We start from the raw sequence: 248,748 nt of genomic DNA on the forward strand, positions 1-248,748 counted from the left end.
AAATCTCTTCTTTTCCACAATGTTCTCTGCCGAGAGCTGAAAATGAATAAAGCAACTCCTGTGGCACGGAGAAGTGCCATTGCAAAATCTGGTCACCCACAACTGGCATTATCAGGCAAGGTTTTAAAGAAGTATCGGCTTCTTCATAGGGTTCGCCTTAGTTTGGTGTTAGCTACAAGTTAATGAATGACAAAAAACAGACAACAAAGAAGAAAGCAACATATCTCCAACGTATCAGCCAGACTGTTAAGGAGTTCATTGTAAACTCATCTCGCATGACAACTGATAAGACCGACACCATCACAAGGAACAAGATGAAACATCAAAGGATGATTTTAACGGACTCAATGCTGAACCTGACTTTCTCCAGAAGAACCCGAGCGTGAAGTTCAGTTATTCTTCCTTCTGTGTTCTGCGGCCCTTCTATGTTACAGCACCGAAGGCATCTGACAGAAGTACATGTCTGTGTCGTCATCATGAAAATACAGACTTGATGCTTCATGTTCTAAGGTCATCAGGTGTACTAAAATCAACCAAACTGGAGGATAGTTTCACTTAGTTTGTTGCACTCGAGCAAATGAGGCCTGCCTTCTTCACCATTGCTTACGGTGCAAAGCCAAGCATACAGCTCTGGCTCCAGACATAAGTGGAATCAGTGTTTAATGGCAGCAGTGGGAGTGATTTCAAGATCAAACAGCCAGTGAGATCCACTTCAACATGAAACTGAACATGCATAGTGGGAGTCTTTCAGAGTTACCTCATCTGTATGAGGAGAAACTAAGAAGTGAGACACATGTGTGCCTGGTTCATAATCAGGCAAAAGTATACAGAGATTTGATTGAAACATGCAGTGAGAGCACAGTTGTTTTACATGTTGATTTTTCAGAATCATGGAAGTGTAAATATGCCTCTGAAATTCAGGCATGCCATTTTGGCCAGAACTTACCTCAGTTAACTTTTCATACTGGAATGTATACCAAGGGTGAAAAAGGTGGCATTTTGCTCACACTCAGAGTCTAGAGACAAGATGCAGCAGCAATATGGACTCACATGGATCCTCTCCTCCGAGATATACAGACTAAATGTCCATCAGTTACTACTGTGCACTTCTGGTCAGATGGCCCCAGTAAGCAATATAAGAATAAGAAAAACGTTTACCTCCTTTCTGAAGTACCACCCACTCTTGGCTTCACCAGGACCACATGGAATTATTTCCCAACATCCCACGGAAAAGGTGCCCCCGACGGCATTGGGGGAACTGTAAAAAGAACTGCAGACTCCTTCATTCTGCGTGGAAATTATGTTGTGGATGGAAAATATTTCTTTGAGAAGATCTCGAACAGTTTGAATGGTGTTCAACTGTATCATATTTTGGAAGGAAACTCTGAGACATATCTAGGAGGAAATGAAGATAATTTGAAATGGCTTGTTCCAAAACAATGAAAAATAATATTAAAGGTGTATGCAATGTAATTTATCACTTAACTTTGCTAAGGCACACCATTTCTACATGCTTAAAGATGTTTTAGTGTTTTTGAATTGATCAAACAAAAAACCCCACATATTTTCATGTGTCAGACAGAGTTGACAATTTTCAAGTTACTAAGTAAGTAAAAGTATTTTTTTTATGAAAAGGGGTTCAATAAGTAACCTGTTCCTTTTTATGATATGATAGATAACACCCGTGTTTATAAAGATATCCAATTAAAATGACTGTAATGTCGATTTTCTTTTTTTACTTTTCAAAAGTAGTTTTGTCCCGAATCTCAAGAATCAGTGATATATATATATATACATATAGTGGGGCAAAAAAGTATTTAGTCAGCCACCAATTGTGCAAGTTCTCCCATTTAAAAAGATGAGAGAGGCCTGTAATTTTTATCATAGGTATACCTCAACTATGAGAGACAGAATGAGAAAAGAAAATCCAGGAAATCACATTGTCTGATTTTTAATGAATTTATTTTCAAATTATTGTGGAAAATAAGTATTTGGTCAATAACAAAAGTTCATCTCAATACTTGTTATATACCCTTTGTTGGCAATGACAGAGGTCAAACGTTTTCTGTAAGTCTTCACAAGGTTTCCACACTGTTGCTGGTATTTTGGCCCATTCCTCCATGCAGATCTCCTCTAAAGCAGTGATGTTTTGGGGCTGTCGCTGGGCAACATGGACTTTCAACTCCCTCCAAAGATTTTCTATGGGGTTGAGATCTGGAGACTGGCTAGGCCACTCCAGGACCTTGAAATGCTTCTTACGAAGCCACTCCTTCGTTGCCTTGGTGGTGTGTTTGGGATCATTGTCATGCTGAACGACCCAGCCACGCTTCATCTTCAGTGCCCTTGCTGATGGAAGGACGTTTTCACTCAAAATCTCACGATACATGGCCCCATTCATTCTTTCCTTTACATGGATCAGTCGTCCTGGTCCCTTTGCAGAAAAACAGCCCTGTGTTGTCTTCACTGCAGTGTAACAACTGAAGCTATCCAACAAGTTAAACTCTGATGCAATAACCAGGAGTCTGTGTCGTAGTTAACATTTCACTGTTGTTTACTGAAGATTCCAGCATTACATGGTAGAGTGAAAACTGCAACAAAACAAAGTTTGACATTTTTTTAACATAAAGTTCAGCTTCACATGAAGTCTTATGAAATATCCTTGTAAATACATGTAAATAAAAACGATCTTTTAAGACTATTATTACCTTCTCTTTCAACTTTAAACTTAACTTAATCTATCAATTATTTAACTTAACAATGAGTTTTACTTACGACTTTGCTTCTAGCATCTTTCACGGTCAGGAATTCTTAAGTATTAACTGTTTTCAACAGATAGGAACTGAGTGGGAAGTAACTGATGACAAGGCAGGAAGTGGTAAGGAAGTTACAGGAAATTGTATCAAAGTAAAAGTTTGTATTCTTTCTCAATGTGTCAAAATAAAAGTCAAAATATATCGCCCTAATGGCGACACACTCCCCGCTGTGACCACTGTGAGGTCACTATACTAGCATGAACATTACATTCAACTAAGATCTACAACTGAAACATCAGTTCTTATGAAGAAGCAAAACCGTTTCCGTCACTGGTCTAAGGTAAGTCTTTGGTTGGCCTTGGTTTGCTGTCTTTAGTTCCACCTTACGGACTCTTCCATCTGTTCCTGGAATAGCCTTTGTGACCACTGCCAAAGGCCAGTTGTTGCGGGCAGCTTGGTTGTCTTTGAGGAGGACGATGTCACCGTCTTGCAGGTTCTGGTGGGACCTTGTCCATTTCTTGCGGCTTTGTAAGGTTGACAGGTACACTTGTCTCCAACGGTTCCAGAACAAGTTGGATAATGCTTGTACTTGTCTCCACTGCTTCGTGAGGAGGTCTCTGCCTGTGAAGTCACCTGGAGGTGGTGGGACGCCCACTTTCTGCGTTAACAGCATCGATGGTGTGAGGATGAATGGATTCTCGGGATCATTCGATACTGGAACTAGTGGTCTTGCGTTCAGAATTGCTGTCACTTCTGCCATTAGTGTGCACAGAACATCATGAGTTAGGCGAGTGCTGTGTTCGCGGAGCGTCGAATCCAGGATTCTTCGGGCTAACCCAATGAGGCGCTCCCATGAACCCCCCATGTGTGAGGCATGAGGCGGGTTAAACACCCAGGAGCATCCTTGATGTTGCAGATACCTCTGCACTGTGCTGTCTGGTTGATCTGCACTCAGCCCAAGTTCTTTGCAAGCCCCAATGAAATTTGTGCCGCAGTCTGACCTCAGTTGTTTGGCTGGTCCTCTTATGGCAAAGAAACGCCTCAATGCGTTTATGCAGCTTGAGGTGTCCATTGAGGTAATCACCTCGATGTGAACTGCCCTGGAGCTCATGCAGCAGAATAGTATGGCCCAGCACTTGCTCTGAGGTTGTGTCCCTCTGGTGCGTCTGGTGGAGACGTGCCAGGGTCCGAAGACATCCAGTCCCACATACGTGAAGGGAGGGCAGGTTGTAAGGCGTTCTGTGGGCAAATCTGCCATTTTTTGTTCCTGCATCCGTCCTCTAAGTCTGCGACAGGTGATGCACTTGTGAATAGTTGAGTTAACGAGCCGCTTGCCTCCCAGGATCCAGAGCCCAGCAGCTCGTACAGCACCTTCTGTTAACTGGCGACCCTGATGCTTTACTTGGGCATGGTGGTATCTGGTGAGAAGCAAGGACACATGGTGTTCTTTTGGGAGAATGACAGGGTTCTTTTGTTCAATGGACACATCTGCATTCTTCAGTCTGCCTCCAAGGCAGAGGAGGTCATCCTGTAAGACTGGGTTGAGAGAGCGTAGGCAGCTGCTTAACGGAACTTGCTTTCCTCTCTCCAGAGCTTCAAATTCCTTCACAAAGGTATTCCTCTGAACAGCTCTGATGATGACTTCTCTTGCTTGGGAAAGCTCATCCACTGAACGAGGTAAGTCACAGTGATGCCATCCCTTGCACTTGCCTGTCGGAGTGCTGAAGGATCTCCCTATATGAATAAGGAGTGCGATGGCTCGTTGGAGAGTGTCGAATGTGGAGAACCTTTCAAAGCGCTCTGTGCTGAGAACTTTCCCTTGTAGATCAGTAATGTAGCTCTTCACCGCTGGACGGACCTCTGCATCTGACTCTGGTGAGACTATGCTGAATGACTGAGGTATGACTGAGGCAGGGTCTGGCTGAACAGAGGGCTTGCGCAGGAAGGTTGGTCCGTTGAACCACATTGTCTTTGTGAGGTGTGCTGCTGGGACCGACCGCGACGCCAGGTCAGCCGGATTGTCTTCGGTGTTCACGTAGTGCCATTGTTCAGGGATGGTAGACTGGCGTATACGCTGGACCCGATTATGGACGTACACATAGAACCGTCTGGACTGGTTGTAAATGTATCCAAGGACAACTTTGCTATCAGTGTAGAACTTTGTGGCATCCAGCTTTAGATCCAGTTCATCCTGAATCAGCTCAGCTATTTCCACTGCTAAGACTGCTGCACACAGTTCAAGTCTGGGAATGGTCGGGTCTGATTGAGGGGCAAGTTTGGCTTTTGCCATGACAAATCCCACGTCTACTGTGTCTTCTTGGATGGCTTTCAGGTAGGCTACGGCACCAATGGCCTTCACAGATGCATCGCTAAAGACGTGGAGTTCTACTCGCTCAGCCTTGGCTGGGCAGATGCCTGTGTACATCCTAGGTATATGAAAGTGCCTCAAGTCTTGAAGCGAGTTTCTCCAAGCTTCCCACTTGCCTAACTTATCTTCAGGCAATGGGGTGTCCCACTCCGATGTCTCAGAATTCAACTCTCTGAGAAGGCCCCTGCCTTGGATCGTAACTGGAGCCAGAAACCCTAAAGGGTCGAAGACACTGTTCACCATTGAAAGAACCCCTCGACAGGGTGAATGGTTTGGTGTCGGTTGACACAGAGAAGGTGAATGTGTCACTTGCTATTTCCCACAGGAGCCCCAAGCTGCGTTGGGTGGGTGACTCATCTCCACTGAGGTCTACATCCCTTTTGGCTTGTACGCAGTCCTCACTTGGGAAGGCTTCCAAGACAGCCTGACTGTTTGAGACAAATTTGTGGAGCCTCAAGTTAGACTCAGCAAGTGAGGCTTGAGTCCTATGAAGCAGCCCAATAGCCTCTGCATCAGTTGGGACAGAACAGAGGCCGTCATCAACATAAAAGTGCCGTTCGACGAAGTTGACTGTGTCTGTTCCATATTTTTCTGCGCCATCTCTGATGGCTCTTCTGAGCCCATAGATCGACACTGCAGGAGATGGGCTGTTCCCGAAAACATGAACTTTCATTCTGTAGTCAATGACCTCGTTGGCTACGTTGTTGTCCTTGAACCATAAGAATCGCAGGTAGTTTCTGTGCTTTTCGTCCACAAGGAAGCAGTAAAACATTTGTTGAATGTCTGCCATCACAGCGACCTTGTCCTTTCGGAACCGCATGAGCACTCCTAGAAGGGTGTTGTTCAGATCCGGTCCAGTCAAGAGCACGTTATTCAAGGAGATCCCAGACTGTTGGGCACTTGAATCAAACACTACCCTGATTTGATCGGGTTTCTGTGGGTGATACACGGCAAAGCTTGGTAAATACCAGCACTCTTCTTCTCTTAGCTCTGGTGCCACCTCAGCATGGTTGTTTTTCAGCAGTTTACCCATAAATTCCACGTATTGCTGTTGCATTTCTGGCTTTCTTTTGAATTGGCGTTGGAGTGAGCCAAACCGCTTGAGTGCTTGCTCGCGGTTGTTGGGAAGCTGTTGCCTAGGTAGTCTGAACGGCAATGGAGCAACCCAGCTGTGTGAATCGTTTCTGTAGACGTCTTTGTCCATCATTTTGAGGAAAGTTTCATCTTCGATTGAAGGTGCTAGCTTATTGTCCTGTTCCGTGCAGTCAAACACATTTTGACCCAGACTGTGTTCCTTAGCTCTGGGTGGTAAGGCACTGTTTCCTGGCAGTCTGTCGTGAAGTTCCTCTTTAATGTGCAAAAGGCTTGTGCATGGCTGGAAGAGTGAGGGCCGATGACAGTCGACCATGGCCGTCCGGAAGGAACTGACGTTCGGCTTGTGTGTGCTCCCTAGACAGACTTCTCCGACCAGCACCCAGCCTAAGTCAAGGCGTTGTGCGAAGGGTGCATTGGCGGGGCCATTTATTTGTTCCCTTACTTTGTGTGCTCTGATTGCGTCTCTCCCTAGCAGCAGGAGGATTTCAGCAGTGGGGTCCAGCTTTGGGATGTGTTCTGCTACCTTTGACAGGTGAGGCTGATGCAGAGCGGCATTTGGTGTGGGAATTTCAGACCGATTATCAGGTAAGTCATTACACTCAGTGAGTGGTGGTAAGGGAATCCTAACTTTTCCATTGAGGGACTCCACGATAAAATCTGATGCCCTTCTGCCGAAAGTGTCTACTATACCAGAACATGTTTTCAGTTGGTAAGGATATGGCTTAGTGTGGATGTCAAACTTGTCAAAGAAACTGGACTTGGCCAACGATCGGTTGCTTTGGTCGTCTAACACGACGTAGGCCTTGATGGCTTCCTCTGGGTGGTCTTTCTGGTACACTCTTGCCAGGCATATCTTGGAGCATGACCGTCCGACTTGTCCTGTACCACATACTGCTGTGCAGCTTGCGCTAACCTCACTGGTGTCGTTTACCTCTTCTCCCTCCCCGCCATGCTGTGGCGAGGTCAGAGGAGTCGTGAGGTGCGGTGCTGGTCCTGGGTGCATAGCTGAGATATGTCGGGTGCTGTCACACTCAAAACACTTAACAATTGTAGTGCAGTCCTTTGCCATATGGTTGGTTGAGCTACAGCACTTAAAGCAGATTCCGTTTTCTTTCAGAAATACCTTTCTGTCATCAAGAGTTTCGGCTCTGAAGGCTTTGCACTTCTTCAGTGGGTGGGGTTTTGCATGTATTGGGCAGATCTTACTCGGATCACTAGAGACATTTGACTCTGTGGGAGTGACATTGATCTTGTGAACTGCAATGGGTTTCTTGAAGGTTTTAGGAAAGGCACCTTCAGCTCTGACAGATGACATTGTGGTGGTATTTAAAAAGGCAAAGCTAGGGTCATTTCTCTTCTTGGCCTCATAGCATATGAGTTTCGTGAAGTAATCAAACGGTGGGAACCGTCCTCCATTTGCTTCTTTATACTTAGAACCGGCCGAGATCCATTTTTCCTGGAGTCCATAAGGCAGCTTGGTCACTATGGGTTCAATTCCGCGTGTCGTGTCCAGGTAGGACAGGCCTGGTAAGTAGCCATCTTCTTTAGCACACTGCACTTCCATAAGCAGGTCAGCTAGCTCTCGTAGCTTCAGATTTTCCTTGGCTGAGACTCTGGGAAATGCATCCAGTCGGGTAAAGAGGGCCTTTTCAATCACCTCTGGGGCTGCATAACACTCCTGAAGACGTTCCCAAGCTTTCCCCAGTGCTATTTGTGGACTTGCTATGTGCACTGCACGGAGACGTTTCACCTGGTTGCTGGACTCTTTTCCAAGCCATCGCGTCATCAAGTCCAATTCCTCAGTGGCTGTGAGACCAAGTCCTTGAGTGGCATTTTTGTATGATGACAGCCAAGCACGATAATTTTCAGGTTTATCATCAAACTCGTACAAACTTGTATTCACTAGGTCACGCCGAGCTAAATATTGTGCCAGGTGTTCAGTTGCAGGCATACTTTGAGTATTTGTTGGCTGGGGGTTGAAGGATGGAGCTCCAATATTCAAGTCACTGATCTGCGAGGTAAGAGTCTTGGGAATAACCCGCGGACCTTCTCGGGTAAATGGATTCTGGCTGACTGACTCTTTGGCTGCTGGTGGCGCATAGTCTAAGTCATAGTCTGTAAAATCCACATTGTTTGTGCTGTCGTATGAAAAAACAGGCGGCTGATGGCGTGAAACAAAGGGGTTGTTCGGGCTATAACTGAGAGTGGCATAGGTAATTGGTTGAGTTGGTGGCGAACTAGCCTTCATGGCTGTTTGTTGGACGGAGTTAGTGGAATGGAAGTGAGTTTGGATGTATTCACTTATCCGTTCAAGTTTGCTTTGTTCTGTTGAATTTGTTTCATCCAGCACAATATAATTGTTGCTTCCTGAAACTGCTGATTCCCAGACAGCTGCTACGGCTTCAGCTTCTGCTGCTTCACGGCAGATGGCTAGTGTTTCAGCCTCAGTCTCTTTTTTCACTTTTTCTATCCTAGCTTTGGCTTCTTGCTCAGCATATTCGGCACGCACTTTAGTAGCTGCTGCTTTTGCTCGTGCACGAAGTAAAGCATTGGTTGATGAGGCAGATGAATGAAAGCTGCTTCCACTTTTTCCTGATTTATTAGATGTAGTTTCCATCTTGACTCGTTATTCAATGCTAACTTCTCAGTCTTTTCACTGTGTTGTCTTCACTGCAGTGTAACAACTGAAGCTATCCAACAAGTTAAACTCTGATGCAATAACCAGGAGTCTGTGTCGTAGTTAACATTTCACTGTTGTTTACTGAAGATTCCAGCATTACATGGCAGAGTGAAAACTGCAACAAAACAAAGTTTGACATTTTTTTAACATAAAGTTCAGCTTCACATGAAGTCTTATGAAATATCCTTGTAAATACATGTAAATAAAAACGATCTTTTAAGACTATTATTACCTTCTCTTTCAACTTTAAACTTAACTTAATCTATCAATTATTTAACTTAACAATGAGTTTTACTTACGACTTTGCTTCTAGCATCTTTCACGGTCAGGAATTCTTAAGTATTAACTGTTTTCAACAGATAGGAACTGAGTGGGAAGTAACTGATGACAAGGCAGGAAGTGGTAAGGAAGTTACAGGAAATTGTATCAAAGTAAAAGTTTGTATTCTTTCTCAATGTGTCAAAATAAAAGTCAAAATATATCGCCCTAATGGCGACACAAGCCCCAAAGCATGATGTTTCCACCCCCATGCTTCACAGTAGGTATGGTGTTCTTTGGATGCAACTCTGCATTCTTTCTCCTCCAAACACGACGAGTTGAGTTTTTACCAAAAAGTTCTATTTTGGTTTCATCTGACCATATGACATTCTCCCAGTCCTCTTCTGGATCATCCAAATGCCCTCTAGCAAACTTCAGACGGGCCTGGACATGTACTGGCTTAAGCAGGGGGACACGTCTGGAACTGCAGGATTTAAGTCCCTGGCAGCGTAGTGTGTTACTGATGGTAGCCTCTGTTACTTTGGTCCCAGCTCTCTGCAGGTCATTCACTACGTCCCCCCGTGTGGTTCTGGGATTTTTGCTCACCGTTCTTGTGATCATTTTGACCCCACGGGGTGAGATCTTGCGTGGAGCCCCAGATGGAGGGAGATTAGCAGTGGTCTTGTATGTCTTCCATTTTCTAATGATTGCTCCCACAGTTGATTTCTTCACACCAAGCTGCTTACCTATTGCAGATTCAGTTTTCCCAGCCTGGTGAAGGTCTACAATTGTGTCTCTGGTCTCCTTTGACAGCTCTTTGGTCTTGGCCATAGTGGAGTTTGGAGTATGACTGTTTGAGGTTGTGGACAGGTGTCTTTTATACTGATAACAAGTTCAAAAAGGTGCCATTAATACAGGTAACGAGTGGAGGACAGAGGAGCCTCTTAAAGAAGAAGTTACAGGTCTGTGAGAGCCAGAAATCTTGCTTGTTTGTAGGTGACCAAATACTTATTTTACCGAGGAATTTACCAATTAATTCATTAAAAATCCTACAATGTGATTTCCTGGATTATTTTTTCTCATTTTGTCTCTCATAGTTGAAGTGTACCTATGATAAAATAAGTCCTCTCTCATCTTTTTAAATGGGAGAACTTGCACAATTGGTGGCTGACTAAATACTTTTTTGCCCCACTGTATATACACACATATATATATATATATATATATATATATATACAGTTGACAGAGTGTAACGCATTACAAAAGTAACGGAGTTACAGTAATGTAGGCCTATTACTTTTTGCTGTAACGCAGTAATATAACGCATTACTTCTGAAATGTGGGTAATATAATACCTGTTACAATTCTCAGTAACAGTTACAACACATTTTAACCCGAAATGATGTGGTGTTTTGTTTCTAATAACTCACAAACATCGTGAGACATTCTGACACCAGAGGAATAATTTAGCAGGTAGAATAGCAACTCAGTAAGCCTGTTTATTATTGGTTAAGAGGGCTGCAGAAACAGATACAAGATGGAGAGCTGCAGGCTCACAATGCAGAGCTGCAGGCTCACAATGAAGAGCTGCAGGCTCACAATGCAGAGCTGCAGGCTCACAATGAAGAGCTGCAGGCTCACAATGCAGAGCTGCAGGCTCACAATGGAGAGCTGCAGGCTCACAATGCAGAGCTGCAGGCTCACAATGGAGAGCTGCAGGCTCACAATGCAGAGCTGCAGGCTCGGAGAAAAGAAAAGGAAAAGACAGGAGTGCGCGTAGGCCAAAGCAACAGAAGGTAACTTTCTCTGGGTCTGCTGCTTGAACCCCGAGAAGTTCAGAGATTCGTTCCACAGTGTTGAAGATATCCTCTGTGGAATCGCCGGCTTTCAGAAAGCTTGTCAGCCAAATCCCCGTTAACACACCAATGACAAGGTGAGCTAACGCTGCCATAGAGACTCGTTCATATACAGCAGGTCACAGGGCCGTGCAGAGGCTCCACTAACATGTTATTAATGACACACAGTAGTAGCTATACGTTTAATTTCAGCATACTGCCATAGATAGCTTTAATTAATGAGCTGCAATAAACTACATTTTAGCATTTAAAGCCCTACTTTAGCTGTTATTTTGGTGAAAGTAACTCAAAGTAACACAAAAGTAGTGTAACGCATTACATTTCAGAGACAGTAATAATGTAATGTAACTTATTACTTCAAAAAGACAGTAATAAGTAATATGCACTATATTACATTTTGGAAGTAATTTGCCCATCACTGCAGCACATGCTACAGTTTAGTGAAAAAAACCTTTAACCGCACCATGCACGTGGGAGAGGACAGCTGCATCTGTGCAGGCTTAACTGCATTCACATATGCAGGTTTATTTAAACGGCAGACTAAACAAACATTTAGCTCAAACTTTCAACTCGTGCTCCAAATTTTCTTTGTTTTAAACAGAAATGTCTTCACAAGCCAAATCCATGATAGCCTACAATGTCGGATCGTAGCAGTGCAGATTGGAATTCATTAACCACATAATAATCTTGTTAACTTTTGATCACTAAATTATTACACAAGTGGGAGTTAAGGCCGGAATTCTAAAGCTTTTCAAAAGGCTCAGAGCGCATACATGCGTGAGCAAACATGCACCACATAGTAATTTGGAATTTAAAGCTAAGTAAAAACTCAAGTGACAAATGAAGGGCATGCTCAGTATCTCCGTCAATGTGTGACTTCTATTGACCAGAAGGAGAGAGCAAACAAACAGCACTGAGACAGTGATATTATTCTGACTTCTGCATGTGTGTGTGCCAAGTGTTTATGGTTGGAAAAGAAAACCCATAGAGCAGTTCATATGAAGCACCTGGTCATCAAGGGAAAGTGACATGTGTGTACACAAAATAAGTAAATGGAAACAAACTATGGACTAAGATGCATTCAAACAGGCAGAGTGGTAGTGTTAGGCACAATAAAATGTCTTTCAGATCCACATACTGTACATGTGAAGGAATGAACACACTCAGGTTCAGGTGATTCATAACAATACATAGACGTACAGTATTGGGGTGGCCGTGGCTCAGGACCAAAAAAATACAGAATGTGGACAGGTAGCTGGAGAGGTGCCAGTTCGCCTCCTGGGCCCTGCCAGCAAGGCACCAAACCCCCAACTGTTCCCTAGTGCCGAGACTGGCAGCGTCTTTGCTCTACATTTCTCCAGAGTACCTGCCTGTGTACTATGGGATTAATGTATGTATGTATGTAAAAAAAAAAAAAAAAACTGAGAAAACTACATTTCCCCATAGGGAGATAAATAAAGGTTAATCTAAATAGATTAACGTAAGTAAATACTTTGTTTAGTCAACTAAATCACCTTACCTTCATTGAAAGTGAAGGAAATTTGGGACAGTCATAGCTGTGTTAGCCTGGGTTTTCCCCCGGTCACAGACCAAAGAAATACAGTTGCTTGTCGACTCCAAATTGCTTGTTACATCGCATGTTAGTTACAAAATGAATGGTAAAGGCTGGAAGGGGAAAACCATTTTTGGGAGAGACTTCAGTCAGATTGATTGACAGTAAACGGTCATAGTTCAAGTCTTCTGTTAGACTGCTGTGGTTCAGGGTTTACGGTTGGTCTAGAGGAGTAAATAGCATCAAAGACAGGTAATCTCTTCTTGTGGGTAACTGCTTCATCAGTCCCAACAAGTTATTAGTACAACAGCAAGTCTGGGCAGAGGAGGGCTTACCTCATACCCTTTCACACACAAAAGTGCCAATCTCATGGCACATGGTAACAAGGAGTGGCTGGATTAGACTCACAGAAAACGTGGAACCTGATGCATTCAGCTCTACTGCCAGTAGATATTACACAGTGGGTATGAGAGGAAGCTGCAGCTAATGCTAACCCTCAAAGTCTTGATTTGAAACGTGTTAGCTGCAAAACAAAACATCAGCTGAGGAATCCTGCAGACAGAGGAAAGTTCTACTGAGCTGGATGGATTTACATGTGTATGCAACGATTGCATTCTGAAAGCTGAACTACTAAAGAGTTGTATACAGTAGTGTAATAAGCTGGGCCGGATCTACCATATGGTCAACCTGGGCAAGTGCCCAGGAGCCCTTGAGCAAAAGTGGGCCCTCAGTGACAAGAGATTTTTTTCAAATTATTATTATTAATTTATTTTGTCTGCACAACCTCACTCATCATAAAACATTTTAAATAAAACTCACTCTACACCGACGTAAATACCTCTGCTGTGGATAAGGTCAAATATTCTTTCTAAACTGTCTGTTATAGGGTCTCACTACACTATCCATGCACCATCAACTTCATTTATTTTTTATTTTAGCATGCCCTGTTCAGTTGGAGGGAATGAACAAAGTGATCAGTGAAGGAGCTGTTTATACTATATAGCAGCTATGAGCAGCATTTACTGTAAGAATCACACATAATTATTCAATACTGAGACTTATTATGTGAAGTAACATATGCACGCATTTCTGTCTTGGGGTGGAGTTTGGGGGCCCATGAGCTCTCAGTGCCCAGGGGCCCCTGGAGGTACTAATCATGCCTTGGTAATAAGCCAAATCAATAAACTTCATTTGAAATCACCATCACATATCTACTTAAGAGTGGCATGTATGCTGCAGAGACTACTTCGAGCAGAAATCCGAATCCTGCGTCATATGTTTCATGAAGGTCCAACCGTCGGACACGCTGGATGAAAACCCGACTCTGTGAAGCCATCCTTGAACACAATTGTAACTGATCATAGGAGAATGACTCACTCACCACTGTCAGTATGTTTCATTGACTAACTCCCATTTTAAATGATCGTCATATACACTCGCGCGCCCACGCACGTGCACACTTCACTGGACATTCTTACGTCTACGACTGCCATCTTGTGGCCAAAGGAAGACTGACATGAATGTTCTTCACTTTTTGAATAAAATCGAAATTTCATATTCAGAATAAGCGTTTGGACCATGTTGCCATTTTGCTGTTCAGAAAGTAAACCATTTTTGAAAGTCTAATGGAATAAAAATGCCAACATGGTTAAAAAAAACCACATTAGAATTAAATCTTGCTGAAGTTTCATTGAAACCACACGCAGTAAGTGTTTCTTCTAGTGTAGTGGGACATTTAACCCCTCAACCCAAGCCAAGTACCTCAAAAATGAAGGCCTGCTTAATTGTATTGCTTGAGCACATTGAGTGTTAAGTGTTAATTGGACAGTACATGTTCTGCATCAATGCACATCAGAAAATTAATATCAAGATTCTGATTCTTATTAGTAGATGGATTCGAGACGGGCTGAGCACTTTAGACTACAGCGGAAAAAGACTAAATGTATTATTATTATTATTATTACTATTATTATATTATGATTATGATGATGATGGTGATTATTATTATTATTATTATTATTATTATTATTATTATTATTATTATTATATGTTATAGAAAAGATGTGAAGGTCTATGAAGGTCTTGTGAGAATGAAGATATCGGATAGGGGAACGCCTATGGCAAGCCGATTTAGCTTTATTCATTTGACGAGGATATCAAGAATGCAAATTCTTGTTATAAAAAATTATGTCTATTTCTGTTATCAAAAATTGAATTTAAACTAGTTAGAATGCAAATTCTTGATATCAGAAATTCAATGGTAACTAGTTTGTAATTTTAACTAGTGATATTTGCATCGTTTTTCTCATTCATTTCAATGGGAGTTGGAATTTGAACTAGTTGAAATGCCAATTGTTGATATCAGAAATACAATTTGAACTAGTTCAAAATCCTTTTTTATATCAGGAATTCAATTGTTACTAGTTATAATAAAAAATAATATTCACCTAACGTATAGAGGTCATTTTCAATCCGTCGCAAATTTACAATGAATACGTCAATTGTCCTCAAATCACTTCTCGAAAGTAGTCTTTGTTGGAAGTTCCTTTGAATGGTTAGAATTCTACTAATCCTACGAAGCACATCCATCTTCACAGACCATACACATCAGTGGGGCAAAGGTTAACGCTTCATGCATATTCATGACTTTTCAAATGAGGGTCATTTTCATTAGCACTAGTTAGAATACAATTTCTGATATCAGAAATACACATTACAAGTAGTTACAATGGAATTTCTGATATCAAGAATTTGCATTCTTACTAGTAAGAATGGATTTTTGATATCCTCCATAAATGAATAAAAGCTAAATCGGCTTGCCATAAACGCCACCACTGTAGAGACAAGTCTTCCTCGTCATAGGGAAACACTGGCTTTTATTTTGAAAGGAATAACCGGAGGCCGCGCACGTTCTCTCTTTAACGTGACGTGTGGAACGCAACACCGCAACTACTCTAAGCGTCACTGTGAGAGGAGACCGAGGAGAGAGTCGGGTACCGTTACCGGGCTGGGATACCGTTAGTAAAGAATCATTTCCTCCTAGTTTAACGGAACAAAGCTTGGGTACGGGAGGTGGGGAATCATGGGAAATATCCCTTTCTCAGCGTGGGAATATCAGCCACGGAGAACACAGCTCATGTTTTGACGTAAATCAGGGAATATAACGGCTGACGGCAAAAACACAGAACACCACAGCCACTCTTTCTCCATCTCCTCCATTTTGGTTGTCAGTGATGGAGCACATCCGGACGCCCAAGGTAACAACACCCGGCATTTCTCCAGCAGGGACTTCACCTAACGCTCCTCCTCTGTCCTCGGCTGTGATTCTTCTCTCGCTCACTTGTTATTCTATGACCCGTTAGGTTCTTCTCTCCGCATCAGCTCTCCCCGCTCTGTCTCTGCTGAACCCGCGGGCAGCTCCACAGTACCGGCTGTCTGTGAAGGACAGCCCCGGGAACAAGTTGTTGTGTCCAGTTAATGTTCTGCATAAATATTCAGCAAGCAAATTGACAGTACACATTTAACCAATAACATTGTGTTCAACATCTAAATACATGACGTAACCCTTACACAGCTGGCGCGTGTAGCTTTTATGATGCTCATGATGTGTTCGGCTGACATCAACAGATTTGGATTCTTATGCAATATGATCTGTTTTTGTGTCCTGTAATGCTGATAATAACCAAGCCTTATCTCCGGTCTGCCAACCTCGCAGAGGCCTCAAAGGACCGGTCTGCCTGTTTCCACACCACTGTGGTCTATAGGCTTTAAGGGGACATTACTAATAATGTAATACATGCATTACCTCTTCCTCATAACTATGTAATATGTGGCAACCCTTACTGGATGATGTGTATTTTCAGAAACACTTAGATTTAGCTCAGTGAAGGTTGTGATCTGTTGAGTCATGGCAAAGGCTGCTGGGAACTCTATCAGAGTTAATAATCTACGTTGTGATTATGTGAGTGAAGACACATATTTCCTAAGTATTTGTCATGTTTGGATTTTTCTGTCTGATATTTTGCATGTGTGGCTCTGGTAGGTGGAAAATGTGCGTCTCCTGGACCGGTCGTCAGGACAGAGAAAGGCCAGCATCGGGACTCTTTACCTCTCTGCCACGCATACTATCTTTGTAGAAAACAACCCAGAGACACGCAAGGAGACATGGGTGAGCAGGGAGCCCTGAGCGCGTCTAACACTCACAGTCACTCTCTCTGACGTGAACCCTGGCCTTCTTTCTCCATTTGCTGACTCATATCCTCGTCTGAAAAAGGCTGTTTCGATGTAACTGAATAACCTGCTTAAAGAAGGGGTGGGGGACACTACCCTGTCCCTCTGGACCTGACCTGATAAAATAGGCATCCAGCGGGGTTAGATTTCACCCAGACTGCTGGGGTAAAAGGAACAAAGAAAGCAGATCCCTATTAGCTTGTGTTAAAAACTATTGCTTAAACAACCTTCTCCTCCTCCTCCTCATCCTCCACATGAGGAGCTTGCCCTTAATCTGATGTTAACAGTCCTTCCTGAATATTTTAGCTTATAATACAGATAACTGAATATTGTGGTTAGTGTTATTTGTGTTTATGTTAAAGCTGATAGAAATCCCTAACGTCTCTGCTTAATCAGATTAATTAAAAGCCTCATTTGTTACTAACAAAAACAACCAATAGACAAAATGGAACATTGTAAATAATGTAAACAGTGGGTAAAAGGATGTGTGTGTTCCAGGTGTTGCACAGTATGGTGAGCAGTGTGGAGAGGACCCCCACCATCCCGGCAGGAAGTCAGCTGATCCTGCGATGCAAGGACTTCCGGGTCTTCCAGATCCTTGTTCCACTGGAGAGAGACTGTTTGGATGTCCACACCTCATTGTTCAGACTGTCACGACCAGGTGCTTATGTGTGTGTGCTTATGCGTGTGAGTGGTTCATTGTGTGTAGAGGGATTTCATAAACACAGACACCAGAAAGCATGATGTAAGGAGCAGGTGTGTTGGTGTCTGGCTCTCAGTGTGTGAAGCACTTATAAGATACTGATTTATAGTTATTCTGCGATCCTCTCTCATCTCCTCTGTCCTCTCTCCTCTCCTCTCCTCTCCTCTCCTCTCCTCTCCTCTCCTCTCCTCTCCTCTCCTCTCCTCTCCTCTCCTCTCTCAGAGAAGTACAGTGAGCTGTACTGCCTTTCCTTTAATCCCAATGTGAATAAAGATGAGAGAGAAGAGTCCTGGACCTTCATAGACCTGACGGCTGACTACAAGAGGATGGGGGTCCCTAACAACCTGTGGGTTGCTACAGCGGCCAACAGTGAATACAGGGTCAGTATGATTGAAAGGTAGAAATAAGGCAGAGATAAGGTGTAGCTATATGCTTTAATATTATTTATATCCCGGACGAGCCCATAATTTTGTCCGGCTGTAGGGACTTGGACTGGGAGCTGTAGGGTTGCTGGTTTAAGTCCCTGAACAGTCCTACGTATGGAGTATGGACTGCTACTTAGAGAGTTCCCAGTTCACCTTCTGGGCCCTGCTGTCGCGCCCTGGAGCAAGGCACCGGCTGTGTGCATGTATATGTGACAATTAAAGAGGCTTTCATCCTCCGATTCTATCGATCCATCATGGTGCAGGGGATGAACTGTATATCTCACATAAAAAAGTTCCCAAGCTCTCCTTCTCCCATAGCTCCCAGTATAATTGTTTAGTTGTGAGGTGCAGTGAACAGGTCTTGTATTCGGCGCATTTACAAGGTCACAGATAATATATTCAAATCCTCCCTTCAGCTTATCAGCAGCTGTTTTCTTTGGCCTGGTACTCTGCATGTTGTGCCACACTTAAAGGTGCCATAGAATGTAAAACTGTATTTACCTTGGCATAGTTGAATAAGGAGAGTTCGGTACATTGAACTGACATACCGTGAACCTCAAACACCCTTGTTTCCTCCTTCACGTGCAAATCATGCATATGCATATCACAGCGGTAAAAACGGGCGGATTACAACAATCCCTGTGTGTAACACACGGTAGTCCAGCCCAACATTTGCATACACCAGCTGCTGGAAACATAAACGCTAACACTTACCACTCCGTAACGTTGCTCTTCAATCTCCGACCAACTGGCTGTTCTTCCTCCGATAAAGACTCAAACATGTAAAGTTGGATGCCAATAGCCTCCATGGTTCATCTCTCACAGTTTCGAAGTTACTTACTTCTGTGGGCTCTGAGGCCTTGTAAACCAGCCAATCAGAGCAGAGCTTGTCATAATTATTGAAATGAGCCCCCAAATAAGGCAATTCAGCTTGTTTCATTTTAGGGAAACGTGTGTAAAACCACATCTGGATATTTTTTGGATCAACCAAATTTATATACCTTCTTTGTAGAAATCAGAGAACAATTTAAAATGCCAGATAGATGCACTAGCAGCTCCTGAAATAAATCTCAGTGGGGGCAATTTAGTTCTGATAATGATTAAGGTGACTCATTCAATAGGTACATTAAGAACAAGAACAATCGGAGGATGAAACCCTCTTTATTGTAACATACATGCACACAGCAGAGCACACACAGTGAAATTGGTCCTCTGCATTTAACCCATCCTAGTACTAGGAGCAGTGGGCAGCTACCGTGCAGCACCCGGGGACCAATGGGGAGGGGGGATTCGAGGTGTCCGGTGCCTTGCTCAAGGGCACCACAGCAGGGCCCAGGAGGTGAACTGGGACCTCTCCAAGTAGCAGTCCACTTTCCATATTTCAAGTCTGTTTGGGGACTTGAACCGGCGACCCTACGATTCCCAGTCCAAGCCTCTACTGACTGAGCCACTGCTGGCAAAGCAAGACCATATCAATTTGTTGTTAGATGATTAACTCAGACAGAGATCCCTCTTGCGTCCACTAGATAGCAACGCACAGTGTGAGTAGTGAGTGACTTGATCGAAGAAGCTGCCCGCTTTTTTTCTCAGTTACGTATGACGAAACCGTGTAAGGGCAAGCCCTCCTGGAACCCATAGAGATTGCATTCAAAGCTCTGATATTCGAAAAAAATGCATTTTACATGAGAGTCTATGAGAGACCCCTGGGTCAATTTTCAACATGACTGTGAACCATGTGAAGCACGACTTTAGTCTGATTGGACAATGACGTTTTTGACAGATCTAATGTCTAGAACACTGATTACTGCTGCTGTGTTAGGAAAAAAAATCCCTCTTTTTCCCGTTGGTAGTGCATCGCCCAAATCGCCCTAATACACAAACCATCCCTGGATAGATGCATTCTATGACCACTTTAATATGTTTCAGGTTTTAAAACAATGGCAACACTGTATTCATCACAGGCATTTACAGAGGCTGACTATGAATGAAATTTAACAAATATATTAACAAATACTACTGGGACTACAGAAAATAGTGAATGAACACTCACCACCAAATCAGTGACATCCCAGACACTGTCACTGACTTTCTGTGTAACCTGGCTCCGTTTAGCTCACTGACCATGATGTGTTCTTTAATTACGAATAGGCAGTTATTCTCCCTGAAGGAGATATTTGACCTTTTTGGAAAAACACAGATTTTACAGTCATTCATGTCAAACTGTTGTGGCATATAGATATATACAGATCTGGAAAACATTAAGAGACCACTGCAACATCATCAGTTTCTCTGGTTTTACTATTTATAAGTATGCATTTGAGTAAAATGATCTTTTTTTTATTGTATTCTATAAACTACATTTCTCTGTGTTCTCTATTCTATTCTCTATTCAACAGACACTACAATGGCTGCCATACATGTAGAGATTGAGATTTAGGAAACATTTGGAGTGGTTTCTTCATTGTTTCCAGATCTCTATGTATAATATCATTATTATATACCCCCTGAGCCACAGCATTTACTATAAACAATTAGTATATCTAACTAATCTAATGTGTTGTCTTTGTTTATCGTCATTCATGGAGGACAGGAACAACGTTTAGTAAAAGTTAATATTCACAGTGAAGGAAATAAGTATTTGATGCTAAATAGTTGATATTAGTACTTTGTTAAAACGAGAGGACGTATTTAACCTCTCCGTGGGAGCTAGAATTCTTGTTGGTTGCAAGTTAATCAAATACTTATTTCCCCCCATTAAACTCAAATTAATTTACATCTTTTTTGTATCTACATTTCTGGATTTTCTTTCTGATATTCTGTCTCTCACTGTTGAAATAAACCTACCATAAAAATTACAGACTGTTCATTTCTTTGTAAGTGGGCAAACTAACAAAAACAGCAGGGGATCAAATACTTATTCCACCCCCCTCCCCCAGGTGTGTGACACGTACCCATCAGAGCTGTTTGTTCCAAAGACGGCCACACCCCCCATCATCGTGGGCAGCGCCAGGTTCAGGAGCCGAGGACGATTTCCTGCTCTGTCCTACTTCCACCAGGACACACTGGTGCGCGTGCGCACACACGCTGACACACACACACACACACACACACACACACACACACACACACACACACACACACACCGCACACTTTAAACAACAGAATCATGAGTGTAGTCAGGATCATATGTTGCTGATGCCAAGGACTCAATGGGTGTGTACTAACAAAGTGTGTGTTGTGTTGGTGTCCCAGGCCGCAGTGTGCCGCTGCAGCCAGCCTCTGTCCGGCTTCAGCGGCCGCTGTCAGGAGGATGAGATGATGCTACAGGCCCTGATGAAGGCCAACCCAGGCAGTGACTACATCTATGTGGTGGACACCAGGCCCAAGGTAACACTCACCCCCCCAACCCACACACACACACACACACACACACACAATCTGTCATCATAGTATATTATAAGTATGTGTGTGTGTGTGTGTGTGGGTACAGTTGAATGCCATGGCAAATCGTGCTGCAGGTAAAGGCTACGAGAATGAAGACCACTACACCAACATCAAGCTGCACTTTATCGGCATTGAGAACATTCACGTGATGAGGAGCAGCCAGCAGAAGATCATTGACGGTGAGAAGAGTGTGTCCAGAGGAGTTACAGGGAGGAGGGAGGACGACGCAGCACTCTTCCTCTGATAGCATCTCTCACTGCTTTCGTGTCTCTCTGTCTTCCATACAGTGGGTGAGATGCGATTTCCGTCCATGACTGACTTCCTGTATGGTCTGGAGAACTCTGGTTGGCTCAAACATATTAAAGCCATCCTGGATGCGGGGCTCTTCATAGCCAGGGTGTGTACACAGCAGACTCACACACACTCACACTCACACGCACAAGCCACACACACACACACACACACACACACACACACACACACACACACACACACACACACACACACACACACACACACACACACACACACACACTGCTGAGCCATTGTGATAGTAAAGAGGCCGGTTGTCATGCCATGTACAAGGAGACTATGAGCTCCTCTACATCATTGATTACCAAAGCCTAACCCTTAAGTCTCTCTCTGTTGGTGGAGTATATTGTTATGTACACTGAGCACATTTTAAAATCATTGGGAGAATGTCACAGTCTACATTTTAACTACATAAGATCTGCAGTATGACCTAAGGAGTATATATCTGTTTTATATATACAGTGCTCAGCGTTAATGAGTACACCCCCTTCGAAAAGTAACATTTTAAACATTATCTCAATGAACACAAAAACAATTTCTAAAATGTTGACAAGACTAAGTTTAATATAACATCTGTTTAACTTATAACATGAAAGTAAGATTAATAATATAACGTAGATTATACATTTCAGTTTTACTCAAATAAGGGCGATGCAAAAATGAGTACACCAGTGAGACAAATATAATCTGTGTAACAGTCATAAACCCATGTTGTCCTACAGCAGGGAGTCAATGAAGACCGTCTCTCTCTACTGTCGGCTTTATGTCGGTCTTATATGAATATTTACAACATGAATTGTCTTAAAGCTGCAACATAATTTTAGGAAAGTGAAAGCAAAGCTAAATCAGGTCACATGACACAGAAGATGACGTTGTTTGTTAGGTTTCCTCACTGTGGTGCGTGTAATTATGACAGGCTTTTGCCAGAGACAGTCCTGTGAGGTGTGTATCAGGGCTTTAAACCGGCTGTAGAGGAAGCAGCTGTTACTCTCTGTCCTCTGTCCTCTGCAGGCGGTGGCTGATGAAGGAGTCAGTGTGTTGGTGCACTGCTCAGACGGCTGGGACCGGACCGCCCAGGCCTGCTCTGTAGCCAGTATACTGCTGGACCCATACTACAGGACTATCAAAGGCCTCATGGTAACACACACACACACACACACACACACACACACACACACACACACACACACACACACACACACACACACACACACACACACACACACACACACACACATATACACACACACACACACACACACACACACACACACACTCTACTTGCAAGCTCTTGTTCTTACCTCAGATTTGATCCTCCTTTTGCTCTCTACTCTTGCTCCCCCTTTCCTCCCTGGCCTCCCCTATATTTCCTCCTCTCCTCTCTCCCAGGTGCTGATAGAGAGGGACTGGGTTTCCTTCGGACACAAGTTCTCCCACAGGTAACTGGAGGTTTGGCTAAATCTGACCTTAGCTGCATCATGTGTGTTTGTTTTGTAAGATAGGGCCAACCACAAAAGGGTCGCTCAAGTCAAAACCATGTGTTTAATACTGGGATAAAACCAGTGTCAGGCGTGGGATGTGATGCCAATCCAACACGAGTATTTAATAAAAACAGTGCTACCTCTCCTTAAGCTGCAGTATTCATTATTACTATGATTATTCAAGTTGAGGACAACAGATAAGAAACTCTGTTAAAGGGTTACTTGTGTACTTGTGAAATTATAATGTGACTAGTTAAATTACATTCTATAAAAGCCCATTGGAGGTTATCAGAGCTCAAAGGGATGTCACTGCGTGACATAAGTGAATAAATGCTCATTTAAATCCTGTCTCCGCTCTTGGTTCCCTTCTTTCTGCACCTGTCTGTGCTGTTCTGCTGGAGGCTGTGTTCAGCGCTGAACTTGAATTTAACCTGATTTAGTGGAGAGAGTGTTGTTTGTATTGGCCAGTAAGACGGAGCTGTGTCCCTGCAGGTACGGCCACCTGGACGGAGACCCTAAAGAAGTGTCTCCAGTCATCGATCAGTTTGTGGAGTGTGTGTGGCAGCTGTCCGAGCAGTTCCCCTGTGCCTTCGAGTTCAACGAGCGCTTCCTTGTCGCCATACACACACACATCTACTCCTGCCAGTACGGGAGCTTCTTGGGAAACTGCCAGAAGGAGCGTAGGGATATGAGGTGGGACTGAAACACACACACACACACACACACACACACACACACACACACACACACACACACACCACTTTTTATACGTAATATATATATATATATATATATATATGCGTTAATGTTGACAATATAATAGGGTATATTATTTTTTTCTAATCAGTAGGCCACCAACTACTTTTTCATCAGAATTGATTCTACAATAAGTAGGTGCTACCAAGGAACTGAGTTGCAAATGTTACAGTCTTACTGCATATGATATGATAAACAATACACAAGTATCTGCCATGTTAAGTCATGTTTATTCTGGGAAACATTGTGCCATTAAACTTCCTGAATGTACCTATTTCCTCAGGAAAAGGTTAACACTTTCAGTCACAGACAACACAAGCACAAGCCACTTGCAACCGTTACAAATACAAACCATAGGCATAGACAGTGCATCAAACTATCCAAGATCCAAGATGCTTCATAGAAAAGGATGATCTCCAAAACATCAGCGAGAAAACTTTTAGAGAAGTCAGCACAGTTCAGCATGTTGAACCCTGAGTCCACACAACAGTACAGAACAATTATATCAACCTCAATGTCCCAGTTCCAAATGTTACATAACTAGCTATTTTCAGGACGTCAATATGATATTTAGATGACTCGTGGTCCTTCACGGCTTCCAATTTCAGTTTTTTTTGTCCCCACGATGAAGTTGTTTGACCTGTGAGCGTCCGATGCGTACTGACGACAGGCTGAGCAGTACATGGTCTGGCTCATTTCCTCGTACACCAGCCTGTCGCGATCTGTTGTTCGCCATCTCTCATTAAAAAAGCGCTTAGCCTTTTTTTCGGTGGTAGGTATACTATCCCCCCCCCCCCTGTACACTCTCCTCAGTGGGTCTTTTCACCCCGGTGATGTAACGCCACATTTTGGTTTAAACTAGCAGCTATCCTGTGATGGCCGCAGGTTTAGGTAGCCTCCTGCAACATTCTTTATCTCTCCGCAACAAATAGCTCCACTTTGATTAGCCTACTTTGATTTAAGCACGGAGTAATAATTGTGGATAAGGAGTCGGAGAGTCATTCTCACGCCGCTTCGGCCCAATCAGAAGCACATCATTTGACCGGATCTGACTGTATGGTTGTGGAAAGCGCAGCTGTCATGCGTATGACCCATGTATGATAGGCGAATTCGATCGGATATGACTGAAAAGTATTACCCACCACAGTGGCTGGTAAAGTGACACAATATACCCGCCAGCATACAAATCACCATAGGAAAGCCAAAGCCACATGTTCATCCCTCACATATTCATTATGAAGTGTGTGATGGGGTTCCATAGCAGTCCGTCAGGAGGCACACAGAGTGTCTTCTCCCTCACAGGACAGGTCTGAGGTGTGGTTGCTTTGGTTCTCCTCAGTAAACTCCTGCCAGCAACATTGAGGGCTGTTTTCATTTTGAGTGCTGACCCTCACATATTGCCCAGGCGATCTTAAAGATCCAGATCCAGTTTCCCTCGGCCCCCTTGTCTGTTAAAGCAAAGAGTGAGTGGTGCATTTAAAAGGTGTCATGGTTCTGTAACATTGTTCTGTGCTGTGGCCAGGCTTGGAGAGAGGACTCACTCAGTTTGGCCCAAGCTGTGGAAGGAGCGAGCCCAGTACACCAACCCTCTGTACCGGGCCGAGCAGAGCCAGAGCCAGGGGGTCCTGAGGCCCAACACCACCCCCTACTGCTTCAAGTGAGTCCCTTGCACAAACATGTTCATTTTCTTGGTCCTAGTTCTTTACTTTCTTCATCTCTAGCAGCTCGCTGTCAGTCCCATGCCATTCTCCTTGTCCCTCGTCTCAGGATGTGGAAAGGGCTCTATAACCATGCAGAGAAATCCACGCCTCCCCGCCAGTCACCTGCTGACTTCCTGTCTGCTGTGAGGGATGAGTCCCAGCAGCTGGAGGAGGAGCTGACCAATCAGCAGGAGGTACCGCCAGGAGGAACCGCCCACCATCACCTGGGCTCCAGACAAGGCATACAACACACAAGCACACACTAGCACACCCCACACATGCATCGCTGCAGCTCAGTGATCCCGTCTGTCACCAGAGCAGTTAGTTAGCACACATCAGATCCACGCAGCCCCCACCGCTGCTATCCCATCCAGAAACAGAATTAAAGTGGAACTTATCAAAATCATGTGGGTGTAAATCTTTCCACCGTTCATCAACAAGCCCGACTCTGCTCTGGGGATTTGCGACTGAATAAGTTACAGACACAGAAAGAGGAACACGGCTCACTGCGCTGCTTCCTGCCTCCTGCTTCCTGAGAGTTTATAGACATGTTTTAATAACAGTAGAGAACAACTGTACTGCTGTATCCACATTCATCTGCTGGGGGGGAGTTTAAGATGTGAGCAGTGTTGCACCTCCAGTGGACACACTTCTGGATCTGTACGGAGCAGAACCGGATCCTACGGGTTTAAAGACTCACATTAGTTTCTGTAGAGCAACATGTCAGAGATAGGAACGACTCGGCGTGTTTAAACGTGTCTGCGGGGGCCCGAAGCCATTGCTGCTAATCTGGCAGGATTTCCCAGAATTCAGTTCGCCCTAATCACCGTCCAACTGAAGTCACCCCCCACCCCAACTCAGTGAGACAGGAGATGGTTGTCTTTGTTATGGAGATGTTTGGGGGAGGGGCTGTTGAATTAATTGTGTTGTTCTCCTGCAGAGGATAGCAGCCCTGACCGGGGAGCCAATCACGTGGGAGGAGGTTCCGAGGAGGAGGACTAGCCGCCCGCGGCCCCCACACTGCGGGCCGGACCCGCCGTGTTCTTATACAGACCCAATCACCAGCCCTGCACAGGACCCCCCCTCACACTGCCTCTAGGGCTGCACCCCCACCCTGACGAGCTCTCTGTCTGGAGAGACCTGGAGCCAGGAGTCGCCGACCCGGACCGTTGTCTTTACTGCTGCCTGAGAGGACAGAGACCCTGCTGCTGTCTGCGGGGGGGGGCTTTTCTTACAGTAGTTCCTTAAATGATTGAGACGTGCAGGTGGGGGGCAGAATGGGACGAGTTAAAGATGGCTGCTGACTGAAGACAGCTGGGTTTATGTCTGGTCTTCAGTGTGCAGTTGGGGTCTGTAGAGTGGGTCAGGGACGCTCTGCCGGACCGGGCGCTGAAGGCGGTTTTAAGTTATTTGTTCCTTGCTGGCCAGAAAGGCTGTTTTTTATTTCTGTCATTTGTACTTTTTTAGGATCCACATTACTGCTGTGAGCTGGATAGATGTGACCGATAGGTCCAAACTGGAAGTCTGATGAACACAGAGGAGAACAAACATTAACCCGGGTCCTTTTAAGGTCCTGATTTCAACAAACACACCTCCTGAACATCATCCTTTGCTCCACGAGAGATTCACTGAGTGATTCATCCTCACCCAGTCTTCCTCTCCCTCCGTGTAAAGTGATATGCATTATGATGTGATGAAGAGTACGTGATTGCTCCCAGGTACTTCCTTATAGGCCCTAAAACATTAACCTTTAGTCCCAAGAAGCAGAGTGTGTGTGTGTAGCAGTCTGAAGTGGTAGTAAAGTATGATCACTGATTGGCAGACTGATTCATCCCTCTGCTCAGTGAATTGCAGAGGTTCTGTTGTATAAACTGAACACTTTGGGTCAGGGAGCTAGCAAATCATTTTCTCCCTTCACTTTTTCCTCCCTGAAGACTCGTCACTCTCCAAAACACATCTCAGAAATAAATAAAAAATCCTCTGAAAGAAAAAGGGCCAGTTTGCAGTGGCAGCCATGATGAAACAAAGGGAGTGGAACAGGAAGTGGTTTACAGTGTGAATGTTTTCAACCAGTTTGAACTCTCTGTTGGAATATCAATCTACAAAATGTGATCAAAAACATGTTTATTTATTTATTGTTTATTCCTATGTTTCAGTGTAGTCTATATGATATCTGCGCTGATGTAATCAGATTTGTCCTCAGTGTAAATCATAAAACCCAGTGGTCGCTCAGATCCATGCACTGAGGGGGGCTGATGAGTGCTTTCAGGTGGTCTTTCACTTTGTACATTCCCACTGGATGAAGAACCAACAGCAGGGTCTCTGGGAACATGTCTCGACTTTGTTTCTACTCTGTTCAGTCCATATTAACTCAACCTGTGAGTGTAGAGCTGCCTGAACCTGCCGTGGCACCATCTATCACAGATGCTTTCCTAACAGGGGGACTGATAGACAGCCAGTGGGATAACTGGATTCTCATTGGAAAATATAAAAGAACGTCAAGGACAAATGCCCCTTTGTGCTGTGTATGACTTCAACATGTCCCTTGTCTATGTGAACCTCTGTCTGTAGCCTGTGGTGTGTGTGTTGTGTGCCCATTAATGTCAATGACTGATCAATAAATGCACTGTTAAAGGGGAAGAACTGCAACAGACTGGGTCTGGAGTATTACTCACTGGGAAGTGATAACCTCTGGCAGCAGAGCTGTGATGAGTGCAGTAAACGTGTCTCTGAACACACACATTTAAACACTCAGCCTCTGAAAACAGGAAATGGTCTGTTGCAAGATTCTCAAAACTGATCCTATGAATATTTCATAAGGAGATTTCTCATGGTTCTGTTTATCAATGTTTTAAATCCCTGTATATTTCCTTTTTCAATGCATCAACAAATCATTGTCTATTGTGAGCATTTTGCAGATGTAAGTGTGAGGACACAGTGGGTACATTTTCTGCTCACGTCTTTATTTCAGGAATCCTGTGCAAACATTTTTCTTCATTAATAAATGTGTTGACACAATAATATCCCGTATCAGTGGGGTTCCCCACACATTGTACTTTGTAGCAGGGACACAGTTCACATGTTTTATAGCAGAATCTTAAGTTTCAACCTCATTCTACTGTGTGTTTTAAGGAGTTGACACATCTGTATAAAGCCATCCATGACAGATACCACAGGGGGCCATGACATAGATTCACTGTGTGGAGATATTTCCATGTGGTGCCTTCTAATGACCATATGCTTCAAAGTACTAGCATGTTCTGTAACATACAGTAGGGCGTGGGTATGCTGTATGTGAATACACTGCAGCAGTGATACAAAACATGGCTGACACATGGAAGACATCTGAGCTCCAGCCAGAGGCTCTCCCTGCGTCAGTGTGTTACTCTGACATGTGATCATCAGAAGGGAATCAGTCCTCTAGGTCAGGGTCCCAGACTCACTCCTCACAGGGAGCTGGGCTTTAGTCGATAGCCGACTCATGACCAGGTGTAACGACATGCCTCACAGAATGACAGGACATACACAACAGATTCTAGTTGGGTTTGTTTTAACAATCGATAGGGGAGAATTAGACATCTCTGCATAAACACTTTCAGTGGGTACCTGTTGACCATGGGGTAATGATGGCAACCCGAGCCCAGTTCTGGATCAAAATCCTTCAATAATACATTTTAAACCATTACATCCCAGTAAGAGCCAAGACAGCTTAATTTAAAACCCAGCCAGAGTGTCCGTTAGTCTTGCTGCTCCATCCTCCTCATTACCAAAGACACGCTGCATTCAATCCTTTATTTCTGTGATTAAACCTTAAGATGTGATCAAGCAGCACTCGCAGGACCAGTCCTCTCATGAGAAGAAGAGCTGCTGACACAGCCGCTGCGTCTCCTCTGGACTGCACACTTCATGGCCGACGGTCCGAGTGTCGCAGTAGATCTCGTAGTCATTTCCTCCCTCACACACACACACACACACACACACACACACACACAAAACAGAGTTATTGTGTATATGCTTTCTGAATTGAGCAGTACAGAGCCGAGTGTTTACAGCACATTTCCTAATATACAGACAGGATGGAACCACTGACCCCCCCCCCCCCCCCCCATGGGTAGATGCAGTTTTTATCCCTGAGCCACAGTCTGTCCTATTCTACAAACAGCTCAGAGTGAATAAACATGTCTCTAAGTGTGATGATGTTCCTCTTCTGGGACAGAGGGGGCTGTCTCTCCTCAGTGGAGCTGTTCATGGAGCTAGTTATACACATGCTGTCTTCAAACAGATGCTAACAGCAGACACACTCAAGTGCTGCTTCTGAGTGGCTGATAGCATATACGCGGTTATCAGTAAACATTGTGAATAAGATCTTTCATGAATGTGTGCAAACTGTTGGGGGGGCTAGGTCAATGGGAGCATGTTTGTGAATGGGGATGGGTCAGCTTCCCACAGCACAGCATTCAGACCGTCAAGTGTCCTTATTCATAGCCGTCAGACATTACCATGGCTCTGCGCTCCTCTCAGCCCCTCACTTTACACCTGGCTGGGTGTCTCCACATGAGTCTGCAGAGACCACTACTCAGCTTTACATGCATCCAATCACAAATGGCCAGAAGGTAGACTGGGCCAGTGCTGTACTCAGAAAGGTTTTTCAATTAGTTTGTGACCTACAGCAATGAAGAGACCACTCTATGTTTATTAAATCTTTATCCTTGCATGTATGGCAGCCATTTCAGTGTCTGTTCCATTCCAACACAGAGAAATGTTGTCAGTAGTTTATAGAATACAATACAATAACATTATTTAACTCAAAGACATACCTATAAATAATAAAAGCAGAGAAGCTGATGATGCTGCAGTGGTCTCTTGTTTTTTCCGGAGCTGTATGAGCCGAGTGGACACCTTGGAGTTTAAGAATGTTCTAGTTGTTCTTAAAAAGTCAGAGACCTGCAGTATATGCAATTGGGAGATAATGACACTAAATGAGTAAACTGGAGTACGTTTTCATTTACTAACCCACACGCAGCAGTCAGACTTTACAACTGCCACAGCCCCTGGTAGACCACCCCACACTAGAACACTCCTGTAGTGCAATATTACTTATGTGCAATATAAGTGGAAGTATAAACAGCTCCGGAAAACATGAACAGACCACTGCAGCATCATCAGTTTCTCTGGTTTTACTATTTATAGGTATGTATTTGAGTTACATTTTTTATTTTATTGTAGTCTATAAACTACTGACAACATTTCTCTGTGTTGGAAGGACTGGATTTGTATTTTGTAAGTTGTGTAATTTCTAGTTTTATCTTTAATATTTGTATGCATGCTTCTTAATTCATACACGCTATATTTGGCTCTCTGCTTGCTGTAACAATGTAAATGTCCCCCCTGTGGGACCAACAAAGCTATTCTGATTCTGCCATAGCTGCAGCTCTGGCCACTCAGCGCTGAGTCTGCCCTGTGAGCGTCAGACACTGAAGCATTACACCAGAAGAAGGCCGCTCAACCTCTACACTTAAAAGCAGGATGGACTCTAGACTGGATAGGTGAGGTGGCCAGAGAAGGGTGGGGGTGACTTTTATTCTTCAAATGGTTGCTGTAAGGTCTCTGCTGGGCAGACAGCATACAATTACAACATGATGTCAAAAAGAACACGTTCCAAGTGTGTACTGTAGGTTTGTCGGTGTGTGTTTGGCCTGATCTGGCTGGCGAGGGATATTCTCACTACGAAAGAAGAAGCATGCTGTACAGCCCTGGCCATCAGTTAGCATACTCACAGGTTTGGTCTTGTCCCCAAAGAAATGGATGGTTGAGAAGTCCTCCTCAACAAATCTCAGACAAAATCTCTTGTCCCAGCCGTCAGGAAACACATCGAAGCTGATCTGGCCTCCTGCAGGAAGATGATGACATCACACTGAGCCCTGACCTGATGCTGTGTTCCTACAGATTACAATGGAGCCTTCCGAAAACAATGCAGAACAGAAATGGCAGTTGACTCACCGATCGAAAAGGACAGTCCTTTTCCTTTGAATTCTTCCTTCAATATTGACACAAACTTCTCTCTGATTTTCTCTTTCTGAAAAAGAGCAAAATGGAATTGTAAACCCAGCCTTTTGACACAGAGGTCTGCTTTAGTCAAGGAGGAACTTCAGCCAATTTGGGATATTAATATTAACCTTACATAAGGATCACAAATAGTTCTCTAAATCATTTGGATTTTTAGGTTTGGCACATCGTGGCAGTAAGATAAGAAAAACCTGATAGAATCTGATAAAACCTGATTTCAATCTATCCTGTGAGAAACAAACACACACTACCAATTTTAACCTGCATGCATTCACTTGTTGGCCACTGGGGTTCAGCAGCTGTAAGTGCAAACTCAAATGTCCAAGTACAAAGTGTGTGTGATGTCTCGCAGAGCCACTCAATGCTCACAGCGAGCGAGAAGTCAGGTTAATGCCGTTTCTATCATGGCCGGCACGAAACCACGAGTAAACAGCCATTCTAAGGTTAAAGGAGAAGGGTCATTCCACAACAAAAAGGTCTAACAGAAGAGACCACAAGCCCCATGTGTGCCATCACTGCTGCTAAGAGAAAGGGGGCTAATGTTTGGCCTGATGAATGTATCACACACACCGGCATGTACTCACTTGTTTGAAACAGTCTTTTTTGACACATAAAAGTAGAACAAAACATGAAAACCTGATCGGCTCGGTTTAATCACAGACCTTATTTCAGGCTTGAACAAAAAACATGTTCAAAAAGGGTTGAGTTCAAGTCGAGGGAACAAATGATAAACTGCAGATGCTGAATCTCATTCTGCAATGCTACATTGTGAGTCATTCTACCTTCAATGTGAAAGATATGGATGAGTGCAGCTTTAAATGAGTGTGTACCTGATCCAGCTCGTAGAACTCCTTCCTCTCTTCCTGTGTACAGCTGCGCCCAATGGGGGAGACGTTAAGCATCCCATTACGGAATTCAATGAATGTCCCCCTGTGATCATTTACAATAAATGTTCCATCATTACTGGTAATTATTATTAACATTTGAATGGTTTGCATGCTCACATTAGACATACTTATTGCTAATGAGATCATGAGCAGGTGTATCTGTACCTCTTCTTAGGCAGTTTGATCTTGGCCATGTAGTTGAGACAGAAGTTAATGAAATCCTGGAGCAGCTCTTCCCCCATATGGGCCTGGATAGACTGAGAACAGCAAGCACACCCAGTAAACACTATGGTTTCAGGGGGGTTTTTGTTGACATAACCAAGGATAGGATGGCAAATTAACTTAATCTGTCAAACAAAAACATGATAGTACAGGCTTAAAAGCAAAAGTTCATAAAAAGGTGTGCACACATAACATCAACCTCACCTGGATACAGAGCAACTGTCCATCCTTATAGGCCACCAGACCATTCTCAGCAAACACGTAGTCCATTTTCTGGATCACTGCACAAACAGAGAGTCAATCTATCTATGTATCTGTATATAATTACATTTGCTTTACAAAACGTGTGTCTCACCATCTTCCCCCAGCTGCTCTTTGATCTTACAAAGGTCCGAGCCTCCTACCACTCCGACTCGAACCCGACTCTTTAGCTCCTCAAGGAACTCTGACATGTCTGGAGTGACACGCTGAAAACACACATTAAAAAAAGGTAAAACACAGAGATCATTGCATCAATACCTGCATGTACTCCAGTTGTCAGGATTTGTGTCAAATTATTTTGTTTTCCAGCCCAAAAAAACCCTGTGTTCACTTATTTCTATGGGTGTCTGACAATTGACTTGTATTACCAGTCATTGTATAATTATTTAGTATAACTTTGTACTGTTCTTCTATTATTACATTAGATGCCACTTGTTAAGACGCTTTTATCCAAAGCGACTTACATACACTCATTACTGTGGGCAATCCCACAGGAGCAGTTTGGGGTGAAGTGTCTTACCACAGACACAGCGACATGCTGACTGCAGGGGGACTGAACCTCGGCGGCTTTATGGTGCTTCTTCATGCAGTGATAGTACATTATGTTACCTGTTTTGTCTGTTGAACAAGCAAACTTACTATACCCTGTTATGAAGCAGATATTGTTCCAGCGCTGATAGTAGTACACCATCACACACCCACCACTTAAAGAACATTAGCTCATACGGGAATACTATTACTGATAATGATCACATCAGTGAGTGCAGCATGACGAGGCGGCGGAGCATCACAGCAGCGTCACAATCAGCTAAGGATTCAGGGAGGAACCTTTCTCACAGGGCGTGTTTCATCGGAACACAATCAGGCTCGGAAGCGATACGAAAACAATAACGTGGAGCCGGATATTTTACACACACACACACACACACACACACACACACACACACACACACACACACACACACACACACACACACACACACACACACACACACACACACACACACACACACACACACACACACACACACACACACACACACACACACACACACAGAGCTACCTGTCTTGCGGCTGTGAGCGTTCCGTCAACATCAAACAGACAGAGCGTGCTCGGGTCCTCGGTGGCTCCTTTCATCTTCCCGTCTCTCTGCCGCTGCCTGTCTCACTGTCCCTGAAGAGAAGACAGTTCCTCTGAATGTCTCGTCTGTGTCTCGTTTGTCCCTCAGTGTCCCCAGTTGATGTATTTCTCTCGTCCTCGCTCTTGACACCACAAAACGTCACTACTTCTTTTTCTTCTTCGGTTTTTAAGGCGGTTAGCATCCAGTATAACGGTGCATTACCGCCACCTTTCTGTTCCAGAGTATGAATCAGACAATACCTAAAGTTCTCATTCTAATCCCTATCTCCCTTTAAAGTGACATCCTCTACTCCTCACTCCTTAAATTATCCCCAAACAGCTCTCTCTGTGATCCATACTTTTTACATCTTAGTAACGTGTTATATTGATTCCTCGTCCTGCCACCCCTCACACAAACCAGTCTGGTGCTTTCCTATTAATTTTAATTTCATATTACTTCTTCTATAGATTTATTTGGGGATAACAACAAGTGCCACGTACTGTTCAAGAGTGTGTTTTATTCATTATGTCATTTTAATCAAGGATGTAAATATCATTGACATTTTTAAATTCGTATTGCCAGCCGGAGTTGATAATCTCTCAATAACCTTATTTTTCCATTCTCTCTTTTGAAAAAAGTCCCAACAAAAACTACTGGCACCTTCGTCTTATCCATCATTTTCTAAAAAATGATTTAATGCAGGGGGTAAATACATCAATAACAAACAACAAATGAACCTTGTTGGACCTCTTCAATGGAACAGCCCACATGTACTGTATCTGTCCCCCCCACCCCCCATTAAGATACCAGCTTGCTCTCCATTATTGTTTAATAACAGATTGCAAAAGTACATGCTGCTACCTAATGTAGATACTTCAGAGTCAACATGAACTGTCCGGGTGTCTGCCTCCCCCAGCTCCTGTTATCTGTGGATATACAGATAATATAAAGGTTTGTACTGAGGGAAAATAATAAGGAACCCTTAATGGTCCCACAGAGGGAAAATTTACATTCTGCATTTGACCCATAGTGTTAGCAGTGGGCTACCATGTGTACGGGGTCCGGGGAGCAGTGCCCTTAATCAAATTAAACAGAAATTGGTGAGGCAGTGCCTGAAATCAGATGCCACTAGAAAAGAAATTAAGCACAATCCATAACTAGGATAAGGGCATCCAGAGCATCAATGTACAGTATTATTCCTCAGGTGTCTTTAATCCTCACTGGTAAATAGTGGCCTCAACACCTATGTAAAATCTCTATAATGTCAGCGTACTTTAAAGCAGTAAGAAAATAAATAAACACACAGAAAACTGAATGACCTTCAAGCTGAAAAGTGTGACATTAAGAGAAACAAGGCACTAATTTACATGTCTCTTTTAGATAAAGGCCACTTGAAATAAATCAATATCTGTGTCACAATGTCTAGCCCCAATATTATTCCGGGACAAAAAAGTGTTCACTACCCTGTTTCATTTAAAGATTTTTTACAGACCTGAATATGTATAGATTATCAGCCAAAAAAAAAGAACATTTACATACCCTGGCTCCTTCATTAGATACACCATAACAATGCAATACAATTATTTGAATAATTATAACTTAATACTAAAGCCTTTGTATGTAAAGTTTTTATTTGTTGTGTTGTCCTACACCCCTCATACATAAGGTGACAACTGAGCACATGTATCCTTCTATATAAAGCTTGCTTTTTTATTTTAAATTGATTATGTATTTAGTTCAAATCTTTATTCAATACTTTTCTTAAGCATTTTTAAAAAACCTTCTAGGTTCTTTCTGGGGCTGTCCGGTCATTTTAGTCCTGCACCAGGATTCAAACATTCTCAGCTACCTGCATTTATTCACTGCTGGCTGTGAGAACAGGAATGTACTTCCAGGTTATCAAACAAACACTTTTTTTGCAGTGCTTTAAAAAAGAAATCTGCATGGGGCATACTTTCTCTCACAAACATGCATTCATCCACCACTGAAGGTGAATTTGCAATCCACTTCTAAAGGGATTAAAAATATAGCATCTCACGTTTATAGTAGCTATTACAAAAACCAGCAGGAGTAAGGTGAGTTATGTACAATAATTCCCATGCAGTAAAGGCAAAAGCAAAACTGAATATTTCCACTGCTCAATAATAAATATTATAGGATGCTTTAAAATAAAAAACATAGGCCTACTGGTACCATATTTTATGAGGAGTAAAAATAATTTTATTGGCATCAATTAATTCAATTGTAATAGTGTTTGTTGTTACTTTGACTTGGCCTTTGGTTTATATAGCCATTGTCATTGGATTCCAAAGGGCAAAGTCTTGTTTTCATTTTCTGTCTGTTAAAATGAGCACTTTTGGATTTGATTTGACTTAGCACGGGCAGTTTGAGTCGTCTCCTTTGAATGCAGCTTGCTGAATAAAAAACGGTCCTATGGTTGTTTTCTGCTGTCAGTGTCTTGTAGAAAACAAACGGTTAAAACGCTCATGACGCCCCGACCACACATAAACAGACGGAGATATTTTGACTCGGAGCAAACAAAGGATTTTTCGCGCCGTGTGTTTAAAACCCCCAGTTCAACCAATCAGTGTGCAATCAAAGCATACGAACGTAACGTTGCGACCTAACATAATCCAACCAATCACAGCGGCACGTCTTTCTCTTTCCCTACGTTCAAATGTAAATGATGAAATCCGGCCAATCGGCTGATGGCGGGGAGGAGCTCTGGAATTACATCTAGTTAAGTTAGTTTGGCTCGCAGGCAGTGACAAAACAGCCAAGCTTTTGTCCTCATTCAGTCGTCCACAACTTGTCTTGCTGAGAACAGGTAAGGCCCCGCCGCTTTTACATGTTATTATATAAATGTTTTTACTCAACGTCTCAGGTTCCCTCTTTTGTGTAATGTGTCGGACGGCCAGCTTTTCTATTTGAGTATATTTTCCTCCTAAATGCTTTAGTCCAGCTAAATCGTTTTATATTATACGTTAACATACGTAACCGTATTAGTGGTTACATAATCACGTTGCTATAATGTATTGGACATTAGCTGTGTAGTCTGTTTTAGCCAAGTTGCAAACTGTTGAGTTTGGGCCTTTGAGACACAGGCCTGTTAAGCCTTTTGCTGTGTGCGCAACATGCAGTTCAAACGCCATTTGGTTTGGTAGCTTAGCCTGCTAGCATTAGCTGTAGAGGTCTCCAGCTTCATATTTTAAAGCTGGAGTACGCAATTTGGTCAAGACTCAAGCAGATGGTTATTACAATGTTTAAGGCATAGAAGAGTCATGTGTCATTATACATACTAAACTAAGTTACTTTGAGAAACCTTTTGGCGCAGAACAGTTTAGGCGGGAAGATCCAAAATGGAGTCGCGTCTTTTTGTCCCAGAGAATTAGAAATCCGATTAGAGCCTTAGAACACCCCTGGGACTGTGGCTCGATTACTTTGTGATTCGGAAATGTTTTTGTCAAGACAGAAGGACGTTGGATCCTGAAATATTAGTATTGCGAAAAGTTGATATGTTTAGTATTTTTGCGGAGGCACATTAGAGTAAGTCTCAAACTTACTTAACCTAATGCAACTGCATGTCCATATGCTTTGTCACTACATGGGTTCGCTTAATGAGATATATTTTTGCCTCGTTTCTAGATCAATCGAAGCCATGACAGGAGTGAAGGACCCAAATAAGCCCAGAGGAAAAACCTCCTCCTATGCTTTCTTTGTTGCAACATGCCGGGAGGAGCACAAAAAGAAGCACCCTGGGACCAGCGTAGGCTTTGCAGAGTTTTCCAAGAAATGCTCTGAGAGATGGAAGGTAAATTTCAAATTACTTTAATTGCAAAAGATGGTATTTGATGATGGTATCCCATTTCCAATATTATATGTTCAGTGATGAATAGACACTATAAAACATACTATTTAGTTGTATGAGTATGTTGTCAAGGGCAGAATTGTGTTCCCCCCCCTGTTTTTCTTTGTACATTCAATATGTCTTAATCTTCCCATTATTAGGTGCCAACTTGTATCAGAATTTAGAAAAATCTTAATTGTGTGAGGTTTTTAAAAATGTTTCTATCTCCATAGACCATGTCAGCCAAGGAGAAGGTGAAGTTTGAGGATTTGGCTAAGAATGACAAGGTTAGGTATGAGCGTGAGATGAAGACATACATCCCTCCCAAAGGTGCCCCTGGAAAGGGCAAAAAGAAGAAGGACCCCAATGCACCTAAAAGGCCACCGTAAGTCTTAAACCCTCACCAGGCTGCTCCATGTAGGGCTTTAAACAAAAAAGACTATAGATATTAACCAATAACTAGTCTGGTGCTTTCTGGCATTAATTATTTTCTTTCCCTTCCCCCCAGTTCCGCTTTCTTCGTGTTCTGCTCAGATCACCGTGCCAAAATCAAGGAGGAGCATCCTGGTATCTCTATTGGTGACATTGCCAAGAAGCTTGGAGAGAAGTGGTCTACACAGACTTCCAAAGACAAGATTCCTTATGAGGCAAGAGCTGCCAAACTGAAGGAGAAATACGAGAAGGTGACTACCTGTTCTGTATTTATTTTATATTTTACCACAATGGCAGACTGTCTGTAAAAATACATCTTAATCTCTTCACTAAAATGGAATTGTCAGAAGCTCAAGGCAAAAAATGCACATGCATACAATCGAAGTTGTATATTCTGTGCCATCCTAAAAAGTCTAACATTGTTGAATTCTGAGAACTCGTGTTAAGCAACTTTAAGAGTTGTCTGACAACCTCAACACTGAAGAAGTTTGTCTCATGCATTACCCTTTTTATTTTTAAGGATGTTGCTGCCTACAAAGCCAAGACTGGCTCAGGGAAGAGCGATGCTGGTAAGAAGAGTGGCCCCGGCAGGCCAACTGCCAAGAAAGCAGTACCCGTTGACGACGACGATGATGATGATGACGAGGACGATGATGAGGACGATGATGATGATGACGACGATGATGAATAAATGGTTTATATCTTTGAGGGTGTGAATTCTGCAAAGCATTGTTCAGCTTAACTTTTGTGTGGATGATTTGAACAGTATAGCCTGCTGTCCCTGTTGGTCTGCCTCTGTAGGACACCAGACCTGTATTCCTTTTCAAGTTCAGGGATTTAGTTTTTATTTTGTCACTTAGTCCCCTCATTTTTTTAATTTTGTTTTTCTGCTGAGCTCGAGTTTGTTACATCATAGATCCTCGTTTCTATCAAAACGGGCAGCTAGATATACATTTCCTGTGAACATTCAATGGACTCAAACATGTACAAACAGTGGACAGCAGCAAATTGGTAAAGTTTTAAAGGTGTATCGTTTCTGGAAGCACTGCTTATGTTTTCTGTTTAGTGGTGCCGTTTCTTCACTGTCATTTTACAACCAAGTTATCTGTAGTTTAATTAAAAATGTGTGAAGCCATTTTTAATGTACTTTGAAAACCTTCATGTAGAACGGATTTTTTTTTTTTGTAATAAAATTTTGTATATTATAACTTGGTGGGTTAATTTATTTTGTAGCTACAGTGCCACTAACAAATTGCTCTGGATTGACTGCTTTTAAATACCTTCCCTCTGATTGCTTTATTTGAATGACTAACATTTCCGTTTTCAAAATCAAATCACCAGGCATGTCATGCCCCCTGTAGTCTGGTACTATTGAGGGGGTGCTCTAAATAGACTTAATTCCAATATACTATCACCACCAATGCAGGAACGGTGGAAAGTGACAGTGAACTGCACCTGCATCTCTACAACAGGAAAGGTATTGATCTGAGAGAACAAGAGTTGGCAACGTAACCCCCCTATTTGACTAAGTAGCACCACACTACCCTATTACTAAATAAATGTTTTCAAACAATACTTTTACTCCAGTCCAGGTACAAACTTAATTGTAACAAAAATACTTGTAGTATAGCCCAGTACTGAAAGGTGCAGCTGTGAAAGAATGACCACACTTTTCTTAAATCTCAACCTCTACATTGCAGTGTCTTGATTCCAACACAAATGTTGTCAGTTTATAGAATACAGTAAAACAGTTTATTCAACTCTGCTGTATACCTATAAACAGTAAAACCAGAGATCTGATTATGCTGCAGTGGCCTCTTAATTTTGGCCATAGCTACAGTATATGACACACTAATAGTCTGACATGAATGACTAAGATCTGTTTTTCCAAAAACGTCAAATACCTACTTCGGGGAGCATAACTCCCGATTTGTAATTATAGAAAACATGCATGTATAAAAATGTATTTAACTCAAGAGCATATAAATAGTAAAACTAGAGGACCTGATGCTGCAGTGGCAACTTCATTTTTTCCGGGGCTGTATTTGAATGTATTGTAACTTTTTTTGTGTCACTTCACTTGGCAGCTGGTAAAGGATGTTCTCATTGTGATTTGTTGGCTGCGTAGCTTAATGGATAATTTAACTTTTGTATTTAAAACATATTCATTACATGAAGTGATGGCAGAAATATTCCTTATTTAATAAAAACTTTCATCTGTCAGCACAGGCCTATATTATAGAGTAGGCTTCATTTTACCGCAAACTAACCTGTTTCAAGAGTCTTCTTAGGTTCAACTTTTTTTATTGTACCTTTTTTTACAGAACATTTAAAAAGGAATTTAAGATTCTATGATGCATTGCCATAATATGCCTCAGTTACACAAAGACCTCTACCAAATCAAGGGCTTTCAGGTCAAACGCCCAACACTTAATACAAGCCTAGCTGTTAAAGCAACCATCAGCATGCATGAATGACGTGTGATAATGATCCTACTGTGACATGAGAGGAGTCTGCATCATGACTGGAATGCAGAATTTAAAAAATGAATTGTTATAACAGTAGGCATACACACACACACACACACACACACACACACACACACACACACACAGCTTCATTCACCTCACATTTAATCCATGCACAATGTTCTGACTCAGGTGAATCAACACCACATGTTGGATATAGTCACGAGTCTTACACACCTCTGGATAAGAAGAAGATATTTAGAATATCTTACTGACACTTAAAACAGCCAATAGCTGATGATAATCCACAAGGACCAGTCACAGCCGCCATCAGGCTCCACCCCCCGCGGAGCACCGTGAGCAGCATTTCAGCACCTGGAGCTGTCCGTGTTGCACGAGCCAGCCGACAACTGACGGTAAGAGCAAACACCGACAGCCTCCACTAAACTGCCTGTTAGAATACACACAATAATGACGGACATCAAACACAGACATGATATGCTGCGGACAAACCGGCAGCTCTCCAAATGCAAACCTGCCTCATCTGCGACACTCGAGGGGCTCAACACTGCGGGGACCTGTTGATTCCTTTATATGAGGGGCATTAGCCTTTAGCAAACACACCGTTAAACCGCCACACCGCGTCTGTGGCAGCAATGTAGGGGAGGACATAGTGAGTGTGTGAGCAGTGTGTCAGGCTCCTGTAACGTGTCTGAAGAGGTGTTGGTGTTGTTTGGGTCTGAATAGATGGCTCTTCTGTTAGCTGTGGCCTATTGGTCGCCATAAGGAAGCACGGCTTCTGCATTTTTCAAGGAAAAACACAGATTTGTGTCTGGGTGATACCCGGGTACTTTATAGGCTACAATAAAAAAAAGAAAAAAAATGCGGCTAAAACAGCATTGAGTGATATGTTAAGGTAGACATGTTTCACAACGTTCCCCGTTTGAATTTTATCTTGCTCAGTGTGTTATTCTACCTTAGACACCTTTCACCTGAAAATGACCCAGACCCTGCAGTCAGGCTAAAGGGGCTAGCTGCACTGAGAGCTGCCAGCACATTGTCTCATCTGAGGACATGTTTCATTAGAGACAACCGGGTTATTTGTAATGGCAACAAGGGTTTTTATGACTGCATCTGTTATGGTTTGATTCTGTTTTGATGAATGTGAGCTGATCCAGCCTACTCCACAGAGAGCAGCATTTAGAGATGACAAGCCTTAAATGGTCTCCATGGAACACATCTAGTGTTAATAGACTCATGGCAGACAATGATAACATCCCATCAGATTTCAAATGCAAATTATTGTCAGGCTGTCTCCTGACACAGCAGTTACTTAGGTAGACATGGTGCCGGCTTTTATTCCTGAGGCCAAAGCTATATTTACCATTTTGACAATCTAAATAAACTAGTTTATTGGCCTATAACATAAGCATTTTAGCATTAAAATGAAGTACAGCTGATGCTGATGGGAACGTCTTTAGTCCTGTAGGTATTTGCTCATTAACCAAGGAGTTGCTGAAATTGAAAGTTTGATCTGATGATGGTGCTAGATAAATTATAAATGGACACTAAAGCAATTAGAATTTATTCGAAAGGGGGCATGAATGCGTGTAATTACATGACAATCTATCCGAAAGCTGCTGAGCCTTTTCGCCTAAATACACAGATGTAACCTCTGGGTGGCACTAGAGAAAGTCGACATCACTGAAGTCACTATGATTTATTTTTCCGATAAACCAGAAATGTCTGTATCACATTTTATTGCAGTTCATGGAGAGTTCCTAATAGTTGCAGTGTGCCAGCGTTCACTTCCCTAAAACAGCAGCCTGTGTTGCAGAAAAGATTGATCAACTGAATTAAATAACATGTCTTTTAACATTCTGCGTGATAGAAATACAAACGATAATCAAAAGAAAATACACAGAAGAAATATAGGATATAATATCAGAACACAATTTATTGCAAAGATATGGCTTAATGTACAGAAAAAGAAACAACCTTTACAACAATGTAATTAATCTGTAGTTCCTTGATGCCTCCTGAGCCTGGAATAAGGTGGTGACTTTAATCAACTGTAACATAGTTTAGCTGTTGTCGAGGTTATCCAAATACCACTTGTGTAAGATGCTCTTAAACACCATAAACTCTGTAGCAGAGAGTCCAAACCCTCACAAGAAAAAGGAAAAAAACAAAAATAAAATTTGTCCTAAAAATATAACAAGATTACTAGAGTCCTACTCTTGATTATTAATCATGTTAATGAGCCCAGTCCTTCAGATATACTGCTCATTCAGTCATTGGTCAGTTCCTCACAGGGACAGTAAATACTCAGTAGATAAGCAGCAGTTTCAGCCAATCACAGCACAGATTAATTCAATCCTCTCTTTCTTTTTAATCATCTTATCCTCTGCTACCTGTTGAACTACGCTGTATGTGCACAATGTGCTGACAGAAATGTTCACTGCAATTAAATCAACCATAACTCATATACGTTAAAGAGGTATTGATTTTAATCTCAGTAGAGCTGTTGGTGTTGCATTGGACTGCATCATAACACAACACCAAAACACACATGATAATATTTCTGCTGAAATTTGATACATTTCAGTCATGCTGTCTCCAGAGACTGAGAATCTATGGATGATGTTTTTAACAATACACAAAATATATAAATGAAAGCTGTGTGTAAAATGTCCTTGATATACAGTACCTTTACAAATCTGTGTTTGTGTCTCCAGGTGAAATGTCCCGTGTGAAGCAGGTGGGTCTGCTGGCAGCAGGCTGTCAGCCCTGGAACAAAGATGTGTGTGCTGCGAGTGGAGACCGCTTCGCTTACTGTGCTACTCTGGCTATATACATCTACCAGGTGATCTACTTTGTGTTCATGAGGGTGGTGAAAGTGTTCCATCTGAAATGGCAAATCATGCTAGCAGTTAGCTCTGTGAGCAGCTCTCACACACTTTGTATGATTGCAATTTTGACCAATGTCTTCTTTTCCGGTTGCCATTAATACACAGGTATGTGGTAGTAGTGATCACACTCAGACATATAAGGACATGTCGTCGCTGTCAGATGCACTTCAGTTTGTTAAAATTGTTACAATACCAGTTTTGCAATTGTGCCTGTGTTGTTCCATCTATAGTTTGTAGCTCTGATTCTGTAGCGTCTTCTGTTTGTGTCTGCCAGAAAAGAGGACATTAAAGGACATGTTTATTAAACACATACAAGTTTCCATGATATTAAGTTAAAACTGTGTGCTTTCCCTCCCTTTCCTCCCCTGCCTGAAAGATACAGTTTGGTTAGTGAAATTAAAATGTCATGCTAATGTTTTTGACAGCTTGCAATGCATCACTTCAACGTAACTGTTTACAATCATATCCTACTGCAGAGCGGTTTCATAACATTGCAAGAGCAGAATCAATGTTTAACCCGAGCATAGCAGTGTTTTCCTTTTCTTTACTTACTTACATTTTCTCTGATTCCTTGATTTAGTTGGACCAGCAGTACAATGAATTTAAGTTGAGGTCCATCATGTCTGAGCACAAGAAGACCATCACAGCCATCAGCTGGTGTCCTGACAACCCGGACCTGTTTGCGTCCTCCTCAGCTGATAACCTGCTCATCATATGGAACGTAGCAGAACAAAAGGCTGTTGCACGACTGGACAACACTAAAGGTGGATGATGAGCTGCAGCGGCTGTGTTGAGTGCTGGGATGTCACCCTCTTCCTAAAGTATCAAAGTGTCTCCTCTGCTCTTAAGGTGTCCCTGCGTCAGTCAGCTGGTGCTGGAACCTAGCTGAAGGAGTGGCGTTTGTCTCCCAACGTGGTCCGCTGTACATCTGGGTGTACGGAGGTCCTGACCCGGGGGTCACAGTGCATAAAGAAGCCCACTCCTTCCTGTCAGACATCTGTCTCTTCAGATGGCACCCGACTAAGAAAGGCAAACTGGTGTTTGGACACACAGATGGAAGTTTGTCTGTTTTTCAGCCAGGTAGTTGAAAAAAATATACTTTTCTCAACTCAATTAAAATGTACTTACATTCATTGCTTGGAGGTACATAGTATATAGCCCTGACCTCATTATTTGGAAGTAAAAATAGTGTTTTATTTCACTGCATTTGATCATTGTCAAAGTCAAACCATCTTTTCTTTCAGAGGGAACTACCTTCCTGGCGTTCAGCCTCCTTAGCATACTTTACAAAAGTAAAGCTCTGTGAAGTTATTCGGAGTTAGTTACATCTGTATTTGGAGACAGAAGGACATTTTCCTTCCCAGACAGATCACTATAGCTTTGCACATTTGAAGATATGACTGCTGTCATGGCTCTCGATCATTGAACATATTTTGTTTTACAAAGTTTAATTCACACTTCTCCTTAGGTTCCATAATCAGACCATGCTCCTGTAAACACACCGCTCTTCACTGATCTGTCTGTCTCTCTTGTTCAGGGACTAAAGGCCAAAAACACGTGCTGCGTCCCGAGTCATTAGAAGGGACAGATGAAGAGGACCCAATCAGCGCTCTGGAATGGGACATTCTGTCAACTGACTATTTACTAGGTTGGACAAAATATTAACATCATCAGGATTATATCTGCTGAAGCTATATGAATTTAAAAAGAGAAAAACAAGAACAACAAGACACACAAAATAGAATAATACATTTGATTTGTATTTATAGTACATAACGTTATTGTCAATGTTTGCCAAAAACTAACATGCATGTAATCCAAACACTGAACCCCCAGTGATGAGTTGTCTCCTTCAGTGTCTAACCTGCACAATGGCATCCGGCTGGTGGACAGCGAGGCCTTGGTGTGTATCACGTCTTTCTGCTTCCCCTCCGCCGCTGCCTCGGTGCAGTGTCTGGCCTGGGTCCCCTCCGCCCCCGGCATGTTCATCACTGGAGGTAAACACTGTGTCTGAGTGTGGGAGGTGTGTAGGATCTGCCTTTATGTGTTACACTGTCTAACTGCTCTGTGGGACCTTCTGTTGCCATCTGTCCCGGCGTAGGTGCATTTTGACTTGCATATTAATGACTACAGTTGGCTTCTTAAAACCTCTTAGTATCCTACCATTTTAAAATAATAAGCTGTATATTTTACATTTATATTCAATTTAATATTCCTTTACTTACACACTTAATGTATATATAATATCCTGCTTTATATTTTGTTTACTGTACATTTTATTTCAACATGTATATTTCTACTTTTTTTAATGCTGTTTTATTTCTATTGAGATGTTTACTTTTTTAATTGTTTATTTCTAGTCTTTTCATTTCTCTAATGTACAATGCCTTCTCTTTTTATGCTGCTGCAATGCAAAAAAATCCCCTAATTGGGATCAATAAAGTACTTCTTATCTGATCTCAAATGCAATTTATATCAAAACCCTGCTACCCCAAAGTGACCATCATTTAGTCCCTTTGTGTTGCCTTGAATTCTGGAATAAACCCACATGCCTCCATGGTGCATCAAGAATCCAAACAGGAAAGGGCTTGATGAGTTGAGTTGTGGGGGGGCTCTGTTAACAGACCCTCACATCTCCTGCAGTGAGGTCCAAGTCCAAATGTTTACTCCATAAACATTTGCAATTTCAAGGTTTGGCACTACTCATCTATGTGAGTCCGGACGTGTAGTAGGGGGGTTTTCATATAGTTTGGTTGTTCTTTTTATTTTCCTGCTGAGTTTGACAGACCTGAGTTTGATTTGACTCTCTCTATCCGCAGACTCCCAGGTTGGGGTGTTGAGGGTATGGAATGTGTCTCGCTCCACCCCTTTGGACAGCTTTAAACTGAAGAAGACCGGATTTCATGCTTTGCATGTCCTAAACTCCCCTCTTGCCAAGAAAGGTATCATTTGGAAGAAAACCCTTGAACTCCAACATCCATGTCAAAGCTGAGCGTAGCTGCAGGACTCCTCTCTCCCAGCAGCTGTGTGTGTGTGTGTGTGTGTGTGTGTGTGTGTGTGTGTGTGTGTGTGTGTGTGTGTGTGTGTGTGTGTGTGTGTGTGTGTGTGTGTGTGTGTGTGTGTGTGTGTGTGTGTGTGTTAGCCACCAGAACATACATCTGTTCCTTTAATGTTCTCTGTCTGGATATTACTCTTAGTATTACTACTACGAGTTCTTCTTTCTTATCCTGTAAGGCTTCATCTGATCAGCTCAGCACTACTCTGTTCAGACTGTTTTTCAACAACACAACATATGTTTTCTCCTTTGGTTCCCCCCCCTCCCTGTCTAAAGCTCAGAGTTCCTGTTCTCCCAGTAAAAGTCAGCACACCAGCTCCACCAGTGAGGCTGTCCCTCCCCCAACCTTGTCCCAGAACCGGTCCTTCTCTCTGCCTCCGGGCCATGCTGTGTGCTGTTTCATGGATGGAGGGGTGGGGCTCTATGACATGGGGGCCAAGAAGTGGGATTTCCTACGAGACTTGGTATTCTATAACATTCTCTGTAACTGAACAGCTTACACATGCTTACATATTGAACATATTGACTGAATGAACAAACCATTCCGTGTGATGTTTTTTCCAGGGGCATGTGGAGACCATCTTTGACTGTAAGTTTAAGCCGGACGACCCCAACCTTCTGGCCACCGCTAGCTTTGATGGAACCATCAAGATCTGGGACACAAACACTCTGACAGCAGTGTACACCTCGCCCGGCAACGAAGGAGTGGTCTACTCACTGTCCTGGGCTCCAGGTAGAGACACACACACACACACACACACACACACACACACACACACACACACACACACACACACACACACACACACACACACATACACACACACACACACACACACACACACACACACACACACACACACACACACACACACACACACACACACACACACACACACACACACACACACACACACACACAAACACATCACTGCTGTGACCTCATCTTTGTAACCTCAGGTTTGGCATTTGGCCGTAGCTCTGATTTGATTTTGGGAAGCCGAAGTGACCGAGAGGGTGGAGCAAAATACAACTGAATGCTGAACAAGATACTTTTAGGATATCCAAAATGTTATAATAAAGTTTAAAATTGTTTAAGTTTAAAGATGAGAACATCAATCATGCTGTCATGAAGGAGACTTAATCTGGGTTGGAGATCATAAAGTCATAGGGAAAGATTCACTGACAGTCATTTTCTCACAGACTGTTATACTTTTAACGTTGGAGCCCCCCCTGCTGGCCATGTGTTGCTTTACTTTTCAGACTCAGGTTGCCCCTTGTTCCCGTCCCAACAGCTTAATAAAGTGTATCATCTGTGTCTAATGTGGTGACCTTTGTGTGTGTTTTGAAGGAGACCTGAACTGCATAGCAGGCGCAACGTCCCGTAATGGAGCGTTCATCTGGGACGTCAGGAAAGGAAAGATCATCACTCGCTTTAATGAGGTCACTGATAACTTCATGTCCCTGTGTCATCAGTGCATGGAAAAAGGCTGTGTATTATGAGGCTATACGGACAATCTGTAATGGGTTGTTTCCACACCAGCTAGAGTTTGCTCTCATAAGTTGATCCTGGCAACAATTATTTTGGTGAAACATGTAAGTGCAACTTATTCAACTGATGGTGTGGTGCTGTGGTCATTGACCCCCTCTGTGTCCCCCCTCAGCATGGTAAGAACGGTATATTCTGTATATCATGGAGCCATAAGGACTCCAAGAGGATTGCTACCTGTAGTGGAGATGGATTCTGGTAAGTCTTCATCTTCCCTGTTCCCGCTATAGTCTGTTCTATTGTTAAAATATATGTATATAAATGTCCTTCATAGAAAGGTGTACATATTGTCTATTGTTTCGACAACAGTATCATCCGGACCATCGACGGTAAAATCCTCCATAAGTACAAACATCCTGCTGCTGTGTTTGGGTGTGACTGGAGCCAGAACAACAAGTAGGACCTCAATCCATCCGTCTTTCCATGCATTCTCCATGTTATTAGACCTAATAATCTTTACTTCTTTGAATCATTTTGACAGTTTAAATACAGCTGCACCTGACAGGAAAAATAGGATTAAAACATAGTGACAAGATATAACCAGATAAAAAGTAGGCCAATCAAAGCAAAGTGTGTCGGTATCAGAGGAGAATAGAGAGATGTGCATCCAAACAGTCACACTGAACAGCTGGTGTGAACAGCTGATGTCACTCCGAACATTCCTACCATATCCATAGAAATGTTCTTGCACATTCTTACTGTCAGAAATGAAAGTCACCAGCTGGATGTTTCACAATTCTTCCTGCCTCTCTCTCCCCTGCAGGGACATGATCGCTACAGGTTGCGAGGATAAAAACGTCCGGGTCTATTACCTGGCCACCAGTTCTGACCAGCCACTAAAGGTCTTCACTGGGCACCTAGCCAAAGTCTTCCATGTGCGCTGGTCTCCACTCCGAGAGGGAATCCTGTGTTCTGGGTCTGATGACGGGTGAGTGCAAACACACACAGCTAGGGGAAATAAGAACGGCTATTGTTTTTTTATTGAATAATGTGGACACTTAATGAGGAATCCTTCTTGCTTCTGCATCAAATTATGATTTGCAAAAAAAGAACATGGAATACAATATTAAACATAGAAATATAAAGTTAAATGCATGAACTACAAAATGCTTTTTTTAGTATATGTTATTGTGTTATTGTAAGTACCAATCTCTGACTTTTTTTATACAGCCACCAAGTTATTTCATAATGTTTCGTATTGGAGATGTTTAGCACAGCAAGCCAACCGGCCTTTATTTAGTATTAGTGTTTTTTAATAAACTCACAAATTCATGATCCAACATGTAACCACTGCATTTATTAAAAGTACAGTCATATGTAAATAAACCAGCAATTTACATAAAGTAAACAAGCATAACATCATCAAAAATGTAATAATTAAGTAATCATGTAACAAAGAGAGTGTGTGTGTGTGTGTGTGTGTGTGTGTGTGTGTGTGTGTGTGTGTGTGTGTGTGTGTGTGTGTGTGTGCGCAGTACTGTTCGTATATGGGACTACACTCAGGACGCCTGCATCAATGTGCTGAGTGGTCACACGGCTCCGGTCCGAGGCTTGATGTGGAACACTGAGGTTCCGTACCTCCTCATCTCAGGTAACGTCACTCACATTTTTTATAATAATCTTCTTTCAAACCAACTGATTTACAAGCAGTATGTTGTCATGGTGTTTGTGTGTTCAGTGCTGTAACCTCCATAAAAGCCATGTCGAATTTGAAAGGGGAAACGATGTTGATGAATTAGAATGATTTAAAGATGTCCACATCACGGCTCCTACATTCAATACTGTTAAGGCTGATTCAGGAGCATCTATTGGCAGCCCTACAGAATGTAAATGCTCGTCCTAATGAGCATCACATTCACTTGTTTATGTGTTTACATCCTGTTTCAATTCATAAATGATGGCAATAGTAGGATGTCTTAATGATCACATGTTGGAACACATGACGCTACAACCAGCTGACCTTTCATTTGTTCCATGACAATAATCAGCTAAGATGGCTAGCTTTACTTGGAAAATTCCATTCACCTGACTAACAAATGACATGTAAACATTTCATTAGGCATGGAAGTGCTTCTGTGATGATCTCTGACGCAGCGGAGGATGGACTGTCAGAGCTGTATCTACATTGTGAAATGTTGTTTATTTTGTAGGGTCTTGGGATTATACTATCAGAGTGTGGGACACAAGAGATGGAACATGTCTAGATACAGTCTACGACCACGGAGCCGATGTGTACGGTAAGACTGAGCCCCCCCCCTGCCGTAACAGTGCAGGTTTAACGGAGGCCCTTCAGATAGATATGAAACGCTGTAAAGAAGGCAAGAAATCCTTTTGGATCTTACAGAGATTTTATTTAGTTTTAGTTTTGACTTTTACATTTCATTTTAGTTTTAGCTATTTTTCAGTGTGTTTGTTTAAGTTGAGTTTTAGTCTTTATATATTTATATCGTTTCTGGGATTCAATTCTAACGGGAGCTGACTGAAGTTCTTCACAGTAATATAAAGTATCACTACTATTTTGAGTCAAAAAACTTTATATAATTGTCTTTTTAAATATATAATATGATGTTTTTTTTAAAGTTTGAGATGATCTGTAATAATATCCCTGCTGTAGCCTCCAATTGTGTGAGACGGGTTTATAAAGTTTAATATTGTAGTCACTAGATCTGACAGTGTGTGTGTGTGTGTGTGTGTGTGTGTGTGTGTGTGTGTGTGTGTGTGTGTGTGTGTGTGTGTGTGTGTGTGTGTGTGTGTGTGTGTGTGTGTGCAGGTCTAACATGTCACCAGAGCCGTCCCTTCACCATGGCCAGCTGCAGCAGGGACAGCACAGTGAGGTTGTGGTCCCTCACCCCCCTCATCTCCCCCCTGCTGCTGAACATCCTGACAGAGCAGCCCTGGGAGAGGATCACAGGGAGCACAGGTCAGACTCTGCTCTGCACAACGTGGTTCTGTTCTCAGGGCCCATGTACCCATGCTGACTGTGTGTGTGTACAGACACAGCGATGGTCCCCGGCTCCCCCCCGCTTCTCTGTGGGAAAGTTTCTCGAGACATCAAGCAGGAGCTGGATAAACTAAGCTGTGACATCAGGGCCAAGAAGCTGCGCTGGTTCTCTGAATGCTTCTCGGTACCTGCTTTCTGATATTATATTTTATTTTATCAAATATATCTGAATGTTTTTTTGTTCAGCTTCTTTCTTTGCTGTATGACATGGTTATCCCACATGATCTTTCACATCAAAATTCTGCCCATAAACATTGATTTCATTGACATTACTTCAGCCATAGTCCGGAGGGTTTAACTATGAGAAGCTCAGTTGATTCTGCATGAGGCTCATTTTTAATGCTTTACTTCAAAATGTGAGTCCACATAAAGTCCCCCCCCCCCTCTTTTTTTACTTAGCAACATGAATCACACATAGAGGTCAGAAAGGGGAAGGTCTTTAAATGGCCTCTCCTTATTAAAAGGATATGGAAACATGGATTTAGAGATGTCTGTCTGTTGGGTTCAAAGTCATTCCATTACAACTAAACAAGAGATAATGCAACACGTTTTTACTGGAGACAATTAAAGAATTCTTCAATATAATTTGTGTCATTTGGCATTTTGTAAAGCTTCATTCCTCTTTATATTGCTCCTAAGTATATCTTATCTTATCCTAAAGACTCTTTATATTTCTGAACATGTATGCATATTTCCCCACGCAGCCTCCAGGGGGCAGCAGTAACCTGTGGGACCTGGTGTCAGTGATCAGCGGGCAGGACGACTCGCTGCTGCCCCCCAGCTACAGCAGGGGGGTGATGCATATGAAGCATCTGCTCAAGTTTAAAACGGTGAGGACACCCTGAGGTTTATGTTCCACACGAGAGAACAACACACAGACAACACATGTTTCTGTTTATAGAATGACATTTGATAAAGAACTGTCTTACCATCTGCTAATGAAAATCCTTTACGTGTTCTGAGGCTGCGAAGAACAAAATGTTGACAGTAACCTCGCCAGAAAAAGGGAAAGCACAGTACATCCAGAAAATAAAGAACATAATGAAAGATTATGAAAGTAAACTATGATTCAGGACTTTATTGAGTTCATAGTGTCATGAACTGGAAGACTACTTATACAATGTGTGTTTCTTATTATACTCATCATGCTATCCTTAAATTTAAAGCCTGCTTAACTACACTAAATGCAGCTTTCTTTTTTAACCATTGAAGATGTTTCAGTGTATTCAAAGCTTTTCTCTCTTTCAGTCTGAAGCCCAGGAGCTCACCATAGTAAAGATGTCTAAATTTGGAGGAGGGATCGGGGCGCCCAGTAAAGAGGAGAGGCTGAAGGAAGCCGCAGACATCCATCTGAGACTGGGACAGATCCAGCGATACTGCGAATTAATGGTGGAGCTGGGACTGGTAGGGAGTGTGTGTTTGTACGTATGTAATAATATCTCTTTGAAAAAAAACTTTCACCATTTAAATATTCAACAACGTGCTCCTTAATGATTGGCAGGCTTCACATATTAGTCACACACAGCAGAGCCCACACAGTGAAATTTGTCCTCTGCATTTAATCCATCCTAGTACTAGGAGCAGTGGGCAGCTATTGTGCAGCGCCCGGGGAGCAATGGGGAGGGGGGATTGGAGGTCTCTGGTGCCTTGCTCAAGGGCACCACAGCAGGGCCTAGGAGGTGAACTGGGACCTCTCCAAGTAGCAGTCCACTTAGATAGGCATGATTGGCAAACTATTATTGAGCAGCACAGGAAATGATCATGAGGACGTGAAAACATTTACCACAGCGCGCTCTCTCTCTCTCTCTCTCTCTCTCTCTCTCTCTCTCTCTCTCTCTCTCTCTCTCTCTCTCTCTCTCTCTCTCTCTCTCTCTCTCTCTCTCTCTCTCTCTCTCTCTCTCTCTCTCTCTCTCTCTCTCTCTCTCTCTCTCTCTCTCTCTCCTCTCTCTCTCTCTCTCTCTCTCTCTCTCTCTCTCAAGAAGGAACCCCTAATCGTCCCACAGAGGGGAACTTTACATTCTGCATTTGACCCTAGTACCTGGTCTTTCAGAGATTTGAACTGGTGACCTTGGAGCTCCCAAGCCAAGTCCCTATGGACTTGGCCACCACCAATAACACACATTGCAAATCACACTAAAACACTCAGTATTGTCAAGTAACAGGCTTCTGTCATATCAGAGGAAAAACATAGACTACCTCACCCTCACACTGACACTGTCATAATACACTTTGCAAAGATGTGATGAGAGGGACGTCCGACCAGCTGAGTAACAATGCTCTGCTTCCCTCTCTTTCAGTGGGAGAAAGCCTTGTCTGTGGCTCCAGGAGTCTCCATGAAATACTGGAAGAATCTCATGCAGAGGTAACTATGGTTACGTTTATGTCAGGGTTGGGGAAACAGGACCCAAGTGCAGTAAATCAAGGGGAGGCAGGTAAGGGTCCAAACAAAAAGCGAGCTTTATTCAAAAGATGTTGATGAAAACACGAAGCAAGGGGAACACAGGACATGAAAAACACTTAGCTCCAGACATGAAGGGCGACAGGAACAGGCAGGTAACATGGACAAGATCAGGGAAGAAATGACGACGACCGAACAACAGACAAAAGGGAAACAGGGACTAAATACACAAGGGTAATCACAAGATGAGACACAGCTGGAAGGGGGAGGAGAAACACAGGGGCAACAGGTGAACACAATGACACAATCAGGCATAGGAGGGAAACGCAGACAGGAAGTGAAGCTTAACGAGTGACACAAGAGGGGAAAACATTTCAAAGTAAAACACACAACACAAAGACATGACAGATACGAAACAAGGATCATGACACACAGAAAGTATTTCAGCGCGTAAACTGCTGGGAGGATTGTTAAATGTGTTTACTAATTACATTATGCTGCTGTCTCAGTGCATGTATCACTGCTGCTGTCTCAGTGTTTGTATCACTGCTGCTGTCTCAGTGTGTGTATCACTGCTGCTGTCTCAGTGTGTGTATCACTGCTGCTGTCTCAGTGTGTGTATCGCTGAGTAATGCCATAATACTACTATAGATGAAAAGATGTGGCAAAATCAGAGCAGCGCTCGTATAGCACAATGGGGAACACCTTGTATGGAAAGACATTCTTCAGAACAGAGACGGGATAACTCCGACTCAGCGGGATATCTGAGGCTGTCCCTATCAAGTACACTCATATTATAATCCTTCATAATAAAGTGTTTGACCCAGGGTCAACCAAAGATGCAGACTAAAGGGTAACTCTTTGTAACACGGTTTAGTCAATAGGTGTTCTGACCATAGCACCGATAACTACCGACTGATTTATAGTAGCTGGTCAATCGACCTCACTTTATATTAATAGAACATCAAAGATCTTCCATTTCAAATTGTAATAATGTCATGAACAACCACCATTTAGAGCACAAGCAAAGAAAACCAGCGTGGGGACTGGGACAAAAGACACAAGTTCCTGGGTTTGGGTCGACACAATTGGCTTCGCATTCGCCATTAACGGTTTTGTGCTCCGATAATATCTACCTTACGTATGGCCATGGGGGCTCTCTGTATTTTAACTAAGTTCCAAACGCAGATTAAGCTAAAATAACGAGCCGGTTTTGAAAATGTGAGGAGTAAAAAGTACAGGTATTTGAGATAAAAAAGGAAATGTAAAAAGTCAGAAAAATACTCCAAAATGTGTACTCCACTACTTCCCACCTCTGATAATAAGGTCTTATAAAATGCTGCTTAACATATTATGTGTTAATAATTACATCAATCTTGCATTTGAAATGCAGGTATTAAGTGTGCCATCTTTTTTAATATGAATACTAAGAGACAACATGTTTATGTTGTGCATGTTGTTTATGTCCTCTGTATGAATATGTAGTTGTGATGTGCTCTCAGGAGAGCGGACCAGCTGATGGATGAAGATAATGATGATGCTATCCCATACTGCATCGCCACGGGAGACATAGAGAAGCTGGTGACATTCTTCACTGGCAGAGGACAGCTGCAGGAAGCTTTAATGATAGCACAGGTACAGAGGGTGTCGGGGGGGGGGGGGATGATAAACTGATGGTTGTGACAGCATTGATAAGAAATCATAACATAATTATGTTCTATATTTTTAGGGAGCGTGTGAAGGGAACATCCGTGCACCTCACAGCTCCACAGCGAACCACACAACCAATGATGTGGAGAACAGGCAACAATACCAGAGGTAAATCACGCACGCACGCACACACGCACGCACACACACAGTTACACACTGCAGCTGTCTTAATGACAATGTTTGAGTACGACTCAAACATTGTCACTGGTGTTTACCTTTGACAGGATATTCTTTTTTCATCGCATGGCAAAAAATTGCAGATTTGTCAGTGAGAAAGTAATGAGAAACTACATTTCAGTTGGATACATGTCCCTCCCAAAGATGCTGGCCGGCTTCCCAGTGGAAAAGGGAAGACAATGTTCACAGGAGGAACCTCTAACTCCTGCAAGCAGCCTGATGTATTGTACTCCTGTTCCCTCTGGCCATCCGTAGACTCTGAAAACGTGTTATCCCAAACATGTGCGATCGGACTGTTATTACAACTATTAAATTAAAGAAGAGCATCGTATCTAAATTAAAATAGTTGGCAACACTTCTTAGTGTTAGTCTTAGGTAGCCGGTATCTTTTTAAATAAATACTTGTCTTTTGTCAGTTTTGGTCATGTTTAGTCTACCTCACGCCCCTGTAGTTCTGATAAAGATAAAACAAAACACGAAAACCTTTATAATATTTTGTCTTGTCTTTGATCAAATCATAATGGATTTCAGTTGATGAAATTGACTCTGGTCTGCACTGAGTCTCGCCCTGGTTAGGAAATGTTTAGTTTGATTTAAATGCTGAATGTTTCTGGGATGAGATGTTTTTTATCACAGTCCCTGGCTATGCTGACTCTTTTCTGTCCAGTCTCCTCCATAAGGTCTGTGAGGAGCTAGCTGAGTGGTACTTCCAGGATGGAAGCTCCGTCCTGGCTGCATGCTGCCACCTAGCTGTGGACAACATCAAGGTACACACCCCCGCCTGCTACTGCAGCAAGCTCCATCTGTTAGTTTTCATATAAAAACTACTTGCACTACCGTCAAACTGTGTTGATTGTGTCCAACATATGTATATATTACTTAGTTGGTTTTATATATTTATTTATACCCCTTTTTACCCCCCCTTTTTTTCTACGCTCTTATCTTTTTATGTTATACGTTCTTGTTTATATTTGCACTTTGGGACTGCCAGAAATGGTATTTCAATTTTCTGTATGTATAACACATGTGGAAACTTTGACAATAAAGTGGACTTTGACTTTGACTAAAATGAAAACGGATTTCAAAAATGATTGTGTGTGTGTGTGTGTGTGTGTGTGTGTGTGTGTGTGTGTGTGTGTGTGTGTGTGTGTGTGTGTGTGTGTGTGTGTGTGTGTGTGGTGTGTGTGTGTGTGTGTGTGTGTATGTGTGTTTTTAGTTTGCCATGTCGAGTCATATCCGAGGTAATGAGCTGGAGTTGGCTGCATGTGTGGGTATAGTCCTTGGAGAGGCAGCCAACCAGAGCACTGCGTACTGTCTGGAACTCTTGGCCAGGAAATACATGATGACACCTACATGGTACGTCTCCATCCATGCATGTGCACCATTTATTATTCCTCTCTACATCTTAGATCATCATAGTATGAATCCAAACTAACACATTTGAGTTACTTTGGGCTAATTAATCCTATTAAAATATAATATAAAAATGTTATGTTTACATTTAATTGTGTTTGTTGCAAACCCCATGTTGCTCATTTCCAGCTAGCTGACAACCATTATTTGTTTTGACATTGCTTTATGATACATGTCTGTGATGAAGTTCATGCATTAAACCCCAGCCCTTTGAGCATAGGTGTCGCCCAGCCAAATACATGTTTGCTTGGACTTTATTATTCAGCCAGAATTCAGCTCTGTTATTCTCAGAGTGAAGCCTGGTCCCTCGGCTCACAGGACTCTCATTAAGTGGACAGCACAACTGACGGGCTGCTCTAAACACTGATCTATCAACACACTTTGATCTTTGCCTTGTTCACATTCAGGGAGCTCTCTGCTGACCTGGTGCAAATGATTCCTGACAACGACATGATACTGGCTAAGCTGTGTGCATATTACCCAGGAGGCCCTGCAGAAATCAATCTCTTTCATGAGAGGGTGAGTTGGCAATCATGCAGGTAAATCTAAGACATGTTGTGGATGAAATAAAAGTGAGACTTCGATGATATTAACATGTGTGAATATTATAGTGACAACCATCGCGTGTTGTTTGTCATTAAAGTGCGGCCTTCCTTCGTTAGAGGAGTGTGGGTCCTTGGCAGAAGCAGCCATGGGTGAAGGGGATTTGTTGTCGGCGGTTAAATTCCACCTGCTGAGCTCTGGACCTGAGAAGGCTCTGTGCTTAGGGCTGGATCACGTTAAAGGTATTAGTTTCATTGTTTGGCTGTGTGATATGATATAATATCTTCATTATTAAATATGATAGAGTTGTGAATGTTTAAATGTTTGTATTTGCTATCGTAGAGTGCCTGTCAGATCAAGATTTGAATGCCATCGGTCGGTGTGATTGACAGTATTTGTGTTTAAGTGTAATCTATGAAGAAGCAGCTTCCAAACCAATCTTTATGAAAGAATTTGCACTCTTTATTTGATTTCATACAGTGTATTGCGATCAAGAAATGTTGCACAAGTTACTGATAATACTGTATATATGCATATCTAATTCAGTTAGTTAAAACAATATCTTCCAAATGTGTGTGTGTGCAAACACTGTCAAACTGAATAAAACTGAATGTACAGTGTCCTCATAAAGCACTGACTATTATCTGTCCCTGTTTCCTCCTCACCAGAACAGCTGACTCGATCTGACTGGACGGTGGACAGTGTTCAGCCCATCCTGGACCTGATGAGTTACATCAGAACCGATTGCCTCATCATGGCCAATCTGACCGAGTAAGATCATTTATTGTCTCTGTATTCATCGTTACTTTAATGATGTTTTATTTTGCCGTTTCATCCCAAGACAATGACACTCATTTATCACTTATGGTGTGTGTGTGTGTGTGTGTGTGTGTGTGTGTGTGTGTCTGTCTGTCTGTCTGTCTGTCTGTCTGCAGAGTCCACAGTGAGCTGTTGATCCTGTGTGGATATATTGGAGGTCTGCAGGCCATTAGAAGACAGTACTCCAGCATCGTCCCTGCCCTCTACGAATACACCAGGTAGACATACAACTGTGTGTGTGTGTGTGTGTGTGTGTGTGTGTGTGTGTGTGTGTGTGTGTGTGTGTGTGTGTGTGTGTGTGCGTGTGTGCGTGCGTGCGTGCGTGCGTGCGTGCGTGCGTGCGTGCGTGCGTGCGTGTAGGAGTGCTGGTTTACAAGTAGAGGAAAATTCTTATCAATAATACTGCTTCTATCTCTTGGCTGCCTCATAGTTGTATGATGGGACATGCATGGGGGGGGGGGGGAGGGGAGAGAGAGAGACGAGGAGGAAACACAAGCAGCACAGCCTGCCTGGCATGTAACAACATGAAGCAGTACCTCTAGAGGTAACACAGACCCCCCACTGCTCCATAAGTCCTGCCCATCCCGTCATAAATCAAGTAAGCTTTTCCCAAAGTTTGGCCATCATGGAACAAGACTGGTCGATCAGACGTCCTGCACACACAGAACACATGCTGTACACAGTCTCCTGCTCCCTCAGTTGTTCATGTGTTGGTCATTATTAAGCTTCGTTAAATACGCAACTTATCTGCTAGAAGATGTTTACAACTGTGTTGGGATTCACACGGGGTAGAACAGTTACACTGAGGAATACTTCAATCACGGACTCTGTGCTCTGCACTGATGCTCAGTCACTGTTCCTCTACTCTAGAGTTCCCATCATCAGGTTAACATCAGATCAAAACTGCTTCTCTCTTTGCAGTCAGCTGCTGAAGCGGAGGGAGGTGTGTGTTCCTCTAAAGATCGAGCAGCTGTCTGTGGAGCTGGATGCCTGGCGAGCCTGCACCCAAAGTAACAGCAAGTAGGTTACACACACACACACACACACACACACACACACACACACACACACACACACACACACACACACACACACACACACACACACACACACACACACACACACACACACACACACACACAAAAGAAAAAAAGCAACATGGAGCTGATGTGAGACAAATGAGGAGCAGCTGGTTCTCCTCCAGGAGGTGCTGATGAAGATGGCCATGTTGCTGCCTGAGTGACAGATCCTCTGACTGAAGATAACCATTGAGCCTCATGTTCGGGGCCCCCAGCTGCAGATCAGGCGCTCTGCATTGTTAACGTCTCAAAGCTACAGTGTTTGACAGACTGCCATTAGAATACATTGAGTGGCAAACCCACTTTAAATGATCAGAGGATACACAAGGGGGGGGGGGGGTGTATCTAAACACCACTGTTTGTTTTGGACGTTCATGTTTCCATTTGTCTGTCATTATCAATATGACAGTCTGCCAGATGTGACTGTCTTATCAATAGGACCTCTGCATTGCTCATGTGTGTATGCTTTACAGTGCACCTCTGTGTGTGTTTCAACAGTCCTCCTTCAGAGAGTCAGAGAGAAGAATTTGTCTGTGTCAAGAGGAAAATCCCGCCAACACACTCTGGTATGAATAACAGTTCTAAACATAGTTTTAGGGGATTTCCACTAGCAGGGACCCCCCACAATGATGTGATGTTTGTAGATTTAATGAAGGAGTGACAGTGTATTGATATGGAGGGGGTGAGGTGTGATTATGACCAATCCCGTATATTGGTCTGGTCTGGGAGGACGTGCTGTGGTCCCTGCAGAGGGAGACTCAGGGTGGGGGTTCCGTCTCTGGCATGGTTCCACTTAGGCTGATTACTGGGCCCTCCAGACGATTCCTGGAATTCGAAGTTTAAAATATACACAAGTTAAATATGGATGGCGACAGGCAGAAGATGGGGGAATAAAGGGATGAGGGAAGGGAGGGATGAACGGATGAGGGGATGTCGGGATGTAGGGATGAGGGAAGGGAGGGATGAAGGGATGAGGGAGGGGAGGGATTTAGGGATGAGGAATGAATGGATGTAGGGGTGTATCGTTAGAGGGGGTCGATGGGTGAAAGGGTGAAGGAGTTTGGCTGAGTGTGAGGTAGAAGGGAGAGGGAGGGGGGGTTGAGAGGAGAGAGATGAGCGATGGCCGATATAGCCTAATAGTAGACTTAGCCTGAACCTGTGTTAACATATGACCTTCATTAACCCATTTAGGCCTAAAACGCCTGGAAAAAATGCCCGTAAACCATATGGGTGATTTTAGAAGAACCCCTGAAACCTGAAGTTTTTCTGGAAATTCAGCAATTGTGTCAACGCCTACTAAATAATTGATTTCTCAGCCTCTGTAGCAGATAGAAAGAAAATTCAAAAAGTATTTGAGAGCTTACAGCTGTGGCTTTCATGAGTGGCCTCTGCAGGTAAATCGACTTACCTTCCTGGGGTGCGGTTGAAAAGTCTCTGTGGATTTGAGTGGTAATTCTCCGTCCTCCACTCGGTTTCAAATCCTTCGAACTCATGGTCATCATCGTCGCCGTCTTCAAACATATGTTTTAACCATAAATCCCGGTCGATTGGTTCAACGGGTTCAAAGTCGTCAGCAATAATGTCATCAGCGCTGTGCAGATCTTCAACATCACTACCTTCACTAACCTCATAATTCCCTCCGCAGTAGACTAAGTCTGCCATGATTGCTCGAAAAAAATCCAAACAATGCCACGTGTATATTCTGATGCATTTCATTGGCTAAGAGGCCGATAATTAATGCAAAAAAATATCACAGCGCTCTTGTACCAGAAAATGACGTATCCGCTTTCCCGGCTTCAATGGTAGAATGACGCAACAGCGCCCCCGGTTTTAATGGGTTAATAGAAATACAGATATCACATGCAACTGTGGCTCTGGGATCAGCAAAAGAAGCCGTTGTTGGGGAGTGGTGGGTCTGTCAGGAGCTGGAGCTGATATATTCATGCTCCATATTAATATGGATTGTGTGAAAATTGATGATGGAAATGAGATGATGAGTCCTCTTTAACCGGACAGCATGTCTCTCTTCAGTGTTGTGTGGAGCCGATTATGTGACGGGCTCCAATCTGCCCAGCCACTCAGACGTTCAGCTGTCCTGCTTCACCGGACACAGAATACAGGTGTGTGTTGCTCTATTGTTTGATTGCTTTGTGTGAATCTGAACTCACATGTCCTGACAACGTGTGATTGTTTCTTGTTGTCTTGTTTGTTTGTGTGCAGGGTCCGGTGTTTCTGCTGGAGGACGGCAAGTCAGCCATCTCTCTTAATGATGCTCTGATGTGGGCAAAGGTCAACCCTTTCTCCCCTCTAGGAACAGGACTCCGGATAAACCCCTTTTAACACACACACACACACACACACACACACACACACACACACACACACACACACACACACACACACACACACACACACACACACACACACACACACACACACAAACAAACAAACAAACAAACAAACAAACAAACAAACAAACAAACAAACAAACAAACAAACGCACAAACAATCACACATCTCTGTGCTTTAGCAAACAGGCCCACTGTATTTTAGAACTGTTGAAGCTGGTTAGCTGTCATGTGATGAGAACCACCTGAACCATGATGAACCATGAAGAACCATGAAGAACCATGAAGAACCATGATGTTGGTTATGTTCATGATGGGGGCTCTGATTGAGGGGCATATGTGATGTATTTGGGAAGATTCCCTCTTTTCTACTCGAAATATGAGTATGTATATAAAGGGTATGGATCTGAAATACTTTCTTCTATTGTTGTAAAAAAAAAAGAGAAGAACATACTTAGATAAACCTCTGCACATGTATGTCAGACTTGGACTTGTGTTGCACATATTGATGATACAGCAGAATGACATGTAGATAGTAAAACAAATAAAACTCTAATGCTACACCAGTAAATGATCCATGATTTCATGCAGAAAACACAAGATGAGGAGGAGGACGGTTAACTTACTGAGAAATTGCAGAAATGTGAAATAAATGTTGTGAAACATCATGAAGTGCAATGTCCTGCTGAGAATCCTGGGAACTCAAACGTCAAACTAGCACAATAGAAGGCTGAACATCTGTTTCATGGAGAAACTACAAGCTGCAAACTCCAAGCTTGTTGCAGAGCTGCAAGCTGTATCACTGCCTAAGCTGGGTGCTGGAAAGAAAACAGAATAAAGGCCCCCCAGTCCACTCTGATCAGTCCATACTCTGAATCCTCTCCGAGTGGCAGATGTGTTCCCGTGTACACAGCCCGTGTGTCTGTTGTGTCTGTTGAAGTTTACGTGTGTTTTGTTTGTGATAAATGTTGTGTTAGCTACCGGCCCTTCTCTGTACAGCACTTTGGTGTTTTTTTTGTGTGCTTCATAAAGACTTTTTCTTGATTCTAAAATACATTAAGAAGATGTAACACATTTTTCACTGTCACTGCTGAACAACACATTGATATTACTGATAGTTTTGTGACCAAACAGCTTAACATCAATGCTGATTTGATTCCTAAAGCATAAAAAGGCAAAACAAGTGTCAGGGTTTGGGGAAATAGGGCCCAAGTGCAGCAAAAAGGGAGGCAGGTATGGGTATAAACATAAGGCGAGCTTTATTCCAAAGCTGTTTTACAAAAATACAAAGTTAGGTCAAATCCAGGGCATGAAAAACACTTGACTTGAACACATGAAAGACGATAACGAACTGACAGAGAACACAAGGGAAAGCAGGACTAAATACAAAGACCCTAATCACAACACAAGCCACAGCTGGGGAGGGGAGGCAGAAACACAAGGGCAACAGGTGACAACAATGAAACAATCAGACACAAGGAAAACCAAAAGACAGGAAGTAAAACTACACATGAGACAACGGAGGGAAAACATTTCAAAATAAAACAGGAAAACAGACACAAAACAAGGATCATGACAAAAAGATGAATACAAGCAAACATTCCAAACATACACAGACGTCAAAGATAAGGAAGAAAAAGAGTTCAGCGTTTATTTGTTCTATACATAGCCTGCTGTTGGGCCCTCCCCACCATGTGGATATCTGGTACAGTATGTGCTCAAAGGAGAAAAGCTCCTGATCAGTTCAATCCCCCCTGCACTCAGCATGAAAAACACTTTATAAAAATACCTCAAGATGATCTGGAACTTCAGGGCAGGTGCATAAAAAGAGGAAAACAGACTTCATCCCAAACTGCTCCTGTGATTGTCCACAGATTTGAATGTATATTATTATTGACTTTTTGTACATTTGTATATTTCATTTTACTTTATTTTTACTTTATTTTTTAGGTCTAATTATTTGTATGTGTTTTGCTTTTCTTTGTATTTCGCTGCTGCAATGCAAAAATTTCCCAGTTTGGGATAAATAAAGTACTTCTGATTCTGATGATTCTGATTCAGCATCAGACTCATCCCTCCTCGGCACAGCACTAAGCCCCTCGGACCCTCCCCGGTAGCATCAGGCTTAATAATCAAGGCTTGACCCCCTCATAACAACTCATACGCACTCCTCAACCTGCACCTGTTCCTATGACTGCTCCATAAGGTAGATAGTTGGCTACGCAATTCCATATCGACGTGTATTTACACTCACCGCCCACTTCATGTGCCACACCTTGCTAGTACCGGGTTGAACCCCCTTTTGCCTTCAGACCTGCCTAAGGGGCCCAAAGTATGCCAACAAAACACCCCTCATCCCATTACACCCCCACCACCACCCTGAACCTCTGAAAGTCAGGATGGATCCATGCTTTCAGTCTGTTTACGCCCCATTCTGACCCTACAGTCCGAATGTCGCAGCAGAAATTGAGACTCATCAGACCAGGCTACAGTTGTTTGTGTGTGTGTGTGTGTGTGTGTGTGTGTGTGTGTGTGTGTGTGTGTGTGTGTGTGTGTGTGTGTGTGTGTGTGTGTGTGTGTGTGTGTGTGTGTGTGTGTGTGTGTGTGTGTGTGTGAAGATGAAACCCTATTTTCTGCAGTGTGGAAATATTCAACAGATATATTTCATTTGTATCATTTATTATTGACACACTGTAATAAAAATATAAATTACAAAAAGATTGCCATTATTAACATTTCACAATATAAAATCAAAGTAACATAAAGTGAGCAGTATTCAGTCACTGTAGACAGACAGCTGCTCTGTCCTCTTCATCTACGCTAAAACTCTGACCAACGCATAAGCTGGGACATCAGATGTGCATCTTGAGACAGATGTGTGACATCTGGAAGAAATCCAAATGAAGGTCAGCACATTCACTGCAAACACATCCAGATCTTTTTGTCATGTTTGAGTGAGTGAGTCCCTTAGGGGACATGGACAAAGAATCAGGGCAGTGCGTCTGGGCTCAGGCAGACATGGGTTCATAGGTGTGGAAGTGGATTCCCTTGGAGCATGTGATCTTCATCACTGCTCCATGCAGACTGGAGTCCATGATCAGCCTCATCATGCCCTCTGCGATCAGAGAAGGCCTGCAGACAAACACAGAGACAACATGAACACACACACACACAAATACACACTGGAAATAATGAGTAACTCGTGACATCGTGAGAGAGAGAGAGAGAGCGAGCTGCACAGTGTAAGAAGGTTCCTGTGGTATGTTCACAGTTGATCAGTAGCTGTTATGAGCCCTCAGATGATTCTCTGCTGGCTCCTGAGGGCAGAGCAGTTCTGACCATGCTGTGCTTCAGTCTCTTAGAAAGGCTCCAAAAGAATACAGGAAGATGAAGTATCATTCAGCTGCCAAATGGACTCTGGGCCACTTGTGTGAAATAAGAATGTAATCAGAAGTCCGTAAGAGACAGGCTGAGTCTTCGAGAGCGTGCATTTCCCTGCAGTTGTTTGGAGAGAATGAATCACCATCAGCTCACAGACACAATCCTAGGAATAAAGAGCACTTCATCAGTGTGCTGAACGTCCTCTGACTAAAACATATTACCCATAATCCATCTCAGAATTCAAAATACTTGTATTCACATTTCTCACATTAAAAACCACAAGGAGTTACATTATACAGTTTATACAAAACCAGAGCTGTGCTGATGCAGTTTCCGTTCTTCAGTTTTTACATGCATACACACCACAGACCATGCACTTCCTCACAACTTCAATAAAAAGAGTTTCACTATCCTGAAAAACAGGAACTGCCATCTGCAAGACACACACATAAGCACCATATCTCCATAAACACATTTATGATCAAAGGGACAAATGTTCTATCGCACAGACTCACAATTTATATTTCAGAAACGTCATTTATGTGTCTGACTTCAACCTGACGGTCCACTGTTAGCTGCCAGCAGAGGATAAACGCTCACATCCTTCACCAAGCTGCTTAAACTGAGCAGATTAATGAGCAGCAACACATCAGCGTGATAACAAAGACCTCAAAAGACAACAATCGCCCATTTTGGGAATAAAACGATTGGACATGTACCTTGTTCTCAGGGGGCCGGTGAGCCACATACTGCAGCCCACCACCAGGGGGCAGTTGACATGTTGTGGGCATGTTCAGTGTGTGTCCTTCAATGACCTGAGCTCCACTCTCATTGACTCATGAGCAAACCAGACATTAATCAAATATTTGTTCTAAATGCCCGGTGCTGATGGGTCATTTTATCAAAACAACCAGGCAAGACTGAAAATGACCAAGACTCCAAGACATTTTAAACCCCTGCTGTCTCAGTAAAAATTCAGTGATTATCATTACACATAAACATACATCAAATATAATGAATAGTTTAACCATCCGAGACACGTGTGTTTGTTAACTTACTGTAAGACTCCGAACTTGCTCATACTTCGTTTGAAATCGTCCTTAAACTTGACGAACTTGCCCATGTTGTCCTCGTGTTCCACTGAGTGCAGCAGAGGAGTGTCCACGAAGGCTGGACACAGGACGTTAATCCGGACGCCGTAATCGCCCTGCAAGGACGCGTCCTGCAATACATGAGGAGCTGCTGTAATAGTAGTTTCATATTACCTGTGTGTGTGTGTGTGTGTGTGTGTGTGTGTGTGTGTGTGTGTGTGTGTGTGTGTGTGTGTGTGTGTGTGTGTGTGTGTCTTACCGCCATAGCTCTAGTGAAGCCAATGACTCCATGTTTAGTGGCAGTGTATACAGGCTGATGAGGGGAGTGCAGGAAGGCTGGATCATACAGAACAGGGAGAGAGAAGAGAAGACATGTCACCAGCAACCAGAGCAGACTCTGCCGGAGGCCCACAGGGGTCCTGACCTCATATTGGTTGTCCCTCCTGGATATCGGAGGGAAAGAGTATTGGAACCATCTGGTTCCCTCAGGATAGCTGGTGCCGGGTGAAGGGAATGATTAGCACTCTTAGGGCCAAAACAATCTCACCCTGTTCTCAAAGTTGAACCGGCTCGCTGGCTGGGAGCCGACGTGGAATGCAAGAAAACAATATGCTCGGAGTATGCTTGACCATGTTTGGACAAGTCTCTGCTTGTAATGGGAATGGGAAGTACACACACACACACACACACACACACACACACACACACACACACACACACACACACACACACACACACACACACACACACACACACACACACACACACACACACACACACACACACACACACAAGATGTTATCGGGGGGAGATAAGTGAAACACGATTCCTATGTGTCGGCTGCTGCTCGAGGCTCCTGTAGATCTGGATGGTGTGTTCTACAATAACCGACAACATCCTCTGGAATGTTATTCGAACATACAGAAACTCAAATTATATGCAGATGAATTTTGTTGAACCAACCTTCATTCTTCACAAAGCCCAGCTTAAGTGCGTCTAATTACTATTATGCATGTATAATTATTATGTCTTTATTGAACAAGGGACATGCAAACAAATTCATTCTTCTCAAATAGAGAAAGGAAGAAATGTGCCAGAGTAAAGATAACATCTAAAAGCTATATGGTGTATTGATAACTCCTTTGGAGTTGAATTTCTATTACATTAAATTAAAAAACAAAACAAGGCGGGGGGGGTGGTAAGCAACTAATGTACATGTCGTCTGCCCAAACACCATGAAGCAGCGGTAACAGCGCCTGCTGCAGCACACCTCAACCGAACATTAAGAGCATCAGTCTGCTGACCTCTGACCTCTCTCTGACGTCTGCCACACTGCTTCACACTGGCTGTTACCCCACAACACTGAGAAATTGTCAGTAGTTTAAAGAATACAATGAAAAAAAAAACTAAAATCATTTAACTCAAAGACATACCTATAAATAATAAAACAAGAGAAAGGGATAATGCTGTGGGCTCTTAATTTGTTCCGCGGCTGTTATGTGTGATCCCACATTAGAATAACTGTTTGATGTGCCTGGCAGAACTGCAGGAAACTCAGCTAGATGAAAGTCAACTTACACCACAAGAACAACCTGCTCCCAGATCTCTATTAGCAGCAAAATGAGATAAAGCAGCGTGCTGTTTACTTCGCCAAATTCAAAAGTTTAGCATTAAGTTACCCCAAGAAGTCCGAGTGCACACTTTCATCCTCCTCATTTCAGGCAGTACACAACCTGCCCAGTTCCAGATGTGACCTGTGAGTACCTGAAACATTTAACAGCTAGAGCCTATTATTTTATTCTCAGGAGTAGACCAAAAAGTGCTAAGCAGGTACGGACGGGTTTATCTCAGCTGATGTCGGCTGCTCGGTTTCTTTCACATCAGCTGTTTGAAGGTACGATTCAAAACTACAGTGCAAGAATATTGATGAGAATTTAAACTTATATTGCTTTTATTTCAAGTCTGAGACATTTTTTCTCCTTCGCGTCGGATTGCAAATGAAATTCAAAAAGTGAAGTGATGTGTGTGGGAGGAGAGGCTCTGCGGTGTGGATGTGATGGATGCTAGCAGCTGGGACGCTCCTGTGCACACAGCCTCTGTCTGTCTGGTTTCACTATTCTGTCATCTCTGGCATTTGATCTTATTTATCTGTGTCTGTGTCTATAGTTTGACAGGCCCAAACTCAAACATCAGAGACAGTAGTGTAGTTCAGAATGCGTACGAGACTAGCTAACAGAAAGGACTACCCAGCCTGATGGTTCAAACCGCAGCTCAGAAACACGAGCTGTGGAGCCACATATTCTGCATGCAGGGCAGCATGAGAGATAAGGACGCTTGACTGCAACGACCACAGACTGATGCGGGCTCGCCTTGATTTCCTGAGCTGCATAAAGATCACATGATCTTTAAGAGTGAAGGGTAACATTCATGAGGAACAGCACACACACACACACACACACACACACACACACACACACACACACACACACACACACACACACACACACACACACACACACACACACACACACACACACACACACACACACACACCACTCAGGATTCCACAGCGGCACACTATGGGACAGATCTTTGAACAAATCAGCATGATGATCCAGGGGGTACAGGTGTGTGTCTGCACCCACACGTGTTACGGTGTGTTTTTCCCCCCAGAACACACACTCTGGGAGAGAGAAGGTCTGTTCTTTTTGAGGTGTCACTGAAGCTTCAAAGTTGATATATTTCAAATGTCTTGCAGACGATTAAAGAACACATAAGTGACTCATATTCTCGACTCTGTAATTTGAGACCTCAAACGGCTCCAGTGCAGCAGGGTCCCAGCTATTGTCTCAGAGAGAAATGAAAGCACATTTTCCTTGCTCCCATCCAACAGGGTCAGGCTCCAGTCATGTTCTCCTTCAGTTTGTCTTCCCCAGAACTCAGGATTACATAATCCACATTTATACTTCCAGTTAAATGGTGTTGTCATTCAGTGATGGTGTTCAGTGAACCTGCAGCAGACCCCAGTGTGAGGAGCACACAGTAGAGCTAGTAGCTGGTGACGAAAGGGACGGACGTTATGTAACACTTCCACATTACACCTGTTTGCTTTTGATTCTTGCAAAGCCAAATTTGGCATTTTAAGTAAGCCAGAGTTCAACTAAAAACTGATGTCATGAGCCCAGGATGGTTGTTTGAATCAATTTATGTGCAAAGGCTAGCAAAACTTTAAAGAAAGCATTTTTGCATTAAATATCCTTTCAAAAGGATGTAAGAATCAGAGACAGACAGTATGTGACAGTAGAACGCTCTCAGAGGGAGCTGTGTGAAATGAACAGACCTCTGCTGCAGAATCAGAACACACCTGAACCTACTGGTGAGATGCACTGTGCGTAAAGCAGGCAGCAGGATTTAAAAAAGGAACAATAAGTGGATTCAAAAGACGATATGTCCGTTTCGCCTGCATTGAAAATGCCAGTGTGAGGCTAATGGACTTTAAAATAAGAAAGGACAGTCCACTAGTACACACTGGTTTGTGGACCACCGTTTTGAAGCCTTGAATTTGGTATTTTAGTGTAAAGTAACAGGGGTGTGTGCGAGTGTGTGTGTGTGTGTGTGTGTGTGTGTGTGTGTGTGTGTGTGTGTGTGTGTGTGTGTGTGTGTGTGTGTGTGTGTGTGTGTGTGTGTGTGTGTGTGTGTGTGTGTGTGTGTGTGTGTGTGTGTGTGTGTATGTGAGTGTGTGTGCGTGTGTTACCTGCCATAGAGGATACATTAATGATGATGCCTCCTTCCTTGCCGTACTCTTTACTCATGTGCTCCAGTGCCAAATAGGTCCCTTTAATCACAGAGGTCTGCAGAGAAAAGAGGAGACAACATTTTACATGCACGTGTCGCCCATTGCAGGAACCAGGTCATGTGACCATGTGATCGGGAAAGATATTCCTGCTGGAGTGTTTGCTCCGCTCTCTGTAAGCTTCATGTTGTGGAAACCAGACTGTAGATGTACACTTAATGAATGTTTGCATGTTTCATTTCTGAAAGCAGAGAATAATAAAATATGTCGGCATAGCTATTTCAGGCCACTCAAGGCTCCTTTTCAGTGGGGGGGGGGGGGGGGGTTCCCAATCTAGCTATCAGGTTTCTCATAAACTGTATAAGTGTGTCTGGGTTTCAGAAATTCGGATGTCCTGGTTACACATTCCCAAGATACTTCAAAAACCTGATAAAAAAGCGACTTATCTGAGGACTAAAATGAGGAGCACTGATCTGGGCATCATATAACCAGACGCTCACACGAGACAGATGGAATATGAGATAGAGCCCGGAGGTTTCCTCTCACAGTGCAGACCTTTAGATCCACACTTTTAGTCATCGTGTTACAAACTTTTTCGCTGGATAATATTTCTTACATTTTCAGAGATAGTGTCTGTATTCCGGCTGGCTGTGCTGTTTCCAGAGGGGGGAAGTAACTAAGTACATTTATTCAAATACTGTACTTAAGTACAATTTTGAGATACTTCTACTTTACTGAAGTGTTTACATGTTATGCTATTTTGTACTTCCACTCCACTACAACTCAGAGGTAAATGGTGTACTTTTACTCCACTACCTTTATTTAATCCCTTTAGTTTCTTTACAGATCTGTATTAATGATGGTAAATATAATCAGCCCTTAAATCAGACTTTAGTTCACCTGCAGTGAATCCAGCAGCTACCCTGCAGTATACAGAGCCATTCAAACTAGCTGCACCTTTACCAGCTCTGAGAACACTTTAATGATCAATAATTATAAAACATATCAGAGATATTATTCTGAAATGGACCAATCAAACAATGACTACTTTTACTGTCGCTACTTTAAGTACATTTAGAGGAGAGTACTTTCTACTTTCACTGGAGGAACATTTAGAATGCAGGACTTTTACTGTGACAGAGTATTCCTACACTCTGGTACTTCTACTTTACTTAAGTACAAGATCTGAGTACTTGTACTTTACTCAAGTACAAGATCTGAGTACTTCTACTTTTACTCAAGCACAAGATCTGAGTACTTCTACTTAACTCAAGTACAAGATCTGAGTACTTCTACTTTTACTCAAGAACAAGATCTGAGTACTTCTACTTTTACTCAAGTACAAGATCTGAGTACTTCTACTTTTGCCCTCACAATGCAGAGCTGCAGGCTCGGAGAAAAGAAAAGAGAAAGACAGGAGTGCGCGCAGGCCAAAGCAACAGAAGGTAACTTTCTCTGGGTCTGCTGCTTGAACCCCGAGAAGTTGAGAGACTCATGGCAGAGTGTTACATATTGGATTTGCGGTCAGCCTTTACTGCACCTTTTATAAGTGGTCAGGAGCCTTAAGGGCCGACACAACTGTTATACCACACCCCCTTCACTGCAGGTACAATGAGTTTAAAATGCCTAGCCATACTTTAGCTGTTATTTTGGTGAAAGTAACTCAAAGTAACGCAAAAGTAGTGTAACGCATTACAGTTCAGAGACAGTAATAATGTAATGTAACTTAGTACATTAAAAAGACAGTAGTGGAAGTCAGGGGGGGGGGGGGGGGGGTCCTCAGTGCTCCAGTGGATCCTCTGCTGTTTGCCTTGAGTCATGGGGTTATCAGAGTGCATGGAGCTGACTTGGTTTTTCCACTGCCTGCTGAGATTCTACTGAGTAGAGACATGGTTGTTTGGGGGGTGCTGATCACTCTGGGGGGGCTGAACTGGGTTTTTAGGGACAAGGGTTTTATACAATCATCAGTATCGCATGATGTCTGTGTTTTTCATGGTGCAAGGCTGGCACTACAGACATGTTTCTATCCTCTGCTGGGGGGGTTTGCCTCAGGTTTACTGATTGGTTTCTACTTTAAATATGTTACTTACTCTCTTGCACTCGAAGGAGGGTCTTGAGGGCCACAGACAGCCTTACACATACACAGATGGAGGGCTGAACACAGAGGCCTTCTTCTCTTCCTCTTACCAGGTTCACCTGTATGGTCTTCTCCCAGTTCTTTTCGTTGTTGATGCCGGCGTTGTTGATAACGATGTCCAGACGGCCAAACTGCTCCACGGTGCTCTGGAAGGCATCTGACACACAAACAACAAAAAACAAACAACAGACAACAAATATCAGCTCCAGACCTGATCCCATCCAAGCATCACACATCCTCCCAAACAGTGTTCTGTAAAACATCAGTTACCCCCACTACAGGACCGCCTCGTCAGGACCAGACACATGTGAAGGTTACCCAACTTCTAATGTATGAAAGACCCATGGAGGGGGCCCTTCACTGCAGAGGTCAGGGGCCCTGTTTTGTTCCTCGTATATGATGCCGAACTGAATGAAGACATGTTGGTTTAATATCCACAGAGGTGAGACACAGACTGTGTGGATGAGGGGATAAACATTGTGTGTGTATGTGTGTGTGTGTGTGTGTGTGTGTGTGTGTGTGTGTGTGTGTGTGTGTGTGTGTGTGTGTGTGTGTGTGTGTGTGTGTGTGTGTGTGTGTGTGTGTGTGTGTGTGTGTGTGTGTGTGTAGTTTATTCCTCCATCAGCATAGACGTGGTTTGATAAACAGAAAGCTGAGGTGGTTAAACCTGCATGTGTCATCACCTGCTGCATTCCACACACACCCCGCAATTACCACACGCACGCACGCACGCACACACACACACGCACACACACACACACACACACACACACACACACACACACACACACACACATACACACACACACACACACACACACACACACACACACACACACACACACACACACACACACACACACACACACACACACACACACACACACACTGTGTCCACATCAACAGCCGTTAGCCTGCGGGATTAGCTTTTTCAGGAACAGACAATGAAACCTTGTTCCTCACTCTCTCACTCACACACTTTCATTATCTTCTTTTTCTCTTTCTTACTCAGACACGCCCACACACACACACACACACACACACACACACACACACACACACACACACACACACACACACACACACACACACACACACACACACACACACGCCCACACACACACACACACACACACACACACACACACACACACACACACACACACACACACACACACACACACACACACCCAGCAGCACTGACACCCACAGAACAGGAGAAGGTGAGTGAGGAGCAACCCTCTGTACACATAGAGCGTAAAGTGTGTTCACAGCAGTAAACATGAACATCATGTGACTGCAGCCTGCTGGAGGCACACACCTGAGTGAGCACACCTGCTGACTGCAGCTGTCCCCTCAGAGCGCATACCTCCACAGGAAACGTGTTCTGAAGCTGTTCGACCGCCTGCAGGCTGCAGGACGGCTCAGGATGAGTGGCTCTCAGTACTCAACCTGTTAGAGTGTATCTCTGGAAGTTTGGGTGATGTCAGGGCAGTGTTGTGTTACCTCTCAGTGTGTCTCCATTGGACACATCACAGGGAATAAAGATGCAGTGTCCCTCTCCGAACTCGGCGTCCAGCTGTGCCTTGCTCTCCTCTCCACATGTCTTGTTCAGGTCCACCACAGCCACCTGCAGGAGCACTCTGTTAGTCACACGGAGCTGCTTAGAGTTCAAAGACACCAGAGGTTGAGGAAGTAAGAAGCACGATAAAGGACGTCGCACAGTGGACGGCTCACTTCTGCAAACTCTGCTGTGTGAGGTCTGTGGTTAGACACGTGTGAGCCTAGAGGACACAAATAGCCGGCAGCCGACACAGTGTGACGGACGTTCTCAGAAACAGATGAACTTCTTTTAAAGCCCTTTTGCAACGCAAAGTGTTGGTTTAACTCCCAGTCACAACGCCACTTGCTCATCTACACACAAAACAACACAATAAACACAATTTAATGCAGTGTATAATGTAACCTGATATTCTATTATTTCAGACTCATCGTCGCAGGCTGTGTTTCAACACGCTGACCTATTAAAGAAGGACAACAGTCAGTTTTGAAGCAGAAAGTCCAGCAGTCAAAAAGGTTGTTTATCTGGAGAGGACAGAAGTCAGCTCTGCAAACTGATCGGATGAAGTGAAACTTTTAGAATAATAGTAAAGATTCATATCTCACACTGCATTGTAACTTTTATTCATGTATATTATACCTTATGTTTATTTTATTATCTTTGTTTTGTCATGTGTTTCTGCTGCAGTATTTCTAAATGTTCTAAATGTCTTTCATTTTTGTAAAGCACTTTGAATTGTCTTGTGTTGAAAGGTGCTCTATAAATACGCTTGCCTTACAGTCAAAATAAACATCATTAGACAAAATGTTTCTTAAAGCTTCCAAAGGGCTGAACATCTGATTAAAGTGTGAAGAGTGTGACTGAGCAGAGTGTGTTCTCTGAGCTTCAGTCCATTTCTAGAGCGGCGACACACTGACCTTGGCTGAGCTCTGCAGCAGGGACTGAACCACGGCTCTCCCGATGCCCTGAGCCCCCCCGGTCACCAGAGCCACCTTCCCTGTCAGAGGCATGATCCAGCAGTCCTTCACTCTTCGTCTTCCTCCCTCTGTCTCTCACTCACCTCCCCCTCTGTTCTTGCTCTGCTTTCTGTCTTTCTTAAAGCTCTTCTCTTCTTCTGTCCTTCTCAGTGTGTGCATGCACAGGCTTTCTCACCCTTGTGTGTGTTTTCTCTCTCTTAGCTGGGCTGTTATCCCTCCCTCCCTCCCCCCCCCCCCCCCCCCCCCCCCCCCTCTGCTTATCAGTCTATACAAACAGTGCTCTGTGTGTGAGGGAGAGTGAGAGAGGCTAAGTAAACTCTGTGGGATAATAATTACAGCTTCCTGCAGCTTGTTGTACCTGTCCTCCTGCTCCTCCTCCTGCTCCTGCAGCTCCTCCCTGCCTCTCCTGTTTCACCTGAGCTCTACACGCCACTGTTTATACAAGAATATGTTTGCTGACATGAAAAAGAGAACCTGGAACCGCTGTAAGTCTCTCTCTTTGTGAGGTTTCTGTAATTGCTGTTACACAACATGCAACACGCTTCAGTCACACAGAGGTTCAGGTCTCTGCATGTTCGCTCTGTACTGAGACTCATGGGACCAAACAGAGCTGGAAAGACAGACGCTGTGGTGAAAATCTGATTCAGATTCGGGAACATCCTTACACATCCCTCCTCATCCTTCACACCCTTCCTTCCCTCCTCATCCTTATCTTACATCCTTCCTGCTTTTTGGGCAGGATTCTGAAGATGCCCCCCCCCCCCTTCAGCGAGTCATCGCTAATAAGGTTCCAAATGGCAGAGCCCCTCTTATGATATTATTCCATACAGTTTATACATGTTCTATCCTCCGCAGAACCAAGAAGGAAGCGCAGGGTGTGTGTCTCTTTCTCAAACACACATTTTCCAGACGCTGCTGTCGAACTGGAACACTGCTGCTGGCAAACGTGCACTCACACATTACTCAAGGTTCAAGGGTTTTTATTATCATATGCACAGTAGCTACAGTTATGTCAATGAAAATCTGAGGTCCCGAGCTCCTCTAACAGTGCAACATATTATAAAAGGACATAGGACAAAATAATAATACAATAAAAATAGAACTGATTAATAAAACTAAACAGTAGTGCAACATGAGCAGTGAATAGAATATAAATATATATATATATATATATATAAATATATATACTATCATTATTATAAACTGTAGGCCTGGAGGAAATACAACAATACAAACCACAGCCATAATTATAATATATAATATTCTAATATGATTTTCTTAAGGGGGGCTGCAGGAGAGCACTCACCCCCTCCCACCACAACATTTTGGATTGGGTTTTATTTATTTCATAAGAATGCAACTTTAGAACTTCAGCAGCATTGAAAGATGATTGACAGCTGCTGTGTCAGCCTGTCAAAGCTCTTAGATGTTCTTCCTTGTTTGGAGCCTTTGATTTACTGACTGTTGTCAGGATGCAGGGAGTGTCAACAAATCCTTTTGAAACCAGATTACTTTGCTTTGAAAATCACAAGCCAACAATTTACAAAAATAATGTTATGTTTTATCCATTAATAGCAACACGGGTCACATTCCAACACGTACTGCACTACATGAATCACCAAGCCTCTACTCCCAGGGTGCACTTCCCAATGTTGCTTTCCAATCATTTTTTCTTGCAGCACTTCTGGATAGTTAACTCACACTAGGCTCATACTAGTCCTAACCTCCTTTTTTAATGCGTTAGAAAATAGAAATTGATGTGAAAGCAAATTCAAAAGTGAGTCTGTGTTAGCTGGAGCATTAATGTTAGAGCAGCAGAGCACACACATTACCCCACACACTGATCCTCTGCACATACCATGTGTACAAAGCTAGTTAGCCAGGCATGCTAACTAGCTGCAGCTTAGCTGATCTCGAGAGACTGGCATTGGGACAGATTTCTGTATGGAAAGGTTCTGGTTTCCATCGTAGTCCTGGGGTGTTGACCAGCTGCACAGTCCGTGTAGAGCAGAGCATTCCTGCATACACTATTCATTTACACTTTAATAACACTGAGGTATCTAACAGTTTCAGACTCGTTGACTTGGCCAATCACAGTTCAATTAATGTGGAGGCCAATCACATTACAGGGATGGTAAAGTAAAGTAGAAGTACTCAGATCTTGTACTTGAGTAAAAGTAGAAGTACTCAGATCGTGTACTTGAGTAAAGTAGAAGTACTCAGATCTTGTACTTGAGTAAAAGCAGAAGTACTCAGATCTTGTACTTGAGTAAAGTAGAAGTACTCAGATCTTGTACTTGAGTAAAAGTATAAGTACTCAGATCTTGTACTTGAGTAAAGTAGAAGTACTCAGATCTTGTACTTGAGTAAAGTATAAGTACTCAGGTCTTGTACTTGAGTAAAAGCAGAAGTACTCGGGTCTTGTACTTGAGTAAAGTAGAAGTACTCAGATCTTGTACTTGAGTAAAGTAGAAGTACTCAGATCTTGTACTTGAGTAAAGTAGAAGTACTCAGATCTTGTACTTGAGTAAAAGTAGAAGTACTCAGATCTTGTACTTGAGTAAAAGTAGAAGTACTCAGATCTTGTACTTGAGTAAAAGTAGAAGTACTCAGATCTTGTACTTGAGTAATAGTAGAAGTACTCAGGTCTTGTACTTGAGTAAAAGTAGAAGTAGTCAGATCTTGTACTTGAGTAAAGTAGAAGTACCAGAGTGTAGGAATACTCTGTCACAGTAAAAGTATTCTAAATGTTCCTCCAGTGAAAGTAGAAAGTATTCTCATCTAAATGTACTTAAAGTAGCGACAGTAAAAGTAGTCATTGTTTGATTGGTCCATTTCAGAATAATATCTCTGATATGTTTTATAATTATTGATCATTAAAGTGTTCTCAGAGCTGGTAAAGGTGCAGCTAGTTTGAATGGCTTTGTATACTGCAGGGTAGCTGCTGGATTTACTCCAGGTGAACTACAGTCTGATTTAAGGGCTGATTATATTTACCATCATTAATCCAGATCTGTAAAGAAACTAAAGGGATTAAATAAAGGTAGTGGAATAAAAGTACACCACTTACCTCTGAATTGTAGAGAAATGTCCTGCTGGACCCGCTGTCCCACCCACTCCGCCATGAGACAACTGATCCATGCAACGTATTAACAGTGAGGGATGCATACAGGAACGACACAGACAGTCCACTTTAAGAAGTGGTTACCAAGTTTATTTTAATCAAAATACAATGGAATGAAATAGAACTATGTAAAATATGCACAAATTATTTTACAAAAGTAGCGTGAGCTCTCGCCTCTGTGCTCTTGTTGTCTACCATTAAACCCAGAAGCATCACAGCGATACACAGGCAGCCAGCATGTAATGACTTATTGGATGTTTGCAAAGGTTTAATTCTGACAGAAAACTTACAACAACAAAAGACATTTTGTTAAAAATCAGTTTGAAATCCACCTCTCACATGAAAGTCCTGAGAGCCTCGTGCTGAGGGGCCTGTCATGGCAGACCTCATTACACTAAATACTCTCCACAAATCCACACACTTTCACAACGATACAAGCATAAACACAACTCACGTTCAATTCTAAAGCCATGTCACACCCTGTGAAATGTGATACTTTCTTCCCACAGCTGAGTGAGATGTCTGGCTCCAGCACTTCACTGCCTTTTTAAAAACAGAAGGAAAGCATCTCCCCCCAAACAGGTGCAAAACACTAAATCAGACTCACTGTCCACAACGACTGATATAATATTAAATATAATTCAAAATGTTTCTTTTTATAGAAAACTAGTAATCTTTGAATTACAGCATACATGTTCAGTGACTTTGTTTCCTGTGTCAGAGTGCGGTCAGTGATTGACAGGTCTGCAGGAAGCATCAGAGCCTGTTAGAGAGGATGTGTGTGTGACATCAGAGTCCGCGAGGCCCCTGGGAAACATGGTTTCTCTTCTTCTGCTTTATTAGAACTATCTACAGGTTCACGAGGCACGAGCTGCCACCACCAGAGCGTGTTCTCCTGCCAGGCACAAACTGATTTGTATCTATTTAAAACTATACAAATTATTTATACAGAAATGTCTCAATGAAGGAAAACAGCAAGAAGTTGTTTTCATTGAAATGATGCAAATGTTTGTGTGGGAAGCTCTGCTTGCCTGGGAACAGTCAATCATTTATCTCTAACATGTTGTCTGTCAGTCCTTTTGGGAGAATCCAGGTGTGCTTTACAAAAATGATAACCACTTTAAAAGATGCTGTAGCAATATATGCTGCTTCATCGTGTTAAATGACACTAACTCTCTAGACAGTGAACATTATGCCTGCTTTTGTTCTTTGAAATGTTAATATTGCATGATGACTGACTTTCAGGAAGATGGAGCAGGACATAAACAATATAACACCCTAGTTCGGTTTTGAAAACATCAGTAATGATGAGTGCATGTGAAATAGTAAATAAGTTAAATCATGCAAAAACACCAGAATACTCCTTTAGAGTTCTGAGTTCAGTCCCAGAGGAACCTCTGCTCCCTGATCTGCAGGTCCAGCCCTCTGTTCAACAGCCCTCAGGTCTGTGAGGGCTTCAGGGACATGCAGACCTGGATCATGCACACTATGCAAAAGGAACCCAATGCGTGACTGTAATTACTTCTGTCACGCAGGAGGAGTTTCAATGATGCATACAGGACTGTGTGGCATATCTTAGCCGACACGTTTTGAATGCTTCACTACAGCCTGCACATCGCTGAATGGAGGCAGTGAACATGCTCCATGGATTTCCCTAAAGAACATCAACTGTCTCTACAAGAAAAGCTGACCTTCACCGTCTCATCATCACGATCTCCAGCAAGTACCACACTCTGCAGTCCCTGAACAGCTACAGTTCTACAGTGTGCTAGAGAGAGCTGGCAGGAAAGGTGATGGTTTGTAGGAAATGGGCTCACTAATGTGTGTGGAATCGATGTAAAGCACTCATGGCTTCCTCATTAGAATCCAGAAGCCCAGAGCGCTGAGCAGAGCCTCCACTCTCCAACACCAGCCGTTGGAGTTGCAGTATGGGCTGATGTTAACAGCTGACAGGAATTAAAGTCAGAGCCAAGTTGTTTCCTAGAAACACAATGAAATTCCAAGAAAGAGTGTGTACTCTGAGGTCAACATTTCAAAAAGCAACAATAGTTTGGCAACAGACTCGATCAGATTGTATAACAGCAGAGAGATTGTATACAAGTTATTTTCAATCCCACCAATAGCAGACCCATATTGACTTTTGTGGGACACTTTGCACCCCAAACTCACATGTCCTTCCTCATGCTAACATTTCCTGCACTGCCCTTTACACAGGTTTCTACGCTGGCACATGGAATATTCTTCGTGTTAAATGAGGTCAGTTTAATGAACACATCTTTAGAGTCACATTCTTTAGCCTGTCTCTCTCAGGGACTCTGAACAGGTTGGAAACTCTGAAGGGCTTTGAAGAAGCTGTGTGTGATACGAGTGAGAACTGGAAACACAGGAGTGGCAGCAGCAGTCAGCACTCCCCCGTCTGATAGCATGAATACATGTGCAGTGTGGCTCTGATGGTTGCAGCTGTGTGTGAGGCTGCTGAGAGATTCAGGTGAGGCTGAACGTGAGGGGCCGCTGAGCTGTAAGACACAAGTGGACAAAAAAGTGTGTAACTCGTGTGTGTGTGTGTGTGTGTGCGCTCTTGCTGTTCCTTATGCTCACATTTCTTGGAGGAGTCTTCTCTATCTGCACTCGTTTTCACAGCTGATCCTTGTGATTGTCATGCTTGTGATCTTCCATATCTGGAGCTTGGGTTTGCTGTGTGAAGGAGCACAGGAGTCATGTCCTCTCTCAGGGGGTTTTGGTCTCTGGCACAGTGTTTGAGGTATCAGTAATAACGTCAGAATAAAGAAGTGGACATTTGATAAAAACATATACACTAACATGAGTTCAGGAAGCATCTTCAGGTCAAACACTTAGTTGTACTCTTAAACGGGAAGTGAGGTTTTGGTGTAGAGTAAAAACACTGCCTGTTGATCAGCATCAGAAAGCTAAAGGAAACTTTCATCCAAACAACTCCTGAATAAAAACACTTTGTATTCTTTGATTCTTTTACGTTCTTCTACGTGAAGCTGCCGATAGTTCCATGTATATGTATAGGCTGGTCACGTTGTCTTTTTGATGATTTGTCTTAAGGCTTAGTAGAGACCAGTTTTATTACCTGGTGTGTGTAGCTTCTGATCACACTTCACACCTCTGAAAGCATAAGCCACTGTGTGAAATGCTGCAAGTGTGCAAGCCAACACACACATGAAATCTGATACAGGACCCTGTGAGAACTGACTCAGAAATGTGTGGAGAATGCCACTGAATGCAAATGTACACTTTGTATTGAAAGTAACATTTGAATGATATTTATCAGTTCTCCACTGTTTTCCAAGTGGCCACACGCATCCTTTCCTCCAGTCACACAGCTGCACTACATGTCCTTACTATTTCTATAAATACACACGTTTTACCATTCCATAAACAAGAGGCATGGCAAAGAGCGGCAAACACTGGGTGCTCAGGAAGAATCCCACCTGCTGGAACCTGAAGACAGGTGCTGAAGGATGAGGATCTGTTTTAAAAAGGACCAGCTATACCATGTCCCATAATGCTGGTTTAAGGCTCTCTGTTTGTACCCCACTGTCACATGATTTCTAGTTAGTTTTTTTGCCACCTCATCACTCATTCATCAGTGCATGAATTCTTCGCCTCTTGCTTATTTTCAATTCTTCCGTTCCTCTGCAGTTTGCTGATGTGGACATGATTGGAGAGGATTGTGAGTGAGTTAGGTTGGGCGATAGATTGAACTTGTGAATTTAAACTGGCTCTTTTTTTTTAGTACCTTGGTGTAACATTAAGCTGTCTTTGGCTCTTTCTGCTGTAATAATGCAAATTTTCCCTCTGTGGGACTATTAAAGGTATTCTGATTCTGATATTCAGACAGGGGGGATCAGGTTTTCTCTCAGTCAGTTTGAGCACACTGGACAGCTGGTATACGTTTTACTGCCTCACAATAAGGACGTTCAGAAGTCGTACTGAATGGTTGTCAAGGTCAGGGTTAAGGAACAGGGAATAAAAGGTAGTTAACAATGTGTCCTCATATGCATAGAGGTACAAGGATGTGTGTGTGAGTGTGTGTGTGAGCACACATACTGTTTATTTATAATCTCTGCCCTTTCCTTATCTCTTATGTACATCTTCGCGCCGCAGGATCTTATAAAGGACCCAGTAGAATATGTTGAAGAAGAGGAAGGCCAGAGGGAAGCCGGCCCTCGACACCGTGTCAATCTTCTTGGCTCTGTCGATGAATAACTTCCTCATCTCTTCAATGCTTCTGCTCCCTCCACCTGCTGCGGCTCCAGGTGGATTCTGGGTAGGGTTTGCCGTGGCTGCGGGGGTGTTCAATGCAGTCACAGTGTTGTTGGTGCTGGACTTCACGCCCTTGCTGTTGCTTGGAGTGGAGGTCAGTCTGCTCTCATTCACTTCCCCTTCCTGTAGGAGGAGGGTTCCACAGCAGATATTAATACTCACTTCAGGGACCACGGATGGGCCCTTGAGCCAGGCCCTACTAATGGGTTACACTGATCTCCTGCTTTCTGTATGTATGATTCAGGCCCTAAGTCACAATTTAAGCTCTGTATTTGAGACCAGATGGACCCTCATACTGCGGCGGTCTAACTGGAACATTTGATTGCTCAGAAAAATAAATCCCAGAAACTGTGTCTCTTTCCTTAGTTTATAAAAATCATCCCTGAATGTTCTGTCCAGGTCTCCACTACACCAGCAAACTGACCGGGGGGGTGCAACAACACATTGGCTGCAACATGCAAATGAAACATGCTGAAATACATGCAAACACACACACACACACACACACACACACACACACACACACACACACACACACACACACACACACACACACACACACACACACACACATTACCCTGTGGTTGCTGGTGTAGATGTTGCTCATAGATCCATAGGGGGGGTTGGTAGCTTTGAGGCCGTTGTCAGCATTAACATGGTGCAGGGAGTCAGCTAGCTCCTCAGGATCAACTGCACTGCTCTACCAGGACAGCATGCACACCAGTGATCAACACACAGAAACACACAGGAGAAACAAAAGGTCTCGAGACATGGGGGGGGGGGGGGGGGGGCTCCATCATTCAGTCAACCTATCATCTGGTTGTTTACACATGTTACTAATCATTCAGAGTGCTTCATCAAAAGGCTTCCCTCAGTGTTTGGGTGTTTCTTTTTAAACGGCACCTCTTTATACAATGTAACTGTACCACACTTTTCTAACATGTCTGTGTGTCCACTCTGAAACAGATGGAGAGATCTGCAGCTGCCCCTAACTGCTGTAAGCGTGTTGACTGAATGTGGAGTAGATCCTTTCTCAGCATGCAGTGACAGACTCGTCCTTCTGTCAGAGAAACAACACCAGTGAACCAAAGAGCAGTGATATCCATGCAGTATCATGCACTTATACGCTAAGAGAGGCTCAGACGTGCACAGCCTGATGCCCAGACGCGTCATATCTAGTATTGTGCAACAGGGATGGTGTTTGTTTCAACATTACTCAATGACACTTGGTTTTTCATCCTCTCATTAAAGCCAGTAGAAACCTGTAATTGCATGCCGCCACGAGGTGGCAGCATTACGTCCGCTGTGAGAACATCATCACAGTGCATGTGTGTTTTTTTCTCTACCTTGCTCTTGTTTGTCTTGTGAGGCCGTCTGAAGCGCAGCAGCTCTTTATGCTGTCTTGACACAAAGTTGACGGCCGCGTACTCCAACAGTGCAGAGAAGACAAACAGGAGACACACTGCCATCCAGATGTCTATAGCCTTCACATATGAGACCTGCAACACACATACACACATTAAATACGTTACAGACACACGCACTGTTGTTTGTAGTGTCAAAACGATGCTGCTTCATCACTTCATGAAATCATTTCCCATTCAGACATCTGTTATATACTGGAGTGCAAAATTCTGTTCAGCATTGGAAACATGAGAAACCTCCTAGCATCTAAACACACACACACACACACACACACACCCTTGTTGTTGAGGTGTGTGTAGCATGTGAGAGAGAGATGGATGTGCTAATAAGGGTTACATAACACAGTGCTCCATTTATGATCTTTCTCACGCATACAGCAAGATACCAGAGCAGGACTCTGTCACGCTCACCTTACAGATACAGGAAGTGTGTAATCAACACACACTCCCGTACAAAAAGATCCACCAATAAAAATGGAGAAAAATGTCAGGTCTCAGGAGAGGTTATGAATAATTCAGCTCCACACACACGCACACGCACACGCACACGCACACGCACACACACACACACACACACACACACACACACACACACACACACACACACACACACACACAGAGTATATGTTGCACCAAAGGCCTGGGAGTTGTACCCTTTGACCCAGATGAACACAATCTGCCCTCTGGTAACGACAGGAACTGCTCGCAGCTATGCAGTGTGTCTTTTCATGGCGCAGATTCATCAGAATGTAAAAACAATGCTAGAAATGCTCAACAACAAACAGCCCACAGCTAACTGATGCTATTCAGACATAAACATTTCCTGTTACTTCAAACCACTCAGGATGTGCTGACGGTTATATTTATATTACTCTAAATACAGCAAAGAATACACCGTTTCTCTCAACACTGAATTCCCTTTTTCAAAACTCCTCACACAGTAGGAGTATATCTGGACTCATCTGTGGATTCATTTTTCATTGCTTTGATACAAAATTCACTTCATGAACTGTGTATCTTTAAACACATGATACTTGAGGAGACACTCTTTCCTTAAACGTATGATAAACACCTAGAATAACCATGCAACCCTGAGGAACTCCCTATTCCTTGATCACTTGAATGAAAGACCTGCTGGTGATGAAAGGGAGGCAGGTCCAGAAGGTTTTCTGTGTTTGCTAGGACAGGCACAGACCGGTTAACAGTCCATCATAGAATCCTGCCATTTATCTTTTACCTCCATCCCCCGACCCCTATAAAAGAGGCACGACATTACAGAGGAAGATAAGGAATGTTAAACAAGTATTTACCATTTGTGTGTGTGTGTGTATGTGTGTGTGTGTGTATGTGTGTGTGTGTGTGTGTATGTGTGTGTGTGTGTATGTGTGTGTGTGTGTGTGTGTGTGTGTGTGTGTGTGTGTGTGTGTGTGTGTGTGTGTGTGTGTGTGTGTGTGTGTGTGTGTGTGTGTGTGTGTGTGTGTTTGTGTGTGTGTGTGTGTCAGACTGGCCCTATTGTCACAGAATAAGTGATGTCATATGGATTATTATTGTTAAGAAAGATTTCCTCCACTGTTCTGGAGACAGTGGGTGTGGTATGATGTACATATTGGTAAAGCCCCCGAGGCACTGATAACTCTCCCTGATTTATCCCGACCCATCCGTAAACAGACTAAATGCTCATTAATAAAAGAGTGTAGTACCATCCACAGGCCAAATGAAGACACTTGTAAATATGATGAATATGTCAATTAAAATGTGCCTAGCTAACAAATGTAGTGACAGTTCCATGATTATAAAAACAAACACTGTTCATATTTCCGGTCAGTATCTTGATGAATAGACTTTAGCTGCATGCTGGAAATCCCAAAGGAAAAGATGTCTTTAAGTCACTTGAGGTTTTCCCCTTGATTACAGCAGAACAAGATGAACCTTTATTTATCCCCTTAGGGGGAAACTCAGTTTTCACATGCATACATTAACAACACACAGGTAAGTGCACACATGTTTAGTACACACACAGTTTGACACACTATACAGTCTGTGTAGGTTGCACACATGCATCTGGAGAGGTGCCAGAGTGAAGGCTGCCAGTCTCGCCGGCACTAGGGAGCAGTTGGGGGTTTGGTGCCTTGCTCAAGGGCACCTCGGCAGGGCCCAGGAGTTGAACTGGCACCTCTCCAGCTGCCAGTCAACAGTCAGTATTGTTTTGGTCTGAATGGGACGTGAACCGACGACCCTTCGGTTCAAACCCAAGTCCCTACAGACTGAGCCACTGCCGCCCTCACTGTATATCTGTTCTGCCTCACTGCAGGGATCTAGAGCAGAGCCAGAATATCACTGACAAATACACACAGACAGCCATTCAGACTAACATTTATACCTATTGGCCATTTACCCCTAACCTGCATTTGTGGGGACAGAGGGAGGACATTGGGGACACTAATAGAGACAGATGAACAGAATGACAGACCTTAGGCAGTGAGGTCCTGGAGCCGGAGCTCTGTGTGGTCATGGTCAGCACCGTGGTGATGCCCAGAGCCACCCGGGCTGGGGCAGCATCCATGTTGATCCAGAAGGACACCCAGGACAGGATGACAATCAGCAGGGAGGGGATGTACATCTGGATCAGGTAGTAGCCCATTTGACGCTCCAGGTGGAACCGCACTTCAATACAAGTAAATTTACCTGCAACAAAGCAGAGACATGCTAAAATCATATTGGCTTATTTATATTATATAACTTTATGATGCCTTTCTGAAGCTGTGAAGAAAAACAAGCCATTAATGGCTGAATGACCGGTGCACCAACACAGGCTGCACCCACACTCCAGTTTGGATATTCTGGATGTGTTAACAAGACGACTGCAGGTCTTCGGTCTGTAAAATGATTAGACAGCAGTATGGCTCAAACAATTGGTCAGGATTCCTGTTGAGACTGTTTGTCTTCTATATGGTCGGATCATATTAATGGAAAGACAATCTCTGTCTGGAAGTTTCTTCCTTTTGGATTAGATTTGTTGTCTTGGCTTGACCCCAGCAGAAATGAGGCAAGCAATTTACATTGTGTGTGTGTCATGCTGCTGGTGGCAGTGTGTGTGTGTCACCTGTGTTGTAGTGCTTGGTGCAGTATCGGAGGTCTGATTCATCTTTGAGCAGGAACTGTGGCAGTGTCAGGCCTTCAGCCACCTGGACCGGTCCATTCTCCTGCCACTCAAAGATCAAGTCGTTCATGGTGTAGCCGACTGAAAGAGTCAGATCACAGGGCATTCAGTTATCAACAAATAAAACATTGTTCAACACAAAGGTCCTGGAATACAAACTATTTAAGTGATATGTGACTTGATAACAAAGGCTTTAGCTGAATTATTTTCAGTTCCTCTTCAGCAGGTAGTCTCATTGGGGGCTCAGAGCTGGTCCCTCTTTTTATATGTTAGATAGTTGAGCACTCCCCCACATTGTTTAGTCTATGAGAAAATGACCCTGCTTCTTTCTTGATTTATTACATCAGTAAACATTTCCCCAACGAGTTCAGTCACAAAGTTTTCTTCAGTACTGTCAGTCCTGCACAACCCCCACATCTTTCACATTGCACGTTGTAACTGCACATATTCTATTTCATTTGTTCTTGTAGATCCATATTTACACAAAATCTGCTTGATTGCCAAAGCCTTTAATCACTATTTCCCAAACCAATGGTTGACGTCTCTAAATCAGAGTATTGATAGAAGACTACTGAACATAAGCACTGGCATGTACGCAGTAGTGGGGGGGTAAGTGCAGAATGTATTATTCATTGGCCAACAGGGTTTCACATTTCATCTGGAATGTCACAAAATGTATTTCAGTAGAGCTCAAAACCACATTTACAAACCATGTGTTTACAAGTCCAAAAGAACTTTAAAGGACAGCTCACAGCTACAGTGTGTGGGGACATGCTCATTGTGAAGGGACAGGCTCAGTGTGTGGCAGCTAGAAGTCTTGACAGTCTGTTGGTGCCTGCTGTACGGTAAAACCTCCTGATGTTGTTTTGACGCACAGGGGACCGGTATGATCTGCCTTACCCTACTCTGACCACACTGACCCTACTTGGGAAACAGAGTGAAGAGGAGCACAGTGCAGAGAAGAGCAGAATGCTCCATTAAACTGAGTCAGTGAACTGTGGGGTGTTTAGGCCGAAGCAGAAAGCAGCTGGTACAAGCCTACAGCCACACACAACATGTTCAGCTCAAAGTGTCTGAAAAGGCTTTTCTTTTTTTAACATGCATAGCAGTTTCGAATAAGAGAGTAAGCAGAGGAGACCCTGCCCCCAGCCCAACACAAGCTTCTGCTTATTAAGTCTCACAGTTGCCCCTGGTCGGAGCAGTGTTTCTGAAAGTCAACTCACAGCACAGCCCCGGCAGCTGAAATCCTCCTCTATCACTGCTGCAGTCTGGGTACAAATCCAACACCATGTAACGTACCCACAACACCTGAGACTCTGCACTGCATGGAGCCACTTTGTATAGCACTGAAACAAGCATCGTCCCTCCCTCCCTCTCTCTGCCTGTATGTGCGTGTCTTTATGTTTCCTCAGAGAAGACAGCCACACAGTCATCCAAATAATCCACTATATATACATATATAAATATAAAAAGCAGAGCTGGATCTCTGTACAGGAATGCCTGTGGCCAGTGGGCCGGAGCAGAATAAACCACCAATGAAGACAAACAATGTGTCCCCTGGGGCCACGGTATGCTCCTGATGGGACCGAGTATGAATTAGTCATCAGAACCCTATCTACATCATTAAACATGACTCTGTGTTTCCTTAAAAACATACAGCAATGTGTCTGCTTTAATACTGCATCCACGAGGGGGAAGAGGAGGATAAAATGTATGGATGAATAAAACGGGGGGGGGGGTAACAAACATATGTATATCTATGTGTAATTGTCTGCACATCTTTATCCACACTGTCCCTCTCTGTGAAGGAGTGTCAGTGCAGTCTGTAGGGGTACAAGCTCTGCTCCATATAGGAGTTAGCAGCTTGCTAACACTCAGTGGCGTGCACACATCTGTCCCTGTGGCTTTGACTTCCTGCTCTTCACCAACAGGGACTGTGGGCATAGAGACAGATCCCAGCAGACACATCAGTGAGGTGGAGGAGATGCTGACGGCAGGAACAGGAGAAGCCATCACAACTGAAGCAGGGGTGCTGGAGCACAGGCTGAGTGAGGATAAGTTATTAATCAACAATGTGTGACATCGTTTATTTGTAGGAAATTGATGTGAGAAGATTTATTTTAAACCAATTCCATCATGCCTGCTGCTCACAGATAGAAGCCTGTCATCAAACCCATAGAGACTGGATATGCGCCATCGAGTGGTTTAGACTCCACCAGGATTCCATGAACAACGAGATGAACAACAAACCAGAAGAGGAGGCAATGGTGGAGAAGGAAAAAAGCAACAGCCTTCAGATGGGTTCGCATACAAAGCTTTGTTTGTGCTCTGGTGCACAGTAAACACAACACATTAGGAAACATGATACATAGATACAGTACTCTGCTGCTCTGCAGGATGTGCACTGATATGCATCTGTGGATCTTCTTTAGTTAAGTATACAAAAAATCCACTACCAAGGAATGTGTATCTGCCGATTACCTGTGCGTATTTACCACTACACAATCTGTGTGCCAATTTCTGACACAAGACACTTTTCAGTGTTAAACATTTAAAAGAAGGAATTTTGAACCTGAAGGTTTTACTGCACTTACAGCTCTCCAGCTGCATGATGCAGGTCTGAACATCCATAGGGAAGTTCTTCAGATCCATTGGGCAGGACAGAGTTAAAGTGAGTCTGAAAGCAAAGGGAGAGGAGAGAACACAGAGACTCAGACACAGGGTTTGAGCTCGTCCATAAAAGTACCCACCTGTTAGTATACTTTGTATTAATGCAGCATTAAGTTGGATATCTTTGAAGCTTGTTACAACAAAAACATGTTCAGGAGTTCTTATGGACTGTTTATTAAGATCTGATCGTTTGTTTTTGTATCATTTTACAATTGACTTCTTACTTTATTCCAAATGAGTCCAGTCGTTAATGATTAGTGTACATTATTCTGGATTCTATTGTTTGGCGTGCATTATAAACATGTGGTTGGATCATGCAATGTCAATCAAAAAATAATATCAGAATATATTGTAGTATTACAAAACATATTGTGTTTGAACCAAGTACAAATACATTCTCCAGTAATGTTTCTGATCAAAACCTTCTGATGTTCTGATGTATTCACTGCACAGATGATGCATTCCTCTATATCCCATTGAGTTAGCAACTGCACTGTGTGCCTCCAGCCATGAAAACGCCAAAAGTGCATTTCCATGTGTTCACATTACTCACTGCTCCTTGAGCCATGAACACAGCTTCTCCGTGCATTCAAATGAACATTTTCAAGAGAAGAAAATGATGCCCCACTGCCCCCCACCAGTTCAACATGGCCCTACACTTACCTTATAGAATACAAAACATTCCCATTCTTAAATATCCGGAGCAGTTTGTTGTCTGTAGTGACTTCGTGGAAGTGGGCCCCCTTCTCATTGGCAAAGAACAGGTCTGGTTTCCATATGGAGTCTAACATAGAGGGGTCCAGGTCCAGAGAGTCATCGGGGTACTCAGAGTAAGCGAGCCGGGGGTCATTCCACTGCTGCCTGAGGAAGATGTTCACACGGTAGTCCTGCAGACACAGACAACAACATGCTTCACTCTGGAGACATTTTTATGGAAGCTGAGGTAACCGACAGAAACCCAAAAACTAATTTAGATGATGATCCAGATTTGATGATAATTGTCAAAAATGATAAAATCCAAATATAAGTACATGGTAATGTGCAGTTCTTTACATGAGGACACGAGATTGGAATTTATTGTTGCTCTCAATAAAGGTTTTTGAAATTGTGAAGGTTGTGAAAGTCCTTTTATTAGTGCATGAATTGAAATGCACTGAATGTTCAGCGATCCATTCAGGTGAATATGAGAAGTGAAGCTTTGCTTTGTTCTACAATGAGCGTGAATCAGTGCTTATGTTGTCTCTACGCCCAACAGGATCATGTCACCATATATTTACACAGCTTCTCTACTTGTTGCTACACTAACAGAGGCTCACCTGAGGGGAGCATATCCTCATCTAGTCCCTGAGGCTTCCCTGAAGCTTTCTTAGCATGTGGGTGTACCCAATCCAAATGAAGCTGGTATTTAAAGTATAGTTGCCGGAAACTTCCTTTTTGGCACCACTTTTTTGAAACATTAAAAAAGCTGACCTCATTGGTTAATATCCCAACCGTGAAACAAAGCTGAAGCCAGCGTGATGAGAACAGTTCCCTCAGCACTGGAACCTGTACCGTGAGGCTGTGGACAATTACAACAAGAGGAGGATATAAGCCTGGCTCTGGTGGGGGAGGGGACTTTGCATGACTCAGAAATGTTGTCAAGAATGGTCCGAGCAGGAAACACTTAGATGAAAATAAGGCGGTTTTAATCATTATTTGGAATGATTTAAATGGAATTTGAGGACAAAAGCAGAATAATCATTAGGAGACGGGGGATGGGGGGAGCGGCACAGGCGACTAACTGGTACCATGGTAGTGAACCGAGTGTCCTGATACTCGCTCCATGTTCAGCTCCCTAGAAAATTCCCAGAATGCATTGTGAAGAGCAGTGAGCATATCTGCTCACAGTGCTCACTGACTGGAAGTGACATCACTACTGTTCCACTTCACTACCCTCCCAACAGAGCAGTGAACACACGCCTGGCTAACAGAATTAAGTACATTTGATCTAGGTACTGTACAAGAGTAATATTACATATTGCCAATCATTTTCAGTCAGATATGTTATTTTTCTTTTTCTCTGCACTCATGCAACCAGAGTCCCCTTGATAAGCAGCGAAATAAATAAATAAATAAAATTACACATGCACTAACACAGTGACACATATATCAATGTTGTTCATACACCCTATTCAATTATTTGTATTAGCTTTTACTTTTCTCACACAAGAGGGTACCTAACTCTTAAGAGAACAAACACGTCATCATCACAGCATCTCAGGGTTCGCTGAGGCAGGAGGCAGAGCTCCTAATTCACTGTGCAGTGACTCACTGCCTGCCCGGGGGGGCCTCAGCGGCTGGGCCTACAGATGGGATTCATGTTGGCAGTTAGGAAGGCCTTCTTGCAGCTCCTTATGGGGTTCTCACCATCACCACTGTGTCTGGGCATTAAGCATTCAATACCTCGTCCCGTGTCTTCCTCTTCTCTGCCAGCAGACCACGCTCGTATTACTCTGAATGCATGCTCTTTTTTAACCCTGGTTTCAAATGTGTGTTCTGGTTTATAGAAATATGTTAAATAAGTATATTTATAGCTAGTACAAGAAATCCAAAGAAGCATGATGTTGTTTGTTCAGGTAAAAAGAGAGTGAATGAAGCATCAACAGAAATGACCAAAACTATTGTGTGTGTGATGTTGTTTTGAGGGGCTGATGGTCAATGGTCTTCATCCCATTGGTGGACATGAATAGTTATTACTATATGTGTGTTGTTTCCTGTTACTATCTGTCTGTTGAAACCACAAACAGGAAATGTTTTGCTCAGATTTCCATCACTTTCCACTCCACTAACTGGCCAGAAGGACTAAAGAGTCATCACAAGACTCCAGAAAACTGGTGCACTGCTGACAACACAACAGGAAGAAAATGGTTCTGCAGGTTCAAATTGAAGTGTTATTCTGAGGACATACCTGTGGCATCATCATGTCTCCCTGTGTGGACAGATAAACTAAATGCTGCTTGTACACACACACGCACACACACACACACACACACACATACACACACACACACACACACACACACACAGCAGAGGATGGATTAACAAGGATGGAGAGATTGAGTGAACAAATGAAAAAAAAGAGTAAACAGTAGTAAATCTGATAACATAGATAGCGTGCACAGAGTAGGGTGAACAAACCTGTCGCCTCTAAGCCCTGCGTGTGTGAGCGACACAGGGCTTAGAAAAAAATGTACTCTGAATCTGTCCTCCTGCCTATTCTCCTCCTTTTTTTGTGACGTAATGCTTAACAGCAAAGGAGAAACACAGTCATACTGTGACTGTGCCTTATAAATGGTAAGATGACCATTATAATCTTTCATTTAAGGTACGTGTTTAAGACCACTACACAGAATGCTCCATAAATGTTCCTTCTGATGACTTATAGGTGATAGGCTCAGCTCATAAACAAAAGGGAATTAAAGTCAATTTGTGTAAACTTGACTGCATCACAAGAGCCATTCACACACATCCTCGTGTGTGTATGGAAGGATCTCTGGGCACAATGCAGGGGGTAAAAACTAATATGCAGAACACACACACACAAACAAACTATTTGCCACGACCCTCCCTACCTCACTACACTACTACAGAGAATACCACTCCCTCTATTTGTATAAAAAACAATCATTATCATAAGTCCTAAAGGGCTTGTCTTCAGTGTATCCACCCCCCTCCTGTTGGTCACGTGCCTCAGTTGGATGTCATGTCAGTGAAAGGCATTTGAAATGTGCGGTGGATTGTTGAGGTCATTACTGCACTCTCTGGTTGAGTAATGAGGAGAGCAGAAGAGGAGTGGGTATTTCAAAAGACAGATGGTGAGAAGAGAGAAACGTCTTAATCCTCATGTTGTGACATATGGCTGTGTGTGTCCCTCAGTACACTTCTCAGCTCTCAGAACAAAGTGTGTGTCAGCACCTCTGCATCAGCAATGACCCCCACCCTACTGTCCTCAGACACACTACGTTACCTTGAAACCTTGAAACCTTGAAACCTCAAGTCCCTTCATTGTCTGCGTTACGTCCTCCTCCTGAACCAGTGCATCCAGCTCTGCCTGTGTGTTCACATCTGGAGCAGTCTGCAACACTTGACACAGAAGCTACACACACACACACACACACACACACACACACACACACACACACACACACACACACACACACACACACACACACACACACACTTGGCAATAAGATAAACAAGTTACAAACTATTTAGAAAACTATTTCCCATTACTACCAACACTTCTGACTATGAATCACTATCAAACCTCTGACAATTCACACAAACACACTCAAACACACAGACACACACACTGGGTAAAAGCCACTGAAACGATACAGATATACTGTAAAAAAGTATCTTGAAAACTCACTGAAACACGCAGATTTTAAATTAGAAAAAAATAAAATGATTATCACAATTTCCTTAGTGATGTATACAGACTGACTGAAAGGATAAATCACACCAGTTGTGTACACAAACACACTTAGGTCTACTGTGATGAAAAATTCATTTGAGTCTGATTAATAATAAAAGCCAAATTAAAGCAGTATTGAAAATTCTGAAACTTGTCATGAAAGTTCTTGCTTGGCAGGGTAACACACACCCCTGCACACACACTTACAAATGGCACATTGGTCTGAACAACTCTCAAAGGAGCAGAAAGCATGCTGTTCATTATGCAGCAGACACTCTGAGCTGAAGCATCACAAATGTTTTGAATCATTACTGACTCACAGACACACATGAGGATACTGTGAGGGTCTACCAATGTTGAGGAAGTTCATCAATCAAAAGGGTCAACCAGCTTTAGGAAGGCTAATAACTAAACAAACTGTTAGTTTTGCAGCTATTACTTGCCCTAAACAAACCTGACAGCATGGCACAGGAGGCGCGTCATGAGCAGCACTGAGCCTGCCCTCTGCTGCTGAGAAATGATGCCGAAGCACAAGTGCCAAAAACTGCACTTCCTGGAATCAGCCCTCCAGGCTGTCAGGTGGGTGAATAACCACCCCCCCAAAGAAAATAATAATACTAAAGAAGAGAAAACACAAATGGTGAGAAAGGAATAAATGATATGCAGGGTTAAGTTACAGTTAGCTCCCTCAGAATGGTGCGGGTGCTTGAGTGAACTATCAAATGTTGATGTCTTGGTCCTGGTCCATTTGTAATATTGATGTACAAAGCAGCCTGTGTGCGGCCAGCCTGACTGGATGTCACTTTAAATGTATCTGCTGTCAGAGTCACTGAGCGTCCTCACTGCCTGTCTGTCCCCTCTGATTCTGTGTGCCTCCCTCTGTCATCATCTCTCCTCTCACTATGCCATCCTGTGTGGACACACTCTGAAGCTTCTCTTTCCTCCCATTGCAGGTGACTTGCCCTTCTAGTAGGTTTTAATAACAGAGTTACTGAAAATATATTAAATGAATAAACACATTTAAGGAATCAATAATAATACCAATCATTGTAATGCTACCTCTACTATGTGAGCCATTCAATGTGAAAGATCAAGTAATGCCTTGCACAGACTACACGACTTTCAAAGTCGTGTGATCGCTTGCCAGTTCACACTACACAACTCACTCGGGACTCTTGAAGTCGTTGTGGTGTGCTCACGAAAACATGCGAGAAGTGACACGGGAAATAACGCGACACGACGCGCGAAAAAGGACGTTTTTGTCAACAGTCAACATGGACGTCAGAAGAAAACAAGCGATGCAAGTTGTTTTGTGCGCGAGGCTTTGTGCTGAAAAAACACAGGAAAGGAAAAAGAAAAGAATCTGGGTGAAGGAATGGATTGCCACACTTGTTGTGTAGGACAACGCAGCTCCTCCCCGGGGCTTTTCCTCATCCCGTGTCTTGCGCTCTCATTGGCTGTAGCTCGTCGGCGCACCCATTAGTGGGCACAACCCTTTTCACACTACAGGATTTGGACTCGGCGACAGGTCCAGATATTTAGTTTATGACTTGCACAGAGTACACGACTTTCAAAGTGGTACGATCGCTTGCCAGTTCACACTACACACGTCGCTCGGAGTCTTGAAGTCGTTGTGGTGTGCACACTATGCGATTGAACAGCGACAGGGGGTCACACACTACATGATCTGTCACCAGGAGAAATCCCAGAGGAGTCTGTCTGGTCTCCAAACTACGTTTTCTCACGAATACATGCGATAAGTAACACGGGAAATGAAGCGGATTTCGAACGTTATTATGTTTTACCTAGAAACTATCAATAAGTTACTTAGCTTAAGCTTGTTAGCACATCAGCTAACGTTAACTTCAGTGAATTGTGTAGCCTAGCCACAACTTTACAGTTCAAAATCAGGTTTCAAACTGCTGTGTCGACTTGTTGTGTTGGACAACCCTTCTTCTTTTTAGAAAGTTGTGCAGCTCCTCCCCGGGGCTTTTCCCCACCCCGTGTCTTGCGCCCTCATTGGCTGTAGCTCGTCGGCGCACCCATTACCAGGCTCAACCCTTTTCACACTACAGGATTTGGACTCGGCGACAGCTCCAGATATTTAGCTTGCTAGATATCAGTCGGGCGTCGGGGAGTCCGTCGGGAAGTCCGTCTGGTAGCGGCCGATTGGGCTAAAAATCGTGTAGGGTGAACTTGGCATTACTAGATATCCGTCGGGCCTCGGGGAGGCCTCTGGCAGGCGTCGGGGAGTCTCTCACCTCGCTCTTTGAACAGTTCACACATAACGTTTAAACGCCGACTGCCGAGCGCCGATTTGCTTTTAATCGTCCCTGAGCTCCAAAATCCCTCTGGGAGCGGCCGATTGGGCTTAAAATATTATAGTGTGAACTTGGCATAAGTGATATGACCTGTATATGATGGATATCCATGGAGCTTTCCCTTTTGTGGACAAGGCTTTACTAGTCTCACCTGTCCGTATAAGAGGGAATGCTCTCGTTGGCTATTTTATTCTCACCAAAATGTGAGTGTTCAATAATTTAAAGCAGATGTTGAGGTTTGATAAAGATAGACAGACTAAGACTATTAAACTATCGACACAATTCAGCAATTGTCCCCAACAAATGCATCTGCTTGTCTATGACAAGCTGCATAAGGCCTGTTAAAGGTCACACACCCTCAGAGTTTCAGACCTTAGTAGGGGTGTTTAGTGAAAGCAGTACAAGGGATGTACCAATGTCACATTTTTCAGCCGATGCCGATGTTTTGCTGTTTGTTTTTTTTTGTTATTTCAATTCCTTTTGTGCCAGTAGACAAATAAACAATTTTAATCAAATTATGAACTTTTGATGGTCACATGATGCATTCAGAGTGAGAGGAATGTTTTTGCCGTGCTCCCGCCTCAAGGGGCCGATTATTTTCATTTCTTATCACAGCTAAAGTGGCCATAGACTGCATCTATCTGGTATTTTAAATCATCTACAAAGAAGGTATATAAATTTGGTTGATCCAAAAAATATCCAGATGCGGTTTTACTGGCCAATTTACAACCCTTTGATTTGGTCCTAGAATGAAACAAGCTGAAGTGCCTTATTTTTTAAATAATTATGATGAGTTCTGCTCTGATTGGCTGGTTTACAAGGAGCAACCCATGGCTGCCTCAGAGCCCACAGAAGTAAGTGAAGTTTGTGAAACTGTGAGAGATGAACCATGGAGGCTATTGGCATCCAACCTCACGTTTGAGCCTTTATCGGAGGAGGAAACCGATGAATTTGAAGGACAACCAGTTGGTCGGAGATTGGAGAGCAACGTTACGGAGTGGTAAGTGTTGGCGTGAGTGTTTCCAGTAGCTGGTGTATGCAAAAAAATGGTGTTTGAGGTTCGCGGTATGTCAGTTCAATGCACGGAACTCTCCTTATTCAACTATGACAAGGTAAATACAGTTTTCCATTGTAAGAAATAATCAATATATTGAAACGGAACATTAAAAGATAATTCACTGTTTCTGGACGGACCATATTTGTCCAATTCCGGTAGTACTACCGGATGTTGTTTTTAGCCTCAGATAGCATGTAGCTAATATTGTATTGTATATATGAGTAGAGGGGGAAGGACGCGTGGAGTTACATACTAAACACACTGCCTCTACCTCTCTCATTGATGCTGCAATAATACTATTGCATGTTTAATAACTGATAAACTTCAGAAGGATTGCATAATAGAATATCGTAGGTGAGTAGACGTAAGATGACGACGGTGATGTCATAGGAAGACCCGCAAGCGACGACGTCAGCCTATAGAAGAATCCGGAGAACCCCATGTGACAAGCGGCCAACAGGATCCAGCCCCCGCTACCAACCAATGAGAGCACGTTTATTGTTTATTGTATGACCGGAAAGGGATGGTTCTATAACATGTTTGTATTGTGAAATCGATCTCTCTTATGTTCCGGACCGCCAGACAGTTACTACTGATGAGCTCCACTCATTCAGCGGCCTGTGGACGCGTGTACCGAGCTATTGAGCCACAGCTGTGAAACTTTTGTAAAACCTACTGCTGCATCCTTTTATTAAATACTCCTTTTAAAATGTATATGAGGAGCTTCACTTAGTTTTCCTTGAAATCGACTCCTGGGCTTCGAATAAAAGAACATTTCTTACAAATTGGTGACCCCGAGATGTGATTTGAAGTGTCAGGACAAGATGGGGATTTCGCGGAGTTTGGGCAGAACCCCCAGACACTCAGATTGGATCCCATTTAAAACGGTAAGCAGAGACTGTTAATTTCAAAAACTGCATAGTTTACATAGGAGTTTTAGATGAATGTCTGGAGGTGAGTCGTTAATCGTGATAAAACTGTCTATTTAAAGTTAAGAAGTGAATATATTAAAATGAACTGTGGTGCGGTCCTGGGTTTTGAAAAGGTTTGTTTGTTTGTTTGTTTGTTCAGTGCTTTTACCAGCGAAAGCTGGTGAATTGTTTGTCCTTTTATGCCGGAAATAGTAAAGTGGTTTAGGTAAATTAATACGTAAATGTCGATTAGAGATCGGCAGTGTAGCGACATTGATACTATAATTTTGATGAGAAAGTAAGATTAAAAAAAGTTCTATTGTTCGTTAAGGTCTGATCTATAGAGTGATTAGTGATTGGGTCAGTAAACGTAATCTTTGCGACAGAATTACGTAGAGAGTTGTGACGACATTCCAATTGTCTCTGATTAGCGTGTTGCCTTATTGAGCAATCATAGTTGGTAATAGCGTTAATATTAAAAGGAAGACCACTCCGCCAAAAGTGGCGTGGTACTTGGGGTTAAAGTCCGCTTGTTTGTTGAAGGGAGGAAGTCAGTGAGAGAGAGACGGTTGGAAGCCCTGTATCTTCTGCACTGATTCTGGAACTTAACAAAGAATACTTCAAAGATTTAGTTAAGATTGGATTAAATCCAACTAGAGGTCGGCTTCGTCAAAGTCAACGGGAAATTAGATAGTTAGAGGCTACTTTTTCCGCGTTGTTTTGACGAATATCTAAATTGTTAGGGCATGGAGAATTGTTACGAACACCTAAATGGTTAGTGGAGGGAAAATTGTTATTTGTTATAGTAAGCAGGGAGATTTTAAAACAAGCATTGTTGGGCTTTTTAAACTGTGCAGCTGTGTTTTAATCGATCTGAAGTTGTGGTGTGTTGGTTCCCCTCCCCATTGTGCTTTGTCTTTAAGAGTCACGTGAGGCTGTAGGGACAATAAGCTAACATACTTAGCATAGCTAGTTAGCATTACTCCTTTAACAGAAAGAATTCAGAGGTAGTAAAGTTCTTTTTAAATAAATAGTTTCAAGACACATCCTGTAACTACTGATTAAATACACAGTGATGCGTGTTATAATGAACAGCTAATTTAGACTAAATCATTCTATTTTTTAATAGGAAGAATAACGTAGAAAACCTTAGAGAGGAGCAGATGGTCAATTAAAAAAATTATACCGGAAGTAATGGTCAGAGAAGCTAACCAAGACAGGAAGTAGCCTATAAAGAAAGGGGTCAGAAATAAAACAGCGCCCCTGCTGGACGAATTAATACATGTCTCCAGCATCGTTTTAGAAATAAAATAGCACCCCCTGTTGGAGGTATTGAATGGTATACATCAGGGGTTTTCAAATTGGGTGAATGTCAGCCTCCCCTAGAATAGTAAAGGACAGCCGAGGCGCCCATCCATCCATCCATCTTCTCCCGCTTTTCCGTCAGGGTCGCGGAGGTAACAGCTCCAGCAGAGAGCCCCAAACTTTCCTTTCCCTGGTCACATCAACCAGCTCTGACTGGGGGATTCCAAGGCGCTCCCAGGCCAGCGAAGAGATATAATCCCTCCACCTGGTCCTAGGTCTACCCCTCGGTCTCTTCCCAGCTGGACGTGCCTGGAACACCTCCCTAGGGAGGCGCCCAGGTGGCATCCTCACTAGGTGCCCGAACCACCTCAACTGGCTCCTTTCAACGCGAAGGAGCAGCGGTTCTACTCCGAGTCCCTCCCGGATGACTGAACTTCTCACCTTATCCCTAAGGGAGATGCCAGCCACCCTGCGGAGAAATCCCATTTCGGCCGCTTGTATCCGCGATCTCGTTCTTTCGGTCATGACCCATCCTTCATGACCATAGGTAAGGGAAGGAACGAAGATGGCCCGGTAGACAGAGAGCTTTGCCTTCTGGCTCAGCTCTCTTTTCGTCACAACGGTGCAGTAAAGCGACTGCAGTACCGCTCCCGCTGCTCCGATTCTCCGGCCCATCTCACGCTCCATTGTTCCCTCACTCGAGAACAAGACCCCGAGATACTTGAACTCCTTCACTTGGGGTAAGGCCTCATTCCCTACCTGGAGTGGACAATCCATCGGTTTTCTGCTGAGAACCATGGCCTCAGATTTGGAGGTGCTGATCCTCATCCCAGCCGCTTCACACTCGGCCGCGAACCGATCCAGTGAGTGCTGAAGGTCACAGACCGATGAAGCCATTAGGACCACATCATCTGCAAAAAGCAGTGGTGCAATCCTTAGCCCACCGAACTGCAAACCCCCTCCCCCACGACTACACCTCGAAATCCTGTCCATGAATATCACAAACAGGATTGGTGACAAAGCGCAGCCCTGGCGGAGGCCAACCCTCACCGGAAAACGGTCCGACGTGCTGCCGAGGACCCGGACACAGCTCTCGCTTTGAGAGTACAGAGATTGGATGGCCCTGAGCAGAGACCTCCTCACCCCATACTCCCGCAGCACCTCCCACAGTATCTCCCTGGGAACCCGGTCATACGCCTTCTCCAAATCCACAAAGCACATGTAGACCGGATGAGCGTACTCCCAGGCCCCCTCCAGGATCCTTGCGAGAGTGAAAAGCTGGTCCGTCGCTCCACGACCAGGACGAAAACCGCATTGTTCCTCTTCAATCTGAGGTTCGACAATCGGCCGGACCATCCTTCCCAGCACCTTAGAGTAAACTTTCCCGGGGAGGCTGAGTAATGTGATGCCTCTGTAATTGGCACACACCCTCTGATCCCCCTTTTTAAAGAGAGGAACCACCACCCCGGTGTGCCACTCCTTCAGTACTGTTTCCGACTTCCACGCAATGTTGATGACACGTGTCAACCATGACAGTCCCTCAACACCCAGAGCCTTCAGCATTTCTGGGCGGATCTCATCCACCCCCGGGGCTTTGCCACTGTGGAGCTGTTTAACTACCTCAGTGACTTCCCCCCGTGAGATTGGAATTGATCCCCCTTCATACTCCAGCTCCGCCTCTAACATAGAGTGAGGAGTTGTCGGATTCAGGAGTTCCTCAAAGTGTTCCTTCCACCACCCTAACACACTATCAGTTGAGGTCAACAGCGCCCCATCCTTACTGTACACAGCTTGGATGGTACCCTGCTTCCCCCTCCTGAGGTGTCGGACGGTTTTCCAGAACAACTTTGGTGCCGACCGAAAGTCCTTCTCCATGGCTTCTCCGAACTTCTCCCACACCCGCTGCTTTGCCTCGGCCACGGCTGAGGCTGCTGCCCTTTGGGCCTGTCGATACCTTGCAACTGCGTCAGGAGTACCCAGGGATAACATATCCCGGAAGGCCTCCTTCTTCAGTCGGATGGCTTCCCTGACCACCGGTTTCCACCACGAGGTTCGAGGGTTACCGCCCCTTGAGGCACCTAAGACCTTGAGACCACAGCTCCCTGCCGCAGCTTCGGCAATAGAGGCTTTGAACACCGCCCACTCATTCAATGTCCCCAGCCTCCACAGGGATGCCTGAAAAGCTCTGCCGGAGGTGTGAGTTGAAGGCCTCCTGGACATGGGACTCCTCCAGACGTTCCCAGTTCACTCGCACTACACGTTTGGGCTTACCAGGTCTGTCCAGAGGCTTCCCCCGCCACTCGACCCAACTCACCACCAGATGGTGATCAGTTGACAACTCCGCCCCTCTCTTCACCCGAGTGTCCAAAACATGCGGCCTCAGGTCCGATGATACGATAACAAAATCGATCATGGACCTTCTGCCTAGGGTGCTCTGGTACCACGTACACTTATGAGCATCCTTATGTTCGAACATGGTGTTTGTTATGGCCAATCCATGACTAGCACAGAAGTCCAGTAGCAAACCACCACTCCGGTTCAGATCAGGGGGGCCGTTCCTCCCAATCACGCCCCTCCAAGTGTCTCCATCATTGCCCACGTGTGCGTTGAAGTCTCCCAGCAAGACTAAGGAGTCACCTTCAGGAGCCCCATACAGGACTTCTTTCAGGGTCTCCAAGAATGCCGAATACTCTGAACTGCTGTTTGGTGCATAAGCACACACAACAGTCAGAGTTTTCCCCCCAATGACCCGCAGGCGTAGGGAGGCGACCCTCTCGTCCACTGGGGTAAACTCCAACAAAGCGGCACTCAACCGGGGGCTTGTGAGTATCCCCACACCTGCTCGGCGCCTGACACCTTGGGCAACTCCGGAGAAGAATAGAGTCCAACCCCTATCAAGAAGTAAGGTTCCAGAGCCGACGCTGTGCGTAGAGGTGAGCCCCACCAGATCCAACTGGTAACGCTCCACCTCCCGCACAAGCTCCGGCTCCTTCCCCCCCAGAGAGGTGACATTCCACGTCCCCAAAGCCAACTTCTGTCGCCTGAGTCTGGTCCGTCGAGACCCTCTGCTTTCACTGCCACCCTTCTGGCAGCGCACCCTACCCCATCGCTGTTTCCCGTCGGTGGTGTGCCCGTGGGACGGAGAAGCGGAGGTGTTGCCCACGTTGCTTTTTCGGGCTGTGCCCGGCCGAGCTCCGTGGCAAGCCCGGCCACCAGACGCTCGCTGACGAGGCGCCCCTTCCCCAAAATCCCGTCCGCCTGCCCTAACCCACACACACCTCTGCAGTAAATGCCATCTTTTGTGTGTTCCAGGCAATGACGAGTTTCATTAAAAACTGATCAAATATTTTTTAATATTGTATTTGAAGACATTTTATTGTCACAACTTCTTAAAAAGTGCATTCATAAACGATCTTTGCAACAGCAAACTTTCAATTAATCTCTAATCGTCTAATTGACGCTACTTTTAAAATCACTGAACATCAGTAGGCCTATCCACAAGTCAACAAATCGACACGGTGTGTCTGGGCCTTAAGCGCACATTTGAAGGAGATGCACCTCTTAAACAAAATCAGCACAATTGACAGCTCTCTGATTAATGAATGACAATGCTGGTTGTTCACGGAACACATAACATTTAAGTCAACTGCATTGAGGCCATGTTATCAGATCGAGCAGATGCACATATTTTCATCACATTTTTTAACGTTTTCAGCCACATAAAGCCTCAGATTTAACCAACAAACAAAATGACGCCATTCACGTCATTTGCGCTACAAGGCCCAACGGCCCAACCAATTTATGCATTCAAGACAATACAACTTTGAGTTTCAATTTAATCGTCCATATCAGTGGGAACAATGAGGCCGCGCTTTAGATGCGCAGAGGTGTTCGATGCGGGGCTGCACTGCCGAGAGAAATAAACACAAGTCATCCTCTATCTGCAGCCTTGATCTGTATTTGTTTTTAATCAGAGTCAGTGCGGAAAACCCAAACTCACACAAGTAGGTGGAGGTGAAGGGGATTAGCTATTGTGCGGGCGGGTTAGAGGAACGCAAAACAAAAAATCTTCCTGCACACTGAGCTCTTCGATAAACCGAACGTACACCATCAATTGAGCACAGTGTGCGACGTCAGTGGACTCATCTAGTTGAATAGTGTGAAGGGGCTTTCACGAACACCGTCCAGGACCTGCTCTTTGACATCACAAGCCATGTCTGATATTCGTTGCTGGATGGTATTGTCAGAGATAGGGATCACGTCAAATTTAGCAGCAGCTGCTTCTCCCAGCATCACTGAACACATATCTCTACCTGCAGGGAGTAGCAATGTTTCGCCGATGTTATGGGGTTTGCCTGCCTTCGCTATACGTAGCGCGACACGATAAGATGTTTCTGTCACCTTCATGTTAATAGTGCCAAACGACTGTATTATGCTTTTGTTGTGACTGAAAATCATCATGCTTCCTCTCAAAAAACTCAACTGGCTTGTTCACTAAATTTGTGTTCTTAGTTTCAATGTGACGCCGAAGTTTGCATGGTCTCAAGCTGTGCTAGCACCTCCTTGCAGACCACACACTGCGGCAGAGGTGCTGCCTCGGACCCCGACCAGGTGAAACCTTACTTTAAGTACTCAGGATCATATTTCCCACGTTTTTTGCTGGGACCTGTCTCCTCCCTTACTGCTGACTTCTGTTGACTTGGGACAAGGAAACAATGCATTTTACAGCTAATACACAAACAATTACCGATCTCAATAGAGCTGCATACAGATGTGTACGTTATTTTTTCTTCGCGTGTCGCGCCTCCCCTGTGGCTCTTTGGCGCCCCCCAGGGGTGGCGCGCCTCACTTATTGAAAACCGCTGGTATACATCGAACATCCTAGGAACGAAATAGTACCCTCTGGTTGATATACTGAATTATTATAAATGAGAATTACAATAGTACACTCTAGTGGGCATATCGTATAGTGTTAAAATACAATACACATAAGACATATTAGTCAGATTAATACATACACTAGTGTTTAATGATAGACATTGCACTTGACACATACTTTGACGTTAAAAAAATATTATAATTAGATTATAAACATTTAAGTTATTTACAAACATTTTTCATGAGTATATTACAAATACTACTACACTTTTTTAGTTCTTATTAATATTTTTATGAAATTGTCATCTTAAAAAAAGAAGGTAATATTTTATATAGAAATATTAGTCGGGGGATGACAAATCCCAAGATAACGGCAATCCCAGAGCCAGGCTCATTGGCAGATGTAAAGGAAGGGTGAAATATAAGATCAGATGCTATAACAGAGCCAAATGAAAGGAAGAAAATTAGAAAAGTAACAAAGCAGATGGGACAAATGTCAGAGATGGCCATACTAGCCGAACAAGCTTGATGGACACCTCCCCCAGTCCAAGAATCATCAGGGAACCAAAATTCACAAAGGAGCAGAGGAAGAGGAAACTATAGACCAAGAGGACAAGGAAACAGGAATAATGGATGTTACAGATGTGGTCAGACTACACACTGGTCCAGAGATTGTCCACCATCTAAGCAACAATATATACCAGAGTACTCCCACCCAATATCAGCAAAGATATGTCCCAGAAAATTATACTCCACAATATCAGCAAGAACCACCAGTATACGATCCCATACAGTACCAACAAAGGGGAGGTCCAAATGGTAATGACAGAAATCATGGAAGAGAACACACAAACCATCCGGGCAACATGCGGTTATAGGTGCCAACTACCGGGAACTCTCGCAGAGTTTTGCAGAGAGACGTGTCTTTGTTATTATAGTAGTGATTTTACATTGTTTGGTGGATCCGGTATATCTGGACTATTGGTTAACCTCACAAGAGACGAAAGAACCAGAGAGATAATGGGTATGAATAACTATAGCGCTAAGTCTGATGATGATCTTCATCCAACACCAGTTTTCCCATATGGGAGTTACAGTTTAAGACAGATACATTGAAATTAAGAATGATAAAAACAGAGAAAACACAAATAGCAAGAAGATAATTACATTTTGAAAGAGTGAATTCCTTACAAACAAGAAGCAGATGGTGGGGGGTTGCCAGAGGTTAAAGGATGAAAGGATACTAAGATAACAGAGAAGAGAGACAACTCTCTGATAAGACAGAGAACATAACAGAGGGTGAAGTAGTTTTGAGTAATAACCATAAAGATAAAGCCTGTATAAGTAAGAGAGGGGGTTAAGACAATACAGGAAAACAGGGGGAGAAGGAAGTAAACTGCACAGGGGGGTGCAGGCGACACCCAATTGTTCCTGTGTGAGTTTTGTGAATGGGGAGACATCTTGTGAGCCCAAATGGTGTTATCATGTAAATTAACTTTGATGTTTCTCACACGGAGAGAGGAGACTCAGGAGTCATCTGTCTGTAAGCAGTAGAGAAGAGAGGAGAAACAGTTTAAAGAACGGGAGTTAATTATAAGAAAGTGCTGTTTAAAGAAGTTTAGCGATATTAATATAGATAAAAGTGTTAACACTAGTAATTATGAAAATAAATACAGGAGTGAATCATATGACTACACTTGAATCATTTACATCTTAGTGATCTGTTAATATGCTCTGCTGTGTTTTACAGGTTAAGTTACAGGGATTTTAACTTTTTGAAGAAAACATTGGAATGTTTTTATTGTAGAGGAAAAGGAAATAACAGAAGACAGAGGTCGTACAAAGATAATGTGTGGGGATATGGTTTTTGGACGTGAATATTTAAATGAGGGAATATGAGGGAAGAAAATGGGGAGAAAATAGTTCCCTAAAGGAGTTAATTTAAATGCATTTGAGAAATATGTTATTAGAAGACATTAATTTAGTTGATTACAGTAGATGGTATTTAATACGCGAGACAGAAGACATATTTAGGTGAAGAAGTGGAAATTAATTTTTAAATTTTATTTAACCAGTGTATTGAGATTGAGTTGATTCAGAGCACAGATTCTGATGGACAATAAGGAGACACATGAAAACGGGGTTCCACCCCCCCATGAAAGACATCCAGAGACGGTGATCGAGCAGACTAATGCTGAAATAGGCAGTACAAGGAGAGAAGCTTGATGTGGAATGCAGGCTCAAAAAGTCAAAGACTGTCAATAACCAGACACAGAGGAAGGGGCGAAAAGGTCAATAGGCAGAATGTGCGGGGGTCGGGGTCATCAAGCCAGAGGGCAGGAAGGGGAGCTGGAATGGGTGAGTGGAACACATTCAAATAATTTAAATTGACTTTTTAAATTTAAGATCAAATATAAAAATGTTTTATTACATAAGATTTTATTAATTGTTAAATGATAATTGAAAAAGGGAAGTTTTTAAAGTGAATGAGTAAATAAATCTGAAACACATTATTGGAAAAAAGGGGAAATTATAGAGATTATGAAAGATCCACTACACTGTTTAGCTCAGGAACTGTTCAGGAGTCAGGAGAACAGGGTGGGAACATTTTAATCATGTTAACCTATTATTTGACTTTAGTAGAGTTTAAATTGTGGGAGTTTTGATCTACAGAAGGAGGGAGAGATTCAGTACACACTTGATCTCAGATATGATATTTAAATTAAACAAACTTGTCATAGTGATAACTCCAAAATTTGATTACAGACCATGTCAAATATAATTAACCACGTGAATGGAAACCATTATTAAAGTCACTCCTATTTTAAAAGTTCTTATTGATTGAAGTTGTAATTATAACATGTCAAAGCTCTCATAGTTTCACACCTTGTTTTCCTGTTTAAAGACTTGAAATATTTTTCAAGAAGACTAGAATTGATAATTCATAATGAAGTGTATTAAGAGAATCAAGCAAAGTCATACAAATCCTAATAATTTAAGATAGTGAGTATGTGAAAAGTATTGTAAATAAGATCTATTAGATATTTTGATATGAATTAGGTGCTGATAAAGATCCAGTGGGATAACAAAGGAAGTGATGTCTTTATAATTACTTCATTTAACATGAGGGCAATCGAAGTAAAGTATATTGAAGTAAGAAGGGACTGATATTCTTTAGAAGGTTTCACACAAGGGGCGACACCAGATGTGTGCAATATCTCAACAGTTTTGACATTATATATTGTGGGAATAAAGCTGTCGCCTTAGAAGGTCAAAAGGCAGTGACTTACACATCTGGAATATGTTCATTGGACAGGTTAATATAAGTAGATTGGAATGTGCATACGTCTGGGACGTCTCTCTACATAACCACGACACTGTCCTAATAGAATGATAAGACATATTTTAAAAATAGTAGTAATTAAAACGAAACACATGACTCTTTTTGTAAATGAAGAGTATGACGGAATAATTAAAGACTCTGCAGAGCATGACGTGACCATAAGACCGAGACCAAATGACCTTGGACCGGGACTGACAGTGTTATTTTACAACAGCACTGTTGATGACTGACTCTGGGTTGAACCTGACCAGACCCGACTGTGTGAGTGAGAATGAATGTTTGCATCTGATCAATGCAATTGCATGAGTTTAGAGAGGAACAGAGGCTAACTGAGCATGTTCTGAACTAACACAAACTAAATCCAGAGATTTAGTTTCTTCCAGGACTGATGGATGGAGAGAGACACTCGTAACTGGAGCGTTTGATGTCTAGATAATAATGATTTGAAATGTCTGAATAATAATTGCTGTGTTTTTTAACCTTTGCTTAACTGAAGTTCTTTTTCTTGAACAGGTTTTTGTTACACATGTTTGTTAAGATGTGTAAAAAAGGGGAGTGGCAACATGGTTGCTCAAATTAACAATTCCATTTTTTTAATAAATGATGATATTGTTTGCATTTTCTTTACATTTTTTACTGGAAAAGCAGAATCAGTTGCCGAGAGGCTGCTGACAGATATAATTCCAGAGTGGAACCAATGAAAGAAGTTCACCTGAGATAATGATAATGAATTTGTAAATGTTTAACAGATATGATACCTGGGGTTAGTAAGTGTGGAGATAATAAGAATAGTTAAAGTTAAGCTAAAAATAGTATGTGATGAAACGGGAACTAAGTTAGTCAGCGCCCTTTCTCTAGTAGAGACTGAGAAGTATCAAAGGTTCAGAGGTTTTGTTTGTAATATGCACAGCAGATACAGCGTATAGGCTGGCAATGTAAATCTTATATCCCAGGCTCCTCCAACGACTCGATATACAGTGGGGCAAAAAAGTATTTAGTCAGCCACCACTTGTGCAAGTTCTCCCATTTAAAAAGATGAGAGAGGCCTGTAATTTTTATCATAGGTATACCTCAACTATGAGAGACAGAATGAGAAAAGAAAATCCAGGAAATCACATTTTAGGATTTTTAATGAATTAATTGGTAAATTCCTCGGTAAAATAAGTATTTGGTCACCTACAAACAAGCAAGATTTCTGGCTCTCACAGACCTGTAACTTCTTCTTTAAGAGGCTCCTCTGTCCTCCACTCGTTACCTGTATTAATGGCACCTTTTTGAACTGGTTATCAGTATGAAAGACACCTGTCCACAACCTCAAACAGTCATACTCCAAACTCCACTATGGCCAAGACCAAAGAGCTGTCAAAGGAGACCAGAGACAAAATTGTAGACCTGCACCAGGCTGGGAAAACTGAATCTGCAATAGGTAAGCAGCTTGGTGTGAAGAAATCAACTGTGGGAGCAATCATTAGAAAATGGAAGACATACAAGACCACTGCTAATCTCCCTCGATCTGGGGCTCCACGCAAGATCTCACCCCGTGGGGTCAAAATGATCACAAGAACGGTGAGCAAAAATCCCAGAACCACACGGGGGGACCTAGTGAATGACCTGCAGAGAGCTGGGACCAAAGTAACAGAGGCTACCATCAGTAACACACTACGCCGCCAGGGACTTAAATCCTGCAGTTCCAGACGTGTCCCCCTGCTTAAGCCAGTACATGTCCAGGCCCGTCGGAAGTTTGCTAGAGGGCATTTGGATGATCCAGAAGAGGATTGGGAGAATGTCATATGGTCAGATGAAACCAAAATAGAACTTTTTGGTAAAAACTCAACTCGTCGTGTTTGAAGGAGAAAGAATGCAGAGTTGCCTCCAAAGAACACCATACCTACTGTGAAGCATGGGGGTGGAGACATCATGCTTTGGGGCTGCTTTTCTGCAAAGGGACCAGGACGACTGATCCGTGTAAAGGAAAGAATGAATGGGGCCATGTATCGTGAGATTTTGAGTGAAAACCTCCTTCCATCAGCAAGGGCACTGAAGATGAAGCGTGGCTGGGTCTTTCAGCATGACAATGATCCCAAACACACCGCCAGGGCAACGAAGGAGTGGCTTCGTAAGAAGCATTTCAAGGTCCTAGAGTGGCCTAGCCAGTCTCCAGATCTCAACCCCATAGAAAATCTTTGGAGGGAGTTGAAAGTCCGTGTTGCCCAGCGACAGCCCCAAAACATCACTGCTTTAGAGGAGACCTGCATGGAGGAATGGGCCAAAATACCAGCAACAGTGTGGAAACCTTGTGAAGACAGAAAACGTTTGACCTCTGTCATTGCCAACAAAGGGTATATAACAAAGTATTGAGATGAACTTTTGTTATTGACCAAATACTTATTTTCCACAATAATTTGAAATAAATTCTTTAAAAATCCTACAATGTGATTTTCTGGATTTTTTTTTCTCATTCTGTCTCTCATAGTTGAGGTATACCTATGATAAAAATTACAGGCCTCTCTCATCTTTTTAAATGGGAGAACTTGCACAATTGGTGGCTGACTAAATACTTTTTTGCCCCACTGTACATAGTGCAAATAAGATGAATAAAATAGTGAAAAAAAGGCAAGGCTCAACTACAGACAGGTTGAGATTATGAGTATAAGGAGGGAGATAAACACAAATGGTTTCACAGAAGTAATCTAAGTTCCTAGGAAAAATGTGATGACCTTATGTTTGAATTCTGAATTCATGTTTCCAGCTCTAACATCTAAACACTATCAGGTAGAAGCAGTTTGTCTGGTGCCTAAGGAGGGATTTCTGCACACGATTCAGGCAGAGATTGACATGGGGTTGGTGAATGGAGTTTGGCACAAGAGAAAGCAGTTGCCACACAGCGAAAACTGTTCACCAAATCCCAGGAGAGTCATTACAGATATATCAAAAGAGGTTATGTGATTGGCAGGAAGGGAATCCTTGGGTAATTGATTCTGATCCAGAAGTATATTTCATGCACACCTTTTCAGGAACAACAGCCAGGAAATTCATTCATTCTGGCTGCATCATGGTTTCACTGGGTCTTATTCTATCTACACAGTCAGTGTTTCCTTCTCCAGAAATGAGAGTAGTTGTTAACTATTACATTTTGACTTTAAATAGGGATTTCAACATTTAGGAATAACTTAGATACTCATTGGAAATTCAAAGCTAATTGAAATATGTCACATCATTTACCGGACCACGTTGGAGTTTCATTTTGTTTTTGATTATGGCACAAGCCAATTAATAACGTTTTTGAAGAGCGACATCACACCATAGGGTTTTTTTTTTCTTTTTCAATGACAGGAAGAGATGTTGAATAATAGATGGGGATTGGAAATGTTGAGCATAACATTCATAATTTAATTATTTAGTGTTTTGAAACAGATAAGAAACATACAGGTTGCTTCAACGATCCAGAGGATGGTTGAGTAAGTGGTGAAAGTCAAAGAATGTTGATTATGTGACTGGTTGGGATAAAAAGAAGAGAAAGCTTGCAGTTACAATGTTGGGTAAAATAAAGTGTTATTTCCTGAAAACATGAAATAAGAGAAAAGGGTAAATGACAGAGTGTGTGTTTGGTACTGTGAAAGTATGAAATGGTATTAGATGATCTAATCAAAATTGCAAATTTAACTCAATATAAATTTGACCGGTGAACAAGCTCAACACTCTACATAAACATTTGGATGAAATTCATTATATAAACAAGCTTTAGAGAGTTTGAAGAATTTGACATAAAATCACATACTTCTTAATGTTAACTTTTCAGTAAATAGCTCCACGACACATTTGACCTAAGGGGGATAGTGTTGTTTTGAGAGGTTTTGATTCAAAAATGTGCGTTTGAGATATTCCTCATGTTGTGTTGTATTCTAACATGTAAGTTTTACTTTACAGCTCAATAAGGAGATTAGTACGAGGCAGCAACCAGCTACCAAATTACACCCGTGATGCAATAAAAGGGCTGCACGAACAGTTGGACAGAACCAGTCTGATGGCCTGGCAAAATAGGGTGGCCTAAGATATGCTTTTGGCTGAAAAGGGGGTATATGTAGACTATTTGGAACCGTGTGCTGTATTTTCATCCCAAATAACCCTTCCCCAGATGGATCCGTAACCAGAGCGTTAAAAGGACTTACCGCCCTGATCATCGAGCTAGCAGACATTAGTGGAGTAGAGGACCCCTTTGTAGGAAGGTTAGAAAGAATGTTCGGTAAACATAAGACTCCGATAATGAGTGCAACGTTATCTATTGCAGGAATGGCTACAATCGTGGTACTATGTGGATGTTGCTGCTTTCCATGTATTCGCACTTTAGCGAACCGATTGATCACCGCGGTCCTCTCTAGAGAGCAAAATAAAGGTCAATTTCTGTTAAGAAAACAGTTACATTTGTTAATTGAAGAGCAAGATGATCCGATCCCTTATTCAGACCATGAGGAAGATGAGTTTGTCTGAAAGAAGTGCCTTTATAATTTTTTTATCATTATGAAATGCTCTATAAACTACTCCTAGTATATGATTAATCACTTATTACAACTTGGTATTATGGTAGAGTTGATTCCTGTTATGATTTACACACAGTTCATTTATGTTTTAAATGATCATATTGAGTAAGTGCGTTTACACAGGACTAGCATCCAAAATGATCTGTTTACCTCATCAGAAGATATGAAAGGAGGGAATTGAAGATTTTACACATTTAGGAAATTGCTGCTATTGTTCTAGGTGCCATTCCAGGATTTCAACCACAAGTATTCAATAATAAAAGACCGTATGATCATGTATAACTTTTAACTATACAATTCTGTATTATGCAATATTCAAATGAAGAACATATTGATTATAGTATGTTTACACACCTTAAAAGGTGTGTAAGGAGGGATTGTTAGAAATAATCAATATATTGAAAAGGAACATTAAAAGATAATTCACTGTTTCTGGACGTATCATATTTGTCCAATTCCGGTACTATTACCGGATGTTGTTTTTAGCCTCAGATAGCATGTAGCTAATATTGTATTGTATATATGAGTAGAGGGAGAAGGATGGGTGGAGTTACATACTAAACACACCGCCTCTACCTCTCACTCATTGATGCTGCAATGATACTATTGCGTGTTTAATAACTGATAAACTTCAGAAGGATTGCATAATAGAATATCGTAGGTGAGAGCTTCAGGACATCACTAACAAGATGGCGACGGTGACGTCATAGCAAGACCCGCCCCCAACGACGTCAGCCAATAGAAGAGTATGGAGAACCCCATGTGACAACAAGCGGCCAACAAGATCCAGCCCCCGCTATCAACCAATGAGAGCACGAGACTGAAGCTCGTCTTCTTTTGAAGTTGTTTATTGTATGACCGGAAAGGGGTGGTTCTATAAAAAAATGTTTGTATTGTGAAATCGAGCCCTCTTTTGTTCCGGACCGCCAGACAGTAACTATTGATGAGCTCCACTCATTCAGCGGCCTGTGGACGCGTGTCCCGGCTATTGAGCCACAGCTGTGAAACTTTTGTAAAACCTACTGCTGCATCCTTTTATCCTTATAAGAGGGGCTTCACTTCGTTTTCTTTTACATCGACTCCTGGGCTTCGAATAAAAGAACATTTCTTACACCATTCTATGGCACCTTTAAGTGATTAGTTGATTTTTCAGGACATGTCTACAGTATGACTGATGGGAACAGTAAACTCTGAGCAGAACACGCTCTGAGGCCAAGAAATCTAACATGGCCTGCCCCGGTGCGAGCATGGAAGATGGCGATGGCGTGCTACCCGAGAAGGGACGTTGTTAGTGCTTTTGCCCTGATTGTTTCCGAAAAGATAAGTGCCTTGATGGACCAGACATTTTCGGAACTACATTCTACCTTGGACAGAATGAGCAGCCGCATTGAAGACAACACTAAACGGATAACTGAAACGCAGAGTCGTATTTCTAAAGGTGAGGACCGCACCGCATGTCCGGAGGGCAGGGTCGCTGAATTTGTGCAGAAGGCCTTCTCTTGTGCCCTCCTCAAATGAACTACCCTCTGGACCCCTTTGTGGCAAAAGTGGAGATGCACAAAAAAGCTATTAAATCATCATACATCAATATTTGTTTCTACTTATTCTTTCATAAATCACTGAAACAACTTCTAATATGCTGAAAACTACCATACATTCAATACTTCAGGATTTTAACCCTTTAAATGCCTGTTAATTACTGTTAGTCTATCAGTAATGTGAGGAAGCGTTTGAATATTGCGCAGTTTGCCAATCAGAGGATACAGAAGGCACTGGTGATCTCGTTAGAAGGCCTTCGATAGAGTCCAGAGGGGCTACATGTTTCATGTCTTGGAGAGATTTGAACACACAGAGCATCACAGCTTGTTGATATGGGGCTACATAGCCGCAGACCAGTCAGGGTGCTCATGCTGACCCCTTCATGGAGACTGTGTTCCCTAATGGCAGTGGCCTCTCTCAGCAGGATAACGCGCCCTGCCACACTGCAGAAATACTTCAGGAATGGTTTGAGGTGCCTCCAAATTCCCCAGATCTCAATCCATTGAGCATCTGTAGGATGTGCTGGATAAACAATTCCGATCCATTGGGGGTCCCACCTCGCAACTTACAGGACCTTAAGGATCTGCTGCTACCGTCCTGCTGCTAGACCCCACAGCACAGCTTCAGAGGTCTAGTCGACTCCACGTTGTGTAGAGAGAGTATTTAAAAAATAATGAAAAAATCAGCCATTCACAACACTATCTTTGTTTGAGTTGAGAAGATTTAAGGTCCAGCTGTCGGTGGTTGTGGTGGATTATCTTTGTCCGTTATAATACATAATTACAATGATAATAAATTAATATTGAATCGCATTAAATATCCATTCATTCAATTTCATTTAGTTTATGCCTTATGTTATGCATTTATAATGGAGAATAAAGATGAACAGAGATGGCACGCTCTCTTTTCATCTCAACACGGAGCAGATGAGAGCAGAGGACACTAAAAACACTGCAGCATTGTGCCTGAACAGGTAAATATGATCAATACAATTTTACAAGTTTTTGTGTGTTCACCTCGGCCAGACGACTTGTCGGGTCTGTCCGTTGCATTGGTGCATCCCGAGCTCCTAGCTTTTACTTTCAATGCCCATACATTCCCATTAAATGAAATGATGAATGAACCATAAACATATTTCTATAATAATATTTATGCAGTATCTCTGTTACCTACCATTGTGGTTTCAGCAATGGAGCCAAAGCTGTTTATGAAAATGTTACAGGAAACGTTGACTGGCGGACCTGCAGAGAGAGGGGGGAGATGTTTTAATTTTTATTTTCAAAAACTATGGAACTAACTCTGGGTCAAATATTCTGATCCTTCGAAAAAAATCTAATGTATTTGGAAGTTCGAGTTTTGATCCTGAACTTTGAAAATACAATTATGAAATATTATATATCAAATTCAAAATAAGTATTAAAACGTTTTTTACAGGTTGAATATTATTTTTGATTCAATTAAGCAATTTTTTTGATTACATTTTTTTCCCTTCACGTTTCACTTCATTCTATTTTCAGATTCAGATTTGACCCTTTTTTGTTTCAAATCCTTTAGATCTTTTTGTTCTGCCTTCCGAATTTTGGCACTGATGTTGCTTGGGGGTGGGGCTTAGCTGAGAGGGGCTTGGAATCATGATTGACAGGCCTTCAGTAGTCATGTAGCCTTCAGGAATTGAATAAATATTACTAAACACTTATAACACACAATACTCCTGTGATTGGCAGTAAATCAAGGCCAGTAGAAAGGTTCTCCCCAAATAGAACCTTTCTACTGGCCTTGATTTACTGCCAATCGAAACAATCACGGTACAGGATCAATAAACTGTGCCAGGTTGTAGCATACGCACTTTAAGCATGTTCCCTACTATAGCAGCGTGAACACAGCGTAGTGTTCACTTGGAGCAGCAGTGTCCGCTCCACCAGGAAGAGATGATGACAGGGAAGAAATGTTAGCTTTTTCAATAAATAGCCCGGGAAGTTGGCCTTAATATTATAATGATGGGTACTTTTTAATACATAAGTACATAGGGAAGGAAGAAACTTTTGTTTTTTCGTGGGGTATTTGTCAAAGCTGAAAACTAAGCATGGCATTCAGGCTACCAGCCCGTCCCAGCACTAAATGAACACTACGCTGCATTCACGCTGCTATGTGGAAGTGGGGAACATGCCTTAAGTGCGGTTGCTACAGCCTGGCACAGTTTATTGCTCCTGCACCATGATTGTTGGAGGATTCACATTAGTATTGTGTATTATAAGTGCTTAGCAATATTTCCCTGGATACCTACAATTCCTAAAGGCTACATGATTACGGAAGACCTGTCAATCATGATTCCAAGCCCCTCTCAGCTAAGCCCCGCCCCCAAGCAACGTCAGCGGCAAAAGTCTGAAGGCGGAAAAAAAAGATCTGAAAGCAAAAGAATGACTGAAATATCAAAATAAATATAAAAGTGAAACATGAAAAAAAAGAAGAAAAATGGCTAAACTGAATCAAAACAATATTCTACCTGTATAAACATTTTTAAATTCATCATTGTATTTTTCAAAGTTCAGGATCAAAACTTGAACTTTCAAATGCATTCTATTTTTTCGAGGGATCAAAACTTTTGACCCAGAGTTAGCTCCATAATGTGACTGCCACAATTATGCCACCCAGCTCCGCCCTTGGCCTTCACAGCTGCCCTGCAGAAAGGGGGCAGATCCTCATGCCAGCCTTTTCTAAAAAGGGCTTCTAGCTGTTTTAAAAAAACAGATCGATCACAACGTATCACAACTTTTCTATGACGTAGTATCATCGCCCAATTGTTTTTACTCTAACCAGAAGATGCTTGCTCTCAGACTTGGTATGAATACATGAGTGAGCTTGTCACTGCTCAATCTGACAGCAAGAATCGTCTACATTACCGGAAGATTATCTAAAAATGTGTCAAAACACAATTAAAGAATATGAATGATGCAACATCAATAAAGAGGAAACTAGCCTTAGAACTTAAGGAAAATGGTTGAATGTGTAGACAACCTGACTGGACAAAATGTCCAGTCTGTAAGGTACCTGATTCTGTTCACAATACCACTCATAGTATGACAAAGTCAACATGTTGCCATGTCATTTTAAAGGTTGAGTATGCTAAAAAGGTTAAGCAGATGTCCATTTAAGTTTTAGAAAAGTCCTGTGTGTTCTTATTGGAAAATACAGACGGACACCAAGTCAAGTATGTACCTTTAAAGTTTGGTCTTATCCTGGCATCATATCCAGATGTTCTGCCCATCAGTTTGTCCAGGAAGTCAGAGGGAGACATTGGGACCGGGCGTGTCCTCGCAGTGCTGTCCACCTCCTTGCACTGACCAACACTGTCAGAAAAAAAACACACAATAATCATCTTGAGATCTTCACAACAGGGTGTGTATTCTGCTGCTCTACTTTCAAACTGAAGTGAAGCACCACACAAACACTGTTTGTACCAGCTTCTATGTTGATGTTATGAACAGCCTGAGGATAACTAGAGGCAAAACTAGACCACTAGAGTCTAGGATTTCCATATGGAAGCAAATAAGAGACAAAATGATTTAAATTTTATCAGCCACCGAATTCACAGAATTAAAAATATTTTACTTTAAAAAGAATGTATCGGAATGTTTGGGATCCAAATTGACCTATGTGAAATTAAAATCTGAAATATTTTGACACCCAATTTCAAAAGCTGAATTTCAATGTATTTGTTTTAGTGTTCACAAATTCAGATCTCAAAATTAAAGTTTCAGACTTAGACTGACAAAGACCAGGGAGTCTTGTGGAGGGCTATCAACTTATTCCACACTCTCTCCTTGGCTCAGTAAGTAGGGACTTGGTCTTGGGACCGAAGGGTCGCCGGTTCACGTCCCGATCGGACCAACACAAAAAGAATATGGAGTGAGCTGGTAGCTGGAGAGGTGCTCCTCCTCCTTGAGCAAGGCACCTAACCTCTATTTGCTCCCTTGGCGCTGGGTACCTGGCTGCCTCTCTGCTCTGCCACCTCTCATCTGCATGTGGTTGTGTGTGCATGTATTTCCTCTGTGTGTTTAATGTGTGTCACATACACATACAACACAACAGAGTAGAGAAAGCAATTTCCCTGTAAGGGATTAATAAAGTATATCTTCTTCTTCTTCTTACTCAGACATGAGTATTCTTTCCATTCCTGTTTATGTTTCTACCAGAAGTTACTATAAGCCTCGTTCAGTTTATCACCCCATAACGCTAACAATCTCAACTAATCCAATGTGCTCCAATCACACACACACACACTGCCTCACAGGCGGCCTGTGGAACTGCCAGTCTATTACCCAACAGACTGAGTTCATCTCAGGCTTTGCCTCACAACTATCCCTGGATTTCCTTGCTCTCAAAGACTTGGATCCCACAAGAAAACCTTTCTACCCCGGCTGCTGTTTCCACTGCTTTCTCCTTCAGCCACACACCCAGGCCCTCTGGCAGATGGTGGTGGCACGGGTCTCCTCATCTCACCTAAATGGGATTCCTCTCTATACCCACTGCCACATTTCACACTTCTTTTGAATTTCATGCAGTAACAGTAACTCACCCCGTTCAATTAACCATTGTTGTTGTCTACTGCCCACCAGGTCCAGGAATTACATTCCATCCTTTCTAACATCCCTGACTCTGGCCCGCCACTGCTTCTCAATGACTTCAACCTCCAGAAAGAGAAGGTGATTTACTACTCTTGCTAAGCTCCTTCTCTCTCTCACAGTCTCCTTCTCCACCTCCTCACAAAGCTGGCAATCTTCTTGACCTCATACTCACCAGAAACTGCTGTCCCTCCACCCTCTCTGTAAACCCACTTCATGTTTCCGATCACTTCCTTATCCCTTTCTCTCCCTCCCTCTGCAAACACGACAAGCCTCTCTCCTCAAACACTATACCTGTCTGGTGTAACCTACGCTCCCTCTCTCCCTCCTCTCTGGCCACATCTGTACTCTCAGCCTCCCATCTACTGATTCCTACTCACTCTCGTCTTCCAACTCTGCCACAAACATCCTCTTCACCTCTCTGTCCTCCTCTTTGGACTCTCTCTGTCCTCTCAGGTCTTGGGGGGTTCGTCAGTCTCCTCCGGCTCCCTGGTTGACTGACACTCTGCGTTAGTCTAGAACCATCCTAAGGGCTGCTGATAGGAAATGGTGGAAATCAAAACACCTTGATGACCTCCGTTCCTATTAAGCTCTTTTATCCTCGAATATTCGCTTCGCTGTTATCGCTCTAATCTCATCTCACTCAAGTTTCCCCACAGCAGTCAGTTGGGTTTACTCATGTCATTCAAACAAGCTGCAATGGCTTATCTCCATGTAGAATCTACAACAAAATGAACATATTTTACCGTGATTTAATTGTAATACATATTAGAAAAACCTGTCCGGTGTGAACGCACCATTACAGTCTATTTCTCCTGAAATCCTTCCATTTCTTACCCATTTTATTCACACTCCGCTAACAACTGGCGGCTTCCCTAACTCTCTCAAAGAGGCAAAGGTAAGTCCGCTACTGAAAAAAGGACACCTTTCGACCCCTCGGATGTAACAAATTGTTTCTCTTCTTCCATTTCTCTCTAAATTGAGCGTGCAATCTTGAATCAACTTTCTTTCTTCCTTCATCAGAACAACCTTCTTGATCCACATCGGTCTGGTTTCAAGGCCGGCCATTAAACCTAGATTGCCCTCCTCGAGGACACCAAGGAACTGCACACTGCTAAACCTGCCTCCCTCTCCTCCGTCGTCATCCTGCTGGACCTCTCTGCTGCTTTTGACACAGTGAACCACCAGATCCTTCTACAAGCTCTCCAAGACCTAGGAGTCTCAGGCTCTGTGCTCTCCCTGCTCTCATCCTACCTCAAGGATCGCAGCTATAGGGTCACATGGAGAAGGTCGGTGTCTGACTCTTGCCAACTCCTCACTAGGGTACCACAGAAGTCTGTCCTGGGTCCCCTCCTCTTCTCTCTGTACACAAACTCTCTTGGTTCTCTGATTCGCTCTCATGGCTTCTCCTTCCACAGCTACGCTGATGACACACAACTAATTGTGCAGCAGTGGCTCAGTCAGTCCAGCAGTGGCTCAGTCAGTAGGGGCTTGGACAAGTCCCCAAACAGACTTGAGATATGGAAAGTGGACTGCTACTTGGAGAGGTCCCAGTTCACCTCCTAGGCCCTGCTGTGGTGCCCTTGAGCAAGGCACCGGACACCTCCAATCCCCCCTCCCCATTGCTCCCCGGGCGCTGCACAGTAGCTGCCCACTGCTCCTAGTACTAGGATGGGTTAAATGCAGAGGACCAATTTCACTGTGTGTGCTCTGCTGTGTGCATGTATGTGACAATAAAGAGGGTTTCATGTGTGTTTCTCTCTCTGAAACAGCAGCACAGTATAGCTGCCTGGCAGTGGAAGTGAATGCTCCCTGCCAACAATAATAGCAGTGATGACATTAGATTAGAAATCAGAGGGATTAGATTCCTATTGAGTGGTGAGCCTTACACTATTATGGCAGCGTGATCTCAAATCTGGCATGGAATATGCCTATTGAAATAAAAAATCCTTTCATTGTATTTGAATGCAAGGATGTTTGCCTTAAAAGCAAATTTTGCTGCAATTAATCAATCATTTTTTAATAATGATAATACCATTTTACATTTTGTAAAAGTATTGATATTTTATGCAACTGTATACAAGTCGCATAACACGGGGTAATATGCAAGTTACATTGAACAGTAATTACGTTACAGCTGATATTGCAAAAGTACACACATCCATCTCTCAGGTAAAAGAACAGATACTCATCCCTCTGAGGTCTAAGCCCTTTTCCATGTTTGGCTCGCCTGGTCTTTTTTGGTAAAAATGTTATTAAAACATGAACCCTGTGCTGCATAATCAAGTAATCATTTTTAAAAAATTCATAACAAGCTAAGCATATGTAGGCTACAGGGAAGTCACATGGATGTACTAATAGCTTTCAGTGCATAAGATCAAATGAAAAAAGCAAGACGAAGATGTATTCAAATCCCACAGTCAAAGTAGTCTTAAATTCTCTAGACATCAGAAAATAGTTCTTTCAAGTCTTGGTGACCATGGGGAAAAAGAAAATATTTCAAAGCAACAAAATCAATATGTATCTACAATATTTACAAAAAAAGCTATGGCGCTTTTAGTCAAGGTTTGTTGTGCCATTCCTCAAAGCAGTCTCTGTCAGAAACAAGCCAGAGGGCCAGAGGACACTGCCTACACCTCCAGGGGGCCAGCCAGGGGCCTGAATGGTCTGCCTACAAAAAATAAATGAAAATACTCTCATGCAGCCGCAACAAGAGCCTCTGATTTGTCAACAGACTTCATGCAATGCTTCATGGGATGCATAGTTAGATCTATAATCTTTAACTCCTAGAACAGTGGTTCTCAAACTTTTTACCATGAGTACCACCTTAGAAACGATTTGGCTCTCCAAGTCCCACCGGAAATAAAATACAGTAGCGTAGGCCTTTAAGAGCTTACACAGAAGGCAATAATATTAAGAATGGTATTTATTATTCACATAACTTTATTTGACTGAAGCAACCAAGTGCCTATGTAAACTCATGTATTGTATATAAACACTAACAAGTGACAATATAACAACTACTGCATCAAAACATAGGCCTACCCAGCAAATGGGGTTATCACCTTGCATATAAAATACCAGTCAATCTAGTGAGGTTATTAACAAGTGTACTGCATTAAAACATTCACAGCACGGCATATTCATTCCAAAAACTGGAGTCAACCAATCATGTGAGGTAAATTGTACTGCATCAACACATTCAAAGAATTGAACATGAATATTCAAATACTGGAGTCAAACAATCCTGTTATAAGCAATTGCAGTGCATTAATCATTCACAGCAAAGAGAGAAATACTGTGTACACCAAAAACACTGTAATCAAACAATCATGAATAAGATCAAGTGTACTATAGAAAAACAAAGGAAATATTTCATCTTCAGTATTAAAAATACTGCAGTAAGAGCCATAAGGTCAGAATAGTAACTATGTTAAGGTTTGAATGAAAACGTAGGCTACTCATTGTACACATTGAAAATTAAGAATAGTAGGCATACTGTGACCTTCTCAAGTAATGCATTCAAAGGGAATGTACCCATAAGAATAATAATAAAAAAATAAATTAGTAATGGCGACTCTGGGCCTATCATGTTTAGTGAGAAGGGTGTGCGTGGCTCTGTGAACAGAGTTCTGAAATGTCTGGGTCGATTGAGGTTAGCTTCAGCCTCAGACCTGGTTCAGCATCCAACCTGCTTCTACATTTTGTCTCAATGAAGGCGAGGGAAGAGAAGCCTTTCTCGCACAAATACGTGGTCGCAATTGGAATGAGAAAGCGCACGGCCTTGTCCGAAAGCACAGGATATTCGTTGCGTCACTGCATCCAAAAGTCCAGCAATGTCTGGCCTCTGAAGGCAGACTTCAATATCTGTCACAGGACAGTTCAATTAAATGTTCCTGCTCAAGAGCCGATACATCCTCCTCCAGGACGTCAGAAGCCTTAATGAGAAACGTATCTCGCATCCAGGTATTCCCCTGCGCAATCGCAGGAAAATATTCAGCAAACTGTTGTCGGAGAGTTCAGGTGCTCAGCAATCTTGTCCCTGACTTGATTAGCGAGCCTGAGGTCATTGTCAGAGAGAATATTCTCCAGATTAGGGAACGCTCACCAGTCCTTATTTTTATTTTGAATAATTCCAGCTTTTTCCACATTGCACTGATTTTGTCCTGAACATCAAAGGCACTGGTAAAGAGTCCCTGCAGTCCCAAATTCAGCTCATCCATACGGGAAAAAAATGTCTGACAAATAGGCCAGCTGACTGATCCACACAGTATCTTCAAAAACATCTGATGCGGGGAAGTGTTTGTCCTGTAAGAACACTTGGACTTCTCTGTGCAATTCGAAGAGCCTGGAAAGCACCTTTCCTCTTGAGAGCCATCTTACTGCTGTATGCAACAGAAGTTGGACATGCTCGCTGCCCATCTCACCACAGAGAACATGGAATAGGCGAGAATGCATCCGTCTGGCTTTGATGAAATTGACTGTTTTCACAGCCTTGTCTAAGACAGCCTTAAGTTCTTCGGGCATGAGTCCATTGTACATCAGGTGCCACCTGGCGGATTCGGGCTACCACTCCGCTGTGGCGACCTGTCATGGCCCTTGCGCCGTCTGTGCAGACTCCAATGCACTTTTTCCAGTCTAGCCCAGTCTCTTGGAAAAATGCATTCACAAGCTGAAATATGTGATCAGCTGTTGTTCTTGTCTGAAGGGACTGACAGAACAGAAAGTCCTCATGAGTTGCACTTTGATATTCGTATCTGACATATACAGTGGGGCAAAAAAGTATTTAGTCAGCCATCAATTGTGCAAGTTCTCCCATTTAAAAAGATGAGAGAGGCCTGTAATTTTTATCATAGGTATACCTCAACTATGAGAGACAGAATGGGGGAAACAATCCAGGAAATCACATGGTAGGATTTTTAATGAATGAATTGGTAAATTCCTCGGTAAAATAAGTATTTGGTCACCTACAAACAAGCAAGATTTCTGGCTCTCACAGACCTGTAACTTCTTCTTTAAGAGGCTCCTCTGTCCTCCACTCGTTACCTGTATTAATGGCACCTTTTTGAACTGGTTATCAGTATAAAAGACACCTGTCAAACAACCTCAAACAGTCATACTCCAAACTCCACTATGGCCAAGACCAAAGAGCTGTCAAAGGAGACCAGAGACACAATTGTAGACCTGCACCAGGCTGGGAAAACTGAATCTGCAATAGGTAAGCAGCTTGGTGTGAAGAAATCAACTGTGGGAGCAATTATTAGAAAATGGAAGACATACAAGACCACTGCTAATCTCCCTCGATCTGGGGCTCCACGCAAGATCTCACCCCGTGGGGTCAAAATGATCACAAGAACGGTGAGCAAAAATCCCAGAACCACACGGGGGGACCTAGTGAATGACCTGCAGAGAGCTGGGACCAAAGTAACAGAGGCTACCATCAGTAACACACTACGCCGCCAGGGACTTAAATCCTGCAGTTCCAGACGTGTCCCCCTGCTTAAGCCAGTACATGTCCAGGCCCGTCTGAAGTTTGCTAGAGGGCATTTGGATGATCCAGAAGAGGATTGGGAGAATGTCATATGGTCAGATGAAACCAAAATAGAACTTTTTGGTAAAAACTCAACTCGTCGTGTTTGGAGGAGAAAGAATGCAGAGTTGCATCCAAAGAACACCATACCTACTGTGAAGCATGGGGGTGGAGACATCATGCTTTGGGGCTGTTTTTCTGCAAAGGGACCAGGACGACTGATCCGTGTAAAGGAAAGAATGAATGGGGCCATGTATCGTGAGATTTTGAGTGAAAACCTCCTTCCATCAGCAAGGGCACTGAAGATGAAGCGTGGCTGGGTCTTTCAGCATGACGATCCCAAACACACCGCCAGGGCAACGAAGGAGTGGCTCCGTAAGAAGCATTTCAAGGTCCTGGAGTGGCCTAGCCAGTCTCCAGATCTCAACCCCATAGAAAATCTTTGGAGGGAGTTGAAAGTCTGTGTTGCCCAGCGACAGCCCCAAAACATCCCTGCTTTAGAGGAGATCTGCATGGAGGAATGGGCCAAAATACCAGCAACAGTGTGGGAAAACCTTGTGAAGACTTACAGAAAACGTTTGACCTCTGTCATTGCCAACAAAGGGTATATAACAAAGTATTGAGATGAACTTTTGTTATTGACCAAATACTTATTTTCCACAATAATTTGAAAATTAATTCATTAAAAATCCTACAATGTGATTTCCTGGATTTATTTTTCTCATTCTGTCTCTCATAGTTGAGGTATACCTATGATACAAATGACAGGCCTCTCTCATCTTTTTAAATGGGAGAACTTGCACAATTGGTGGCTGACTAAATACTTTTTTGCCCCACTGTACAAGCAAATTAGCCAAATCCACAACATCTGTGGTCTCGTCAAGTTATATGGAAAGATGCCGCCTGAGATGTGATGGCTTCATACATTCATTGCTGAGAACATCTCCGCACACAACGCACTGTGGTCTTGGTTCATCCTCAGCCCCACTCCAAAAAAAATGCTCAAATCACTGCAATTAGCACTTGCACGAGTATCACTAAAACCTTCACTGTCGGCAACTTCATCTTGTGCTGTGCTGCCTGACACATTCACCTAATTTCTAATCCTAATATTCCCCGTTTGGAGCCAGGATTGCAACGATTTTGCACCATTTTTGCTTCCCCCACTCATCATCACAGTAAAGTAGTCAATGCAGGTTTAAAATCATAGCTAATGTTCCAAAGAAGAGCTAGCACAGTACGCTAAACGTATGGACTGAACACAAAAAACAAACATACGTACAGGAAGATTAAAGCCTAGTTTAATTTTAATTCCAGGATTTACAAATCGTGTGGCTTATGTTTTTAGTGTGTGTGTACATGCATATTTATTTATTAACGATTGCTTCAACTTAATAAAAAAAAAAAAGGAAATATCCCACGTACCACTAGAGGGTGCTCGGTACCACAGATTGAGAACCACTGTCCTAGAACATCGAAATCTACTTCCAACATGGATAAATGTTCGTAAAAGACATACATTGTTTGTTTATACGCTTGATGACATCTAAAAAAAGCACCATTGTTTTTCTAGAATAAATTACAAATCGCCTGAAAGTGGTACGGATAAGCGGCAACATGTGATATGAAGGTGTGGCGCTGGGCTGTATCAGACAATTGAAAATGAAATTTAAGCTTAAGAGATATTCCTGTAATAAATATGTAATACTACGATTTTTTTTAATGCTTCAGAACGAGCACTTGATGTACTTTTGTTTGAATATTGTTCAAGCTGAATCACAATGGTTTTAAAGATCATTTATCAGTATGTGTGGTGATGTTCTCCAACATAGCTAAACCATGTAAAAAGTTATAGCACTTTAGGACACTTTAAGAACAAGCATTACTGGTGTCACGGCAGAAAGACTTAGATCAACATTTAATATCAAGGAAGGACAGCACTGGCTATCCATATGACAATAGTCCTTTTCTGTTTTATAGATTATTGAAGAAAAGGACACAAAGACTAGAACTCTTAAAATCCTTTTTCTTGGAAATGTGTTTGCTTGGACCGGTTGAATGCAGGGAACAATCTTGCTTGAATTATCTTGAGTCAGGAGAAACACTACAGAATCAATAAATAAATAAACAGCAATAACGCAATTGCACCTTCTCCTAACCCACACCAAACCCTCACCCCCCACACCCTTTCTTTTGGACAACACACATTTTCTAACTCGGCCTACAATCTGATCTGCACACCTTGTGAGTTTCATGACTGCATTTGACATGTAACATTTCTGGTGACAAGACAGAGAAAATAAGGCTCTGAGTATCAAGCTCCATTAGTAGAGTCATTATGTAGTAAAGTAATGGGGTTTTATAGGGACAAAGAGAAACGCCTCTATTAAATAATGTCTTTGTATCTGCAGGATCGGGTTGTAGCCCCGATGTTGGAAGCAAAGGACAGTTGAGTGTCCAGGGTCATGCCCAGGTTCCTTGCGGACTGAGTCGGTGAATCAATAGAGGGGCCACTGTTGATGGAAAGATCATTGATGGGAGAGCCCTTACCTGGGATGAAGAGCAGTTCAGTGTTGTTACAGTTCTCAACAGTCTGTCAATTGTCTAATATCATTGGTTATTTAATATTTGACTAGACTTTAACAAGTTCCATTTCCCAAACATCAAGGCTCAACAAAAGAGGAAGTAAAGTCTGAGGGACTTCACTTGGCAAATACAAAGCCAGAGCCTTCTGCACAGGGCTGCTGATACATCTGCAAGCATTAACATTCTGCTACGGGGAAACATATCTTTGTATCCAATTACCATTGGCTCAGCTGGCACTAAGCACAGAACACAGACACTGGCCCTTATAAAACCGTCACATGCAGACAGTGTAGGAGAGGAACATGCCTCTAACCCAGAGTGCACCATGGGAGTAAGACAAGCTCAGAAGCGTCTACAGTAAGAGAGAGAAGCAAAGGCAGTTTTTAGACAGCAGAGATAAGAGCTCAAATGTGTAATATCATTGCCTTAGAACAGGGTTATTAAACTTTGGACAAAACTGAGTTAATGCAAGCAACTGTCTAACTGGTTTCTGTGCTCTTAAGGAAAACATTGAACATTAACATCACAAAGTGGTTTAGTGGAGTCCGTCTGTCCTTACACCCCACAGCGCACAAGGAAAACACAATTCACATTTTAAGTGAGGCCAATAAAAGAAATGTTGTGACTTCAAGTCGATGCATCAATGTCGATCATATATCTTAAAGGTCCCCTATTATGCAACATGCACTTTTTGCTGTCTTTAATACAGGAATTTGTGTCCCCGGTGTGTAAAAAGACTCAAAAAGTGTCAGAAAATACAACCCTTTCTCTTTTCCTCCTTACCCACATCTCTAAAAACGGGGGTACAAACGAGCTGATCCAGATTTGCTGCCGATATGACGTAATGATCGAAATGTGGGCTGGCTTTACATTGAACTCCTGGCAACGTCACGCCCACGTGACACGTCCCAACCTATCGTCCTCCATGTACAGTCGCTAGCTGAATCCCCTCTACAGCACATCTGTGTGTGTATTCATCAGGATGTCTGCAGGAGGGACTTAGAGTTGTTGTTTATATAATACATATAATGTCTCTGTTCTAGTGGTAAACTCTGAGAAGTGTTTCAGAAATAATGCTGGATGTGGTTTGGAACATCATATGGCGTTTAATCACGGCAGCGTTTAGCTGAGTTTCTCCCGGTAGAAAACTCTCTTCAGAGGAGAGATCATGACGCTCCAAAGGGGCGTGGCCAGCAGCAGCTCCAAAGGGGCGTGGTCAGCAGCAGATCCAAAGGGGCGTGGCCAGCAGCAGCTCCAAAGGAGCGTGGTCAGCAGCAGCTCCAAAGGGGCGTGGCCAGCAGCAGCTCCAAAGGGGCGTGACCAGCAGAAGCTCCAAAGGGGCGTGACCAGCAGCAGCTCCAAAGGGGCGTGGTCAGCAGTAGATCCAAAGGGGCGTGGCCAGCAGCAGATACTTCATTTAAAGCTACAGTCACAGAATCAGCACTTCAGGAACAGGGCTGAAATAGAGGGGGATGAGGCATGCTATAATCTGTTTGGTATTTTGAGCAAAACACGTCACAGACATGTTTTGTATAGATATGGCCCTACAATATATTGTTCAAATATAGCATAATGGGAGACCTTTAACTTTTGATTAAACATGCAAATGGTAAGACTGCTGCGAATGGAATAGATATAAAAACAGGTGTACATGGTACACATTGGGACATCGAAATGAATTTGTTACCACTGTGTTTGCCCTTACTGGTGCTGTTGTTAGTGAATGTGCCATCACTCTAAAGGCTATCCACTGTGCTCCAGCTCTCCCAGGAGCACTCTCTTTGGAAGGCACAGTGACCGGTTGCACTCACGCAGAGTTGTCAGCTCAGAGAATCTTAAATCAGCTGCTAAGCTGTTTAGTTTACTGTAGCACTACCTCTACCACACCTCTCTCCTCTGAGCAATTCCTTCTCCTCCTGGTCTTCCTGCCCCTCTCTGCTATACTCTCTTGCTTTGAAAACATGAGAGAACAATAGAAATAATGTAGAGGGACACCGCATAACATTGGATCCTTATCAACAATGGATGAGCTTTTAATCTACATATACTGTCTCCCTCACACACAAAGGCTTTTATATATTCAAAGGCTGAATATATTTAATGTATTAAATATGTAATACATTTCTTTGTTGATTTACTCTTCTGCTCCTGCTTTTACTAATGCTACTAAATCAATGATTATGAAAGCACTGTTTCATTCATGTTAGAATACAGCAGGTGGGAAGGGAGTTTGTGGCCATTATGAAAGAATGTTTCCGTCTCAACTAGGGCTGCAACAATAAATCGATAAAAATCGATTACTAAAATAGTTGGCAACAAATTCAGTTATCGATTCGTTGGGTTTATGTTGTTACTCTCTGTTTACGGACCTGGCTACGTCACTTGAAAAAATAAAAAAATTGAAAAATGCCGGAGGCGGAGAGAAGCACGGCCCGACCAGATCCTATCTACAGTGGGTAGAACAAGTATTTGATATTACCAATTTTGCAGGTTTTCCCACTTGCAAAGCATGTAGAGGTCTGTAATTTTTATCATAGGTACACTTCAACTGTGAGTGACGGAATGTAAAACAAGAATCCAGAAAATCACATTGTATGATTTATAATAATAATAATAATAATAATAATAATAATAATAATAATAATAATAATAATAATAATAATAATAATAATTAATTAGCATTTTATTGCATGAGATAAGTATTTGATCACCTACCAACCAGTAAGAATTCCGGCTCTCACAGACCTGTTAGTTTTTCTTTAAGAAGCCCTCCTGTTCTCCACTCTGTACCTGTATTAACTGCACCTGTTTGAACTTGTTACCTGTATAAAAGACACCTGTCCACACACTCAATCAAACAGACTCCAACCTCGCCACAATGGCCAAGACCAGAGAACTGTGTAAGGACATCTGGGATAAAATTGTAGACCTGCACAAGGCTGGGATGGGCTACAGGACAATAGGCAAGCAGCTTGGTGAGAAGGCAACAACTGTTGCCGCAATTATTAGAATATGGAAGAGATTCAAGATGACGGTCAATCTCCCTTGGTCTGGGGCTCCATGCGAGATCTCACCTCGTGGGGCATCAATGATCATGAGGAAGGTGAGGGATCAGCCCAGAACTACACGGCAGGACCTGGTCAATGACCTGAAGAGAGCTGGGACCACAGTCTCAAAGAAAACCATTAGTAACACACTACGCCGTCATGGATTAAAATCCTGCAGCGCATGCAAGGTCCCCCTGCTCAAGCCAGCGCATGTCCTGGCCCGTCTGAAGTTTGCCAATGACTATCTGGATGATCCAGAGGAGGAATGGGAGAAGGTCATGTGGTCTGATGAGACAAAAATAGAGCTTTTTGGTCTAAACTCCACTCGCCGTGTTTGGAGGAAGAACAAGGATGAGTACAATCCCAAGAACACCACCCCAACCGTGAAGCATGGAGGTGGAAACATCATTCTTTGGGGATGCTTTTCTGCAAAAGGGACAGGACGACTGCACCGTATTGAGGGGAGGATGGATGGGGCCATGTATTGCGAGATCTTGGCCAACAACCTCCTTCCCTCAGTAAGAGCATTGAAGATGGCTCGTGGCTGGGTCTTCCAACATGACAACGACCCGAAACACCCAGGGCAACGAAGGAGTGGCTCCGTAAGAAGCATCTCAAGGTCCTGGAGTGGCCTAGCCAGTCTCCAGACCTGAACCCAATAGAAAATCTTTGGAGGGAGCTGAAAGTCCGTATTGCCCAGTGACAGCCCCGAAACCTGAAGGGTCTGGAGAAGCTCTGTATGGAGGCGTGGGCCAAAATCCCTACTTGTTCTCCCCCCTGTATATACAGCTATTGGTCCGACTAAAATCATTTACAGCGTGGGAGCACTTACACCTTAAACAACACTGGTTGTTTGTGCAATATTGTAAGGGATAATGTGCAGCGAAGCGGTCAATGGAAAAAAAACCCCCACCAAAATCCCTCCGCTTCGTACGGTAGAGGATTAGGGCCACTTTAATCTCAGAATTCTGACTTTAATCTCAGAATTCTGATTTTAAAGTCAGAAGTACGGGTTCCTGTAATTGCCCAACTTCAGTGAGAGACTCACATTGCAGTAGGCAACAATGGAGGACGTCAGTGAGTTTCTGTGCGCCAGAGGGGTCAAAGAGAAAAGGATGATGGGTAATCTTCAAAGCAACGGAGGATTTACGTTGAGGTAACATTTCTGTAGATGTCCGTGGGCAAAACAATGTTAACTTGCTTGATAACTGTGTATAAGTTCAGCTGGCTGCACATGGTTAGATATTATGCATCCCAGAATGATTTCGCCACGTTTTACTGAAGATTGAACATACGTTTTAGGTGTTTTGGTGTTAGTAAAAATCCCCACTGTGTAGCTAGCAATTGTTAACATGATGCCGTCTTTCGAGACAGACCATGCACTGTTGCCCACGTGATGAAGGTTCTACAATATTCTTTTGTTATGAATGCAGGTATGCTGCAGTATGTTGCTCTATAATGTGAATTATGCAAATTAGTTACGTTTGCCGGTTATTTGCCAACTGTGTTTTATATTGTGTTATTTCTAAATAAGTGAAATACTAAGGAAGAGGTAACAATCTAGTGTGAAATTGCATTATTGTAATATTGTCTTGTATCTTTTCCTTACCTAATTAAGAGTGGGACAAGTTCGGTTTTCTTTCATTTATTTTATTGAGTTGACTGAGTTTAATCCACTATACGATCACCATTTGTATTGTACTTAGTGTAAGAGATGTAGGGATGGGTAACATAAAAGCAACGGAGGATTTATGTTGAGACAGACCAAGCGCTGTTGCCCACGTGATGAAGGTTCTACCCTATTCTTTTGTTATGAATGCAGATGCGGAATAAACCTGCTGTTACCACAAGCCTGATCAGCTCCTTAAGTCATTTTAGACAGAAGACATATCACAAGGGTCACGTGTGTGTTTTGGGCGTTCGTAAATACAACGAAAAAGGCGTAAGAATGTGAATGTGAAATGCAGACAATGATGAGCTAACAGTTAGTGTATGTATTATAGTCCAATACATACACTAATTCAGTAAATAATGGTTTAGTTCGTTGACAGTGACGACTAACCAAGACCAACTGCCAGGTGGTTTCATGTCATGTTTCTGTAGAGACTGAATCAAGTGTGTTTAACAACGGAGCTAGCTGGTAGCTAAGAGCTTGACAGCTACCGTTCACCTGACTGCGCCAATATATCGCTGGAGGTTAAACACATATCGCCCTCGGTACTGTAGCAGTGTTACCACAGGTGTTTGGGCCATATTGTCCTTTACACCAGTCTTTCTCAAAGAGTGGTCCGCGGACCACTGGTGGTCCGTGAGCGACCCCTAGTGGTCCGTGAGTATTTTGGTAAAATGTCACATTTGAAATTAATATATTATAAGTTTAAAGTGTTTCTCAAACTGTCTTAAAATGACTAGTATAGAGTGTAGCATAGATGTAGCGTAGCTACGTAGGTTCGTAGCTACGTAGGTTACGATCTTACGTCATAAATGATTTGCGCAGTCAATTTGAGCTGTCAACTGACAAGATGGATCGATGGCTAAAGACAGGGTCAGTTAAAAGAAAATTAAATGACAAATCTGACGTGACAGTCAAGGTGCATCGTCCTGATGCAGAAGATCCAGCAACTACAAGTGGTTCAGCCGCAGCGACAAGTGATTTTGTGTGCGTGAGTCCCAGGAGAACGGTTCGCCGGGGGAAATTGCGAAGGCTACAGAGGCATCATACAGGGTATCCCTTCTCATCGCAAAAACAGGGAAACCTCATTCGATAGGTGAGAATTTACTCAAACCAGCTGCCAAGGTTATGGCTAATGTATTGTTTGGGGAGAAAGCAAGCGACGAAATTAACAGGGTCCCCCTCTCCAATGATACTGTCCAGCGGCGAATAACAGCCATGGCCGAAAATGTGAAAGATCAGCTGATCACACGTTTACGCCAAAGCCAGTTTTTCCCACTGCAACTGGACGAGTCAACTGATATCGTGAATGAGGCAAATCTGCTGTGTTTTGTAAGGTACATTTATGATGGCGTGTGCAGGATGAATTTCTGTTTTGTCGTTCCATGCCGACCAACACCACAGGGGAAGCCATTTTTGACTCAGTCAACGATTTCATCCTGCAGAATAATATCGACTGGACACGATGTGTTGGTATTTGCACAGATGGTGCAACTGCAATGACTGGGAAACACAAGGGACTGGCAGTGCGCGTACGCGCAGTTGCACCTTGCGCCACAGCAACACACTGTTGCATTCACAGAGAACAGCTGGCTGTGAAAAAAATGCCACCATGCCTCAAATCAGTACTGGACGAGTCTGTGAAAATTGTTAATACAATAAAAACCAAAGCACTGAACACACGTCTTTTTAAAGCTCTGTGTGATGAAATGGGAAGTGAACACACGAAACTGCTTTTCCATACTGAAGTTCGCTGGCTGTCGCGTGGGAAAGTTCTCACCCGTCTATTTGAACTGCGCGATGAGGTGATGTTATTCTTGCATCATACTGATGAACTGTATGACAGACTGCATGATTTCCAGTGGCTCTCAAAATTGGCATACCTGGCCGATGTCTTTAGCACACTCAATGCTTTGAACTTAGCGCTGCAGGGAAAAGCCGTCACCGCCTTCAATGTGCAGGACTAAATTAAAGCCGCACGCCTCCAGATGGAATTGTGGTGTGTCCGTCTGGATCGCCAGGATTTTGACTGTTTTCCGACGCTTGTCGATTTTCTCCTCGCTGCAGATGAAGAGCTGGACGGCGGCACAGTTGCAGCCTTCAAGGAACATCTGCAAGGCCTTCACTTTCAGCTGGGAAGATATTTCCCAGAACTAGATGCAGGCTATGAGTGGATCAGGAATCCATTTGGGGACAAAACGAACACGTCAGTTCCAAGCTCCCATCAAGACAGGTTGACAGCCTTGTGGACATCGCATCTGATGGGACACTGAAGACGACTTTCAGATAGAAAAGCTTGACGGACTTTTGGGTCCACGTCCACCTGGCACCCAGAGCTGGCTGACGCTGCTCTGAAACGGTTGATGCCTCCAACCACCTACAACTGTGAAGTTGGTTTTTCTACACTTGTTGGTCTGAAAACAAAGCAGCGTAACAGGATCAATGTGGACTGTGATATGAGACTAAAACTCTCCAGTTTGGATCCAGACATTGTTTCACTGATGTCTCAGCACAAGCAGCACCATTCCTCCCATTAGGTAGCGACAGAGACACGCAGTGTATGAGTGAGTATACGATGCTATTTGTAAATGTAACTGTAAATAATGACCTTGTGTTTATTGTTAAATTCTTGTTAAACTTGGGCCTGCAACCATAGTTTTACTGATTTTATTTTTGAAAATACACAGCAGAAGTTTGTGTCGTACTAAATGCGGTGCATTTTGCGTATCTCTCTGTTCGCTCGGACATAAACTCAGTAATAAATGTAGTCTATGTTTCATACGATGTGTAAAATATATCAGCATTTACCGTTTAAATCGCATGTGAACGAAATGCTTGTAGAATCCGTAGTTGTATTTGTATTGTTGATTTAATGTGTGAACGAGCGATATAGAGAAGGTCACATAAAGCTGTTATTATGAGGCTGTAATTTGTAATATACTGTTGGAGTAGTAAGCAGGCCTATTGTATTTATTCTAGTTTATATTTGGTGTATATTTAGTTATATTTAGTGTATATTTCTCCTTCCTTCTTTGTATTGAACTGTTGCACCTCAATTTCCCTCGGGATTAATAAAGCTTCTTGAATCTTGAATCTTGTTTTGGGATATTGGGGGAGTTAGGTGGTCCATGAGTATTTTTTTATTGGTTAAGTGGTCCTTGGTCTGAAAAAGTTTGAGAAACACTGATCTAAAACACACTTTTAAAATCCATGAGAACCGCAGCAGTGAAGTATCAAGAAATCACTGAAGCACAGGAGTTCAAAGCTGAAACCAAAAGTACGGTTGCTGGCAAAGAGTTCTTGGACTGGTGGAGATGGGACAGCATTGGAGCAGCCTGCGAACCAAAGTGTGGAGGATGCCGGTGCGGCAACTGTCAACCAGGAGGCAAGGTAATGACTCTGAGTGAAGAAAGAGAGCTGGAGATCATAAGGAAAGGGCTAACCTACATCAGAGCAGATGCGCACAGTGATGGACCACACTGGGACACCAAGTATCCCTGGATTCAAGATCCAAGTTCCCTTCCCAACAACAGGAGTGGGGTGGAAGCCACTTTCTTGAGGACAGAGAAACAACTCAAAAAAGAGCCAGAGTGGAGAATGGCATACACAGCTCAAGTCCATGAGATGGTGGAGAGAAGAGCAGCAAAGAAACTCTCCAAAGACATCACTGCAAGCTGGAAAGGACCAGTATGGTATGTCAGCCACTTGGTGGCACCAAATCCGCACTTGCTCACAACACCCGTGCGACTGGTATGGAACAGCAGCCAGAAGTTTAAAGGGCTCAGCATGAATGACCTTCTGCTGAAGGGGCCTGATGTCCTCAATCCCTTCCGAGCAGTACTACTCAGGTTCAGAGGAGGTGTCCATGCTGCCCTTGGCGACATCAAGAAAATGTACAATTCTGTGTGGCTGGAAGACCTGGAGATGCACCTCCACAGATTTCTCTGGAGAGACACTGAGGAGGGAGAGATTGAAGAGTATGCCATCACCAGAGTCAACATTGGCGATCGACCAGCAGGGTGCATTGCACAGCTGGCCATGAGGGAGACAGCAAAGCTGCCCATGTTTGCTCACCTGGAGGAGGAACGTAGGATCCTTGATGAGGATGCTTATGTCAACGATGTCCTGACCTCCCATAATGACTTGCTAAAGCTGGACCAGAACACCAAAAGAGTTGAAGAGATCCTGAAGGCAGGCGGGTTCTTCCTCAAGCCCTGGGTCCGGTCAGGCCAAAGTGGGAGGCAGGAGGTTGTGCCAGGAGAACAAGGAGCAGAGGAAAACAGAATACTCATTCTTCCAAACCAGATGAGGGAAGGAGACAACAAAGCCCTTGGAATTGGATACCTCGTTGAAGAGGATAAACTTTACCTCATGACCTCAATCAACTTCTCAAAGAGGAAAAGGAAAATGAGTCGGCCAAAATCTCCTTGGTGAAGAGGTGAGAGACAACACTCCAAACCCACTGACGAGAAGACAACTGCTAAGCCAAGTAGCAAGCCTGTATGACCCGATAGGCCTTGTCACACCTGTCAAACAGAAGGGTGCTATTCTTATCAGGAAGGCATTTCAGGAAGCTGGAGGCAAAGCTCTGACCAGAGACACTTGGGACAAACCTCTGTCTGAAAAATTGAGGGAAGAAGCCATCCTGCTGTTTGAGGAATACACACGTCTTAGGCAAATCACCTTCCACAGAAGCCTCACACCAGTCGATTGGATTGGAAAACCTTGGGGAGTAACATTCTCTGATGGAAGTGACAAGAGCTATGGAGCTGTGGTGTACTTCAGATGGGAAACTGAAAAAGGCATCCGAGTCAGACTGGCTGAATCTAAAGCAAAGCTCACACCATTGGACCAAAAGGGAGAACCAGTGAAAGCTGAAACCTGCAGAGCGGTCTTTGCAGCCCTACTCAGGAAGTACATTGAAAAACACAGCCGAATGGAAATCGAACGATGGCTCCAATCTGCTGGACAGGGTTAGGGTTAGACAGCTATGGATATCAAACCTTCTTTGCGAACAGAGTTGGAGAGATCCAGAAATCCACCTCTGTCGAAGACTGGTGGTGGATCCCAGGAGACCTGAACATTGCTGACCTCGTAACAAGAGGATCAAGGCCAGAAAACCTTAAAGAGGATTCTGTGTGGCAGAACGGACCAGACTTTCTGGAGGACCCTGTGGAAGAGTGGCCAAAAAAGTCAGCCAAAGAAGTCGCTGCATTTGCCAAAGAAGGCATAGACCAGCTCCAAAGGAAGTCTTTCACAGCAGCACTGACCAGAACCAAGGTCAAAAAACAAAGTGATGTCCCTTCTTTGACCGCAATGCCAGAGTCTCCAGTCTCAATTCAAGTGATGAGGGACCAGGAAGATGCACAGCAAAGTAGCCCTGATGGAAAAGAACCCAAGATCCAATTCCAGAGAGTACCAGCTGGTTCTGCAATGGAGAGAATCCTTGACATCAGGAAGTTCAGGAATTTGACCAAGCTGACCAGAGTCATCGCCTGGGTATGGAGAGCTGTAAAGAAGTGGAGAAAACTACTGACAAAGACCTCAGTCTCTAGGAAGCCAAAGTGGGAGGGAATTCCTTCAACACCAGAGATAACGTCCCGAGCTAAAGAAGCTGTACTCACCATTGCAGAATGTGAAGATGCACTCCGGGATCTATTCCTTGCGGCTCAAGAAGGTGAAACCTTTCCAGACACCACACTGAACAGACTTGTCGTGTACAAGGAGGAAGACACAGGACTTTTGCTCTGTGGAGGAAGATTCCAAATATTTAACGAGGACAAAACTACAGTACCAATTATACCATATGATGCATGGATATCCACTGTTCTAGCTCAAGAAGCCCACGACGCAAACCATGAAGAAATAGCAGGCACACTACTCTGGATGAGAAGCAGAGCCTGGGTGATAAAAGGCCGGAAACTGGCTCAGAAGATTGTTGACAGCTGTGTGACATGCAGAAAAGCTCGGGCAAGAAAGTGCCAGCAGATCATGGGAGACCTTCCATTGGCGCGGATAACACCGGCCAAACCATTTGAGTACACAACAGTGGACTTATTTGGACCTTGTGAAGTCAAGGATGGGGTGAGAAAGAAAGTCAAGGTGTGGGGAATTGTCTTCTGCTGCATGGCATCCAGAGCTATGCACACAGATGTTGTCAGTGACCAGTCAACTGAAGGCTTCTTACTGGCGTACCAGAGATTCACAGCACTTAGAGGGCATCCGGAGAAACTGTGGTCAGATCCTGGAAAGAACTTTGTGGGAGCCAGACCGGCCCTCAAAGAGCTCTACCTTTTTCTGGACCAACTGGGAAAATCTGAGCTTGAGAATGAAGCTTCCAAGCATGGAACAGAATGGAGTTGGAAAATCCACCCAGCAGACTCTCCTCACAGGAATGGAGCTGCAGAAGCAGCTGTTCGTGCTGTGAAGCGGGCCTTGCAAAACCTGGGAGGAGAAGGACTCTTCACATGGAGTGAGTTCCAGACATTCTTGTTTATGGCTGCCAATCTTGCTAATGAAAGACCCATTGATGCCAGGGTGCAGAGCCGGGAGGACTGCATAGACTACATTAGCCCAAATACCCTTCTGCTTGGACGGACTGGACCCAGAGGAGATCTTGGAAGCTTTAACCTTGAAGGCTACCCCTACAGAAGATTGAGGGCTATTCAAACAGAAATCGACCGATTCTGGAGGAAATGGAGTCAGTTAGCTGGGCCCAACCTATTCGTGAGGACTAAGTGGCACACAGTGCAAAGGAATGTGGCAGTTGGAGAGGTTGTCTGGCTAGTGGACCAAAACGCCCTGAGGGGTCAGTATAGGCTCGCCAAAGTGATCAATGTCAACGCTGACAAGAAGGGCATAGTCAGGGATGTTCACGTCAGAACTTTTCTTAGCTACCCTGTCCCAACTATGAAGCCTGCTCAAAACCAGAAAGCAAAAAGACTCAAAACCAAAATATCAGCTACAGTTCTTCACAGAGATGTCAGGCGTATCATTGTCCTACTTCCGATTGAAGAGCAACACTGAAAGGGCAACTTAAACAAACCCTGCCCAACACTAAGGTGCTGTGACCTCCTTGGGTTCAAGAACCAGGAGGTCAAGTGGGAGGTGTGGCGTCAAACAAGTGTGAGCATAGGACCAGCATCTGTGGAGGAACTCCAGGCCTGAAGGGGGCAGAGAGAGCTCACCCAGACACCCAACAGACAGGATGCAACTCATGTTTCTGGAGGGACCGATTTCACCTGCGCACCTCTAATCAAGCATGAGTATAAAATGTTTGGAGTTAGCTCGGCGAGCCCTCTTTGCTCGGTCTCCTCAGCCTACTGACAGCTCATGTTCAACCACAGACGCAACTGGTATGGACTTTGAAAGAATCATTTGTTTGCTGTTTTCTGTTTGATTTTGATCTGTTTTGAATTTAAATGAGATGTTTAGTTTAATGATCATGATTGATGCATACTGATGTGGAATGTAATTTGCCCTTTTGTTTCTTAAAGGTTATCAACCTATTCTTCCTCTGGAATTTCACTTTGTGCCATCAATCTAAAAGAAAATATATCACCAGAACGGAACAGAGTTGTCCCCTTGCATTATTTGTGTTGAACAAGCCGTTTTCAAGTTTGGGCAGAGCTGAATCTGAATCTTAACATCAACATAACTTGACAATAATAATAATAATAATAATGTAGCGATCTGGTTGAAGGTTGCTGTGTGGGTCAGTCAGCCGTGCCGTCTCTCGGCCAATCACAGAGCTGCACAGTAAGGTTGTGGTGTGCGGGGCTGTGATTGGCTGAGCAGGGGGGATGTAGTGTGTGTGTGTGTGTGTGTGTGTGTGTGTGTGTGTGTGTGTGTGTGTGTGTGTGTGTGTGTGTGTGTGTGTGTGTGTGTGTGTGTGTGTGTGTGTGTGTGTGTGTGTGTGTGTGTGTGTGTGTGTGTGTGTGTGTGTGTGTGTGTGTGTGTGTGTGTGTGTGTGTGTGTGTGTGTGTGTGTGTGTGTGTGTGTGTGTGTGTGTGTGTGTGTGTGTGTGTGGTAATGAAGTTGGTCATTGAAACCCGTGTCCTGGAGTTGAGAAACAGTCTGTTGGTGACAACAGGTTAATTAAAATAACCCAACACTTCAGTCCTGCCTCCGCCTCTTTGTGGAACATTACAATAACAATAATAATAACAATAAATGTATTTTATAAGCGCTTTTACAGGTGCTCAAAGTCGCTTTACAAAAGGTACATAAAAAGAAAGACAACAAATAAATAAAGTAAAAGTCCCATTAAAGCCGAGCAATGTACAACAATCACACATTAAAGCCAGTTTAAAGAGGTGAGCTTTTATGAGTTCCTTGAAGGTAACGAGTGAACTAGGACACATTGAATAGTTTTTAGCTAATCTGAACATCGCCTACATTTGGGTTGTGTTGATTTTGTTAATTTGGAAATACAGTTCTCTGAATAAAATAATGGAAAACATTATTTGGTGCTTTTTTCGTAGAAATAATCGACAGATTAATCGATTATCAAAATAACCGTTAGTTGCAGCCCTGGTCTCAACAGTCACGAGGAAGAAAAGCCATCATTCATAGCATAGTTTTCAGTGCATAATTAAAGAAATTCAATCAGCCCATTTAAATCTGAAACACAGATAGTGGGTTCCTTATTTGTGACATACATTCTAAATGTGATGGGATATAGATGGATCATGGGCCACTGAAATGCTAATGAAGGGTTTGGGCCATCAGCAGTAATGATGAGGGTCATACTGAGAGTCAGACTCGGATACGTAATGTTTCTCAATAAATATAAAAATACAATGCAGGCAAACGACAGAGCCAATCAGATTTCAACACAAAACCGGGATCACTCCTGACTATTATAATGTGGACAAACCACCTGCACTCTGCAACTAGCATATTAGAAGAGCCACCCCTGTCTGGGAGACGTATGGTTTGAAGTCCTGACAGAATTATTCATAACTAACTCTCTGATTATGCAATAAAACATTCCCATGATCCAACATGAAGAGACAGAGATAAGAGGCCTTTAGCATCTGGCCATTCCAAGAGACCTTGGTTTATCCCTACCATTACGTAACTCCCTGGCTGTATCGGCATGCCAACTTCAATGCGGTGAAGTAACTGACTTTGCTATAGACTGTGAGCTTCAGGGGCACTTCCGCTTCCAATCCCTTAAGGATCTTTGGCTTAACCGGAGTAGAGTTGAGCTATCTCACTGGAAGTCTACCATTTTCCACACTGTCTTCTTTCATTGTATGCCTTGAACACAGGCAGGCCCAGAAGAATCCAGGAAGCTGAAGCAGACAGCAGCAGCGTCACTGAGAGGCATACATGCAGGAAGCAGCCTCCCCAGTTACTACTGCACATATTTAATGATAACTCATGGCTTCCTTATTTACATTCACTTCCCCCCAAAAAATGACATTAGTGAATGACAAACGTATAAGTGATGACATGCATTTAAATCCATATAATCTTGACTGTAGTAGTGTAGTGTTCCATATACATTTAGTGGTGGTGAAGGTACCTTTGAGGAGTGTTTTGCTCATTATAATATATTTATAACCGTTTCAGTCTTACTGTGCCTGTCTCAACCTGCCTGTTGCAGCTGCTGAATTGAATTCCAGGTTTACAAATTATTTAGTAATGCTGAGATGCTTTTGGTGTCAGACAGGTTATCAAAACAGCAAAACTCAATTCCGAGCCTTCCGGAGGTGAGAGTATTTTTCTGTAGTGTTGAAGAGATAAAGAAGCAGACCTAACACAACAAGATCTGTTCTGCCTGGATGATGACTTGATCTCTGCCAACAGCATCTAAACTCGGACTCTAATTTCACAAAAACATAAATTAATTAGAGAATTTGCAAGTGACTCATCATTTTAAGCCTGTGTAAATGACAATTCACTGCTTAGCAACACAACCAAAATCTTCAACCCAGCTTTCCAGATTTGGAATGTCATCCCCCGCTGCAGGCCCTTTCCCTGTTCCCTCAAACACAGGCCATTCCGCTTGGCCAGACTTGAAACTGAATAATGTATTAGTGCATAATGTACACCAATTGTAGGATATTATTCAGGAGGGTTTACAAACTTTCAATCAGAAATACTGTCCTAGCGAGTACAAGCAGCTGATCATCTTTATGTTCTCAGTGAGAGGATAGGGAACGATGGCTCTTAGAACATAACAACTAAGATGCCTGAATATAGATTTACACAATTCATTCCATTTTGAGAGGGAGCTTACTCTAAGACTGAATTCATATTCAACACTCCTTTGTTACCTTCTGTGGACTGACTATGTGATAGCGTGCCATGGTATTACTTTTTTTAGTATTCAAAATTAAAGCTACACAGATGGCAGGATATTATTCATGGGGGTTGAATAATATCCTCCAGTATTTCCTCTTTTATCCCATTAACACAATGTGTGGATATTTCCATTTAAGACTGGCAAACACTTTAGCATTTCAGTCTAGAGTAGCCCAGTGCAGTGACAGCGTTGGGGTCGACTACTGCCTTCAGCCAAGTGTTCACTTAGTGTGGAGACTCTTGCCACAAACGCCCCCCCCACACACAAACACACACACACACACATGTCCCCAACACCACAGACACACAGCTGGGCAGAGTAGAACTTATGTGCTTATGAGTCACATGCTTCCTTCAGCGCTAACAAGTGTTCTTTTGGTTATATTCATCATGCACTGTTACAGCAGAGACATTGACCAGGCTTAACTACACACACATGTATTCCTGGTGTGATATCATACAAACTGTATCCATCATTTTTTTTTTTTGTAGAATTCATGAACAACCTTCACAAGCACAGGTTTTTTTACCAACCATAATTTGGATTTCAGATTGTGTTTGGTAATCTGAGTTTCTCTGTGCTACCACAGCGGTAGCGGCACCGGCTAGGCGGCCATTAGCTTGCCGGCCAGTGGGGCACTGGCCAGCAAGCTAATGGCCGCCGCTCTACACTTCTGTCATAGCGGCGGTCACAGCTGATAACACAGTCCGAGCCCACTGCATCTTGCTGAGGCATAACGCCCACCATCCGGTTGACAATGTGTAATCATGTTGTTTGCACAGTAAGCATTTACAATGAACCAGGAGACTGTATCAATTTGCATTTAATGACATAAGCAGTATACAACCCTGTAATTCTACCACACTATGCTTAATGTTGACACAATATAATCAGAGAATCTGAGAATCAAGGGATTTGTGCAAAATTCTGTGCAGAGACTTGGTGAATGTTTGAGTGTGTATGTTTATCTGCATGGCTATGTGTGAGGCGGGCAAAGTTGAGGTGCGCATGGGTGTATGAAAATGGCCATTGAGTCATCCAAAGTCCCTTCTGACATTTTTTAAACATAAAATTAATATCAAATACATTGTTCTATAACAATTTTCATTGTCACAATGATTTTTATTTTTCAAATGGCAATGTAACCAAATATAAGCCTCTCTAAAAACACAATTCTGCCTTTCATCCTGCAGTCAGATAACCACGAACAAACTATAGGGAATACCTTCAACTTTGTAACTGGTTTGACCTATTTTTTTATAAAGTGGGCTGCCAGTCAGAATCAGGTCTGAGAAATAATAATCTAAAATATATTTTTAAAAATGTCTCCTCAATCACTTGAGGAAATAAATCATACAACAATTTCCATTTGTCAGGTATATTTCAAGGGGAGAAAGTTGGCCTTCGTATTAAAATGATGGGTAGTTATTTTTTGACATAGAGGGTAGAAACATGGGTTTGGGTTGGATATTTGCCAAGATGGATATCAGGTTACAAAAGTAATTTGGAATACTCCCCCATTTCTTCCTAAGAGTGACTAAAAGCATAGCTTTTAGACTAGATCTGAGAAAGAGAAAGTGTGCACATCATTTTTATTTCTGGATTGTCTATTATTATATTATATATATTTCACACAGTAAGGAATGACTATTTCTGCTAAAGTTAGCATCTGATTGATTTCTTGTTGATCGTGGTTGACCAATTAATTGGATTTTCATGCTTGTTTTAGTTTCTGATTTCTGTCATAAGTGTGTGATGTCAATTCTCAAAAAGTGATAATGTTATTAATCTTAAACTCAAAAAGGGACAATCTAAAAGGGACTCCTCAGTCCCTTCCCTAAATCAGGTAACACGAAACAGTGGCCACAACAGGTTGCATAACGCTCCCTTGGTCACTCAAAAATACTGACCTCTCTCGAATGAACAAAATACACAAAGAGGAGGAGGAGGAGGAGGAGGAGGAGGAGGAGGGGATGCACTCTGCACAATACAAACACACACCACACATTTTATATTAGGTGCACTCTGCCTCAGATATTGGTAGATACTGTCTCAAACTATAATATGTAGAACATTTTTGATTGAATTCTCCATCTTAAGACATGCAAGCTCTGCAGCTTCTTTGTTCATCTTCTAACAAGAATAGTAATACAAGTATGTTTTCTTTTTGTTAACATTTGTGTTAAAACCATTACAAGTATCAATAGGTCCTTCTTAATCTTAAGTATATTTTGATTGACATAAATAGGAGGAAAACAACTGAAGAACTTAGGTTGTTCTGGGTTAGGCTCTGAAACAACAACAGTGGTAATCATAAACTAAAATACAGAAAAATCAAGGCCAGAGGCTCATAATGTCTTGTAATGTTGAGGGAAGACAAGGCAAACACTAAAACATTCAAGAGAAATGGGTCTGTGGGTGTGCTAAGGTGTAATGCATTATGCAAGAATTGCTCTGAAAATTAAATTAAATACTGGAATCAGTGTTCTCTGCGGGACTTTTGAATGAATGTTGGCGTTACACTCATACATGATCAAATGTATGACAAGTGACCGTAGAAAATGGCCATCTTTATTCAGACACAAAACAACAAGCGGAACAGAAAGAGAGGGAAGAGCAAAGGTTTTGACTTTTGAATGACAAGCTGGATGCAGATCCTGTCTGGCTGCCATAAGCCGGTTAGATGTCGTCTTTCATCCATGACCCTCTAAGAAGATTTAATCTGGATTTGATCTTCTAAGCTGCCTTTATATCCTCAAAACTTTTGGAAAACCATATCGCTAGCTTCGGCAGCATAAAATCTGAATAATTAAGCATATCAAAGTTAAATTTAGCAAACATTCAAACTAAAAGTTAACTTTATAACAAAGGAAGTGCTGAGACACGTAGGGGGAGGAAACACTGGAGACTGCTAACTTTACACACACACATACACACACACACACACACACACACACACACACACACACACACACACACACACACACACACACACACACACACACACACACACACTTCATTAATATATCTGTAGGCTTTCCTAGCCCAAGATGTATAGGTTGAGTCTAATTGTTGTTGCTGCGATGGTCTAAGATCTTCATTGCCATAACCGCTCTGTAGCTACTGTGCATCTGATAATCAAAAAACCTTGAACCTTGTATGTAATGTGATGTTTTGTGCATGGTCAAATTGAATCTCAATGAATGTTCATTGTTTAATACTGTATAATTAACTTGTATTTTGGATTATTCAGGGTTGAACTATATTGTTTTTATGTGACTTATTTTGTGGCTAATAGCCATGTCATTATATTATCATTTCTAAGTATTTATTGAAGCTTTTTCCAACTGACAGCAAGGAGTGGATGATCTTTTGTATCTATTTCAAACAGAGACAAATGCCAACCAGAGATCCAGTCCTGCCGCCTGTCTCATCCACCATACGCCAAAACGCAACGCATACAAACCTCCATCAAAGGCGGGACACACAAGCATCATGAAGAGTGAGTCTGGAGCCTCAGGGACTCAAAACCATGAATCCATCCAAACCATGAGTCTTTCCATCTTTTGCCGACAGACGGCATAGAAGGCTTTGTTTCTACAGAACTCTGTCGTTGCGTTATTGTTTACATTTGAGGCGGCATCTTGTCAACGAGTGTCATGTTCTTGCAAGAATTGATGGATATGCGGCCTCATATTTTTCTAGAAAAAAACCCTGTATATGTCTTCAATTAACATTTTTGCAGGTAATAAAAAGCAGGGTTACCCCTACCATTGTATCGTGGGCAATGCCTATGCTTTTTTTTTTCACAGCTCCTAAATTGAATGAACGGAAGTAAACTAAGCTTGGACTTAATCCTATGTTGAGAAACCAAAACATTATGTCAGAAATCTCGAAACGGTTGCATTTATACAGTTAGCACGCTGACTATCTGCACTGGCGGGGCTCAGCCAAGTGATGTAGCAGAAATACAAACCATGGTGGCAGCAAGGTCTCAGGTGAGGAGCCATAAGGAACTGAGTTGTCTCTTTTTGTAATAAAGGAGGCTGCTTTTCTTCATCCACTTGGTAGAGCCTAATAGTAGTGATAGTGACAGTATGTCACTGGTGTGGAGGACAGTGCACATGCAAACATCATATCCCAAATATGTTCATAACAGGAATAAGCCTCACAGACAGGTTATGTCCATGTAAACACACTGATTATGTCTCAATGTTCCTGCTCATCCTTTGAGTATAGCTATTGGGAACAACTAAAATCCCTGTACACTAACTTTCACTTTCTCCTGTGGTGCAAATTAAATGGATATGAGCATGCCAACATTAATTACACTGTAATCTGACTTGTAGTGTTGACTGGTAGCTGGAGAGTGCCAGTTCACCTCCTTGGTCTGCCGAGGTGTCCATGAGCAAGGCACCAAACCCCAACTGCTCCCTGGCGCCTGACAACCTGGTAGCCTCTAAGTCCTATGCATGTCTTTATTTGTAATGTGTGTCATACAATGGAATGGAACACTGAATTTCCTCTTGGGGATTAATAAAGGTTCACCTTATCCCAATGTAAATTGATGGGGAAAAGTATTTATGGGCCCAATGGCATCACATGACTGACACAGAAGTTGCAATACCACTGTTTGGGCACTACAAGAACGTGTCTGAACATCTGGGGCACTTCATGCTAACAACCACAGCATTCAACTACAACCCAGCTAGCATGCCTAATTTACAGTTCACGAATAAAATAAACATGGAAAAAGAAAAACATAGGTAAAGTAAATTGAATAATTTCACTGGTTATTAAATACGCATACAAATACATTCAAAAGAAATACAACAATTTGCATACTTTCAACAAGTAAAATGTAGTCTAGTCTTGAAGATTTCAAATACTTCAAAGGTTTTATTGTCCTTTGGAATTTTGATAAACTATTGATATTACCAAATTATTTGTCTATTTCAAATCATTCAGAAACAAAGTCGGTTCATAAAGAAACCATAAACCATGTCATTTATATTCCCAAAATGTAGCCTTTGCCTTACCCGAGAAACAATCCTAGTTTCCAGGCGAGCAGAAAGCCCGCCACATAGAGCCTCTTATTCCTCATGTCTGTCAGGAGGTCCTGGCGGCTCGTGAGGCTTTCAGCACCACGTATACGCTGGGGCTCCAGCTGTTCTCAAACAACACGCGGAGGGCTGATACAAAACATACCGTAGTAACAAGAACTCTCCAAACTCAATGTGTTCGGTTAATTCATAACAACAACGAAAACAGCAGTGAAGCTAGGCATTCTTCAGAACATATTAGTTAACTGGAGAAGAGAAAGCGGCGCCAGCTGTTCACGCGCTGCTCTGGGCTTGCTGTATGCCCTCATCCTCATAGAGCACGGGGACAGAGGTCCGCCCGCCACTTCGGATTGGCATGACTGCCAGAGAGCTCAACCAATCAGCTCCAGTGTTGTTTCAGTTCCAGTTGAATCTCATCTGAAATTAAAAGCCCAGCGAGCTGCATCAGATGTAACACCCACACAAGCATTATCAAGCCTTTTGCTGTGTGTGTGTGTGTGTGTGTGTGTGTGTGTGTGTGTGTGTGTGTGTGTGTGTGTGTGTGTGTGTGTCCTATTATAAGCATCCTGCCATCCTCCTCATTTTCTTTCCCTTTTTCTTCTCCCTGTTTCTTACTCCATCTGTCTCCTGCTCTCTGTTATTCTGCTCTGTTAGGCAGGATCGCATAGAGTCGCATGTGGTTGTGATTCCCGGCTGTAAAGTAGCCTATGATGATGACAGTTTGCCATATGTGGCCAAAGTTGGCGTGGGTAGAGTGGAGATGCTGATTAAAGTTCTGATTTACATCAAGAGCAGCCTGAAGCGACAATGAAGAGCATTCAGTCCTCACTAGAGAGTGTGCTGGCTGTGTTCCAGCATGTTCATATGTATTACACCCTGCCACGACGAAGTGTTGGCTTTAAACCGTAAGGATTTTGACATTTATATTAGATGACCACAGTGAGGCCCATTGAGAGTGTCACCTTTTGGAGTATTTATATTAAGTGCTACACTTTCCGATTCTATCGCGTTTCAGATTAAACATTACTATTATTTCTGAGACAATGGGAGGTTAGGACAATCTGAAATGAAATGCCTCCGGATACTGCTGTTAACTGCACAGCATAAAAATGTCCTCACATACAGAGAGGGAGCAGGGAGGAGTGTGGGGGGTGCAGGCACCAGCGTGACACTCATTATTGGAGATGCCTTCACTCTGCACTGCTGTCATTCATGCCTCCATCCCTCATCATCCTCTCACTAATGTGCAATACATGAATTAAACATCAGGGTCTGGGTATTACAGTGCATCATGTTGAAACTTTTAACGTTGCCTGTCAACTCATCCTGCATTCAAGCGCTTATTGCCTCCTGCTCCCCCCCCCACACTCTCTTACCCATTCACTGCAATCAAACTTAGATTGAAGAAAATCTTTTCAGATTGAATTGACTAAATTGATTTGAAATGTGGGCTCGTTAACACATGAATAATAATGTATATGTTTACAAACAGTATGTATTTAAGAATTAGAAAATAACAAAAGCATAAAAGTTTCAGCTCTGGGCCATATTCCATTAGACTTTTTGAATTTGCAGAGGGCCATTTCATAGGCCCCCAGGCCAAATGTGATACATTTGCAATATATTTCAACGTTGCTGTTAATACAGACATCAGAGACACACAACAAGAAAGCCCAGGCCAGGCAGGGCCAGAGGAGAGGGGTGAACAGGTAGAATCTGCACTGAGCTGTAATGTAAACTAAAAACACATCCTTCTGATTTACTCATTGTTTTAACCAATTCCTCCCATTGATCACTAGAAGCACATTAAGAGTGGCTTTGGAGATTTGTTCTAGTAATGTTGCAGAATCACAAAAAATTTAAAATTGGTATGCTCTTATTTAACTTGTATATGCATTTTAGGATTTGTATTTCTCTATTTTCTTCGGCATTTATGTATTCTTTTATCTTTTTATTTCTGCATGTTTTATCTATTTTCTAATGTTTTCATTGATTCTGTATAACTGTATACCCTTAGTTGTGCATTTATAGTTATATGTTGTTTCGTCCACCATATGATGTTAGACACACATGCACCAAACAACAGGCACTCCATGCACATGTTGTGTGTGTGTGTGTGTGTGTGTGTGTGTGTGTGTGTGTGTGTGTGTGTGTGTGTGTGTGTGTGTGTGTGTGTGTGTGTGTGTGTGTGTGTGTGTGTATAGTGGTAACCTTCCTCGGAGGGAAGGTTGACCCTCATTTAGGCCATTCTCCAGCTGACAGTGAAACGTTGAACAAATAGCTTGTGCCTCCCTCCCTCCCTCACACACTCGTTGGCTGTGCAGTGTGTTACCCTGTGGATCCTCTCTCCTTCCTTCTCTCCCTCCTGGCTGCTGAAGTTGATCATGCTGCTGGCACTACATCACCAACACTCTGCGTGACATTACTTCAGGGCGGTGTTCAATAGTAATGTAGCTGAGTATGGTTAGGTTGTACAGTACACATGTCTGTGGCAAAGGGAATTTGAATACCTTTATCAAGTAGCTTCCAGGCACAGCCCTCTGTGATTTTCCTCAGAGATATTTTTACATCTACATGCACACAGCCTTAGAGCCTATTACAAATCTAAATGTGTTTTTTCTGAATGTCAACATCAGGTATGGAAAACTTAGACAGCAGGATTCTACACAATTGCAATTAAAAGACATAACAAATATAAATATAAAAAACGAACTAAAAATAGTGCCAGCTCAGATGTTGAGCAGTCTTATGGCCCGTGGGATGAATCTGTCTCTGATCTGGTGGTTTGAGTCCTGATGCTGCGGTACCGCCTGCCAGACGGCGGCAGACAGCCCCGAGGAGAGCAAAAGTTTGCGCCTCCAGACAGACATGGGTGTCACAATTTTTTTGTGTTTGTCTGAGTTTTGTTTTGAAAGGTGTTCACCCCCTGTCTTTTGTCTGTGGTTTTATTTCTGTCTTGAGTTGCCCTCCTGGGCCTTATTGTGTCATTGTGTTCACCTGTTGCCCCTGTGTTCCTCCTCCCCTCTCCAGCTGTGTCTTGTCTTGTGATTACCCTTGTGTATTTAGTCTCTGTTCCCCTTTTGTTCCTTGTGTGGTTGTTGTCGCCATTTCCGTGCTCTTTTTTCCCTACCATGTCCTGTGCCTGTTTGTGTTTTGCTCGTCTGTTAGTTAGTGTTTCTTTGTTTGTAAGTACAGCTTTACTTTCAATAAAGCTTGCCTTTTCCTCTGGACCTTTGCCATCTGCTTTCCTGTCTTCGTACTGAGCTTGGGTCCATTTTTCCCTACCCAATGAGAAAGAAGAGGCTCTCTGTGATAGGCTTTCTGTTTGCCTGGAAACTAGCGCAGTTTGTTGCTTGGGTGATGGGGGTCTTTGATAATCCTGTGGGCTTTCTTCCTGAGCAGCTGGGAGTAGAAGTCCTCCATGGATGGCAGCTCCGTCCTGGTGATGTGCTATGCAGTTTTCACCACCCTCTGTAGAGTCTTACGGCTGAGGGCAGTGCAAGTGCCATACCAGGCGGTGATGCAGCCAGTCAGGATACTCTCTATGGTCCACCTGTAGAAATTGCAGAGTATCCTGGAGTCCATGTTGAACCTCCACAGCCTGCGGAGGAAGAGGAGTCACTGTGGAACTGTTTTGGTGATTGTGTTAGGGTGATGAGGCTGCTGACTCTCTCCACAGTAGTCCTGTTGATGGTGATGGGGCGTGTTCCTGTCTCTGCTCCTCCCTCAGGTCCACAATCAGCTCCTTTGTTTTGCTGACATTGAGATGGTGTTGTTATCCTGGCACCAAGATGTCAGGGTTCTGACCTCATCTCTGTGGCCGTCTCGTCGCCGTCTGTGATCAGGCCGATGATGGTCGTGTCATCAGCAAACTACACGATGGTGTTGAAGCTGTGTGCGGCCATGCAGTTGTGTGAACAGGGTACAGCAGAAGTAACAACACAAGGTAGCCATGGTGATTATTTGCCGGTCTCAGTGATAGACTGCTGTCCCACACAGTCACTGATGTGAAGCAGTTCCTCTCTACCACATTGTATGGTACACTTGCTGTGGTCGGCTTGCATGTTGCAGACACAGTTAAAATCACACACCAAAATGAAAACAAACACTGAAATAAAAAAAAAATAGGTTGGATAGCAGCTAGCGACTGGGCAGCCATCCACGGTGCCATCTTACTAGTAAGCAATTCTTACAATTCTTCTTTGAGCCATAAGTGGCACATTTGGCTCTTCCTGAGATGTGGGATTAAGGTGTGTCCTCTCTGCCTCCCCTGATGCCAGGATTCAGCATTCTGGTCAGAATAAGCTCTTCCACAACTGAGCTTCCTGTGGAACTATATATAACTCTGTGATTAAGAACCATGCATATGTTGTAAAGAGGTCACTCAGATGTAAGACAAGCAAAGAAGGCCATAAGGTAAATTGACCCCATTAGTGTGGTACATTTTAATTGTGCAAATCATCACGTTGAGCATTAAGATTAAGATGCTGCGGCATACAAAGAGTCAATCTGTCAGCAAGAACAATTAGTGTCCAGATTTATCACTAATGAGAAGTGAAGCTTTCCGGGTCACAGACTGAAGGCTTCCCTTCTGCTTTGTTACGGACACCTGCACTTCTTACATGAGTACAGTGTCTGTGTGTGCTTTGTTCTCACCTGATAATAGTCCTACAACTAAAACACCAATATCAAGTGTATCTTTGGGTTAATATTGACATCTCCTCCATTGTGATATGCAAGTCATCCAGTTTTAATTAAAGTTGTTCAAACAAATCCACTTTTTTGTTTAATTTGCCATTTAATTTCCACATTGGAGCTAAAGGAGAGAGAATATGGAATTTTTTTTTGTCAGGTGACCAACACAAACTATATAGACAAAAGTATTGAGATACTCCTCTTAATCATTGAATGTGTTTCCTTCAGTCCCACTGCCACAGGTGTATATATCAAGCACCTAGCCATGCAGTCTGCTTTTACTGTACAAAAATGTGTGAAAGAATAGGTCATTCTAAAGAGCTCACTGACCTCCAACGTGGTTCTGTAATAGGATGCCACCGTTGCAACAGATCAGTTTCTGAAATTTCTTCTCTCCTAGATATTCCCCGATCAACTGGTGCAATTATTGCAAAGTGGAATTCTTTAGGAACCAGAACGCATAGTGCGTAAAAGTGGCCAAAGCTCTGCTGACTGAACAACTGCAGAGTTCCAAACCAGCTCTGGCATTAGGATCAGCACCAGAAATGTGCTGGGAGCTTCAGGGCTAAGCAGCTGCATGCAAGCCTTACATCACCAATGCAAGCGTTGATGGAGTGGTGTAAAGCACGCCGCCACTGGACTCTGGATCCGTGGAAACGGGTTCTGTGGACGGACCAATCACGCTTCTCTTTCTCGCAGTCTGATGGACGAGTCTGGGTCTGTAGAATGCCAGGAGAACGTTACCTGCCTGACTGCATTTTGCCAACTGTAAAGTTTGGTGGAGGAGGGATAATGCTATGGGGTGTTTTTCTGGGGTTGGCCTCGGCCCCTTCGTTCCAGTGAAGAGGATTCTTAATGCTTCATCTTACCAAGTCATTCTGGACTATTCTATGCTTCTAACTTTGTGGAAACAGTTTAGGGAAGGCCCTTTCTGTTCCAGCATTACTGTGCACAAAGCAAGGTCCATAAAGGCGAGGCAGGATGAGTTTGGCGTGGGAGAACTTGACTGGCCCCCACAGAGCCCTGACCTCAACCCCACTGAACACCTTTGGGATAAATTAGAAAGGAGATTGGGGGCCAGGCCCTCTCGTCCAACATCAGTGTGTGACCTCACAAATGCTCTTCTGGATGAATGGGCAAAAATTCCCACAGACACATTCCAACATCTTGTAGAAAGCCTTCCCAGAAGAGTGGGGGCTGTTACAGCTGCAAAGGGGGGACCGACTTCATATTAATGCCTAAGAATTTGGAATGGGATTGTAGGAGCCTAAATGCAGTTTGTTGATGTTTTGACTTCAAAAATTCAGTTCATATTCAAAATGACAGTAATGAATAAATGTGTCATTGAGTTAGAAGGAATAAGAAGGAATATTTACAATATTTACAGGTTTTGTTACAGTTAATATTTACAGTAATGTGTTAAGTTAATTACTTATTCATGTTACAAAGGTGTGTGAATAATTTACATGCATAATGTCTCATTTATATTACTTCTGTAATATTTGGAAATGGGTACTGTAAGCGCTGTTGAATAAATATGTTCATGCTTCATTAGTAGATTTTGTGTTATTAATAAATAAATATTTATTTATTTGAAAGTTAAAATGTATTTCATATCTCAAACATTTGTTCTGTAAATCAATGTATAACATGCTAAAAGAGCTGCAGCCAATAGTGCATTATTTAATTGTTTGCATTTTGATATTGCCCGGAACTAATGTTTTGTGTGTTTACCGCTACATATTTAGTTGAGGGACGGTACAGTTCATAGTTCAATGAGTCGAGCGGCAGGTGCTCACAGATCCCCGCTATTATGTACAATATTGACGAAAGAACCTCTTTTCACGACAAGCGGCCAACGAGGTATTTTGTTTAAGTTATCTGTAAAATGTCATTTGTTTCATTTCGCGCCACAGCGTAATTGTGCATTGTCTGGTTTTTATTTGTTTTATGTACTGTATAGTTCTCACGGCGTTAACAAGGCATGAGTGGCGGGACCAAAGGTGGAAGCAACAACAATAAACGCCCGTTTCAAAAGAACCGACCTGTGTCTGTGTCGTCGTGGAGAGAGCTACAGTGAGAACTCGACTGCTCATCACGGGTAGGAGAGAAGACATCACGGCAGCGGTAACGGCGCAGCGGAGATCCAGCATAACGGGAGAGAAAGCCCATAAGCCGTGGTAGGCTACGGACCGCTAGCAACGGTGACTAGACTGTGTTGAAAGTGCGACTTTTCAAGCCAAAGCCAAGAAGTGCTCTACCTTCAAGTTAAAGTGGTATGAGGAGTGGTTAAACTTCGAAATTGCAAATAAGGACTCAGGCCTATTAACCTTGCATATTGTGTTAAGCCTACATTTTTGGGAATCAATCTAATGTGCTGGTGTTCGTTAGTTGTTACATGCTAAAAGGTTTAAAGGGGTACTCCACTCCTTAAGAAGGGTTTAAAGGGAAGTTTAATCCCATAAGAAAATTAAAGTTTTGTTTTGTAAATTTTAAAGCACACTATAAGTAGACATTAAGATTTGTTCGAATTGTGTGTTTTATGAAAGGTAACCAAGCTTAAAGGGACGTTAAGCGACGTTTAAATGGTGACTTCACTTATTTGAAAACTTCGTATATGTGAAGAATAAGGGATTTAATGCATTTCTAAGCAAAATTATTGTTTCATATTTGTGCCAAAATTATTTCAGATGTTTTATTTTGTGAACTCGAAGTCTAGATAACTTTAAAGGCTACTACAGTGTTTTGGTGCACTACTGAAGTCTATATTCAGAATTTAGGCTTCCCACATAGTTTTCGCACAGTTTGTTTAATTTATAAGGTTAACAACATTCCTGGTTATTCACATTCAAGTTTACTGAATCTTACATTCACACATAGCCTTTGAAATTATCTCAAAATGTCTATCTCAAGCACAGAGACCTACCGTAAAAATGCCAGATCACCCACTACATTCGAAGCTACAGACACTACACTTGAAGCTACAGACACTACACTTGAAGCAACAGACACTACACTCGAAACTACAGACACCAAAGTTGCAGAAGAAGTGGAACAGCTTCGCAGAGGTGAAAGAACCCGAACCTTAACAGAGAAGGGAAAGGAACTTCAAGATGAAAGGCTGAAGAGTGTAAAACGTCGCTACAGAATCATCTACCAGAAGTGGAGATATCATGCAAGACTAGCTAAGGAAATATTGACTGATGAGGCCTCTAAGGATGAATTGGATGAGCTGATTGAGAATGTGGAAATATCTTGTTCTGATATTAAAGTAATTTATGAAGAGTTGCGTCAAATGCAAGCTCCTGAACCAGACCTGAGGCGCAGAGTTGACACATGCATATCGCTTTCAGGATTCATCATTCGAAAGGCAAAAGGGCAGCTTAAAGGGCATACAGCAGATGAAGAAAAGGAACCGTGGCCTGATGTTGGATCAATCTTAGACTCAACAGGTTCTCTATCAAGACCGTCTCGTCAATCAAAATGTGGTTCTTCCATCTCAAGCATCCACTCAGTCAAAAGAAGTGAGGCTGCGGCTGAGGCTGCTGCATCTCAAGAAGTTTTGGCAGTGTTGGATGAGCAAGAAAGAGAAGTAGTAGAACTTCAAAGGCTAGAGGCGGAACATTTTTACAGACAACAGGCAATACAAGACAAGCGCAGAAAACTCGATCGCCTAGAGGAGTTGAAGAAGTTGAACGCTGCAAGGGCCCGAGTAAAAGTCTACGCCCAAGCTGAAGGAAACTTTGAAACAGTTGACTCGCTGCATGATGTTGAATCGACAGGAGAACCTCACTTTCTTAATCTCCACGCATCTAGTTCCCCATTCATTGCTCAAGCGATGCCAGTCACAAGTCAAACCCTCCATGTCTCAAGTCCTCCATTTGTCCCTCAAGCCCCACCAGTTGCAAGTCTAGCTCCCTGTCCCCAAAGTCTGCAATTGGCGCTTCAAACTCCACCAATTCCGCAAGCGCAGAATTGCCCTGATCTAGTCAACATGCTAGCAGAAGCTATAAGCGCCAATCGCCTTCCAACACCAGAGCCTACATTATTCACTGGAGAACCTTTGAAGTACAAAGACTGGCGTCTATCTTTCGCAACGTTAATAGAAAGGAAAAACATTCCAAAGAATGAAAAACTGTATTACCTAAGAAAGTACCTAGGTGGCGCTGCAAAGAAAGCCGTTGAAGGATTCTTCCTACTGGGCACTGAAGAAGCATATGACTCAGCCTGGCAGCTTTTGGATAAACGCTTTGGAGACCCATTCATAATCGGGAAGTCTTTCAGAGACAAACTGCACGGATGGCCAAAGATAAGCTCTGGAGATGGCTGCGAACTAAGAGAATATGCAGACTTTCTCAAGAGTTGCGAGGCTGCAATGCCCCACATCAAGACATTAGAAGTTCTCAATGACTGCAATGAGAGTCAAAAAATCCTTCTAAAATTGCCAGATTGGTTGGTATCCAGTTGGAACCGCAAAGCGATGGAAGTCAGACAAGCAAACGCCGGGTACCCACCATTCAAACAGCTTGTAGCCTTCATATCAAAGGAAGCAGATCTCGCTTGCGATCCTATAACCTCAGTACAGGCGCTTAGGAGTGTGGAAAGCGAGAAACCAAAGCATCCAAGAAGCCAAACCATTCAAGCAAAGACACTGTCCACAAACACAACACAGAGCAGCATCTCATCATGCATCTTCTGCAAAAGAACTGGGCACGTCCTTGCCAAGTGCAGAAGTTTCGTTGAAAAGCCAGTTCAAGATCGTGTAAAGTTTGTGCAAGCAGAGAAGCTTTGCTTTGGGTGTTTGAAGACAGGCCATCATTCAAGAAGTTGTGATAACAAGAGCACATGTGAAAAGTGTCAGAAGAGACACCCGACATGTTTGCATGATGACAAGTTCAAGGAATATCAGAGGTCGACACCTCCAAAGAGACACAACAACCTAATGGACAAAGTAGACACCAAAGCAATAGTTGCAACCGCAACTACTAACAGAGTCATTCAAGAAGGCCTAAGCATATTAACATCATCAGTTGTACCAGTCTGGGTCTCATCCACAAGACAGCCAGATCAAGAAGTTCTGGTCTACGCACTCTTAGACACGCAGAGCGATACAACCTTCATCCTAGATGAAGTAGCTCAGGACCTCAACACAAACAAAGAGAGTGTCAGTTTACAGCTGTCCACAATGTCTACAAAGTCAACAGTAATACCCTGTCAGAAACTGTCAAATCTACAAGTGAGAGGATACAACTTGGAGAAAAGGATTCCATTGCCATCACTTTTCACACGAGAGTTCATTCCGGCAGACAGGTCGCACATTCCAACTTCTGAAACTGCTTTGAAATGGCCTCATCTGGAACAATTGGCAGACAAGATTGCACCACCATTGGATTGTGAAGTGGGCCTTCTCATTGGCTATAACTGTCAACAAGCCCTCCTTCCAAGAGAGATTCTGTTGGGTGAAGAAAATCATCCATATGCACAGCGAACGGATCTCGGCTGGAGTATTGTCAGCTCCTCGAATCCAGAAACTGACTATGGTGATGCAATAGGAACCAGTCACAGAATCATAGTGCAACAAGTGTCACCTGCTTTGCAGCCATCTGTTAAGCTTAAGAGGGAGGTACACTTCGTGTGCAGAAGTCAAGTCAAAGAGATCAATCCAACAGACATAATCAAAGCTTTCGAATCTGATTTCACTGATCACACTGCAGATGACAACCCAGTTTCTCAGGAAGACCTTCTCTTCTTGTCCAAAGCGAAAGAAGGTATAAGACAGAAGGAAGATGGCCACTATGAACTCCCGCTTCCTTTCAAGACGGATAAACCTAATCTCACAGACAATAAACAATGTGCAGTTCATAGGCTAACCTCATTAGAGCGACGACTGAGGAGAAACAAGCAGTATTATGAGGATTATGTCAATTTCATGAACGACATAATAATCAGAGGAGACGCTGAGATGGTTCCACAGCCTGAACTCGATAACCAACCAGCATGGTATATTCCGCACCATGGAGTCTACCACCCCCATAAACCCGGGAAGATCCGAGTGGTTTTCGACTGTTCAGCACGCTACCATGAAACGTCTCTCAACGACCATCTCTTGACCGGGCCAGACCTGACTAACACATTAGTTGGAGTGCTTTGTAGATTTAGAAAAGGTCCAGTAGCCATAATGTGCGATGTTGAAAAGATGTTCCATCAGTTTCACGTGGCAAGGGAACACCAAGACTACCTAAGGTTTCTCTGGTGGGATAAAGGTGATCTGGACTCCAAACCCTTGGTCTACAGAATGAAGGTGCACTTGTTTGGGGCAGCTTCATCTCCTGGCTGCTCAAACTTTGGACTCAAACATCTTGCATCGCAGGGTCATGGTAGATTCAGCGAAGAGTCCATCAAGTTCATCCAGAGAAGCTTTTACGTCGACGATGGCTTAACAAGCGTTAAGTCAGCCGCTGAAGCAATACATCTCGTAGAAGAGTCAAGAGCCTTGTGCAGAACAGGAAACCTTCGGCTGCATAAGTTTGTGTCGAACTTCAAAGAAGTGATTGCCGCAATACCACCTGAAGAACGTGCCCAAACCAAGGATCCAGACATGGCCTTAGGAGAACTTCATATCGAGCGAGCACTTGGAGTTCAGTGGTGTGTTGAAGCAGATGAATTCCAATTCAGGGTTACAGTTAAGAAGAATCCACTGACAAGGCGAGGGGTTCTTTCGACAGTCGCCTCAGTCTATGACCCGCTAGGATTTGTGGCTCCCTTCATACTAGTTGGTAAACAGATCCTTCAGGTGCTATGCAGAGACAAAGTAAGCTGGGATGAAAACCTTCCAGAGCACATCCTGCCACGGTGGGAGTCATGGCTTAAAGATTTGCCTCGTTTAGCTGCCCTGAAGATTCCAAGAACCTACCTTCCATCAAGCTTCAGCGAGGTCATGCAATACTTGACTTACTTCAAGATGACAGCTTATCAAGAAACGAATGGAAGCTTGCCAGGGTAGTGGAAGCTTACTCTAGTGCAGACGGCATGGTGCGAAAGCTGAAGCTACTAGTCAGTGACACTACACTTGATAAGGGAAAATCACATAAGAGATCAGTTCACCTTGAAAGGCCCATTCACAAAGTAGTTACCTTACTAGAGGCCAACTAAGTCCCATAAATAAGGTCACATTCATTCAGACTTAAGACATTTGATTCATTTCATAATCTTTCTTTAAAAGAAATCCCCCATTCCAAGTTAATGAGTGATTTGGTGGGAGTGTAAGCGCTGTTGAATAAATATGTTCATGCTTCATTAGTAGATTTTGTGTTATTAATAAATAAATATTTATTTATTTGTAAGTTAAAATGTATTTCATATCTCAAACATTTGTTCTGTAAATCAATGTATAACATGCTAAAAGAGCTGCAGCCAATAGTGCATTATTTAATTGTTTGCATTTTGATATTGCCCGGAACTAATGTTTTGTGTGTTTACCGCTACATATTTAGTTGAGGGACGGTACAGTTCATAGTTCAATAAGTCGAGCGGCAGGTGCTCACAGATCCCCGCTATTTAATGTACCAATTATTGACGAAAGAACCTCTTTTCACGACAAGCGGCCAACGAGGTATTTTGTTTAAGTTATCTGTAAAATGTCATTTGTTTCATTTCGCGCCACAGCGTAATTGTGCATTGTCTGGTTTTTATTTGTTTTATGTACTGTATAGTTCTCACGGCGTTAACAAGGCATGAGTGGCGGGACCAAAGGTGGAAGCAACAACAATAAACGCCCGTTTCAAAAGAACCGACCTGTGTCTGTGTCGTCGTGGAGAGAGCTTCAGGTACTTTGATTGTGGCATCTTGGTAACTGTGTGCCTTTTAATTCTTTTTTTTGATACACTCATGGGAGGAGTTTTCGGGGTTAATCTGGGGTCAGTCAGGAAATGCAAGAGTGGAGCCACACAGTTTTTTGAACTCTCTCCCTCTCTCTCGATCTTTGGAATAACTTTATAACTTTGTAAAAAGACATTATTTTCTGTGCTTATTTTTTCTTGAATCGAAGTAAACGGTTGAATTTACCGAGTTGTCCTGTGGATTTTTTGATGTGGATTACGACGAGGGAAATTGTTACGAGCGTCAAACTAAGGCTTCATTCATTGGAAAGCTACATTAGTCAAAAAACTAGCTCTGCATGGATTAACGCTACTGGAATTTGGAACGAAACGGATAACGAAAGAAGGAACTTTGCACTGACTTCACGGTGGTATTGAGAAGATAATTCAACAAATCGTAAGTTTTATCTGCCTTTGCTCTGCCGCGGATCGCTAATTGACGCTACTCTACGAGGACGGCAGTGAAGTGTATGCGCGTGCCGTGCCCGTCGTTCGGCGGAATGACGAAGTGGAACGGATTTCAAGCGAGCGCTCACTCTGCGGTGCTTCGACATTTTTACCAAGTAAAATTCAGCTTGTTATGGATGAACAAGACAGTGGGAAACGAACAGTAAAAATGACTGAGAAGGCTGTAGAAAACGCAAGGCTAGACAAATCCAAGCACGCAAATGCAAACTGTCCCAGCTAACTAGCATGATAAAGCAAATTGAGCAATTAATGGAAGATGATGCAAATGTCGACACTGTAAAAAATAAATTGCGTGTTGACTTTAGTATTTTGCATCAAGAGTTGTTCAACCTAAATTCTGGTTTGCAGCAATTCATGGATGAGGACGAATATGCTGATAATCAAAAGAATTGGTTTGATCCTAAAGATAAATCAATGGATGATTTCTTCTGGAAATGTGAGGAATGGATGAAAGAGGTCATGAAACGCTCAGTGCAGGCTGAAGAATGTGATGAACAAGTAACACACACAGATAGCAGGTCTACATAATCAAAATCGACTACTAAACGTACAAGTAGACGCGGATCACTATTTGGAAGCGAGTTGTCAGCTTCTTCCTCAGTCAGAATAAAGGCAGAAATGGAGCGTGCTTCTTTAAATGCAAAGGCTGCTGCTTTAAGGGAGAAGTTGGCCATAGAAAAGGAAGAAGCAGATTGGCATGCAGAAAAGGGATACAGAGAAGCAGATCAGAAAAGAATAGAAGCCGCCATAAAGGCTAGAAAAGAAATGCATGAACTGCTCTTGCTGAGTCAGATGCAAAAATTGAAGTTTTGCAAAAATATGAATACACACAAGCAGGCACGAGCATCATTGACATTGATGAACAATTTGGCGAAACAGAGGTAAAAACTACTTTTCAACTACCATCATAGCACGTCATAACTAATCCCGACGTTAAACCCATTCTTCAGCCAGCAATACCTCAAAGAGCCTCAACTGCAAAAGACATGGAACTCAATAGTGGACCTGGGCTTGATAGTCTATGCAAGGCCATCTCTCAGCAAGTCAATGTGACAGAGTATCTGGTGAAGAATCACAACGCTTCATTACTTCCCGATCTCACTATTCCAATATTCAAGGGTGACCCGCTTGAATATAAATCCTTTATCAGATCTATTGAACATGGAGTTGAAGGCCGCACTGGTGACAATCGTGATCGCCTACAATTTTTGCTGCAGTACACAAGTGGACAACCGCACGACTTAGTTAAGAGCTGCATCCACATGGAACCCTCAGCAGGTTATGCTAAAGCAAAACAAATGCTGAAGGAGTTTTTCGGCGACGACTACAAGATAGCAGAAGGACATAAAGGAGGCTTTGGATTGGCAGACAATTAAGCCAGAAGATGGCGCCGCACTACAGTCCTTCGCATTATTCCTCACTGGATGCTCAAACACAATGACAGATATTAGCTACATGGAAGACTTGGATAACACAGCTAACATAAAGGCATTGGCTAACAAGCTTCCATACAGACTCAAAGAAACCTGGAGAAAGTCTGCCTGCGACCTACAAGAAAAAACAAAGAAAAGAGCGAAGTTCAAGGATTTCGTCAACTTTGTCAACAAGCAGGTTAGATATATGTTACACCCACTCTATGGAAACATAAAAGAAACCACCACAGACATGAAAGACCCAGTCTGACCAAAACCACAATATGCCGAGACATTCAAACCCAAGAAGGTATTCACAACAGCCGTTGTTCCCGCCGGAATCGAAAACAAAGTCAAGATGGAAAACGACAAGCAAGCAACTTTAAAAACACAACCTGTCAGAGTGGACGCAAACAGCAAGCCTTGTGTTTATTGCAAAGGAGAGCAACACAGCCTCACAGTCTGCAGAAAACTCAAAGGCAAGCCACACAAAGAGAAGATTGACTTCTTGAGACGCAAAGGTTTGTGTTTTGCATGTTTGAAACACGGTCACATGAGTAGCAGCTGCAAAGAGAAAGTTCAATGTGAAGAGTGCTCTCGACTGCATCCCACACTGCTGCACATGTACACTAAAGACTTGCAGGGAGAAACTGCAACAGAAAGTCGTGGACAACAATCTTTATCAAGTGCTCTTGTACAAATGACTGAAACTGTTGGCATCATTGGGGCCGGTAAGGAGGATTGTGTCCTTTCCATTATTCCAGTGTGTGTCAAGGCACAAAAAGGAACCAAGGCAGTGAGAACATATGCCTTTTTGGACCCAGGTAGCTCAGCTACTTTCGCTACAGAGTCACTGATAAACCAACTTAACATGAGTGGACGCAATGTTAATATCTTGTTGTGTACTATGGGTAATGAATCTGTTGTGAACACATGCATTGTCACTGGACTCGAAATCAGTAGTCTGGATGGCAACCAGTTTATTGAACTTTCAGAGGTGTATTCACAAAAACACATCCCTGTAACCAAAGATAATATCCCCCGCCAAGAGGATGTTAACAGTTGGCCTCACCTAAAGGAGGTGAAACTTCCCACTATCAAAGCTGGGGTTGGATTACTCATAGGAGCAAATGTTCCCAAGGCGATGGAGCCACTACAAGTGGTCAACAGTGTGGACGATGGACCATACGCCGTGAGAACAATATTAGGCTGGACTGTAAATGGACCGCTCAGGGGTGGAAGTGGTACAATGGAGACAAACAGATTGACAGAAGTCTTTGCTAATCGAATCTCAGTAGCTAAGCTAGAAGAGCTCTGGCAACTGCAGTTCAAGCAGGACTTTCCCGATGCTGGACAAGACGAGGATATCGAAATGTCCAAGGATGATCACAAGTTCGTCAACACGGTGTGTCAATCCGCAAAACTTTCGGACGGTCATTACAGTGTGTGTCTTCCAGTGAGGAACAAGTCATTGTGTATGCCAAACAACAGATCAGTTGCAGCGCAACGGGCTTTGAACGTACGAAAAAGATTCTCTAAAGACGCCAAGTTTTATGCGGAATACGTTGCATTCATGGATGACATACTCAAGAAAGGTCATGCTGTAAAGCTCGACAGTACAGAACAGGAGCCAACTGAAGGGCGGACATGGTATCTGCCTCATCATGGAGTCAGACATCCAGTCAAGCAAAAACTGCGCGTCATCTTTGACTGTGGAGCAAGTTTTGGAGGGACATCGCTGAACCAACAGCTCCTGCAGGGACCGGACCTGACAAGCTCACTAGTGGGGGTCCTCATGAGGTTCCGACAAGAGACTGTGGCAGTTATGGCTGACGTGGAGGCCATGTTCTACCAGGTCAGGGTCAGCAATGAAGACACGGATCTCCTCAGGTTTCTCTGACGGCCTGACGGGAACTATGAGCAGGAACCTGTTGAACACAAGATGTTGGTCCACATCTTTGGCGCAACATCATCGCCAAGTGTGGCAACCTTTGCGCTTCAGAAATGTGCAACAGATTTTGAGGAAGAATTCTGTCAGGAAGCTGCCAGAACAGTCAAGAAAAATTTCTATGTAGATGACTGTCTTAAGTCAACTACTGATGAAGACACAGCAATCACCCTTTGCGCCGACCTGAGGAACATGTTGGCAAAAGGTGGATTTCGACTAACAAAATGGTCAAGCAACAGCCGGAAGTTGCTCAACTCAATACCTGAAGAGGAAAAGGCAAGGGTCGCGCCCTTGAAGTCCCCAACCATACCAAGAATGGAACTGACTGCAGCCACAGTTGCAATCAAAATGGACAAGCTTCTGAAGAAATAGCTCGAACTGGAACTTCACGACTCCATCTTTTGGACAGATAGCACGGCTGTGTTAAAGTACTTGAACAGTGAAAGCACAAGGTTCAAGACTTTTGTCGCTAATAGAATCTCAGCAATCCTGGAGCATTCTCAGACTTCGCAGTGGAGATACGTCAACACCACTCTGAATCCCGCTGATCATGTCTCGAGAGGACAGACTATTGAAGCATTCCTGAAATGTGAAAGCTGGCTTTCAGGACCAAATTTCTCAGATCAGTGGCCCAAGAATCCAGATCCTGGAATGCTGGACGTCAACGACCCAGAGGTCAAAAGAGTAGCTCAAGTACATGTCATTCAGGCTCAAGAGCCCAAAGATACAATGGACTATTGGATGACTCACTACTCATCCTGGACAAAGCTTAAACGTGCTGTTGCCTGGTTTCTGAAACTGAAAGACTTGCTCAAGCAAAGAGAAAAGAACCAAACACTTTAAGTGGAGAAAGCAGAGTGAATCAGTTTAAGAAAACTTTTAAAGGAACACACCTAACCTGTGAAGGTTTGACTGAAGCAGAAAAAGAAATTATGAAGTACTGTCAAAAGAAAAGTTTCAAAGAAGACTTGGCAACCCTGAAGGAGCATCAAAGGGTAAAGAAAGGCAGCTCACTTCATAAGCTGAATCCAGTACTTCAAGACGGAGTCATGAGAGTCGGCGGAAGGTTGAGCCGAGCAGCAATGCCGGATGATTCCAAACAGCAAGTCATCTTGCCAAAATATTTGCACATCACAAGGCTGGTGCTGAGACATACTCATGAGATAACAGCTCACGCCGGAAGGAATCACATGTTAGCTCAACTGCGACAACGATTCTGGATCCCTGGAGCAAATGGAACCATCAGAAGGTTTTTGTCCAAGTGCATCACCTGTAAAAAATTACACGGAACTGCTGGCAAACAACTCATGGCGGATCTACCAAAATGCAGGGTCCTGCCCGACGATCCCCCATTCACAAGAGTCGGTGTCGACTACTTCGGCCCGTTCCTGGTGAAAAGAGGAAGAGGGCAAGTAAAGAGATACGGCGTCATCTTCACGTGTCTCGCCATACGAGCCGTACATCTAGAAGTTGCCTCTTCACTTGACACGGACGCGTGCCTCAACGCAATTAGAAGATTCCTTGCCAGAAGAGGCCAAGTCAAAGAGATGTACTCAGATAATGGCACCAACTTCCGGTCTGCCGACAGTGAGTTGAAGAAATCGATCCAAGAGTGGAACACTAAAAAGATCGCAAAACAGTTGCAACAGAAGGGCGTCCAATGGCACTTCAATCCTCCCACAGGTTCTCACCACGGAGGAAGCTGGGAGCGGCTGATCCGCTCAGTGAGGAAGATTCTGAACATCACAGTGAAGGAACAACTTTTGGATGAAGAAGGTCTCCATACCTTGCTGTGTGAAGCTGAGGCTGTCATAAACAGCAGGCCCATCACAAAGTCATCTTCAGACCTCAATGATTTAGAGGCTTTAACACCCAACCACCTGGTGTTGCTCAAGATCAAACCTGAATTACCACCAGGGGTATTCAACAAGGACGACCAGTACGCCAATCGTAGATGGAGACAGGTCCAGTACCTCGCGGACGTGTTCTGGAAACGCTGGTGCAAGGAATACCTCATGCAGCTTCAAGAACGTCAACGATGGTTCACGCCTTGAAGAAACTTCTGCGTCGGTGACGTGGTGCTGGTTGTAGACGACACTTCACCCAGAAATTCATGGCCACTTGGAAACCTTTCCCGACAAGAAAGGCCTGGTTCGTCAGGTGAAAGTCAAGACCAAGACCAATGACCTTTGTCGTCCAATAACAAAGCTATGTCTTCTGCAAGAATCAGAGGATAATTGATGAACTGTTTTGAAAGACCCGTTTGGACAGGGCGATGAACAAGAATAAGATTTATTTATATTGTTGTTCTTTAACTACAGTAAAAGTAACATAGCATGTAGGCTCTCTCTCGATCTTTGGAATAACTTTATAACTTTGTAAAAAGACATTATTTTCTGTGCTTATTTTTTCTTGAATCGAAGTAAACGGTTGAATTTACCGAGTTGTCCTGTGGATTTTTTTGATGTGGATTACGACGAGGGAAATTGTTACGAGCGTCAAGTTAAGGCTTCATTCATTGGAAAGCTACAGGGATGTAATGTGTAGGTGTCCCAATATTTGTGTCTATATCATGTATTTCTTTACAGTTTCTACCTTCATTGGACTGACTTCACCGGCTTACATGTTCCAGGTAGCCTAATTAGTAACAGTTTCTACAAATATGTTGCATCGGAAGTGCTGAGGCACATTCTTTTATTATCTGGCACTGATTCAAAAAATGTTGGTGTTGGGCCGCCATATAACTCAGGCAGTCCATATACTGGGGCTTGGTCCTCATGCGGTGGACCCATGTTTGAATCCAGCCTGGGACCATATGCTGCATGTCGCCCCCTCTATCCGCCTCTTCCAAAAACGGAAAATTAAATAAAGGAAATAAACAAAACATTCTTTCAAAAAGGCAAAATACTTGTTGTTTAGTATTGAAAGGTTTGGCAGGAGACCTGTGGTCTCAGAACCGCCATTCACGCTAAATGGAGACTGTCCCCCAAAGAACGACGTCGACGTTTGTGGCAGCCGTATTAATAATGACAGGAGCAAAGGAGGAGGTCAAATTATGCTAATTTTGATAAAGTCATCATTCATTTTACATTTTGATATCATGTCTGTTTTTAGCTATCCGTCTTTTTTATCAGCACCTTATTCTTAGCTCAATATAGACCCACTTGTTTTGCACATGTTGATTTAGATTCACACAATGTGTCCCACCCCCTCCAGCACACCCTGTCCGCACTGTGCAACTCCTTCAGTGACAGGCTGCTGCACCCGAGGTGTCTTACGGAGAGATACCGCAGGTCCTTCCTTCCTGAAGCGGTCAGACTTCACAACCAGCATGGCCCCCGGTAGACCCCTCATACATACAACAAAAAACTGACTAGTTGTGCCATAACAATTTATATGCAATATATAAACATAAATATGCCATTATGAATAACTATGCAATATTTACCTGCTGCTAATCTCCTTCAGGATGTGTATTTAGTAAATTGTGTGTTTGTCTTTATCTTAATATATTTTTTAAATGCATATTTTCTTTTGTAAAGCTGTGTTTGGCTCTGTTGCTGCTGTAGCAAATTAAAATTTACCCTCTGTGGGATGAGTAAAGGGATTCTGATTCTGATTCTAAAGTCTGACTATATCTGTACTATAGTGTACTGTCCCTTATTTTAACATCTGAATTAAATAATTACAAAGTGAATTAACATTTTTTCCTTATCCTTAACGTTATGTATATTATTGTGAAGCTATCCCTCAGCAAAAAATATCATTTCATCAACGATGTACACTCACAAGTTGTTAGTGTACTGAAACCGTAACAATTTATGTAACCATACCATTTTTTCAACAGCAATTTGTGTTGGTTTGTAAAGGATAAAAAACATGTGTTGTCCTGAGAGAAGCATCAGATGAGAACACTTATATCATTACAGAGTATAGATAGATAGATAGATTTCATAACTTGTCATATTGCATAAGTCATGCTCAAAGGTACATGACTGAATATAAAGCGTGTGGAGAAAATATTTACAACAACTTTCTGTTGTATTGTAATGAATGACAGAATGTATTGATGAACAGTTTTTACCATCATGAAAGTGTATGTGTGTGAGTGTGTTTTTGACTCACAGCTGCACCTCTACGTGTGTTTCAGGTGAGGATCATATTTCAAGAATGTCTCACTGTGGGCACGCCCTGCTCTCTTATCCTCCATGTGAAAGGAAGAAAGAAAAGGAAACCTTAGATGTGTTTCTGACAGATTTGAAGTATTTTTGTTTCCAGATGGATTCTGAGACCAAAACAGGGAAGGCTTACCTCCAACCACACAAAGCTGGCAAAGTGAGTACACACACATCATCTGTTTCTCAGTCTGGGACAGGACATAGGATTTATAAAACTGCATGTTTACCAGCAGCCGATAGTCACTCCTTTGTGTGACCTTTGCATTCTTAAAAATATAATCATATCCACCTCATAGGAGCGTGACTTGGCAAACGGTAAACCATGTGATCGGCTGATAATACTGCTCCGTTTATGGCTTTGTGTATTGAACAGACTTAACGTCCATATGTATTATTCTTTCCCAGTTTAATCAGACTAGAGTTATCTGGAGGAACGAATGTGAGCCTTTCCCTGTAGCTAAGGAGAGTCCGGAGCAGGAATCCAAATGAACAAGTTGAAACAGAACTCAAGCTGCACATTCCTGAGCACCCCGACACACAGCACACACTCGCTATCAGGGCAGAGGCACCTGATCCTGTGCCCGAACCTTCTCTCAAACATCTCACACATAACCTGAGACTGGTATAGAAATGAAACATGAGTTATAAGTTGAGTATAATAATTGATGTATATGGTACTGTAACATCTGTTCCTTCACAGCCCTGATCAATCTGGAGGAATACTGGGTCAGAGGGACTCATGTTAACCTCTCTGTGTTACATGAGGGGCTGGAATTCACAATTCATTTTTAATATGGATGTATGCATACTCAACATTCTGAATGTTATAATAAAATGTTAATAGATATTCCTATTGTTTGCATTTTTTAAATTAGCTGTTGAAAATCCTCAAACGTCATTGACCAGGGAGCTTAGTAGGGAAAGAAGTACTTGTAGAATAAAGCATGTAATCTAATGTATGATGTGACACTCCCTCTGGAGGCAGGTCTATGGCATGCTGTGCCTCAGTGATGCTGGCCTGCAGCCAGTGTGATCCTGATCATCGTCACCAGCATCTGCTTTCCCCGTCTCTCTCCCCTCACAGAAATGGAAGCCGGTGTGGTTGACGTTGTTTCCTCCCAGCAGTGGGGGGGGTCGCCTGGAGATCCAGGATTTGGGAGGTACACTTTCCTTTTTTACCTCTGTCACTGTGTTGCTGTGAGGTGAACGGCTCATTGTAAACAGTAAACTGATGATACTAGAAGTCAATGTAGCCTTTTTGTAAATGACATTCACTGTCTCAAATCAGTGGTGGGCCGTCAGGGCCAGCAAGGCCTTCTCTGCTGGCCTAAACATCATCAGAATATAAATTACATTTTGATATATTTTTTCCACAAATACGTATTAAATTATTCCCCACAGTCTATTCTCTTCATTTTATAGCGTTCGTCTTGGCTGCGCTGCTTCCAGCCTCAGAACGAGATTTGGAGGGCTGGCCTTTATGTTAGAGCTTTTATCCAATCATATTTCAGCCATAATGTGTTGCTAGGGTCAAAGAAATCTGCCCTTAGGCCTTCAGAATCAACAGTGCGGGCGGCTGTAGCTTAAAGTGAACGCAAACAAAACTGTGGCGTTAACCAATCAGATTTCGAGTTGGCGACAACGGGCCAGCTAGCAGGCGTACGCTAATGTTAGCACGTGCACATCTTCTGATTGGATACGCACTATTGAGAGGCAGAGCTAGGCAGTAGGCAGAGCCATACAGTCTATGGGCAAAGCTAGCAAACAGAACTAGAACTTGAGCGAGCTAATTTGTGTAGATTTCTACAAGCTATTTTTGTCAACCCACAATGGCTGAAGGAGGAGAAGAGATCAATTTGGTCGAAGATATAATTACAACGCCATTTTCAAAACGAACTTTTCAAGTAAAGCTACACATCTTGAAAAGGGAACGACCAACTCCAACGCTAGCGAGCCTAGCACAGCAGGGAAACTACGAGCGGTACCCCTGGCTCACAGCCTCCGAGAGGCACTGCAAATTGTACTGCCGGGAATGCCTGGTATTTGCAACTGATCGATTTGGTGTTTGGAGCCACACTAAATTTGCAAACTTGAGTTGTCTAACCAAGGCAGCAACGAGACACCAAAGCACAGCTGGGCACTTGGAAGCACTGGTGCTTTTGAAAACCTTTGGGGACACCCGAGTGGATCTACAGCTCAACGAACAAGTGCGCAGGGAAACGGAGCTCCACAACGAAAGGGTGAACAAAAATAGGGAAATATTGAAAGACTGATTGATTGTGTCCTGTTTTGGGGTAAACAGGAACTTTCATTTAGGGGACACGATGAAAGCGCCGAGTCCAGAAACAGAGGAAACTACGTGGAGCTTCTTTCTTTTCTTGCTGAGAACAACACAGATTTGCGTTACCACCTGTACACAAACAACATGTTTACTGGGACGTCAGGCAAAATACAAAACGACCTGATTTATGCTATTGCTGAAGTGATGGGAGAAGAGATCAAAATGAAGATTAAAAAAGCACCCTTTGTCGCTGTTATGGTGGACGAGACGTCAGATGTGGGTAATGTAGCACAGCTGGCACTTGTTCTGCGTTATGTGACGGACACAGGTGTCAAGGAGCGGTTTGTCAGATAATCTGATTAATTAAGTTAACTGTAAATGCTGATGTATTGATTATAAATGCTTCAGAAATATTAATATACTATGTACTTGACTATGTTAAGGTGATGCAACGCCCGGTTATACTGCGTTTCTGTCTAAATGTATAGTTTCTAGAGCCATGGCGTCATTATGATGGTATTAAGAGGTGGAATAATTCAGGTAGGACTGTGTAGGACATCACTGAAGGCCTAGGTGTGAAATGCACGGCCCGCCACTGTCTCAAATACATACAAAAAATATAGTTTTAATGCCAAACACTTTTTTGTGAAAAAATATGTTTTCGTCAAAACCTAGAAGAAAAAAACGATTTACTTTTACTGTAACCAATGAACCCTAGATATTTCTTACAACGCATGATCTAAAATGTACATTTTTCTCATAATTAATTGGCATCTTAACCTTATTGGGTTTCTCCATAAAATGCTACATTAGTATACTTTTCTTTTTCTTTTGGTCCATAATTTCAGGTGTTTTTAACTATAAAACATTTTAAGAATTTGGATTTATTTGATTTTTTCTAAAGTAATTTCCAGCTAAATGAGGGAAATGATGTCATAGTCAATCCGTTTTTTTAGGGGCATCCACCTGTATGCTAAATGCTGTTCATGACCAAAAATATGGTATGTTGTTCAAAAGTTGCACAAATCACTATTTCAAATCCATTCTTGTGAAGCCAAACATTCACAAACGGAATAAACTTTAGCAGACAGAGACAGCCCACAGGTGAATGTGTGTGGTGGGGTGGTTGTGTGTGGTGGGGAGGGTTGTGTGTGGCGGGGAGGGGTGTGTGACCCCTCCCCGCCACACTGCTGCAGCAGAAGCAGAAGCAGCAGCAGCAGCAGCAGCAGCAGCAGCAGCAGCAGCAGCAGCAGCAGCAGCAGCAGGGCTTCATGAGCAGTGGGTTTGACAGTTTAAATAGAGCCCAAAACTGTTGATGGTGTGATGAAAGCTCCTCAGCAGAAACATCTGCACAGTGTCCTCTGTGTGATGTCACAGGCAAGCCTTACTCATACAAATTTTACATAAAGTGTGCACAACAAATATTCAAAGAACAAAGAGTAACATAGATTTGAGTTTCAAAATCATAACTAAGACAGAGTAGCATAGTTCAAAAGGGAAACATGAATCAGCCATTAGACTGAGAAACAGGCCTGACAAAAACTGCAGTCAGGGAGGTCACAGTGAAGAGGCACAGTGGGGCTAACCTGTGTGTGACGCCCTGGTGCCCAAGGATCTGGGTCCAGGACGTGATGCCCACAGAGATGGGGGGAGGGGGCGTGAGCAAGAGGATTGCAATCCATTTATACGCTGACAAGAGAGTGACTAAGTGACTGCAATGATAAGAGCTGTGTGGATAAGCAATGAAGGAGCTTCACTTGTATCACACACACGCAAGCATGCACGCATGCACACACACAAACACACACACACACACACACACACACACACACACACACACACATCCTAGTAGGTTCAGCTGAAAACATACAAATGAAAATGCCGCCCTCTAGTGTTTGTTTCTGTTTGGCTGTTGTATGTAGCAGTGGTGTCCATCGATAGTAGTCGCGTGTATCACAATAATATCAGATTAATCATGATTTTTCACAATGTTAAAATATTGTATTAACTTTAATATTGGGGGGGAAATACACATGTTGAGATGAAGAAATGCGTGAGAAACTGATCTGAGAAATAGTGTACAAATGTACAATATGTTTTGGGGACTCTTACACTCTACACGTTTTTCTTACGTTTTACATTTTACATCTATTTTTTGAGAGGAAAAGATGAAGGCTGGAGAGAAGGACTCACAGCCAGCATAAACCAGGGGACATACTGGTTCCCTCAGAACCTCAGCTTTAGTGATCTGCCTCCAAAGTCCAGAGAGTGACAGAGTTCAGACGGGTTGGCTTTGTTTGCAGAACAGGAGTGTGAGGGTGCAGGACTGTTTGAAGTTGCATTATATTCCCTGAGGGCTGCCTTTTCTCTTAGATCTCCAAAATATAGTCTGCATTTTCATTGAAATAAAGGTAGAACAGTCCACTCACTGTAAGCATGCAATGTAAATTTCCATCTGTTATTGGGCTTTTTTATCAACTACGATTGACTGAAGATATTTGAAGAACTGTGTTTATCAACTCATGAATACTGTGTAATACATGTTTCAATATCTATTTTAAGAAGTACAATATAAGACAAGCACAAGTTTCACTTTACATAAACATATTATCAGTTTGACATCCAGAGCCATCACTACTGTGGGTCTGAATAGAACAGTTATTTAATACTTCCATTAAACTGGAATCATTTCTTCAATATCTAAAAACATTAAAACCTTTTCATGACAGAAAAAGTCCTTTCCAACGTCCCTTTTCTTGCAAACTTGATAGAGGAAAGTGAAAACAAATACATGTGAAGCAAACTCAGTGAATGATCCCGGCTGATGAAGGACAAAATGAAAATCATGATCATTTGATTCAAATTAAGGTCATGATGGTTCATTGGTGTGAGACGTTTTTAGTCATCATATTGTGATCAAAACCTGCTAACATACTGGTGCAGCTCTGTGAAACGGACGCTGCAATACTCTTCTTTCATTCCTTTTATATTGTGCGATATGTATGGCAATATGAGGAATTCCAGGAATAATTCCAGAGCGTTGTGTGAGAGGCTCACTGACTTATATTACTATATTAAACTATATATTACTTCTATTACATTTTGTCATTGGCAAAGTTGACAACAAGCCCAAAAAAAAGGTTGACGGCAGGTCAGGCCAGAAGTGTCCCGGTGCTCCTGAGGGCCCCTTTGTGGCGATGTGGTCATAGAGCTCAAACAGTCAGAATGGTTTCAGACTTTCAGCATTAGGTCGACATGCGGCCAGCACACACTGCTGATTTTTTCTTCACACACACATTTCATCTTCAGTTAGATGTTTCTAAACATGTTGTCAAGATGATTTCTGATGTCATAATAACTCATAACTCTCACATATTATATTATGGTTCAGCAATCATGTATTAGTTATCCATTGGTCTAGGGCAATACATTTATTGTTTTTAAAAAGAGCAAATACAATTTTCTTTTTCATTTTAAGATGGTTGAAGTGTTTGTATTGAGTGATGTTAACACAGTGATGCTGTGTCTGCAGGGGCAGGAGGTGAACATGTGGCTGGGGTCAGGAGACACTACCAGCCTCATGGGGACAAGAAGCTGAAGGTGGTCCAACTGTCTGAGCTTATCAGTGTCCTCAGACTCCCCCCCAACGCTGAGGCCTGTCCCATGGTCAGCCTCTCTGATGGTGTATGATGTTTGTATGTATCAGTGTTAGTTAAAAACATCCTTAGAGCCGCTCTCTGTGATGTCTGCAGGAGAACATGTCAGCGTTTTGTGTGGAGACGTGCAACAGGACCATGGTGTTCGCTGCGCTCAAGGACGACTGTGTGGACTGGGTGGAGAAACTTTGTCCCAGCGCGTTTCTGGTGAGAGCCAAACACAAACATTTGTTAGGGCCTTAATCATTTGGACTTCTGGCCTAAGTACCCATATTTTCTAGCTAGAATATCAATCATTTTGTCTGCCTGTTTTGATCACCTGTGTGCTTCCCTCTCTTTCAGAAAGCTGATGGCTCAGGTTCTACTCATATTGAGATGGAGGAGAACCAGATATACGCTTCAGTAGATGAAGGTTAGTCTTCTGTTCCTATGCTTGCTAGCTTTTCCTCTTCTTGTAAGACTGGCCTGGGTCATCAGTAGAATCTATGTGGGTTTGATGATGAAAACAGGCTGTGTGAAAGGTTGAATGTTTGACATGATGATGGTGCGATGACTGTGACCATGACAGTCTTATTCTGGATCTATATCTGTCTCCTAAACTGCCCCACTGACATCTTGAAGCCTTATCATATTTTTTCAATACGTTTCCATATAAGCATTTTATTTCAAGTGGACACCCACAGTGAGGCGACACTAAGCAGGTTCCTCCACAGGGAAAGCCCAGACATGTTTTAACAATTTGTCAGGAGGGGGTGTAGGTGTGCAGGAAGTCAGTGAGGGGCATGGAAGGATTTGTAGGTGAGGAGAGGGAGTTTTTGGAGGATGCAGGACTTGAACGGGAGCCTGTGGATGTGACGTAGGGTTGGGGTGATGTGCTGCCAGGGCTTGGTGTGAGTGAGAACCCTAGCAGAACTCAGGTTGATTTGACCATGACTTGTGTTTGATGGTGTTTGATCTTCCCATGGACCTTCTCTCCTGGTCCATAACCACCTCGAGGCTTGGTATATCTGGGGCCTCATTTGTAAAACTTTGCGTAGGATTCCCGTAAAAAGATGGCGTACGTAGGAACAAAGTGCTTACGCATTTAAAAAAAAAAGATTTATAAAACAGAGCAAACGTCCTACACCTGTTTACCGTTATAAATCACAATCAACTCAAAATGTCGCGCAGCCTTTGCTGACTTCACGTATTTGCATAAAAATAGTCAGACAAATAGCCTGTATGAATACTCATTTAGACTGACTGCAGGAAGAAGATTGCAGGAAACGCCGACAGAACAGCCCAAAAACCTTGTTTTACACCATGTAAGATTTTGTTTTCTGTTGGGGAGCTGCAGACAGGTGTCACATTTACCATTGATACCCTCCTCCAATGCACATCACCTTACCTCTTATGAGTTTGGCATATCATCTGATACTGTAATACCCTTAACTTGGTTACTTGTTATTCAAAATACTTGCATTCATGCCAGTTACCCGATGTTGCAATATCTTTACTGTAACAGATGATATTTGATTTGATTGAAGAGCAAGGACAAAGTGTATTTGGGTCATTCCGGAATTGGAGGACATTTTGACATCAAAACTTTAAAAAATGAATCCTTTATTTTCTATTTGTCTGATATGTATTTTTTTTAAACAGGTAGTAAAGCATCATAGCAAATGATTTGGCCAGCTCAGGTATCAATGGTACACTTTCTAATAGATATTTTATTTGTTGCTTTTCAACAGCGCTCAATGGGGACTGGAACTTTAAAATCAATAGCAGTCAACTTTAAATAAATAAAGAAAGGAATTCATACTCTGGGAAAATTTTAAAAACAAGTAGATTATGCTAAATTATATATGCAAATAATAAATTGTACTACTATTGAGCAACCCTGTGTCTGTCATTTCCTATTGATTGATTGAATTATAGTAACAGTGTTGCAAATCAATGCTTATTTTAGCTTTATCATTAAGAATTCATGCTAGCTGCAGAATGTAATGGCAAGGACAAACTTAGTTATGTACCTAAAGAAAGATAACTTTGAATTTAATTTGTCTTATTGTGATAATTGTGAAAAATAAAAGAGAGGACTGAGCTTTGATCTACCCATGGCAGTAGCACATGGCTTGATGATGTTATTTCCTGTGTTTCATTTGACTTTTTTCACTTCCTCTGCCAATCTAAAAAGGTTTCGGTAACAGGGTTGTGCGCATGTTGAGGGACACACTTACTTGCAAAATTACTGTTATTTAAAATTGTTTGATGATTTAACAAATAGATTTAACAAATACCAAATAATAATAATAATAACAAATAGAGATCTATCAACAGAATAATAATTTTAAAAAGTAAAAAATAGCCTATTTTAAATGTTGTATTTGACATGCAAATCGGTTATCAAGAAGTTGGGACAAGCAAAAAATGCAATTATAGGGGGTGTTTTAGATCTATTTTCTATTTTAAATAATATTTTGGAACCACTTTTATTACAACTTTATGTTCATCTTGTCTAAGGACAAGTGTATTTTACACAACAAGTGCACATTTTGAGCATTTTGGGCATGGATTGTTTGACTTTTAACATGGGGGACTTAAAATGTCCTCCAATTCTGGAATGATCCATTTCCTCTTTTTGGTTCCAGCCTCAGAGTTCTGGGTGATGGTTCAGAGGACTGACGCAGCGTCGCGCTGCGGCCTGAAAGGGGCGTACTGGCTGCAGGTGGGGCGAGAGGCGCTGCTACTGAGGGAAACACAGAAGAAGAACACTGTCAGAGAATGGCCCTACGAACTCCTGCGACGATATGGAAAAGACAAGGTTAGTTCTCAGGATCATCAACAATCATGACGTCACCTTCAACAGCTCAGACGGAGTTAATACATCTGAATCATCCAATTACACTTACAATAGGGATAGGTCTGCTTTGCTCTGCTTTGCTTTCACATGAACATGCTAATAACACGCTTGTGTTTTCTTACCAGCTGGCTTTAACCATTGAAGCAGGGAGACGCTGTAACTCGGGTCCTGGAACATTCACCTTTGAGACACAGCAGGCGGAGAAAATATTCTCCCTGATTCAGAGTACCATCAAACGGAAGTCTTCCACTGTACCTCCCAGCAATCAAAACCAAGAGGGGGAGAAAGTTATTGTGACCCACATAGGGGCTCATTCCCCTCTCCCCAAAATACCAGATGGGAACATTATGGCTGCCATGCTGGAGAACAAAGTAAGGGCACAGGAAGGTAGACCTGCTGCTTCAGAAGAGAGTGCTCATGCCCAGGGAGATGTGGTTGGTTCATCAGAGAGCGTGTCAGTGCAGCCAGCTCCTATCACACTGATGCCTCTTCCACTGGTACCAACACATAACAGTCACAGCAGAGCTCAACTGGGTGGCCAATCAGAAGCTGTATATGCTGACCCTGCTGACTGCATGGAATCTGTACCAAAAGTGCCATCGGCCACGGCTCTGTATGTAGACCCTGCATGTGTGTTACCCCTCAAACCCCCAGGTTTAGGAGAATCTGTTACCCCCATTAACTCTTCTGCTCAAAAGCCCGGCTTTACCACCCACCAACCAGAATCTGTTTACTCAGAGGTGTACGACAAGATCAGTCCGGTCCAGGATGCTGTCAATCAGGGCAAAGGAAAAGTTATACGTTTTGCAGACGATGAACCCATTTATGCCGAGCCCATCAGTCAGAAGGAGGTAGTGTCTCATAAAAAAGAAAGCAAACCTGACCCATATGCCCACCTTTATGCTCAAGTCTGCAAAACAAAACCACCATTTAGTCTTTCTTCATCTACCCCTTCCTGCTCTGCCTCCTCTCCCTCCCTTGCTGACAGTGTGAGCACAGGAAATGATGATGTCATATACGAAAACCTGGGCATGATTTGATAAGTTATTGTAGCTTTATTCTCAAATGAGGAGCCTGACATATGTTTGTGCAATGACTGCCAGAGAGCGTGGGAGTTGATTGAAATACCATGCAGATAGTTTGCATTGTACTTCGTGGCTGTGCTTCCTGTGTGTGTGTACTATATTAAAACCATTTCATATTTCTGAAGAAAAAGGGGGCTGCGAGAACATTCAAACCACAACGCAACTCCGTCACTGACAGTTGGATGGGAGATTTGCACATGTGATCGAGCATGTAGCCTTGAGCATCTAGCAACTAGCTTTCAGCAGAGGTCAGAGCAGAGTCAATATATTTTAACCCAGCGAAACATGATGGCATTTTGTAATGCCATAGCGTTCCACGTATATTAAAAGTAAAATGTTTGTTTGTGAAGTTGTTCTGTTGAGATGGGACTTTTTACAATGAAATGTGGGATTGTTTTAAATAGAGTTTGTATATTGCTGTATAAATAATAATTTCCATATATAGTGTTTAAAGTATTACCACTAACACACTGATACCATTTGCTGTGTATATATTGTTCATAGTGTATAATTAAGAACATACTATGTAACTACTATGTAAAATGTAGTGTTGGTTGATTCTATACATTAAGCAGTTCCAGCCTTACTCAGTCTGGTTTGATCCCATTGATTTTGCTGCTTAAAACGTACTATGTCTTTTCTGGTTTTAGTTTCATTTCCTTCAGTGTTTCCTATTATCCCACTCTCACTTGGAGCTGGCGGTAATGCGGTCAGATAAAGAGCTATATACTGTATATATATACAGTGGGGCAAAAAAGTATTTAGTCAGCCACCAATTGTGCAAGTTCTCCCATTTAAAAAGATGAGAGAGGCCTGTAATTTTTATCACAGGTATACCTCAACTATGAGAGACAGAATGAGAAAAAAAAATCCAGGAAATCACATTGTAGGATTTTTAATGAATTAATTGTTAAATTCCTCGGTAAAATAAGTATTTGGTCACCTACAAACAAGCAAGATTTCTGGCTCTCACAGACCTGTAACTTCTTCTTTAAGAGGCTCCTCTGTCCTCCACTCGTTACCTGTATTAATGGCACCTTTTTGAACTCGTTATCAGTATAAAAGACACCTGTCCACAACCTCAAACAGTCATACTCCAAACTCCACTATGGCCAAGACCAAAGAGCTGTCAAAGGAGACCAGAGACTAAATTGTAGACCTGCACCAGGCTGGGAAAACTGAATCTGCAATAGGTAAGCAGCTTGGTGTGAAGAAATCAACTGTGGGAGCAATTATTAGAAAATGGAAGACATACAAGACCACTGCTAATCTCCCTCGATCTGGGGCTCCACGCAAGATCTCACCCCGTGGGGTCAAAATGATCACAAGAACGTTGAGCAAAAATCCCAGAACCACACGGGGGGACCTAGTGAATGACCTGCAGAGAGCTGGGACCAAAGTAACAGAGGCTACCATCAGTAACACACTACGCCGCCAGGGACTTAAATCCTGCAGTTCCAGACGTGTCCCCCTGCTTAAGCCAGTACATGTCCAGGCCCGTCTGAAGTTTGCTAGAGGGCATTTGGATGATCCAGAAGAGGATTGGGAGAATGTCATATGGTCAGATGAAACCAAAATAGAACTTTTTGGTAAAAACTCAACTCGTCGTGTTTGGAGGAGAAAGAATGCAGAGTTGCATCCAAAGAACACCATACCTACTGTGAAGCATGGGGGTGGAAACATCATGCTTTGGGGCTGTTTTTCTGCAAAGGGACCAGGACGACTGATCCGTGTAAAGGAAAGAATGAATGGGACCATGTATCGTGAGATTTTGAGTGAAAACCTCCTTCCATCAGCAAGGGCACTGAAGATGAAGCGTGGCTGGGTCTTTCAGCATGACAATGATCCCAAACACACCGCCAGGGCAACGAAGGAGTGGCTTCGTAAGAAGCATTTCAAGGTCCTGGAGTGGCCTAGCCAGTCTCCAGATCTCAACCCCATAGAAAATCTTTGGAGGGAGTTGAAAGTCCATGTTGCCCAGCGACAGCCCCAAAACATCACTGCTTTAGAGGAGATCTGCATGGAGGAATGGGCCAAAATACCAGCAACAGTGTGTGGAAACCTTGTGAAGACTTACAGAAAACGTTTGACCTCTGTCATTGCCAACAAAGGGTATATAACAAAGTATTGAGATGAACTTTTGTTATTGACCAAATACTTATTTTCCACAATAATCTGAAAATAAATTAATTAAAAATCCTACAGTGTGATTTTCTGGATTTTTTTTTCTCATTTTGTCTCTCATAGTTGAGGTATACCTATGATACAAATTACAGGCCTCTCTCATCTTTTTAAATGGGAGAACTTGCACAATTGGTGGCTGACTAAATACTTTTTTGCCCCACTGTATATATATATATATATATATATATATATATAAATACAGTCAACTTACCATCCATTAACTTGTGGACAGAACAAGAACAAGTTACATTGTTTTTACACTTCTGACATAAAAAACCTAAAATATACTGTTTATACATATTTAAACCAATTGAAATGATTGCTTGCAAATCTTCAATGTTTCCAAACACCAAGCTTGTGTTGTATTGGAGTCTGTGGCTAAACCAAGATGATCATTCACTGGACATCTTAATATCCGAAGTGCTATGCCGAAAAAAACAAGATTAAACTCAGAAGATATATCTACACAAAAGTCACAGATATACTAAATGTGCACGCCTATAATATATTTAAATTAAAAGTAAAGCAAAGAAAATCCAAGGCTCAGCCAAAATGTCTTTCACTATAACTGGTATTTATAGGCCACCATCTGCAAAAATGTGCTTTGTGACAGTAAAATACTCTTCTTAAAGAATATAATAATAAGAACATCATTTGATTTCAATATTTGAAACATAAATACAAAAACATAGAGCAAAGAAAGAGCTCAAACGAGAAACGAGTACATTTGATCTTCAGCAGGTTATTAAAGAGCAACTATAATGTGTTACACTTCAGGCAGACAGTCTTGACTGCAATATGATTCTGATGTAAGAATGAATCAGCTGACAAAAGCCTAAACAGTATAAGACTTCTAATAGTCAGCTAACCAATCTTGAAAATGCAACTAAGTGATTTCATTGGAATGAGCACCTCACATAAAAGAACAGATAACTGAAATTATTTGATGAGTATCCTTAAAACAACTGTACAGATGTATTATTAAGTAAAACATAAACCAGGGTATGGTTAAATGAAAACCTAATGAAACAAAGGGACCGTGTTCTCAAGATGGCACTCGAGAACAACACAATCATTGACAGTGTTTACCCCACTGAGAAATACTGCAAAGAGCTTAATAATGCAAAAGCAACATTTCTCATTAATGCTGTTCAGGAAGCAAAAGGAAATCCCAAAGAAATCTGACAGAATCTAAAGTACTTCACAGGGAACTCTATCACAATTAATAACAACTGAACTAAATATAGAGTGAATGTGACCTCGGACAGCATTTAAAACCTATTTGATTCTAAAATTCTGAATTTCACTGGATCAAAGTTCTGTCACTCCTCTCAATATTGATGCTCCCACTCTTTTAGAGAAGTGACAGACTCAAAGGGAAAAGGATGTATATGGGATGGAAAGAGTCTTAATGAAAGCATTCCTCCTATCACAAAACAAGTTCATCGGTCCGTTAATGACAGAGGTCTTCTGGAAAACTGCAATGCGCATGGTTTTGAAATCCGGTGAACACATGGTCATTAGTAACTATACAGTTAACCATGAGGTTATAACAAAGTTGACTTTTTCACCAACTGTAATGTGACTGGATAACCCCACAGCTTACAGACAGAAAACATCACAATTTAGGGTTGATAACAATGCTGGTGTAGCAACATTTTATAACCAGAAACATGGGATAAAAAGTCAAATTCATATCATCAAGGTAAAACTTGAACCGAGACTTCTTAACCTGGGAAACATGATCACATTTACAGATATTTTACTCCTATATAAAACGTTCCATGGTCTGCCCCTCTTCAATTGTGCTCATGTGTTTATGTTTGTCTAAATCTGGGACATTTAAATGATGGACTGAAGGGCTCATCCTTTAAAAACAGCTAATACATGAATGAAAAACCTTTAGACCTTTCCACAATGTTTACTTTTTTAATTTTGTAATTCTTCTCTCACACTTTCACCTCAGAGTCCTTGACTTTTTGCACCACATCATCTTTATGTGTGGACACCATCTTGCTGGTCCTGTAGTCTCTCTCTCTTTGCAGGATAACCATTTTCACCTCTGCACCACTCTGTCAGTATTTTTGGGATTATGATTAGATTTATAATAATCCAAATAATTTTGGATTATTTTAGTGAAAATGTTTTCTATTAAAATGGTCACCAGATGAAGATGTTGTTCCATTAAATATTGTGCCCGTGTTTCTGATGGACAACTTATTACTCATGAAAAAACATGATCTTACTTCAGAAGGTTGTGCAGGGCAGCGTTACATTCCTGTCAGGACACTATAACATTACCCCATCAATAGAGTTCTGAATAATATATCATTTTAGCTACAAAGCCTTTGGACAACAGCAGAACTCCTATTAAAGGAAATGAGGACACAAACTCGAGACATTTCCTTATTAACAAGAACACAAGTGTATTATTTCATTTTATTTATACGCAAGCAAGTTTATGTCTTTACAAATAAAAAAGTCACTGTCTTCCCCAAGCTGCTGGCACAGATGTGTACAAAAGTGGAGGAGTGAATCAGATAAAGCCTGCTACTTAGCTAAAAGAGTGAAGTAAATCAAAAGGCTAGAATACTATGGTGCATCAAAACAAAAGTGGCCCCAATGTCCAACATGTCCAACCTGACACACCCCATAGATCTGAGGATCCTTTGAAGGTCAAAGACAGGTCACCAGCGGTCAGATCTTGCTTCAGTTCTTCAGACAGGAGCCGATCTGATGTTCATCCGATGACACACTGAGGTCGAAGAGCTGCACTAAAGATCAGATCTTCTCCACACAGGGTTACAGATCAACTCTCCTGTGATCGACATGCAGGCTTTATCAGGCTTACATGGTCAGTTCTCTGAATCCTGTCACAATGGCATGCGGTCAGGATCATGGGATGGTCATTTTAATCCTTCTTCAGCCATGGTCATTGGGTAGACAAGAAGGACGCAGGATGAGTACGTGTCAATACACATATTCATCTTCACAGGGAGCCGTGGAATAACTTCCGCTCACAGCCTCTTACTGATCAAAGCAGCAGTCTTAATGCAGTTTCATTTGTAAATATCATTTTCTTTGTTTGTGATTTGTCATCATTATCGCTGCATTCGAAATTTCACATTTTCTTGAAGGAAGAACTACATCTTAGATATATGTTTGTAATATCCATATGGGGGGATCCAATTCAAGTGTTACGTTATATGTTTATGTTTACTTCTTCATGTTCAGATGTGGTATCTGAATATGCTTTGAAAATAACCTGAAATAAAAGGTTTGCCCTGTTAGTGGTGACAGAGGGAGATGGCTCTGTGGTTGTTGCTAGGCTGCATGGCGCTTTACGCATGCTTCTGTGAGTCTCTACGCGGGATGGATGTTTAGAGCCAAAGTTGTTAGGACATTTTGAGATTTGACATCTTCTGCTGTGTTGGATTGTAGCCTAAAAGGCATACATGAGAAAGAGGAAGTGAGCAGAAGTGGGGGGGGGGGGGGGGGGGGCTGGCCAGAGCAATACATTACACCACATCGGCAAATCTGCTTTATTAGGGTCAACAATAACGAACACCATGATCATATCACTCAAGACTTGCAATCATAGATTCATGCACTTGAATGCCAGAAAGTTACTTAACGTCTGGAATTGAGTCAAACTGCTACAATATATTGCTCTGGTGGTAAACAGTTGAGCAAGCAGGCTAGCTTAGCGACACCATTAGCAACAGGAATGGCAATACTGCACACTGAGAAGAAGAAAACAAACCAAACAGCAGAACAGTGCCAGTGGGAAATAATGATTTTTTTTTTTGTATTGTTTTAATAATTGAAATTATGACCATTGAATGCATAACCATGCCACAAACAACAACAAGATTCACTGTCTTTTTTTTCTTTTTTTTTACCTAGTATAAGATTATCTTCATTATTATGAATTCATTCATTTTCATCATAGTTATTTCTTCAGATTATAACCAATGCTGCAAGACTATACACAGATCCCACAGAGAGGACCTTAATGCACTTACACACCAAGAATAACAGGGGGGGGGGGGGGGGGGGGGGTTGGGGAGAGAGAAAGAGAGTGCTCACAATGGTCAATAAGTGCACAAATACTTTTTTCATTTAAAAACACTGACATGACATCCATTGTCAGGCAATGAAATGATAGAATACTGTTACTGTAAAACTAGACCTTAAAAATACTGATGCAGCCGAGACCCTTGACAGAGGGTCTGCAGGAGGCTCCCCCCCCCCCCCCCACACTGATGGAACGGGTTTGGTCAAATGAAGCTGCATTTACACGTCAGAGTGTAACACACTCACACACTCTGCACAGCTCGTGTTATTGCACGTAGTACCATCACTCTGAGGGTCAAGAGTGAAAGCCTCCAGGCTCTGGTTGATCAACCTAGTTCTGATCAAATAGCCCGTCCTGACACTTCAGATAGTCACAGACTTTATTTCAAATAACTTACTCACTTTACTGAAATGAACAGCTTGTGTATTTTACATTATTGCAGATTGTTTTCAATTCTACATTAACTTCCAGATATTAAAATGTATACTATCTTTAAATCAGCCAGAATATCAACTACACTGTTCATTTCTCAAACTCCTAGAACCCACATGTTGCTAAGGCTGTGTGTGTTGCTGTTTGTGTGAGAGCAGCTGTCAGGGAGCACCGGCTCAGGACATTGGGACTGAGCCGCTTCCTGCAGACCCCCCCATCAGGAGTCATTCTCCCAGCCTCTCACCTCCACTGTTTCACATATATGTATATCTTTTTACAGAGTTAATGTAGCTTCAGTGCTTAATACTGCCCACAGAAAGGAAAAAGAAAAAAAAAAAACATTAACTTTTTTTCTAATTAAAATGATTTCACATTTAAAAAGTCTTGAAGATTAAAAGTTGATAATAAAGTAGTGGAATGTATTTGGTGAGAAGTTGAAAAGTAAAACAGCAAAGAAGTACGGCTCAGAATAATGACGGTGGTAGTGTGTGTGTGTGTGTGTGTGTGTGTGTGTGTGTGTGTGTGTGTGTGTGTGTGTGTGCGTGCGTGCATGCGTGTGAGAGTGATTGTGTGTGTGTATGTGTGTGTTTGTGTCCGGTGGTCTTCCTGAAGACAGACTGGTTCCCTCTCAGTCATCTCTACTGGCAGATAGAGAGTCCTCCCTCCTACAGCTCAATAACACATGACAGAAACAGAACAGCCCTGTACACTGACCGTCCTCTATCACTATTTGACTTATGAACTCTTATTTTCAATATGAAGTGCTGTATACACTGCATATGTAAAAAAACAAAAACATAAAGTTAAACTTTGTAGTAAATAGGTTTACTCAATAATCGGCCAAAGAAGGAGCAGAAAATGTATGCTGGAATCAAAATGTATCTCTTTCTAGAAAATCTCATTTAAAGTTCCCCTCGCTGGTTACTTTAGTTTCTGCAGAGGAAAATAAACACCATCTAGTGTAGAAGCAGACCTTTGAGATACTCCACAGGAACTGGGAGCAGCCTGAAGGCAACACCTCTGCAGTAAAGCTCTCCTTACCGAGCATTTCCCTCTTCATCAGAGTTCACAGCTTCACTGATGCCAACAAACCTCCCAGAATTCACAGCTGTTCACGTCACCAAAGACCAGGTGAATATTAGCATTTAGTAGTGATATTACAAATAAAACGTATAAGTAATTGTTTATTTTGCTCTCATTAGTGCTTGTTGAAAGAGATATACAAATCAAATCAAAAGAAGCGCTCCAGATAGTGCTGCATGTGCATGTGCGTGTGTTTTGTATGTATTTGTGAGCGTGCAGAACCACTTAGATATATCATTATGAATCATTACATTAAGATGTGAAAGTGATATAACCCCACCCCCCCACACACACCTACCCCGTTAAAATACCCTCAATGTTAAAATTACACATAAATAATACTGATATAAATGTGGCAAAATTCCAAAAAGTGAGAAAAACATTATTCATCAGACTGATGAGAACATGACATACACATGTTTAAAATACTTTGTGCTGCTAACATGTGCTGTTTAAGAGGACACATCGCCAGTTTACACAAACTGGAGGGGGGGGGGGGGGGACACACACACACAGAGTCCCGTTTCACTAGGTGTTCCAAATGACGATCCCACCGGCAACTCAGGAGCTTTAACTCTGAAATTTCAAGTGAGCTCAAGGAACCCTGACTTATAGAGCAGGATAAAGAGATATCAACGGATCATTTCTGACATCATCTTCATCTGAGACTATCGCCAACCAACATATCGTTCATCATCATCATCACAATAACATGTATTTCAGAAACCCAACACTTGTTGGACGTACCAGTAGGTGGAAGAACAATCGCTAATGAAAGTGGGCTCCAGATGGAGAGGTTACATGGTAGAGGGAGAAGATGGGTAGGGTTAGGAGAAAAAGGAGCCGAAAAGGGAGTGGGGGGGGCAGTTTGTACCCGGGAGGTTCACATTTCCTTGGGCACCATATTTCTCTGCAATACCGTCATCATAATGTGGCGATACAACACGACACAGCATGACACCACCATACAACACCGACCATTCAGCCATCTATGTGTGTGTGTGTGTGTGTGTGTGTGTGTGTGTGTGTGTGTGTGTGTGTGTGTGTGTGTGTGTGTGTATGCGCTGTAGATTGTTGACTGTAGTGTGCCATGCTAACATCTCTCAGCAGATCTATGGTGGTCACTTTGCTATAATTTAATATATGGTTAATCTTAGTGCGATGGCCAGCCAGTAAAACTAACACAAAGAAAATAATCCTTTACCTTTGAGGAAAAAAAGAAAAGCCGAGCGGGCCAAACATCAGCGCACACAATCAAATCAAATTAAATCTCTTTGGGTTCTTCTGCTCATTGCTTGTGTTTATTATTATCTTTCAAGTTTCTTGTGCTATGTTTAACATGCACTGTACTTCCTTTTGTTTTGCTTAGTGCCTTCTCATGGTTATTTTGGTAGATTTATATGACTTTTTTTATATGACAGTTTCTGTTGATTGTTCTGCACATGCACACACTGCAAAGCCACAGTGGTGAATTGGGATGTGAAGGAGCCCTGCACTATTAAGGCCCCAAAAGTCTTCGACCGGCCTCTGTAAATTTAGGTTTAAGAGAAATATCATGAAGAGTTTCATAGCCAGACTTCCGTTTGGAACATTTCTAATTGAGCTATCTTGTAATCAGTTCTAGCAGAATGCAATCTGCCCTCACCAGCTCCTCTCCTCTGGGGAGGGAAGGGCTCTCTGAGGTTCAGCTTAAGGCCTTTCCGTCTAACGCCAGGGTGAACAAAAGAATGGAGCAAACCAACATAGCAGATGCTAAAGTGTTAGCATAGATCACCGAGCCAATGTTCTACTGCATTGAGTCTTTGTAGTCATAATGTTTCTGCAAATTTATCACAATTTGAATCCATGTTTGCATTGTGTGTGTGTGTGTGTGTGTGTGTGTGTGTGTGTGTGTGTGTGTGTCGGTGTGTGTGTGTGTGTGTGTGTGTGTGTGTGTGTGTGTGTGTGTGTGTGTGTGTGTGTGTGTGTGTGTGTGTTACTTCCCCATAGATGTGTGTTTATGTGTATGCATTGAGGCGTTCTTTGGAGCGTGTAGAGTGGATGTCGTGCAGCTCCTGCTCCTCCTTGGACTTGATGTCCTCATACTTCTGCATCCGGCTGGCGTCCTTCAGATATCCCCAGTTAGCAGCCAGAGCCATCAGGAAATGGACCTGGGGGGGGGTTAATGAGAGTTAATGTGTGTATGCATACAATTTAGTTTAGTTTTGAAGAAAATGTTCACCAGTCTTTTTATAAATCATTTCCCAGTGTAAGAAGTTTGTGTTTCATTAGAAAGAAAGATGAGAGTGTTGTGCTCCAATGACGGTGCCATGTGGAGTGCTTTCCATCAACATTTTCAAGTGAGCAATGGGTGAATTTTTCCCAGGAGTCAGTGGTCCTCACAATAAATGACAAGATAACACCGGGCTCATGGCCAGTCAGATATGAGAATAGGGTTCCTCACCATGGCAATGACAGCAGCTCCTGCTCCTGCCAGTGTGCACACGAACAGATGGAAGGTCAGGTCCAGCTGGAACACAAGCAGTGCTCATTCATCTCTTTCTCTGTCTAGTGTTGACAAAAGTCATACATCATAGTGTGTGTTTTTCAAATGTGGTCACACTTGTTCTCACCTCATTAGATTCACACATCTTGTAGAACTTCTCGGATCCTGTACACACCTTCCTCTCCTCAGAGATGGTCACCGCTCCTGAAAGCAGAAACTCTTCATCAGTCTGGACTTCACACATGTATGTCTTACAAGAATGCAGATACATGAACTGAATCTGGAGATGAGATAAATACACATTTCTGATTACTTTCCTATATCTCTGTATTTATGTTATTAAAATTGACTAATATTATTGATTCACTGGTATTGCACCCTGGGAATGTCGGAATGCACTTAGCTTGACCTGAAAATGAACGAATCGGAAACTTTAAAATAATCAGCCAGTTTTTTATTGTACGGTTGAAGTGTATTTTTCTTTGCTATGGGAGCGGTTCATTGGAAGGAGATTGGAGTTGGATGACAGATGGACCATGTGCAGTTTGAAGGATCGGCCAGCAGGGGGCATTGCTGCAGGACTCCCTGGTGAGGACAGACTGTCACTGCAATGTCTGCACTTAACACTCCTTAATCTCCAGTTAAACCAATTATGTAATATGGAGTCAGAAGTTTTAAGCAGTAATGGAACCATTAATCTTTTTTTTTATTTCAAGAAATTCATGGTTGAGCATCAAAGAATTACAGAGTGCTAAAACCATTCAGTCAGTGCTTATGTCACAATCATTTGATTTGAATCTTGTTGTCAGTTTATTAATATAGCCGTTTAATTCTAATTTTATTACATTCACTTATACATTATGTCCAATGAGGTCCTGCATGAAGAAGGGAATTCTTTTTGAAATGTTGTAAATATTCGCAAAATCTACATTATATAGTGAGAAATGATTGTGGGTTATGACGGATGCCTGTGAATTACAAATCATTTAGCTAAACAGGGGTACTTTACCCAACATATTTAAACTAAATTAAACACTTTATTTCAATTACTGAACTCTCTGTTTTGCGTTTTACTTCGCCACCAGTATGTTTTTACAGACGATATATCCTTTAAGACAAGCAACCCCCCCCCCCCCCCCCAAAAAAAAGACACACAAGTAAGGACAAAGCCTTTCTCCAGGAAATGCCAAGAGTGTCTGCAGATTGTGTATGGAGGAAGCGGACAGTGTGTGATCAGTGTGAAAACATACACCAATCATCCTAACTACACAGGATGGCCGTCTGCCTCAGTAAAGCACTCATAAAGTCCAGGAGAGTTTAGAGCTCCTCCTCCTTTGGAGTAAGCAGGAGATGTTTCCTGTCGTGCAGCAGGGAGAGCCAGCATTGTGGGAGCATTCACCCCGGCGTGTTCCTCAGGCAGAGGTATGTCCAGCTCTGGGAATCTTGTTTTTACTAAAATTCTATTTTCAAGGAGCACAAGATGCAAGGACAGATTGTGTTTAAACGGCAACCAACCATTTCTGTGGATAATAATCAATCATTCAAATTGGATTTTTTGAGCCCCATGTGTCAAATGTGTCTCAGGGGGCTTTACAGTGCGCACATACTCTGTCCACAGACCCTCACCATAGAAGGAAGAAGAAGCTCCCAAAGAAAACCCCACAGTTGACAGGGAAAACATGTTTTACCCCTGGGGGAGAGCAGCAGAGGAGGATCCCTCCCCGTGAGGCACAGACCTGTAGCTGATTCATGTGTGTTGATTACAAAGATGATACATTTGCAACCTACAGCCGTGGAAAAAATGAAGAGACCACTCCAATTTGTTCTTAAATCTTTATCTCTATATGTATGGCAGCCATTCCAGTGTGTGTTGAATTCCAACACAGAGAAACATTGCCAGTAGTTTATAGAATACAATAAAAAAAACACAAAAACATTTAACTCAAAAGACGTACCTATAAAAAATAAAACAAGAGAAACTGATTATGCTGAAGTGGACTCTTCCTTTTTTCCGGGGCTGTAGAGTCCAGATGATAAAAATGATGATGTGAACGTCTCTAAGGGAGGAAAGATTGATCTTGTGGATGCTGACGATCTCTCTTAACAATAATAAAGTGGGGATCAGGACCAGCCCAGACTCAGGATCCAGACAGAACATTAAAACTGGCAACCTGTCAGCTGAGACACACACACACACACACACACACACACACACACACACTCACACACACACACACACACATACACATACACACACACACACACACACACACACACACACACACACACACACACACACACACACACACACACACACACACACACACACACACCTGATGCTCCACACGCTGGAAATAATTTCCACTCAAACCAAAAAGCTGGAGACACAGACATTTCTTCCACATTTACAACATCTTAAGCTCAGAATTTCAATTTCACAGATAACAATTGAGTGAATGTTGGATAATTATGCATACCGAATTGACGTAGGTCCAGGCAGAGGTTGGCCCCCTCCACCAGGCTGGTGTTCTGACACATGGACCACACGTTGAAGTACATGAAGACCGGCAGGCTGGTGAAGGCCGTCACTCCTAGCCACACCAGGAAGAACAGGTAGGCCAGGAACATCAGCTGCAAACACACACACACACACACACACACACACACACACACACACACACACACACACACACACACACACACACACACACACACACACACACACACACACACACACACACACACACAATGCGTTATTAACCCACCTTAAAAACTTCATTAAAAAGAAAAGAAAATTACAGTTATCCAGGACTGACTGTGAGAAGTGTGACCAAATGTGTGTGTGTGTGTGTGTGTGTGTGTGTGTTTGTGTCTCTCTCGCTCTCTGTCTGCCTCCTCCGCAAGACTCAGACGTGACTAACAGAGAAATGAAGACTGGTTTTTCAGTCAGAAGCACAGACGATGGAATGTGTCACAGAATAAAGATGCAGAGATCAGCGGGCTCAGGTTGCTTCTCAAACTTTGAAACACTGCTATCAATACATACTAATGAGAACAGAATGTGAAAATGTATTATATATAAAAATCTAATGTATTGTTCTGTTTTATTCATATGAACATAATGCTTTATTTATGATATTGATAATCATGAATTCAGTCAGTTATCGGGATTAATTCATGTTGGTTTTGGTGTTTTCATTAGGAAGAATGTGACAACATCAAATGTTAACAGCTATTCCACTATATCCTCAGTTTCTTCTACTCACAGAGCACTGTGAATATTAACAATACTATTTTAAATGTCAGTGTATCAAATGGAATGCACTTTTACAAATATTTCTTACGAATGCAGTCAGGCAGCGTCCGCAGGCAGAGATCTTGAATTCTCCATATAGATCCCTGATGGCCCCCGTAGTGAAGAAGCCCTCCACCAGCAGCAACACTCCAAACAGAAAGAACCCAGCTGCAAGGCCATAGATGATGTACTTCAGGATGTCAATACTGCCAAGAGACCACGCAAACACAAACACAAACACACAGAAGGAGTGTGAGGATGTGTTTATTTCCAATACTGATTCTTGAAGTGTTATTTGTAGACTTTATATTATATCTTATATCAACTAAATCATCTTGTGTACCCATAAACAAATTCAAGGAAGACGATGGAAGGGGGTGGGTTGGTTTTGGCATTGGTGTAGTAGATCATGTTTTGCCTGTCTGTCGCTGTGTGTTCCTTTACAGGTCTGGTGGTTGTGGTTCATCTTGGCATCATGGAGCCGGCCATGTGGGTCTATTGCGGGCTGGCTCTCTCTTTTGGTCGCAGTCTAATTGTCAGAAAGAACTGGGTCCATATCTGTCCTAACCACTATCTCTTAACTTCAGTGAAGAACGTCATGGGGTTGTGAAATACTTGGAATTCATCAGGAAAAGAGACTGCAATGTTCAGAGGATCGGACTGCACACTAGTGAACACAGTGATGATGCCACAGCGAATCCTATCGATGTGTGCTGTGGGGAAACTACACTTTTTTTTTGATGGACAAATAAAAGCACCTTTAGATACTTCAGGAAAAACTACAAGGAGTCCATACTAACTGAGGAGTCCATCCTAACTGTGAGGAATCCATCCTAAATGAGGAGTCCATCCTAACTGAGGAGTCCATCCTAACTGAGGAGTCCATCCTAACTGAGGAGTCCATCCTAACTGAGGAGTCCATCCTAACTGAGGAGTCCATCCTAACGGTGAGGAGTCCATCCTAACTGTGAGGAGTCCATCCTAACTGTGAGGAGTCCATCCTAACTCTGAGGAGTCCATCCTAACTGTGAGGAATCCATCCTAACTGAGGAGTCCATCCTAACTGAGGAGTCCATCCTAACTGTGAGGAGTCCATCCTAACTGAGGAGTCCATCCTAACTGTGAGGAATCCATCCTAACTGAGGAGTCCATCCTAACTGAGGAGTCCATCCTAACTGTGAGGAGTCCATCCTAACTGAGGAGTCCATCCTAACTGAGGAGTCCATCCTAACTGTGAGGAGTCCATCCTAACTGAGGAGTCCATCCTAACTGAGGAGTCCATCCTAACTGTGAGGAGTCCATCCTAACTGTGAGGAGTCCATCCTAACTGAGGAGTCCATCCTAACTGTGAGGAGTCCATCCTAACTGTGAGGAGTCCATCTTATTCTTGGTGAGAAATGTGTGTGATGAATACAATGTAATGTTTTTTAGAATAGTTATTAAAACATGCAAATCTACACGTAACGTTTTTTCAACTCCCAGAGAAATAAGGGTAAAACAGCTCACTCACATGGTAAACACATCCAGAGTTTCTCCCGGGGCTCTGATGACTTCGAAGTAGTTCTGCAGGATGGTGACGGTGCCGCTCAGAGCTTCATGGCCGCAGCCGCAGAACAGGGCGACCCCCATGTAGAGCAGGATGGTAGCTATGAGCGAGGCCCAGGGCAGGCTGCCCACACACCGCTCACAGCACTCCTTACAGCCTGACACACACAAATCATGGGATTAGTTTGAGAAAAAACACATTTAAGAAGTTTAATCTAAGCTGTAAATGATTATCGAATACAGAATGCATATACTGTATATACATATATATCTGTCATATTTGCAAATAAGATGATTCCAAAAGCCTACGTGAAAAGCTGAAAGCAAGTATTCATACTGGTGATGAGCAACATCCATGTTCTTTAACAAGAGTCACACAGCTCAGACTAGACATTGACACAAACTAAAATATCAATGAGAGTCACTTTGTAACAAGTAGAGGAGCACTGCAAACGAGTGGTGGCAGCCCCCTGCCTTTGCCTCTCCTCTGAACGGTGACGAATCATTTCTGATCTGCAGAGGGAAGTGTTACCAAAGAGTTTGTTGACTGATCAGTTTATGTTTGAAATATTCTGGATGTAGTTGTTGAAGACCCTTTTCACATCACATCACAACACGCCTGATTACATACAAAACCTGTGTCACTTTCCAGAACACGACAACTTCCAGTTCCATCTCTGTGTCAGGAACAAGATACATCCTGGATGCATATCTTTTAGCTTTAAGACACCAAGCCTGAGTAAATAGTGAGTATAGCTCAGGAACAAGGGGGAACGCTGGGAACGAGAAAAGTCTGCAGTACTTTCCATCCAACAATGGAGGAAATCATCCCATAAAAACTTTCTAGATAACAGCAACCGAGACAAATTTCTGGAAAAAGATGGTGCTGCTGAAGTGCTGTGAACACACAAACAAATTACCGTGCACAACCACTACGAAGACAGACATAAAACTAAAGATATCTGTATGAATAATTCTATTAAGAGGTAAGTTGGGAAATTAAGAGGTAAGTTGGGAAAATGGAATTGTTGTCTTTGGAAAGGCCCTTGTGAAGTGCACTTTAATGACCTACATGATAAAAAAATGTTCAGTAAAAAAAATGTTAGCACTTTAGATAAGATCTCTGAGGTTTGGAATGTAACATTATTACAAAAATAAACACAAATTTGACATATGGAGGAGTCATACAGTTTCTATCAGCGATGATATGCCAAACATCATCTTGAATGATAATACACAATGCCTCACATGTGTGGCTGCCTGAGATGAAGAGTTATCTTCAGTAAAGAGAAAGGTACAGGACAGACATCTTCAGTCTAGAAATACTTCAACAACCCACACGTCTACATTCCAGACAATGTCAACTAGGGGCAGGAGACATTGCACCATCCCAACAGGACTTGGAACAGAGAGACTTTCCCTCCAAAACTTGCACGATTCACCCTCAACACTCTGTTAGTGTGTGACAGATTGCAACTCACTGAATAAGTCTCGCTCAACCCTGCTTCAGAAAACGATGTTTCTGAGCCTCTGAGTTCAGGTAGCGCCCCCTCCCCCCCCCAACTGCTTTAGGAGCAATGCTGCCCAGGCAGCTTCCAAACATGATGGAGAATAACAGGTGCTCCATCTCTAGACAGGTGTCTGTCTATTGCTTTAAAAGTCCCTACTCTTAAATAATCCTTATCAGCCAACACACACACACACACTCACACACACACACACACACACACACACACACACACACACACACACACACACACACACACACACACACACACACACACACACACACACACACACACACACACACACACACACACAAAATAAGCCTACATTTGGACAGAGAAGCAATCCTAGAGAAAGCAAGATAAAGATAAATAAAATAACACACACACACACTCCCCCTTCCTGTTGCACAGAATAGAGGTTTGTTTGTGTGTTTGGGCATGTGTGTGTGAGTCATCGCACTGCTCAGGTTTAATTGACCAGCCTTGTTGCTATGCCAACAGGGGTGTGGCAGGAGCCTGCTGACCCACTTTGCCTGTAGCGTTGTCATGGCAACAGTGCTGCTCTTCTAGCAATACAGACAGAGTAATGCACATTTTCACACAGGGATGAGCGCACAGAAACACACACACACACACACACACACACACACACACACACACACACACACACACACACACACACACACACACACACACACACACACACACACACACACACACACACACAGCATCCATTCCTCAAGAACTCAGTCTGTCTTCATTTCCATTGTTGTCTTCATTTGTGAAAATTGTCAAAGCACAATTTAAAATGTGCTTCTCGATAGTATGAGCCTGTAATGGAGGAACAAAAATGGCTGCTATGCCCTGGAAGGTACCATTTTGCTCTGACTGACTAAAAGATTCATTGCTAAGGTACTACATGCTAATTTTGCTTCCTTATACACAGAGCTCAGCCGTTCCATGTTCAGAAAAGCCTTAAAAGAGTCCGAATCAGAACACGCTTGTGCACCGCTGTGAGGCAGATGGCAGCACAAAGAGAGGTGTGATGGAGACAGGGGAGGAAGTGTGTGTGACGTGTCTTAGAGGCTGTTATGCAGTGTGAGTGTCTTACACTAAATATCTTTATTTCTGCATGTGTATGACTGAGCAGTTCTGCTTCTATCACTCTTTGTGTGTGTGTGTGTGTGTGTGTGTGTGTGTGTGTGTGTGTGTGTGTGTGTGTGTGTGTGTGTGTGTGTGTGTGTGTGTGTGTGTGTGTGTGTGTGTGTGTGTGTGTGTGTGTGTGTGTGTGTGTGTGTGTGTGTGTGTGTGTGTGTGTGTGTGTGTGTGTGTGTGTGTGTGTGTGTGTGTGTGTGAATGTTATAATCCCTCACCATATTTCTCTATTTGGGCTTAAACGCAGGAAAGACCCGGTGACCTGGTAAAAAGTGGGACAGGATAAACACAAACGGCTGTTTACTGCATCTAAATTTGTGTGTGTGTGTGTGTTTGTTTTTTCTTAATTTGGTAAGGGGTAAATGTTTCAGATGGATGTGACATCTGCAGCATTGATAAGAACGTTGATCATCACAATGTCATTGAAACTTTAACATATTATTCCGTAATAGCAAAAGGATACGTGTTTTACTATTTATTGAATGTACTGCATCTTGAATTATGAGTGTCCTACACCTTTTCTCCTACATTGTGTATTTCTGTAATGTTCTATTAAACCTGTTTACTGTGTTCTTCTTGAAATCTTTTACGTGGTGTATATGTTGGTATTCTTCTGTTCTCATCAAAGCAGGCTCCTGTTGGTGTTTGTGCAGATGACATCAACTGGAAATGTAAATGAATGTTTTGTACAGCTTATGTTTTGGCCTCATGGTGACCCCCTGTCTGTCGTCCAGATCAATGACCTGTCAATGACTGTGCCTTTACAGTTATTAGATTTGATAGATTTTTAAAACTCTTCCCAGTGGATCATTTCCAATTTAACTTTTAGTTTAGAATAACAACCAAATGAAATGGAAAATATGTGATGAAGTTGATGGTGTATAATCACATGGCTGGATCCTTTAGATTAACCTCATCCAATGATCTTTGATGAGCACCATCTGAAGGCAACCACATCTGCCCCACACCAGATCTGTGATCATTGTGCGTTGTGGAGTGACTGCACCACTCCTCCACACACACACACACACACACACACACACACACACACACACACACACACACACACACACACACACACACACACACACACACACACACACACACACACACACACACACACACACACACACACACACACACACACACACACACACACACACACACACACACACACACACACACATCCTGATATGATTCTCCTTACTGTCAATACATTTTTCTGTTCATGCACAAATCCTTGCTGCCGCCCCCCATCACTCTGTCAGATTGAGCTGTGTATCAGTGATGCTACTGAGACGCTCGTTACCCTGATGGATTATTTAACCTGTCTTTATTTGTGACTATACAGTTAATGCAGGAGAAACCAATGAACCAGCTGATAACTTTTGGAGGTCAGATGAGAACAAACCCTCTTCCTGTTGCTGTTGTGGGATGATGGGATGATTCCTAAATATACTAAACATATCAACAGAGGTTCATCTGGATATCATTTGCCGTTCTGGAGGTCTTTCACTACATTAGAAGAGTGTTCAAAGAAAAGTACAGAAGTGCTGACTGCATGAATTATCAGTTCCCCACTCTCTCTCCCTCTATGGGCCTGCTAAGGCAATTTGTATCGACTCGCTCCTTTCTCTGTTAGGTTCCTTTCTATTAGTGGTCACAATAATGAAATGGATATGAGGCAAATACACTTTCAGATAATGGACTCAGCTTTCCCACTGGCTTCTATATTACATTAGAAACACTTCATATAGTCTGCTGGTTCAGGAAGTGGCCAAAAATCCTATCCAGGTATCCATGGAAAACATATTTGATACACCTGAGGTGAGGTGCTTTTTTTCCTGTGTCACTGAAGTAAGTTTAACAAAAACTGAATTTTGTGTGTCGATGTTTCAATATCTGTGGTCCAAAACCTTCATAACCCTAAATGTTAGTCAGCTGAAAGGAGCAGATCCAAGTACAGCTGTACCTCGGTACCTGTCTCCTTTGCAAATCATCTTAACACTCTCAGATTAGATTAGAGAACATGCCACTATATCCATCCTGTGGAAAATATCAGGATCTGTTACTGCATCGTAAACAGGATCCTGTAAATAACACAACATCTTTTTGTGAGGAGCAGCTGATGGTAAGCTTCAACACTACATTCTATTGGATCTTGAAATTCAATTAATATCTTCAGGAGTTTTTTTTTTTTATCATGGTAGGTGGGGTAATTTAAACAATACCTGCGCTATTGTGTGATTTCAATTTCACGTGGAATAAGTTTGTGTGTGTGTGTGTAATGTTTCCTCCCCATCACGGTAATAGTTGTACTTGTGGCTGAAGTCTAAGTTTGTGATTTCATTCACTTCAAGAGAAATGTATGCTGGGATGATCCTGTGAGGGGAAGAGCAACAAGTCCTAGTAGATCACAGTCAGCAGTATTAAACGTGACTTTTGGAGGAAAAGAGACAAAGTGAAGAACACTTATATGTAGTAAAGAACAATAGTTGGAACATATAGGCTTATACCATATTAGCTGGCAAAACCTCTTAAAATCACTGTTGTAATGTCAGCTACAACCTTTTTACCTTTCCAATAAAGCTGCTGCCCCCCGGGGGAGGCTTTCACTGTAGCTCCTGCAGACCATATCCTGTTACCCCCCCATCCCGATTATTAAAATGTTGTCTGGAACTCTCACTGGGATTACTCGCGTAATTACATTTTCAACTGATTTACTATTTCAAGATCATTAATTGAATCCATTGGTATCATTACATCGGGTTAATAATACATTGGACCACTTATGAATTAGTCATGTTGCACAGAAAATATGTTTATTATAAAAGATAAAAGCCCTCAACACATCAGCATCACACCATCAGCCATCTCTTCCTGTCGTGTGTTCAGTCAAGTTCAGCAGAAGACGTGTCAGAGTTATCACAGTGCAGAGCGGGGGGACAGTCCAGCAGCTAGAGCTTGTTTTGAAATGATTGAACACCCAGACGACTCCCTGACATAGCGACACTCTGACAGAGCCTCTAAATAAACCATCAGTCATTTATTAAAAGCCATTCATCAATCCAAAATGAAGTCCATGTACACAATGCAAATGCACAGCTGGTCTGCATCTGTCTCTGTCTTATTGATCACACACACACACACACACACACACACACACACACACACACACACACACACACACACACACACACGTATTTGAGGTGAGCATGTTCTTTTAGCAGTGCAATCGGGGGAAGGCCTAATCTTGAGATGGGTGTGTGATGGGAATAAGTTGAAGGAATGAACAGGAGTGGGGGTGAAGAAAAATGAATGTCGAACAAGAAAAATACATATTTGGCTTTCTGAAAGGCTAAAACAGGGTCCTTCCAGAAAATTACATAAATCAATCTATCACAAAACAGAAGATAATTCCCTAAACATGTTACCGTGGATACTGTGTTAATACATTTTAATATGGAGATAAAAGCAAATAATAGGATTTTTCCTCAGAAACACCTCTGTTTTCGTTGCATTTCTACATCCTGTGAGCAGCACTGCTTATCTCTCATTTCACACCAGAGCTGCAATGAAGAAAAAGGACACGCCCATTTTACCACCAACAGCAACAACACAATATGGGAGGATGCGAGGAAAAACATGTCTACGCTATCAGCAAGGCAAAAAATGTATGTAGGATGAGAAGGAGGGAACTGATGGAGGTGGGAGAGAGATGAGTCAAAATAGAGGCTTAGAAAGAGAAAAACAAGCAGACAGACAGACAGACAGACAGACAGACAGACTGATACACTGAGAGGATCCAGTTTAAAACATACATGATTTAAAAATGACATAAAGAAACAGGACTAGTGATAAGAAAATGGAGGGACAGGGGAGAGCGACATAAATGGTAGAGAGCAAAGGAGACATGCAGAGAGCGAGGGAGAGGGAAAGACGTTCAGACAAGCGTGAAGCATCAACAATGGAGGCTAACAAAGAAAGTCCCAATGGAGGCATCAATCACTGCTCCACTTATCCCTCCTCCCTCTGATTTTTTAGTCTTTATTGGAAGCTTTTGCCCCACACTCTGTCACCCTCTTCTACCCCTTTCCTCCCCCCTGCCACTCCCACCTTCTCCATACATCCATCCATCTGTCCATCCATCTGTCCATCCAGCCTCCAAAACAACACCAACCCTCGAGTCTGCCATCTCCTCTCATCCTCCACCCAAACAATCTGCTTGTTTATGCACCCATTCATCGAAACACACGAAAAAATGGGTTATATAATCTGTGGTGTTATCATGAACAGAAAAATAAATGACATGATAAAAAAAAAACAGCTGACAGTTCCGTTTGTGTTGAAACGATGAGGAGAACACTCTATGAGAATTGTGCCAAAAATCTGCAAATAAAGATCTATGCTTAGTTTTTTTTTCTGCAGGACATGTATGCCGCCTTTTTTCTCCCTGCCCACAACACACACAAAGGAATCCCATTTGAGCGAGAGGAATGGTTGGACAGAACAATGGCACAGCTGATTAAAGATAGAGAATATCAAAGTATTCTTCCATCTTACCTTTCTGGCTTTGCGATTCATCCATGTTTTCCTCCATTGTGGCGAGTTACAGTCCCTTTGTCTCTACTGAGTGTGATCTGTTTAAAGCCCCTTGCTAGGTCTCAGCACAGGGTGCGTGTGTGTGTGTGTGTGTGTGTGTGTGTGTGTGTGTGTGTGTGTATGTAGGAGGCTGCGTGTGCGAGAGTATTTTTTTCTCTCCGTGTAGATGATGGAAGCTCAGGGAAGTCCCTGTTTCAATGCTCTGCTCTCTCTCTCTCTCCTCACTCTGCCTTTCTGGGCTTCTTCACTATCCTATCCCTGCATCTATCTTTAGTTTCCAATGCAAATACTCATTTAAACTATGTATGTCAAAAAAAGACAACCTTAATGTTAACAGCAAATTACATTATTTCCTGATAAAAAGCCATTCTTATACACTTGCAGTTAATATTCAAAACTGTGACATTATTAGAAACAGAATAAAATGAGGTGTCAAATACAAAGTATGCTAATGAGCCACGAGTTTATGTAGGAGCCATGAAATGTAAACTGTTGATATATTTTGTTTTATTATCAAATTAGGTTTGTATTTTTTCATATTTGGTTAACGGTTTGTATTATTATCATTACTATTATTATTATAAGATATTATTGTGTGTGTGTGTGTGTGTGTGTGTGTGTGTGTGTGTGTGTGTGTGTGTGTGTGTGTGTGTGTGTGTGTGTGTGTGTGTGTGTGTGTGTGTGTGTGTGTGTGTGCAATCGCAATGGGTTGGTTTGTTTGGGTCACATGGATATGGGCAGCACTCAGGAATGAATTATAATCACCTGTTCACCTGAGGCAGGTGTTTGTGTGCGGAAGAGAGGGTGACGACAGGGTTGTTGTATTTTTTGTTGACCGCAAACTGTACGATTACTTTGATTATTATCATAATTTCTTGTCCTAATGGATCCTCTCGTCATTTCATTAAAGTACCTTATTGTTCACCTCACATTTTGATCTCAGTAAGTTATTTTTTTTTGATAGCGTGTCACACAATTGCGACCAGGCCCGGCCTCAGCCTCTCAGAGACTTATTTGTTTTCTGAATTTGCTATATTTTGTCAACAAAAAAACAACAAGCACACAAGGAGTAAGAAGAATCCTCACCAAACAGAGCATGGATTAAGGATCAATTGGAGAAGAATGAAGATAAGCAATCGTCGGAAATAATTCACGGAGGTAAGCACTGGCTGTTAACAAAAGACTGCAGCTTTGGAAGTCCCATTCAACGCGGATCACAGCCAGGTAAGCCTTACCACTGAATGTCCACATTAAAATCTATGGAATGGACGAAGCTTTCATAACCACCACTGTTTATCTCCGCTCCGTCGCATTGAAGTTGCGCTGCTTTGCTGATGTGAAAATGTGATGCTTTTGAAGGAATTTATTTCCGGTCTGCGAGTGTGTTTTTCTAACTCATGCATGGAGGAAACTTGAATAATAAAAGAAAGAAAATGAGTCAAATAAATGTTGACGTGGAAAGTTCTGAAATGGACTATGGGAAAAGAGAAAGAAAACTCACTGCAAAGACATTGGTAAATAAAATCAAAAAACTCCAACAGGAACGTAAAACCATTGTGAATAAAATCAAAGGACTCATACCAGAAATAAAAGCACATGAGAGAAGGAAAATGCCTGGCCTGTGCAAAATCATTTAAAGAATTTAATTCAACTGGGAGAAGACGCTATCATCTCACATGAAATGTTGATTCCTTTACTGCCAGAGGATGAACAAAATAAACAAAATTAATGGTTTGCCAGTATCTTGGGATACAGTGACAGCTTCAGAGGGACATGGTTAAAAGAGTCACAGAGATTGGTTCAGAAAGGCAGCCTTGGTTAAGAGGATTTTGCCACGGTAATTGAATCAGTGCTTCATATTCCAACCACAGATGACCTACAAGAAGATTTAAAACCAAGTGACAGTGTGTCAAATGTGGAAAACAGAAGAAGAGCAACCCCATCACAAAATTCTGCTATGGGAAAAATGTCTGCAGCTTCTACTGCTTCTTCGGCATGCCTTAAGACAGAGGCCGACTTGGCAGCTTTAATGGCAAGAAAAAAATGATTAAAGAACAAACATGGACTGGAGGAAGTGGAGGAACAAATCAGGAGAAGACTGGAGGAAGAGGAGGAACGAATTAGGAGAAGACTGGAGAAGGAAGGAGCAACTTCAGATGGAGGAGGACATTGCAGCACACATGGTTAAATTAGATGTGTTACAAACACGGAGCCTCCTAAGTGGAAAAGTTCAAAAACAAAGCATTCAGATGGAATGAACTCTTATATTGAGAAAAGAAACCTAAAACCACAAGCCCTCTACAGTTATTCTGCCCCCGTTATAAGTGACTTTACAACTCAGCAGATAGCTAAACAGGTCTGAATACTGAATAAAAGTCGGAACCAAAGATGTGCAGTCTCCAGTGTTTTACTTCCATCCAGCAATCAGATTTGCTTTGTGAAAAGATGATGGTTTCTTGGACATTCAGAACAGGTAAGTATGGAAAGAGAAACGTGTGGTAACAAAGCAGAGTAAAATGTCTTCCTTTCATGACGTGTGGTTTTCTCCCACTAATCTGAACTCAAAATGGCGTAACCATGACAACCCTGGGCAGAACACATCTCTTGAATGGCCACTAGATGGCGCTATTTACACAGACAAAGATAGGGCTACTAGCTCAGACATGACAACAGTGCCAAGGACAATATAAATATTCCACAAATGTTGATAAGTCAAAGGGAGACTAAAATTGACTTCTTGGATCCAACAACACGGTGTAAGGATAAAACGTCATTTTGGTTTCTTTCCTCAGAGCCCATATCCCTTCAAGGTCCCTGGAGAACCTTAGCCTGTGAGCTGCAGGAGAGGAACAGCCGCAGAGCAACAGTCTTTGACATTACAAATTTCATTGAGAGACAAGTAAACATCTTAACCAACCCAGTGTTTGGAAACATACAAGATGCTCCCTTCAAAACAATAAATGCTGGTTCAAATAGATCGCAGCCTCGTTCAGGTTTAAGAGGAACTAGGTTTGCCACCACTGTAGCCCCCGTAGAAAATTAAACCCAGACTGAAACTGAATGGAAGGAACACATTCTGACAGAACGGAGGAGATGTCTGTGCTGCAGAGGAACTCAAACGTTGGACTTGTGTCATGAACTTGAAAAAGGAACACAAAAGGAGAAGATAGGCTTCTTGGTGGGAAAAGGTGTCTGAAATTGCAATAAATGGACATCCTGCTTAGAATTTGGGCTCAAACATCCAACCATACTCCACATTCCTTCAAATGAAACGAGACACAATCCTGATAGAGCCAAGAGTAAATCAGATCTATCAGTGGACAGCAAGCTGGTGTCAAGTGGCCTTACCGGGGCTGGTGATGACGACTGTAAACTTCCCACAGTTCCAGGACAAATTAAGTCAAAGAAAGACGACAAGATTGTCACCATCTATGCTTTCTTGGACCCAGGAAGTACAGCAGTGTTTTGTACAGAAGATTTGATGCACGAGCTCGGCCTAACAGGAAAGAAGGCGCAGATTCTATTACGAACCATGGGTCAAGAGAGGGTCGTAAATAGCCATATTGTGTTAGGAATAGAAGTGGCTGGTTTAGAAAATGACAATTTCTGTGAACTGCCACAAACCTACACCCAACAGTGCATGCCTGTCCACAGTGGTAACATTCCTAGACAAGCGGACCTACAGAGATGGCCTCATCTAAAAAACTTTATTTTGCTTGAAATAAATGCAGGGATTGGACTTTTGATCGGAACCAATGTTCCTAAGGCCTTGGAACCATTGGAAGTCATACGCAGTATGGATGATGGACCCTATGCAATAAGAACAATTCTAGGCTGTACCGTAAATGGACCACTTAACGGAGTGAGTCGAAATGCAATGGATCTTGACAAACCAGAAGTATCTGTGAACAGAATCTCAGTTATGCATTTGCATGAACTGTTGCAACAGCAGTTTAGTATAGACTTCCCTGAATGCGGATTGTAGGAACAAGCTGGAATGTCAGGAGAGGATCTCAAGTTTATGGAGTAAGTCACAAACTCTGCAAAACAAGTGAATGGCCATTACCAAATTAACTTACCATTAAGAGAGAAGGAGCTTAGCATACCCAACAACAGGAAGATTCAAGATTCAAGAAGCTTTATTTATCCCGAGGGAAATTGAGGTGCAACTGTTCAATACAAAGAAGAAAGGAGAAATATACACTCAATATAACTAAACTACTAGATATACACTAAATATACATCAAATATTACTAAATATAAACTAAAATAACTAAGTATAAACTAAGTATAACTAAATATAAACTAAATGTATCAACAACAAGAGCAGCTTTGCAAATATGAAATAGTGAAATAGTTACAGTAACTACGTAGGTATATACAATATACAACAATACGTATAGTGCAAATGGCAGTACAGTAATAAGATAACTAATAAAACTAAGCTGAATACTAAATACTAAATACTAAATAAAGTGACATGTGAATAAAGTGACATGTGAAAGTGAAATGACAGCATTGCGATGAAATAAAGGGTCACTGAGTCTCCAATGTTCCTCTAACGACCTGAGGTGGATGAGTTAAAGAGTCTGATGGCCACAGGAAGAAAGGCCTTCCTGTGGCGTTCTGTGGTACACCGGGGTGGAATGAGTCTATTGCTGAAGGTGCTTCTGTATGAGGTCAGCACCTGCTGGAGAGGGTGAGCGTTGTTGTCCATGATACTACGCAGCTTGCGCAGCATCCCCCTCTCAGACACCACCAGCAAAGAGTCCAGCAGGACCCCCAGGACGGAGCCAGCCTTCCTGACGATCCTACTGATCTTGTTGGCGTCTACTGACCTCAACCTGCTTCCCCAGCACGCAACACCAAAGAAGATGGCACTGGCTACCACCGACTGGTAGAACATCTTCAGCATGGTGTTACAGACGTTGAAGGACCGGAGCCTCCGCAGGAAGTAGAGTCGGCTCTGGCCCTTCTTATACACAGCCTCAGTGTTCTTGGCCCAGTCCAGTTTATTGTCCAGGTGAACACCCAGGTATTTGTAGTCCTGAACAATGTCGGCAGTCACCCCCTTGATGGAAATGGGTGTGGGGGTAGATTTCCTCCTGCGGAAAACCACCACCAACTCCTTTGTCTTGGCGGTGTTGAGCTGCAGGTGGTTGAGCTCACACCACTCAACGAAGGAGTCCACGACGCCCCTGTACTCCTCATCATTTCCCTCGCTGACACAACCAACAACTGCAGAATCGTCTGAAAACTTCTGCAGATGGCAGGACTCCGAGTGGAACTGAAAGTCTGAGGTGTACAGGGTGAACAGGAAGGGAGACAGAACGGTTCCCTGTGGAGCCCCTGTGCTGCTGACCACAGTGTCAGACACACAGTCCTGCAGTCTGACAAACTGTGGTCGACCCGTCAAATAGTCCGTGATCCAGGAAACCAGGGAGGAGTCCACCTGCATCGCCGTCAGCTTACTCCCCAGCAGGTCAGGCCGAATGGTGTTGAACGCACTGGAGAAGTCGAAGAACATGATTCTCACAGTGCTACCGGGTCTGTCCAATTATTGAGCAGCGTGCTTTGTACCTGAAGAAGAGGCTTCAAAAGGATACATCTTATCATGCAGAATATACTGCATTTATGAAGGACCTTTCTGCCAAAGGCTATGCTGAGAGGGTGCCAGGAGATGAATTAAAACGCAGTGGTGGCAAACTCTGGTACATCCCGCACCATGGTGTTTATCATCCTACAAAAATGAAAATCAGAGTTGTATTTGACTGTGGGGCAAGTTTCCAGGGAACATCTCTTAATGCTCAGCTCCTTCAGGGACCAGACCTGACCAGTTCATTGCTTGGAGTGCTGACCAAATTCAGGAAAGAATCAGTGGTGATCATGGCAGACATTGAATCCATGTTCCATTAGGTGAGGGTATCACCTGAAGATGCTGATTTGTTGAGGTTTCTCTGGTGGCCGAATGGGGATTTAAATCAAGACCTTACTGACTTCAGAATGATGGTGCATCTCTTTAATAATAATAACTTAAACTTATATAGCGCCTTTCATGGTACCCAAGGTCGCTTTACAAATAGGGAGGAGAAAAGGCGAGTGGGGGTTAGGGATCAAAGGACTTAGTTCAGAAAAAAGTTTTGAAGTGCTTTTTGAACATGGGCAGTGATTGGGCAGAGTGGACGTTTGGCAGAGAAGGCCCTGTCCCCAAAAGTTTGCAATCTGGTGCGGGAAGTGGCCAGCAGGTCCTTGTCAGAGGACCGCAGGGAACGTGACTGAGTGTAAGGGTGGAGGAGATCTGTGAGGTATTGTGGTGAGAGTCCTTGGAGAGATTTGTAGGTGAGCAGTAGGATCTTGTAGGTGATGCGTGACTTGACTGGCAACCAGTGGAGCTGTTGGGAGTGATATGCTGCCAGGGCTTTGTGTGGGTTAGAACCATGGCAGCTGAGTTCTGGATGTACTGGAGTCTGCTAAGGGCCTTGGTGGGCAGTCCAGACAGGACACAGTTGCAGTAGTCCAGACGGGAGGTGATGGCATGGATGAGTGTCTCTGTGACTGAATGCGTGAGTGAAGGCCGGAGTCATGAGATGTTTTTGAGGTGATAGAAGGCAGACTTGGTGATGTTGATGTGGGGGACCGGAAGGAGAGAGTGGAGTCCAGGATGACGCCCAGGTTGCGCACCTCAGGAGATGGGGAAATGGAGCAGCCATCCACAACCAGGGCCAGGTCACCAATTTTCTGAGCATTGGTGCAGGGGCCACCACCATGAGCTCTGTCTTATTGATGTTTAGTTTGAGTAGGTTTGTGGTTATCCATGATTTGAGTTCCTGCAGGCAGTTGACAAGTTGTGAGGGTGGGAGCTGGGAGGAGGGGTTTGTGCTGATATAGAGTTGGGTATCATCTGCGTAGCAGTGGAAGTTGAGTCCATGTTTATGGATGATATGACCTAGGGGTAGCAAGTAAATAGTGAACAGCAGAGGACCTAGCACAGAGCCCTGGGGCACGCCATGGTTGACGGGTGCTGTATGAGAGTTGGAGCCATTTAGGGTGATGAATTGTTTCCAGTCGGTGAGGTGGGACCAGAACCAGGACAGTGCTGAACCACTGAGCCCGATGAGCTCAGAGAGGCGGTGGAGAAGGATGGTATGGGAGACTGTATCAAAAGCTGCAGAAAGGTCAAGGAGGATGAGGATGGAGATGAGGCCATTGTCGGCAGCAAGCAGAAGGTCATTAGGGATTCTGATGAGGGCGGTCTCAGTGCTATGGTGGGTTCTAAAACCAGATTGGAGGGGTTTGCAGAGCTCATGGTGGTACAGGTGATGTTGAAGCTGTGCAGCCACTGCTCTTTCCAAGATTTTGCAGAGGAAAGGGAGTTTGGAGATTTGACGGTAGTTGTTGGGGTCGTCTGGGTCAGAGCCTGGCTTTTTGAGAGTGGGGATGACTGCTGCCATTTTAAAGCTTGATGGTACCACACCAGAGGCAAGAGAAGCATTGATGATGTTTTCCACTGGATGGCAGAGGACGGGAAGACAGGCCTTTACCAGGGTGGTGGGCATTGGGTCAAGACTGCTGGTTGAAGACTTGGCTGCGGTGACCAGTTTCTTGACTTGGTCGGCATCCAGTGGAGAGAAGGCGGATAGGCAGCACTGAGGTGAGCGGGCAGCAGAGGGGTGAGAATCCTGTTTGGGCAGTGAGGGGCACAGGGAGAGCCCACGAGACTGGAGCTGCCAGTGAATGTTGTCCACTTTCGGCTGGAAGAAATCCAGGAACCTGGAGCAGATGTCAGCTGCATCTGAGGGTTTAGCGGCATCAGGAGGGTGAAGAAGACGGGTGATGGTGGAGAAGAGCAATTTGGGATGTTATTGTTGGTTATTGATGAGTGTGGAGTAGTACCTTGTTTTTGCCTGAGCAAGGGCTTCTTTGTAGCTTGTGACGTGTTCTTTAAATGCTTCACGATTGACAGTGAGGCCTGATCTTCTGTATCATCTCTCGAGCCTACGTCCTGTGGTCTTCATCCTGCGGAGCTCAGGGGTGAACCAGGCAGCGGGATGAAAGAAAGACACGTAACGCGTGGTGAGAGGTGCTACAAAATCCAGGCTGAGAGAGAGGGCACGGTTGTAGTGTTCCAACATGCCATCAATTGTTTTTTAGGGGTGGCAGGTGGCGAGGTGGGTTGCTAGGGTACCAGAAAGTTTTGACGTACACACCCGTTTGATGTTCCTGAACGTGATGGGCCGTTTGGTGCACTGCTTAGGGAGAGGCACAGGGACCAAGAATAGAATGGCAAGGTGGTCAGAGACAGCCAGGTCAGAGCACTGCAGGTGGGAGGGGGTTATGCCAGCACAGCACACCAGGTCCAGAGTGTGCCCTTTGTCATGTGCGGGGCCCTGTACATGTTGTGTACAGTGGCGGCTGGTGAACATTTTTTTGGGGGGGGCGCAGTTGGGCGGCACGGTTTAAATAGCACTTTTTTAGAGGTTTAGCTTAAGACAGTTGGTTAGGTGGCTGCGGCCACATTCGTGCTTCTTACATTTTTGTGTGAAGTGCTTTAGATCCTTCATCCCGGTTGTAGTCCAAAGTGTTTCAGTCCCAGGACTTTGAAATAACAGACAAGGGAAACAAAAAAAGGCATTGCTCACTGTACAACCAGCTAACCAATTCCGCTTAGCATACAAGTTTGAGGAGAAAGTCCGAGTGTAGGTTCTCCCGCGATCAGTGGTCGTCTGTTGAATGTTTAAATCCGGACGCTCGGGTCCCAAGTCTTTCAATTTCTTCTTTTCGACATCTGATAGTCGATGAAACGGTGTTTTAAGTAGAGCTTGCACGGAGTTCTCAGCCATCGATGTCGCCATATTCACTCAATCTAAGTTTCAGCTAGCTACGGTGCTGCTCTTTACGCTTGTGGTTAGGGAATGATAACGATGCTGATTCGCCGAAATAGTCCAATCGCGTATCTAAGAATGTCACATTGAACTAAGAAACAATGCCATTGGCTGTGGGCGCAAAGATTTGCGCCCACAGATCTAAGTTTCATCCCCCAATGAAAAGCTATCCTTGCTAAAATGACTGAGAAAAGTATAAGCTCTCCTATAGACTCCCATGTTATCGGCGCCCACGGACGGTAGCCGACCTGCCTATTCTCAGAAAAGGCGAATGGCAATATATTATGTCCGGACACATTTTAGCGGTTCTTGACAGTGGTCTCCCATACACATTTAACCCATAAACACGGTACATTTCTTATTTCCATTATGTTGTATATATAACGTTTTTTAACTCAAAAAGTCAGGGTGGGCGGCGCCCAAGCGCCCACTATTGACGCACCGCCACTGGTTGTGTAAAATTAAAGCAGTCCAGCAGTGAAAGGAAACCAGTAGCAAGGGAGCAGCTGCTGGAATCCACATGAATGTTAAAAACACCCAGCAGGATGGTAGACGGGGATTTCGGGCAAACAGTGGCAAGCAGTTCAGTGAGCTCTGATATGAAGCAGGCAGAGGCTTTTTTTTTTGGGGGGGGGGGGTGGTAGATTAGGACAACCTGTAGTAGAAGACACTCAAAGGAGGTAGTATTCACTGGGATGTCTTTTACTAGGATCCCAGCCCGATGAATAACAGCCAACCCGCCACCACGGCCAAGGCTGCGAGGCTTCTGGATATAGCCATAACCTGGGGGAGTGGCTTGGTTGAGAATTATACATTTTTGTTGGTTCTGCCATGTCTCAGTAAGACATACAAGGGTCAACATCCTCTCCAAGTTGAGCAAATGTTGCCCTTAGGAAATGTGCAGAAGACAATAAAGAACAGTTTTGCAAATAAACATTGGATAAGGTTATTCATAACTTCTATGTTGACGATTGTCTGGTTTCAGTGGGTACGGAAGAGGAAGCTCATGTCTCATTATCATGACCTTGTCTCTATCTGTGCAAAAGGTGGATTCCTGCTCACAAAATGGATGAGCAACAGATGGAATGTTTTAGCTGCAATACCTGAAAGTCACAGAGCTAAGGACATGAAAGGGTTGGACATGAACAAAGATCTGCTACCTGTGGAGAGAGTACTTGGTATGGAATGGTGGATTCAGTCTGATACCTTTAAGTTTAGGATTGTGATCAAGGACCGACCACTCAGCAGACGAGGAATTCTCTCAACGGTAAGCTCCATCTTTGATCCTCTAGGAGTCTTGAGTCCTGTGGTATTGTCTTCAAAGAACATATTAAGGGATCTGTGCAGGAGAGAACTCAGTTGGGATGACATTATACCTGAGTCAGTTGCTAAGGAGTGGATAAGTTGGCTTCAGGAACTCTGCGTGTTGGAAGACTTCAACATCATGAGACGTTTGAAACCACTTGACTTTGGAGAATCAACCCTGGCACGGTTGCACCATTTCAGTGACGCAAGTGAGGATGGCTATGGCGTAGTCAATTATCTCCTTTCACACAATGAAAACTCACATGTACACAGCACTTTTGTAATGGGAAAGGCTAGAGTAGCTCCATTGAAGTCTGTTACCATTCCCCGCATGGAATTCATCGCTGCAACAATGGCAAGTCGCTTGGATGTCTTGTGGAGAAAATAGTTGGACATAAATCTTACAGATTCTGTGTTTTGGACAGACAGTGCATCAGTGCTGAAGTATATCAAGAATGAAACTGCCAGTTTCAGAATCTTTGTTGCCAACAGAGTCTCAGAAATTTGCAAAGTTTCAAACCCCTGTCAATAGAAGTTTGTAGACAGTGCCAACAACCCAGCTGATGTGGCCTCAAGAGGTGCTAAAGTGGACGCATTTCTCAAGAATTCAACATGGTTGTCCGGTCCACGTTTTCTCGTTCAACCTGAGAGTATGTGGCCTATCAATCCTGAAAATGTCCATCAAATTCCACCAGACGACCCTGAGGTCGAAAAAGCTGTTGAAGCAGTGAAGGAGGTGCAGTCCATGGAAAAGGTTGATGCTGTGACTTGAATGATCCATTATTTCTCTTCCTGGACTGTTCTGAGAAAGTCCATCGCTTGGATCTTGAGGTTTAAGAAATGGCTCTTGTCTTGTGCCCAGAAGAGGAAACAATTAAACATGGCTATTGCACAACCTGCTATAGATGGAACATAGAAAACATTTTCAGATGAGCTTTCAAGACTGCGAAAGGGCAAAAGTGTTATGGGTTCTAGTCACATTTATAAACTATGCCCACTGGTGGAAGATGATGTCCTAAGAGTTGATGGTCGACTGAGTAGGGCATCTATGCCCGCAGAGGCTAAACATCCTGTCATACTAGCCAATAGTTCTCCTATCTCAGACATTCTCTTATTCCCTTAAGACATATCCATCAAGACGTTGAACATGGCGGCCGTAACCATGTGTTATCTAAACTTCGAGAGAAATACTGGATCACAGGCGCTAGTGCTGCCATAAGGAGAGTTCTATCAAAGTGTGTCACTTGTCGGGGACTTAATGCTCAGCCAATGTCCCAACAAATGTCGAATTTACCTTCTGAAAGAGTTACTCCAGACGAACCACCAATTACTCATGTTGGAGTGGATTACTTTGGTCCGTTTGAAGTGAAGAGTAGAAGGAGCCTAGGGAAGAGGTACGGTGTTATTTTCACCTGCATGGCCATACGAGCAATCCACATTGAAGTAGCACCGTCACTGGAGACAGACTCTTTCCTAAATGCACTCAGACGCTTTATCGCAAGACGAGGTCAGGCTTTGGAACTGCGCTCTGATAATGGAACGAACTTCATTGGAGCCGAGCGTGAACTGAGAACAGCCATTGAGCGATGGAATCAGTCAAAGATTAATGATATGGTTATTCAGAAAGGAATCAAAAGGACTTTTAACCCCCCCGCTGGCTCTCACCATGGAGGTGCTTGGGAGAGGTTAATCAGGTCAGTGCGGAAAGTCCTCTTCTCCACTTTGAATGGGCAAAACCTGGAAGAAGAGGGCCTTCAAACTGTTCTTTGTGAAGCAGAAGCTATCATTAATAGCTGACCAATTACTAAAGCATCTATGGATCCTAACGATTTGGAGGCATTGACACCAAATCACCTGTTGCAGTTGAAAACCTTTCCTCCTTTACCACCAGGAGACTTCCAGAATGCGGACATGTATGCTTGCAGGCGCTGGAAGCAGGTTAAGTACATGTCAGATTTGTTCTGGAAAGGTGGGGCAAAGAATACTTGCCTCAACTGCAGGAACGTCAGAAATGGTCAGGAGTGAAGCGCAATCTCATCCCAGCAGTGGCGATTCTAGAGTCTGTTGGGGCCCCAAGCAAAAATTCCCAGGGGGCCCTTCCGACCGGTGTCTTTTACAAATGCTGCTTACGGGCCTTGGCTTGTGCAAATGCTGACACTATGTCCTCCAGATCCACAGACCTTCGCACACTGTGCTCTATTGAAATAAGAGCCAGTCCTGAAAGTCTGTCTTGTGACATGGTTGACCTGAGAGAGGTTTTGATTCGTTTTAAAGCTGAGAAACTTCTCTCTCCAGAGGCAACAGTGACTGGAAGAGTTAATAGCAGACGGGAGGCAATGCTGAGATTTCCATAAAGATCCAGAAGCTGTTCCTTGTAAATGTAATCAAGCATCTCTCTTGGGGAGGCAGATACATGATCAGGAAAGGCATAGACAGCAGCCCTGATCTCCAGAACCAAATCCTCAGAATCAATGTCATGTAGTGTGTTTTCCAGTTTCTTGCAGCTGTCTTCAAGTTTGCCACCCTGAATATTTTTGACATATTTTCTTTGGAGAAGATAAAACCATAAAGGGCATAAACATCCTCCATTTTTGAAAATCTTTCATCCAAACGAGTGAGGGCTGTGTCCACTAGGGGCAGAAAAAACTCTCTGTTAAAGTGCTCATCTGGAGTGGACTGCGTTTCTTCTCTGCCCTCATACAGGAACTGCCTGGTTGTTTTCCGCTTTCTTTTTTCAGGGAACTTCATATCAATCTCTAGGTTTTCTGCTATCTCTCTAGCATCAGTCTGAGAGGCAGCAAGTCCATTTCCCCTGAAATTCTCCAGATACACTCTCACTGTGCTTGTTTCTCTTTTAAGTGTTTCAAGAGAAACAGTGGGACTCTGGAGAATCTTGCTGACGTGGTTGATCTGATGCAATATGTTGTACCAGATTACAGTGCACATTACAAAACTCCATGTCAGGAGTTTATCCTTAATGCTGGTTGCTGTGGACAATGTCTCTGAGTCCTTCTTCTGCACTGAAAGTTTTTGGAGAGCAGACAAAGCTTGTATGATCTCCGGCAGGTGGTAACGCACCACTTTCACACTGTCAATCCTGGCCTCCCATCTGGTCACTGACAAAGATTTTACTGTTAACTGTTTGACATGTTCCTGTAAAACTGCCCAGCGTTGCACAGAGGAGCTACAAAGATTATACAGTCTCTGTAGAACACCAAAAAAGGAGATGGAGACTACTGAAGATTTTGCAGCATCTGCTACAACCAGATTAAGAGTGTGACTACTGCATGGGACACACAGTGCCTTCTCATTCATTTGCAATATTCTTGCTTGAACCCCTTGTTTATGTCCCATCATGTTGCTCCCATTATCGTAGGATTGTCCACGGCAATCTGCAATGCTCAAGCTGAACTGGTCCAGCTTCTCCAGGAATGTGTCACACAGACCTTTGCCAGTGGTGTCTTGAACATCAACAAATCCTACGAAATGTTCAGAGATAGATGCGCCAACTGATGGCTCACAGTTCACCACTCTCAAGACAACAGAAAGCTGCTCGGTGTGGCTAATGTCAGGAGTACAGTCCATTATGACAGAAAAGTACTTTGCTTTTTTCACCTTTTTGACTATCTCATGAATTACTTTGTCTCCAATTAGTGCTATGATTTCATTTTGGATTTGACTGCTGAGGTAGTGCACCTTTGTTTCCTTGTTTTGGATCCTCCTCAAATGTTCATTCATGATTGGATCAAATTGTGCCATTAATTCCACCTGTAACAAGAAATTACCATTATGTGGGTCATATAGCACATTTGTATGCCCTCTCAAAGCGAGGTTCCTTTCAGCTAGGTGGCATATTATGGCAATCACTCTGCGTATGACACCTCTCCAGTGCTGCATCTCAAGATGCATCAAATCCTTGTTGATCTGATCAATGGCTGTTTTAGTTTTGAGCCTCATCTGGAGTTCATGCCAAGTTGTCATACAGGTAATGTGTGTTTTGGAATATTCATGATCCTTTAGATGTCCAGCCAGATTCCTCCAATTTCTGAAACCTCCTTTTGTAAGTGCATTGTCCTGTTTACCAAAAACTTTGCACGCAAAACAGAAGACAGAGTCTGTGCTAACTGAATAAAGAAGCCATGTTCGCTGTATCTTTTCCCCATTTCTCATTACCATTTCGTAGTTTTCCTTTGTGAATCTATGTGGGTTTTTCTCAGAATTCTGTGGGAAAACCACATCTTTGATCTGCTTAGGCCTATTTGTGACTAATGCACACACTTCAGTATGGCTTAGAACACTTGACCATTCTGCAGGGTCTTCTGATGTGGTCAAAGCTGTTGTAGAAGCAGGTGACGTGTCATGATGAGGGGTAGGAGTTGCAGTCCTGCTGGAGGTGGACGTTGCCGGAACTGAATGACAAAAAAAAAACAAGGTATACATTGTCATAAAGAATCTTTACAGGGCATGGTATATGTTATCAACTAAAGTAAAATGTATTGATTTATTAAACTCACAGTCATCTGTATCATAACCTGGGATGGGCACTCGATGTTTCTCTGGTGTCTCTTCCTGCTCATGACAACCACCAGGCGGAGTGTCCACTATCCCACTGGAGGTAGATGTTGCTGGAACTGATATGACAAAAAACAACAGGGTATATATTATCTTAAAGAATCTTTTCAGAGCATGTCACATGTTATCAATTGAAGTAAAATGTATTGAACTCACAGTCATCAGCATCATATCTTGGGATGGGCGCTCGATGTGCCTGTGGTGTCTCTTCCTGCTCATGACAACCACCAGGCGGAGTGTCCACTATCCCACTGGAGGTAGATGTTGCTGGAACTGAACAAAAACAAAAAACTAAATTGTGTAGTTCTATATTGTCATAAATAATCTTTACAATTAACAATTAAACAGTTACAGTCAACAGTTAACAATTAAAGTGGAACACTGGACTTACGGTTTTCATCGTCAGCATTTGGTAGGGGCACTTTATCTGTTTTTTTTGTGGTCATAAATTTAAGTAAAGATCCTGAGGAGAGGTATGAAAGAGATTTGTAATTGTTCTCCTTGGGCATAGCTTTCATTATTCATTGGTATCATAGCATTCATAGTAGCTAGCTTAACACTAGCTGCTAGTCTGTCTCCCTGTTAGTTCAACAATAAATAACACTAGTCAGTAGTTCAATAACAGGAGTCATTTACTGTTGATGTTATGCTTAGATCATTATCTGCTCCACTTACCACTGTCTTTCTTTCTTTTTTCTTCATCATCATTTTTTTTCCCCTTCTTCTCACAACCAGATGGATAGCTCCTCTTCATTTTCCTCCAGCTTAGTTTCCAATTTAATGAACGATGGCATCACACGGGTTAACGTGAAGTGGGATAACTGACCTAGAGACGTCACCCATTCACTTACGTTCATTTTCGAAACCGGGCGGGAAGTTGGGTTTCTGACTCGGCAAAGCCAATGTCAATCAACATTCCAACCAATCGGAATATGTGTACGAAAAGACTCCCTTTATTTACGTGACGTTGCCTAGCAACGCTGCACATGTGCAGTTGGAGAGTAGCACGTTTAAGTTCGCGGCCAAATAGTAATTAACGTAGTTTGTTACTATACAAGTTAAGCGCCTGTAACATCAGTGTTAAATGCGTATGTGCCGGTTGGTGTGCGTACCTTTATGAAAGTAAGTGTTTATCGCCGACGGCGATAACTAACTAGTAGTAACTAGTAGTTGGCTTAACATGCCAGCTCTTGGGGGCCCCCTGGCGGCCCCAAGCAGTTGCCTGCCTCGCCTGTTCACAAGCTGCGCGTCTGGACTCAGGGTACACTAATATAACTTTGATTACTTAAAACCAACAGCCGAGAGCAGGAGAAATAGCTACTTCTCTTAATCTGGAGTCTGCAAGCGTTGGATCGCAAGGGTCGAACGACAGTCTGGTCCAGTGGCGAAGAGGAACTGTGGGGGTCCGTCCTTTGCGAGTAGCAGTTAAGGGATCCGGTCCGGTCCGATCTGCGGCGATCTGAGGCAGTAACTGTGAGGAGAAAAATAAAACGCCCCGTCTAACAGGTAATCGGCGTATTTAAAGTCAAAGTTGGGCTGCCCACCGCTGTTCAGTGGCACCCAAGTGTGCTGTATTCAGATGGACAAGTGGGTTATTGTCTGTAAAAGCAAGGAATTTGTTGCCCCACAAATAATCTTTAAACTTTTCAGTGACAGCCCACTTGAGGGCCAAAAACTCCAGTTTGAATGAACTGTAGTTTTGGTCGTTCCTTTCAGTGGGGTGTAAGCTTCTGCTGGCATAAGCAATTAGCCTCTCCCTGCCATCCTGTACTTGTGATAGCACTGCCCCCAATCCTCCTAGGCTAGCATCAGTGTAGAGATGGAATGGCTTTGCAAAATCGGCATATGCCAAAACTGGGGCATTCACCAAAGCAGTCTTCAGAGCATCGAATGCCACTTGGCAGTCTGTAGTCCAATCAACAGCATTCTTCCCTTGTCGCATACTGGCAGAACCTACTAGGAGAGCGTTAAGGGGTGCAGCGATTTTGGAGAAACCCTTCATAAATCTACGGTAATATCCCACAAATCCAAGGAATGACCGTACCTGTTTGGCGGTTGAAGGGGTTGTCCAGTTCTTTACAGCAGTGGTCTTTTCAGGGTCTGTGGATACTCCATCCTTTGAGATGACTTGTCCAAGGTAGTTGACCTTTTTCCGAAACAAGTGGCACTTATGAGGCTGTAACTTCAGGCCATGGATAGACAACTTTTCGAAGACCTGCTCCAGGTGATCGAAATCAGGGGAGTATACTACTACGTCATCCAAATAGATCAGTAGGGACTCGTTTACCTGTCCTCCCAAGCAGCGCTGCATTAGTCTTTGGAAAGTGGCAGGGGCATTACAAAGCCCAAAAGGCATCTTCTGGAACTCGTAGAGGCCCATGGGAGTGGTGAAGGCCGTCTTCTCCCGATCCCTTGGATCCACTTCCACCTGCCAAAATCCACTGGCGAGGTCTAGAGTGGAGTACCAAGCGGCCTGTTTTAGACTTGTGAGGGATTCTTCAATTCTGGGCAGGGGGTAGGCGTCTTTGTGAGTCAGGGCATTGAGCTTTCTGTAATCGACACAGAAGCGCCAGGATCCATCTTTCTTTTTCACCAGTACAATGGGTGTCGCCCAAGGGCTAGAGCTTTCCTTAATAACATCAGTGTCCAACATGTTTTGGATAAGGCTCCTCAACTCAGGGTAGAGGCTTGGTGAGATTGGTCTGTAGCGCTCCCGGCTAGGTGGTGCAGAGCCTGTGGGGATGGAGTGGAGGACAGCATTTGTTTGGCCAAAATCCTCATCCCCTGCTCCAAAGACATCCCTCAATCGTTGCAACAGGGAGTTCATTTTCTGCTGTTGTTCGGTCGACAATCCCTCTCCTTTTAGCAAGTTCACTGGATGCTGGCCTTCACAGGTGACCCGGTTCACCTGGACATCCACCTCTATTACACCTGGGTCTGAGGTTTTCAGCACAAGGTCCCTTTCTCCCCGAATCTGGCTCGGTTCAACCTGGAAGATATTAGCAAGCGGGCGCCGTTGGGGTATTACGACTGGTTAAGGATTTAGGTTACATACCCTTATGGGGAGCCGTCCTTTCACCACCCAGGCGACGGTGTGGGCTACCTGCCACTCATCATCTCTTTCTGGGCCTTCCACTAGGGCACAAAAATCTGACTTGGTCTTCGCCCCATACAGCTGTTTCCAGAGCACCATCTCGCTGTTTGGAGTCACAACCACTGATTCTTGGAGGGTCTGTAACACCGCATTATGTTATAACACCGCATTATGTAATAATGTAATAAATGTGCACGCCATTATGTAATAACTGCCACATTTTGTAATAATCTGCCGCATTATGCAATACAATTCTTAAACGCAATATGTAATAAATTATGCCGCATTATGTAATAAGTTATTACATATTGCGGTTGTTACTACATAATGCGGGTGTTGCGATTTTTTTTATAGCAAAATGTAACAATTGGTGTATTATGTAATAACCAACCGAAATTGACATTTTCATTAACTAAAAACAGCATGATAATGTGTATTTTACTCAAAAATAATAATTAAGAGGACAGTATGACAACTATTGCTCAGCTTACATTGTAACAATCCACCTTTTAACTTTGGTTGTGCTCATTTAAACGCACAAGGGGTTATTTTCGATTCATATTTGCAGTTAGATTAGTCATGAGACCAAGTTTGGAGGTAAGTGCTTCTGATAGTTAACCAATTTAGAAAAACTAAATCTCTGTCTATGGTCAAGCAGCAGTAAAGAAAAGACATACAGCACCAAATAATTAAACATGGGCTTTGCACAACAGCACCATGTAGTCTAGCCTATTCAATAAATGTCATGTTCCATGTAACCTTAACATTCCTTCATGATGCATATTTCCAATAACACAGTAATAGTACCTGCATTAATGTAGCACTGGCAGTGTCACAAAATTATACTAAGTATTATTCTGACACAAAAATGTAGGATAGCCTATATTAGGCAAACCCAGAGTAAGAGACAAAAAATAGTTGCAGAACAAATGACGTCGAACAGTTAATTATTTCAAATTATTTATTCTCTAAATGCCCAATAATGCCTTGTTTAGACAAAGAACAGATACCATCCTGTAGAGGTACAGACATCATGGATGAACAATGTGTAATGAACAGCAAATATTATGGCAATCTTTGATAATAGGCCGAATATCTCAATCAACTAAATGAAAAACAATCCAGCCACAGCATACAGCCTAACACACACAATGGAATTGTAGTGGATAATAAAGTGGAAACGTAAAATTTAACAATGTTCTAGACATATTACAGTCCATGGCACACATATAACCACACAACTAACCCATCTAAAAATCTGCATTTGAACTAGGGAGACTCAAGAAAATCTACCTACAATGCAAAACAAAATGTAGCCCTAAGGTTTCCAAAAAATGTCCTTGATATTAAAATGACCATGGCCAATGTGCTTAATCAGAAGCCAGGCCCTCATCCACCTGCTATTTTGGCTGAATAGCTCCCTCAGTCTAATAGCAAGACCACTACTGCGTCCAGTGGATTTATAGAGCCTCATTATGCTTATGGAATTGTCATGATCATAATCCAACTTTAGGGTGTCAGCTACAGTTTCTCTGATGTAGATTTGCGGATGGAACGGATTTGCAAGATCTCGAAAAAGTTTAGAAACTCTATTGAATGCCCAGAGCATTGAGGAGTCTGCATTAAGGGTCAACTGGATGATAAATGACAGCAATTCTGTAGGCAAGATGGGTGTGCCATGCATTCTGTTTTCCGCATCATTATCACACAACTGGACATCATCTTGGTCTCGTTGAGCATCATCGTTGGACTGATCATCTAGAAGATGGACATCATTTTGGGGTTCATCTAGTTGGGAGTCATTGTGAGGTTCATTCAGTGTGGCATCATCATGTGGTCCATCAGTAAGTGTTTCATTGTCTGTGTTGTCGTTTGATGTGAGTTCTTCATTTTCACTCTCTTGGTCTGATTCATTTTTATGTTGAATTATCCTTTCTCTCTCTGCTTCTAAGATGTTTTCAATAAATGAAGAGACTGATCCTTCCAGACTTAAGTAATGTTCTCCATGTCCCTCAGCAATGTGTCCAAGGACTAACAAAGGACAACTGTCACAATATCTATTAGACTGAGATATTATGGAAGATGCATCAACACCTAGTGAGGAAACAATGAGAAACTGAACATTGAAAATCTCAGCAGCCCTTTGTAGAGTTATGTGGTCGCCATAGGTCCCACATTGTGACATACTATCCAAGTAGCCATCCAAGTCATTCCCATCAACAAAATCTAACAAAGGTGTTCCGTTTGCAGAAATCGGATTAGATCTGAGATCTTGAACAATTTCATCTCTTAAATTTTCTGCTGATCTGAATATTCCGTGTGTGGCTAGCTGATCAGATATGGCTGAGAACTGGCAATTTCCGTCTGGTGCTGGGTCAAACCGTATCCTCAATTGCATTGACACAAATTCCTCCAGTCTGTCTCCATGTGTGTACGGTATCAAACATGGATGTAAAGGTTTTGCGGACTTTAAAGATTTAGAGCGTTTTCTTTCTTGTAATCGTGTTGTACTTGTCACATCAGACACAAAGAACCATTTCACTTGCATTTTGGGGTCACCAGGGATCTGAAACTGAACTTTGTATTTTGGAAACTTTACATTTCGTTTCACAACTGTGCCAGTCAATACCCGAAACCTCTTTGAAACTCGATGGGCACCATCTTTCACCCTGACCAAAACAGCATCACCAACATAATAAATAGATGGTGGATTTTGTTTAGATGCATTTCTGATCATCAGATTATGACAGTGCTCAGTGGCTTTCTTTGCCTTTTTTCTCAGTCTCCTCCGCTTAGCCTCAAAGTTGCCTCGCTGTTTCAGGGAGGGTACATTTGGTTGTAGATTCCTTTCTGACAGTGGATGGAGACCCTGCTAAGGGATGCACTACTCTATTGCTTTTTCTCCCATAATAAACATCAAATGGAGACATCCAACCTAACACTTCCTTAGGGTCCTCATTCATCACTCTTGAATATTCTGGTAGATGCTTAACCCAGTTAACCCCACCTTTCTGAAAATTCACCAGATCATACATAATCTTTTTTCTTAGTATTCTGTGTGACCTCTCTACCTTGCCTTGGCTTTGGGGATGGTATGGTGAACTCTCTATTATTCTGACTTGCATGGATTCCATCAGCCTTCGAACTGCTCCTTTAAATTCTGCCCCTCGGTCGTGTTGCAAAACTTTGGGAGGGCCATGTTCCAAGTAAATATCATGAAGATGTTTTGCAATCTCTGCACTCTCTTTGCCCTTTAGTGGTCTCAGCCATACATAGCGGCTAAACACATCAATTACTGTCAGAATGTATCGATATGTAGAACGACCATGACTAATTTTCATTTTCCCCATATCCAGGAGGTCAACCTGATGGCGATCCTGTACCTCTTTGGCCCTGATGGGTCTAGGAATGGGTTTGTTTGCAAACCTAGCCTTATGAAGTTGGTAGATTTTGGATCGTTCCAGGACCTTTTGAATCTTTCGTTCACTGATGCCTGAATATTGCTCATTCATTCGTTTATTTAACTTCCTGGCACCAGATCCCTTTGTGTCATCCATACCATTTTTAACCCTTTTGCCAACTTCAGATGTTCTAGTGACTGGTTTGCCGGCACACAATAATGTGTAACCATCATTGCTGATCGAATATATATCTCTATTCCTCCACAGCCTCACTAAAGCATTTTTTTGAGCTCTTGTCCGTTCAGCTACAGGTACATTGAACTCTCCCCTTAGCTTACTAACAATGACCTTGTAGACATCCTCACTCATAGTCTGCTGCTGCCCGTACCCAGCAGATGAGACCCAAAGGGTGCAGGTCAGCAGAGTGGTAAATAGAAGATCTGTGGGGGGAGGAAGTCATAATTAAATAGGGAATGTTCTACTGAATATATATTCCATGGTAATACTAATTCTTAATAAGCTCTAATATAGCGTTACCAATATGGGAATGTGGCCTATTAACTTATGATTTCTGTGTTGTTAATAATAATAATAATAATAATAATAATAATAATAATAATAATAATAATAATAATGCATATAATGCAGCTCAAAGTGCTTTACATCTGGGACATTTAATACAATAATAGATGAAAATAACAATAGTAGACGAACATAAAAATGACAAATAATAATAATAATAATAATAATAACAACAATAATATATTTGGAGGCTAACACAGCAAGTTAGCCTTAGTATTAGTGGGGCAGTTGCTCTGTCGCTAGCTTAGCCACTTTTTGGAGTTTAACACGGTTTTAAACTCGTCGGTGACGCAAGAAGCTCCATTGCTGTGTCATTTGTACCTGTGGTTTAACCTGCAGCTGCGTTTTAGCTTGATCTCAAATGCTGTGTCTTCAGAGAAGTTCACATCAGACACTAGAGGGCGTATTTCTAAGGTGTTAGTCTAATCTTGAAACTGACGTGGTTTTAGAGGAGACTAAACCAGTTTGCAGGATGAAACAAGGCTCCATTATAGCCGACACACTAACAGAATTAGTTTTATGAATTATTATTAGTAGTAGGCTATTAATAATAATGTATGATACATTTACACTTATTACACCAGATAGGCCTTCAGTACAATAAAGGCTACAATATAGGAGTTGCTTAAATAGGCAAGTGCCCATCTAAAACTCGACAAAGAACAGATTATTTGTATGGGAAAAAAAATCTAGCAATCTAACACTATCACTGTCGTGTACACCCTCTATTGCACTTAGTAGATTTGGAATAAGCAGTGATATTTCACGGCTCACGGGGCCCAGGGTCATGCGTCTGCTCAGCAATCAAGCAATTCAAGCGCTTCCATAGATTTTTTAAATGTGCCGGGCTGCTCGGTCTTCTGCTGGGAAATCTACTGTTAAATGTTTTTGCGACATTATCCTAAACAGACTTTCTTCGGAGCGTGGTGGAGGTGTCTTTTCTATAGGATCTTCCACCGTGTCCACAACACCTCGAATGCAGTGCAGCAAATATAACTTTTGCTTCTCGAGTTCTCTGTCCGCGACATGTTCACCCCCTCCTTTCCCGAGAATTTGCGTGAAATCACCCTATTACTCACATATTAATTTGTCTTCAAATGATTAATTAATCACGTTTAGATTTCCACAAAAAGTAGCCTACACTATTTAATAATATATTTCAACATTATTTGCGTTTTATTATACTAAAGTTCACTTTACATTCCTATTAAGCTTTTGTTGGTAATTATGGCACAAAATGCATCCACCAGACTGCATCTGTTGAGGTATAACTAGAAATAAGACTACTTCCGGTTTCCAAGCAGTTTAACCAGAGTTTAGCTAGGAATCAGCTGATCCTGTGTGCGTCGTTACACAGCAATCACATTCAACTTCGTGCGCAGCTGCGTGTTAAACTCAAAACCTCCGTTTTAAGGAGCACGGTTCTAAAGCGCAGCACAGCTAGCGCAACGCTAACTGACAGAGCAATTGTCCCAGCAAGTTTAGTCTAGGCTACTAGTCTGTTAGCCTACTGCTAATTCTTTAAAATAGTCAAATATACAAAAAGGTAGCTTACTCAACTTCAACTTACTCATAAATGACTCAATAAACATGGACCTTTTAAAACTATTTGCTTTGTTCCTATCAATAGATTCAAATGTATAAGAGAGAAGGAAACAGAGACGAGGAAAACAGATTTTCCTGTCAGATATTATTATATTATTGGCTAAGTTAGCTGGTGTTGACATAGCCAACCATAAGCTAAGCTAACACATATTAGCATAAAAGGTTTTCTTTTCATGTTCATTGAGGACACAGTATCTCAGTCTAAATCCTGCTTAGTTTGTAATACAATAAAAAAAAAGTATTCATAGATAATAACTTACGTTTAAACATTGCCTTTCCACTAGCAGACCTAGCCTAGCCAGTGATAGACACCAGTCCCAATCAGTACCTTGTAGGAGGAGCAATATCAAGTAGTGGCTTAGGCTAAGTGCCTGAACAGCATAAATCAAATGGAATTCTGATAGGCAGTACCCTCCATACTGATAGATTGGCTATATGTGTGTGAAATGTGAGTCATGGCCTGTTTTACTGTAGGTAAAGAACATTGTTAAAATTCACTTTATTATTCTGCAGTTCCATTGTGTGATCAGTGTATTAGGCTGTATGTTGCAGCTGAATTGTTTTTCATTTAGTTGCTTAAATATTTAATTGCATCGTTAAATTAATACTTATTTGTAAGCATTCATTTTGAGTAAAATTCACATTATTTTGCTGTTTTAATGTAAATTTTGTTTGGTTATTACATAATGCACCAATTGTTACATTTTGCAAAAAAACAAATCGTAACACCCGCATTATGTAGTAACAACCGCAATATGTAGTAACAACCGCAATATGTAATAACTTACTACATAATGTGGCAAAATGTATTACATATTGCGTTCAAGAAGTTTATTATATAATGCGGCAGATTATTACAAAATGCAGCAGTTATTACATAATGGTGTGCAAATTTATTACATTATTACATAATGCGGTTTTATTACATAATGCGGTGTTACAGGGTCAACCTGGCCACTCCCACCGGTACGTCTGAGGAATCTGTTTATTACACCGTTTGGCAGACAGCAAAGGCACGTTCCCACTCTCCTTTAGCTTGTTTGGACATGGTGGCTCCGAATGCAGTCAGCCCGGGGTGGACTCCCTGAAACAGTTCTTTCCAGCAGTGTGAAATCACATTCATCCCTAGTATACCTCTTTCAGCCTTCAGACACTCATCTTTGACAATGATGACTCCTTTACCTTGCACAGTGACTCCTCCCACTGAGAAATCCAGGATGGCGTACCCGGTGTAGGGGATCTGTAGTCCATTGGGGCCTTGAGAGTTAGCCAGTGCAGGTCTTGTGGGCTCCTTTTTTGTTCTCCACTCAACCATTTCTGAAAGAAGGTTTCACTAAACAGCGTAACTTGTGAGCCGGTATCGAGCAAGCAGGGTAATTTTACTCCTGAGACTAGTATTTCAACCCCTTATTCCCCTCCCCAACCACTTGGCTCTCAGTGACTGGGGCTGTTAGTTTAACTGTCCCCTTAAATGCTGGCAGTTTCTCTGGATATGACCAGCCTGCCCACAGCCTCTGCAAATAGGTTGGCCACGTTGGTCCCACTCAAACCTTTGTTGCCTGGGTGAGGGTGTGTTATGTCCTCTCTGAACTAGTCTGCTAGGGGGTGGGGTGGAGTCTCTGTGCCCAACTGGGGCATTTTGAGGGGAGAGTTGGCGTCTGATCTCTTCTGTGAGGGTTTCTTTAATGATAGACTGTTGGTCTTTCATTTCATTCCTGAGTTCAGCTCTCACTGTGTCTCTCCATTCTTCCAGGCTAGGTGATGCCATGGCCGACCGTGGCTGTGATACTGAAACACGTGATGCACATGCAGACTCCATCCTTAGTTCAGTTTCTAAAGCTCTAACTTCACTACACACCTCACGGAAGGACATTGTAGGATTTCTACGCACCTGCCTTTGAAGTTCCTGCTGTACCATATCGGACCTCAAACCAATGACAAGCTGGTCTCGGATAGTCAACTCATCCTGAACGGGGCCAGCTGGTTCCACTTCTTTCCATTTCTGGAATAATTCACGGAGCCGAAGAAGGAAAGAAGCAGCAGTCTCCTCTTGCTGTTGGTAACATTTGAAAAACTGTGTCCGAAGCTGGGCTACTGGGCTTACACGTCCATACAGTCTCTTTAACTCCTGCAGCATGGCTATGCTACTTGAGAGTTTGGTGGGGTCAAAAAGCCGCATTACCCTCAAGTGCCCCAAAAACAAAATCTATTTTCTGTTCCTCATTTAATCCCTGTGCCCTCAGCATCGCCTGACCTGCCCATGCCATTCTGAAAAACACATTTCACCTCTGTCACCATTAAACTTTGGGATCCATGGAACACCCATAAACCAAGGCATCATCATCGCATTTACCACAGGCTGACTATTTCCTAGCCTGCCCCCTTTTTCTGATGACACACTGGGCCTTGCAACGTCATATTCATCCTCTGCCATTCTACACTGTATGGTGTGGAAAAGGAATCCTGCCGTCAACGCCACTAATGTAATGGCCTACTAAGGCCTATTAACATCAAATTTATATTAAAAGATTCGGATTCCTGTCCACACCAACACAGTGAGAAGGACACCAATATGTGTATAAAATGATTTATTTGTAATTCAAAGTTAGTTTAAAACATTCCATGTATAGATATTTAAATAACATATGGTTAGAATGATGTTCAATTTATCTAAACTACTCAAATACAAAATGCAGTTCAGACAAGGGGTTCAACCATACTAAAAAGTCCAATCCGGTTAATACCGAACTCCACTCTGGTTCCCTTTTTGCCGGAAGTAAGTGTCTTTCATTGTTCAAGTCCGGTTAATCCAGTGCCAGAGTTTGCACTTTGCCGGCCTGCCACACCGTCCATCAGCTTCTGGTCGCAGAGCCCTGGATATACAAATAAGAGGGAGACTCAGGCAGTGGCTATTCTAGAGTCTGTTGGGGCCCCAAGCAAAAATTCCCAGGGGGCCCTTCCGACCGGTGTCTTTTACAAATGCTGCTTACGGGCCTTGGCTTGTGCAAATGCTGACACTATGTCCTCCAGATCCACAGACCTTCGCACACTGTGCTCTATTGAAATAAGAGCCAGTCCTGAAAGTCTCTCTTGTGACATGGTTGACCTGAGATAGGTTTTGATTCGTTTTAAAGCTGAGAAACTTCTCTCTCCAGAGGCAACAGTGACTGGAAGAGTTAATAGCAGACGGGAGGCAATGCTGAGATTTCCATAAAGATCCAGAAGCTGTTCCTTGTAAATGTAATCAAGCATCTCTCTTGGGGAGGCAGATACATGATCAGGAAAGGCATAGACAGCAGCCCTGATCTCCAGAACCAAATCCTCAGAATCAATGTCATGTAGTGTGTTTTCCAGTTTCTTGCAGCTGTCTTCAAGTTTGCCACCCTGAATATTTTTCGACATATTTTCTTTGGAGAAGATAAAACCATAAAGGGCATAAACATCCTCCATTTTTGAAAATCTTTCATCCAAACGAGTGAGGGCTGTGTCCACTAGGGGCAGAAAAAACTCTCTGTTAAAGTGCTCATCTGGAGTGGACTGCGTTTCTTCTCTGCCCTCATACAGGAACTGCCTGGTTGTTTTCCGCTTTCTTTTTTCAGGGAACTTCATATCAATCTCTAGGTTTTCTGCTATCTCTCTAGCATCAGTCTGAGAGGCAGCAAGTCCATTTCCCCTGAAATTCTCCAGATACACTCTCACTGTGCTTGTTTCTCTTTTAAGTGTTTCAAGAGAAACAGTGGGACTCTGGAGAATCTTGCTGACGTGGTTGATCTGATACAATATGTTGTACCAGATTACAGTGCACATTACAAAACTCCATGTCAGGAGTTCATCCTTAATGCTGGTTGCTGTGGACAATGTCTCTGAGTCCTTCTTCTGCACTGGAAGTTTTTGGAGAGCAGACAAAGCTTGTATGATCTGATCACTGACAAAGATTTTACTGTTAACTGTTTGACATGTTCCTGTAAAACTGCCCAGCGTTGCACAGAGGAGCTAAAAAGATTATACAGTCTCTGGAGAACACCAAAAAAGGAGATGGAGACTACTGAAGAAGATTTTGCAAGAGTGTGACTACTGCATGGGACACACAGTGCCTTCTCATTCATTTGCAATATTCTTGCTTGAACCATGAAAACCAGAATATCATCTGCATCCCCATTTTCTCCAGCACCGACCACAAAAAGGACCATTCTGGTCTGTCAAAGGCTTTCATTGCATCAAGGGACAGCACTGCTATTGGGTCTTTTTTGTCTACTGAAGCATCTATCAAATGGAGAAGACGTCTAACATTATCAGCAGCTAGCCTTGATTTTATAAACCCTGTCTGATCACAGTTAATTAATGTTGGCATATAATCCTGAATGCGCCTGGCAAGCAACTTTTGCAAAAATCTTTAGATCTGAATTTAATAAACTTAGTGGCCTATAACCAGCACAATCTGTCGGGTCCTTATCCTTCTTTAAGAGTAAGGTAATCAGGGCTACGTTCACATCCCTCGAAAAACTGCCCTTATCTATCGAATACACTACCATGTCCAAAAGTAATGGACCCAGTTTATCCCAAAATGCTACATAAAACTCGAGAGGTATCCCATCCAAACCTGGTGATTTGTTTCGTTGCATGTTGCGTACAGCATCTTTTAATTCCTCTAAGGAAATTGGATCATAAAGATGGGTGGAATCCGTGACTGTAAGCTGTGGTAAGTCTAGCTGACCAAGAAAGGCATCACATCTATTCTTGTCCAACTGAACCTCTGACTTATATAAATTGGAATAAAAGGTGCGAAAAGTCTCATTTATTTGTTTTGGCTCCGTTGTGACATTACCATTCAAAGATTTAATGGAGGGAATATCTGCAAGGTGCTCACTAGACCGGATTTTTGAAGCCAAGAGGTGACTGGGCCTAGACCCGTGGAAGTAATAACGCTGCCTAACCCTAAGTAATAGAAATTCTGACCGTTGTCTGAAAATATTATTTATTTCCTTTTTGACAAGTTCATGTTTACATGCCATTGGTTTAGAGTAATTATTTTGCAAAATGGAGCCTAGTCTAGCAAAGTGTATTTTCGGACACTTTTTGAGTCTACTTACACACCGGGGACACATATTTATGCATAAAAGACAGCAAAAAGTGCATTTTGCATAATAGGGGACGTTTAAATCGACTCAGTAGCACCCCCTGCCACAGTGGAGAATAAGTCAGGAGATTTGTGAGAAAATCCTAAACACAACCACAGCGGAATATTGCTGAAAAAAGTCACGTGATCTTTTTATTCTCTTTAGGATTGTTTTTGTACTTGTTTAAAAATGTTTTGTTCTTAAACAAAACTATGCTGTATTTGTGTCTGAAACGTGATTTACTAGAAAAAAGCAATGTGTTTGTTTGATAGATAGATCAAAGTTTTTTATTTTCCAAACAAATGCATTAGTTTGTAGATGGTATTTTGTATTTGTAAACCACACTGTGTTTGTTAGTGACTCGTAGGGCCTCTAAAACATGTTTAGTTGGTTTCTATAGTTATGGCAGGAAACTAGCTTGATAGTTTTGTTTAAAAACCTGCTAGACTAGAACCCAGTCCCCTCCCACTGCAGCCTTATTACCAATGCAGTTACACAGTAGCAAATGTCTTTCATTTAGCTTTTATTTTATTTACAATTTTTAGACAATAATTAGTCTTTCTTAGTGACACACAGTGTTGACAGGGATGCTTTTGAGGGGTTCCTAGGTTTGCCGTGCAGCATGAATGTTGTCACCTCAGACTGTGTATGTAAAGAGTCACTTGTAGGAGAAAGTTAGTGGTGCAATATTGTTTGTAGAGTTTGTGTATTTTGTCTCATCTCACTGCAATCTCTTAATTTAACCTCCCTTCTAAGCAGCACCAGCAGAACATCTTTTTGATCTGTTTTTAAAAACGAATGAGATTGCTTTAAACACAGCATTAATGTAGTGTTTTTCATGATATTCAACACATGCCTCAGCACATCTTGTTGTCCTAGGTCCACCACTCACCTGGTAAAATGTAGCCTAAACATCATTTTAATGATTCATAACGGCAACCCTTGCCCAACAAGACTATCAGACTGGGATTTGTGTAAAAAAGGGCAGAAATTCAGTCACTTTAGCTCAAGAAATATACATTTAAATAAACAGATGATACCAGTGGTTTGAACGTGATATATATTTAAGTCATAAGCCTACACATCACTATGTATTTGAATCTGATGATTAACCTTCTTGCACTACCCTGGCATTTCCAACAGCGTCCTGAAGGCAGCACGTTGTGGTTGCTCATTCGTCCATGCCTTTCTCTTCTCTGTGTTACGTTCACTGACACACTCACTCGCACCGTAAGGACAGAGAGACTGACCGCACCGGGAGGTAAGTGTGACGGGGAAAGATTACATAGATTCTGACATAGGTTTGGTGCGGCTTCACTAAATACTGAGTCGACAGAGCCACAGTGTTCCTAAAAGCCCACCATGTAAAGCGGTGGCACCCTTTTCAGACATCGCGTACAAGAAGTTCTGTTGGTGAGGCGTTTAAATCCCACTGCTGTGACTGGAATGTCTGCAGGAATCACAGCAGTATGATCCTAAAAAGCATGGACTACACACTTTCCAAAGAAATGACAGAACCAATTAACTGTATCGGAAACAAACGGAGTAATCAGATCTGTATTACATATTCTCGTGGTTGCTTTTATTTTCGAACCTCATGTAGCCTACAGTTGGCGGTGACGTCCGACACCCGACAGCAGCTTTAAAGCAGGCTCAAAGTTTCGGGTGTTCGTTGAATACATCTGTATTTACTGCACATACTGAGTTACACATGGAGTGAGCTCGTGTTAAAGCACATCAAGGCGTTCCCCTGCAGCGCGCGCTTGTAGGTGTTGTTAGTATGAAGGCTTTCTGTGCACGCGGCCACACCTCTCCGCGCGCTCATCACATTAAACAGTATCTGCATACCGCTGTACTCACAGACTGTTTAAGGCTGCTCTCTGACGACTCAAACACACACTGAAACACAAAGGACAGCAAAACCACCCTCTGTTGTGTTCACGTTTATCTGAATACCGACAGGCCTCACAGAGTGGGGGGTTGGGGCTGCCTGAGAGGCTTTCAGGTACTGTCAAAAATATCAGACAGGAAGGTTTGTCTATCACAGGGACTGAAGCCAGGCAGACTTTGCAAAGAAATGTCCAGCCAGTTTTGATTTGAGAAGCAATTAAATGTTTCATCAGCATCCAATCAGTTTGAGCATTGTAGTGTTTGTTTCCCTTACAGAAATGATGTAATGCCATTACATTTGTGGCAAAAAAGTGTCTGGGTACGGTCGAATAGTCAAGAAATCAGTTCCTATCCCAAAGGGCAACCTCCGGGGCTGAGCAGTAAAACCATACAGTCTATGAGTAAAACACATTGGGAAGTGCCAAAAACTGCAGTTCATCGAATGGCCGCATGGCCTGGCTCCAAAACAGAGCAATTTACATAGACCCCCCATGTTAAAATGCCAATTTTTACAGCAGAAATAAAAATGTTTACAGCGTGGTACAAAAATTGCTTTTGGTCTCTATAGCTAATTTCCCTATTCATGACAACTGTGAGGAGGGTGAATTTCTATATAACTCTCCCGTTTTAATTATATTGTAACAACCAAGATAAAATGTAGATAGTTACGCTGTGCATATACAAATGAAGACCAGTATAAGCATCATAAAGGGCCTGTGATACAATATAAACAGTTGTTAATTCAAAAAGGTCAATATTTCCGCAACTTACCTCTGGAACTAATCGATGCGTCGCAATGTAAGTGAACGGGGTCCAACGCCCAAATGCCAATGTTTGGAACTATCTCGATGTCCATACCCCGGGAGTAGGCGTATTAATCCACATGCATCCCAATACGTATGATTATATGAAAATATTTTAAAAATAAATACAAATGTGTTTATTATAAACTAGTTATGCCGTAACCCAGGGCTGGGCCAGACATTCAGCGGCCTGTAAAAAGCAGGTAGTGACAAATTTTAAAACAACACATATTACTGCAATGAAAAACATGCAATTTGTATTCATCTTTCAACTAACAAAGGCACATCAAAAGTGCATAAAAACACAATAAATCGGCTTTAATTTAACAGAATATAAGAGAGTGTAAATACTTTTTTCACTTGAAAAAAAAACCATCTGTGCATTACAAAAAGTGCACAGTTGTAGCATTACATTTGTTTGCTTTAGAAATAAAATATTCAGGTTGTATTTTGAACCAGGCACATCAGAAAGTGCATTTAACTGAATACAATAATAGCAGCCTTAATACATCTTAATACTATTTTTTCACTTTTCAAGTAATAACAAAAAAATCATGTTTTGGTCACATTTGACCCAGACACATTACAAAGTGCATTTAGATGAATACAAAAATAACTGTCAAACCCTTCAGTGCACAAACCCATAACAAGCAATAAGGGTAACTAACATATGAATGAATACTACACTACACTTCTACTTTAGTAAACCGGGTGCTTACTATCACATCATTTGTGATTTGTCATGCTGACCTTCTCAATGTGAGAAATGACATTTCTTGTTTTGAACAAGAGCAGTGATTTTTGGCTCATAGGATGTCAATGCAATCCTAAGACATTGGTGAAGGGTGCTTCAGTCAGGGAGCAGTTAGGGAACTGCTGTTTTTTGACGTCACTCCAAAACTTTGCTGACCTGTTAGTGTGCACCTCTTGTGCCATGGTTACGAATGACTGCATGTCAACAAGTTCCAGTGTACATTTCCCCTCGTCGATGGAGGGGACCATGTCCTTTGCTTTGGTGGATACTTCCCCCTCTATTGCAACAGTGAAGGGGTCTCTAGTAAAGCCCATCACCTCTGTGGGCAGAGCAAGTCCATCCAATCGACCGGCAACATTTTCTTTCAACCTCGCAGTGAAATCTGTCATCACATCCGTGATTTGTGCCGGGGATGAGATGTGTTTGTGGAGCCTCGGAAAATCCAGCATCCGACCCGTCGGTCGATAAAAGATCCAGCGTGACTTGGAATGCGCGCATCTGCTCCACAAGATCAATGACCTTTTTGTCTCTGCCTTGCAGTCCCACATTTAGGTCATTCAGATGTTTGAATATGTCGCTCAGAAAGCAGACATCTGCCAAGTAGCTGTCGTCCAGTAGGCTATGCGTTGCAAGTTTGCTTCTGCCTTCTTTTGTTCGCTGCTGCTGCTACTGCTGCGGAAAGTTATAATCTCTTCTCTGAGATCAGAAACGCTCCAGTGCGTTGCCTTTGGAGAGCCACTTCACATCATTGTACAAAAGGTCATGGTTCTCAGCGGACATCGCTGACAGCAGCTTGCAGAAGAAGCGGTGTTGGAGGCTTGATGTGGAGCGTATACAATTAATAGTAGCCATCACATTGTTCATTGTCGTTTTGAGCTCCCGACCAAGTTTTGCGCACAACACAGTGTGATGCACAATGCAATGTAAGGATGTTAACCGGGCTGCAACAGCGGACCAACGTGCTGCTAAACTACTTATTTTCCCTGCCATGGATGGAGCCCCATCTGTCACAAGCATGCACACACGCTCCATATCCAGACCGTTGTCTTTGAAAAAGGCTGAAATTCTCTCAAAGACTATCTCGCCAGTCGTGTGGGACAGCGTTTTCCCCTTTCCTTTCCTAAAGGAAGGTCCAGTGTTTCCTAAAATAACGGAGATTATAAAGGAAGTTTCAAAGCTCCTTTCATGCCTTTTTATTATCTAGACAATTCCAGGAAGTTTCAAAGCTCCTCTCATGCCTTTTTTTATCTAGACAATTCCAGGAAGTTTCAAAGCTCCTTTCATGCCTTTTTTTTTTATCTAGACAATTCCAACAGCTCTTATCATGGCTTCCACTGAGGTACTTCTGGGTCATTTCGCTCCGTTAGGAACCTTCCTAAGATAAACTGACTGTTCGACCGTACCCTATGACTAGGAATATGTCTGAATTGTATACGCCTTCAAATCATTTGCTGTTCACAAATTGCAGTAAAATAAGAATCACAAGTTGTTTTTTAGTATTTGTCAACCTGCACTTCAGTGATGAAACGCCCATTGAAATTAAAATATGTTATGAATCCATTTTTATTTGTTTATTATCGGTTAATGTATTGTAAAATGCAATTGTGGTAACTTTTTCTTCTTGCCTGTTGCTAACCGGTTCTTTAACTCTTTTTGTACTAACTTTACTTCAGGATTAAGACAAGTCTTTCATTAAATCAGTGACTCTTCAGAGAGCAGTGTAGTTAAGATTTACCACTCCTTCTGCTAAATAAAGATCCAGCACTCCTCAGAATAGAAAGTAAGCAGACAGCTGCAGACTGAGCACACGCACACACACATACACACACATGCAAACACGCAAGCACACATGCCCAAGGGCAATCTACAAGTTCTTTTCGCTCTGAATGCAATTTGCCACATCTAACAAAAAAGTACACAATAACAATTACATAACATGTTGTGATTATCAAATCTCAAAAGTAATTTGGTCCCAAAAGGTGACTGTATTGTTAGCATTAAAAAAACTGTCAATACCAAAAATAATAAGTTAAGTAATTTGTTTGTACCGGCACTGGCCAAACTCAACCTCTTACTCTCCCCACTGTTCAGTCCAACAGGGCCAGCTGTTAGTATTTAAAAGCGGCAGGAATCAAATGAGTGAGAAAAGAGAGTGTTTGAACACAGTTACTGGTGTTTGTCAGAGTAACGTTAGAGTTGGAATGGTTTGCAGAGAGATAGCAGAGTCATGTAAATGATGTGTTCAAGATGACGATACACACTAATCCAAATTGAGTTTTGACAATATAATATGTTCAGACTATAAATGTTGCTTTTAGTAAGCCTTGAAAACTTACATTTTTGTTTCAATGTAATGCACACAGGAAAGGAGACAACATTATACAACAAAAGCCTTCTGTAGAGAACATATGGTCTGCTCCTTCTTTGGGCTATAGCTTGTCAATGTGGCAGTTTGAGTGACATCAGAAAAACATTGATTTCTTGATACTTTCTACAAAAACACTAAGAAAGGTAACATTATGTAGAGAGGAAATAAGGGTTTGTGTAGGTGTAACCCTCCTCCCCCTCTTTTTCCTTTAGTTATGTATTTCACATTGACAGTCCATTGCATCATATCCTTACCGACCTGCAGTGATTTTATATTATTTGACTAATTTGCTGTGCATAAAGAATCAATTACTACAATTTATTATTCAGAAACAGTTAACGGAACTAATAAATAATGCTGATTTGTGATATAGGGACACCCCAATAAGCTATCTGAAGCTTCAGAACACTAGACCCTTAAAAACCAAAACAAGCTTCAGTACTCAGTGCAGACATAAGGGAGGGTCTTTCTGCCAACGCAGATGTTTAAAGACTTTTGTATTTAATTAGCTCCTGAAATTCCAACAGTCTTGAAGGGAACACTAACTAAGTTAGGACTCTGCCCCTCCGCCTATAGTGATAACATTGTGAATTTAGTGTGCTAGTGATTAGTTTGAATGTAATCTCTGGTGTGCTGTGTCTGCAGATGATGTGGAGCGTTGTGATGCTCCTGGCCTCGGCCCTCAGTGTGGGTGAGTATCATCTACTCTCACACCTGTACTCCATGAGATCTAATCTAACAACTCTGTTTAGTGTTGGTTTTACACGACAGCAGACACAAGAACATTCCTTTAATGCATATCCCGGTGATGCAGCACTCTGAGAGGAAGCACTCAGCAGCTGGTGAACATAATGGAGCATTAGCAGCTGTAGAGACAGATGTGTTCCTTGTTGGTTTAGATAAAAACCAGAGCTAAAATAGTGAATATTGGACACAAACAAATGATAGTGTTAAAAAATATGGGCATTAAAAATAATCTGGGGATTTGCAGAATGATCCAATCATGGCATCTTGGTGAGAGATAGGATTGAATATTTCTTTACAAAATAAATGGTGCAATCAATTTTGTATTTATTGCAATTTTTACTATAATGATGTTGATTGTCTGATAAAGGAATACAGTTTTTACCTGATATTTAAAACAAACTATTTGGGAGAGGTTGCTAAAAGTTCTCATGGCCATTTGACATTATTACATACTATATCAACAGTATTTTATTTCCTTTATATTCTTTATTATTCCCTAAATGTTTAATATATATGTGAGTAGCAAGTATTCTGCTTCCTTTCTTCTCATCGGCCTTCGTGTCAGATTCCTTTGCTGGCCATGACCTCCATGAGCGTTTGGACCATGGCCGCCAGTTGAAGATCTATCTGCCCAAGAGTGCGGAGAAGCTGGAGTTCGTCTCATCTGAGGTTCCCCGCAGGAACTTTGTTTACTGGGATCATAACAGAATCAGGTATTACTCCTTCTGGGACCACCTGTGGTCTGGGTGTGGACAGAACGAGGAGCACAGTTGATTTATTGTTCTATCCTCTGCAGGACGAGCAAAGGCAGGGTGTCCGGCACAGGCAGCGACCGACGCTGGTACATCGACAAGGTAACCAACGTCTTTGTTTGAAGTCTCAATTCAATCATTGAATGTAAAGCCCACATTTTCTACATTGCTACAATAATTGATTTCCCTTCACCTTGTAACTTTGTCTTTGAGTCTACTTTAACTTATATTCTAATTTTTGTTGTATAAATACTTCTTTTAATTCTCTTTCTATCTGTACTTATTGAAAATCTTCCAATTGTCACATTTGTTTGTTTTTGTCAGGTGACCTATGAGGACGAGGGGACATACATCCAGAGAGACTTCTGGGATAAAGAGATCTCTTCTGTCAAAGTGGCCGTCAAACGTGAGTCAGTCCCCAGCCACGTCTGCTACTCTCTTTTGTTGCTTTGAAAAAATTGCTTTAAGGTGAGTGTATGTAACATGTTATAAAAACCAGACATAAAAATGTCTTCCTATTCGTGGATATACGTGTCATGCTTGGAATAAATTCCAGGTTATCGCACACCCAAGAAATGGTGAAGATGATATCACGTGCACCCCTTTTCCTCTTCCTCACTGTAATGAATTCTAATGTAGATGCAGGGCCTGTAGCTAAACCTAACTACATTTATGACAGAGAGACACTCATCAACATCTATAAGGGCAGCATGAGGATAGGATCTGGTGCAGCAGCTCTTTAGATGATCACCAGTACCCAGCCTGCTCCTCCCTCACTGAGAATTGTAACAGACAAAAAACACTCAGGCTAACCTAGCAATATGAAATCAGAGAGCGGTGCAAGCTAGCAGGGGAGGTAACCATAGAAACAAAACCAGCTAGCTTTTTTCACTGCAAGGCACTGCGCCTGCATCACAGGGAGCAAAGGAAGTCAGCTGGCAGTACACAGTGGCTTGAAAAAGTATTCACCCCCTTAAAACTTATTATAATGATCCGTATTTCACAGGATACTTGCACACATGTTGCACTCAGTATCAGTGAGAGCCAGTTTTGGCTACAGGCTGAAGTGTTCTGGGGAAAGTGTCCAGCAGCCCGGCACCCTGTTCTCTGCAGATCGGCTCCAGGTTGTTCAAGTTGGATGAATGACGCTGGTGGACCGCAGCTTCAGGACGGAAGTTAGTTCAATTCAACTGACACATTAGCAACCCCCTGTTTTATACTACCCCAGAAAAAATGAAGAGACCACTTTAGCATTATCATTTTCTCTTGTTTTATTAATTATAGGTATGTCTTTGATTTAAAAAACATTTTTTATATTGCATTCTATAATTTTTCTTTGTGTTGGAATTCAACAGACACTGGAATGGCTGCCATACAAGTAGAGATAAAGATTTAAGAGCTGTATAACAAAACAATGCACGCGCTACGGATAATATTTGGGCCACAGTTCTTCATCCTGCATTAGATAGAAATGTGAGTGTATTGCACTCATATTGCTATAGACTATAATGTTCAAAACAATATTTTATGCAAACGTTGTTTTGTGCTCAGAATATCCCATTGCACGCTCAATGTGTTTATTGTTCTCCTCTGTATTCCAGCCAGACGCAACTTTGTGAAGCGCGTGGCAGGAGAGAGTCTCTACGTCTCTCTGGAGGGCATTGACCTGGCCGACGCCAGCCTGTCCTTTGCTGGGGAGGGTGCCAACATTACACTGGTGAGAATATTGGATAAAAAACGGATGGAATGATGGATGGATATTGAAAGATGAGATACATGGGTGATAAATGGATAGATCCCTGGTGTATAGCTGTCTGCCCCACACCTCGGTCTCTATTTTAGTTACATGTGTCTATGGTTGCTTTCACACCAGCCCTGTTTGGTTGATTCAAACCCTGGAGCGTTTAACCCTTTGGTGCGGTTCGTTTGGGTTGGTGTGAACGCAGTCCGTGACCTCTGATGTGAATATCTGGGCAGAAGAGAACATTTCTCAACTTTTGGAAAAAGTACACAAGAATGAAGCACAATGGATTTAACTGGAGTGTCACAGTTTAGTGTCGTGTAAAAGTAAAAACAAATCTGTCAAGAAATGGAGATGCTGCGGAACAGTGGCAGCTTCCCCGACATTAAAGACACATATATTTGGTATGATGAACTCGACAATATCTTGAACACAAGACCCATAGTGAGCCCCGTAGAGTTGGTCGTTTAATTAATGAAATCATTGATTAATTCACAGAGATATAAAACTATAAACATAAGCTTGGCTATATTTGCTTGTGTGACTGCGTACTTCATTGGTCCGTATGTACAGCAAAAAGGCTGTGGTATAATCTGATCAGAACCTCCTGTTGTCAGGGAAACCTCATCCTTACAGCAGAACGTCTCTCATTAGGTGTTATAATGTGTTTTAACGCACATTGTCTGATTATGTTATCATTTGCGCCCCGCTAGAGTCTGTTGATCTGCTCTCCATTAACAGCAGCATGAATAACCTGCTGATGCTCCATGGTGGAGCTACGGTAGAAATTGCCGGGATTTGAGTTCAAATTGGATGAAGGGTTTAGGAGTTTCAGCTCCTTAACATGTGCCACCCCATTTAAAAGGGACCAAAAGTAATTGGACAATTGACTAAAAGGCTATGTCATGGGCAGGTGTGGGCAATTCCTTTGTTATGACATCATAAATTAAGCAGATAAAAGGCCTGGAGTTGATTTGAGGTGTGGTGCTTGCATTTGGAAGATTTTGCTGTGAAGACAACATGCGGTCAAAGGAGCTCTCCATGCAGGTCAAACAAGCCATCCTTAAGCTGCGAAAACAGAAAAAACCCATCCGAGAAATTGCTACAATATTAGGAGTGGCAAAATCTTTGGTACACCCTGACAAAGTAAGAAAGCACTGGTGCACTCAGCAACGCAAAAAGACCTGGACGTCCACGGAAGACCACAGTGATGGATGATCGCAGAATCATTTCCATGGTGAAGAGAAACCCCTTCACAACAGCCAACCAAGTGAACAACACTCTCCAGGAGGTAGGCGTATCAATGTCCAAGTCTGCCATAAAGAGAAGACTGCATGAAAGTAAATACAGAGGGTTCACTGCACGGTGCAAGCCACTCATAGTCCTCAAGAATAGAAAGGCTAGATTGGACTTTGCTAAAAAAGCCCGCACTGTTCTGGAAGAACATTTGTTTGGACAGATGAAACCAAGATCAACCTCTACCAGAATGATGACAAGAAAAAAGTATGGAGAAGGCGTGGTACAGCTCATGATCCAAAGCATACCACATCATCTGTAAAACACGGCGGAGGCAGTGTGATGGCTTGGGCATGCATGGCTGCCAGTGACACTGGGTACCTAGTTTTTATTGATGATGTGACACAGGACAGAAGCAGCCCGAGGAATTCTGAGTTGTTCAGAGACATACTGTCTGCTCAAATCCAGCCAAATGCAGCCAAATTGATTGGGCGGCGTTTCATAATACAGATGGACAATGACCCAAAACATACAGCCAAAGCAACCCTGGAGTTTATTAAAGCAAAGAAGTAGAATATTCTTCAAGCCAAGTCAGTCACCTGATCTCAACCCATTTGAGCATGCATTTCACTTGTTAAAGACTAAACTTCAGACAGAAAGGCCCACAAACAAACAGCAACTGAAAACCGCTGCAGTAAAGGCCTGGCAGAGCATTAAAAAGGAGGAAACCCAGGGTCTGGTGATGCCCATGCGTTCAAGACATCAGGCAGTCTTTGCCAGCAAAGGGTTTTCAACCAAGTATTAGAAATGAACATATTATCTTCAGTTATTTAAGTTGTCCAATACCTTTTGAGCCCCTGAAATGAAGGGATTGTGTTTACAAAATGCTTTAGTTCCTCACATTTTTATGTAATCTTTTCAACCCACTGAATTAATGCTGAAAGTCTGCACTTCAACTGCATCTGAATCGTTTCATTTAAAATTCATTGTGGTAACGTACAGAGCCAAAATTAGAAAAACTTTGTCTCTGTCCAAATATTTATGGACCTAACTGTAGCTGTGATCCTCCTCAGGTGCATGATGGTGCTCCAGTCGCCCAGGACTTTCCGAACTACTGGAACCGTGTTCAGACCCACTCCATGAACATCGAGATCAGGAACGTGAACTTCAGTGATGTGGGACACTACACCCTGAGAGACCACAGAGACCGCATGGTGTCAATCACCAGGATGGACCTAACAGGTTTTTATTAAAGACACACTTTATTATTCCGTCTGTTTGATGAGTATATTTGCTCATATTTTAGCATGAAGTCTCCTTGTTTACTGATCTTCAGTTCATTACATTTATTGACTGCATTCTGCTTCTGATAAAAGCTCAACACTCATCCCTTTCAAATCTGCTCTTTTTCTAACTAATGTAACTACAAGGTTTTTATTGTAAAACATTTGATATTTGTTGTGGAAAAGGTAGTGACTTACACGGTTCCCATATGGTACATCAATTATTTATAACAGCTGTTGCTGACAACGAGCTTGAGATCGGACTCTTCATCAGACTCAGATGGACAATGATCAGCCCATCACATGCACTGTGTTCAAGTTCAAGTTCAAGGACAAGTTACTTTATTTATACCCAGAGGTAGATTTTGTTTGCAGTAGTAGAGTCCTCATACACACATATGGGAAAGGGATAAAAGATGCACATATCACACATCATTCAAGAGGCACATATCACACATCATTCAACTTACAAATACAATAATAAATAAATAAATAAAAACACCTGTGCAAAATATATCTATGACTTATTCCTTAGTGTAATGGCTGCAGGGACAAAACTGTGTTTGTGTCTATTTCTTCTGCACCTAGGGATTAAAAACCTACGCCCAGAAGGGAGAAGCTGAAACTCTGTGTGTAGTGGATGGGAACTATCGTTTAACATTGAACCAGTTATGCGCTGCAACTGTTTTCTGTAAAGGGTCTCCACGTTGAGCTGTGGCTCACCGATCAGCCTGCTAGACCACTTCACTATTTGATTGAGTGAGTTTTTATTTTTTAAGGGGAGGTTTCCAAACCAGGCTGCTAGTGCAAATGATAAGACTGATTCAATAAAAGCATGGTAAAAGAGGGTCATGATGGATTTGTCAATGTGGAAACGGCTCAGTTTCCTCAAACAGAACAGGCGCTGATGCCCCTTCTTACACACAGCCTCACAGTTTGCTTGAAAAGTGAGTTTTGAGTCTATTATCGTCCCCAGGTATTTATAAGACTGCACACATTGAATAGTTTGATCTTTGATTGATGTGATTTCTTGTGTCCGGATTGTTTTTCTAAAATCAATGAGCATGTCCTTTGTTTTGGCTATATTTAGTTGAAGGTGGGAGGCCTCACACCATTCAACAAAGTCTCTGATGACTGGACCATGACCCGTTTCACTGTCTTGGAGCAGGCTAACAATTACTGAGTCATCTGCATATTTAATTATGGTTCTGTTGTCCCACCTACTCTGGCACATATTCGTGTACAGGATGTAAAGGAGAGGTGAGAGTATGCATCCTTGTGGGGAGCCAGTGGACGAGCAGACTTTGTCAGAGAGACTGCCATTTACTCTCACTCTTTGCGTTCTGTTTGTTAAAAAGTTAAGGATCCAGCCTACCAGGTTATTGCTCAGGTCAAACTGTTCTAGCAGCCTTGTGGTTAAAATATGGGGTAGGATTGTGTTAAAAGCAGAGGAAAAGTCAACAAATAAAAGTCTGGCATGGGAACCACTATTATCCAAATGCTTAAAAAGTAAATTAAGTAAAGTGACTGCGGCATCTTCCACGCCCCTACGGGGTCTATAAGCAAACTGCTGAGGGTCAAGTGAATGCTCCGTTTTCCTTAATATTTCAGACCTCACCAATTTCTCAAAAGTTTTCATTACAATTGATGTGAGTGCCTCTAAAGTCATTGAGGGTTTTGGGGGTGTTGGACTTGGGAACAGGGACAATCACAGCATCCTTCCAGACCTCAGGTACTAATTGTGCCTCTAAAGATTTGTTAAAAATATAATGGAAAGGAGGACTCAATTGTTTTGCACAGGCTTTGAGTATGCCCCCACAGATGTTGTCTGGACCATGACTTTTGTTAACTCTTATGGAGAGGAAGGCTTTGAGCACTTCTTTTTGTCCTATGTTGAAGTGTTCAGCGTCTATGAGCTGGTTTGTATCTTAACATTTTATTACATTTTAACATTATATACATAAATGCAGAACAAACATAAACAAAACAAGGCTTTTAAGGCATCCACGTACGCACACACACATATTCAGCAACACATGCATGTAAATAAAAATGTACACCATATATAGCATACACATGTATACGTATATAAGTAAACAGATAAACTTCCTGTCCCCCAGTACACTCATTCTGAGGCTGACAGCTCCATCCCCTCTTGTGTACCCTGCAGACCACCATGATGACTCAGATGGAAACCCCCTCCTGGCCCTGCTTTTGCTGCTGGGCATCCCGGCTGGGATCTGTTGCTGCTGTCGGAAAAAGATTTTTAAGAAGAAAGCCCCCCACACTGCAGCGCTGCAGGTACTGCATCTGGAGAATGTTCTAAACACTGGCAGGCCGAGCTGTAGACTGTTTTTGTTCCTGCTTTGTAATGTTTGTTTGAGCCCAAAAAAATTGGGACATTTTTAAAGACTAACTTTTTTTTTATCTAAGAAAAATGAACAAATGATCAGTTATGGAAACAATAATTAGTCATATATTTTCTCTCTCTCTCTCTCTCTCTCTCTCTCTCTCTCTCTCTAGAACTCCCCACATGTTATTCATCCCCCCCCCGGGGGTCCTGTTGGACCTGCTCCCCCATACAACACTCCCGGACAACCAGGAGTGGTGAGGTTCTAAGACCTGATGACGTTCATGTCTTAATGGCTGCTCTTTCTTCACAAACATCTCTTCATACAGTTTGCAGCGTGATGTGTGTTGTTTTGTTTGTATGACAGTGTTTGTGTGTTCACAGGTGTATTACCACGGGCCGGACCCCGGCATGGTACTGAAATGTCGATCACCACACACTTTATCCCTTCACATGATCATTATGGAACCTCTGCTGTAGTGATTGTGCAATGCTCATTTAAGGCACGTTTGTTTGTTTCTTGGGTATTAGGGTCCTGCAGTCCATCCTCCACCCGGCCCAGGGCAGTGGAACGGCCCCCCCCCCTCTCCTGTTAGTATCACACTACAAGCGCATTACCTACGTTTCCAAGAATCTGATGAGCCGCTGCTCTGACAGCACTGAAACCACAGTTATTAGCAGAGACTTCATTCATGCTGATGCTGCCCTCACTGTTTTTCTAATCTAGCTCCTTTTATTTGGTCTGCAGGGGTACAACCCGGCCTACCCAGGCTACCCCCCCCAGAACCCTTCGTATCCTCCTGCTGGTCCAGCTATGTATCCCCCTGCCCAGCCTCCACAATGGAACGGTCCACCACCAGGCCAGTACCCCCCTGGACCTGCAGCCCCAATGGTACCAGCTCCTGTTTAACATCATTCAAACTCATTTACTGAAGCTATTGCCCAATTACACAAACTGGAAAAGAGTTCACAATTTGGTCAAAAGTTAGCAAATCCCGCCCCCTGTGTGCAGGGTTACGCTTCAGCTCCAGGCATGTACAGCGCTCCACCTGCCAGTGAACATGCTCAGGAGGAGGTGAAGACCAACAGCATGGCAGCCTCCCCCGCTGACCCCCTACTGACTGCCCCATCACAGGTACACACACACACACACACACACACACACACACACACACACACACACACACACACACACACACACACACACACACACACACACACACACACACACACAGACACGGCCCCATGTGCTCATTATACTGCTAACCTCTCATTTAAGTTTCAGATAAGATTTGTTTTTGTCCCCATCACTTATATAGAACCCTTTATAATGGGTTTTTACTATTTTTTCTACAACTGCTAACAACTTTTACTATGTTCCCTTTTTTCAGGCAATGTGGTCAAAACTGTGGATCATATTTTGACACAAAATGCATTCAATGACCACCGTCTTAATATTAATGTACTGCTGTCATACTCCAACTCTATGTGCAGTGACAGCTGCAAATGAGGAAAACATTACATGGGACAACTTGTTCTCCACTTTAGAATACAGTGAAGAGACGGACTGAGCCACTGAGGGGAGTTCTCAAAAATTAAAAAGCCAGGTTTGGAGATTAAAATGGTTTAATGTAAGCTGCACGGGCCTTGGGGAACACAATTTGCATTTGGTTACAGCCCTGTTGTATATAAACCCCCTTTTAGAATAATTTTGAGAATAATTTGACAGGGTTTGTACCTGCAAAGCACTGACGCTAAGATGCTAAGATGCTAAACGTGTCTGAATGACTAAAATACGGTGTCTAGAGTCCATGACGGCCCCACCCTCAGCAGAAAAGAAGGCCAGTTTTAGACAATTGTGCTTTTGCCATCAACAAGCTGTCCATCTGTAAAGTGAAGTGTGCCGGTTAAAGGCTGTGTGGTGTGTCGGTTCAGCTGCTGTAATAACCACATCACATGTTTCAGATGTTTTTTCTGGAGGGAGCTTCCAAAAAGCAGTCATCAGGGCAGGAAGAAGCTGTATATTTTATAAAGAGCGGAGTCTGGTAGTCTAGCGGTTGATACCTCTTTACCTCATTGCATGTATATATATATCGTCACTTATCTAATAAAATTATTAACATGACACACGTTTATTTTTACGCTCCAGTCTGAAGCTGCGTCCTCTTCTATGGCCCCCGTGTCCCCAGTGGCCCCCTCCTCCACCAACATCCTCAGCTCTGCTGATGAATCCTCCCAGTTCAAGATTGAAGGAGACCAAAACACCAACTTCCTTTAGGGTGCTTCCTCTGGAGCAGCCTCCTCCCTCTGGTGTCAGGTGAAACACTGGAAAGTAGATTATATTCTGTATCTCCTTGATCCATATTGAATCCCATCTCACTGAAGATCAAGGGATTTTAGGCTAAATGAGCCAACTTTTTTGGAATAAGATCTACTGACTCTTGCAGTGGGAGTCCAGAGTTGATGAGACAAAGAAAGGATTTAGTTTCTTAAAGAGAAAGCATATGGAATAGAAATGTATTATGATCATTTGATGAGTAAATCTAAACAGCTGGGTTCATTTTAACAAGTCAAGAACATGTCGTAGCACATCACTGTGGTTTTATCTAAATTGTATTTATTCCAGCTATTTTACTTTTTTATTATAATTTTTTTCTGTTTATTAGAGAGGAAGCCGAGCAATCGAGCAAAATACTTGAGGAAGTGAAGAGTCAGAAGCAACAAAAGGAAACCAAGCAGTTCAACCCCCACCCTCAACAATAGCTCCTCACAGACTGCCGTACACGAGGAATGCTTCACTGGCAGAGTGGTTGCCTTGGGGTGTGTTCAGACTCAACATGTTATTGTTATTTTACAATGAATTTGGAAATGTGTTCTGTCTGTGTTTTTGGCAGACTGAGACCATATGACACTGAGTGTGAGTGTGTGTAAAACATCAAACTAATGTAAGCGTCACATTCTGAACACACCTTCAGGGTAACATTTCCTCTTCAAAAGTGAATCACCATCTCAGGTTGGCTTCAGTCTTTCTTGGTGCCAGATCATATAGAACCCACATTAAGGTCCTTTGTATGTCAGGTGATGTTGTTCTTCAATGTCTGGAGGCAGGCTGGAGTCTAAAGTCAAGCACTACCAGTTGGGGTATGCTGGGGTGCGTCGGATTTCAGAAGTTCCCTCAGATACTAACTTAAGGGAAGAACTGTTTCGAAATTGATAAACCAAAACCTACCTCATGTTTGGATTTTATGCCTCTTCATGTCAGCAGTCGTGTTTGTATTAGTCAATGCTAGGATTGTTTGTGTAGAGAAACATTTGGCCACAAACACCTTGATTCTTCTGATAGTAATCATTTCATTCCAATGAAGTATTCCAGTCTAAGTCCTCGCAACCAAAATGTTGCAAGGACTTAGACCAGAAGAACCACTCTGACTGCCTTTGAGCGTGTTCTCATCCCTCCTGACTATTACAGCAAAAAAGATTATCACTCCATCCAGAGCCCGGATCCCAGACTGTATCACCAAACCATTAGCTGCATTAAGCTAGAGTGTGCAGCGTTGTTTGTCAGCTGCTATGAACATTTAAGAATACGCACACATTGATTTTTACAGACCAAGTGCCACCACACCAATATGCTTTGAGCTTTGGTACTTTGTTACTCTTTCATATCAGATCACTGATCAGTAGCCGGATGTTCCTGTCCCTTCGGATATCCTGAGTGGAGGCAGCAACATTCCTATACATCTCAAATGTTCACCAAAAATACACTAACAGTTGTTCATTTAACTGTAGATAGCATCACTAATGCCTTTCTTAACAGCAATGTAGTCTTTCGTTTTGTCTCTGAAGGTGGGTTAACGGGTATGCCCTTAGATTAATGTCCTGTCCTGCATATGTTGTGGAGTAAGCTAGCTGTCTGTAGACACCAGTTACACTGAACAGCCAACTACGGTATTTTAAAAAAATCTTTCTGTGTTTTTAGTCTTGTTTTGTTACATGTATGAACACTTTAAAATGAATTGTGGTTGAAATTGTTTATTTGTAAACGTATTCTATGATACTAACAGAGTGTAGATGTATTTGATGGGTGTTATGGAGTTGGAGACACCACCATGGCTCCGAACGTGTGGTTCTTTGGTCGCTCCAGTTCCATTCCCTATGGATGTCATTGAACTTTTTGATTCATACCTCTCATTTTATACCAAACAGTCAAGTATACACACTGTATATGGATGTGCAACTCTGTCAATGAAACTACGCATGAATCTGAGATTCTGGAGACTCTTTCATTTCAAAATCAGAATTCAAATGATTTTACAGGAGACAGTTAGACAGAGACCTGGAAGGTGATGACTTGACATGACACTGATAAAAGACCCAGTGGAACTTAACTGTATGATAGTGGATGGGTGAACTGAGAGGAGGCACTGTCCTGCTCTGCTGCTCCATCCTGCATTCAGAAGGCAGCATTTTCTGTCACCAAAAATGCTACAGTGCCTTACAACAGTATTCACCCCCACCCCCCCGGCATTTTTCCTATTTTCTTGCGTTAAAACCAATAATAATACAATATTTTTATTTGGATTTCATGTCATGAAACCACACAGTCAATCACAATTGGTGAAATGAAAATAAAAAAGAGCATGTTTATAAAAGTTTTAAAAATAAACTGAAAAGTGGTATTTGCACATGTATTCACCCCCTTTGCTATATAGCCCCACAACAGTTCACAAAGCTGCCCAGAGAGGGCCACCAAAACTCACACACCGTGCAAGGAGAGCATTGATCAGAGAGGCAACAAGCCGTACACGCCACAGAGCTGGGCTTTATGGAAGAGTCGCCAAAGAGAAGCCATTGCTTATGTCTTATGTCTGGTGCAAATGCAACACCTGTGATCCCCCTCCGAACACCATCCGCACAGGGAAGCATGGTGGGGACAGCATCATGTTGTGGGAGGTTTTTCATTGGCAGGGACTGGTCAGCTGATAAAAATAGAAGTAGTAATGAATGGAGCTTAATACAGGGGAAGACTTGAGGAGACTGTGTTTCAGTCTGCCAGAGATTTGAGTCTTGAGCAGGAAAATGACCCAAAGCATACTGCTAAAGCAACGCTAGAGCGGTTATAGGGAAAACATTTAAACGTTTTGGAGTGGTTTAGATGGGGCCAATAATTAAAAAAATGTTTTTTGTTTTGTAACTTTGGCCCAAGAATGAGAACATTAAAATAAGTTTGGGGAAATAAAAACATTATTTATGCAGCCAAACTTTTATTAATATTTGTGGGATTTGTTTCAGTAACAACATTTGTTTCAGTAACTTCGTTTCAACTCAAAAAAAAATCCAACCTATTAACTTTGGCCCAGCACAGTAGCTGAGTATTTTACATGAATGTCATTATCATAGATTTATTCTTTTGGAAGAGGGCCAAAGGAGGGTCCAAGCTCCGTGTTACAGGGGCACGGGTCCCTGTTGGCCCTCCCCTAGAACCGCCCATAGTTTAATGAAATAAAGAGCATTAGATATTGATGATGGGTGATGGATGGGAGCATAAGCCTGGAGGAACTGGTGCATGGTTTTATAATTCCTGGCATTGTCTTGAACACTTTGAAATCTAAAAATAGGACACACCATTGTAGAAAGAATCCTTACATTTCCACAGCTAGTACATTCAGACAACGTTCAACAACAGAGTACTCACAGTTTGTACAGAGCCGAATACTACACGGGAACTATGTTCATGTCCCGTATCATAGTTTTACCATGAATGGACAAACAGCAGACGCTCCTGTGGTTTCAACCACTTGATGTAGAACCAGTTACTACTGGCTCATTATAAGGAGTATGTCATTCACCTTCAGGTTGTTCAAAATGGTTAAACAGTGTAAAAGTGCCGAGCTGTTGGAGGCAAACTCCCTGGCACTATGTGCCAGTCGATTGGCTGTATAGCGTGTACCGCGTGGCACTGAACAGTGTGCTCGCTCTGACTGGCTTCATTCAGGCAGATCGTGTAAACACATGCATGAGGTTAACAGGAAAAAAGCATTGATCACCTTCAACTGGGGAAAGAAAGAAATACAGCAACAGAATGATCTATAGCTGGGAGAAGTACTCAGAATGAGTGTAGGAATACTCTGTTACAGTAAAAGTCCTGCATTCTAAATGTTCCTCCAGTGAAAGTAGAAAGTACTCTCATCTAAATGTACTTAAAGTAGCGACAGTAAAAGTAGTCATTGTTTGATTGGTCCATTTCAGAATAATATCTCTGATATGTTTTATAATTATTGAATTATTAAATTATTATTAAAGTGTTCTCAGAGCTGGTAAAGGTGCAGCTAGTTTGAATGGCTTTGTATACTGCAGGGTAGCTGCTGGATTTACTCCAGGTGAACTACAGTCTGATTTAAGGGCTGATTATATTTACCATCACTAATCCAGATCTGTAAAGAAACTAAAGGGATTAAATACATGTATTGGAGTAAAAGTACACCATTTACCCCTGAACTGTAGAGTAGAGTAGAAGTACAAAGTAGCATAACATGGAAATATTCATCTATCAAGTGTGCACAGTAAAGTACCTGAATAAATGTACTTGGTTACTTCCCCCCTCTGTGTTTGGATAGATGGTATCTGTGCTGTAACGGAGCTGCTGAGAGACGCTCAGAGAGTATTTCTGAAACATTTCCTCCTCCATGAATATGTCTCAGGGGTGATCCACCATGTCACAATTTTGCAAACACACACCATT

General features: G+C 42.6%; 10 protein-coding genes and 1 pseudogene across 21 annotated transcripts; 6 read left to right on the forward strand and 5 right to left on the reverse strand.

Annotated features, from left to right (window-relative positions):
* Nucleotides 1-5,278: 5,278 nt before the first annotated feature.
* Nucleotides 5,279-9,388, reverse strand: LOC134864838 (uncharacterized). The gene is made up of 2 exons (XM_063884129.1): nucleotides 9,196-9,388; nucleotides 5,279-9,011 (listed from the first exon to the last, which is right to left on the reverse strand). The coding sequence occupies exon 2, from the start codon at nucleotides 8,831-8,833 to the stop codon at nucleotides 5,279-5,281; it is 3,555 nt and encodes a 1,184-aa protein (XP_063740199.1). The 5' UTR covers nucleotides 8,834-9,011; nucleotides 9,196-9,388.
* Nucleotides 9,389-15,509: 6,121 nt separating this feature from the next.
* On the forward strand, nucleotides 15,510-28,636 carry LOC134864251 (myotubularin-related protein 7-like). The gene is given in 15 exon segments (XM_063883082.1): nucleotides 15,510-15,819; nucleotides 16,605-16,730; nucleotides 17,291-17,453; nucleotides 17,718-17,875; nucleotides 20,857-20,985; nucleotides 21,173-21,307; nucleotides 21,411-21,543; nucleotides 21,652-21,761; nucleotides 22,688-22,813; nucleotides 23,066-23,115; nucleotides 23,650-23,850; nucleotides 25,436-25,570; nucleotides 25,681-25,807; nucleotides 26,554-26,686; nucleotides 26,689-28,636. Coding segments are annotated over 15 exon segments (1,923 nt in total). The 5' UTR covers nucleotides 15,510-15,795; the 3' UTR covers nucleotides 26,862-28,636.
* On the reverse strand, nucleotides 28,556-34,372 carry pmm2 (phosphomannomutase 2). Of its 2 annotated transcripts, none has more exons than XM_063883083.1 (8): nucleotides 34,113-34,372; nucleotides 33,144-33,255; nucleotides 32,993-33,069; nucleotides 32,732-32,823; nucleotides 32,510-32,609; nucleotides 31,614-31,689; nucleotides 31,391-31,503; nucleotides 28,556-29,563 (listed from the first exon to the last, which is right to left on the reverse strand). In XM_063883083.1, exons 1-8 carry the CDS (start codon nucleotides 34,185-34,187, stop codon nucleotides 29,435-29,437), a joined length of 774 nt encoding a protein of 257 aa, XP_063739153.1. In that variant the 5' UTR covers nucleotides 34,188-34,372; the 3' UTR covers nucleotides 28,556-29,434. The 2 variants fall into 2 exon arrangements, with proteins under 2 accessions (XP_063739153.1, XP_063739154.1); XM_063883084.1 differs by having other exon boundaries at nucleotides 28,556-29,567.
* A 2,465-nt stretch (nucleotides 34,373-36,837) lies between these two features.
* On the forward strand, nucleotides 36,838-39,657 carry LOC134864785 (high mobility group protein B2-like). Its single transcript, XM_063884027.1, has 5 exons — nucleotides 36,838-36,997; nucleotides 37,816-37,981; nucleotides 38,251-38,402; nucleotides 38,526-38,700; nucleotides 38,970-39,657. The coding sequence occupies exons 2-5, from the start codon at nucleotides 37,829-37,831 to the stop codon at nucleotides 39,138-39,140; spliced, it is 651 nt and encodes a 216-aa protein (XP_063740097.1). The 5' UTR covers nucleotides 36,838-36,997; nucleotides 37,816-37,828; the 3' UTR covers nucleotides 39,141-39,657.
* Nucleotides 39,658-41,275: 1,618 nt separating this feature from the next.
* Nucleotides 41,276-62,071, forward strand: wdr17 (WD repeat domain 17). 3 transcript variants are annotated; one of them, XM_063884021.1, is made up of 32 exons: nucleotides 41,276-41,333; nucleotides 43,656-43,783; nucleotides 44,410-44,593; nucleotides 44,679-44,909; nucleotides 45,367-45,477; nucleotides 45,686-45,826; nucleotides 46,649-46,771; nucleotides 47,161-47,348; nucleotides 47,449-47,617; nucleotides 48,236-48,327; nucleotides 48,549-48,631; nucleotides 48,743-48,829; nucleotides 49,197-49,361; nucleotides 49,909-50,024; nucleotides 50,584-50,670; nucleotides 51,204-51,353; nucleotides 51,428-51,558; nucleotides 52,139-52,264; nucleotides 52,683-52,838; nucleotides 53,732-53,796; nucleotides 55,335-55,467; nucleotides 55,562-55,650; nucleotides 56,387-56,486; nucleotides 56,936-57,075; nucleotides 57,540-57,651; nucleotides 57,776-57,917; nucleotides 58,344-58,446; nucleotides 58,611-58,712; nucleotides 59,416-59,514; nucleotides 60,072-60,139; nucleotides 61,605-61,693; nucleotides 61,794-62,071. In XM_063884021.1, exons 2-32 carry the CDS (start codon nucleotides 43,661-43,663, stop codon nucleotides 61,911-61,913), a joined length of 3,825 nt encoding a protein of 1,274 aa, XP_063740091.1. In that variant the 5' UTR covers nucleotides 41,276-41,333; nucleotides 43,656-43,660; the 3' UTR covers nucleotides 61,914-62,071. The 3 variants fall into 3 exon arrangements, with proteins under 3 accessions (XP_063740091.1, XP_063740094.1, XP_063740093.1); XM_063884023.1 differs by lacking the exon at nucleotides 41,276-41,333 and adding an exon at nucleotides 43,393-43,417; XM_063884024.1 differs by lacking the exon at nucleotides 60,072-60,139 and having other exon boundaries at nucleotides 61,794-61,907.
* A 2,512-nt stretch (nucleotides 62,072-64,583) lies between these two features.
* hpgd (15-hydroxyprostaglandin dehydrogenase) lies at nucleotides 64,584-75,067 on the reverse strand. 2 transcript variants are annotated; one of them, XM_063884026.1, is made up of 7 exons: nucleotides 74,802-75,067; nucleotides 73,830-73,953; nucleotides 72,374-72,480; nucleotides 70,148-70,244; nucleotides 66,653-66,729; nucleotides 66,361-66,524; nucleotides 64,584-65,465 (listed from the first exon to the last, which is right to left on the reverse strand). In XM_063884026.1, exons 1-7 carry the CDS (start codon nucleotides 74,892-74,894, stop codon nucleotides 65,447-65,449), a joined length of 681 nt encoding a protein of 226 aa, XP_063740096.1. In that variant the 5' UTR covers nucleotides 74,895-75,067; the 3' UTR covers nucleotides 64,584-65,446. The 2 variants fall into 2 exon arrangements, with proteins under 2 accessions (XP_063740096.1, XP_063740095.1); XM_063884025.1 differs by having other exon boundaries at nucleotides 64,584-65,053; nucleotides 74,802-75,064.
* A 3,001-nt stretch (nucleotides 75,068-78,068) lies between these two features.
* On the reverse strand, nucleotides 78,069-146,991 carry glra3 (glycine receptor, alpha 3). Of its 4 annotated transcripts, XR_010165772.1 has the most exons (12): nucleotides 146,692-146,991; nucleotides 117,097-117,227; nucleotides 115,054-115,121; nucleotides 90,196-90,419; nucleotides 89,457-89,539; nucleotides 86,806-86,943; nucleotides 86,173-86,387; nucleotides 83,625-83,777; nucleotides 82,856-82,978; nucleotides 82,063-82,401; nucleotides 80,584-80,679; nucleotides 78,069-80,501 (listed from the first exon to the last, which is right to left on the reverse strand). XR_010165772.1 is itself a non-coding variant. In XM_063882718.1 (10 exons), the coding sequence occupies exons 1-10, from the start codon at nucleotides 146,754-146,756 to the stop codon at nucleotides 82,090-82,092; spliced, it is 1,512 nt and encodes a 503-aa protein (XP_063738788.1). In that variant the 5' UTR covers nucleotides 146,757-146,991; the 3' UTR covers nucleotides 78,069-82,089. The 4 variants fall into 4 exon arrangements, 2 of the variants coding, with proteins under 2 accessions (XP_063738788.1, XP_063738789.1); XR_010165771.1 differs by having other exon boundaries at nucleotides 80,584-82,401; XM_063882718.1 differs by having other exon boundaries at nucleotides 78,069-82,401.
* LOC134864401 (uncharacterized) lies at nucleotides 118,135-119,091 on the forward strand (annotated as a pseudogene).
* Nucleotides 146,992-167,309: 20,318 nt separating the features above from the next.
* On the forward strand, nucleotides 167,310-177,793 carry dok1a (docking protein 1a). Of its 2 annotated transcripts, none has more exons than XM_063882735.1 (7): nucleotides 167,310-167,450; nucleotides 168,378-168,453; nucleotides 173,107-173,240; nucleotides 173,327-173,437; nucleotides 173,573-173,642; nucleotides 175,861-176,033; nucleotides 176,198-177,793. In XM_063882735.1, exons 1-7 carry the CDS (start codon nucleotides 167,394-167,396, stop codon nucleotides 177,110-177,112), a joined length of 1,536 nt encoding a protein of 511 aa, XP_063738805.1. In that variant the 5' UTR covers nucleotides 167,310-167,393; the 3' UTR covers nucleotides 177,113-177,793. The 2 variants fall into 2 exon arrangements, with proteins under 2 accessions (XP_063738805.1, XP_063738806.1); XM_063882736.1 differs by having other exon boundaries at nucleotides 167,359-167,450; nucleotides 168,275-168,453.
* A 9,065-nt stretch (nucleotides 177,794-186,858) lies between these two features.
* On the reverse strand, nucleotides 186,859-199,525 carry LOC134865144 (neuronal membrane glycoprotein M6-a-like). The gene is made up of 7 exons (XM_063884588.1): nucleotides 199,486-199,525; nucleotides 192,225-192,417; nucleotides 190,764-190,920; nucleotides 189,897-190,050; nucleotides 187,547-187,623; nucleotides 187,378-187,443; nucleotides 186,859-187,084 (listed from the first exon to the last, which is right to left on the reverse strand). The coding sequence occupies exons 1-7, from the start codon at nucleotides 199,520-199,522 to the stop codon at nucleotides 186,932-186,934; spliced, it is 837 nt and encodes a 278-aa protein (XP_063740658.1). The 5' UTR covers nucleotides 199,523-199,525; the 3' UTR covers nucleotides 186,859-186,931.
* Nucleotides 199,526-229,273: 29,748 nt separating this feature from the next.
* On the forward strand, nucleotides 229,274-246,273 carry wu:fc21g02. 4 transcript variants are annotated; one of them, XR_010165863.1, is made up of 15 exons: nucleotides 229,274-229,343; nucleotides 234,543-234,588; nucleotides 235,210-235,357; nucleotides 235,441-235,498; nucleotides 235,721-235,802; nucleotides 236,998-237,113; nucleotides 239,447-239,615; nucleotides 241,827-241,957; nucleotides 242,180-242,263; nucleotides 242,391-242,420; nucleotides 242,538-242,597; nucleotides 242,755-242,898; nucleotides 243,019-243,141; nucleotides 244,156-244,338; nucleotides 244,677-246,273. XR_010165863.1 is itself a non-coding variant. In XM_063883858.1 (15 exons), the coding sequence occupies exons 2-14, from the start codon at nucleotides 234,543-234,545 to the stop codon at nucleotides 244,282-244,284; spliced, it is 1,320 nt and encodes a 439-aa protein (XP_063739928.1). In that variant the 5' UTR covers nucleotides 229,274-229,343; the 3' UTR covers nucleotides 244,285-244,323; nucleotides 244,673-246,273. The 4 variants fall into 4 exon arrangements, 3 of the variants coding, with proteins under 3 accessions (XP_063739928.1, XP_063739927.1, XP_063739929.1); XM_063883858.1 differs by having other exon boundaries at nucleotides 244,156-244,323; nucleotides 244,673-246,273; XM_063883857.1 differs by having other exon boundaries at nucleotides 244,156-246,273.
* Nucleotides 246,274-248,748: the final 2,475 nt, after the last annotated feature.

The sequence above is a fragment of the Eleginops maclovinus genome, chromosome 5 (assembly GCF_036324505.1).
Source record: "Eleginops maclovinus isolate JMC-PN-2008 ecotype Puerto Natales chromosome 5, JC_Emac_rtc_rv5, whole genome shotgun sequence".
NCBI lineage: Eukaryota > Metazoa > Chordata > Actinopteri > Perciformes > Eleginopidae > Eleginops > Eleginops maclovinus.

What these genes read in the sequence shown, in the direction of transcription:
- LOC134864838 (XM_063884129.1), bottom strand. Translation starts at nt 8,833, where the DNA reads ATGGAAACTACATCTAATAAATCAGGAAAAAGTGGAAGCAGCTTTCAT.
- pmm2 (XM_063883083.1), bottom strand. Translation starts at nt 34,187, where the DNA reads ATGAAAGGAGCCACCGAGGACCCGAGCACGCTCTGTCTGTTTGATGTT. An exon ending in AGAGCAGCTGGGGGAAGATG is followed by an intron (nt 33,070 to 33,143) that starts GTGAGACACACG and finishes CTGTTTGTGCAG; the next exon opens with TGATCCAGAAAATGGACTAC. An exon ending in TTGGGGACAAGACCAAACCT is followed by an intron (nt 29,564 to 31,390) that starts GTGAGTATGCTA and finishes TGTGTGAGGGAG; the next exon opens with GAAATGACTACGAGATCTAC.
- LOC134864785 (XM_063884027.1), top strand. Translation starts at nt 37,829, where the DNA reads ATGACAGGAGTGAAGGACCCAAATAAGCCCAGAGGAAAAACCTCCTCC. An exon ending in AATGCTCTGAGAGATGGAAG is followed by an intron (nt 37,982 to 38,250) that starts GTAAATTTCAAA and finishes CTATCTCCATAG; the next exon opens with ACCATGTCAGCCAAGGAGAA. An exon ending in AATGCACCTAAAAGGCCACC is followed by an intron (nt 38,403 to 38,525) that starts GTAAGTCTTAAA and finishes CCTTCCCCCCAG; the next exon opens with TTCCGCTTTCTTCGTGTTCT.
- wdr17 (XM_063884021.1), top strand. Translation starts at nt 43,661, where the DNA reads ATGTCCCGTGTGAAGCAGGTGGGTCTGCTGGCAGCAGGCTGTCAGCCC. An exon ending in CTCCCCTCTTGCCAAGAAAG is followed by an intron (nt 46,772 to 47,160) that starts GTATCATTTGGA and finishes CCCTGTCTAAAG; the next exon opens with CTCAGAGTTCCTGTTCTCCC. An exon ending in TGGAAGAATCTCATGCAGAG is followed by an intron (nt 53,797 to 55,334) that starts GTAACTATGGTT and finishes ATGTGCTCTCAG; the next exon opens with GAGAGCGGACCAGCTGATGG.
- hpgd (XM_063884025.1), bottom strand. Translation starts at nt 74,894, where the DNA reads ATGCCTCTGACAGGGAAGGTGGCTCTGGTGACCGGGGGGGCTCAGGGC. An exon ending in GCTTCACTAGAGCTATGGCG is followed by an intron (nt 66,525 to 66,652) that starts GTAAGACACACA and finishes CATGTATTGCAG; the next exon opens with GACGCGTCCTTGCAGGGCGA. An exon ending in AGCAAGTTCGGAGTCTTACA is followed by an intron (nt 65,054 to 66,360) that starts GTAAGTTAACAA and finishes GTTTGTCTGCAG; the next exon opens with GCCTTCTCTGATCGCAGAGG.
- glra3 (XM_063882718.1), bottom strand. Translation starts at nt 146,756, where the DNA reads ATGAGGAATAAGAGGCTCTATGTGGCGGGCTTTCTGCTCGCCTGGAAA. An exon ending in CCATTGCTGAAACCACAATG is followed by an intron (nt 90,420 to 115,053) that starts GTAGGTAACAGA and finishes CTGTGTCTGCAG; the next exon opens with GACTACCGTGTGAACATCTT. An exon ending in CCAGGACCTCACTGCCTAAG is followed by an intron (nt 83,778 to 86,172) that starts GTCTGTCATTCT and finishes TGTGTGTTGCAG; the next exon opens with GTCTCATATGTGAAGGCTAT.
- dok1a (XM_063882735.1), top strand. Translation starts at nt 167,394, where the DNA reads ATGGATTCTGAGACCAAAACAGGGAAGGCTTACCTCCAACCACACAAA. An exon ending in AACCACACAAAGCTGGCAAA is followed by an intron (nt 167,451 to 168,377) that starts GTGAGTACACAC and finishes CTCCCCTCACAG; the next exon opens with AAATGGAAGCCGGTGTGGTT. An exon ending in TTTGTCCCAGCGCGTTTCTG is followed by an intron (nt 173,438 to 173,572) that starts GTGAGAGCCAAA and finishes CCTCTCTTTCAG; the next exon opens with AAAGCTGATGGCTCAGGTTC.
- LOC134865144 (XM_063884588.1), bottom strand. Translation starts at nt 199,522, where the DNA reads ATGGAGGAAAACATGGATGAATCGCAAAGCCAGAAAG. An exon ending in CCTGGACCTACGTCAATTCG is followed by an intron (nt 187,624 to 189,896) that starts GTATGCATAATT and finishes TTCTGCTTTCAG; the next exon opens with GAGCGGTGACCATCTCTGAG. An exon ending in AGATGTGTGAATCTAATGAG is followed by an intron (nt 187,444 to 187,546) that starts GTGAGAACAAGT and finishes CTTGTGTTCCAG; the next exon opens with CTGGACCTGACCTTCCATCT.
- wu:fc21g02 (XM_063883857.1), top strand. Translation starts at nt 234,543, where the DNA reads ATGATGTGGAGCGTTGTGATGCTCCTGGCCTCGGCCCTCAGTGTGG. An exon ending in TGGGATCATAACAGAATCAG is followed by an intron (nt 235,358 to 235,440) that starts GTATTACTCCTT and finishes TATCCTCTGCAG; the next exon opens with GACGAGCAAAGGCAGGGTGT. An exon ending in CTGGACCTGCAGCCCCAATG is followed by an intron (nt 242,899 to 243,018) that starts GTACCAGCTCCT and finishes CCCTGTGTGCAG; the next exon opens with GGTTACGCTTCAGCTCCAGG.